This window comes from Pogoniulus pusillus, chromosome 36 (genome assembly GCF_015220805.1).
Source record: "Pogoniulus pusillus isolate bPogPus1 chromosome 36, bPogPus1.pri, whole genome shotgun sequence".
NCBI lineage: Eukaryota > Metazoa > Chordata > Aves > Piciformes > Lybiidae > Pogoniulus > Pogoniulus pusillus.
The window spans coordinates 2,939,778-3,207,743 of NC_087299.1; the positions used below are offsets into that span (position 1 = coordinate 2,939,778).

The following is a 267,966-nucleotide window of genomic DNA, read 5'->3' on the forward strand; positions in this document are numbered from 1 at the left end:
AGGACTGACCTTAGGGGCAGGAGGCTCAGGGAGGCTTTTGAACCCTCCTCCATCCCTTGATGGAGGACACAGCTCTCAGACCATGCACTGGTCCTGCATGAGCTGCAGCTCCAGATATGTACCAGAGTTAATATCCCTCAGGTCCTCCAGGGGCTGCAGCTCCAAGTATGTACCTGGTTTGCAGCCCTTGGGTCCTGAACAAGCTGCAGCTCCAGGTATGTGCCAAGGTTGATACCTTTCAGGTCCTGCATGAGCTGCAGCTCCAGCTACATGCCAGGATTGATGCCCTTCAGGTCCTGCATGAGCTGCAGCTCCAGATACATACCAGGGTTGATATCTTTCAGGTCCTGCAGGAGCTGCAGCTCCAGCTACATGCCAGGAATGATGCCCTTCAGGTGCTGCAGGAGCTGCAGCTCCAGGATCATGCACCCCTCCAGCAGCAACATGAAGGCCAGCCAGCTGGAGATGCTGTGTGCAGCCAGGTTAAGCAGGGAGAGGCTGCAAGCCTGTGTTCAGAAGTCTAATGGGTGCCTCTGGCACCAATGGCCCAGCTGGCACAGGAGACAAAGGGTGGGAAGCACCAGCAAATTCCACCCCAGGCCTCATACTGCTCAGTCCCTCCCTCCTCCTCCTCTTCTTCCTACTCTTCTTCTTCATCCCCCTCTTCTCCTTCATCTTCTTCTTCTTCTTCATCTTCATCTTCTTCATCCTCCTCTTCTCCTTCATCTTCTTCATCCCCCTCTTCTCCTTCATCTTCTTCTTCCTCCTCTTCCTCTTCCTCCTCTTCCTCTTCTTCTTCTTCCTCCTCTTCCTCTTTTTCTTCCTCCTCTTCCTCTTCATCTCCCTCATCCTCCTCTTCTTCTTCCTCCTCTTCTTATTCCTCTTCCTCTTCTTCTTCCTCTTCTTCTTCCTCTTCTTCTTCCTCCTCTTCCTCCTCTTCCTCCTCCTCTTTCTCTTCATCTCCCTCTTCTTCCTTCTCTTCTTCTTCCTCCTCCTCCTCCTCCTCTTCTTCTTCTTCCTCCACCTCTTATTCTTCCACTTCTCATTTTTCCACTTCTTCTCCCTCTTCCTCTTCTTCCTCTTCCTCTTCTTGGGGGTACTGGTGGAGCTGGGACCCCAGCAGTCAGGATCCCAGCTGCAAGAAGGAAGCTGCCAATCCTCTCACCCCTTCCACACGCTTCCCAGCAGGACCAGACTGGGCCTGCCTGCCCGCCCCAGCAAGCCTGCTGCTCTCCACAACAGAGTGTTTGTTGCACGGCAGAGACCTTTAAACATCAAGGCCACATGGCATTTGGGTGAGGAGAGATCTTAATAAGGCATCTGAGCTTAATCACCCCTGTCAGAAGAGCACTGTGATTGATCACCAAAAGCAAGCGTGGGGAACAAGGTGGTGCAAGGGCCAATAAACCCCCCCAGTGCCAGGCTTCATCTCCATCCCCACTCATCAGGCATCCCCCAGAGGTTTTATTAGCAATTTATTAGCAATTTATTTCCTATTCCACTCTCAATACACTGGGGGGGCTCTGACAAGAGCTTTTGGCTTCACTGGAGCTGGGCAACTTCATGCTTCATAGGGGGAAGGAGCAATTGCAGTAGTGCCAGAGCCAAAAAACACCTCAGCAGCCTCCCAAAAAACACCTCCTGCCAGCTTCCCAAAACATGACCTCCTTCCCCAGTCCCACAGAACACCACATCCCTTCCCTCTGCCTCCAAAACACCTCCCTCCCCTCTGCCTCCAGAACATCACCTCCTACCCCAGTACCCCAAAACACCTCCTCCCATCCCTCTGCCTCCAAAACACGATCTCCCTCCACCCTGCCTCCAAAACCCACCTCCCTCCCCATCCCTCCAAAACACCATCTTTGATCACATGCAGTGATTCTGTGCTCCACAACCTCCTTGGGCAACCTCTGCCAGTCTCTCACCACCCTCACTTCAAAGAACTTCTTCCTAACATCGAGTTTCAATCTCCCCTCTGCCACTTCAAACCCATTCCTCCTCCTCCTGGCATTACCAGACCTTATCAATAGTCACTCCCCAGCCCTCCTGTAGCCCCCTTCAGCTACTGGAAGGCCACTCCAAGGTCTCCTCAAAGCCTTCTCTTCTCCAGGCTGAAAAATCACACAAACTAGGTTGGAAAAGACCTTCAAGATCATTGAGTCCAAGCTATCACCCAACAACTTCTAATCAACCAGACCAAGGCTCATTTTTTACACCTCCAGCCACACAGACTCCACCACCTCCCTGGGCAGCCCATTCCAATGCCAATCACTCTCTCTGACAACAACTTCCTAACAACAGCCAGCCAAGACCTGCCCTGGCACAACTGAGGCTGTGTCCCCTTCTTCTGTCACTGGCTGCCTGGCAGCAGAGCCCAATCTCACCTTGCCACAGCCTCCCTGCAGGCAGCTGCAGACAGCAATGAGCTCTGTCCTGAGCCTCCTCTGCTGCAGGCTGCACCCCCCCAGCTCCCTCAGCCTCTCCTCACAGGGCTGTGCCCCAGGCCCCTCCCCAGCCTTGCTGCCCTTCTCTGGACACCTTCCAGCACCTCAACATCTCTCTTGAATTGAGGAGCCCAGCACTGGACACAACAACTGGACACCTCCTCTTCTCCAGGCTAAACAACCCCAGCTCAAGAGCATAGAGCAGGCTGATTTTAATTCTGTACAGATCTCAAACCCCTTCCTCCTCCTCCTTCTCCTCCTCCTCCTCCTCCCAGGATTTTCACCCTTTAGAAGTTAATTCCCCAGCAACTTTATTTTAGAGCAATTTCCAGTTCCCATTACGCCCTCTGCGCCGGGCGATAAGTGAGCAGCTCGGCCACTATCTAGCTCCTTCCAGCCTGGGAAGATAGCTCTTACCTCTCCCTAGAAGAGCTGAGATGATGTTAGGGAAGTGGGTTTCTGGATTCTGATAAGAAAATGGGGTGGTTTTATATGCTGAGCAGACTCACTCCCTTCCCTCCCTTCACCTAGCCCCAGCGCAGGCTATTTTCCACGCCGCTCTATCTGCTATCAATGGGAAGCAGTCAAGGGCAGGCAGCAAGGCAGAGCAAAAGACCCCCAGCTTCTACAGATCCTGCATCAGCCAAGGCTAATAGCAGCATGGGCTTGAAAAATTAGGCAGGTAATGGCCTTCAAAAAAATAAAAGAGAAAGGAAAAAAAAATCCAAAACTCAATAAAGAAAGAAAAAGTAAAGTGTGGAAGAAAGAAAGAGTTTGGGTTTAAGGGGGGGAAAGGAGAGGAATAGTCTTGAGGATGGAAAGATTTGGGTTTTAAGGGATTAAAAAGGGGGGGGGAAAGACTTGAGAACAGAAAGATTTGGGGTTGAAGGGATAAAAAGGTGGGGAAAAGACTTGAGGACAGAAAGATTTGGGGGTTAAGGGATAAGGAGGGGGAAAGTCTTGAGGATTGAAAGAATTTGGTTTTAAGGGATAAAAAAGGGGGGAGAAAGACTTGAGGATGGAAAGATTGTAGTTTTAAGAGATAAAAAGGGGGAAATAGTCTTGAGGACAGAAAGATTTGGGTTTAAGGTATAAAAAGGGGGAAAACTACTTAAGCACAGAAAGATTTGGGTTTTAAGGGATAAAAAGAGGGGGGAAAGTACTTGAAGACAAAAAGATTTGGGGTTTAAGGGATAAAAAGGGGAGAAAAGACATGAGGGTGGAAAGATTTCAGTTTTAAGGGATTAAAATGAAGGGAAAAGGTCATGAAGACACAAAGATTTCAGTTTCAAGGGATAAAAAGGGGAGAAAATACTTGAGGACAGAAAGATTTGGGGTTTAAGGGATAAAAAGGAGGGGGAAAGTATCACAGATCTTGGTTTTAAGGGTAAAAAGGGGAAGAAAAAGACTTGAGGATGGAAAGATTTTAGTTTTGAGGGATAAATGGTGGGGGGAAAGATAATGAAGACAAAGGTTTCCATTTTAAGGGAGAAAAAGGGGGAAACTACTCTTGAGGACAGAAAGATTTGGGTTTTAAGGGATAAAAAGGAGAGGGAAAAGTCATAAGGACAGAAAGATTTTGGGTTTAAGGGATAAAAAGGGGGGAAAAAAGACTTGAGAACAGAAAGATTTGGGTTTTTAGTGATAAAAAGGGGGGGGAAAGACTTGAGGACAGAAAGATTGGGGGTTTAAGGGATAAAAAAGGGGAAAAAATACTTGAGGACAGAAAGATTTGGGGTTGAAGGGATAAAAAGGGGGGGAAAGACTTGAGGATGGAAAGATTTCAGTTTTAAGGGATAAAAAGGGGGGGGAAAGACTTGAGGATAGAAAGATTTGGGCTTTAAGGGATAAAAAGGGGGGGAAAGTCTTGAGGACAGAAAGATTTCAGTTTTAAGGGATAAAAAGGGGTAAAAAGTCTTCAAGACAGAAAGATTTTGGTTCTAGTGGGTAAAAAGTGGGGGAGGGGGGGGAAGGAAAAAGCCACACACACAACAATTTTACTGTTCCAGGAGAAGAAATCCTTTTGGAGGCTTGTTAATTTGTTTTTCTTAATGCTGAGAAGAAAGTTGTGAATGTTCAATATTGGCTTTTTGGAGGGGCCCCAAGCCCTGCTTTCCATTACCCTGGGCATCCATCCAGCCCCACTAAACTGCTCTGAAGTCAAAAGGGTTACTTTGGCTGGGGGCCAAAATAATTCAGATCCAAATCTCCTCCTGTTGTTTGTCTTACAAAGGGCCTGATTCTGAACTAGTGCTGGCCAAAGGACCCAGGTACTGGGAGGAGTGTGGGATGTGGTACTAGCATGGGCATGGTACTAACGTGAGCATAACCCTACCGTGGGCATGATCCTACCATGGGCAGGATCCTTCTTCCCCACCCCACACAGAGGTGGACATCTCCTTAGGCTTGAATGGTGGCCAGAAGCTGGAGAAAAGCTCTTCAAAGGCTTCAAACAGACTGCAAGCCAAACAATTCAATTCTCTGCTCTCAACACTTTGTCACCTCTGTCAAACATTAAAGCAAAACAATTGATTATGGAGAGGAATTAAGAGGAAAGGAGAAACCTCTCCCCTCCTCCCTAATGAAAATTCAGGATATTAGGAGTGACTCTTGGACACACATCCCCCAAAAAATTCAATAAGAAGACACACACCCACCCCCAACCCCCTCCTCTGCCTAATTTATTGAGTTGGTCAGGGGGGTTCTAGGGTTTTTTTCCTCCCCCTCCCCAGCTTTACGGTGTATTAGTGATCAGATTTCATCAATCTCAGGTCCCTGAGCTGGTCTCAACTAAAAGGAATTAAAAGGCAGCAGCAAATTAAAGCAAGATCCCACCCTGCCCCACCAGGGGCATCTGCTGAGCCAAGGTCAATCCTTTAATGGGATTCATGGATTCATAGAATGGTTTGAGTTGGAAAGGGAGCTTGAAGATCCTCCAGGTCCAACCCTCTTGTCATGGGCAGGGATACCTCTCACTAGAACAGGTAGCTCAAGGCTTCAATCAACCTGGACTTGAACACCTTCAGGGAGGTTGTGGAGCACAGAAGCACCCAATGTGATCTTTGATCACATTGGGTGCTTCTGTGCTCCACAACCTCCCTGGGCAACCTGTGCCAGTGTCTCACCACCCTCAACCTTTGCCAGTGTCTCACCACCCTCACTGGAAAGAATTCCTTCCTAGTCTCCAGCCACCCTACTCTAGGTGATTCTGCCCTGGCAGGAGAGGTTTGGACTAGATAATCATTTAAAGTCCCTTCCAACCCCTAATGTTCTGTGACTGAGTCTTGCAGGCAGAAGGTCAGATGTTGGAATCATAGAGTCATAGAACCACAGTCATGGAGTCATGGAGACATAGAATCAGTCAGGGTTGGAAGGGAGCACAAGGAGCAGCCAGTGCCAACTCCCCTGCCATGCCCAGGGACACCCTACCCTAGAGCAGCCTGCACACAGCCTCAGCCAGCCTGGCCTCAAACACCTCCAGCCACGGGGCCTCAACCCCCTCCCTGGGCAACCCATTCCAGCCTCTCACCACTCTCCTGCTCAACAACTTCCTCCTCACCTCCAGCCTCACTCTCCCCACCTCCAGCTTGGATCCATTCCCCCCACTCCTGACACTCCCTCACAGCCTCAAAAGTCCCTCCCCAGCTTTTTTGTAGCCCCCTTCAGATGCTGGAAGGCCACAAGAAGGTCCCCTGGGAGCCTCCTCTGCTCCAGCCTGCACAGCCCCAACTCTTTCACTCTGTGCTCACAGCAGAGCTGCTGCAGCCCTCTCAGCATCCTCCTGGCCCTGCTCTGGACACTCTCCAACATCTCCACAGCCCTCTTGTCCCAGGGACTCCAGAGCTGGATGCAGGACTCCAGGGGGGGGTCTCAGCAGAGCAGAGCAGAGGGGCAGGATCACTTCCCTCTCCGTGCTGCCCACTCTGCTCTTGCTGCATCCCAGGCTCTGCTTGGCTTTCTGGGCTGCAAGTGCACACTGCTGGCTCCTACTGAGCTTCTCACCTACCAGCACCCCAAAATCCCTCCCCTCAGGGCTGCTCTTGAGCCAGTCACTGCCCAGCCCTGCTTGGGATTGCCTCGACCCAGCTGGAGGACCTGTTGCTGACCCAGGGTTCCTATCCAATGCCTCTGACAGCTGATTGCCATTCCAATCTCTGATGAATTCCTCTTCTCCCACCCCAAGCAGCTGTGATTATTGCACGAGATTAAGGACTGCAAGGGCTGAGCCATGTGTAAATGTCTTTGTGTTTCCAAAGGCTCCTCTCCTCCAGGCAAAACAAACAAAGAAGGTTATGCATTTCTTAAACCAAGGTTTTCTTCTCCACCCCTTTTAATGTCCTGTCTCACTGTGCCTTGCTACCATCACTGTTACAGGGGGAGGGAAAGAACAGCCTGAAGCTGTGGCAGGGCAGGTTGAGGCTGGATGTTGTTAGGAAGTTGTTGTCAGAGAGAGTGATTGGCATTGGAATGGGCTGCCCAGGGAGGTGGTGGAGTCTGTGTGGCTGGAGGTGTTGCAGCCAAGGCTGGCTGGGGGGCACTGAGTGCCATGGTCTGGTTGGTTGGGCAGGGCTGGGTGCTAGGTTGGGCTGGCTGAGCTTGATCAAAGATCACATTGGGTGATTCTGTGCTCCACAACCTCCCTGGGCAACCTGTTCCAGTGTCTCACCACCCTCGCTGGAAAGAATTCCTTCCTAGTCTCCAGCCTCCCTACTCTAGGTGATTCTGCCCTGGCAGGAGGGGTTTGGACTAGATAATCTTTTGAAGTCTCTTCCAACCCCTAGTGTTCTGTGTTTGTGTCTTGCAGGCAGCAGGTCAGATGTTAGAGTCATAGACTCATAGAATCATAGTCATAGAGTCATGGAGTCATAGAATCATAGTCAGAGAGTCATAGGATCAGAGAGTCATAAGATCAGGCAGGGTTGGAAGGGACCACAAGGAGCAGCCAGTTCCAACCCTCCTGCCATGAGCAGGGACACCTCACACCAGATCAGGCTGGCCAGAGCCTCATCCAGCCTGGCCTTAAACACCTCCAGAGATGAGGCTCCTTTAGGCAACCTGTGCCAGTGTCTCACCACCTTCACTGCAAAGAACCCTTTCCTAACGTCTAGTTTGAAACTCCCCTCTGCCACTTCAAACCCATTCCTCCTCCTCCTCCTGGCATTACAAGACCTTGTCAATAGTCCCTCCCCAGTCTTCCTGTAGCCCCCTTCAGATACTGGAAGGCCACTATAAGATCTCCTCTAAGCCTTCTCTTCTCCAGGCTGAAGACCCCCAACTCTTACCAGAGAGAGTGATTGGCATTGGAATGGGCTGCCCAGGGAGCTGGTGGAGTGCTGTGCCTGGAGTTGTTCAAGAGGAGACTGGGTGAGGCACTTGGTGCCATGGTCTGGTTGACTGGCTGGGGCTGGGTGCTAGGTTGGACTGGCTGAGCTTGGAGCTCTCTTCCAACCTGCTTGATTCTATGATGATGATTCTCTTGTAGCCTGTCCTCATAGCAGAGCTGCTTCAGGTTGTGCAAGCTGATGGCATTGCCTAAATTCACATGGAAATCACAACCCAGCATTCCAGTTAGACAAACCCAACCAACACAGGCACCTTTCCTCCACTGAAAACAAAACCTGGTCACCAAAGGTATCACCTATGAGCAGCAGCTCAGCATTGCTGAGAGTCTTAAGCCTGCGGAGAGTAGCAGGGTGCAGGGGTACACCCAGGCAGGGGGTGGGAGCCCTTCACTTAGTAGCTAATAAACCATTTTCCTCCCTATTGTGGCAGCCTCCTCCCACCTCCTGACCTTTTTCCTCTTGGAGTAATTAGAAGCTACCTGGTGGGAATGAAAGAGAGGGCCTGGAGGTTTGCTCGGTGGGGTTTAACCTTTTCTTGCCCTGTGCTTGTTGTTTCTCGCTTCCTGGAAGCAGCCCAAATTCAAAGAGGCTTTCAGGAGGAGACGCAGAAGCCAGGAAGGAAAAGGAAGACCTGCAACTCTTTGGAAGCTTAGGAGGAGCCCCTGGGAGGCTCTGCCAAACCACAATTGTCCTGTGGAGCTTCTGCACAGGGTAGCAAAGAGACAACACAAATGTCAGCCTGCATTGCCAACGGGAAGCTCCCACCACCATCTGAGAGCAACAGGAAAAAGTCAATCAGTTACTCTTAAGAGTGGCTTAAGTAATTAAGCATGAAGAAGAGTGTGGCCAGCAGGTGCAGGGAGGTTCTTCACCTGCATTGGTGTGGTGAGGAGGGACCTGCTGGAAGGAAGTTCCACAAAGCAGGACCTGGGAGCACTGGGGGCAACAAGCACAAGAAGGCAGCAGTGTGCCCTTGCAGACAAGAAGGCAAATGGTCTCCTGGGCTGCATGAAGAAGAGTGTGGCCAGCAGGTGCAGGGAGGTTCTTCTGTGGAGGGACAACCACCTACATCAGTATGGTGAGAAGAGACCTGCTGGAAGGCAGTTCCACAAAGCAGGACCTGGGAGCACTGGGGGCAACAAGCACAAGAAGGCAGCAATGTGCCCTTGCAGACAAGAAGGCAAATGGTCTCCTGGGCTGCATGAAGAAGAGTGTGGTCAGCAGGTGCAGGGAGGTTCTTCACCTGCATCAGCATGGTGAGGAGAGACCTGCTGGAAGGCAGTTTCACAAAGCAGGACCTGGGAGCACTGGGGACAACAAGCACAACAATCCAGCAATGTGCCCTTGCAGATAAAAAGGCAAATGGTCTCCTGAGGGATATGAAGAAGAGTGTGGACAAAAAAGTGACAGAGGTTCTCCTTTCCCTCTGCTCTGCCATACTGAGGTCAACTCTGGACTTCCCAGTTCAAGAGAGGCAGGAAGCTGCTGGAGGGAGTCCAGTGTGGGCTAGGAAGGTGCTGAGGAGTCCTGGAGCAGCTCTGTGAATGCTGAGAGCCCTGGGGCTGAGAGCCTGGAGAAAAGCATCTCCAGAGGGCATCTGACCTATGCTCAGTGAGAGCTAAAGGAGCTGTGGGGAACAAGAGGCTGGGGCCAGACTCTTGTCACTGGTGCCCAGGGACAGGACAAGGGGCAATGGGCACAAACTGGAACCCAGGAGGCTCCACCTGAACAGGAGGAGATAATTCTTGGTTGTGAGGGTGCTGGAGGCAGGCTGCCCAGAGAGGTTGTGGAGTCACCCTCCATGGAGCTGTTGAATCCAAAGCTGGCTGGGGCACTGAGTGCCATGGTCTGGTTGGTTGGACAGGGCTGGGTGCTAGGTTGGGCTGGCTGAGCTTGGAGCTCTCTCCCAACCTGGCTAATTCTATTAGTCTATTGTATATATAACCAAGCTGATGGCAATGGGTTTGTCCACCTCATGGAAGGATGGCTGAGTAGTAAAACAAAGAGCAGCAGCAACAAGGTGGTAGCAAGCAGGGAGGCAGGGCAAGGGAGAGAGAGAGGAAGAGGAAGCTCCTCTGGTTTTACAGGGGGCTAGAGAGGAAGTGGGAGTGGGCTAAGTACTACACCTGGGGTCAGGTTCAAGATCCATCTCCCTTCATCCTCTGCCTCATGTTAAATTCAAACAGAAAAGGATTCTGCTGAGCTCTCAACTTTCCAAATCATTTTTTGGGGGTAGGTCTTGCTAATTATAACTCCCAGGTAAGATGTTGCTGCAGCTGGTGGCACTAATTAACCTTATTAATGCCAATCTGGGTGAAACCTCCCAGCAAAAAAAAGGTTTCTCCTGCCCATCCCTTTCTCCTCTGCAAGGAGAGGAGAGGAGCTGGTGCTGAGCAGTGCCATGGCTTCAAATCTGAGTCTTTTCAGGACACAGGTTGAGCTGGAAACTATAAGGGAGAAAGAGAAGGAACCTTTGCAAATGCACTTTTTGATCTACCTTAACAACTGCTATAGAGAATTAAATGGAATTCATTTCTGTGATGAAGGAATTAATGGCAATAGGGAGACTCAGGCTCAGGTAGGAGACTTGAATCCAAAGGAGGGAATAAAGCCTTGAAATTCAAATGAAAAAAAAATTATTATAGAAGCATAAAGGGAACTTATTTTACACCTGTAAGACTAAATGTATAAATATGAAGCATCTGCTCCCTCTGGGAAGAGAGGATTGTGCTTTTAATTCACCCAGACAAATATGCAGCTTGGCTCCATCTGATTCCTTACACTTCAGGAAAGAGCAAACCAAACCCTTTGTGCTTTCTCCTCCCTCCCTCAGCCCCCACACACACACCTCTCCCCTCTCCCATGTGCACAATATCTTCCAAGACTACTTCTTGCTGCAATGGTCACATCTATGCTGGCAGCTTCCAGCCTGTGAGATCATAGAATCATAGAGGCATAGATTCAGAGACTCATAGATTCATAGAGTCATAGAATCATAAAACCATAGACTCATAGAACCATAGAATCATAGATTCATAGAGTCATAGATTCATAGTGGCATAGACTCATAGAATCTTAGAATCATAGAGGCATAGACTCATAGAATTTTAGAATCATAGAAGCATAGACTCATAGAACCATAGAATCTTACAATCATAGAGGCAGAGATTCATAGAATCAGAGAGTCATAGACTTAGAAACCATAGAATCATAGATTCATAGAATCATAGAATCTATACTCAGAGATTCGTAGAATCATGGACTCAGAGAATCAGTCAGGGCTGGAAGGGACCACAAGGAGCAGCCAGTGCCAACCCCCTGCCATGCCCAGGGACACCCTACCCTAGAGCAGGCTGCACACAGCCTCAGCCAGCCTGGCCTCAAACACCTCCAGCCATGGGGCCTCAACCCCCTCCCTGGGCAACCCATTCCAGCCTCTCACCACTCTCCTGCTCAACAACTTCCTCCTCACCTCCAGCCTCACTCTCCCCACCTCCAGCTTTGCTCCATTCCCCCCACTCCTGACACTCCCTCACAGCCTCTAAAGTCCCTCCCCAGCTTTTTTGGAGCCCCCTTCAGGTCCTGACAGGCCACAAGAAGGTCCCCTGGGAGCCTCCTCTGCTCCAGCCTGCACAGCCCCAACTCTTTCAGGCTGTGCTCACAGCAGAGCTGCTGCAGCCTCTCAGCATCCTCCTGGCCCTGCTCTGGACACTCTCCAGCATCTCCACAGCCCTCTTGTCCCAGGGGCTCCAGAGCTGGATGCAGGACTCCAGGTGGGCTCTCAGCAGAGCACAGCAGAGGGGCAGAATCCTCTCCCTGGCCCTGCTGCCCACACTGCTGCTGCTGCAGCCCAGGCTCTGGTTGCTCTCTGGGCTGCAAGTGCACACTGCTGGCTCCTGCTGAGCTTCTCCTCCAGCAGCACCCCCAAGTCCCTCTCCTCAGGGCTGCTCTCCAGCCTGGCACTGCCCAGCATGGATTTGTGCTTGGCATTGCCTCTCCCCAGCTGCAGGACCTTGCCCTTGCTCTTGTGGAACCTCCTGAGCTTGGCTTGTGCCCACCTCTGCAGCCTGCCCAGCTCCCTCTGCATGGATCCTGCCCTCCAGCCTGGCTGCTGCTCTACACAGCTTGGTGTGGGCAGCAAACCTGCTGAGGCTGCACTGTGCCAAGCCTTGTGCTCTGCTTTCCCTGCCCCACATCCAAGTGCTTCTTCAGGCTTGATTCATACAACAGTTTGGTTTGGAAGGGACCTTAAAGATTACCTAGTTCCAAACCCCCTGCCATGAGGGCAGAGCCATCTTCCACTAGATATCTTCCATTGCTCAGGGCTTCATCCAGCCTTTGCTATCCTCCCCACAAGACATTCAGCTCCCAGAATAATCCAGGCAGCTGTGGAAGCACTGACAGGAGCTGAGCTGTTAGGTCCAAGCACCTGGGTGTAGTTTCTTTACCACCATCCCCCAGCATAAGGAAGGAAGAGTGATGTCTTTATGGGGGTGAGAAATGTTCTGCCTCTTAGTGCTGGTGTGGGACTAATCTATGAGCAGGTGAGTTATGAGCCAGTTAAAGAGGGATTTGGATGTGCATCCAGTGGGAGGGCAGCTTGAATTATTTGAGGGCAGGTGCCCTGCTCTCTTCTCTACATCCTTCTTCAGCATCCTTGAAGCTGAACATCCCCCAAAACCAAAAGGACCCTAAAATCATGATTCCTTTTGCTCTCCTCTTCCCTCTTCAAGCATGTTGGTGTCTGACCTCAGTATATTCCTCTGAGAGCAGCTTAAGCACACAATCATTTTGGCTAGAAATGACCTTTCAGATCACAATGTCCAACTGCCTGCCCACCACCACCACGGCCATCAAACCATGGCCATTAAATCATGGCCTTGTGTCATCCCCATGTGGTTTTTGAAGACCTTCAGGGATGACAGCAAGTTAGGAGCAGGTGTCACAGACTCACAGGATGTCAGGGGTTGGAAGAGACCCAAAGAGATCATCCAGTCCAACCCCTCTGCCAGAGCAGGACCACACAATCCAGCTCAGATCACACAGGCAGCAAGGCTGGGGAGGGGCCTGGAGCACAGCCCTGGGAGGAGAGGCTGAGGGAGCTGGGGGGGTGCAGCCTGCAGCAGAGGAGGCTCAGGGCACAGCTCACTGCTGTCTGCAGCTGCCTGCAGGGAGGCTGTAGCCAGGTGGGGTTGGGCTCTGCTGCCAGGCAACCAGGGACAGAAGAAGGGGCCCCAGGCTGAAGCTGTGGCAGGGCAGGTCTTGGCTGGATGTTGTTAGGAAGTTGTTGTCAGAGAGAGTGATTGGCATTGGAATGGGCTGCCCAGGGAGGTGGTGGAGTCTGTGTGGCTGGAGGTGTTGCAGCCAAGGCTGGCTGGGGCACTGAGTGCCATGGTCTGGCTGGTTGGGCAGGGCTGGGTGCTAGGTTGGGCTGGATGAGCTTGGAGCTCCCTTCCAACCTGCTTGATTCCATGATTCTTTTCCAACCAAAACGATTCTGGGATACTATCAATCCTTGTGAAAGAAGGATTAGGTTGGACTGGATGAGCTTGGAGGTCCCTTCAAACTGCTTGATTCTATGATGACTGGATGAGCTTAAAAGTCTATTCCAACCAAAACGACTCTGGGATTCTATGATTCCTTGTGAAAGAAGGATTAGGTTGGGCTGGATGAGCTTGAAGGTCCCTTCCAACCTGCTTGATTCCATGATTCTTTTCCAACCAAAATGACTCTGGGATTCTATCATTCCTTGTGAAAGAAGGATAAAAGTCCCCTGCAATCAGACCATGAAGGTTTTTTGAAGCCCTGAAAGGGGCAGAAAAGAGTTTCCACTTCCACAACTCCATCTGAAGGACAAACTGGAATGCAGAACATTGCTGCACCATCAACACCACCCTTAGAGCTCTGCAAGGACCCAGGTCAGCCACCCTCTTGATTTGTGCAGGTAGCAAGAATCAATTTCTCCTTCTTTTTTCTGTTTTCCCAAGGGAATTCAAAACCCAATGCCAAGCCTAAAATCCCCTCCATTTCCTCCCCCTCTCAGGGTTGCAAAACAAAAGACAGTGTCACACCAGCACCGAGCTCCTTGGGTCTGCCTCTCCACTGGCTCAGCTTTAATTTGCCCAGGGTGCAGCAGCATGAATAGGATGTAAGCTGCATCCCTGAACAATTCCCATATCAGAGCAGAAGATCTCTGGAATGAGCACAGCATTTTCATGAAACAAATCAAAATAATAAGGCTGGCAGTGGCCTTGTTCCTTCTTTGAAGCCCTAAGTGGCTTTTAGAGGTATTCACCAGCACCACTCCAACTTCTGTTCCAACACCAGTCCCTGCTCAGGGTTTTCTTTTCTCCTCTTTCCTAAAGGAGATTAACTCCTCCTTACTAAAAGGCTCAGTTCAACTTTTGTCAGGGTGCACAGACTAATTGGGTTTTCCATGCATACAAGGGGATTCCTGTCCTCCTGCTACTGGCCTCACTTCCCATTTCATGTGGCTTTCCAAGACAAGGAGAGCACTTTACTCCATGTGTTTGGTTTGTTCAGCCTTACACGTCAGGAACAGCTCACTGAAGCAGGACCTGACCATGAAGGGAGAGGAACCACACTGAGGGGTGCTGCTGGGGTGGAATAAGGACCCAAGCAAGAGGGCATTTTCCTGACTTGTGCCTTCCTGGAGCTCAGCAAATTGTGTATTTCACAGAATCAAGCAGGTTGGCAGAGAGCTCCAAGCTCAGCCAGCACAACCTAGCACCCAGCCCTGCCCAACCAACCACACCATGGCACTCAGTGCCCCAGCCAGCCTTGGCTGCAACACCTCCAGCCACACAGACTCCACCACCTCCCTGGGCAGCCCATTCCAATGCCAATCACTCTCTCTGGGAAGAACTTCCTCCTAACATCCAGCCTATACCTACCCTGGCACAACTTGAGACTGTGTCCCCTTGTTCTATTGCTGCTTGCCTGGCAGAAGAGGCCACCCCCCACCTGGCTACAATGTCCCTTCAGGTAGTTGTAGACAGTAATAAGATCACCCCTGAGCCTCCTCTGCTGCAGGCTGCACACCCCCAGCTCCCTCAGCCTCTCCTCATAGGGTTTGTGTTCCAGGCCCCTCACCAGCTTTGTCACCCTTCTCTGGACATGTTCCAGCACCTCAACATCTCTCTTGAATTGAGGGGCCCAGAACTGGACACAGTACTCAAGGTGTGGCCTGAGCATTGCTGAGCACAGGGGCACAAGAACCTCCCTTGTCCTGCTGCCCACACTGCTCCTGATGCAGGCCAGGATGCCACTGGCTCTGCTGCCCACCTGGGCACACTGCTGCCTCATCTTCAGCTACTCTCTATCAGTACCCCCAGGTCCCTTTCCTCCTGGCTGCTCTCCAGCCACTCAGTCCCCAGCCTGTAGTGCTGCTTGGGGTTGTTGTGGCCAAATGTCCTTAACAGAGACTCTGGCCAATGTCCTTAACAGAGACTCTGGCAGCTTCATTCGGTGCTTGTGAGGTGGATTAAAGTCCGTTAGCAACTGGAACAAAGAATGGAGACCACTCACTAGGCCTAATGGCCGTGGGACCAAAGCATAGGCAGGAAAATATTCAACAGAAGTCCCGTGGCGAATTCCACGTGGGCTGCAAAGTGGAATCTGCTGCTGGCTGAGGTGGCTCAGGTGGCTCGAGGTGGCTTGAGGCGGCTTGAGGTGGCTGAGGTGGCTGAGGTGGCTGAGGCGGCTTGAGGCGGCTGAGGAGGTTTGAGGTGGCTTGAGGTGGCTGAGGTGGCTCGAGGTGGCTGAGGTGGCTGAGGCGGCTGAGGTGGCTGAGGCGGCTGAGGCGGCTGAGGTGGCTGAGGTGGCTGAGGTGGCTGAGGAGGTTTGAGGTGGCTGAGGAGGTTTGAGGCGGCTTGAGGTGGCTGAGGTGGCTGAGGCGGCTTGAGGTGGCTGAGGTGGCTGAGGCGGCTTGAGGTGGCTGAGGCGGCTGAGGCAGCTGAGGTGGCTGAGGTGGCTGAGGTGGCTGAGGTGGCTGAGGTGGCTTGAGGTGGCTGAGGTGGCTGAGGTGGCTTGAGGTGGCTTGAGGTGGCTGAGGTGGCTGAGGTGGCTTGAGGTGGCTGAGGTGGCTGAGGTGGCTGAGGTGGCTTGAGGTGGCTGAGGTGGCTGAGGTGGCTGAGGTGGCTGAGGCGCCTTGAGGCAGCTTGAGGCAGCTGAGGCGCCTTGAGGCAGCTTGAGGCGGCTGAGGCGGTTTGAGGCGGCTGAGGCAGCTGAGGCGGCAGGCAGGCTAGCGGCAGGTGAGCGAGGAACGAACGAGCGGGCAAGCGACTTATTCACCTGTTCCCCCCCATTTACAGCACAATGGCCGAGGCTAGTGTTCTCATTGGCCACACAATCACCCGAGCACCTCTGGCAATCACCCAAGCAGACCCCAAAATGGCAGAACCCGCAGGCTGTTGTCTTCCAAAAATGGGAGGGGGGGGGGGGGGGGGGGGCGGGGGTCCCCATGAAACCCCTCTCAGGCAACCGGATCAAACCAGACTGGGTTGCCTGTGTTTCCTTGTCCTGTTTTCCCGCCTCTGGCTGCAGTGCAGACAGGCAGGTAACTAAGGCAGGCCATGCTCAAGCCCTTTGGGACTGTTCACCACACAGGGAGTGGCAGGAGTGGGGGAATGGAGCAAAGCTGGAGGTGAGGAGAGTGAGGCTGGAGGTGAGGAGGAAGTTGTTGAGCAGGAGAGTGGTGAGAGGCTGGAATGGGTTGCCCAGGGAGGTGGTTGAGGCCCCATGGCTGGAGGTGTTTGAGGCCAGGCTGGCTGAGGCTGTGTGCAGCCTGCTCTAGGGTAGGGTGTCCCTGGGCATGGCAGGGGGGTTGGAACTGGCTGCTCCTTGTGGTCCCTTCCACCTCTGACTGATTCTATCATTCTCTGATTCAATCTGTTCCTCTTTCCCACTGTTTTCTTTGTCCCAAATATTCATTTCAAGACATGCAGAAACCCTTCGGAACCTTTTTTTTTCCCCCTCTTTTCCCTTTTTTCCCCCCTCTTTTCCCTTTTCTTTTCCACCCCCTCTTTTCCCTTTTTTTCCCCCCTCTTTTCCCTTTTCTTTTTCCCCCCTCTTTTCCCTCCCCCCCTTTTCCCTTTTCTTTTCCCCCCCTCTTTTCCCTTTTTTCCCCCTCTTTTCCCTTTTCTTTCCCCCCCTTTTCCATTTTCTTTTCCCCCCCTCTTTTCCCTTTTTCCCCCCTCTTTTCCCTTTTCTTTCCCCCCCTTTTCCATTTTCTTTTCCCCCCCTCTTTTCCCTTTTCCCCCCTCTTTTCCCCCTGTCCCCCTCTTGTCCCTTTTTCCCCCCTCTTTTCCCTCCCCCCCTTTTCCCGTCCCCCCTCTTTTCCCTTTTCCCCCCCCCTCTTTTCCCTTTTCTTTCCTCCCTCTCTTTTCCCCTTTTTTTCCCCCCCTCTTTTCCCTTCTCTTTTTCCCATTTGTTTTTTAATCCCTGGTTTCCAAGTTGGATTTTATCACCCTGTAAAGAGAGGTTTATTGGATAATCACTTCAAAAAACAACTCTTATTACTGCAGCATCTCAAATGGAAAAACCTTCCCACATCAATAATCTGCTTGGAATTGCAGGAAGGGAGCAACTGCTCATTGAATAATCCACCCCTGGGTAGGTTGGTGATGGTTTTTTTTTCACCTCCTACTTATGGGAGGGAAAAAAAAAACCAAATCATGACCAAATTCTTCAGATTTGAGGAGGAGGGAAAAAATAATTCTCTAATTCTAAATATTTGAGGAGAAAGAAAGGGGAACTTGTGATCAAGTTCTTCAGCTTTTAGGAGGAAAAAGGTATTAATTATCTAATTCTTGATGGTTTGGGAGAGAAAAAAGGGGAAATGTGGTCAAATTCTTCAAGTTTTAGAAGGGAAAAACAAATGGATGATCTGATTCTTGATATTTTAGGAGGGGGAAGGGAAAATCATGGTCAAATTCTGCAGGTTTTAGGAGATTTTTCATCTTTTAAGGGAGAAAAATGAAAATCATGATCAAATTCTTCAGGTTTTAGGAGAATCTTCATGTTTAAGGGGAGAAAAAAGAGAATCATGATCACATTATTCAGGTTTTAGGAGATTCTTCATATTTAAGGGGAAGAAAAGGGAAGATCATGGTCAAATTCTTCAGGTTTTAGGAGAGGAAAAGAAATGACTGATCTGATTCTTGATATTTTAGGAGGGAAAAGGGAAAAACATGATCAAATTCTGCATTTTGGGGGCAATTTTCATATCTCAGGGGAGAAAAAGGGAAAATCGTGGTCAAATTCTTCAAGTTTTAGGACTAAAACAAATTAATGATCTGATTATTGATATTTTAGGAGGGAAAAGGGAAAATCATGATCAAATTCTGCATTTTGGGGGCAATTTTCATATCTCAGGGGAGAAAAGGGGAAATCGTGGTCAAATTCTTCAAGTTTTAGGACTAAAACAAATTAATGATCTGATTCTTGATATTTTAGGAGGGAAAAGGGAAAATCATGATCAAATTCTGCAGGTTTTAGGAGAGGAAAAGAAATGAATGATCTGATTCTTGATATTTTAGGAGGGGGAAGGGAAAATCATGATCAAATTCTTCAGGTTTTAGGAGATTCTTCATATTTAAGGGAAGGAAAAAGGAAGATCGTGGTCAAATTCTGTAGGTTTTAGGAGAGGAAAAGAAATGAGTGGTCTGATTCTTGATATTTTAGGAAGGAAAAGGGAAAATCATGATCAAATTGTGCAGGTTTTAGGAGAGGAAAATAAATGAATGATCTGACTCTTGATATTTTAGGAAAGGGAAGAGGAAATCATGGTCTAATTCTGCAGGTTTTAGGAGAATTTTCATATCTTAGGGGAGAAAAAGGGAAAATCGTGGTCAAATTCTTCAGATTTTAGGAGATTCTTCATATTTAAGGAGAGGAAAAGGGAAAATCATGATCAAATTCTTCAGATTTTAGGATATTCTTTGTATTTTAGGGGAGAAAAAGGGAAAATCATGGTTAAATTCTTCAGGTTTTAGGTGAGAAAAGCAAATGAATTATCTGATTCTTGATATTTTAGGAGAGGGAAGGGAAAATCATGGTCTAATTTTTCAGGTTTTAGGAGAAAAACAAATCAATAATCTAATTCTTGATATTTTAGGAGGGAAAAGGGAAAATCATGATCAAATTCTGCAGGTTTTAGGAGATTCTTCGTATTTAAGGGGAGGAAAAAGGAAGATCATGGTCAAATTCTGCAGGTTTTAGGAGAGGAAATGAAATTAATGGTCTGATTCTTCATATTTTAGGAGAGGGAAGGGAAAATCATGGTCAAATTCTGCAGGTTTTAGGAGTTTCTTCATGTTTTAGGGGAGAAAAGGGGAGAATTATGGTCAAATTCTTCAGGTTTTAGGAGAGGAAAAGAAATCAATTATCTGATTCTTGATATTTTAGGAGGGAAAAGGGAAAAACATGATCAAATTCTGCATTTTTGGGGGAATTTTCATATCTTAGGGGAGAAAAAAGGAAAACTGTGGTCAAATTCTTCAGATTTTAAGAGATTCTTCATATTTTAGGGGAGAAAAAGGGAAAATCATGATCAAATTCTGCAGGTTTTAGGAGAGGAAAGCAAATGAATGATCTGATTCTTGATATTTCAGGAGAGGGAAGGGAAAATCATGGTCAAATTCTTCAGGTTTTAGTAGGAAAAAAAACAGTGATCTAATTCTTGATATTTTAGGAGGGAAATGGGAAAATTATGGTCAAATTCTTCAGGTTTTAGGAGAGGAAAAGAAATTAATTATCTGATTCTTGATATTTTTGGTGGGAAAAGGGAAAATCGTGATCAAATTCTGCAGGTTTTAGGAGAGGAAAAGAAATGGATGATCTGATTCTTGATCTTTTAGGAGGGAAAAGGGAAAATCATGATCAAAATCTTCAGATTTTAGGAGAAAAACAAATCAGTGATCTAATTCTTGATATTTTAGGAGGCAAAAGGGAAAATCCTGGTCAAATTCTGCAGGTTTTAGGAGATTCTTCATATTTTAGGGGAGAAAAGGGGAAAATCATGATCAAAGTCTGCAGGTTTTAGTTGACCAGGTGAGCTGCTGATGCTTTAAGACTGATGTGGGAAGCAGATTAGCCAGGCAGATCTTGGATGAGAAAAGAAATCAGGAGGAGAAATGGGATGGAATCCTGGGAAGGAAAATACTAAAGAGGGGAGGACTTTCTTTTGGAGAAGAATGATAATTAATAGTAATTGATGATGGGGGCTGCTTGCCTCTGGCAGCACTCCTGCCCTGCTGATTTTTTCTGGGCAAGCCTTAGCTAACCTCTCTGCATCTTTTGCACGTGGAGAATTGGATGCAGAGCCCTTTTCCAGCTTCGTTGGGAGAGGATTCCTTGGAAAGAGGCTGTGGGAAGGGGAGGGGGGGAGGGATAACACCACTTGAAGAGCTGTTTCCTCTCCGGGAAGATGGCAAAGGATGGATGCTTAGGGTGGTGACGGTGAGAGATGCTCCTAAAAACTAATCATCATGATAAAAGCAAAACCCCAGACCCCACCCAAACAACACCACCAGACCAAACCAACAACCCAAACCCCAAAAGCAACCCAAGCCCATTGCCTTCTGCTTATGAGTTGGCTTTCAGCACTGATTTACAAGCTGCTTCTCCAAAGGGAATAGCGAAATACAGCATTTATCAACCAGAAACATACCTTAGGAAACCATGGAGATGCGTAGGGAAGAGAGAAAAAAAAGGAAAGGGGGGGTTGGGGGGGTGGAAAGCAGGGAGGAATTCTGCCCCGGTTCCCTTTAAGCAGTTCCTTGCTCCTTTTTTCCTGATTGATGCTTGTTTTAATCTATTGCTGGCTGCTCCCAGGAGAGAAAAGAAAAGGGGGTCTTCTCTTTTGTGACCATGGGTAATGAAGCAAAGCACTGGGCAAGGGGGGGGGGGGGAGGGAAAAGGGAGAGGTTGGGGTGGGGTTGGGTTTGGGGGGGGGAGGTGTTAAGAAATGAAATTAAAAGAGAAACGTATAAATAAGGAGTTCTCTTATCCCCAGTTGGGTGCACAGGTAACAAATTTCCACCACCCTACCCCCAGCCCACCCCCTTCCACACCCCCCCCCCCCCCCAGCCCTGCATGTGAAATTGCCATTTCACCCCTGCACACTCCTTAATTGTTAGCAAAATGATTGGTGAAATTGCTTTCCAGAAAGGGGGGGGGGGGGGGGGTGGGGATGGATGTCTCCGTCTCGTCCTGTCCCGTTGTCCCACCACCACCACCACTACCCCTTCCGTGGGTTGTGACTGTCTCTTGTCACCTCTTCACTCCCCTCCCCCCCCCCCGCCCCAAAAATGAGAGGTTGCTGCCACATTGCTCCCAGTAAAATAAAACCCACCCCCACCCCGCCCAGGAGTAAAAAACAAAGCTCATCAAACCAAGGTGGTCCTTAGCTGGCAGCAAAGGTTGGGAGGAGAAAGTGAAGTTGAAGGTTTGGGGCTTTTCTTTTTTGGAGGGTTGGGGGTTTTTAGGGTGTTTGGGTTTGAATTGGGCTTTTTTTTTGCCTGAAAGTGTCAAATCTTACCCCAAAATTTAAGAGATAGGAGGAGGTAAGGGGGGAGGAGGGGGGGTGTAGGGGAGGATGGACACACAGGAGTGAAAACAAATGATGTGTTTGATGGGTGAGATAATTTTTTGTCTGCCTTAGAGCAGCGGGGAGGTGTGTGGGGGGGAAGCTTCTTGGGTTTAATCTTCCCTCGGTGCTGGGAGAGCAGAAATATTTAATTTTCAACTTTATTCCCAGGCTTTTTCCTTCTCCCTCCCCCCACAATCTCTTTCTTCCCTTCCCTTCTTTCCCCCCCACCCCACTCCAAACCCCATCTAAGCAAATGAAAGGCAACTAATTGAATTACAGCTTTGCAGGAGGAATGCGAAAGGCTTCGACCTGCTCCCGATCCTTACCTTTTTCTGCTTAAAAACTTCGGGAATTGGGGTTTATATCTTTAGGGGGGGGAGAGGGTTGAGGTGGGGGTGGGATAGGGGTGGAGGAGAAAAGCTTCGTTTTGGATTGCTGGAGTCCCGAAGTCGAGACTGTGCTGGAGACTTTGGGAGCAATTTGACACCTTGGAAAGAATTTCAGGATTGGAGTTTTATATCCATCCCCCATCCCTTTACCCCCCACTCCCAACCCCACCCCCCTCCGTGGGTTTTACTTTTTGGGGGGGTTGGGATGAATTTTAGGTGTGGAAATAGGAGGGGGAAAGAAAACCGAATTGGATGAGGAGTTAGATGTGGAAATAGAAAGGGGAGGGGTTGGGGGGGATTAGATGTGGATTTTGGGAGTGACTTTTAGGTGTGGAAATAGGAGGGAGAAAGAAAAACGAATTGGATGAGGAGTTAGATGTGGAGATAAAAAAGGGAGGGGTTGGGGGGGATTAGGTGTGGAATTGGGGGGTGACTTTTAGGTGTGGAAATAGGAGGGGGAAAGTAAACCGAATTGGCTGTGGAGTTAGATGTGGAGATAGAAAAGGGAGGTGTTGGGGGGGAATTTAATGTGGATTTTGGGGGTGAATTTTAGGTGTGGAAATAGGAGGGGGAAAGTAAACCGGATTGGATGAGGAGTTAGATGTGGAGATAGAAAAGGGAGGTGTTGGGGGGGATTTAATGTGGATTTTGGGGGTGAATTTTAGGTGTGGAAATAGGAGGGGGAAAGAAAAGCGAATTGGCTGAGAGGTTTGGTGGCTGAATTTTAGATGTGGAAATAGGGGAGGGGTTGGGGGGAAATTAGGTGTGGATTTTGGGGATGAACTTTAGGTGTGGAAATAGGAGTGGGGGGGGGGATTGAATTGGATGAATCGAATTGGGGGATGAATTTTAGGAGGGGAGGGGAGGAATTAGGACGAGATTTAGGCGTGGAAACAAGAGGGAGAAACAAAACCCCACAGTCTGGGTGCAGGTTTAGGCTGAGCGAGGGAAGGGGGAAGAGGATGAGGGATGAAGATGTGGTCGGACTGGGAAAGGTTCAGCAGAGCTTTAAATTCAAAGCAAAAAACAAACCACTCGGAGATGAAGGGGAGGCAGCGCGGGGGGGGGGTGAGGTGTTACAGTTGGTGATGCCCTCATAGAGAAGAAGTGAGACAGGGAGGAGATTCAGGGACCGCATTTTGGGTGCAGGCGGGTCAGAAGTGTCGCTGGTTGCTTTATTTCCCCCACACACCTCCCTCAGCTCCAGGAGTTGAAGGGAAAAGGGGGGGGGGAGGAGGAGGGAGGGGGAAAGAGGAGGAGGAGGGGGGGGGGGAAGGAGGAGGAGGCGGGGGGGTGGGGGGGGAAGGAGAAGTTTCCAGCGGTTTGCACGGCAAGTCCTTTTACAGCTGCAAACAAAAGGGTTCGTGAGCCCTGGCGTCATGCCCCGCTGCGAGCAGATTCCTGCCCCGCTCCTCTTTTTTTTCTTGGGGGGGGTGGTGGTGGTGTAGGGGGGAGAAACAGCAGTTGTTTGTTCAGCTCCGTCCCGGGTCAACGAGCGAGCGAGCGAGCGAGCGGGCAGTTGGCAGGAGAACGGTGGGGAGCATCAAAATCCATCCCCCTACACCTCACCGCCACCCTGCCCTATGCTGTCCAACACACACACACACACACCCTCATCACCACCACCGCCCACCCCTCATCACCACCACCACCCACCCCCCCTCACCACCACCACTCCCAAAATGGTACCAACTGGGCAGCTGGGAGCCTTGTCTCTTAATTGAAGATGTGATGTTAACGAAGGAGGAGCGCAGGGACATACCTGGAGGGCAGCAGGGCTGTGCCCAGAAGTTGGCTCCAGAAAGAGAGGGTTGGGTTGGTGGAGTGGAAGGGGCTGATGTGAGGCTGGCCCGGGTGTGAGCAGGGCAAGGAGAAGCCACCTCCTAAAAACTGGGAGGTGAGAGAAAGTCGGGGGGGACAGTGCGTCCAGCCCCCCCTCAGGGGATGGGGTTGCAAGATGAGAAGGTCCAGCCCCGGGTAGACACCTAAGGGAGGCATTTAATTGATTTAATTAATTACATCTTATTTTTCTTTACTTCTTTTTTCCCCTAATTTCCTTTTCCTCTTTTCATTTTTTTTTTCCCTCTTTCTCTTTCTTTTAATATTTTATTTTCCTCTTTTTTTTTCCCTATTTCTCTCTATTTTTTTCTTTATTTCTTTGCTCTTCATTTTCTTTTCTGTTTTCCTTCTTTTCTTTTCACTCTTTCGTTTTACTCTATTTAATTTCTTTTTAAATTATTATTATCTCCTCCTTCTTCTTCTTTTTATTTCCTTTTGATTAGTTTTTAAGCCTTTCTGCCTCTCCAGACTAAAATCACACCCCCTTTTTAACCCCCCCATCCCTTCTCCAGGAGCCAGCTTTACCCCTCTGGGACCCTCACCGATGTTCTACACACTCCCAAATTTCTTACAGAGGAGGGGGGGGGAAGAAGAAGAAAACTAAACGCCAAAAACACCTTCCCAAAAGTTCCTCCTGGCTCTTTTCACCCTGATGTATTTTCCAGGCGGGAAGTGGGGGGGACCCTAATTTTCCAGCAGAAAGAACCCGAGCTTAGTAACGAATCATAACACCTTTTAAAAGAAATTAATAATAATAATAATAATAATAATAATAATAATAATAATAATAATAATAATGCGAGCCCGTGGCTCTGCTGCTGCTTCTTATTGGTCCTTCAGCCCCTCCTTGGTACCCCCTTCCCCGGCCATGAATAAAAGAAAGAAGCCGGAGCCTATCACAGCTCGTTCATCCTCCCCACGGCCCCAACTTTAACAACTTCCAAACCTTCCATCTGACACCCCCCCCACACCCCGCCCGCCCTACGCCTCTATCCTCCTCCTTCTCCTCCTCCCACCCCACTCCCCCCCCCTCCCCATCCCGAGCATCCCTTAAGCGACAGACACTTTAGGGGAGGAGGTGTGGAGGGGGGAAGAAACAACAAAATAAAGAGGAAAGGGGGGCGGGGGGGGAGGGAAAGGCTCCCCACTCCCCTGCACACACACACACACACTCCATCACCCCCCTCCCCAGCCCTAAGCCCAGCCCAGCACCGAGGCAACTTTGGCTGCGGCAGCTTCTCCCGGCAGTCTGGGTTACATTCCTCCGGAGCGCCCGCTCAGGCCGGTTCTGACATAACCCTCAAACTTTAAGAGGAATTTCTGGTGGGTGAATCCCTCCCTTTCCTCTTTTCCGATCCCTCATCTTTCTTCTTTTCTTCTTAATTTTTCTTTTCTTTCTTTCTATTTTTTGGTATCAATTTTTTCCCCCTTTGGAGCAAAGATTTCTCCTTCTCTTTGCAGCCGCCGGCAGGGAGGAAAGCAGCAGCTTCAGCACCGACAGCAGCATCCCCACCCTCACCAGTATCCCACTCCCCCCAATTTCCCTCCTCTTCTCGGCTCTTTTGGGGGCCCAGGGGTGCCCCCCCCCGGTTTGGACCGGACCCGTTCCCCCCTCCCCTTCCCCTTCCCTTTTCCCTTTCCCCATCCCCTTTACCATGGCAGCTCTGCCCGGGACGGTGCCTCGGATGATGCGTCCGGCTCCGGGGCAAAACTACCCCCGCACCGGCTTCCCCTTGGAAGGTAGGTCCGCGAAAGTACCTCTCTATATCGCTCCTTACCTCCAGCACCGCGACAGAACCCGAAGTGGGGGGCAAGGTTGGGTTGCTCCGGGTGGGGAGAGGGGAGGGAGATGCAGTTGAACTTTACAATGGGGGGTTAGGAGCGCGGGGAGGGGGGGAGGGTGTCCCTGACTTGGACATCCAACTTCTTGCTGCTATTCAGCTCCTTTGACTCCACGAAATTACCAGGTTTGAGGAGCTGGAGGAGGAGGCTGTTCCCCCCTCGCTATTTAAAGTATTTTCAGGCATCTCGCAGATTTTTTTTGGGGGGGTTAGAGATTCTTATGATGTTTTTAGGGTAGGTTCTTACGATCTTGTGAGGTTTCCTCTCTTTCTACTTCTCTTTAAACCCCGCAAATTCTTTCATCTCCCTGGGACAGAAAAATACTAAATAGGAAAACCAAATTGATTCATTTCCGCTATTCCAGGAGAAATAATTAGGGGTGGGAAATAATTAGGGAGAAATAGCTTCCAACCGACATGTCCTTGGTGCGGCTGGAGAAGGGAAAAGGATGAAGGGATTGGAGGGGAACGCTTCGTAGCTGTCACCTCGCAAAGTGTCGTCTCCACCTCGCAGCGCATCAACTGCTCCTTCATTCTTTGTGTTGCGGGGTTATTGTTTCAAGGCATGGGGTGGGGGGATTCAAATAATTAAAACCAAAAAAAATAAGAGGAAGAAGAGGAGGGGGGGAAAAAAAAAAAAAAGGAAAATCCTAGCGGGACCCTTTCTGATTTATTAAACAGGAAAATGTTCATCCTTGGCCGTGCTCAAGTGGTGAAATTCAGAGCTGTGGAGAAAGCAGGCAGGCTGCAAAACATACAAGCTGGGGGGATTTGGTGAAGTGCTTTTCTGTAGCAAATGAAGTAAAACAGACGGCAAGGGAAAGGATCAAAGGATTACAACAATATTTGCACAACATGACTGGGAATAATGAAAAGAGAGAGCGGCCGGCGCTTTTAGTACCTCTTGAATGTAAAATTGGCCACTCGAGTGTTATCTGTCGATAATGATATATCCAGGGAGTGCTGGCCAAGTGACTCGGAATTAGCGGTGCATGATTCTTGTTAAATCGTCAGGCAATTTCGGGGAATCGACTTTTCTTTGTATAAAGAGAGAAGGAGGGAGGAGAAGAGGGGGGGAGGAGGGAAAGAAAAAAAAACAACCCAAAACATATATATGTATAAAAAGAAATAAATAAAAATCACCCTTCTCCAGCCTTTCCCGCCCCCCCCTCCACTCCAGCCTCTCTGCAAATTACCCAGCTGAGTTCTTTCCCCCTCCCTTCACCACCCCTTTGCCCACTTCTTTTTTCTTTCCTTTTTTTCCACACTCCCCCCACCTCCCTCCTTCCTTCCTTATTTTAATTTCCCAGCCTGTGAAATCGTATTAATCTGCGCGATCTACATTGCGAGATATTAAATACAACGAGAAAAGGGATTAAAAGAGCCTCTGGTCCCTCGCTGCAAAGGCAGGGCGGGGGGGGGGGGGGGGAAGTGTGCACCCGCGCAAGGTGTTAAGAGAAGCTGCGGGAGGCTCCGCGCTTCTTCCGCACCTCCCCGAGCAGCAAAAGCGTCCACACGTTAAAAACAACAAAATAGCCCCCAAAAGGCCTCCCCCACAGGAGGGTCTTTCTAGTTCCAGAAGTTTGCTTGCCGGGGAATAGCTTCGCAATTTGCAGCGAGATGCGGAGTGAGGTTTTAGGGAGAGAGGGGGAAGGTTTAGGGAGAAAACATGAGGTTTTTTGGGGCGGAAACGGGAAGGTTTTGGGGGGAAACTGGAAGTTTTGGGGGAAACGGGAGGTGTTTGAGGAGAAACGGGAAGGTTTGGGGGGTAAACAGGAAGATTTTTGGGGGAAATGAGAAGTTCTAGGGGGAGAACGGGAAGTTTTTGGGGGAAAGTGGGAAGTTTTGGAGGGGAATCGGAAGGTTTTTGGGGGGAATCGGAAGGTTTTGGAGGGGATTCGGAAGGTTTGGGGGGGAATCCTAAGTTTTTGGGGGGGAATCAGAAGGTTTTTGGGGGAAAACGGAAGGTTTTTTTGAGAATCGGCAGGTTTTGGGGGGGAATCGGAAGGTTTTTTTGGGGAATCGGAAGTTTTTTGGAGGGGAATCGGATTTTTTTGGGGGGAAAATGGGAAGGTTTTTTGGGGGAAATGAGGAGTTTCGGAGGGAAATTGGAAGTCGGGGGCGGATTTTACCACAGCGCTTTGAATCTTTCCTTATTTAAAACGTGGGATATGATTTAAAGCACTGGTGGGAAGTGCCAAAAATACAGAGGGAGACACATCGCGGTCAGCTCGGGGCGCGGGTGATGGGCGTGAGGGTCATGGGCTATTTTTATTTCCCTTTTATCACTGGGAAAAGTCTCTTCCTTGTGCTGTCGAGACAAATTTTGAGGCCAGGAGATAAGCGAGAGGCTTCTCCCTTCTTTTAAAGCCTCAAATCGAAGCATCTGAACATGCAGGAGAGCGTTTTGTTGCCTTTTCCCTTCTTTTAACTTTTGGCTTTCATTTTTTTCCCCCCCTCTCTCCCCCTCTGTCGTTGGATGTTTTGTGTTTGTTTGTTTGCTTGCTTTTCGCTCTCCAGTTTCCACCCCGCTGGGTCAGGGCAGGGTGAACCAACTCGGAGGGGTCTTTATCAACGGTAGACCCCTACCTAACCATATCCGACATAAAATCGTGGAGATGGCTCACCACGGCATCCGACCCTGCGTGATTTCCCGACAGTTGCGGGTTTCCCACGGCTGCGTCTCCAAAATTCTCTGTAGGTACCAAGAAACTGGCTCCATCCGACCCGGAGCCATCGGAGGCAGCAAGCCCAGGGTGAGTGAAATGCGGGGGTCGAACTAAAACCCACTCCTTAAGCTGAAAGCAAGTAGAAGTAAATCAGGTTTCTTTCTTTGCGGGGGTATAAAGTTAGGTTTATATATATATATATATACACACAGGGAAAAGGGAGAGTTGAGGAAGGGGCTTTAATAAAGCTGCCAATTTTCAGGCTCGGCTGAGTAGAAATCAGTGCTGAGATGAAGGCTATGAATAAATTAAAGTGATCTTTTTCTCCCCCCAACCACCACCCCCGCCCCGTCCTCCATGTGCAACAAGTGCCGCGCGTTCAAGCATTTGCTCCTGCTCCGCTGTGTGAGAAGGAGGCAAACTGGGGTGGTTTGGGAAATAGTAAATCCCTGGGGGTACATAAACCCCCCCCCCCAAAAAAAATCCAAACTTAATTCCCAGCATCCCATCCCTGTCTTCTTTCCCCCCCCCCCCCTTCGCCCACCGTCGAGCTCAAGATAAACCCATCCTGGCCGATCCCCTTGCCCCCCCACCAGAGACTCTGCTTTTGGTGTTGCAGAAAATAATCTTTCCCGAGCTTTATGTTCCACCTTTCCGCCCTTTCAAATCCCACTTCTCAGCCCCCAAAAGATTCCATGGGGAGGGTTGAACTGAACAAAACAACAACAACAAAAAAAAGAGTCTCTCTTTTCTTTTCAATTAAAAGCGCTTTTATTTCTCTCCCTTTCCCCTCTCTCTGCACACGCGGGCACACACCGGTGTCCCCTTCATCACAAAAGCAGGTTGCGACTCCCGACGTGGAGAAGAAAATCGAGGAATACAAACGGGAAAACCCCGGGATGTTTAGTTGGGAGATCCGAGACAGGCTGCTGAAGGATGGGCACTGCGACCGGAGCACTGTGCCCTCAGGTGAGAAGGCAGCTTGGCCACATGGACACCCCTCGATACCCACAAGAAGACGGAGGGAAATGATTATCACCACTAAAAAACGATGTTTCCAGGGGCTATAAACATCCTCTCAGCTTTTGCTTTGATGGGAAGGGGGTGGGGAAAAGCAAAATCACCCCAAGCAAAGCCACAGCGGCAAATAAACACCAGGCTGTGGTCTGCTGGAAAAACAAACGCAAACAAACTCGTTTTCTCAACTTATCTTTGCTCCTGTGAGGAGGCAGACCCCAAACCCCAGGTTAAAGGGGATCCCAGTTGTTCTCTTGGGACTCTTTTGAGGCTGCAGTGCAGCACTTCCAATACTTGTGGAAAGAGATCTTGCACCCAAATATTGAGCCCGGCGAGCTCCTTAGGTCCTGTGTGTGAGCTCCATTCTTTTTGGGGGAGAGGATGAGCCTCCTCTACAAGGCACATCTCCCAAAGCAGCACAGGGCCCACATACTGAGGGTCCCATTTGGGGCTGGGGTAAAAGCTGGGTATAAGGGAGGAGGGAAGGGGGGGAAGCTTTTGCCCTGTTTTAAACCTTGGGGGGTGCACACCCCAGAGTGTTGTTGCAACAAGTCACAATGTTCTGTGGGAGCATTGTGCACAAGTGGGTACTGCTTGTGCTGGGTGTCTCATGGGGGAACAGTGTTAGGGGGAGACCTTGGTGACCTCAAAGTTGTTTTGGAGGGCAGGGAGGAGCAGGAGGGTGCATACCCCTGAGATAAAAAATGGGATGCAGATCCCCACCACTTGCGTGCAAGGCCACATTCAGCCCCAGCTGGGGTTTTGCTGGTGGGTTCCCACCTCTCCTTCCCAGGCAGCTTATACTTGCCTTTTTGTCTTTGACTGTCTGAGGTTTAGTGAGTTCGATTAGCCGTGTGCTACGCATCAAATTCGGGAAGAAAGAGGAAGAGGAGGACTGTGACAAGAAGGAGGAGGACGGGGAGAAGAAGGCCAAGCACAGCATAGACGGCATCCTGGGCGACAAAGGTAAAGGCAGCTGCCGGCAGCCTGGGGCTGGGCTGGAAGGATAATTTGGGAGAGGCGACAAAGCCAAGAGTAAGATAAGGTGGCTTCAGCGCATCTTGAGTTCGTTCTTTCCTGATGGCAGCGTCGAGGGTGTGATGCAGAGCCCTGGCAGGGGATGATGGTATCCAGTGCCTGGGGCTGAAGGACGCTCTCCCAGGAGGAAAAGTTGTTGTTGGTTTGCTCGCTTAACGGATAGAAGAGGAAAGGAGATGGCTGGGGGGGAAGATGGAGGGAGGCATCTCTGATTCCTAAATGAATTTGTTAAACAGATTTCTCTCCTGCTTTCTAAGTGGTCCCCTGAAACTCTGTCTGACAGTTGACCGATTTGGCCAATCAATATCAATTAGAGAAGCCGGCACCGGTGCTGCCGCGGAGCCACCGGCGCTGGGGAAGTGCGGAGAGGAGGTGGGGGAGTCCTCAGAGCAGACAAAACAAGGGGAGACTGCACCCCTAAATGAAATTAGGGAATATAAATCTGGCCTTCTGCTGAAAGGCTTCAGGCCAGGCCTGAGCAGGGGCCCTGTTATCATCTCCCACAGATGGTGCTTTGCTCTCATGGGAGGGAAAACGAAACTTTCTCAAGCTTCTGGGTTGGAAATATTGGACTGGCGAAGTGAAGAACTGGAGCTAGCCAATGCAGTACATAGAGTTTGATATTCTTAGGGGGGAGAGGTGATGATGATTCCCCTTCACCTCCCCCCAGCCCAAAGAAGGAGGAAAAAAGATACTTTTAGGTTGAATAATGGAGGTTTATCAATGAGTGTGTTTGTGAAGATGAAGTTTTAAGCAAGGGGAAGGGAGGAGCTGCTGTGTTGGTTTAGGGAGAAAATTATTTCCTCGTGTTGCAGAGCTTGGTACTTTTTGGGGGTGTGGGGGGGGAAGCAGCAGTTAGATGAATTTTGGGGATGGGTTTCTGAAAACTGGGAGGTGGGGTGGGTGTTGCTCTGCTTTGTTCCCAAATTGATGGCAAAATGGCGATGGCTGGAGCCGGTCAGAACTTCGGGGGGTTTGTGATGTGTTGGGCCAAATAGGAAGAGGGTGAGAGGTATTTTCTTCACGGAGAGTGTCCCCAATCCAGGGTAGGAATCCATAGGGGAACTGCTTTCAAAGTTTCTCACTAGCTCCCAAAGTTTTCCTGATTTGGGGACAATGAGGGTGAGTAGGGAAATAATTGAAGAAGGGAGGGAATTTGGGGGCAGAACAAAGCAAAAGCTTCTCCGTGTCACCATCAAATAGTTTGAAACGAAGGTGCACAAAAGGGACTTCTTTAAAGATCACATCTCTCTCTCTCACTCTTTTTTCCTCCCCTCTCCTTTTTTTTTTCCCTCTCCTTTTTTTTTCCAACCTTGAAGATGAACTTCACTTACAAAGACCTTCAAGTCTATTGAAGCTTTATAAGCAAAAGATTCCTGACCACAAAAGCAAATAGTGGAAAAAGAAAAAAAAAAGAGAGAGAGAGAGAGAGAAAGAAAGAAAGAAACGGGAGAAAAAAAAGAAAGAAAGAAGGAAGGGAGGGGGGAAAGGGGGGAAAAACCCTCGGCTGCCTTAAAAATGGAGTAAAGGGCTGGGGGAGGGAGGGCTTGTCTATTCTCATTCAAAATTCTGCAAGGAGGAAAGAAAAAGTTTGGACAAAGGGGCAAGGAAGGGAAGAAAGGGAGATAAATTATTCAAAACTCCCCGCTGTTAGATAGTTTTGTAATATTATAGGACCGTCTGTTGGAAAAAAGGAGAAGCCGTTGGACGTTGCAAAATGTTGCTTGTGATTTGGAAAGAGGCGATGCTCATTTGCAAATCGGGGCTATTGTGTCCGCGGAAAGCTTTCCCCCCCCCCCCCTTCCCCTTCCCCCGACCACTTTGGGGTGGGTTTGATTTTATTGGGGTTGAAAAAGGTTTTGCGGGATGGGGAGTGTTAAGATTTGGTTTGTCTCAGCCTCATCGCTTAGGAAAAAAAAAATAATCTATATCTATATATAGATAAATTTTAAGCGAATTCATTATTTCCCTCCCCCCCCCCCCTCCCGCCTCGGGCTTATCCTCGCATTTTTCCCCATCGCCATCCCCAAAAAGCCAAAGGAATGAACGAGCTGAAGGAGGTTGATTTTTGTTTCCTTCCTCCGTAAGATGCGGGAGCTCCTAGCAATAAGCAAACCAAACCTTTCTCCTCTCCCTTCACGGGCAAACATCGTGGTTAATAAACCACGGCACCACCACCCCGGCTCCATTTCGTCCCGAAACCCGGTTTGAATCAGGCGCTAATCTGGGGACAAATTCCTGATGCCGGAGTCCGCGGAGCTCATAGTCCTCTCGGAGCGCTGATTCTCCTCTCCCTCTCCCATTCCTCGACAGAAACCTCATTTTCTCCCTATTTTATTAACCTCCCCTCCCCTACAACCTCTCCCCGAGTCCCATTTCCCGATAAATCACCCCCAAAATCATTCATTTGGAGGTTTCTTTTTGGGGGGCGAAGTTGCTGGAGGGTGGTGCGGGGATTTTTTTTGGTGGATGCGGCGCGGCTGCGTTCGCAGCGAAATTAAAGGCGACGGAGGAAAAAAAAACCACAACCCAAAACCCTAAAAAAAAAAAAAAAAAAAACCCACCCGTTAGAAAAAAAAAAAACAGTAATTAAAACCTCGACCCCCCCCATCCCCCCCTTCTCGATGTATATTTTCGCCGTCTGGATAACAAAAAATGACCCTAATTAAGGTAATTGATGATTCGACTTGTCAAAGACGCAGGCGTTGAGTTTCCTTCGCTTCTGGAATGTTTCTTTTCCTCCTTCTTTCGAAGCTTAAAATGAGAAACATGGTTTTGGAAAACGGCGATTAAATTTCCCGGGAGTTGGGGTTGGTTTGGGTTTTTTTTTTTTGCTCAACGAAATAAACTCCATGACATTTCTTTTCCAGCTCTTTTTCCCCTCTCTTTTTGTTGACCGCGGAGGGGGGGGAAAGATGGAATCGAGATGATTTTAAAGGCGCGATTGTAGGATAGGGAAGGGAGAAGGAACGGGGTGAGGGGAGGAGGGGGGGGGGAAAGGAAAACTTTGGGGTTTTGGCCTTTTTTTTCCCTCCTGCCAAACGTTTTTTTTGCTCCATTTGCGGGTTGTCCTCGCGGGGAGCCGGAGGAAGACAGCCCTAAATGCTCTCTCTTTTTAAGTGGGAAAGAAAGCTTCCACCCTGCGCCTGTTTCTTTCTATCGTCTGCTTGGCATTTAATAATGTTAAGACTTATTAGAGCTGGTAATGAAAACTGTGGCTGTTGAATAGGGAGCTGTGTTGGAGAAGGGTGTAATAGCTCCAAGGCATGCTAAGAAATGTATTTATCCCCAATCAGTACTCACTCTCTGAGTTCCCAGCACAAACGTTAAGTTGAAGGGTTTTAAGGCAGATTAAATTGAGCCTTTATTTCTTTGCACTTTCATCTTTAAACGGCTCACTCCAGCTAGCCCTGGGCAGATATTCATGAGGCTTCACTTGATTTTTTTTTAACACACACACACACATATATATATATATATATATTTATTATTTTATTTACTCCGTATATGTTCTTATGTTAAGACCGAGAGGGTTTTATTATTTTTATTATTATTTGGGGGGGGGTGTTGCTATTTATTAGGACTGCCGAGGGTTGATTAAAGAAGATCACGCTCCCTTCCTGCACCCCGCGCATCCCAACTGCTCCATAGGGATGGAGATGAAGGGAGAGGTTCATTTGCGCACCCGCCAAACTAAAAGGGTGCTGGGGAAGGCGCTCAGCGTTTCGAGAAGGGGGTGAAGCTTCGTTCGGGAGGGGTTTCAATTGCAACCAGATGCTGGGGAAAGCGAAGGGGGCAATGGGGTTCGGCGGCGGGATGCAGGGCAGGATGTTCGCAGGGTACCGGGATGGAGATGAAAGGAGGGGGTCATTTGCGCACTCCCAAATCTAAAAGGGTGCTGGGGAAGGTGCTCAGCGTTTAGAGAAGGGAACGAAGCCACATCTTGGAGAGCTTAAAATTGCAACCAGCCGCTGGGGAACACGAGGTGGGGGTGTCGGTGGCATTCGGCTCCGGGATGCAGGGCAGGATGTCCGTGGAGGATGTTCGCAGGGTACAGGAGGATGGAGATGAAGGGAGAAGGGGTCATTTGCGGATCCCCAAATCTAAAATGGTGCTGAGGAAGGTGCTCAGCGTTTCGAGGAAGGGATGAGGCCTCATCCTGACAGGGGTTTAATTGCAACCAGACGCGAGGGAATGCGGCGGGGGGCAATGGTGTTGAACTCCGGGATACAGGGCAGAATGCCCGTGGAGGATGCTCGCAGGGTACCGAGGGATCAATTAGGTCACTTTGGGGACAAAACCATGTGGGTTTAATGCATTTTTCCCCCCTGTTTTCTTCCTCTGAACTCCGCTTTATTGCACGGAGTTTCTTTTCGCCGTTCCGTGCACGCTCCCGCCCCGTGGCAGCATGGAAATCGTGCGTGGGATGTGGAATGCCGAGTGTGGAAGCTGGGATAACGGAGGGATACTTTTGATGGGGGGGTGGGAAACGCGTCCAGGTGTGAACAGCATCTGGAAGAGGGGGAAAATATTTGGACAGTTGGAGGTGCGAACAATTTAATTTGGTGGCAGCCACTGCCGCTAATGTCGGGGTTTGGAGACGAGGTGGGGGTGGGCTTGAGGCAGGAAGAATCTGGTCCGGCCAAATTGAATTAAGGCTCGGGGGAGGGAAGGGATAGCGAGAAAGAGGAGGGTGGCCCCACACACACTTATACACCTGGAAAAGGGCTTTTTTTCTTCCCCCTCCCCAAAGCTGGAAAGTGGGGGAGAGGGGATGCGGAGCCGATTGATCAGCAAACAATCTGCATCGATTTAAAACCAACAAGAGCTTTCTCTGTAAATGTATGTTTAGAAGGGAGCTGGGGGTGGGGGGGGAGCAAAGGGGGGGGAAAAAAGAGGGGGGTGGGAATAGACACTTCATCAAATCAAGGGATTACCAAAGGTTGGCAATCTAATCAAACAGAGACCAGGCGGGATTTGTGAGTGTTGCGAGTGGGATCAGCTCTAATAATGGGGGGCAGGAAAGAGATAGGGTAGTGTCAAGCAATTCATTGGCTTTAGGCTGAGTTATTCTGTGCATATTTCAGGGGGAGAGAAGAGGGAAAAGGAGAAGAAGGAGGAAAGAAAAAAAAAAAAAGAAGAGGCAGAGAGAAGGAGAAGGGAAGGGGGGGGGGGGAGGCTGGATGTGAGCACACACGGAGCTTACATGTCACAAAAAAAGCTGAGACAAATGAGGTACAACAATAAACACAGATAACAATTACAAAGGCAAACAGTGGCTTTTGGGAACAAGTAGCTGCAGAACCTGGTCTACATAAACAAAGTAGGCAAATGTTTGCAAGATAAACTCCTTCCTAAATCAAGTGTGACGGGAAGGAGAGAAGAGAGGAGGAGAGATAAGGTTGGAAGGGGGAATAAACGAGTATAATCTAATACAAGACGTTTTAGAAACCAAACTTAAAGACAAGGATGCGGGGAGAGAGGTTCAATTATACAGTAGGAAGTGAAATAATATAAGGGAGATGTTTGTGATCCAGGGGTTGTTTGGGGTTGTTTGGGTTTTTTTTTTTGGTTGGGGTTTTTATTTCATTTCCACGCACACATTCTCTACATCATTTCCCTCCCCCCTTTTTTTTGGGGGGGGGGGAGAAGAATAGGTTCAGTTAGAGGGTGTTTGTGTGTGTGTGTGTGTGTAGGGAGGGAACAGAAGGTAAAATATTGGTCTCAAGAAGGCAGGGTGGCAGGTGGGGTGCCCGGGGTTTGACTAGGGAGGGAAAGGAAATAGATTTTAGCCTGTTTAATCTATAATTCGAAGGTGGATGGCAGATTACCTGATACCGGGAAGGGATAGGAAGCAGCTATTTGGCGATGAGAAGCGGGAAGAGGTGGTGGTAGCTGGGGGGGGAGGAGATGGATGCTGTGATAGAGGCGAGAAGGAAGCCGAAAGGTCTATTTCTAATCCGTGGTTTCGCCCGTAATTGGGGTAAAGAGAGAGGAGGCAGAGATTGAATCCAGCGGCAGGAAGGCGGGGAGGGAAATGTTGTGATCCAGGTGTGCGCAGGGCTCCTTCGGAAACAGATTTTTTTCCCACCTCCCTACACACACACACTCTGTCCCAACCACCCGAAATAAAAACCCCACCCAAAACCCAACCCCAAACATTAAACATTCTCTTGACCCCCTAAATCATTTAAAGAAAGAGTTTAAAGCTGTGTTGGGAGCTTATTTCTCTTATATAGAGAGGTCTTTTATAGAGAGATGTATATATGGATCTTTCCAAAGTGAGAATTGTAATATAAGAGGGGGAGAGACGTGTCTGCAGTGTGGTTAAAGGAATTAGATATTTACCAGTTTGAAATAAGCCTGGTTATAAGGGGGAGAAGAGAAGGAGGAGGTGGGGAGGGGGGAGGAAAAAGAGGGAGCGAGGGAAGAGACACTGAAAAGATGAGACGGGAGAACACTTCAAACGAATTCATCATCTGGAGTGGTGAAGGGGAGATTTAGAGACAGTATTGGGAAGTTATTTAGATATTAATAACATATTTTCCTGAGGCGTCAGGAGTGCCTCCATACGCACTTTTTTCTCGCAGCTATTTGGCTGGGTGAAATATGGGAGACCCAAATGTTGGGAAGAGATAACACAATCAGCCTAGCCCTGGTCCTGTGACTGCATCATAGCATTAAACCCGGATTAACCTCCCCTTTCTTCCCCCCCCCCCCCCCCCCCCCAACCCCCTTCTCCTAGTTCTTTCCCCCCCACACCACCACCACCACACACACCCCTCAACCTCTCCACCCCCTTCCCAAAGCCCCCCCACCCCCCACCTTTCCAAATTTTTCAGGGGGAATTTGCATGGCAGGATTTTAAAGCACATATAACACTGGCCTTAAAGCTGTAAGGTACTTACTCGAGCATTAGAGTAAAGCAAAGAGGGATGGGGGGGCGGATAGAGGGTGGGGGGGGAGAGAGAGAAAGGATCTTTCTGAAATTTACGTTTGCTACAAAAGAAATAAGCAACTAAAGGCCCCTCTTAAGACCTGAGCTTTGGAGATATTATATATTTAGAGAGGTGATTCTTAAAATTAAATATAAGGGGGGGGGGGGGGGGGGGAGGAAGGAGGGAGTAAAAAGAGTCCATTTCAATCAGCTGCCACATTTACTCCACCGCTGGGTTTTAGTTGGCTTTTCTCTCTCTCTCTTTTTTTTTTCTTTTGGGTAATTTAATCTCGACTTCAGTCTAATTTGGGTTCCGTTTTGATTTCTTTCTCTCTTTTTTTTTTTTTTTTCTCCTTGTCTCCTGAGGTATTGGTGAGGATGTCTCAGATTAAGAAGCAGCGCACGGGTAGGGGGAACAGGAAGGGAAATCCCCTGCGTTGCCCTGGTGGGAGCTTGCTCCAGGAGGGTTGATGGCGCAAGGGCAGCAAGCAGAGCGCTTGGGAGATGGGGTTTGGGGGTGGGGGTGTGGGGACAAGTTTCTTGTCCCCTTTTCCTCACGAAAAAAAAAAAAAGAAAAGAAAAGAAAACAAGAAAGGAGTAAAAAAAGAAGGAGTTGGGAAGCGCAGGTGCAGCTGAAGCAAGGAGGAAAAGTTGGGATGGAGATGCGGCTTTACCGATGTACCTAAGGGTGGGAGGTTTTGCTGCATTCCTCTCCTCTAACTTCCACCCCCCCTTCAGCTTCCAAAAGGGGGGAAAAGAAAACCAACAAGCTTTCCTGCTTCCTACTTCATCCCGATCCAAGGATAGGACCCGCTCGGGGCGGGGGGCTTGCCCGGGAGCATGATCTTACCACAAAAGAAATTAGATGTCAGCTAATGCCTGTTTATAAAGACATTTGTCACCCGGAGTTGGGGACAAGGTGGGGAAGAGCTGAGGGAGAGGACCAGAGTGGAGCTTTTTTTTTCGGGGTGGAGCTTTTTTCAGAGTGGAGCTTTTTTTTGGGGGGGGGGGGGGTTGTTTCTTTTTTTAAAGGCAGAATGTGAAGGCGGGGATGAAAAATACGAAGCGGTGATGATGACGATGTTTTAAGAGGACTGGCCCTTGCACTTGAGCAGAACTCAGGGCTGGTTAGAAAGCAGAAGGGAGGGTTGGATCCCCTTGGAAGGGCTGGGAAAGGGGAGAGAGAGAAAGAGGAGCGGGGGGGAAGGAGAATTGAAGGGGGGGAAAAAAAGAAAAAGTAGGTGAGGAAAAGTAGAGGCAGCTTGAGGAAATTGAGAAGCTTATAGTCTTTGATCCTTGGATGCTTTTCCTTATCAGAAACATTTGTGGTGACACCGGTACAAAGGAAGTTCATCATATTACAGACTGCCAGGGCTGCTCGCAGGAATCACTGTCTATTAATTAGCAGCCGCTCTGTCTTGTGGGACACACCAGATCTGAGGCGACATATTACTTGCTTGGATGGCTCTGGGATCCTGTGATGAATCGTTGTAAAAGGGCTGTTGCTGTTTATAGGCTCTGCAGGGATAGCCAAGGCGGTGGGGAGAGGCGGAGGACGGGGGGTGGAGGGGGTTGGGGGGAGGAGGACCCTCGTCTCATTCATGAAATATATCTATATCTATCAATCTATAGCTGGAGTTGGGGAGGGGGAGTGGGATCGACTCATTCATGAAGTCTGCAGCTGGGGAGACAACTTTAGCTCATCCATTTTGTGAGTGGGTGAGGTCCCATCTGGCTTGAGAGGCTCGGGGGTTCTCTCGGGGCTTTGAGGAGGCGGGGAGGGAGAGGTGTTGAGAAGAGGGGAAAAGATGTTTGGTTTAGTGTTTGTTTGGGGGTTGGGTTCAATATTTGAAATAAGTAGAAAAGGGTACCCAAAATTTCCTAAAGAAGGGGTGAAGAGGTCGAGCTGGAATTGGTAGGTCTCCTTCCCTTCAACAGCAACCCACTCGAGAGGTGTCCTCCTCGCACCTCCACCTGTCAATAGTGTGTGTGTGGGGGAAGTGTGTGTGGGAGTTTTGGTTGGGTAGGGTTTTCTGGAAGGGGGAGAGAGGTTTCAAAGATGGATCTGCCGGAGATGGGCTGAGGGGGAGGCAGAGAGGGTATGGAAGGATGACCCCTGGGCTGCGAGGAGTGATGTCACACTTGAGTGATGCTCAACCCCACGGAGAGATGTCCCTTAGCTCCGCAGCAGGGTGCTTTCCAGCCCCACGCAGGAATAGTCCCCAGACTCCACGGAGTGATGCTCCAAGACTTCGTGGAGGGATATCCCTTAGGCCCACGGAGGGACGTCTCTGAGCCCCGTGGAAGCGTGTTCATTAACCCCACAAAGGGACGTCCTTTAGCCCCACGGAGGGATGCCACTTAGCCTCAGAGTGAGACACTTCCTAGCCCCATGGAAGGATGCCCCCTCAAAGGGATGTCTCCTTAGCCCCACGGAGGGATGCTGCTCAGTCCCACCGAAGGCTGCGATGTTTTGCAGCCCCAAGGGAGATTTCGGGGAGCGGAGAAGGCAGAGGAAGCACAAACTATTTTTACACCCTCTCTCCTCTTCAAGTCGCCTGTCCACTGCCCTCGGGCTCGCTCTCTCTGGAAAGAAGGGGGGGGGGGGGGGGGGGGAAACCTTCTTAGTTTTCACTCTTGTTTTGTGCGTTGGGTTTTGCTTTTCTTCTCTTCCCCCCCCCCGCCTTTTGGTTGCTAAAATTGGCAAGCAGCACTCTGCCTGACCCTGGGGAGCGGCCCTTGAGGGCAGGGCCGCCGGGAGGGGTACGGGGGGGGACATACACACACACACACACCCGGCAGCCTTCAGCCTTCACTGCCGCTTTTGTCCGGAGACCCTAAAGATCGCGGATCAAAGTGACCTGGTGGCATCTTTAAAAGAGGGAGAGGAGAGGGCGGAGTGGGGGGTGGGGGGTGTGAAGCCAGTTATGAAACTGCGCTCCCCAAACCCAGGGAAGGAAAAGAGAGGGGGAGGGATGTGTGTGTGTGTGTATGTGGGGGGGGGGGAAAATGTTCGTTTCCTATTTTCGGAAGTAAAAAGGGGAAAATCTGCTCCTGTCCCTTAGCCATTCCCACTGGAATCCAAATCTGGAGAGGAGGGAAAAGTGCGGAGCAGCGGCGGCGATTCTCTCGGTTATTTATTTATTTCATTCGTTCCCATTCTGGGGGATGAATCGATTTGCATTTTTATTGGGAATTAAAGGAGAAGGGAGGAAAGTTGACTCGACAGGATTGCTCAACCAGGAGCTGCTTGTTGGAGCAATTCCCTTCTCCCGAGTGGACTTAGTTGGGGGGAGGGGGAGAAAAAAAAAAATCCTCGTGTGATTTTTTTTTCCCGATTGAAAGTTAGAAGAAGGTTCCTTAAATCATCTGTGCAACTTCTACACCGTTCTACAGCTTCGGGAAGATTATTTGGGGTTTTTTTTATTCCCTGCTGGAAAATCAGCTCCACCAGAGGGGTTGGAATTTGCGTTGTCATAAAGCTGGCTGCATTATTTTGCATGTTAAAGTTGCGGGGACGACTTTAAATGGGAGAAGGGTGAAGGTCCAAAGGACATTTGGATGGCGAGGGATATTTAGGGGGACACTCATGTTTAAATCCGCTACGATTTTCTCCGGCACATTTGATTGCTCGGAGAGAGAAAAAAAAAAGAAGAAGAAAAAGAAAAAGAAGAAGAGAGAGAGAGAAAAAAAGAGAACCAGAAAGGGGCGGGGGGTGCGGAAAGAAAGAAGCACTGACATGAATAGGAATAGGGGGAACACTACGGGATTAATAGCCCCCAACCTTTGTAGGGTATAAATTACCCAAGAGAGGGCAGATAGCCGGAGCTGTTGGCTCCTTGAAGAGGCTGTATAGATATATACCTAGATCTATACACACCCCTCGATGTGTAGAAGCGACTGTTTAGTGGAAAGCTGGCGTTTTCCCCAGGGATTCCTTATTTTTTTTGCCGCGCACGAACTTAATTATTTCTCGAATCCTTTCCCGACTCCTCGAGAAGATGCTGAATAGCAGCAAATTGAGCTAATTGAAGCTTCTGGTTGTTGCTGGAGAATGTGAATATTTAGGTTGTACCTTGTTGCTCTCCTTTCTTTCTTTTTTTTTTTTTCTTTCTTTCCCCCAGAGTTGGGTTTTTTTTTTTCCCTCCCTTAATCTCTTTCCAGCCACAAACCCTCCCTTGTGCGGGCGGCTTGAATGTGCTCGCAGCGGGGTTGAGCTGCAATTCCCATTCCTGAGACTCCAGCAAAAGGAGAAAAGTTTTAAGTGTAGGGCGGGGGGGTAACAAATGTTGTTTTTTAAGCAAACAAAACGACCCTCTTCTCGCTACCCCTTATTCACCGAAGGAGGAGAGGGGGGGGGGGATGTGAAGAGACGGTGAAGCCCCAGCTGAAGAGACGCTCAAGTTGGTTACATCCAAAGGATGTTTGGGGGAAATGTTTATTATATTTAAAGCGCCCAAATCTCGGCGTTTTCTCGAGGGGAAACGCTCAAAGATTAATAGCTCGAAGGTGAGCAATATTCCCCCCGTTCCCGCTTGGCAAACATCCTCTGTCAGGCCGGAAAAAATCGGGGGGCGATGGTTGTGAGAATCAACTCGTTTCAGCGCCGAGCAGAAAAGCCGGGCTGGGTTTAGAGTTCACTTGCAAAGAGTCAAGTGTCCCCCGCCGAGAAAAAAATATCCCTGACACCCCTCCCTTCCCCGACAGCAGGGAAACCTAAATATTGGAATTATTTTTGCCCTGCGAGGCAGGAGGGGAGGGGGGAGGAGAGGAAAAGCGAAGCCGAACCCCCCCCCGCTCCTCTCCCGGCCGCTGTGACTTCGTGACTTTTCTCTCCCGTTTTAAACTTTCCCCTGGCTGAATTTGATCTTTTTAACTCTTTTGCCATCCCCCTCCTCCTCCTCCTTTTTTTCTCCCCTCATTTTCTGACGCTGTTTTTTGGTTTTGTTGGTTTTTTTTTGGGGGGGGGAGGGGGGTGTATTTTTTTTCCTCCCTCTGTTTTCTCCCCTTAACCTCCTCTTTTTTTGTGTGTGTGTCCGCCTTTCATTTGAAGCGAGGCTTTACAGCTTGCTACACTTTCTAAGTGCATCAATGGCCACTTTAGAAATACAAACAACTTTTAAAGATAAAATAACCAAACCAGAATGGGACTTTCAATGGGGGAATAGTTGTTGTCCTTTACCATGGAGTGTGCAGCCGCCTCTGCCTAATCCAGCTTTCATTTTCACCGACAAATGCCAAGAATCTATATCTGTCTCCCAACCCCTCGGGAGCTTGATTACACGACAAAAGGCTGCCATTATCCGCAGGAGAAAACAGGGAGGGGACACGGGGGCTCGGGCCTCTGAGGATGAGGGCATCTCCAAACTATTGACTTAGTGGATGAAGTCAAGAGCAAACACGCTGAGATCTAAAAGGGGGGAAGGCGCTGGCGGGAGCGGGGAGGAAGGGGGGTGTGTGTGTGCTGTGTGATGCTCAGGGAAGGAGAGGAGGAAAAGCAGCCAGAAAGTCCTTGAAAGCAGAGCAGAAGGGGAAGGAAAGAGTTTGGGGTGAGCCGGGGATCAAGCCAGCTGTGGAAAGTTTTTTCTCCGTCCCTACCCAAGGGCGGCTTGATCTGGGAGAAGTGCCCCTCGCTCTCTCTATCCCTTTATTACTTCTTTCTCCCCATCTTGTCTTCCCTCGTAGTGACATTGAATTTTTTTTTTTTCCAAAGCTCTTCTCCCCGCTCCCGAATGAGGAATTTGGGCCTCCTCCCCGCCCCCGACCTCTGAGAACGGGGAAAAAAAGGGGAGGAAAAAGCCTCAAATCCTGCTTCTCTAATGGTCGTTTCCAACCGAACTGATTCTATGATTCTTGAGAGCACTGCCGGGCTGCTGCGGGGTGTTCCCAGCCTCGCCAACATGAGCATCCTCCCTGAGGCTGGACGCAGGCATCTCTCCCCAAGCCGCAGTTACCCCAAGATAGTCACACCCCTCAAATTTCGGTGAGCACAGGACACGGGGAAATCCTTCCTCATCCTTTCTGCCGCAAAAGCCCAGTGGTCAGACTCTGCTTTCCTCCCCAAACTGGGAATAAACTGGGTCAAGGTCTCGGCTGCGCATTTGGCTAAGGAGCCAGGCTCTCTCCCTGGGCTCAGCCCCGCGTTGTTGGGTCGTGAATTAGGGGCTGCGAGGCATCTCGGGGAGGAGGGGGACCTGCTTGCGAAGCCCCCGTGGGTCTGGCAAGGAGGAAAAGTCCCCCCAGGCCGCTGCTTTTCAGGTTGAACTGGCCGCGTTGTGCATGACTGCCTCATTAGCCTCTGCTGAGCTGAGATTTGAGGTCCAGGCTCATCCCATCCCGGCCTGTCGTGGGCAAAAAAATAAGCGATTTCAACTCTCTCTGTAATTTATCTGGGTCACCTCGGGAGAAATACTTCGGGCTGGGAGAGCCCTAGGAGGAAGACCAAAAGAGCTCCACCGCCCTTAATTACTCTTTAAGGTAGCGGTTTCCTTTAAAGAGCTGCTTTTAGGCGCAAAAGCTGCTTTTGGGTGCAAGAGCTGCCTTTGGTGCAAGAGTTGCTTTTGGGTGCAAGAGTTGCTTTTGGGTGCAAGAGTTGCTTTTGAGTGCAAAAGCTGCTTTTGGGTGCAAAAGCTGCTTTTGAGTGCAAGAGCTGCTTTTGGGTGCAAGAGCTGCCTTTGGTGCAAGAGCTGCTTTTGGGTGCAAGAGCTGCCTTTGGTTCAAGAGTTGCTTTTGGGTGCAAGAGCTGCCTTTGGTGCAAGAGCTGCTTTTGGGTGTAAGAGCTGCTTTTGGGTGCAAGAGCTGCCTTTGGTGCAAGAGCTGCTTTTGGGTGCAAGAGCTGCCTTTGGTGCAAGAGCTGCTTTTGGGTGCAAGAGCTGCCTTTGGTGCAAGAGCTGCCTTTGGTGCAAGAGTTGCTTTTGGGTGCAAGAGCTGCCTTTGGTGCAAGAGCTGCTTTTGGGTGCAAGAGCTGCCTTTGGTGCAAGAGTTGCTTTTGGGTGCAAGAGCTGCCTTTAGTGCAAGAGTTGCTTTTGGGTGTAAGAGTTGCTTCTGAGTGCAAGAGCTGCTTTTGGGTGCAAGAGCTGCCTTTGGTGCAAGCGCTGGGTTTTAGTGCAAGAGCTACCTTTGAGTTATCTCCATCCCCAGCCGAAGCTGGAGAATCAAAAACCTGCTCCAGCTTTAAGGAATTTAAGGCTGTGGAATGTTGTGTTCCGGGCTGGACCCTGTGAACATCTCTCCTCTTTGTAACCACAAAAGCATTGAACAAAACCCCAAAAGGTGTTCGAGGATGATCCGAATTAAATTACAACAGTACCGACCCCCCAAAAACAAAAAAAAACCCCAACCCAAAAAGGGCTCCTAAATTAATGTCTTAAGTAAAAATCACCTCTGGGGAGGGCAAGCTGGGCTCGGGGGTTAGTTGAGTTTTTCCTTCTTGCTGGGTAGGTTATTTTATGTTGCTTAATTTCTCTCCCCGCCACCTCTTTGGACCTGCTATTGGCGGCGGGATGCTGAGCTGGGAGCAGGGTGAGGAGGTTTCCTCGCTAGAACGGTGGCTTTTGCTTTGGGAAAGCTGAGCGACATCACTCCCGGCTTTGGGATTCTAGGGACAGGCAGGGAAAGAGCAGTTGCTGCGAGGTGGGGGGGGGGGGGAGGGAAGTATTAGGAGTAAGAAAAAAAAATAATAATGAAATCCTGGTAATCTTGGGACGTAAATAATCTACGTCTCCCTGAATCCCAGAAGGCAGCGGCCTCGTCTCTCTGATTTATTTTTACGCTCGCTTAGTTTGCATCCCAAAGAAGTAAACTGCTATTTTTAACCGCTGGTTTAAAGCTTAATTAAAAGCCCCTAAACTGATTGTTTTGAAAATTGATTTAGAGGAATTGCCCCAGGGCTGAGCAGCTTCTCTAAGCCAAGTTGTGGTCCCAGGGCTCGTACTGGTGTCTTGAGTCGTTAACCCCGCAGAGGCAGAAGTCGCTGGGTAGGGATGTGACACATGGGCCAGCGGGGTCCCTGCACCCTCGGCAAAGAAAGGTCCTTTGTTAGTCCCCGCTGCTGGCCTGCTCGGGTGGATCTCCGCTGGTTTCCTGGAGTTACGAGGTTTAATTGAATTAAGGGAAAGCATCTGAGATGCTTGTGACAGCGGGATGGAAGAGCTCATCCTTTCATCTGCGCAAGTTGAGGGGCTAGAGGATGGGAGGGTGGATGCAGAAGGAGGACCACGCCACTTCCAAAAGTGGGGACAGGGTTTTTTTTTTTTGGTGTCCAGATCCCTTTTCTCTCCCGGCCAAGTTCCCTAATTTACACACACACATACACCCCTACAACCCTCCCCCCCCACCCCAGCCATCTGCTCCCGGCAGAGCAGCCCTGAGATGCTGCAGAGCCACCGCTTGCTGTAATTATCTTCAATTGCTTCCCCGGGAGAAGGGGCTTTACCTGCTTAAAAGGGGTGAAATGAAAGTTGGTTTGAAGGCTTTGGAAGTAGGGAGGGGGAAGGTTGGGAAGGGAAGTGGCATTTCAGCCCCGTAATTAGATGTAAACAAGAATAGAGACGGGGCTCCATGGTCAGACAACTTGATTGTTGAGGGATTAACACCTAAGTAAACCAATAAAGGCTCCGCGTTGCTGGCGAGAAGGCTGCGGGCCAGGCAGGGGCTGGGTAAGACTATCGAGATCCTAATGGGCTCCCTGCCGACAGAGCTAGGGCAGAATATTAATAAAGCCCCGGAAAAAAAAACCCCACTCAGCGGGTTACTCCCGTCGGGGACACGTGTGGGGGCCAGCCCGGCAATTTTAGGAGTCCGGTTTGTAAGGCTCTTGGCAAAGGCTTGAGTTGTTCGCGGTGCTTCTGCTGCCTAGGAAGTGAGGGGTGATGCCCTTCATCTTCTTTGGGATGCCCCAAAGTAGGCACCCATCGTTCCCTGGCATCCGTTGCCGCCTGGCACCTAGCGTTAGCTGCCACTCATCATTACCTGACACCCACCGCCCTATTAATTAGGGGGAATCAATGATTCAGAAGGGAATCTTGCCACTCATATGAGGTAGAGCACTCCCAGACATCAGCATCTCCATCCCTGTAGACGGAACCGTTTCTTTTCCATTGCAGGCTCCTTCAACTCTTTGGTTCCTTCATCTTTCTTTAATAATAGTATTTTAAAAAACCCAATTCCTTTACCCCTGTGAGCAGGACGATTTTTTTTCCCCCACTGTGCGTTCCTCCAACCCTTTGGTTTCTCCATCTCTTCTTTAATAATAGCTTAAAAACCCCCAAATCCTTCAGAGCCAGCTTGAGCAAAACCCTTCTGGGCGTAGCTCTCCAGGTTTGCTTCCAACTGGGCTTTTGTCGTCGTTTCTTTTCCTCTTCGGTTGGTATTTCCCCCTCCCTACACCTTCCAAGCCCTGGCCAAACTTTGAGTGGATGGAGGAGTTTAAGCTTTGGTGGAAAAAAAAAACCCAACAAACCCCAAGCAACCAAAAAAAAAAAACCCAAACACCTCAAACCCAACGAAAATAAAAACCAAAACTAACCAACAAAAAACAAACAAACAAACAAACAAAAAAACCCCAAACCCAAACAAAAAAAACAACAACAAAAAAAAACCCAAACAAAAAAAAACCAAACAAAAAAACCCCTCAAACCCAAACAAAAACAAAAACAAAACCAAACCCAAACAACAACCACAAAAAAACCCAAACCCAAACCCAAACCAAAAAACCCCAAACCCAACCCCCAAAAAAACCTAACCCAAAACTCCAGTCTGGGCTTCAGTAACGCACTGGTACCTGCAAACCTCATTTCCATGGCTTTCGGCTGGCTTGGATTTGGGATTTTTTTAGGGTGGGTGGCTGGGGGAATACCTGAAAAGCTCAGAGTCAAACTGAGTTCAATAACTTGGGTCTGTTTTGTTTTCTTTCCACCTCCTCAGCTTCCAGTGGGCTCTTTCCCTCTAATATCGGAGCACTCTAGGGTGTGGGTATTTCTTCCTCCTGATTGCAAATAACCGAAAGATTAGCACCAGCAGCTGTTTGGAATTGGAACAATGGAGAGACCTAGGAAGTGGAGAAATTGAAAAAGGAGAACACCGCCACCCCGTACTCCCCCCCCCCCCCCCCCCCCTTCCTCCCCTTCTCCTAATCACCCAGCTCAAAGTTCACCAAGTCAGACTGCGTGACTTAACGTGACCTCCACCTCGGCTTCACAGGGCTGTTTGCTTATATGAAGGTTGGCGGGGGGAGCCAGAAGGAGAGAGGGGAAGGGGGTGGAAAGGAGAAAAAGAAAGAGGGGAGGTGGGGGACAGAAGAGAGTTTAATGAAATTTCCTCTAGAAATGGGAGGTGAGTGCGCGGCTGGACCCTTCCCTTGGGCTGCAGGCTGCTCTTGAGCCTCGGAGGGTAGGTTTGAGGGGTTCCCTGCTCCCATCCCCTTCCTCTTCTCTTTAGGGAGTTTCCTACTCTCTCCCCTTCAGAGGAGAGACCTGAGGTCCTTAGCCCCCCCTTTTCCCCACCCCCATCCTCCTCAGAGTACAGCTCCAAGGCTCGTTTAGGTGCATAAGGCAGATTTAGGGGGTTCCTCAGCCTCGCAATCTTTTCAGAGGACAGCACTAAGACTCTTTCAGGCGGTTCCCGACCCCCTCCATCCTCTTCAGGGGTCAGCCCTGAGACTCCTTTAGGCGGTTCCCGACCCTCTCCATCCTCTTCAGGGGACAGCCCTGAGGCTCCTTTAGGCAGTTCCCGACCCCCTCCATCCTTTTCAGAGGGCAACCCTAAGACTCTTTCAGGCGGTTCCCGACCCCCTCCATCCTCTTCAGGGGTCAGCCCTGAGGCTCCTTTAGGCGGTTCCCGACCCTCTCCATCCTCTTCAGGGGTCAGCCCTGAGACTCTTTTAGGCGGTTCCCGACCCCCTCCATCCTCTTCAGGTCAGCCCTGAGGCTCGTTTAGGCAGCTTTAGGGAGCTCTCTACCCCCTCAACCTCCTCTGAGGGGGTCCCCATTCTCAGTCCGGAGAGTCCCCTCCTGTAAGAAGCGCCGGGGCTGGGTTGATCCTCCCGGGCTGCGGGTCCGCGATGCGGCAGGACGGCTGCATGTGTGTGGGGTGCCCCTCGCTGCGGGACAAAGTGTGTGTGGGGTGATCCTCTCTGTGGGGCACGGGGCTCGGGTTCACACAGCAGCCTGGCCCTGCGCTGGCTGCTGAAGTGTGAGAGCGGCTGAGCTGTCAGGAGGGGTTTGAATGGGATCCCCTAATGGATTTGACTCGGAAATCTCGACTTGACCAGTTTTTTCCTCTTTAAAACAAACTCATTAAACTTGTCAACACTCATTAGGGCCTTAAAACGCTGAACTGGAGTCACTGGGGAGAGCGGTTGGTGGGGGGCTGCCTAGGGAAGGAGAGGAGGGGGAGTTTTGTAGCCGAGCATCGCCTCCGAGCCGGGCTACAGCGAGGCTGCCTGGGCTTTGCGGGGAGGGAGAGAGGGGCTGCCAGGAAAATAAACGCCTTAAAAAAGAAATCAAGGGAGGAGAGAAGCAGCCGGCAAGAGGAGGGGGCTGTGGCTTAGAAACAGGGGCATCTCCGTCCCCCCCTCCTCCCTCCCCAGCCTCCAGGCTCGACTACAAAGGAGGCGCCGGGGAAAGGGGAGGGATCCGAGGGCTGCCAGAGACTTGAGTTTGGGGATATTCCCTGTGATCTGAAAGTGTGGGGTTTTTTTTTTGAGGGGGGGGGCGGATAGATCTGCTGGGCTGTGATTTCTGCAATTGCCCGGGGAAGGGGGAATAGTGGCGAATGGATGAGGGAAAGGTTAGAGCCAGCTTTCAGCCCTAAATCCCCTGGAAATGAGCCTGTTCTCCGAAATTCCTTCCCAATCCCCCTACCCAAAATATTTTGAGAGCTGTAAAATGACTCGGAGATCGTCTTAATTCTGTCGGCAGGCGGAAAAAAAAAAAGGGGATGGGAAAGGGGATAGGAAAGAGGATGGGATGGGATGGGGACACCGCAATTAAACGTTGTGCGTTGCTCGCTTTTTGAACGGAGGTTTTGGTTGGGGGCGATTCGGATTTTAGGTGTTGGTTGTTTTGGGCGGTTTGGTGTTTTGGTTTGGGGTGATTTGGTTTGGGGGGGTGGGTTTGGGTTTTTTTTTTGTTGTTGTTTGTGAGGTTTTTTTTGGTTGTTTGTATTTTTTTCTTTTTTTGAAGGGTTTATTCTGACGCTTTTCAAGCCTCGGTTCCTCTATTTAAGGGGAGAAGGGGGAAAAAAAAAAGTCCACCCCCTATCAAAAAAAAAAAGCTTCGAGCCCTTCTGTTATTCCCTTCGCTGAGAATGAGAACATCAGCTATTCAAGCGTATTGATGAACTCCCCCAAAAAGTTTATTAAGAGAAGCCAAAACAAAAGGACTAAAGGCCGCAGGCAACTGGACAGACAGTTTATAAACTAAGGTCCCATTGTCCCCCCGAGGCAGATGCATGAATACCTCTGAATGGGTCCCTTTGGAGTGACAAGATCAAGCCAGACAACAGCATGTTAAAAGGAAGGAGAGCTGTTTTCTCTTTTCCCCAACCCAAAGATCTGCTCCCCCTACTCCTCCTGCATTAATGTACATCTGCAGGGGGAGGAATAAATAGCTCCTTAGGATCTGCGGCCTTCGGGGGGGGGGGGTGGTGGTGTTTTTTATTCATCCACCCCCAGCACTGCTTCTTTGCACCATATGCTGCAGATCAGACCTCCTTTTCTCCGCAGCCTCCAGCCAAGCAGTCGCCTAAAATGATCCCCAGCAATCGAAAACTTTCTTCCTTCTCTCCCTTCCAACACTTCCAACTTCCCCCCCCTCCCAGCTCCCTTCCTCCTTTTTCCTCCCTTTTCTCTCCTCTTTCCTTCCCTTTGCCGCTGTTAAAATCGCGATTTACGGTCTGCTTGTCTAGGAGATCCCTCGTGGTCAATTAGGTTTGCACAGAGCAATTTAACTAATAGGCTTTGATGGATTTATTTTATTTCTTATTTATTTCTTTCCCCCTTTTCTTTATTTTTTCTTTTATTTTCCTTTTCCCCCCCTTTATTTTCATTATTTCCTTTTATTTTTCTTTTACTTTCCTTTTTTCCTTTATTTTTTCTTTTATTTTCCTTTTTTCTTTTATCTTCCTTTTTTCTTTGGGTTTTTTTTCCTTTTATTTTCCCATGTTCCTTTTTTTTTTCTTTTATTTTCCTTTTTTACTTTTATTTTCCCTTTTTTCTTCTATTTTCCTTTTTTCCATTTATTTTTTTCCTTTATTTTTCTTTTATTTTCCTTTTTTCTTTTATTTTCCTTTTTTCTTTTATTTTCCTATTTTTCCTGTTTTCCTTTTTTCTTTTTATTTTCTTGTTTCCCTTTTTTCATTATTTTTCCTTTATTTTCCTTTTTTCTTTACGTTTTCTTTTATTTTCATGTTTTCCCCTTTTTCCCTTTTTTCTTTTATATTTTTTCCTTTTTTCTTTTATTTTTTTCCTTTTTTTCCTCCTTATTTTTTCTTTTAGTTTCATTTTTTCCTTTATTTTTCCTTTTATTTTCATTTTTCTTTATTTTTTCCTTTCTTCTTTATTTTTCTTTTCCATTTTCTTTTCTTTTCCCTTTTCTTTTCCCTTTTCTTTTCCATTTTCTTTTTTCTTTTCTCTTTTCTTTTCTTTGCTTTGCTTTGCTTTGCTTTTTTCCCTTTTCTTTTCTTTTCTTTTCTTTTCTTTTCTTTTCTTTTCTTTTCTTTTCTTTTCCTTTTCTTTTCTTTTCTTTTCTTTTCTTTTCTTTTCTTTTCTTTTCTTTTCTTTTCTTTTCTTTTCTTTTCTTTTCTTTTCTTTTCTTTTCTTTTCTTTTCTTTTCTTTTCTTTTCTTTTCTTTTCTTTTCTTTTCTTTTCTTTTCTTTTCCTTTCCTTTCTTTATTTTCTTTTTTTTTCCCCACTATCAGGAGGTGGTGGTAGGGAGGAACACCCCTATGCAGCCCTGGGCCAATGTCCAACCTGACAATGGCTGCTTGGAAATGTCCCCAGGTTAAGGCCCAAAGCTGCTGTTGCAGGTCCTTTTTGCTTTCATCAGCTGCTTCTGGCTCTAGGTTTTGTGTCATGAACAGGGTTAGGCACCATTGGGATAAATTTGGGTGATTCTGAGCAGCTTTGGTTTCTCCCATAAAAATCACAATGAGCTATATGAGCACCTGGGTCGGTCGGTCTGTCTATCTATCTATCTATCTATCTATCTATCTATCTATCTATCTATCTATCTATCTATCTATCTATCTATCTATCTCCCTCCCTCCCTCCCTCCCTTCCTCCCTCCACACCTACCTACCTATCCACCTACCTACCTACACGTTTCTCTCCCTCTGTCCCTCCCTCCACAACTACCTACCTACACACCTACACACCTCCCTCTATTCCTCCCTCCCTCCCTCCCTCCCTCCCTCCCTCCCTCCCTCCCTCCCTCCCTCCCTCCCTCCCTCCCTCCCTCCCTCCCTCCCTCCTTCAGATGTTTTCTACCTTCACTGAGGTTAATTCAGAGAAGCTTTTGAAAGCCTTGGAAGGAGAGAGGGGCTTTAAAGTGTGTTTGCAGTTGGTGGTCGTTTGTCTTTATGACCTCAAGGGTATTCTGTTGCCTAGAGTGGAAAAACAGGGAAGAGTGAGTTCCTCATCATTTTGGTCCTCAAAACAACCTCTAAAAGCACAGAGCACAAGACATTAAGCGATGGAATAGGTTGCTTAGGGAGGTGGTGGAGTAATCATCCTTGGAGGTGTTCAAGAAATGTGTGGACATGGCACTTGGGGACATGGTTTAATGGCCATGGTGGCGTTGGACTTGCTGATCTCAGAGTTCTTTTCCAACCCAAACAATTCTATGGTTCTATAAACAGCCCAAGCAGGCTTCAAACCTGAATCTAGAGATTTCCCACCCCACCCAAACATCCCAATCCTCACCTTCACATCCCAGCCCTGGGTGTTTGAGGGTCCTCTCTGTCCCTATTGTTGCATGGAGACCCCTCTGAGGTGGGAATATCTCACCCCAGCTGCCTCAATCTCTACAAGGATGCTTTAGGAGGCAATGGATCAGCCTAGCTGGTCTGTGGTGCTTGCAGAGCCTGCTTGAACACTGCTTAACGAGAGACAGCTCCAAGCCCTGGGGTGGGAGGTCAAGTGATGATAGCAATAATAAAATTATCCTCCTTTTCCCCAGCCTCACCTTCCCCTCTGCAGCGGAAGAGTTGCTATTTCATGGCTGGCTAAAGCCAAACTTCCCTCAAGGGGGTTATGTGACTTATGACCCTCCTAACCTGTACTTAGAAGCTTTCTAAAGGAGACCTGCTCCTGAAGAGGTGACCTGAACCGAGCCTGAGCCACAAGGGCAAACCCAATCTGTTTTAAAAAGAAAAAAAAAAAAGCCTAAAGAAACCTAAAACAGTGACAAGGAAGAGAAGAAACAGCAGGAGGGAAAATGCAACCAGAGCAGAAGTGTTTCCCACTTAGCTAAAGACCTGTTTAATGAGCTGGGCAATGGCTTGTGGGAACCCGAGGAGCAGTTTTGGTGGCAGTCCTGCCCTTTAACTCCTTGTGAACCCAAGGAAGACTTAGCATCCGTTGAGCATCCTCACCTTCAGCTGTGCTTTGGTGGCAGTGATGCCTTCACAGAGTGGCTGTGGTGACAGCTTTGTGAGCTGGGCAATGGCTTGTGAGAACCTGAAGAGCAGTTTTGGTGGCAGTCCTGCCCTTTAACTCCTTGTGAACCCAAGGAAGACTTTAGCATCAGTTGAGCATCCTCACTTCAGCTGTGCTTTGGTGGCAGTGATGCCTTCACAGAGTGGCTGTGGTGACAGCTTAGTGAGCTGGGCAATGGCTTGTGAGAACCTGAGGAGCAGTTTTGGTGGCAGTCCTGCCCTTTAACTCCTTGTGAACCCAAGGAAGACTTTAGCATCAGTTGAGCATCCTCACCTTCAGCTGTGCTTTGGTGGCAGTGATGCCTTCACAGAGTGGCTGTGGTGACAGCTTAGTGAGCTGGGCAATGGCTTGTGAGAACCTGAAGAGCAGTTTTGGTGGCAGTCCTGCCCTTTAACTCCTTGTGAACCCAAGGAAGACTTAGCATCCGTTGAGCATCCTCACCTTCAGCTGTGCTTTGGTGGCAGTGATGCCTTCACAGCGTGGCTGTGTTGCCTCAGATTAGGTTCAGGATAAACCTACTCACAGGCCCAATCCCAAGCCCTGTTTGTAAGGATCATGTTGGGATGGCAGTTTGGTCCCATGTTAGAACCAAGCAGGGCTCTGTCCCTTCGTCCGTGTTTGATTATGTCACAGAGTCATAGAATCACTTTGATTGGAAGAGACCTCTAAGGTCATCAAGTCCAACCATCAACCTAAGACCACCATGGCCATGAAACCATGTCCCAGGACTGATTGTTAGGCCCAGGCTTTTGCAGCAGGATCCTTTGCAGCCCCATTGCAACAGTAGTTTTGTTATTTCCTGCTTCCATGAGGTACATTTGCCTGAAAGCATCACAGATGAGGCTGGGGAGAGGCAAAAAAGAAACAGATGAGGAGCTTGACGTGATGAAAGACCAACAGATTTTTGGGTCACTCCTATTCCCTTTGCAGTTCCCTGCTCCTATTCCCTTTGCAGTTCTCTGCTCCTATTCCCTTTACTGTTCCCTGCTCCTATTCCCTTTGCAGTTCCCTGCTCCTATTCCCTTTACAATTCCCTGCTCCTATTCCCTTTACTGTTCCCTGCTCCTATTCCCTTTGCAGTTCCCTGCTCCTATTCCCTTTACTGTTCCCTGCTCCTATTCCCTTTACTGTTCCCTGCTCCTATTCCCTTTGCAGTTCCCTGCTCCTATTCCCTTTACTGTTCCCTGCTCCTATTCCCTTTGCAGTTCCCTGCTCCTTTTCCCTTTGCAGTTCCCTGCTCCTATTCCCTTTACAGTTCCCTGCTCCTATTCCCTTTACAGTTCCCTGCTCCTTTTCCCTTTGCAGTTCCCTGCTCCTATTCCCTTTACAGTTCCCTGCTCCTATTCCCTATGCAGTTCCCTGAAGCATATCAAAGGCGAAATAAAACCCAAGCAAACCAAGAAAGAAGTGAGAAAACACAAACACATCATCCAGCCATGGAGGCAGTTACCCAGGCCAATCCCAGCAATCCCAAAGTCCCATTTAGCTGCTGGCAGGATTATCACTTGTTGCTGATTCCAGCCCAGCAGGTGTTGTCAGCTCTATATGATGGTTGTTATTTAACCGGTGCCGCCGGTGCGCCTGGTGCTCGGCAGCCCCGGTTACAGATGAGAGCCAACCTCTTTCCCCTGAGAAGACACCAAATGAAATTAGACTTCACACAGCAGCAGATGTTAATGCTCAGCATATGGGGATGAGAGAGGGGGGGAGGAAAAAACCTCAACAAAACAACAAAAAAGCCCCTCCCACCTCTAAAAAAAAAGAAGAGGTTTAAAGCCACAAAGGTGGTGCAGACTCCTGGCATGAAATCCTGCAGCCTTTGGCTCCAAGGTTGGCTTTGAGAGGGAAAGCAGAAGCAATGAATCTGTGTTTGTGAGCGTGGAGGCTGTGGGAGGGAGCGAGGTAGGGCACCACAGCTCTCTTTGAGGGTGGGATGGATGAGTGTCATTTGCATACAAGCACAGAATCGTTTTGGTTGGAAGAGACTTTTGACATCGAGTCCAGCTGTCAACCGACGACCACCATGGCCACTAAATCATGGATCAAAGTGCCTTGTCCAGGGGTGGTGTCTCCATCACATCCTTGGGCAGCTCGCTCCAGTGGCTGACCACTTTTGCAGGAAAGAACTTTTGACCTAATATCCAACCCAGACTTTTCCCTGGTGCAATTTCAGACCGTTTCCTCTCCTTCTATCATCCGATACTAGGGAGAAGAGACCAACTCTCTCCTCACCTCAACTTCCTTTCAGAGGGTGGTAGAGAGCAATGAGGTCTCCTCTCAGCCTCTTTTTCTCCAGAGTAAACAACCCAAGCTCCCTCAGCTGCTCCTCACCAGAACTGTTCTCCAGCTTTGTTGCCCACATGCATCTTTGTTGCACGAGGGACCAAGGTCTGATCATGCCTTGCTTTGAGGATGGGATGGAAGAATATTATCTGCCCAGGGAGGTGGTGGAGTCACCATTCCTGGAGGTGTTCAAGAAAAGACTGAATGAGGCACTTAGTGCCATGGTCTAGTTGATTGGATAGGGCTGGGTGCTAGGTTGGACTGGATGAGCTTGGAGCTCTCTTCCAACCTGCTTGATTCTATGGTTCTATTTGGATGAGGGTAGGGACTGAGTTCTAATCACATCTTGCTTTGAGGATGGGATGGATGGACATTATTTGCCCCAGGAGGTGGTGAAGTCACCATCCCTGAAGGTGTTCAGAAAAAGCCTGGCTGAGGCACTTAGTGCCATGGTCTGGTTGATTGGCCAGATCTGGGTGCTAGGTTGGACTGGATGAGCTTGGAGGTCTCTTCGAACCTGCTTGATTCTATCATTCTATTTGGATGAGGGTAGGGACCAAGATGTGATCATGCTTTGCTTTGAGGATGGGATGGATGAACAGATGGATGAACATTATTTGGATGAAGGTAGGGATCAAGGTCTGCCCATGCCTTGCTTTGAGCATGGGATGGGTATTATTGGATGAGGATAGGGACTGAGGTCTCATCATGCCTTGCTTTGAGCATGGGATGGATGAACATTATTTGGTTGAGGGTAGGGACCAAGGTCTGATCATGCTTTGCTTTGAGGATGGGATGGATGAACATTATTTGGATGAAGGTAGGGACCAAGATCTGATCATGTTTTGCTTTGAGCATGAGATGGATATTATTTGGATGAGGATAGGGACTGAGGTCTCATCATGGCTTGATTTGAGGATGGGATGGATATTATTTGGATGAGGATAGGGACTGAGGTCTCATCATGGCTTGCTTTGAGGATGGGATGGCTGAACATTATTTGGATGCAGGTAGGGACCAAGATATGATCATGCCTTGCTTTGAGGATAGTATGAACATTATTTGGATGAAGGTAGGGACCAAGATCTGATCATGCCTTGCTTTGAGCATGAGATGAATATTATTTGGATGCAGGTAGGGACCAAGGTCTGATCATGCCTTGCTTTGAACATGGGATGGGATGGTTATTATTTGGATGAGGATAGGGACTGAGGTCTCATCATGTCACGGGATGGATGAACATTACTTGCCTTATGGGCCAGGAGTGAGATTTGGAGCCATTGCATTCAGCAGGGCACGGAGGCACAAGGCAGAGCCAGGCTTCAGCAGAGAATAGAGCCAGGGGATAAGTGAAGTGAAGCAGCTTGCTCAGGTTCACATGGTGCAGCGGCAGCAAAGCCAGGGCTGGCACCCTGTGTGAAAATCACTAAGCAGAACCACATCCACAGCTTTCCTTTTTGCCTCAAAACCTGCTGGCTTTAGGCAGGCAAATTCCTATGGTATCTGCAGGAGTTTTAGCCAAAGATTGGATGTGGACCTGGAGATTTGGCTTTTTTCTTCAGAGGCAAATCAGCTCACAGAGCAACCAACTAGATGCTGCTGGGAAATAAACCACATTTCCAGCTTAGGCCCTGCAAAAGGCTTACACTTGTGGGTGACTTGATCCAAATGAGTCATCCCATCCCATGTCTGTGAGAGGATTCCCCATGTAAGCAAAATGGACCAATATGACATTTATAGGGATTGGGTCAGGCACTGGTAAGAAGCATTCCCCAGAAGCATTCCTCAGCTGAAGGAGGAGGCTGTGGCAGGGAAAGAAACCTAAACAGCCTCCTCCGGTCTCAGGCTGGAAAGACAAGAGCCACCAACTGAGGAACTGGTCACCACTTAGCTGCTGGTGGTGTAAAATGCAAAGTGACCCCCTGTAGTTGTTTGAAGAAGGTTGAGCCCTGCTGTAAAGCTCCCTAAACTGGGCTCCCCCCTCCACCAAATCCTTTTTCCCCCCCTCCTTCCTGGTGTGTTTTAAATGGTTTTGGGTTTTAATGCAGAGCCTGGAGCTCATTCCTTCCTATTCATGGCATCAAACAAGAGGCTGCTGCCCCCAGCTGGGTTCCTTGAACTTAGAAGCAAAGTTCTACTCAATATTACCTTAATTAATGAACTAAAGAGACAATGGCTTTTGAGGTCTCACCTCTGTTTGCAGGCAGGGGAGCCTTTTGACAGAGCTCTGCCATAAACTAATTCCAAGTTCCAGCAAGGAGTCATGGGGGGAAGAGTTAAGTGACACTGATTGACTTGTTTACCAAGGCAATTTATGTCATATTTGAGGGGGTTTTGGAGGGGGGGTGGGGGTTGGTTTATTTTCTTTTTCTTTCCTCCACCTTCAGTCTGCAGCACTGAAAACTCCATTGGGGGTGGTAGAGGAGGAGGAGAGATTATTATTTGCATGAACCACTGAAATCAAAGCATATTCTCATCTGGGTAAAAAAAAAACACTTCAGAGCTCTTTTGGTATCTTCCTTTTTTTCCCCTTCTCCTCTCTCTTTCTTTCTTTCTTTTTAGTTTAAACATTTTAATTTACCCAAAAAAAACCCCACTTTTTGAAGCTTTCCAGGTTCAATACAACAAATCTGAGCTTTGATGCTTGAAAAGTGCCAGAAAGAGCTACAGGCATCAACAACAACACCACAAAAAATACATCCTTAAAGGCTCCTCTGTATCTCTTCTGACTGTTGTGGGTGGGTTGTTGAGGGTTTGTTTTCCCTCTTGCATTTGCTGGGTAGGTGTTGGTTGGTGTCTCAGTTCTAATTTGTGTTTCCTAGAGACTCAAATGCAGTTGATTGAACCAATAACAATTTATAGGATGCCCTTCCTTCTTCCCCCTTCTTCTCCCAAAGAAAAGGAATTTGATAGAGAGAGAGGAAAGGTAAAGCAGACCCAAAGAAATCATCTCACTGTGGTTTGGAAGTTAAAAGAAGAAAAGTTGAACAATAAATAAAAGGTATAGAATCATAGAATCAGGCAGGGTTGGAAGGGAGCACAAGGAACAGCCAGCTCCAACCCCCCTGCCATGCCCAGGGACACCCTACCCTAGAGAAGGCTGCCCACAGCCTCAGCCAGCCTGGCCTCAAACACCTCCAGGCATCCCTGGAGGCTGTGCAGGCTGGAGAAGAGGAGGCTCCCAGGTGACTTTCTTGTGGCCTGCCAGCATCTGAAGGAGGCCTAAAAAAAGCTGGGGAGGGACTTTTGAGGCTGTGAGACAGTGCCAGGAGTAGGGGGAATGGAGCAAAGGTGGAGGTGGGGAGAGTGAGGCTGGAGGTGAGGAGGAAGTTGTTGAGCAGGAGAGTGGTGAGAGGCTGGAATGGGTTGCCCAGGGAGGGGGTTGAGGCCACATGGCTTCAACACCTCGAGGGACACAGACTCCACCACCTCCCTGGGCAGCCCATTCCAATGCCAAGCACTCTCTCTGACAACAACTTCCTAACAACAGCGAGCCTCAACCTCCCCTGGCACAGCTTGAGGCTGTGTCCCCTTGCTCTGTTGCTGGCTGCCTGGCAGCAGAGTCCAACCCCACCTGGCTACAGCCTCCCTGCAGGCAGCTGCAGACAGCAATGAGCTCTGCCCTGAGCCTCCTCTGCTGCAGGCTGCATCCCCCCAGCTCCCTCAGCCTCTCCAGGCTGTGCTCCAGGCCCCTCCCCAGCCTTGCTGCCCTTCTCTGGACACCTTCCAGCACCTCAACATCTCTCTTGAATTGAGGGGCCCAGAACTGGACACAGTTTCTTAACATGCTTCTAGACATAGCACTCTGATGTATTTGCCAGATGAATTCTCCTCTCTGCCCAGCTGTGTTGGACAGAAGTGGTCCATGCCAACACATCTGAGAACTCTCAGGAGGAAGGACCTTGGAACAGGTTTTTAACACGCGAGGGCAAAACCCAGGATGCTTCACAGGAGATTCCACATTCAGATCCAAGGAGGGATAAGTTACTTCCCATATCCACACACTGGTGTGGGTTATTTTTTTCCCTCTTGGTCTGGGTTTCATTGGCCACAACTTAGGTTGGTGCATGCTAAATAGGTTCGTGTGGCTTTCAGAGCTCTGGGGCATAGGCAGCCGCGGCCGTTCCTAACCGCATCGCCCGATTTAAGGCATGCACTTTTGGAGGCCTGGGCTTAGACACTGGGGAAGAAAAAAAAGTTGGTCCCTTCTTGTCTCCTGTCCCAAATCTGCACTTACTTATGTCCAGAGTTAATTTCCTGCATGCCAGTAGCCTCACGGTATGAGGCTCCCCTTCCAACCCTCAACGTTCTACGGTTTCTGGGAGATGAGGATGATAAAGAGACCATTAAGGAGAAGCTTCCACTACCATCTCCTATAAAAGTGATAAAAGTGAACAGCTGAGAAGGGGATCCTCAGCTCAGCAAAGCCACAAGTGTTCCCCAGGGTGCAAAGCCTCCTCATATCTCATTGTGGCAGAGCTGGGCTCACACGCACCGGCCTTAAGGGAGAGACTCTGTCATAAATCACTGAATCTGATGGAGCTGCTTAAGACTAAGGGGTTTAAATCCAGCTGGATTGCTTTGGTTTGGCCAAGCTGCTTCACCTCTCTGTGGCTCTGTTTTTCTTCCCACTTTTGTCTTGTCCAACCAAGTGGTAGCCTCTTACTGTGCCAAAGAACCAAAATGACCAAGGCATCTCGTTCCTGCAATAGCAACACATCATAGAATCATAGAATCAGTCAGGGCTGGAAGGGACCACAAGGAGCAGCCAGTTCAAACCCCCCTGCCATGCCCAGGGACACCCTACCCTAGAGCAGGCTGCACACAGCCTCAGCCAGCCTGGCCTCAAACACCTCCAGCCATGGGGCCTCAACCCCCTCCCTGGGCAACCCATTCCAGCCTCTCACCACTCTCCTGCTCAACAACTTCCTCCTCACCTCCAGCCTCACTCTCCCCACCTCCACCTTTGCTCCATTCCCCCCACTCCTGCCACTCCCTTGAAGCCTCAGAAGTCCCTCCCCAGCTTTTTTTAGGCCCCCTTCAGATCCTGGCAGGCCACAAGAAGGTCCCCTGGGAGCCTCCTCTGCTCCAGCCTGCACAGCCCCAACTCTTTCACTCTGTGCTCACAGCAGAGCTACTGCAGCCTCTCAGCATCCTCCTGGCCCTGCTCTGGACACTCTCCAGCATCTCCACAGCCCTCTTGTCTCAGGGGCTCCAGACCTGGATGCAGGACTCCAGGTGGGGTCTCAGCAGAGCAGAGCAGAGCAGAGCAGAGCAGAGCAGAGGGGCAGAATCCCCTCCCTTGCCCTGCTGCCCACACTGCTGCTGCTGCAGCCCAGGCTCTGCTTGGCTTTCTGGGCTGCAAGTGCACACTGCTGGCTCCTGTGGAGCTTCTCCTCCAGCAGCACCCCCAAGTCCCTCTCCTCAGGGCTGCTCTCCATCAGTGCTACTCTGGTTTATTTTAAGGTCTAAGTTGGACCTTTGAATGAGGTTGGGAGATGTCTAAGAGCTGCAAGAGCTGCTGTTAGTAACTCAGTAGGTGAATGTTGACCTCGTCTGGGCTAACATTTCTTCACCACGTCTCAGAAACAGACAAGATGATGTTAAGGCTGCAAGAAGATTATTCTTAACAATTACTGATCCCTTAAGGCTGCTTGGTAGATGTGAAGCTTTCCAGTCTCTGTGGTAGGCTTAGGGCTGCCACCATGTTGCCTTTCAGTACCTGAAGGGAACCTACAGGAAGGCTTAGGAGGGACTTTTCATAAGGAGGTCACCTTATGGACAGAGGGAATGGTTTGGAGCTCAGGGAGAGCAGGGTTAGACTGAAGCTTAGGAAGAAGTTCTTCAGTTCAAGGGTAGTGAGACACTGGAACAGGCTGCCCAGGAGTAGTTGTGGATGCCCCCTCCCTGGAGGTGTTCAGTCAGGTTGGATGAGGCCTTGAGCAACCAAGTCTAGCTGAGAGCCATCCCTGCCCATGGCAGGGAGGTTAGAGTGGAAGATCATAGGATCACAGGATGTTAGGGGTTGGAAGGGACCCAAAGAGCTCATCCAGTCCAACCCCCCTGCCACAGCAGGACAATGCTACCTAACACAGATCACACAGGAACACATCCAGACAGACCTGGAAAGGCTTCACAGGAGACTCCACAACTTCTCTGGGCAGCCTGTGCCAGGGCTCTGGGACCCTTCCAGCAAAGAAGTTCCCCCTTTTGTTGAGGCAGAAGCTCTTTTGCTGCAACTTACACCCATTGCTGCTTGTCCTATCCCAGGGAGCAGTGAGCAGAGCCTGTCCCCCCCCTCCTGGCAGCCCTCAGGTAGTTATAAAACAAATCCCCTCTCAGTCTTCTCTTCTCCAGACTAAGCAGCCCCAGGTCCCTCAGCCTCTCCTCATCAGTCATCTCCCTCCAGTCCCCTCATCACCCTCATAGACCACCACTGAACCCTTTCTAGCAGATCCCTGTCCCTCTGATACCGGGCAGCCCAAAACTGAGCACAGTACTCAAGATGATGTCTCAGCAGGGCAGAGGGGCAGGAGAACCTCCCTTGATCTTTCCAGTCTAAGCCACTCCATCATTCTGTGATGTTGGGTATTGAAGAGTCTGCCTGTTGCTGTCAGATGCCTTTGCTTGCTTCCTGTGCTAGTTAGAGGTGGAGTTAGGCTCTTCCAATGATCCTGCACTGCCTTTGCAGCCAGGCAGTGATGAGCACAGAGTGTGCTGATAGAAATTCCTCACCGTGAGGATGGTGAGACCCTGGAATGGGTTGCCCAGGGAGGATGTTGAAGCCTCATCTCTGGAGTTGTTTAAAGCCAGGCTGGCTGAGGCTGTGGGCAGCCTGCTCTAGCGTGAGGTGTCCCTGGGCACGGCAGGGAGTTGGCACTGGCTGCTCCTTGTGGTCCCTTCCACCCCTGACTGATTCTGTGATTCTCTAACCGCAGAGCAGCTTCGCTGCCGTTTGACAACCAAGATTCTGCGTCGTCTGATGAGTGCCACCCTTCTGCCTGCTGGTGACAAATTGATCTCAAGGGGGAACTGTGGCTGGGGGGGGATTTGTAAGGGGCTTGGCTGGCTTTGATTCCATCACTCTCTTCAGTTGCCTGCATGTTCTTGCCATCCAAGCCTCTGATCTTTGAGGGGGACTTGGAGGGGCGGGCAGGATTGCGTACTGGAAAGGTGTCAGAACTAAAAGTGAGATGGGTGGGGCTGGTGTCACTTTGTGTCCCCTCTCTCTGGGATCTCTAAGACTCGATTAGGGTTGGGTGACTTTACAATTTCCATTCCCTCACTTTCCAGTTCACAAATGCAAGGACAGAGCAGACAGATGGCAAATAACAGGGAGAAAACACCTCCGGGGCTGTTTGCCAGGCTGCTCAGAATCAATGTTACAGTATCAGAGTCTCACAGTATCATCAGGGTTGGAAGAGACCTCACAGATCATCAAGTCCAACCCTTTAGCACAGAGCTCAAGGCCAGACCATGGCACCAAGTGCCACGTCCAGTCCTGCCTTGAACAGCTCCAGGGACGGCGACTCCACCACCTCCCTGGGCAGCCCATTCCAGTGTCCAATGACTCTCTCAGGGAAGAACTTTCTCCTCACCTCCAGCCTAAATCTCCCCTGGCACAGCCTGAGGCTGTGTCCTCTCGTTCTGGTGCTGGCCCCCTGAGAGAAGAGAGCAACCTCCTCCTGGCCACAACCTCCCCACAGGTAGTTGCAGACAGCAATAAGGTCTGCCCTGAGCCTCCTCTTCTCCAGGCTAACCAATCCCAGCTCCCTCAGCCTCTCCTCGTAGGGCTGTGCTCAAGGCCTCTCCCCAGCCTCGTTGCCCTTCTCTGGACACGCTCAAGCATCTCAATGTCCCTCCTAAACTGGGGGGCCCAGAACTGAACACAGCACTCAAGGTGTGGTCTAACCAGTTCACCCAGAAAATGCAGTGGCACTGAGAGAGCTACAGGAAAAATTCCTGGGCACATTCCCATCCCATTCCTTTGCCTCTTTCTCTTCTGATCCCACTTAGGGGATGACCTGCTCAGAGAAAGCAGACAACATTGAGCTCATTCTCCACATTAGCTGGACGACCAACTTCTAACTGCACAGAGCTCTGGGTTTGGGACACAAGTCTGATTTCCTCGGGGCTCCCCTGAGCCTGACCCACTCAGTGCATGCAGGATTTCAGTTTGGACTCAAGCCAGAGGGACCTGAGGGACAGAGCAGCCCACAGCTAGGAAGAGGGTAGAAAGGATGTCTTGTTTAGCGGCGAAGCCACCTGGCTGCCCTTACCCAGGCGGCACCGCTTCTGATGTACCTCCCAGCAGAGGGTGAGAGGGTGGAGGGGACTGGAAACCCTTCAGAAATGGAAATGCTGGCCCATTTGTTTATAATTTTAGCCCCCCCAACATCTAACCTGAACCTGATGGAGTCAATAAAGACTTGAACCTCTGCATGTTTCCTACCTCAAAACTACTGGAGCGAATCCAGGGCTCTCGAAGGCAAATTAGTCCAAAGAGCTGAAAGGAAATAAAAACACCAAAAACAAACCCCAAGAAACCTGATTTTTTTTTTTTTTGAGGGGGGGGGAAGGGAAAGGTATTTATTTTCCCTCCCTTTAATTCTTTTCATTTTCCCCAAAGTTCTGAAAGAGTGCCCTGACTTGTTCTCCAACAGCATCCATGGGCAACCCATGCGCTCTTGGGAGCGTGGCCAGCTAGCTGTGAAGCCAGCCCCATGGTCTACAAACAACTCCTTTTGTTCAGAGGAGTTGTGACAGAAAATCATCCCAGGGGAATAAAAATCTCCCAGCCAGTCAGGACTTTTCAGTTGCCATTTTTTTTGTTTTTTCTTTTTTTTTCCAGAGGGAAGAATTTTTTTTGCTCCCCCCCAAATAGAAGTTAAACTCCCTCAGGATAAGCTCACTTGCTGCAGTTGTGTGGTTTGGGTTATTAAACGACCTGGAATCATAGAATCAGGTAGGGTTGGAAGGGAGCACAAGGAGCAGCCAGTGCCAACCCCCCTGCCATGCCCAGGGACACCCTACCCTAGAGCAGGCTGCACACAGCCTCAGCCAGCCTGGCCTCAAACGCCTCCAGCCATGGGGCCTCAACCCCCTCCCTGGGCAACCCATTCCAGCCTCTCACCACTCTTCTGCTCAACAACTTCCTCCTCACCTCCAGCCTCACTCTCCCCACCTCCAGCTTTGCTCCATTCCTGCCACTCCCTCACAGCCTCAAAAGTCCCTCCCCAGCTTTCTTGTGCCCCCTCCAGATCTTTGCTGGACCTGCAGAAGAAGGAAGGGGTTGGCATCCTGGCAGAACTCTGGAGAGCTTTGCTCATCATCAGCTGAGTTAGGTCTGTGGCCAGAGGAGCTGCACCGAGCTGGGGATGATTTGTTGGTCTGCCTCATTCTGTTCTTTATCCCATGTGTGTTCCTCATTGGGGCTGAGTTATGCTCCTGTTTCATCTCCAAAAAAGCCTGGGTTGGCTCTGTGTGGCTAAGAGGAAAATCTGCTTCACTCATTCCAAATGGCTGGACAGCAGGGACTGGTCCCCTTCCTCTATTCCACTACCACTGCTTCCTCTTGGCTCCTTCCATAGAATCATAGAATCCACCAGGTTGAAAGAGACCTCTGAGCTCATCCAGTCCAACCTAGCACCCAGGCCTGGCCAAGGCCTACTGTAGCCTTTGAATATCTGAAGGGATCCTACAAAAAAGCTGGGGAGGGACTTTTTAGGCTATCAGGTAGTGACAGGACTGAGGGGAATGGAGCAAAGCTGGAGGTGGGAAGAGTCAGCCTGGAAGTGAGGAGGAAGTTGTTGAGCAGCAGAGTGATGAGAGGCTGGAATGGGTTGCCCAGGGAGGTGCTTGAGGCCCCTGGAGGTGTTCAAGAAAAGCCTGGCTGAGGCACTTAGAGAGTCACTGGACACTGGAATGGGCTGCCCGGGGAGGTGGTGGAGTCGCTGTCCCTGGAGCTGTTCAAGGCAGGACTGGACGTGGCACTTGGTGCCATGGTCTGGCCTTGAGCTCTGTGCTAAAGGGTTGGACTTGATGGTCTGTGAGGTCTCTTCCAACCCTGATGATACTCTGTGTGTGTGTGACTGGATAGGGCTGGGGGATAGGTTGGACTGGGTGATTTTGGAGGTCTCTTCCAACCTGGTTGATTCTATGATTATGATTCCATCCCTGGAGGTGTTTGAGGCCAGGCTGGCTGAGGCTGTGTGCAGCCTGCTCTAGGGTAGGGTGTCCCTGGGCATGGCAGGGGGGTTGGAACTGGCTGCTCCTTGTGCTCCCTTCCACCCCTGCCTGATTCTATGATTCTATGAGCAAGTCTTTTGGGGGGGTCAGCTTTGCCCACAGGTTTGGTTTCAGTCGAGGTTGTTGTCCTTGTTGTTGGGGGGTGGTGGTGGAGGTTTCTTCCCCCGGCTAACTTTACCCTTGCCCGCGCGCTCCTCGAAGTGTCAGCTTGACATAATATGTAACAGTAATTAAGAAATAAGCCTCTTGCCTGCTTTCACAGCAATCATTTAGCTAAGTAACTACCATGGTCCAGTGCCTCAAAAATCACCATTAGCCCACGCCACTTATGGCCATAAAATTTCTTGTTTTCTGCTTTTCATCGGGCTCACCCCGGAATCTTCGTTTGGCTTTATTTATACATTTGCACTCAAACAAAGGCAATAAACCCATGCCCAGAGTGTTGCAAATCAGAAATTTGTCCACATTTTTTCCACCACCTTCCTGGGTGAAGCTGTTTTTTTGCTTGGGAACCAGCGGCAGCGGCGGCTTGGGAGGAGGCAGCTGGGGAGGAGGCGGCAGAGGGATGAGGAGGAGGGGGGGGGGAAAGCAGGGGTGTCGCTGGGAGATTGATCGGTGCTGTTGGAAGTCACTGGGATGGGAGAGAGAAGAAGGGGGGGGGGGGGTTTGGAATCTGGCATGAAAAGGCAGTTTGTGGTGACAGGAGTTTCTTTTGAAAGACCTGATTGAATGAGACCTGAGGCGGGAAGAAATGGCTGTTGCCTTCATTGAGTCTTGCCTAACTTTTCCCCCTCCTCCTCCTCCTTCTTCTCCTCCTCCTCCTTCTCCTCCACCTCCTCCTCCACCTCCCATCGAAGATTTTTTTTTTTTCCAGTCCAGGCTCTTTTATATATTTTTTTTCTCCCCTTTCTTTCTTTCTTTCTGGCTTTGTTCTCTTTTAATGTGTCCTGTACTGTTTAAGCTGGAGAGAGAGAGAAAAAAAGGGGGAAAAAAAAAAAAAAAGAAATAAATAAACCCCACCAGGTCCTGCCTGCAGAGTGAGGATAACACACCAAAACAAAAAAAGAAAGAAAGAAAAGATCATGGACATCTCACTCAGTTCCTAGCAGGGCTGCGAGATGCTTTTTGCGCCGTTCTAAACCAGCCGAGCGCTCATCGCCACGGAGCCTGCGGGGTTTTAAAGCTGGTTTGCTCTCAGCCTCCATAAATTATGATTAAAGCTGGCTGCAGACAGCTCAACAGAGCAGATCTGGATGTTGGGACACGAAAAGGAGTTGTCTTCCTTGGTACAAAGCTCTTTGCCTGGCTTGATTACCGCATTGCCTGCAAGCAGCCTTTTACCACCGCCCTCCCTGGCGGGGGGGGATCGGCGCTGAGCTCGGCGCTGGCGAAACGCAGATGCTAAACAGTTCAGCTTCGATTAATTAAGAGTCTGTGATGAGCTGAACTCCATTTCCCTCGATGTGGGGTTTGTTCCTTTAGCACCACACGTTCCTGTGGGCCCGGTTCAGGGCTTTACTGGGAGGCTGACTAAGAGAGTAATGACTGCTCACTCAAGCAAGCGCCAGCTGGCATCACGGAGATTTACCCCCAGTGACATCTGAATTGAGCTTTGAGTTAAATGCCCTCGTATTTGGTCCACTCAACTTCAGAGGGAGTTTTGTCTGAAGCAAAAGAAATAAGGGGACAGGGGGGACCAAACCCAAACCAAACCAAAACAGGGTGTGGGGGGGGGGGGGGGGGGGGGGGGGGGGGGAGGGGGGGAGGGGGGAAGTAGAAGAAAGGTTTTAGGACTTAGTGAAGTTGGACTGCTCAGATTTCCCTCTCTTGTGGTATTTGCATCCTAGAGAAAGTGTTGGGATTTAAACTGAACTATGGACTTGAGGAGGAAAAATTCCTACTGGCAAGAAGAGCTTCAGGAGATGCAGGAGATGACCTACTAAGTGGTTTCTTTCCTTGCTGTTGGGTTTCTTTCCTTGCTGTTGGGTTTCTTTTCTTGCTGTTGGGTTTCTTTTCTTGCTGTTGGGTTTCTTTCCTTGCTGTTGGGTTTCTTTCCTTGCTGTTGGGTTTCTTTTCTTGCTGTTGGGTTTCTTTCCTTGCTGTTGGGTTTCTTTCCTTGCTGTTGGGTTTCTTTCCTTGCTGTTGGGTTTCTTTTCTTGCTGTTGGGTTTCTTTCCTTGCTGTTGGGTTTCTTTCCTTGCTGTTAGGTTTCTTTCCTTGCTCTTGGGTTTCTTTCTCCCCAGCTTCCTGGGTGGTTTATTCTGCTACAAGCTGTCTTCTCAAGCCCTCCTGTGAGCATCTCGCCCTCTCTTCAGGGAGACATCAAAATCTTGCTCTTTCTGAACAAGGACCTCTCTAGCTATAGCTGCCTGTCCTTGCTCTCTGCATCCCCCAGCCTCACCTCTCCTGTTTCTTCCACCCCTTTGTGGAGCACTCTCAGAGACCAATCACTTAAATTGTCTTTCCCTGAAAAAAATTCTTCCTGCTCTGCCTTTCCCCCCCCCCCAACAATTTTTAATCACAGCATTACTAAATTGTTTTGTTTGGAAGAGGCCTTTAGGATCACCAAATCCAAGCCTTAACCCAGCACTGCCAGGTCACCACTAAACCATGTCCCTCCGCAGCACATCTCTAGGGCTTTGAAACCCCTCCAGGGATGATGACTCCACCACTGCTCTGGGCCAAGCCTTGACAAGCCTCAATGGGGTAAAATTGTTCTTTGTGTCCAACCTAAACCTCTCTTGGGGTGACCTGAGGCTTTTTCCTCTTGTCTAATTGCTTGTTCCTTGGGAGAAGGACCAGCCACCACCTGGCTCCAACCTCCTTTCCAGGAGTTGCAGAGAGCAATATGGTTTCCCCTCAGCCTCCTTTTCTCCAGGCTCAATGACCCCAGGTCTCTCAGCTGCTTTTTCTACTAGACCTGACCCCCAGATCTTCCAGCATCTTAGTTGCCCTTCTCTGGACTCACTGCAGCACCTCAATATCCTTCTTGGAGTGAGCAGCTCAAAAACTGAAGCCAGCATTCAAAGTGCAGCCTCACCAGTGCTAAGTACAGAGGGACAATCACTTTCCTACTCCTTCTGGCCACATTATTGCTGATCCAGGACAGGATGCTGGTGGCCTTTTTCATAGAATCATAGAATCAACCAGGTTGGAAGAGACCTCCAAGATCAACCAGTCCAACCTAGCACCCAGCCCTAGCCAATCAACCAGACCATGGCACTAAGTGCCTCATCCAGGCTTTTCTTGAACACCTCCAGGGATGGTGCCTCCACCACCTCCCTGGGCAGCCCATTCCAGTGCCAATCACTCTCTCTGGCAAGAACTTCCTCCTAACATCCAGCTTAGACTTTCCCTGGCACAACTTGAGACTGTGTCCCCTTGTTGTATTGCTGGTTGCCTGGGAGAAGAGGCCACCCCCCACCTGGCTACAATGTCCCTTCAGGTACTTGTAGACAGCAATGAGGTCACCCCTGAGCCTCCTCTTCTCCAGGCTAAACAACCCCCAGCTCCCTCAGCCTCTCCTCATAGGGTTTGTGTTCCAGGCTCCTCACCAGCTTTGTCACCCTTCTCTGGACACCTTCCAGCACCTCAACATCTCTCTTGAATTGAGGGGCCCAGAACTGGACACAGCACTCAAGGTGTGTCCTGAGCAGTGCTGAGCACAGGGGCAGAATAACCTCCCTTGTCCTACTGGCCACACTGCTCCTGATGCAGGCCAGGATGCCATTGGCTCTCTTGGCCATCTGGGCACAGTGCTGGCTCACCTTCAGCCTACTCTCTACCAGTACCCCCAGGAACCACATTGCTTAATATTCTCCAAGGCCATGCCTTGCTAAGTGCTAATATTTGTGTGCTCTCCCATCCTTTCTTCTCCATCCCTTTTACTCTCACCACAGTGATGGAGTGTAGGGCAGCTGCTGCTGTGTTTTCCATCCTCAGCACGCAGGTCTTGCTGCTCTCCTGCCTGCCCTTGCAGGCTCTCTTGCCCAAGAAAAAACAACAACCAGTCTGGCTCTTGGTCCCATCCAAAACTTTGGCAGGTGTACAAGAAACTTACACGACTCTTATTAGCAGCAGATCCATAGGGAAGGAAGGGATGAGGAAATCTCTCCAACAAAAACAAGAGAGGAAGACCAGTTGAGTTGTTGTTGGGTTTGTTTCAGAGGAAGCTGAAGGGTTAGGGGGAAAAAAAAACCTCTCCTTGCCTTCTTAGTGAGCTCTAACTTCATTATCTCTTCCTTAGGGAAAGCAGGGAGCAATGATGGGCAGAAGGAGCCATAGGAAGCACTTTTCACTGAGTGAAAGGTCTGCCCAAACCCTAATTTTCATCCAGAAGGGCATGTGGAGCAATGCCACTGACTTCTTGTCCTGGAGTAAACTATACCCCAAACTCCCTCTCCCTCTGTGGTTTGAATGGGAGAGGAAAAGGTGCAAAAAAGACAGTTCCCCCCCTGCCCTGAAGGTGTGAAGGGAGGGAGCAAAGGGACCTGCCAGCACCAGGGGTGCCCATGCAGTGCCCATGGGAGGAGCAAAGGGACCTGCCAGCACCAGGGGTGCCTGTGCAGTGCCCGTGCTGGGATGGGGCTGTGCTTGGCTGTGCTCTTCGTGCCCAGACAGTGGTAACTCAGCTCTTTGTCTGGGCAGGGTATAAATATTGGGGTGCTGCCCGCCTTGGGGTGTCTGCCTTAGAGCTCCCCCCTGCCTGGATAGTCCCTACAGAAGGAGTCTCCTGGTGCTGGGAAGGACAAGCTCCTGCTTTGGACGGCTCCCACCATAAGCACTGCCTTTGTGCAGCTTGATTGGCCTGAAGGAGCCTCGGAGGTCTTGGAGAAAGAGCAGAGGCCAAGCCTCTGGGCTGCCCTTTCAGCCAGCCTGGCTCACCTGGGAGGGAGCTCTTGGCTCAGCCTGATTAGCAGTGGGGGATGCTCTGGTTAGTAGCTCAGCCTTTTCCAGCTCCTGACTTCCAAAACAGTCACATTTACCCAAGGTATCCTTGTAAGATCTTCTCAATCTGACTGAGTCTGCTAATTAAAACTCACTTCATTTCTGTGTCTAGTTTTGGGGGTGAGTTTTGGGGGAAACAAAACAACTCTATTTTTCTATATACTCCTGACTGGGCCACGTTAATTCCCTGCCTCCACAACGCTTGTAGTCAGCCTTGCAGGCAACCCAGACCACTCCTTCACTTCACCACAGCTCTGCTGGCCTGTGGGTGACAGCTGACCACATCCCCAAGGACTTCCACCTTCTCCTTTTCTATTTCCCTCCCTTCCCCCTGAGCTTATTATTTCTCCCCCTGCTTTTTCCCAAGCTACTGACACGTTGCTGAAAAAGAGGTTCTCAGGCATTGGTGCAGGATGCCCAGGGAGGTGGTGGAGTCTCCATTCCTGGAGGGGTCTAAAAGCTGCATGGATGTGGTGCTGAGGGATGTGGTTTATAGGCAGTGGCTTAGCAGCAGTAGTGGGGCTGTGAGGTCGAGGTGAGTGGCTGGACTTGATGCTCTCAAAGGTCTCTTCCATCTCAACAGGTCTGTGGCTTTCTGAAAGTAATCTCCTTGCCTTCAGTCATTTCTATGTCCTCTCTTCTCCATCTAGTGACAATTTTGAGGCTAAGAAGCCAGCTCACCCATCATTTGTCAACCCACCAGGCATGCAGTCATAGAATCATAGAATCAACCAGGTTGGAAGAGAGCTCCAAGCTCATCCAGGCCAACCTAGCACCCAGCCCTAGCCAGTCAACCAGACCATGGCACTAAGTGCCTTATCCAGTCTTTTCTTGAAGACCCCTCTATCTTCTCTCTCTCTCTCTGCCTACATCCCCTGCACACCTGACAAGTGACAGCTACCTTGGAGCAAAGCTTTCCAACTCCAGAGGAGGAAAAATCCCACTTCTGTAGTGAGGTGGGAGTTGATCTCGCTACTATCAGGTGATAGAATGAGAGGAAATGACCTCAAATTGCAGGAGGAGAGGGTTAGGTCGGACATGAAGAATGATTTCTTCACTGCAAGAGGGGTCAGGCATTGGAACAAGCTGCCCAAGGAAGTGCTGGAGTCACCATAGAGTCATGGAATAGTAGAATCACAGAGTGCCAGGGGCTGGAGGGGACCTCAAAAGCTCAGCCAGTCCAAACTCCCTGCCAGAGCAGGATCACCTAGACCAGATCACACAGGCAGCTCTTGAATATCTCCAGAGAGGGAGACTCCACAACCTCCCTGGACAGCCAGTTCCAGGGCTCTGCCACCTTCACAGGGAAAAAAATCTTCCTCAGGTTCACATGGAACCTCAACTTCCACCCACTGCCCCTTGTCCTGGCACTGGGCATCACTCAGCAGAGCCTGGCTGCAGCCTCCTGGCACTCACCTTTACAGCTTTACAATCATTGATGAGGTCACCTCTCAGTCTCCTCTTCTCAGCTTCTCTTCAGCTTCTCTTCCCAGCTCCCTCAGTCTCTTTTTAAGAGAGCTGTTCCATTCCCTTCAGCATCTTTGTGGCACTGCCATCCTTGGAAATGTGGAAGAAACTTGTGGATGTGGCACTTTGGGACATGGTTCAGTGGCCATGGTGCTGTTGGGTTGCTGGTTGGACTGGATGATCTTGGAGGGCTTTTCCAATCCAAACCATTCTATGATTCTCCATTAGCAAGACACAGAGCCACTGGCTCAGCACTGTAGCAGAACACAAGAGGAGTGCTATAAATGCCTCCCTCAGCGGCAGCTGGAAGCCATGAAGAGCCTCAGGGACATGATTTCATTCACATACCTCCCATTTGTGTTTGTCCCTTTTGTTACTTAACCCAGATGATTAGATGAGGAGAGGCTGAGGGACCTTTTAGTCTGGAGAAGAGAAGACTGAGAGGGGATTGAATCAATGTTTATAACTATCTGAGGGCTGGGGGTCAGGACGGGGGGACAGGCTCTGCTCACTGCTCCCTGGGATAGGACAAGCAGCAGTGGATGGAAGCTGCAGCACAGGAGGTTCCAGCTCAGCACAAGGGGGAACTTCTTTCCTGGAAGGGTCCCAGAGCCCTGGCACAGGCTGCCCAGAGAGGCTGTGGAGTCTCCTTCTCTGGAGCCTTTCCAGGCCTGTCTGGATGTGTTCCTCAGTGATCTGTGTTAGGATTGTCCTGCTGTGGCAGGGGGGTTGGACTTGATGATCTCTTTGGGTCCCTTCCAACCCCTAATATCCTGTGATCCTGTGATCTCTTTGGGTTGCTGGAGTGTGTTCAGGGGAGGGCAGAAAAGCTGGTGAAGAGTCTGGAGAACAGGTCTGGTGAGGAGCAGCTGAAGGACCTGGGGTTGTTCAGCCTGAAAGAGGCTGAGGGGAGACCTCCTGCCTCTCTACAACTCTCAGAAAGGAGGTTGGAGCCAGGTGGGAGTTGGTCTCTTCTCCCTGGTATCAGGTGATGGAGCAAGAGAGAAGAGTGACAAAGCTGGGGAGGGGCCTGGAGCACAGCCCTGTGAGGAGAGGCTGAGGGAGCTGGGGGGGTGCAGCCTGCAGCAGAGGAGCCTCAGGGCAGAGCTCATTGCTGCCTGCAGCTGCCTGCAGGGAGGCTGTAGCCAGGTGGGGTTGGGCTCTGCTGCCAGGCAGCCAGCAAGAGAAGAAGGGGCCCCAGTCTGAAGCTGTGGCAGGGCAGGCTGAGGCTGGATGTTGTTAGGAAGTTGTTGTCAGAGAGAGTGATTGGCACTGGAATGGGCTGCCCAGGGAGGTGGTGGAGTCTGTGTGGCTGGAGGTGTTGCAGCCAAGGCTGGCTGGGGCACTGAGTGCCATGGTGTGGTTGGTTGGGCAGGGCTGGGTGCTAGGTTGGGCTGGCTGAGCTTGGAGCTCCCTTCCAACCTGCTTGATTCTATGTTTCTATGTGTGATCTGTTCTGGGTGATCCTGCTCTGGCAGGGGGGCTGGACCAGATGAGCTTTCAAGGTCCCTTCCAGTCCCTGCCATTCTCTGATTCTACAATTTTAAAGACAAAACAATTCCATGAGCACCTCTGCACAGTGAGTTGAGGAGGGTTAAAGACCAGCAAGAAGACTCAGGCCTTCTCTCCTGACCAGAAAAGCTTTTCTAACAAAGAACAGTTATTCATGGCAGCATTTGTGTAGCCTCTAACTCCTCTCAGGCTTTCAGTTCCCATAGCTGGCAAGCCATGAGGCTCTTGTGGTTTGGGTTTTTTTTCCCCTCTCCATTTAGGTAAATGTCTTTCAAGTGTTGGTTTCTCTCTGGCTCTTGGGAGTTTGGTTTGGGGTTTGGTTTTCTTTTTCCCAGCCCCAGGATTTTCAGGCTCAAGTTGTTGTAGATAGCAGCTGAACTTGCTGAGTTGATCATGCCTGGAGGTGTTCAAGACAAGACTGGATGGGGCACTTAGTGCCATGGGCTGGTTGATGGGATAGGGCTGGGTGATAGGCTGGACTGGATGAGCTTGGAGGTCTCTTCCAACCTGCTTGATTCTATGGTTCTAAGTTGTCCTAGACAGCAGCTGAACTTGGATGCTGCTCCAGTTTGATCCCAAAGAACTATTCTGAATGGAAAACAACCCCAAAAAAAGGAAGAGCAATGCTGATTTTTTCCACAAGTCAGCCACAGATTCATTATGGGCTGCATGTTCTTGGCAGAGAAAGTGATTGGCATTGGAATAGGCTGCCCAGGGAGGTGGTGGAGTCACCATCCCTGGAGGTGTTGCAGCCAAGGCTGGCTGGGGCACTGAGTGCCATGGTGTGGTTGGTTGGGCAGGGCTGGGTGCTAGGTTGGGCTGGCTGAGCTTGGAGCTCTCTTCCAAACTGCTTGATTCTGTGATTCTATGATTCCTTGACTCTATGATTCCATGACTCTGTGATTGTATGATTCTGTGATTCCATGATTCCATGATCCTATGATTCCATGATTCCTTGATTGTATGATTCTGTGATTCTATGGTTCTATGGTGGGAGGTGTCCCTGCCCATGCGTGGGGGTTGGAGCTGGATGATCTTAAAGGTCCCTTCCAACTGAAGTCATTCTCTAACTCTATGACCTGCACCACAGCAGCTGCCCATGACCTGAAGCCCAGCCCTTGCTCCTGTTAAAGGAGAGGGACCAGAAGCTTACCTAGAGAGGTCCTCAGCGATGGAGATGTCCTTGCACTTCTGAGGGAGCTGCAGCTGAGGGAGAGATCATAGAACAGAACCATAGAATCACAGAATTGCATGGGTTGGGCTGGATGATCTTGGAGGTCTCTTCCAACCTGCTTGATTCTATGGTTCTCTGATTACCAACCACTTCAGAGCAGCAGTGGAGACAATCACCTCACAGCCCATGCTTCCATTGGGATGTATCCCACCCTGGGAGGTGTCAGGGCTGCAGGATATGAGATGAAATTCCTCATTTCTCTCTTTTTTGTTACAAAAACCTTCTCTTGGAATGCGTCAGCAGAGGGTGACATTGTGCAGGTTTGGGAACTATCTTGAGTGCCATCAACTACAAGAAAACAAAACCCAACCAAAGAAACCAAACCCAACCAAACCCACAACAACTTTTGAGTGTTTAGTGGAGGAAGTTTGAAAGCCAATGAGGCTTGGTTGGAAATTGCTGATCAACTGGAAGGGATTCTTTTGGTGTGGCAATGCTGTGGGCTGAGAGGATACAGTGTCCACCTCAGTAGTGTTACTTCAGTGCCTAAAATGTGATGGTTGATGTCCTTTTTTTTCTGGTTTTAAACCCCATCTGCTTTCTGATTTCAAAGACATATGGACATATCTGCTCGATGGGAGTCTGGGAGTTGGGGCTAATGTCAAGGTTTTGGGAAGAGAAATTCTTTTGCCTTCTTGGATGGGAAACTGACCCAAGTGAAAGCCTGCAAGAATAGAAAAGAATCACAGAATCAAGGAGGTCAGAAGAGAGCTCCAACCTCATCCAGTCCAACCTAGCACCCAGCCCTAGCCAAGCCACCAGACCATGGAGATGTTGGATTGTGCTTCTAGGAGAGAAAAATCCCTGCTCTTCCTCCAGGTTTTCTAAGCCTGGCTATGGATAGCTGCTGGGAAATGAAGTGTGAGCACTTTGGGCTCAGCTGTTGAAATGGAAATGCTTTGGGTTTGGCTCCAAGGCCAGCTTGGATGGGGGCTTGAGCAACCTGGTGGAGTAGGAGGTGTCCCTGCCCATGAGCTAGGTGGTCTCTAAGATCCATTCCAACCCAAACTGTTTAACAGTCCATGGATTTTGCTGGTGTTCACTTGTGGACCAAGCAGTGCCATGTCCATATTGTACAGCACCATGACAAAGCTTCTGGGAAGCCCACAGCACAAGGCAAAATCCTTCCTAATCTATGTGAGGGGAGGGATGTTTGGTAAGGAAGATTGGTAGGTATGAAGGGGGTGCTCAGCCTGGCTGGTTCACACAGTTCAATATCTGAAGGGGAGCTACAGGAAGGCTGGGAAGGGACTGTTTAGAATGGGTTGTGGGGATAGGACAAGGGGCAATGGCTTGAAATTGGAGCAGGGGAGATTTAGGTTGGACAGCAGGAGGAAGTTCAGCACAGTGAGGGTGATGAAATAGGACAATAGGACAAAGGGGAATGGTTTGAAGTTGAGGGAAAGTGGATTTAGGCTGGATCTTAGGAAGAAGTTCTTCAGTATGAGGGTAGTGAGACACTGGAACAGGCTGCCCAGGGATGTGGTTAAAGCCCTATTCCTGGGGACATTCAAGATCAGACTCAATGTGGCCCTGAGCAGCCAGATCTCAGTTGGAGATCATAGAATCAGAATCAGTCAGGCAGGTTGGCAGAGAGCTCCAAGCTCATCCAGCCCAACCTAGCACCCAGCCCTGCCCAACCAACCACACCATGGCACTCAGTGCCCTAGCCAGCCTTGGCTGCAACACCTCCAGCCACACAGACTCCACCACCTCCCTGGGCAGCCCATTCCAATGCCAAGCACTCTCTCTGACAACAACTTCCTAACAACAGCCAGCCTCAACCTGCCCTGACACAGCTTCAGCCTGGGTCCTCTTCTTCTGTCCCTGGCTGCCTGGCAGCAGAGCCCAACCCCACCTGGCTACAGCCTCCCTGCAGGCAGCTGCAGGCAGCAATGAGCTCTGCCCTGAGCCTCCTCTGCTGCAGGCTGCACCCCCCCAGCTCCCTCAGCCTCTCCTCACAGGGCTGTGCTCCAGGCCCCTCCCCAGCCTTGCTGCCCTTCTCCAAACACCTTCCAGCACCTCAACATCTCTCTGCAATTCAGGAGCCCACAACTGGACACAGTAATGTCCTTGCTCACTGCAGGGTGGTCAGACAAAATGACCTTCAAGACTCCCTTCCAACCTGATACAATGTGTGAGCTTGACCCCTCTGCCTCATACTAAGTAGGTGCAAGCCGTGCACAGGATCCCAGGATGTTAGGGGTTGGAAGTGACCTCTAGAGACCTTCTCATCCAAGCCCCTTGCCCAGGGCTGGAGAAACTGGTTCCCAGCTACATCAGCACCTCGCTCAGATGGCAGAGACACAATGTGCAGACCCTGCCTTTAACAACTCCAAGCTTCAAGGCTTGCTTGGTGCTCCTTGAGATGTGTCTTGCATGTGTGTGTGTGTGTGTGTGAGAGCTGTCCCCAAGACCAAACGGGGGGTGGAGGGGGACACACACAATGCAGACAGATAAGATAATGGATGAGAAGGGAGTGGAAAATCTCTCCTGTATTCTGGTGGCATTTGCAATAGCGATAGGGCTGGCAGCGTTGGACCGCAAAGCGTATCCATCACAAAGGGCTGGGTAAGTGCTCTCCAGCTCCCACTGTGACGCTAAAGCCCCTTGCAAACATCCAAGGCTGGGGCCCCTCGCAGTGGGGAGCTCAACGGTGGCTACGTGACCCCGGGCAGCCCTGCCATTCCCAGAGTGGGGCTCAGCTCCTGCTGCTCCTGCCCTGCCATTCCCAGAGTGGGGCTCAGCTCCTGCTGCTCCTGCCCTGCCATTCCCAGAGTGGGGCTCAGCTCCTGCTGCTCCTGCCCTGCCATTGCCAGAGTGGGGCTCAGCTCCTGCTGCTCCTGCCCTGCCATTCCCAGAGTGGGGCTCAGCTCCTGCTGCTCCTGCCCTGCCATTGCCAGAGTGGGGCTCAGCTCCTGCTGCTCCTGCCCTGCCGTTCCCAGAGTGGGGCTCAGCTCCTGCTGCTCCTGCCCTGCCATTCCCAGAGTGGGGCTCAGCTCCTGCTGCTCCTGCCCTGCCATTCCCAGAGTGGGGCTCAGCTCCTGCTGCTCCTGCCCTGCCGTTGCCAGAGTGGGGCTCAGCTCCTGCCGCTCCTGCCCTGCCATTCCCAGAGCGGGGCTCAGCTCCTGCTGCTGCTGCTGCCAGTTGGAGCCCATCACTTGAATATCCCGGTGGGATGGGTGGGATTTCTCCCCAGGGAAATCACAGCACACCCTAGGGCATGAATTGCATATCCAGGGAGCTCAGACCAGTGCTTGAGCTTTGCTGAGGCTTTGTGTCTAGGTCTGTTGCTTACTCTTCTGTGGAGAAGGTTGGTCTGCTGTTGCCTTGCTGTCCTTGCTTGGTGTTGTCCTGCTGCTCACTAAAACAGACAAATCCAAACCTTTGCTGACCTGTTGGATGCATCTCAATGTTCTGCTTGCTGCTCAGGAGAAGGGATCTGCCTTGGAAGAGCACCAGGGTTGTCCAGCAAACCCATGCAGCCCAAGAGCTCATTCTCTCTGGGATTTTTGAAGCATGAAATGGGAATCTTTAGGCATGGAGGACAGTGGTGAAGTAAGCAGGGCAGGCAAATCAATTACTTGACTAATGGGTTAGAGCTGCAGGTGATATGCAGCAGAGGGATGGCTCACAGAAGGGTGTGTTGCCATCTAGCCAGGAGACTGGCAGAAGAGGCAGGCAGCACATCTGAGGAGGTGCAAGGAATCAGACCAGGTCACCTCCCAACCTGGTTGATTCCATGATTTATTTTGGGGCATTATAATCTAAAGAGCATCATCCAATGGACCCAGCACCCCCTCAGAGGCAGCACAGCAAAGTCTTATTTGCAGTGCTGACTCAGGTGGGTAACAAAAAGGTGCCTCATCTTCTCCTCCTGCCATCATTTTGTCCATGTTTGCCTTGGTAGAGTGCAGCACCCCCACCAAACCCACCCCCCCTAACCTTAGCTCTGGGCTGTAGGAGCTACAGAAACACAAATAACAGTTAATAGTGTTTCACACCCTGAAACACAGAGGATTTGACCAGCAGGGCCAGGGAGGTGATTCTCCCCCTCTGCTCTGCTCTGCTCTGCTCAGACCCCACCTGGAGTACTGCAGCCAGTTCTGGAGCCCCTGGGACAAGAGGGCTGTGGAGATGCTGGAGAGTGTCCAGAGCAGGGCCAGGAGGATGCTGAGAGGCTGCAGCAGCTCTGCTGTGAGCACAGCCTGAAAGAGTTGGGGCTGTGCAGGCTGGAGCAGAGGAGGCTCCCAGGGGACCTTCTTGTGGGCTGCCAGGAGCTGAAGGGGGCTACAAGAAAGCTGGGGAGGGACTTTTGAGGCTGTGAGGGAATGTCAGGAGTGGGGGGGATGGAGCAAAGCTGGAGGTGGGGAGAGTGAGGCTGGAGGTGAGGAGGAAGTTGTTGAGCAGGAGAGTGGTGAGAGGCTGGAATGGGTTGCCCAGGGAGGGGGTTGAGGCCCCATGGCTGGAGGTGTTTGAGGCCAGGCTGGCTGAGGCTGTGTGCAGCCTGCTCTAGGGTAGGGTGTCCCTGGGCATGGCAGGGGGGTTGGAACTGGCTGCTCCTTGTGCTCCCTTCCACCCCTGACCGATTCTAGGATTCTGATCCAGACCACTGCATTTCTGAAGCATTTGGAATTACAGGGGGGAGGTAATTTCTTAATGTAGCCAAGCCAACTTAGCATGTCCCAAGAGACAAATCTCCCTGCTTGCACCCTCCATGTCCTCAGCGTGCAGAATGAAATTATCTACCAGCTGAAGAAGTATGAATATCAAAAGGTTCATTAAACATTGCAGCTAATTTTCTCTGGTCTGTAAAATTCAGTGAGGAAGAAGGGGTGGATGAAAGGGGTTAGGCTGCTGCATGGTCAGTGCTCAGCTTTCAGAGCTCTGCATGGTGTGGAACTAAAATACACATTACCAGCCCCCCCCCCCCCGCCCCCCTCCTTGAAGGGCAAGAAAGTCTCATGTGGGTTCATCAGGAGCTGGGAAAAATACTTCTCCTGTGACACTTCCTACACTTGCTCTGCCTGTTCAAGCTGAGGGTGAGAATTCTCTTTGCTGCTTGCTTTCCTAGGAGGTTTCTTTGCATTTCTGGCTTTGTTTTTTGGGCAGGGAGAGTCACTGGTGTGGAATTTATTTCCTGTTTATTCTCAGAATCTGCTGTTCTGCTGCCAGTGCCAGTCCTGCACCTGGCTGCTACCTTTCACATGCCTGCTGCCTGGAGTCCTGCAGCCAGTGCTGGAGCCCCTGGGACAAGAGGGATGTGGAGATGCTGGAGAGTGTCCAGAGCAGGGCCAGGAGGATGCTGAGAGGCTGCAGCAGCTCTGCTGTGAGCACAGCCTGAAAGAGTTGGGGCTGTGCAGGCTGGAGCAGAGGAGGCTCCCAGGGGACCTTCTTGTGGCCTGCCAGCATCTGAAGGGGGCTCCAAAGAAGCTGGGGAGGGACTTTTGAGGCTGTGAGGGAGTGGCAGGAGTGGGGGGAATGGATCCAAGCTGGAGGTGGGGAGAGTGAGGCTGGAGGTGAGGAGGAAGTTGTTGAGCAGGAGAGTGGTGAGAGGCTGGAATGGGTTGCCCAGGGAGGGGGTTGAGGCCCCATGGCTGGAGGTGTTTGAGGCCAGGCTGGCTGAGGCTGTGTGCAGCCTGCTCTAGGGTAGGGTGTCCCTGAGCATGGCAGGGGGGTTGGCACTGGCTGCTCCTTGTGCTCCCTTCCAACCCTGACTGATTCTATGATTCTACCTTTTGGACCTGGTTGGTAGAAATCAGCTCCTGCCACATGAGTCTCTGAGGGGCTCACAGAGCTGTGCATACAAACCCTCTCCTCTTTGCACACTCTCTCATCTGGCCAGCTTGGATGGGGCCTTGAGCAACCTGGGCTGGTGGAAGATGTCACTGCCCTTGGCAGGGGGTTGGAATTAGATGATCTCCAAGGTCCCTTCCATCCCAAACCTCTCTATGAATCTATAAATGTACAAATCTATGAACCTATGGATCTACGAATGTACAAATCTATGAATCCATTGGTCTATGGATCTATGGATCTATAAACCTATGAAGCTATGAAGCCATGAATCTCTGGATCTATGAATGTACAAATCTGTGGACCTATGGATCTATGAATCTGTTAACCTATGGACCTATGAATGTACAAATCTAAGAATCCATTGGTCTATGAAGCTATGGATCTCTGAATCTGTAAATCCATGAATCTATGAAACTATGGATCTATGAATATATGAATCTGTGGATCTATGGATCTGTGAATCTATGGATCTATGAATATATAAACCTATGAATTTATGGATCTATGAATCCATGAACCTATGGATCTATGAATCCATGAACCTATGGATCTATGAATCCACGAAACTATGAATCTATGGATCTATGAATCTATAAATCTATGAACCTAGGATCTATGAATCCACAAAACTTTGAATCTATGAATCCATGAATCCATGGATCTATGGATATATAAATCTATGGATCTATGAATCTATGGATCTATGAATCAATGAAACTTTGAATCTATGAATCCATGAATTCATGGATCTATGGATCTATAAATCTATCAACCTATGGATCTATAAATCTATGAACCTATGGATCTATGAATCTATGGATCTATGAATCCACAAAACTAAGAATCTATGAATCCATGAATCCATGGATCTATAAATCTATGAACCTATGGATCTATAAATCTACAAATCTGTGGATCTATGAATCTGTGGCTCTATGAACTATAAATCTGCAACTCTTTGAATCTATGAACCTATAAATCTATGGATCTATGAACCCATAAATCTATGGATCTATGGAACTATAAATCTGCAGCTCTTTGAATCTATGAATCTATAAATCTATGGATCTATGAACCCATAAATCTATGGATCTATGGAACTATAAATCTGCAGCTCTTTGAATCTATGAACCTATACATCTGTGAATCTATGGATCTATAAATCCATGAAGCCATGGATCTATGAATCCACAAATCTATGGATCTATGGACCTGTGGATCTATGAATCTATGGAACTATAAATCTGCAACTATTTGAATCTATGAATCTATAAATCTATGGATCTGTGAATCTATGGATCTATAAATCTATGGATCTATGAATCTGTAAATCTATGGACCTGTGAATCTATGGATCTATCAATCTACAACTTTGAATCTACAAGTCTATGGATCTATGAGTTTGTGGATCTATGAATGTGTGGATCTATCAATCTATGAATCTGTGGACCTATGAATGAGTGGATCTATCAATCTATGAATCTGTGGATCAATCAATCTGTGGATCACTGGATCTAATAATCCATGAATTTATGGCAGAGACATCATGTCTCTACACCTGAACAGCACAGAATCAGGTCCTGGCTCTCCTAATTTCTGCCACTGAAAAAGGCCACAGAGTTAAAATGAGATTAAACCAAGTCCAAAGTCCACTTCAAATATCTCAGGGGTGGGTTGGAAATTAGAAAAGAAGAAAAAAGAGAAGAGATTTTTTTTTTTCAATCCCAATTTCATCTTAAAATGAAGCTGCTTCTTCATGGGAGAGCCATAAATAATTGAAGAGGAAGTTTTAACTTCAGTTGAAATATTTCACCTGCCTTAGATGAAAATATTTTGAGTCCTTCTTTTTTGGTCAATCTCCACCAAACAGCCCAGTCAGAGAGAAATGATTTAAGGTGACCCTGAAGCACTCTCAACTCTGTGCTGAGTTTGACTGGCAAACTGGAAAGCTCTGAGATCTGCACAGTTCTAATCAAAAGAGATCCAGGATCATAGAATCAAGCAGGTTGGAAGAGAGCTCCAAGCTCATCCAGCCCAACCTAGCACCCAGCTCTATCCAATCAACCAGCCCATGGCACTAAGTGCCTCATCCAGGCTTTGCTCGAACATCCTCCCCCTCTACACTGCCCTGCTGAGACCTCATCTTGAGCACTGCCTTCAGTTTTGGGGTCCCCAGTTTTGGAGGGACAGGGATCTGCTGGAGAGGATCCAGCAGAGGGCTAGGAGGATGATGAGGGGACTGGAGGGTATGGCTGATGAGGAGAGGCTGAGGGCCCTGGGGCTGCTTAGTCTGGAGAAAGGAAGACTGAGAGGGGAATTGAGAAATGTTTGTGAGTATCTGAGGGCTGCCAGGAGTGGGTGGGACAGGCTCTGCTCACTGCTCTCTGGGATAGGACAAGGAGCAAAGGATAGAAGCTGCAGCACAGGAGGTTCTGCCTCAACACCAGGGGGAACTTCTTTGTTGGAAGGGTCCCAGAGCCCTGGCACAGGCTGCCCAGAGAGGTTGTGGAGTCTCCTTCTCTGGAGCCTTGCAAGGCCTGTCTGGATGTGTCCCTTTTGACCCCCAGCCCTCAGATAGTTATAAACATTGATTCAATCCCCTCTCAGACTTCTCCAGACTCCAGCCCCAGGTCCCTCAGCCTCTCCTTATCAGGCAGAGCTCCAGTCCCTCATCATCCTCATAGCCCTGCACTGGACCTTCTCCCACAGATCCCTGTCCCTCTGAAACTGGGGAGCCCAAAACTGAAAGCAGTGCTCAAGCTGAGGTCTCAGCAGGGCAGAGCAGAAGGGCAGGGGAAGTGTTTGAATTGAAAGAGGCCTGTAAGATCACTGAGTCCAACCATCAACCCAACACCACCATGGCCACTAAATCATGTCCTCAAGTGCCACATCCACAGGTTTCTTGAACGCCTTCAGGGACGGAGACTCCACCACCTCCCTGGGCAGCCTGTTCCAATGCCTGACCACTCTGGCAGCCAAAAAACTTTTCCTAATCTCCCTCTTAAACAACTTTATCCTCTAGAAAGCAAGCAAAAAGACCACAAAGAGCCCCAGAGCCAGCAGGTAGCAGATCCACATCAGTGTCTGGGCTTTTTTTTGGGGGGCTGCCTTGTCCTTAGCCCATGCTAGCACAGCTCCCTCGCTCCTTGACCTCATCTTGCTCTGAGCCACCTCCTCCCTCCCCCCTCTCCCTCCTGCCTTTCTCCACCCCAAGCTTATTTCCAGGCCCTGAGAGGTTTTAATATTCAAGCCATACCTTCCACATGAGCTGTGCTGAAGAGTTGACGTGTCGGAGTTTATTGATATCACATTGGGCTGCGCTGGGCTGTCAGCTGCACATTCAGCCCTCGGCGACCCCCTAAGGTGCTGGCTCTGGCAGCTCTAAAGGAATCTGCACCAAAAAAAAAAAAAAAAAAAAAGAAAGAAGAAAAAAAAAAAAAGAAAGAAAAAGGAAAACAACCCCAAAAAGAAGCCTTTTTTGGTTTTGTCCAAGGTGAGACAATGCCAACAGAGCCCTGCGCCAGATGACAGGGCTGATAAAGGAGCAAGCGGCGCAGGGATGTCTTTCTTTCTTTTCACTCCTTCATTCAATCCTTCTTTCTGTCACTTGCATTCTCTCCTCCCTGCACTTTTCTTTCTTCTCCTGGCTCAGCTGGCTCAGAGCAGCAGAGACAAGCAGAGGGGTTCAATTGCAGGCGAATGTCACAGCCCAGCTTCTCAAACACGTTTGCAGGCGGCAGCCGGAGGCTGCTGTTGGCCAACTTGCTGAAGGGGCAGGCTCTGCTGGGGGGGTTCTTTTTGAACCCCCAGCTCTTTACAGTCATCTACTTGAGGAGTTTCTCCCTGAGCTGAACTGAATGTAAAGCTTTGTGTGTGTGTTGGGACAAAATGAGGCAGGGCAGGGGTGTAAATATGGGGAGAAAGATGGAGGAGCCAGCAAGAGGGCAGGAAAGCAAGGGAAAGTAGGAGCAGAGCAAGAGAGGTCATGTGTGTGTTCTGCCCCAACCTAAACCATTCTATGCTCCTATGAACTAGATGATCTTTGAGATCCTTTCCAACCTAAACCATTCTATGCTCCTATGAACCAGATGATCTTTGAGATCCTTTCCAACCTAAACCATTCTATGCTCCTATGAACTAGATGATCTTTGAGGTCCTTTCCAACCTAAACCATTCTATGCTCCTATGAACTAGATGATCTTTGAGATCCTTTCCAACCTAAACCATTCTATGCTCCTATGAACTAGATGATCTTTGAGATCCTTTCCAACCTAAACCATTCTATGCTCCTATGAACCAGATGATCTTTGAGATCCTTTCCAACCTAAACCATTCTATGCTCCTATGAACTAGATGATCTTTGAGATCCTTTCCAACCTAAACCATTCTATGCTCCTATGAACGAGATGATGTTTGAGGTCCTTTCCAACCTAAACCATTCTATGCTCCTATGAACCAGATGATCTTTGAGATCCTTTCCAACCTAAACCATTCTATGCTCCTATGAACTAGATGATCTTTGAGATCCTTTCCAACCTAAACCATTCTATGCTCCTATGAACCAGATGATCTTTGAGGTCATTTCCAACCTAAACCATTCTATGCTCCTATGATCTAGATGATCTTTGAGATCCTTTCCAACCTAAACCATTCTATGCTCCTATGAACTAGATGATCTTTGAGGTCATTTCCAACCTAAACCATTCTATGCTCCTATGATCTAGATGATCTTTGAGTCCTTTCCAACCTAAACCATTCTGTGCTCCTATGAACCAGATGATCTTTGAGGTACTTTCCAACCTAATCTGTTCTGTGATTCTATGATTCTATGATGATTATTCATCCTGGAGAAGAGAAGGCTCTGGCAAGACCTTAGAGCAGCCTTCCAGTACATGAAGGAGACTACAAGAAAGCTGGGGAGGAGCTTTTTACAAGGGCTTGGAGTGATAAGAGGCAATGGATTGAAGCTGGAAGAGGGGAGTTTGAGACTGGAGATTAGAAAGGAATTCTTGACAGTGAGGGTGCTGAGACACTGGAACAGCTTGCCCAGAGAGGCTGTGGGTGTCCCCTGACTGGAGAGGCTCAAGCTTAAATCAGATGAGGCCTTGATCAACCTGGGCAAGTAGGAGGTGTCCCAGCCCATGGCAGAGACTTTGGAACTAGATGATCCTTGAGGTCCTTTCCAACCTAAACCATTCTATGCTCCTATGAACCAGATGATCCTTGGGGTCCTTTCCAACCCAAACCATTCTATGCTCCTATGATCTAGATGATCCTTGGGGCCCTTTCCAACCTAAACCATTCTATGCTCCTATGAACCAGATGATCCTTGAGGTCCTTTCCAACCCAAACCATTCTATGCTCCTATGAACCAGATGATCCTTGGGGTCCTTTCCAACCCAAACCATTCTATGCTCCTATGATCTAGATGATCCTTGGGGCCCTTTCCAACCTAAACCATTCTATGCTCCTATGAACCAGATGATCCTTGGGGTCCTTTCCAACCTAAACCATTCTATGCTCCTATGAACCAGATGATCCTTGGGGTCCTTTCCAACCCAAACCATTCTATGCTCCTATGAACCAGATGATTCTTGGGGCCCTTTCCAACCCAACCCATTCTGTAGCATCTATGCCTGTGATTTGTATAACGTAAGGACACAGGAAAGGGAAGGAAGCAGAAGGAGGGGAATAAGAATCAGCTGTTCCTAGAGGACACCTGCCTGAATGGCTTCTGCTGGATCCTTCTGTTCACCCTGGCACAGCAGAGGGCAAAGTAAAGGAAGGGAAGTGACTGCTGGTGCCTGTGCTCACACACCTCTTGGCTTCAGGCAGTGGGTCTGACAGGCAGACAAATGAAGCAGGGCTTGCAAGCAGCAGGAGGAATGTGTTTCTCATGTGTGGTTAAGTGGTCTCTGGTGTCTCATTCTCCCAGGCTGGTTTTTCAGGATTGGGAAAGGTTTATGAGGTTAAATTGGTTTATCTTTCCTGAAAGAGTCTTCTATTGAAAGGTCTTTAACTTGATGTATCCAGGCAGGGAGGCCCAGGGCTGGAACAGCAGAGGAACTACAGGACAAGATTAAGAGCTGTTGGCAGAGCTACATAGGGCTTGAGGGTGAAAATAAAAGAGGGTGTTGCAAACTGGGATGGAGGAGCAGTGATAGAGCTGTGTGGGGACCCCAGACTGAGAACAGCAAGGCAGCCATCAGCCAAGATTGAGATGTGCTGGCAGAGGGTGAGTGGCCCAGAACTGGAACAGGAGGGGTGGAACTACTTCAAGTACATGAGCAGAGCCCTGCTTGGGACAAAGCCACAAGGAGCAGAGGTTGTCATGGAGGAGAGATTGTGAGACCTGGATTTGTGTGCCTCAATGGGATGCTTAGAGATCTGTGATGGCAAGGCTGGGTATACCTGAGGGCATCTCCCACTGAGGGGCATCTCCCCCTGAGAGACATCTCCCACTGAGGGGCATCTCCCACTGAAGGGCATCTGCCACTGAGGGGCATCTCCCACTGAGGGGCATCTCCCACTAAGGGACATCTCCCACTGAGGGACATCTCACACTGAAGGGCATCTCCCACTGAGGGGCATCTCACACTGAGGGGCATCTCCCCCTGAGAGACATCTCCCACTGAGGGGCATCTCCCACTGAAGGGCATCTCCCACTGAGGGGCATCTCCCACTGAGGGGCATCTCCCACTGAGGGACATCTCACACTGAGAGACATCTTCCACTGAGGGACATCTCCCACTGAGAGACATCTCCCACTGAGAGACATCTCCCACTGAGAGACATCTCCCACTGAGGGACATCTTCCACTGAGGGGCATCTCCACTGAGGGACATCTCCCACTGAGGGACATCTCCCACTGAGAGATATCTTCCACTGAGGGGCATCTCACACCGAGGGGAATCCAGCCCAGGTCTAGAGAACAGGGTGTTTGCTTTGCTAACAGCAGCATCTGAGATGCAGCTCCAGGACTTCTGCTCAGGCAGCTTCAGGAAAACCATGAACAGAAAGTATAGGTTAAGGATGAAGGATTGAACGGTTGAATATTGCCACCAGTTCTGGTGTCCCCAGCACAAGGACTCAGAGCTGTGGAACGAGGCCAAAGGAGTGTCACAAAGGGCTGGAGAAGCTCTGCTGTGAGGACAGGCTGAGGGAGCTGGGGGATGTTCAACCTGGAGAAGAGAAGACTCCAGAGAGATCTTAGAGCTGCCTGCGAGTACCTGAAGGGATCCTGCAGGAAGGCTGCAGAGGGACTTCTGCTGAGGGTGTCTGGAGACAGGACAGGGGAGAATGATTTGATGCTGAGGCAGAGCAGGGTTAGATTGGAGCTGAGGAGGAAGTTCTGCAGTATGAGGGTGGAACAGGTTGCTCAGAGAGGTTGTGGATGCCCCCTCCCAGGCCAGATTGGAAGAGGCCTTGAGCAGCTGAGTCTAGTTGAGAGGTGTCCCTGCCCATGGCAGGGAGGTTGCAGTAGATGAGCTCTGAGGTTCCTCCCAACCTGATCCATTCCAGGGCTGAGTCTGGGGTAGAAGCACAGATGTTTCTCAAGGTGAGAACTGAGATATGAGGCCAAAACTACCCAGAGATGGCTGTGATCTGGCTGAGGTGAGATCCCAGTCTCTCTCCTGTGGATCTGGATGTTGTTCTCACAAAGGTCTTTGAACATCACTGTGTCTTTCCTGTGACAGCCTTTGTACCTCCAGCCCCCTCAGAGGGCAGCCATGACTGCCATGGGGAGTGGTGAGGTGATGTATTGTGCTCAGAGTGAGAGGCAAACTGGTGTAAGAGGCTTCTGGAGCTTCAGCCCCTCACTGTAGTGCCTGTGATGTTAGGGATGCTTGTGCTGGGGCAAAACAGGCATGACTGGAGCAGAGGAAGTGGGATTACAGCAGGGTGGGCATCACTGGGGTGTCCTTGCCCCTGTTGGAGCTTCAACCTGGTCAAGATGTGGCATGAACTGAGTGGGTGAGGGTCAGGGATTCAAACTGAGCCCTGAGGAGAGAGGCTGTTGGTGAGTTGGGAACATGCCACACCAAGGGCTGGGCACCTCTGCCAGCAGCATAGAATCATAGAATCATAGAATCAAGCAGGTTGGAAGAGACCTCCAAGATCATCCAGTCCAACCTAGCACCCAGCCCAAGCCAATCAACCAAACCATGGCATAAGTGTCTCAGCCAGGCTTTGCTTGAACACCTCCAGGCATGGTGACTCCACCACCTCCCTGGGCAGTCCATTCCAATGCCAATCACTCTCTCTGTGAAGAACTTCCTCCTCACATCCAGCCTAGACTTCCCCTAGCACAACTTGAGACTGTTCTATTGGTGGTTGTCGGGGAGAAGAGCCCAACCCCCACCTGGCTACAGCCTCCCTGCAGGCAGCTGCAGACAGCAATGAGCTCTGCCCTGAGCCTCCTCTGCTGCAGGCTGCACCCCCCAGCTCCCTCAGCCTCTCCTCACAGGGCTGTGCTCCAGGCCCCTCCCCAGCCTTGCTGCCCTTCTCTCAACACCTTCCAGCACCTCACCATGGGATTGGTTAGCCTGGAGAAGAGGAGGCTCAGGGGACACCTTATTGCTGTCTACAACTACCTGAGGGGAGGTTGTGGCCAGGAGGAGGTTGCTCTCTTCTCTCAGGTGGCCAGCACCAGAACGAGAGGACACAGCCTCAGGCTGTGCCAGGGGAGATTTAGGCTGGAGGTGAGGAGAAAGTTCTTCCCTGAGAGAGTCATTGGACACTGGAATGGGCTGCCCGGGGAGGTGGTGGAGTCGCCGTCCCTGGAGCTGTTCAAGGCAGGACTGGACGTGGCACTTGGTGCCATGGTCTGGCCTTGAGCTCTGTGCTAAAGGGTTGGACTTGATGAGCTGTGAGGTCTCTTCCAACCTTGGTGACACTGTGAGACTGTGAAAACATAAGCAGACTTTTTTGTCTCCCTGCCTCTTTATTCCTCCTTGTATCCCAGCTGGTCTCTCCCTTTGCTTCCCAGTTTTGGGAGCACTTTTGGTGCCTCTCCAAGCACGGCTGCAGGAGAGGAGGCAGCGAGCTCCCCGCGCTCCCTCTCGGGCATCCCTCCGCCCGCTCCCGCGCCTGCCGCGAGCACGCGGCTATGAATATTGAAGTGCAGAAAGGAGCCTTTTATGGACTTCACAGATGTGCTGGGGGAGTTGGGGCAGGCCTCATTACCTCGGGGTTCTTTAAAAGGCCAAACAAAAGCCAGAAGAAAGAGTGTTAGGGGTGGAGGGGGGCAGGGAGGCGAGAACTAGAAGCGAGTTGAAAGGGAAGGCTGGAGTTGATGGATATTCCATCTGTTTACGTTCAGGCCAGTGCTGGGAGTTAACAAAGGCTGCTGGAGAGGTTGGCTCTCTTTTGCCCTCCTCCCTCCCTATCTTCCTCCAAATGTTGTGGGTGATTTGGTTTTGTTCACTGCTTGCAAGGAGCAGAATGGGCTGTGGGGTCTGTGCGACCGCCTTGTCTCTCCCGTCGGGGCGCTGCAGCTGGCACCGAGGCTGCCAGCCCCAGCCCCTGCTTTGCTGGGGCCCTGATGGCTCTTACTACTTTGACATGCAGAGCAGAGGGAGCCTCCAGGGCCAGATCCTTCCACTGAGAGAAACTGACTGCAGCTTCTTGGCTTTTACCACTCACTGCACTGGTGAGCTTCAACAAAGGAGTTTGCTTAGGCTGTGTCAGAGAATCCTGGAATGGGCTGGAACAGACCTTAAGGATCAGCCAGTTCCAAACCCCCTGCTCTGGCCAGGGACACCTCCCACTAGCCCAGGTTGCTCATGGGCTCGTCCAACCTGGCCTTGAGCAACATCAGGGAGAAGACATCCACAACCTCCCTGGGCAACCTGTTCCAGTGTCTCCCCACCCTCACTCTAAAGAATTTCTTTCTGATCTCTAGTCTCAATCTCCCCTCTTTCAGCTTCAATCCATTCCTCCTTGTCCTGCCACTCCAAGCCCTTGTCAAAAGTCTTTCCCCAGCTCTCCTGTAACCCACTTTAGGTACTGGAAGGCAGGTCTAAGGTTTCCCTGGAGCCTTCTCGTCTCCAAGATGAACAGCCCCAACTCCCCTCAACCTGTCCCCATAGAGGAGGTTCTCCAGCTCTCTGATCATCTTTTTTGCCTCCTTTAGACCTACTCCAGCAGTTTGATGTCCTTCTTGCATGGAGTGGATTCTGAAAGAGCATCTGGTGACCTCAAGGTCTCCTTGGAGCCTTCTCTTCTCCAGCCTGCACAGCCCCAACTCTCTCAGCCTGTGCTCAGAGCAGAGCTGCTGCAGCCCTCTGTGCATCCTGGTGGCCTCCTCTGGACTGGCTCAAACACTTCCATGTCTTGCTTGTGCTGGGGGCTCCAGAGCTGCACACAGGACTGCAGGTGGGGACTCACAAGGGAAGTCTTGAGGGAATTTTCCAGCTGTGTAAAGGTCTCTTCCAACCAGAGTGATTCTATGATTCTGATCTGATCTCAGTTGGAATCATAGAATCAGTCAGGGTTGGAAGGGAGCACAAGGAGCAGCCAGTGCCAACCCCCCTGCCATGCCCAGGGACACCCTACCCTAGAGCAGGCTGCACACAGCCTCAGCCAGCCTGGCCTCAAACACCTCCAGCCATGGGGCCTCAACCACCTCCCTGGGCAACCCATTCCAGCCTCTCACCACTCTCCTGCTCAACAACTTCCTCCTCACCTCCAGCCTCACTCTCCCCACCTCCTGCTTTGCTCCATTCCCCCACTCCTGCCACTCCCTCACAGCCTCAAAAGTCCCTCCCCAGCTTTTTTGTAGCCCCCTTCAGATGCTGGCAGGCCACAAGAAGGTCCCCTGGGAGCCTCCTCTGCTCCAGCCTGCACAGCCCCAACTCTTTCAGTCTGTTGCTCAGGAATAATCTTGAGGGAATTTTCCAGCTGTGAGCCCCTCTCTTTCTTTGCCTCCCTCCTTTCCTACACCCCCCCCTAGACAGACAGACAGACCCCATCTCTGCCTCCTTGCCCAAGAGCATTGGCTCCCCTTTGAGTACTCTTTGCATGCTGTAGAGCCCATCATGGCCATTACCTCAGCCTGGTTTGCTTGCAGCTGGCCATTTCAGTGCTTGAATATCAAAAGAACCCAGACCAATACCCAAACCTTGCTCTCCCAAGCCCCCCCTTCACTAAAGCTTTGCTGAACACTGCAGCCCCCAGCTGAGCTGTAAATGACTTTTTCATTTTCCTAGGCCTGCTCCCTGGTCTGTTTGGTATTCAAGGGCACCCCACCAACAGGCACTATCATTCTGCTTGGGCTTGAATTACTTGATTAAAAGGCATATCAACTGTTCTGTGCTTCGTTTGCTGCTGCTGCTCCACACCACAGCCTTCTAAGCTGTGTTAAAGTGCAAAGCAGCTGCAGAGGCATGAGCAGAATGCTGGGGAATGGGGGGGGGGGGGGGGGGGGTGTTACAGGTTGGAAAGGGGAAGGAGGGGGAAACCCAAGCTTTATTGTATCTGCTGTGTCTATCATTTGGGGTTGTTTTGTGTGTGTGTGGGAATGTGCTTGGATAGGGAAAAGGAGAGGGAGAGGTGAATTTGAACCACCTCTGCCAGGCTTTTGCAGTCCCACCTGCTGGTGAATAGGTTGGGAGGTGAGCAGGGGTTGTCCTGCATGCAAATGCACCTCTCAGGGGTTCAGCAGTTTTGCAAGGGTGTTCTGCTTTTCATGTTGGAAAGCAAAACCAAGGCAATACAGCTCCGTGCCTGTGATGCTCTCTGTCTGCCACCCTTCTCTCTGGCTTTTAATAGACTTGTTTGCATTTTGATGGGGTTTGGTTGCTTTCTGCCAGAGGAAAGGCAGATGGTAAGAAGTCAGGGCTCCAGCTCCCACTTCTGAAGCTAAGAAGTCAGGGCTCCAGCTCCCACTTCTGAAGCTAAGAAGTCAGGGCTCCAGCTCTCACTTCTGAAGCTAAGAAGTCAGGGTTCCAACTGTCACTTCTGAAGCTAAGAAGTCAGGGCTCCAGCTCCCACTTCTGAAGCTAAGAAATCAGGGCTCCAGTTCCCACTTCTGAAGCTAAGAAGTCAGGGCTCCAGCTCCCACTTCTGAAGCTAAGAAATCAGGGCTCCAGCTCTCACTTCTGAAGCTAAGAAATCAGGGCTCCAGCTCTCACTTCTGAAGCTAAGAAGTTAGGGCTCCAGCTCCCACTTCTGAAGCTAAGAAATCAGGGTTCCAACTGTCACTTCTGAAGCTAAGAAGTCAGGGCTCCAGCTCTCACTTCTGAAGCTAAGAAATCAGGACTCCAGCTCTCACTTCTGAAGCTAAGAAATCAGGATTCCAGCTCTTACTTCTGAAGCTGTTGGCTGCAAGGTGTTCAAAGCAAGACTGGGTGAGGCACTTAGTGTCATGGTTTAGTTGACTGGACAGGGCTGGGTGCTAGGTTGGACTGGAAGAACTTGGAGGTCTTTCCAACCTGTTTGATTCTATGACTCTGAAGTCCAGCACAAGGAACATCCTTTGTGAATACACAGCCACATCTTGGTGATGATCCTTGTCCATCACACATCCTTTTAGGGGAGTAGAAAGTGTCGGGTGTGCACTTTTGTCCTCTAAACTGAGGTCCTCCAGCATTAAATTGCCTGAAGTTCTTTTATACAACTGAAGTTATATCATATATATCTCAAGTTCAGGCAGACAAGAGCCTGGAACCAGCTGCACAGCTCCATTTGTGCAGGGCTGGTTGTTGGAGCCACCAAGCACAACAGCTTTGGTGGGCAGAGAGTGCTGTGAAGAAGGTTGGGCAGAGTGGGGATGCTCAGAACGTGCTGATCCTTTCCAAGTGAGATGTTTTTACTCCTTTCCTGCCATGACATCCAAGTTCCTCCATGGCTGCATTAAATTCACAGCCAGAGACCTCCAGCTTTGGTTTGGTGGAGGAGCTCTGTTGCCCCAGCAGTGCCTGGGTGAGTTTCCTAAAGCCAGTCACAGCACAGAAGGTGCAGCTGCAGCGCAGCCACTCACAGAACCATTTCCCTTCCCCCTCCTCATCTCCTCCAACACACATTTAATTTTTAGGATGGTGCAGCTGGAAGCAAGAAAGAGAGAGAGAGAGAGAGGGGAAATGAGATGAGAAATACTGAAGGAGTGAATGTGCAGCTCCCCTTTACCCTCCAACAAAATCCGATCCCCACTTTAATGAATGCGTTTTCATGTCTGGCCCTGCCTGCCAATCCTTCCAGACGGCACCAAGGTGCTTCAAGACAAGGCAGCAGGTCCTTGTAGAGCATCAAGGGCTCAGTCTGAGCCTGGAGGGTCTTGTTGTGGCCGATTCCACCTAATCCTGTTGATTAATTTAACTCCAGGGCTAAGAGGCGCCCAGAAGCAGTGAATGGAAGTGGAGAGGAGAAAGGCAGAGGGGAAAGAAGGGAAACAGAGGAGGGAAGGGAATGGGGAGAGGGAGGACACAGCCAGTCCATAATTAGGGCTGGGGTGTGTGTGTGTTTCTTGTTCATTTCCATAAGGTCCAGTCCACTTCTATTCCTTTCAAATCCCTCCAGAGAGCTCTGCCCAGCTCCTGCTAATTGTGCCCCAGCCTGGACCAGCAGCACGATGAGGGAATGGGAGTCTGTGGGCTCTGATTTACACATTTGCTCGTGCTAAGATGGTCCCTGGACAAGGCTGGGCTTACATTTGTCCCCTTGCATGTGCCATCCTTTGCACACACATGCTCTGGCTGCACTCATTTCCATAGGGAGAAGGAACCAGTTTGGTTTCTTCAGTATTCCCTCAGCTTATCCTTCCTGAAGATGTGGGACCACAAAAACCTTCACCAGGTCCCTTCACACTGTCATGCACACAAGCTGTGTGGTGTCCCTGCTCCAAGATGATGGTGGATTTGACATCCCACTGAGAGCAGAGGGAAGAGCTTAGGAGTTTTCCCCACTTCATTCCCACTGCAAAGTCCTTCTTTAGTTCAAAGAGCATCACAAAGCAAAGAGGTTGGAGCAACGCAAGAGGTTGGAGCAGTTTATTTGTTTCCTTTCTGGGCCACAGAGGATCATAGAACTGATGAGGTTGGAAGAGAACTTTGAGACCATCAAGTCCAATCACTTGCCCAGAGCTCACAATGCCACCACTGCTGCTAAGCCACTGCCACTAAACCACATCCCTCAGCACCCCATCCTTGTGTCTTTTAAAAACCTCCAAGGATGGGGACTCCATCACCTCTCTGGGCAGCCTGTTCCAATGCCTGACCACTCTTGCAGCAAAGAGATTGTTCCTAATATCCAACCCAAACTTCCCCTGGTGCAATTTAAGGTCATTTCCTCTTAGAATCATAGAATCAATCAAGCAGGTTGGCAGAGAGCTGCAAGCTCAGCCAGCCCAACCTAGCACCCAGCCCTGCCCAACCAACCACACCATGGCACTCAGTGCCCCAGCCAGCCTTGGCTGCAACACCTCCAGCCACACAGACTCCACCACCTCCCTGGGCAGCCCATTCCAATGCCAATCACTCTCTCTGACAACAACTTCCTAACAACATTCAGCCTCAACCTGCCCTGACACAGCTGCAGCCTGGGTCCCCTTCTTCTGCTGCTGCTTGCCTGGCAGCAGAGCCCAACCCCACCTGGCTACAGCCTCCCTGCAGGCAGCTGCAGGCAGCAATGAGCTCTGCCCTCAGCCTCCTCTGCTGCAGGCTGCACCCCCCCAGCTCCCTCAGCCTCTTCTCACAGGGCTGTGCTCCAGGCCCCTCCCCAGCCTTGCTGCCCTTCTCTCTTGCTCCATCATCTGATACCAGGGAGAAGAGACCAACTCCCACCTGGCTCAAATCTCCTTTCTGAGAGTTGTAGAGAGGCAGGAGGTCTCCCCTCAGCCTCCTTCAGGCTGAACAACCCCAGGTCCTTCAGCTGCTCCTCACCAGACCTGTCCTCCAGACTCTTCACCAGCTTTTCTGCCCTCCCCTGGACACACTCCAGCAACTCTAACTTGTCCTGCTGTGATGTTTATTTTCCCTCCATTCCCCCTCTCCATTCTGTTCCTTTCTGTCAGTCTTTCACCAGCAGGAGATCCCAGGGGAGCTCCCTAGGGGACAGCTCTACTGTTTCCCATCCTTCATCACCACTAGAGGTTGGCAAGCCACACAAGAAGCTGCTGCTTGGTATTTCTCCACCTTCCTATGTTCATGGCTGCATTTCAAATGCTACCAGGGCATAACAGTTACTCCTCCAACAACAGCTCTGTGTTGCTGGAGGCTGCAAGGGGAGATTCTCCCCCTGCTTATCCTGCTGGATCCATTCTTCATGCAGAGATGTGGAGAAGGGGAGAAAAAAGGTGAAGTGTTCAAGTCTGGAATTAATCCCTCGAGGCTTACCCAGCCAGGGGCTCTCCCTGAGTTACTCCTGCAGCTTGGGGAAACTTCTTGCACAGAAATAGTGTCAGTGGTTTTCTTCCAGCAGATTTCAGCTGGTTAGGGGTAGAAAGAGATCTGTTTGGTCTCTGAGGTCCATCCCAGGCAGGTAAGGGATTCTGTGCCCTGATAATGGAGGGGGGATGTATTAGATAATAGGCTCATGCTGCAGCCTGCCTCAGCTGAAGGGCTTTGGATGTTATGTAGTGGGTCTGTGTCTGACAGCAGCAGCTGCAGGGTGCAAAGACCAGCTGGTTCCAGACATACCCTGGGATTTTTCCTGCTCTCTTGGTTTCATCTTTGTAGTCAAGTTGGTGGAGCCTCAGACTTGGCACGAGGTGCTGGGGCTTCTTTTCCCAGCTTTGCTCCCCACTCACAGGGGGACCATAGGTGGGTGACATCCTCCATCCCTTGCCACAGCTGTAAACTGGAGCTAATGCCTGTTAGGAGCTGTGTGGAGATGAAAAACTGGAACTGATGCCTGTTAGGAGCTGTTTGGAGCTGTAGAACTGAGCTAATGCCTGTTAGGGGCAGTTTGGAGGTGAAAAACTGGAGCTGATGCCTGTTAGGAGCTGTTTGGAGGTGAAAAACTGGAGCTGATGCCTGTTTGGAGCTGTTTGGAGGTGTAGAACTGAGCTAATGCTGGTTAGGAGCAGTTTGGAGGTGAAAAACTGGAGCTGATGCCTGTTTGGAGCTGTTTGGAGCTGTAGAACTGAGCTAATGCCTGTTAGGAGCTGTTTGGAGATGAAAAACTGGAGCTGATGCCTGTTAGGAGCTGTTTGGAGCTGTAGAACTGAGCTAAGGGCAGCCAGGAGCTGTTTGCAAATGCAAAATGGAGACAGTGGCAGGCAGGAATTGCTTGGAGGTGTAAAATGGAGATAGTGGCAGATAAGATCTGTTTGGAGGTGCAAAATGGAGATTGTGCCAGTTGGGATCTGTTTGGAGACATAACATTGAGGTAGTGCCAGCTGGAATCTGTTTGGAGGTGCAAAATGGAGATTGTGCCAGATGAGATCTGTTTGGAGGTGTAAAATTGAGGTAGTGGCAGATGAGATCCATTTGGAGACATAAAATTGAGATAATGGCAGCTGGGATCTGTTTGGAGATGTAAAATGGAGAGAGTGCCAGTTGGGATCTGTTTGGAGGTGTAAAACTGAGGTAGTGCCAGCTGGGATCTGTTTGGAGATGTAATATGGCAATAGTGCCACACCAGTTTACATGGCAAAGTTTGACTCTCCACTCCTTTCTCACCACTTCCAGACCTTTTCTCACCACTTCTAGACATTTTTTTCTTCACTTCTAAAGCTTTTTTACATCACTTCTAGACTTTTCCCCACTTCTAGACTTTTTTTCCCCATCACTTCTAGCTAGCTTCAAACTAGCACATACAGTTAATGAAATCTTTTTAGCAACTTGAATCAGGACAGCTCAAATGCTCACTGCTTGGAAGTCTCAATGTCTGTGTTCCCAATATATATATATATATATATAGTGAAGGCCATGTGGTTGATTTCACGTGGAGTTGGTAGTTCAAACACGTGAGTAATCCTCCTTTTCCCCTCTGTGCCCACACACCTGTTGGGCAGAATTGGTCTGCCTGGGGTTTTGCAGCAGGGTGGGAGCTGCTGTGCTCTGCCCTTGTGGCACACTGTGTGCTTCCTCTGCACTGCTGCCCTTGTGCCACACTGTGTGCTTCCTCTGCCCTGCTGCCCTTGTGCCACACTGTGTGCTTCCTCTGCACTGCTGCCCTTGTGGCACACTGTGTGCTTCTGTGTGCTTCGTCTGCCCTTGTGCCACACTGTGTGCTTCATCTGCACTGCTGCCCTTGTGCCACACTGTGTGCTTCATCTGCCCTTGTGGCACACTGTGTGCTTCCTCTGCCCTGCTGCCCTTGTGGCACACTGTGTGCTTCCTCTGCACTATTGCCCTTGTGCCACACTGTGTGCTTCCTCTGCCCTGCTGCCCTTGTGCCACACTGTGTGCTTCTGTGTGGTTCATCTGCCCTTGTGCCACACTGTGTGCTTCCTCTGCCCTGCTGCCCTTGTGCCACACTGTATGCTTCTGTGTGGTTCATCTGCCCTTGTGCCACACTGTGTGCTTCCTCTGCCCTGCTGCCCTTGTGGCACACTGTGTGCTTCCTCTGCCCTGCTGCCCTTGTGGCACACTGTGTGCTTCCTCTGCACTGCTGCCCTTGTGCCACACTGTGTGCTTCATCTGCCCTGCTGCCCTTGTGCCACACTGTGTGCTTCCTCTGCACTGCTGCCCTTGTGCCACACTGTGTGCTTCCTCTGCACTGCTGCCCTTGTGCCACACTGTGTGCTTCCTCTGCCCTGCTGCCCTTGTGCCACACTGTGTGCTTCCTCTGCACTGCTGCCCTTGTGCCACACTGTGTGCTTCCTCTGCCCTGCTGCCCTTGTGCCACACTGTGTGCTTCATCTGCCCTGCTGCCCTTGTGGCACACTGTGTGCTTCGTCTGCCCTGCTGCCCTTGTGCCACACTGTGTGCTTCCTCTGCCCTGCTGCCCTTGTGCCACACTGTGTGCTTCATCTGCCCTGCTGCCCTTGTGCCACACTGTGTGCTTCATCTGCCCTGCTGCCCTTGTGGCACACTGTGTGCTTCCTCTGCCCTGCTGCCCTCGATGGCTCTGCTGCAGCAGTACAGCTGTGCATACAAACACATCCGTGCTCATTTTGAGGTTTCACGGGCACCAGGGAGGTCCTCCGTGGCTCTCAGAACGTCATCGAGTGGTCAGCAGCCACCTGAGCAAAAAAGGGTTCCAGGCTTGCAGGCTGCAGCAGTCCGACTGGGCGCTGTGTGCAGCTAGAAGGCGGCCCTCGGGCTGGGCTCGGCGGGCTGGAGCGGTCCGATTGAGTGCTGTGTGCAGCTAGAAGGCAGCCCTCGGGCTGGAGCGGTCAGAGTGAGTGCTGAGTGCTGTGTGCAGCTAGAAGGCAGCCCTCGGGCTGGAGCGGTCTGGCTGAGTGCTGTGTGCAGCTAGAAGGCAGCCCTCGGGCTGGAGCGGTGTGGCTGAGTGCTGCGTGCAGCTAGAAGGCAGCCCTCGGGCTGGAGCGGTCAGAGTGAGTGCTGAGTGCTGCGTGCAGCTAGAAGGCAGCCCTCGGCCTGGAGCGGTCCGAGTGAGTGCTGAGTGCAGCCAGGCGGCGGCCCTCGGGCTGGGCACGGCGGGTTGGAGCGGTCCGGCTGAGTGCTGTGTGCAGCGAGAAGGCAGCTCTCGGGCTGGAGCGGTCCGGCTGAGTGCTGTGTGCAGCGAGAAGGCAGCCCTCGGGCTGGAGCGGTGTGGCTGAGTGCTGTGTGCAGCGAGAAGGCAGCTCTCGGGCTGGAGCGGTCCGGCTGAGTGCTGTGTGCAGCGAGAAGGCAGCTCTCGGGCTGGAGCGGTCTGGCTGAGCGCTGTGTGCAGCGAGAAGGCAGCCCTCGGGCTGGGCACGGCGGGCAGGAGCGGCGGCCGGCCGGGAAGGCTCGGTGCGATCCCCGCTGGATCGCTGCGAGATGCGGTGGAACGAAGGAGCAGGTAGAGAGAACAAAGGAATGGCCTCAGGCAGCGGGCGGGCAGGGAGAGCAAAAGGCCAGAGATGGGAGCTCTTGTTCACACGGCCTGCCCTGTTTATCTGGTGTGGGCCGAGATCAGTGGTCCTTTGGCCACGGTATCAGCCAGCAGGCTTCTGGCAGTCGGCCAAAAGGCACCGAATTAGGAAGGGTGCACAGGTCTGGTTCCCCCAGATACGAGAAGAGCATGAGCCTTGCACCTGGTGTGCCATAGGCTGGGCCCCTGGGCTCACACAGCCTGAACCCTGGGCAGGGCACTCTGTGGCACCAGGCCTGTTGTGCCCCTCTTGTCCGTTCCATGTGTTCACCTCGGGTGTGGGCAGAAAAGCATGTCCAGGGAAGGCATGAATGAGCCTGTTTGGGCTGCTCAAGTCAAGAGAGATGTTGAGGTGCTGGAAGGTGTTGAGAGAAGGGCAGCAAGGCTGGGGAGGGGCCTGGAGCACAGCCCTGTGAGGAGAGGCTGAGGGAGCTGGGGGGGTGCAGCCTGCAGCAGAGGAGGCTCAGGGCAGAGCTCATTGCTGCCTGCAGGGAGGCTGTAGCCAGGTGGGGTTGGGCTCTGCTGCCAGGCACCCAGCACCAGAAGAAGGGGACACAAACTGAGGCTGTGTCAGGGCAGGTTGAGGCTGGATGTTGTTAGGAAGTTGTTGTCAGAGAGAGTGATTGGCATTGGAATGGGCTGCCCAGGGAGGTGGTGGAGTCTGTGTGCCTGGAGGTGTTGCAGCCAAGGCTGGCTGGGGCACTGAGTGCCATGGTCTGGTTGGCTGGGCAGGGCTGGGTGCTAGGTTGGGCTGGCTGAGCTTGCAGCTCTCTGCCAACCTGCTTGGTTCTGTGATTCTATGATTCTATGCTGTCACCACAGCACTTGTCAGGTAGGTTGAGGCTTTGTTGCACCACCCAAAGCCACCATCTCTGGAAACATCTAATAAATATGTGGCCATGGCACTTTGAGACATGGGTGTGAGGAGGAAGTTGTTGAGCAGGAGAGTGGTGAGAGCCTGGAATGGGTTGCCCAGGGAGGGGGTTGAGGCCCCCTGGCTGGAGGTGTTTGAGGCCAGGCTGGATGAGGCTGTGTGCAGCCTGCTCTAGGGTAGGGTGTCCCTGGGCATGGCAGGGGAGTTGGGACTGGCTGCTCCTTGTGGTCTCTTCCACCCTGACTGATTCTGTGACTCGATGATTAATGACCATGGTGGTGTCAGGCTGATGGTTGGAGTCAATGATCTCAGAGGGCTTTTCCAACCAAATCAATTCTATGACAACTCCTATGCTAAGGAGTTCTTAGGCTGGAAGTTGCTCCCAGGCACAGTTGTTAATTACACAAAACTCAATGCTTACTGTAAAAGAAAAAAGACAAAATATACTCACTGCAGAGTTAAACCACATTGAATTTTCCTTCATCTTCCTCACAATGGCTTTCTCACATCCTGGACCAAAACACATCATGGTCTGAACTTGTTTTCATATCAGATGTTTCCAAACAGAAAAAGATCCTAATTCAACCAGCAAGAGCTGGTGCCTGAAGTGGTTAACTGACATTTACTCCATGCTGTAGGTTTCCAGATGTGCTTTTTTGCACAGCGTGGACCTCCGGGGCCCAGATGTGCTTCTACCTGCCCTGAATCATCTGGGAGCCAGATGTGCAGGGTTGTTGTTTTCAAGGGCAGATGTTCCTTTAGAGTCTGAAGCCTTCCTGAAAAGGGAAAGAAGAGGAACAACAAAAAAGGCTCTTTCAGCAATGAACTTCTGCTACATGTGGTGAAGCTGTCTTTAGGATGTGGGATAGAAGCTGCTCCTCTGAGGCCAGCAGTGAATTTCTTGCTGTTTTCAGGGGTATTTAAAGTGGTTTCTTGGTCTAGATAGATGACAACTGCTTGAAAGGCTCTACAACTCCCCAAAAAGAGCTTGGGGTGAGGTGAGAGTTGGTCTCATGTCCCTAGTATACGGTGGTAGAATAAGAATTAATGGCCTGAAATTGTGACAGGGGAAGGTGACAGCTGCTTGAAAGTCTTTTCCACTCCCCAAAAGGAGGTTGGGGTGAGGTGAGAGTTGGTCTCTTCTCCCTAGTATCAGGTGGTAGAACAAGAGGAAACAGCCTGGAATTGTTCGAGGGGAGGGTTAGGCTGAACATGAGGAACAATTTCCTCGCTGCAAGAGTGGTCAGTCATTGGAACAGGCTGCCCAGAGAGGTGGTGGAGTCCACCAGATTGTGGATGAAGGTTGTGGATGTGGGGAGGTTGCTCTCTTCTCTCAGGTGGCCAGCACCAGAACGAGAGGACACAGCCTCAGGCTGCGCCAGGGGAAATTTCGAGGTGAGGAGAAAGTTCTTCCCTGAGAGAGTCATTGGACACTGGAATGGGCTGCCCGGGGAGGTGGTGGAGTCATCGTCCCTGGGGCAGTTCAAGGCAGGGTTGGATGTGGCACTTGGTGCCATGGTCTAGCCTTGGGCACTGTGGTAAAGGGTTGGACTTGATGATCTGTGAGGTCTCTTCCAACCTTGGTGATACTGTGATACTGTGATACTGTGATGTCTCCTCCTTGGAGATGTGATTGGCATTGGATTGGGCTGCCCAGGGAGGTGGTGGAGTCCACCAGGTTGTGGATGAAAGTTGTGGATATCTCCTCCTTGGAGATGTGACTGGCATTGGAATGGGCTGCCCAGGGAGGTGACAGAGTCCATGAGGGTGTGGATGAAGGTTGTGGATGTCTCCTCCTTGAAGATGTGACTGGCATTGGAATGGGCTGCCCAGGGAGGTGACAGAGTCCATGAGGGTGTGGATGAAGGTTGTGGATGTCTCCTTCTTGAAGATATGATTGGCATTGGAATGGGCTGCCCAGGGAGGTGGTGGAGTCCCTATCTCAGGAAGTGTTCAAGAAACATGTAGCCATGGCATTTTGGGACATGGTTTAGTAGCCATGGTGGTGTTGGGCTGAAGGTTGGATTTGCTGACCTTAGAGATCTTTTCCAACCCCACCAATCCTGTAACTCTACAACACATACATAGACTCTGTGTATTGCTCAGCCAGAGCTAGAAGAAAGCAAAACCCCTCAAGGCCATGAGTTTGCCCCCCTAAGCAAGCCACCCACTCTCACAGCAGAGTTTCCCTGACTCCAGCCCAGCTGAAGGGCTGACACCACATCCTCCCCATGAAGCCCTCAAGACATAAAAGCATTTTTGTCTCGCAGCAAGCTGAGGGCAATGGCATTTGGTGGTGATCTCAGTGTAAACAAGCCAGCTCCGGTGGGATGTTTGCCTCACGCTCCTCAAACTGCCGCCCCTCTCCAGCAGCTGTCGGCCAAATCACAGCTGCTGTTCCCAGCTCTGAAAGGAGGAGGCAAAAGAAGGCAGATTTTTGGGTAGTGATGGTATAGGAGTTGAAGTTAAAAAGAACAAAAACCCAGAGAGAGGGCTGGAAAACTCTCTTGGGAACTATAGGAACTTGATGGTTAAGTGGAGCCTGTGTGAGTCCTGCTTTAACCCCAAATTAGCAAAGGTTCACCCAAAGGAGAAACTGTTTCTCTGTCAGGGCAGTGTTGGAGAAGATTCAGAGAGCCATAGAATGGGTTGAGTTGGAATACACCTTAAAGATCATCCAGTTCCAACCCCCTGCCATGTGCAGGGACACATCCCTCTTGAGCAACTGCTCGAGTTGCTCAAGCCCCCATCCAACCTGGGTTTGAACATCTCCAGGGAGGAGACATCCACAACCTTCATCCACAACCTGCTGGACTCCACCACCTCCCTGGGCAGCCTGTTCTCATGCTTGACCACACTTACAGCAAAGAAATTGTTCCTTATGTTCAGCCTAATCCCCCCCTGGCACAATTCCAGGCTGTTTCCTCTTGTTCTACCACCTGATACTAGGGAGAAGAGACCAACTCTCACCTCACCCCAACCTCCTTTTGGGAAGGCTGAACATCTCCAGGGAGTAGACATCCACAACCTTCGTGGGCAATCTGTGCCAGCGTCTCCCCACCCACACTGGAAACAATTTCTTCCTGTTCTCCAGTCTAATTCTGCCCTCCTCAAGCTCCCTTCCATTCCCCTTCATCCTACCACTCCAAGCCCTTGTGAAAAGTCCCTCTCCAGCTTTCTTGTAGCCCCCTTCAGGTATGGGAAGGCAACTCTAAGGTTCTGCCTCTCAGTCTGCCTGTGCTGTTATTCTGAGTCAGTAGCCAAGCTTGGCATGGGAAAAAAATGAGTGAGCATCTAATGAGTCTCCTCATTTTGGTTGGAAAAGACCTTTAAGATCAACCATTCTCTGACCCTACGAAAGCTGAGGCTAAATCTTGGCCCTCAGCACCACATCTCTGCAGCTTTGAAGCACCTCCAGGGACAGACATTGAAACCAGTCCCCAGGGCTGAGGGAGAAGGGAAAGGTGACAGAGGGCAGGTCTTTCACCTAGCTGGAAGGTTTCATATATCATATTCTTCCTTCTCTGCTACCATCAGCCAGTGGCACATTTTTCACTGTCCCAGAGACACACATGAAGTTTTGACCTGGCTGAAAGCCTCCATACATCAACATCTGCTCTGCAGGGAGCTGCTAACCTGCACACCTTTGAAACCCAAGCTGTGACCCACGAGAGGCCCCTGGTGAGCACTGGAGTCATAGCTGAAGCTGTTCCCACTGTGTCCTCTAACATCCACTGGGTCTGACTGCACTCTTGGTGAGCAGCAATGTGAGACCTTCTGCTTTATCTGCAGACCATATGAAGAAGAGCCAAGCTGGGCTTACTTGCTCCAGCTTTACCTATCTGTGTTTGATGAGAGACACAGGAGGCAGTGTAAAGAGCAGGTCTGGGCCACACCTTGACTGCTGTGTCCAGTTCTGGGCTCCTCCATTGCAGAGAGATGTTGAGGTGCTGGAAGGTGTTGAGAGAAGGGCAGCAAAGCTGGGGAGGGGCCTGGAGCAGAGCCCTGTGAGAAGAGGCTGAGGGAGCTGGGGGGGTGCAGCCTGCAGCAGAGGAGGCTCAGGGCAGAGCTCATTGCTGCCTGCAGCTGCCTGCAGGGAGGCTGTAGCCAGGTGGGGTTGGGCTCTGCTGCCAGGCAGCCAGCAACAGAAGAAGGAGACCCAGGCTGAAGCTGTGTCAGGGCAGGTTGAGGCTGGATGTCTTTAGGAAGTTGTTGTCAGAGAGAGTGATTGGCATTGGAATGGGCTGCCCAGGGAGGTGGTGGAGTCTGTGTGGCTGGAGGTGTTGCAGCCAAGGCTGGCTGGGGCACTGAGTGCCATGGTGTGGTTGGTTGGGCAGGGCTGGGTGCTAGGTTGGGCTGGCTGAGCTTGGAGCTCTCTTCCACCTGCTTGATTCTATGATTCTACTTATTCCAGCTTTACCTCTCTGGGTTTGATATGGGACTCAGGAGGCAATGGTTGTGGTGAGCTCAGAACGGGGAGAAGGGAAAGGCAGAGATCCAGGGCAAGTGAAGGCAGAGGAAGTACAAATGCAGGCTGGGCAGTGCCAGGCTGGAGAGCAGCCCTGAGCAGAGGGACGTGGGGGTGTTGCTGGAGAAGCTCAACAGGAGCCAGCAGTGTGCACCTGCAGCCCAGAAAGCCAAGCAGAGCCTGGGCTGCAGCAGCAGAAGTGTGGCCAGCAGGGCCAGGGAGGGGATTCTGCCCCTCTGCTCTGCTCTGCTGAGACCCCACCTGGAGTCCTGCATCCAGCTCTGGAGCCCCTGGGACAAGAGGGCTGTGGAGATGCTGGAGAGTGTCCAGAGCAGGGCCAGGAGGATGCTGAGAGGCTGCAGCAGCTCTGCTGTGAGCACAGCCTGAAAGAGTTGGGGCTGTGCATGCTGGAGCAGAGGAGGCTCCCAGGGGACCTTCTTGTGGCCTGCCAGCATCTGAAGGGGGCTCCAAAAAAAGCTGGGGAGGGACTTCTGAGGCTGTGAGGGAGTGGCAGTAGTCGGGGGAATGGAGCAAAGCTGGAGGTGGGGAGAGTGAGGCTGGAGGTGAGGAGGAAGTTGTTGAGCAGGAGAGTGGTGAGAGGCTGGAATGGGTTGCCCAGGGAGGGGGTTGAGGCCCCATGGCTGGAGGTGTTTGAGGCCAGGCTGGCTGAGGCTGTGTGCAGCCTGCTCTAGGGTAGGGTGTCCCTGGGCATGGCAGGGGGGTTGGCACTGCCTGCTCCTTGTGGTCCCTTCCAACCCTGACTGATTCTATGATTCTAAGCAGGTGGTCAGCTAGACACTGATAAAGGCATTTCAAGGCATTCAAATGCTGTAGCAGCCTGGTCTTGTGCAGAACTCCTGTTTTAATCTGAGAAGTAAGAGAAGAGGAACTTTAATCAGTAATTAGCCTGGCCCAGAGTTGAGGGAAAGTTTGCAAGGTCTTTCCCAGCTGTAAAAATGCAGAACATTTCTTCTTTTTAGCAATTAAACAAAAATGAGAATCTCAAGCACCGATACTTGACAACACCCAAGAGGAAATTCGGCTGCACAAGGCAAAGCATCATGAGTTGAATTCCTTTTATGTGCTCATTTCAGCTGCTCCAGTGGAAAATGTGTGGCTCTGAAAGTCATTTCTAATGAAAAAAAAACCCCAATGGGGATTGCTTAAAATGAGTCAACAACTGGAAGCTTTTTCACTGCAACACTTTCAACTTTGGGCTTGGAATCTTCCCTTTCCTGCCAGCAGTTCTGGTTCTGATCGGTGGACTTTGAACAATGTGGGGGGGAAATAAAGTTAGGATGGAAATGATACCAGGCTGTGTGGCACAGTTGACTTGCTAGAGGGCAGGGATGCCATCCAGAGGGACCTGGGCACGCTGCAGAGGTTTGCCCAGGCCAACCTCATGGCATTCAACATGGCCAAGTGTAAGGTCCTGCACCTGGGTGGGTGCAATCCCAAGCACAACTCCAGGCTGGGTGGGGAATGGCTGAGAGCAGCCCTGAGGAACAGGACCTGGGGGTCTGGGGTGAGGAAAAGCTCAACCTGAGCCTGCAGTGTGAGTGCAGCCCAGAGAGCAACCCTGTGCTGGGCTGCAGCCAGAGCAGTGTGGGCACAGGGCAAGGGAGGGGATTCTGCCCCTTGGCTCTGCTCTCCTCAGACCCCACCTGCAGTCCTGGGGGCAGTTCTGCAGCCCCCAGCACAAGCAGGACATGGAAGTGTTTGAGCCAGGCCAGAGGAGGCCACCAAGATGCTGAGAGGGCTGCAGCAGCTCTGCTCTGAGCACAGGCTGAGAGAGTTGGGGCTGTGCAGGCTGGAGAGGAGAAGGCTTGGAGGAGAGCTTGGAGTGGCCTTGCAGGATCTGCAGGGGGCTGCAGGAGGGCTGGGGAGGGACTATTGACAAGGTCTGGGAATGGCAGGAGGAGGAGGAGGAGGAATGGGTTTGAAGTGGCAGAGGGGAGATGGAAAGTGGATGTGAGGAAGAAGTTGTTTGCAGTGGGGGTGGTGAGACACTGGCACAGGTTGCCCAGGGAGGTTGTGGAGCACAGAAGCACCCAATGTAATCTTTGACCTTTGATCACATTGGGTGATTCTGTGCTCCACAACCTCCCTGGAGGTGTTCAGGACCAGGTTAGATGAGGCCTTGAGCAACCTGTTCTAGTGGGAGGTGTCCCTGCCTATGTCAGGGGGTTTGAACTGGCTGAGCTTTGAGGTCTCTTCCATCCTGAACCATTCTCTGATTCTATGATTCTGTAGTAGAAAACTGGTGGATGGACATGGACGTGGATGGATGTAGATATGGATAGATGTGGATGTGGATGGATATGGACATGGATGGTTGTGGACATGGATGGGTGTGGACACGGATGGGTGTGGATGTGGATGGGTGTGGACATGGGTGGGTGTGGACACGGATGGGTGTGGATGCAGATGGGTGTGGACATAGGAGTAGATGCGGATGGGTGTGGATGCAGATGGGTGTGGATGTGATGGATGTGGATGCAGATGGATGTGGATGCAGATGGGTGTGGATGCGGATGGATGTGGATGCAGATGGGTGTGGATGTGGATGGATGTGGATGCAGATGGGTGTGGATGCGGATGGATGTGGATGCGGATGGATGTGGATGCGGATGGATGTGGATGCGGATGGATGTGGACACGGCCAGGTGTGGATGCAGATGGGTGTGGATGCAGATGGGTGTGGATGTGGATGGATGTGGATGCAGATGGGTGTGGATGCAGATGGATGTGGATGCGGATGGGTGTGGATGCAGATGGGTGTGGATGTGGATGGGTGTGGATGCGGATGGGTGTGGATGTGGATGGATGTGGATGCAGATGGGTGTGGATGCAGATGGGTGTGGATGCAGATGGATGTGGATGCGGATGGGTGTGGATGCAGATGGGTGTGGATGCAGATGGGTGTGGATGCAGATGGATGTGGATGCGGATGGGTGTGGATGCGGATGGGTGTGGATGCAGATGGGTGTGGATGCAGATGGGTGTGGATGCAGATGGATGTGGATGCGGATGGGTGTGGATGCAGATGGGTGTGGATGCAGATGGGTGTGGATGCGGATGGGTGTGGATGCAGATGGGTGTGGATGCAGATGGATGTGGATGCGGATGGGTGTGGATGCAGATGGATGTGGATGCAGATGGGTATGGATGCGGATGGATGTGGACACGGACAGGTGTGGATGCAGATGGCTGTGGATGCAGATGGGTGTGGATGTGGATGGATGTGGATGCAGATGGGTGTGGATGCAGATGGATGTGGATGCGGATGGGTGTGGATGCAGATGGGTGTGGATGCAGATGGGTGTGGATGCGGATGGATGTGGATGCAGATGGGTGTGGATGCAGATGGATGTGGATGCAGATGGGTGTGGACATGGACAGGTGTGGATGCAGATGGATGTGGATGCAGATGGGTGTGGATGTGGATGGATGTGGATGCAGATGGGTGTGGATGCAGATGGGTGTGGATGCGGATGGGTGTGGATGCAGATGGGTGTGGACATGGATGGGTGTGGATGCAGATGGGTGTGGATACGGATGGGTGTGGATGTGGATGGGTGTGGATGTGGATGGATGTGGATGCAGATGGGTGTGGATGCGGATGGGTGTGGATGCAGATGGGTGTGGACATGGATGGGTGTGGATGCAGATGGGTGTGGATGCGGATGGGTGTGGATGCAGATGGGTGTGGACATGGATGGATGTGGATGCAGATGGGTGTGGATACGGATGGGTGTGGATGCGGATGGATGTGGATGCAGATGGGTGTGGATGCAGATGGGTGTGGATGCGGATGGGTGTGGATGCAGATGGGTGTGGACATGGATGGGTGTGGATGCAGATGGGTGTGGACGCAGACGGGTGTGGATGCGGATGGGTGTGGATGCAGATGGGTGTGGATGCAGATGGGTGTGGACATGGATGGGTGTGGATGCAGATGGGTGTGGATGCGGATGGGTGTGGATGCAGATGGGTGTGGACATGGATGGGTGTGGATGCAGATGGGTGTGGATACGGATGGGTGTGGATGCGGATGGATGTGGATGCAGATGGGTGTGGATGCAGATGGGTGTGGATGCGGATGGATGTGGATGCAGATGGGTGTGGACATGGATGGGTGTGGATGCAGATGGGTGTGGACGCAGACGGGTGTGGATGCGGATGGGTGTGGATGCAGATGGGTGTGGACACGGACGGGTGTGGATGCAGATGGGTGTGGATGCAGATGGGTGTGGATGCGGATGGGTGTGGATGTGGATGGACACGGGCAGAGTATTTTGTTGATGGACACCATCATGTGAGATTAATTTCCTAAGCTGCTTGACTCCTCCACCAGGCTCTCTCGTTATAGCTGGTGACCACACAAGTCCTCTCCCACTTCTCCCCCACCCCAGGTAACAGGCTGGATGAAGGCTCTGATGTTGAATCCGAACCAGACCTGCCCTTGAAGCGCAAGCAACGTCGCAGCAGAACCACTTTCACTGCTGAGCAGCTGGAGGAGCTGGAGAAGGCCTTTGAGAGAACTCACTACCCTGACATCTACACACGAGAGGAGCTAGCTCAGAGAACCAAGCTTACCGAGGCTCGAGTTCAGGTGAGGACCAGAGCTGGCACATGGCAAGGCAGCCTGGTGGCACAGCTTCTTCTTGACCTTGGGGAAGGAGATGGTGGTGTTGGAGTTGAGGGTGTTCAGAGGCATATCATGTGGATGAACCTCTTCTCTGAGGTCATGTTCACCAAGATCTGAGCTTTACATCCAGCTCTTGTTGGCCTTAGGGAAGGAGATGATGGTGTTGGGATTGAGGGTGTTCAGAGACGTATCATGTGGATGAACCTTTTCTTTGGGGTCATGTCCATAAAGATCTGAGACTTAAAACCAGTTCACGTCCACCTTGGGAAGGATATGGTGGTGTTGGGGGTTGGGAGTGTTCAAAGACACATCATGTGGATAAATCTCTTCTTTGGGGTCATGTTCACCAGGATCTGAGACTTAAACCCAGTTCTTGCTGGCCTTGGGGAAGGAGGTGGTGGTGTTGGGGTTCAGGCAGTTCAACGGCATATAATGTGGATGAACCTCTTCTTTGAGGTCATGTTCACCAGGATCTGAGCTTTAGCTTGAGTTCTTGCTGGCCTTGGGGAGGAGATGGTAGGTGCTGGGGGTCGAGGGTGTTCAAAGGCACATCATGTGGATAAACCTCTTCTCTGGGGTCATGTTCACCAGGATCTGAGCTTTAGCTTGAGTTCTTGCTGGCCTTGGGGAAGGAGATGGTGGTGTTGGGGGTCGAGGGTGTGGATATGGTGCGGATGAACCTCTTCTTTGGGGTCACGTTCACAGAGACCTGAGACTTAAACCCAGTTCTGCAGATTCCCACGGATTTGTAGATGTGCCCTTTGGATTTGGCCCGTTGCAGAGGTACCAGCTGGAGGTTTTCCATCCATGTTGAGACCAGGAGCCAAACATTTCCTTGGCTTGGCAGAGCGTTTAGCCCTCTGTTTTCTGGTGGAGTGAATTCCTCCCTTTGCCTAGGAGGGAGCAGTGTGTGTGTCTGTGTTTGTGTTTGCTGTTTGAGGAGCAATCACACCATTCACTGACCTCCTCCTGGGGGGAGGCAGATCATATTTTGCACAGTTTGCAAGTTGTGTGTGTGAATTTTCATCAGGTTTAAGGGTTTGGGTTTTTTTGCCCTCAATCTCCAGAGAGCGCAAAAAGGGTGAGGTGGGGAGGGGGAGGGGGGGGAAGGGTAGGGAAGAAGAGGGGAGGAGCAGGAAGGGAGGGTTTGGAGCTGAGGGACTCTGACATCTACACGATTAATAGCTCTTGTGGGAACTCCACACAGAGACCCTTATGTCTTGCAGATAAAGGCTGGGTCAGCAGTGTGTGCAAACACGCAGAGGGATAAGGAGTGTGAACAGATCGAGGGGTATAATAGAGTCCCTTGGGCAAAGGGAAGGAAAGAGAGGGGAGGGGGAGGAGGGATTGGGGATTGTGCTGGGTTAAAGAAGTGAAATGGAGACCCCAGCAGTTTGTCCTCTGGTTAGGTTTCGTGCTGAGGTCTCTGCGCACTCAGTCGAGAGTTGAACCGTGGAGGGAAAGAGTACTCCAGGCTGGTGACAAGGACACAGCTCCTCCAAAACAAAAGTGGTGTAGATTTAGCTTTGCTTGGTGGTTCTCAGGACACTGAGCTTGATGTGCTCACTCAGGAGCCAAAACTGACCAAAATCATTGCTGGTTTGTTGCCCCCAGCTAGCTGGAAATGGACATTTGCCTCCACACCCAGGCTGCAGGCAGGCTCTGCTGGGTGATGCCCAGGGACAGCACAAGGGGCACTGGGTGGAAGCTGAGCCATAGGAAGCTTCATTTTAACATGAGGAGGAATTTTTTCCCTGTGAGGGTGCCAGAGCCCTGGCACAGGCTGCCCAGGGGGGCTGTGGAGTCTCCCTCTCTGCAGGTGTTCAAAACCCACCTGGATGTATTCCTGTGTGATCTGCTCTGGGTGATGCTGCTCTGGCAGCGGGGTTGGACTGGATGAGCTTTGGAGGTCTCTTGCAGCCCCTGACATTCTGTGATTGTATGATTCCATGAGTGGACATTTGCTTCCACACCTGGGACTCTGGTTAAGGACATTGCCCATTCTCTTTCTCCTTCCCAAAGAAGTGCCAAGCCAGCCACAGCACTGCAGTGGATTCCCTCTCACCTCCCTCCAGCTTTCTCTTGAGAGGTGCTGGATTTTCCTGACTCTATCAGCACCTAAGGTGTGGAGATGGAGACTGCCAAAAGGAGACTTTAAATTGGCTCTAAAAGGCTGTGCCACAGTGTTGAGCAGTGGTGGTGTTGATTTGCAGGCCATGTAGGCTCACATAGATAGATGCAAGGTCCTGCAGCTGGGTCAAGGCAATGCCAAGCACAACGCCAGGCTGGACAGTGAGTGGCTGGAGAGCAGCCCTGAGGAGAGGGACTTGGGGGTGTTGCTGGAGGAGAAGCTCAGCAGGAGCCAGCAGTGTGCACTTGCAGCCCAGAAAGCCAAGCAGAGCCTGGGCTGCAGCAGCAGCAGTGTGGCCAGCAGGGCCAGGGAGGGGATTCTGCCCCTCTGCTGTGCTCTGCTGAGACCCCACCTGGAGTCCTGCATCCAGCTCTGGAGCCCCTGGGACAAGAGGGCTGTGGAGATGCTGGAGAGTGTCCAGAGCAGGGCCAGGAGGATGCTGAGAGGGCTGCAGCAGCTCTGCTGTGAGCACAGCCTGAAAGAGTTTGGGCTGTGCAGGCTGGAGCAGAGGAGGCTCCCAGGGGACCTTCTTGTGGCCTGCCAGGATCTGAAGTGGGCCACAAAGAAGCTGGAAAGGGACTTCTGAGGCTGTGAGGGAGTGGCAGGAGTGGGGGGAATGGATCCAAGCTGGAGGTGGGGAGAGTGAGGCTGGAGGTGAGGAGGAAGTTGTTGAGCAGGAGAGTGGTGAGAGGCTGGAATGGGTTGCCCAGGGAGGGGGTTGAGGCCCCATGGCTGGAGGTGTTTGAGGCCAGGCTGGCTGAGGCTGTGTGCAGCCTGCTCTAGGGTAGGGTGTCCCTGGGCATGGCAGGGGGTTGGAACTGGCTGCTCCTTGTGGTCCCTTCCAACCCTGCCTGATTCTATGATTCTGTGAAGCCTGGGAAAGTGGCTAACTAAGGTGACCAAGCTACCAGAAGTTGAAACATTAATTCCCCCAATTTTGTTTTGCATCTTCTCTTTTGAATTGCTCTTCCTTGTGTAGATAGACAGAAGATGTTAAGGGGAGGATAAAAATAGATGTTTCTGCAGCAAAAGGACTGGGGAGAAAAAAAAGGGGAGGGGTTTGTTCAAGGGAGAACAGAGTTTGGGTGACACCTTTTAATGGGGTGAGAGAAACCTGTGTTGTCTGAGGCACAGAAACATGCTGGGAAGTGAGGAGACAGCTCTGAAGTACCAGGGCAGGTTGTCTCATTTCTGAGGTGCTCTGACCCCCCCAGGAGAAGGCTGGGAGGAAGGAGGGAGGTGAGGGCAGGGAAAGGCAAAGCTAAATAACTAAAGAGACCCTTTCCCTTGTCTCAAGCTGTGTGCTCTCCATATCCTCCCCCCCCCTTACTTGCTCCCAGGCAGCTTGCAAGGGAGGTTGGTGCCAGGGCTCTAGCAGCAGCTGTTCTCCGAGGCACATTCCTGATGGCTTTCTCATTCCAATGTCCTGGCAGAGTCAGCTTCTTCCCACCACTTTTAAGCCTGCCGCCCCTTGTAAAATTTTCTGGCTATCAGAGCACATCTTTTCGTGGCTCTCAGGACCTGCAAACATTAGTCAGTCAAGTTCTTGGGGGGGAAAAATAACCCCCAAAACACCAGCCCGGCCACAGATGTGTCTGCAGATGTATCCATCCGGCAGGGAATCTTCTCCTCACAGCCTCACTCCTGTCTCAGCAGAGTTTTTGATGTCAAGAGAGGTGTGCTGTGGCTGAGGGGTGGTTGTAGTGGTAGGGCCAGCTGAGATCAGGGTTTCAGGGTCTTAAGGGCCATGCCAGCCTCTCCCCATCTACCTCCTCCCCTGAAGCTTACTGTGTTTACCTGGAAATTGTGAGAGAGATGTGGATGAGAACTGTTGGAGAGAGTCAACTGAGATCAGTTTCAGGGTGTTAAGGGCCATGCCAACCTCTCCCCATCTATCTCATCCCCAAAGGCTTACTGTGTTAACATGGAAAATGGGAGACAGGTGGATGAGAACTGTTGGAGAGAGTCAACTGAGATCAGAGTTTCAAGGTGTTAAGGGCCATGCCAACCTCTCCACATCTACCTCATCTCCAGAGGCTTACTGTGTTAACCTGGAAAATAGGAGAGAGGTGGATGAGAACTGTTGGAGAGAGTCCAGAGGAGGCCATGAAGATGCTTAGAGGGCTGCAGCAGCTCTACTATGAGGACAGGCTGAGAGAGTTGGGGGTCTGCAGCCTGGAAAAGAGAAGGCTTGGAGGAGACCTTGGAGCAGCTTTCTAGTATCTGAAAGTGGCTCCAGGAGGGCTGGGGAGATACTATTGACAAGGACTGGTAATGACAGGAGGAGGAGGAGTGGGTTTGAAGTGCCAGAGGGGAGATTGAAAGTGGATGTTGGGAAGAAGTTGTTTGCAGTGAGGCTGGTGAGAGATTGGCAGAGGTTGAGAGTGGTGAGAGCCTGGCACAGGTTGAGGGTGGTGAGACACAGGCACAGGTTGCCCAGGGAGGTTGTGGAGCATAGAAGCACCCAATGTGATCAAAGATCACATTCTGTGCTTCTGTGCTCCACAACCTCCCTGGATGTGTTCAGGACCAGGCTGGATGAGGCCTTGAGTGACCTGTTCTAGTGAGAGGTGTCCCTGCCTATGGCAGGGCGTTGGAACTGGCTGAGCTTTGGGGTCCCTTCCAACCTCAACCATTCTATGATTCAATGATTCTAAGTGTTTTGTTGACCCATAGTCACCAAAGGGACTGTGGAGCAGCCTTTACTTAAGCTCCTCAGCCTCTAGTCATTGCTTCACTCATCTTCTGGATCTCAGTGGCATGGCTGAAGAATCCCTGCATGAGACCCAAGCCTCTGAATCTCAGGCACTCTTACTGTATCTTACAGACAACAATCATAGAATGGTTTAGGTTGGAAGGGACCTCAAAGCTCAGCCAGTTCCAACTCCTTTCCATAGGCAGAGACACCTTCCACTGGAAAAGGTCACTCAAGGCCTCATCCACCCTGGCCTTGAACACCTCCAGGGAGGGAGCAGCCACAACCTCTCTGGGCAACCTGTGCCAGTGTCTCACCACCCTCACTTCAAAGAACTTCTTCCTAAATCCCATTTTGATACTCTCTGTGCAAGCACTGAACAAAAATAAGTGGGACTATCTCTTTGCCTCTCCTTAAGGTTGCACTTGATGGTCTTAGAGGTCTTTTCCAGCCTTTAATGCTCCTTTTGTTCTATGATTCCTCCTCCTCACCTCTATTTGCTTTGCCACATGAAGGGTGAAATCAGTGCAGCCTCCTTGCTTCTGCCTGATGCCTAGATCATAGAGTCATAGAGTCACAGAATCAGACAGGGTTGGAAGGGACCACAAGGAGCAGCCAGTCCCAACCCCCCTGCCATGTCCAGGGACACCCTACCCTAGAGCAGGCTGCACACAGCCTCAGCCAGCCTGGCCTCAAACACCTCCAGCCATGGGGCCTCAACCACCTCCCTGGGCAACCCATTCCAGCCTCTCACCACTCTCCTGCTCAACAACTTCCTCCTCACCTCCAGCCTCACTCTCTCCACCTCCAGCTTTGCTCCATTCCCCCCACTCCTGCCACTCCCTCACAGCCTCAGAAGTCCTTTCCCAGCTTTTTGTAGGCCCCCTTCAGATCCTGGCAGGCCACAAGAAGGTCCCCTGGGAGCCTCCTCTGCTCCAGCCTGCACAGCCCCAACTCTTTCGCTCTGTGCTCACAGCAGAGCTGCTGCAGCCCTCTCAGCATCCTCCTGGCCCTGCTCTGGACACTCTCCAGCATCTCCACATCCCTCTTCTCATAAGGGCTCCAGAACTGGCTGCAGTACTCCTATGAGTACTCCAGTGAGAACACCTGAGTGTCCACATCCCATAATCTCTTCCACATGAGCAGCTGATAGCTCTGTTAAACTTTATTGGCAAGCCTCAGAGCCTGGCTGATCATGCAGCTGTCCAGCTAAGTGGAAGTTTGACATGTTGACAGCTAATAAAATTCACAAGCTGAACAACAAGATGAGGAGAGGCAGGGGCAGGGGGGGAGGAGATGAAGAGCAGTTCCAAGCTCCTGTTTCTCATCTGCTAGGAAGCTCACAGGAGGGTGAGCAATACTTTTGCTAGGTCACTGCAGTGTTTGTGTGGTTGAGGCACCAGATTCCAGCATCCTGGTCTGGATTAGCAAGAGTGTGGCCAGTAGGAGTAGGGAAGTAGTTGTGCCCCTGAACTCAGCTCTGCTGGGGCCACACCTGGAGTACCAGGGTCAGTTTTGGGACCCTCACTCCAAGAAGGATATTGAAGGGCTGGAGCAGGTTCAGAGAAGGGCAATGAAGCTGGGGAAGGGTCTGGTGAGCAGGGCTGGGGAGGAGAAGTTTAGGGAATTGAGGGTGTTGAGCCTGGAGAAAAGGAGGCTGAGGAGAGACCTTCTGGCTCTCTCCAACTCCCTGAAAGGAGATTGGAGCCAGGTGGGAGTTGGACTCTTCTCCCTAGTGATAGAAAGAGAGGAAATGGGCTGAAATTGTGCCAGGGCAGGTTTAGGTTGGCCATAAGGAACAATTTCTTTCTTGTAGGAATGGGAAGGCATCAGAACAGGTGGTGGAGTCCTCATCCTTGGGAAGGGTTCAAGAAACCTGTGGCTGTGGCACTTGAGGACATGGTTTAGTGGCCGTGGTGATGTTAGGTTGGTGGTTGGACTCCATCAGCTTAGAAAGCTTTGCCAACCAAAACAATTCCATGATTCTATGATTCAGCCTTCAACCACCCCCTTAAAGTATGAACCATTACAAGGTTAATCCCAAACTGGGCATAGCCTTGGCCCAGCCTGCCATGGAAGGATCAGGATGACAGCATCAAACCCATTCCCAGAGAGGAAATTCCCAGGGAGCTGTTTTTGTGGGAGGCAATGTCTTGACTCATGGGTCCACACTAATTGTCCAGCCCCAAACAAAGTCATGTCCATCTGCAAACCTCCCCCCTTCCACCAACCAAGCTGGCAAAAGCCAAGCCTTCATGGACTTAAAAATGAAGGCTGAGAGCCTTAAGCAATCCACTGAGCTAATTTAGTGGAAGCTTTTGGGAGTTGATGGTTTATAACCAAAGGTCTTTGGTTTTAGCTCAAATCTTTTCTCACCTTGTTTGGGCTTCTTTTCTTGGTGGCCAAAATCCAGCCTATGGATATGGTTGTGCTGCCTGGGCTCTGTGGAAGGGTGAAGTTGAAGTTTAAGAAGGATGGGGAATCTGCTCAAGAGAATCCAAGGGAGGGCTATGATGATGATGAGGGACTGGAGCACTGCCTGATGAGGAGAGGCTGAAGGCCCTGGGGCTGGAGTCTGGAGAAGTCTGAGAGTGGATTGAATCAATGTTTATAACTATCTGAGGGCTGGGGCTCAGAAGTGGGGACAGGCTCTGCTCACTGCTCCCTGGCATAGGACAAGCAGCAGTGGATGGAAGCTGCAGCACAGGAGGTTCCAGCTCAGCACAAGGGGGAACTTCTTTGCTGGAAGGGTCCCAGAGCCCTGGCACAGGCTGCCAAGAGAGGCTGTGGAGTCTCCTTCTCTGGAGCCTTTCCAGGCCTCTCTGGATGTGTTCCTCTGTGCCCTGAGCTAGATTGTGTGGGAAATAGTTTCACCAGGAAATTCTTGTCCAGAGGTAGAAATGGCTCCTCAAAGCAGTCAGAAGAGCCACCAAATATATCAGTCATGGATCTAAAGAGTCAGAAGAGCCACCAGGTACTTCAGTCAGGGATCTAGAGAGTCAGAAGAGCCATCAGATATATCAGTCATGGATCTAAGTAAGCAGAAGAGCCACCAGGTACATCAGTCATGGATGCAGGCAGTCAGAAGAGCCACCAGATACATCAGTCATGGATGCAGGCAGTCAGAAGAGCCACCAGATACATCAGTCATGGATGCAGGCAGTCAGAAGAGCCACCAGATACATCAGTCATGGACATAGGGAGCTGAAACTAATCCTTCTCCTAGACAATCATAGATTCATAGAATGATTTGGATTGGAGAGGACCTTAAAGATCATCCAGTTCCAAGCCCCTGCCATGGTTGCTCAGGTTGCTACCCCAGGTTGTTCAAAGCCTCATCCAGCCTGGCCTTGAACACTTCCAGGGAGGGACCATCCATAACCTCCCTGGGCAACTTCTGCCATTGTCTGGCCAACGTCCCAAGTATGGATCTGTTTGCCCAAGTGGGTTGCATCTTTGAGGCCAAGAAACTCCAGTGCTTTATTCCCATTTTTCACTTCACCAACACCAACAGGAAGAAAGAGAAGGCAAACCAAAGCTGTAGATATACTCAAATTGCCCTCAGGTCAGCACCACAACCTCAAATCACTTAGAAATGTGTGCCCTGAAAAACATTTTTCATGGACTTCGTGCCTGGATTCCCCCACAAGCAGCTCATCTCCCATTTATTTCTGCTGCTATAATGAGTCAGGCTCCAAAGTATTATCTCAGAAAGCTTTCCCAGAAAGCTACCACAATTAATCCCCCCCAAAAAAAAAAATTGGCAGCTTTTGTTTCTTGGCATCACTTGAGGATGGTTCAGCTGCTGACTCCTCAGGCAGCTGGGTACAGGCACTCAGAGCAAGGGAGGTTCTTCTGCCCCTGTGCTCAGCACTGCTCAGGCCACACCTGGAGTGCTGTGTCCAGTTCTGGGCTCCTCCATTGCAGAGAGATGTTGAGGTGCTGGAAGGTGTTGAGAGAAGGGCAGCAAGGCTGGGGAGGGGCCTGGAGCACAGCCCTGTGAGGAGAGGCTGAGGGAGCTGGGGGGGTGCAGCCTGCAGAAGAGGAGGCTCAGGGCAGAGCTCATTGCTGCCTGCAGCTGCCTGCAGGGAGGCTGTAGGCAGGAGGAGTTGGGCTCTGCTGCCAGGCAGCCAGGGCCAGAAGAAGGGGCCCCAGGCTGAAGCTGTGTCAGGGCAGGTTGAGGCTGGATGTTGTTAGGAAGTTGTTGTCAGAGAGAGTGATTGGCATTGGAATGGGCTGCCCAGGGAGGTGGTGGAGTCTGTGTGGCTGGAGGTGTTGCAGCCAAGGCTGGCTGGGGCACTGAGTGCCATGGTGTGGTTGGTTGGGCAGGGCTGGGTGCTAGGTTGGGCTGGCTGAGCTTGGAGCTCTCTTCCAACCTGGTCTATTCTAGTCTATTCTATTCTGTTCTATTGTGTTCTGTTTTGTTCTGTTCTGTCCTATCCTATCCTATCCTACTCTATTCTATTCTATTTTATTCTATCTTATCTTATCCTATCCTATCCTATCCTATCCTATCCTATCCTATCCTATCCTATCCTATCCTATCCTATTCTGTTCTGTTCTGTTCTGTTCTGTCTTATCCTCTTCTCTTCTCTTCTCTTCTCTTCTCTTCTCTTCTCTTCTCTTCTCTTCTCTTCTCTTCTCTTCTCTTCTCTTCTCTTCTCTTCTCTTCTCTTCTCTTCTCTTCTCTCTATCCTATCCTATTCTACCTATTCTATTCTATTCTATTCAAAATGTAGCCTCAACCTTCCCCAGGCAACCTGTTGCATTGTCCCAGCACCTTCATGGTGCAGCCCTTGTTCCTCACAGCCAATCTAAATCTGCTCTGCTCTCATTTCACACCACTGCTCCTGGTTCTATCACTGCAGGCCTTTCCAAACAATCCCTCTCCATCCTTCAGGTTCTGGCAGGCTGCTATTAGGTCTCCCCAGAACCTCCTCTTCTCCAGGCTGAACAACCCCAGCTCTTTCACCCTGTCCTTGCAGGAGAGTTGTTCCATCCCCCTGTTCATCTTCTCCTGCCTAACCTCAGTCTGGATCCTTCCAGTTTGAAGCCATCAGTGGTCCAGCAGTGTGAAGGGGTGGGCTGGGCTGAGCTGCTGCTGTCTGTTATTAATCCCTAGGAAATTCCAGGCACCAAGAAGCTGTGATTTCAATACCAACATTAAACCAGGCAGCAGGAGTCACAACCCAGTGCTTCATTGATCATTTTTATGATGGAGAGCATCATGAGTTCTGCCTGGGAGAAAATGGATATTTCATTTAATGTATCTAGTGAAAAAAGAAACCCCACCCAAACAACCAGACAAAGGCTCAGAGCAATTCTGCCTCTGAAATCTGGGAGCATTTCTAGGCTCATCAGGGCATTTCTAGGCTCCTCACATTGTATCTTTAGGACATAGTTTCAAGCTGCAGCAAACAAAGGGCCATAACCTAAGTGGTGCTTGCAGGCCCAAGCTCAAACCTGCCAAATAGGGGCAGCAGAAAAGAAAATGCCATTTCATTTGGCTTGAAGCTGTTTGGGGTTTTTGGGTTGTTCTTTTTCCCCACAAAGCAATTCTATTCTTGGGGCACAGGAGCTGAAACTCACCATTGACCAGCAGTACTCTGCAGCCTGAATCATGGACTCACAGGATGTCAGGGGCTGAAAGGGACCTGGAAAGATCATCCAATCCAACCCCCCTCTGCCAGAGCCTGGTTACCAGAAAACTCATGGGTTTCTCAGGGACTTAGAACCATAGAATCAGTCAGGGTTGGAAGAGACTACAAGGAGCAGCCAGTTCCAACCCCCCTGCCATGCCCAGGGACACCCTACCCTAGAGCAGGCTGCACACAGCCTCAGCCAGCCTGGCCTCAAACACCTCCAGCCATGGGGCCTCAACCCCCTCCCTGGGCAACCCATTCCAGCCTCTCACCACTCTCCTGCTCAACAACTTCCTCCTCACCTCCAGCCTCACTCTCCCCACCTCCAGCTTGGATCCACTCCCCCAGGTCCTGCCACTCCCTCACAGCCTCAAAAGTCCCTCCCCGGCTGTTTTGGAGCCCTCTTCAGATCCTGGCAGGCCACAGTAAGGTCCCCTGGGAGCCTCCTCTGCTCCAGCCTGCACAGCCCCAACTCTTCCAGTCTGTGCTCACAGCAGAGCTGCTGCAGCCCTCTCAGCATCCTCCTGGCCCTTCTTAAATGTCTCTGCTGTGTGCTACTGAGGACCTCAGTGCTCTCCCACTGTGATCAAAGCTTCATCCTGTTCTTTGGCATTCACAGGAAGGTTTAGGTTGGAAGGGACCATGGCAGGTGGGGTTGGGCTAGATCATAGAGTCTTAGACTCAGGCAGGTTGGCAGAGAGCTCCAAGCTCAGCCAGCACAACCTAGCACCCAGCCCTGCCCAACCAACCACACCATGGCACTCAGTGCCCCAGCCAGCCTTGGCTGCAACACCTCCAGCCACACAGACTCCACCACCTCCCTGGGCAGCCCATTCCAATGCCAATCACTCTCTCTGACAACAACTTCCTAAAGACATCCAGCCTCAACCTGCCCTGACACAGCTTCAGCCTGGGGCCCCTTGTTCTGTTGCTGGCTGCCTGGCAGCAGAGCCCAACCCCACCTGGCTACAGCCTCCCTGCAGGCAGCTGCAGGCAGCAATGAGCTCTGCCCTGAGCCTCCTCTGCTGCAGGCTGCACCCCCCCAGCTCCCTCAGCCTCTCCTCCCAGGGCTGTGCTCCAGGCCCCTCCCCAGCCTTGCTGCCCTTCTCTCAACACCTTCCAGCACCTCAACATCTCTCTGCAATTCAGGAGCCCACAACTGAACACAGCACTCAAGGTGTGGCCCAGACCTGCTCTTTACACTGCCTCCTGAGTCTCTTATCAAACACAGATAGATAAAGCTGGAGCAAGTAAGCCCAGCTTGGCTCTTCTTCATATGGTCTGCAGATAAAGCAGAAGGTCTCACATTGCTGCTCACCAAGAGTGCAGTCAGACCCAGTGGATGTTAGAGGACACAGTGGGAACAGCTTCAGCTATGACTCCAGTGCTCACCAGGGGCCTTTTATGGATTGCCCAGAACCTCATGCAGCCTGGCCTTAAAAACATCCAGAGATGAGGCCTTGAGCAGCCTGTTCTAGTGGGAGGAGTCCCTGCCTGTGGCAGGGGGTTGGAACTGGCTGAACTTTGAGGTCCCTTCCAACCTAAACCATTCTATGAGGCTTCCACCACCTCTTTGGGCAACCTGTTCCAATATCTCATTACCCTCATGGTGAGGAACTTCTTCCTAGTTTGAATCTCCCCTCCTTTAGCTTGGATCCATTCCTCCCCATCCTAGTTTGGGTCTCCCTTCCTCTAGCTTGGATCCATTCCCCTCTATCCTGGTCTGAATCTCCCCTCCTCTAGCTTGGATCCATTCCTATCCTAGTCTGAATCTCCCCTCCTCTGGCTTGGATCCATTCCCCCCTATCCTAGTCTGAATCTCCCCTCCTCTGTCTTGGATCTATTCCCTCCTATCCTAGCTTAAATCTCTCCTGTTCTAGCTTGGATCCATCCTCCCCTATCCTATCACCACCCTACACCCTAAAAACCCCCTCCCCAGCTTTCCCATAGGCCCCCTTCAGATACTGGAAAGCCACAATAAGGTCTCCTCAGCGCCTTCTCTTCTCCAGACTGAACACCCCCAACTCTCTCACCCTTCCCTCACAAGAGAGGAGCTCCAGCCCTCTGACCTCCCTCTGACCACCTAGTTCCAACCCTCTTGCCAAGGGCAGCTCTAGGTGGTGCTTTTTGGAGGTGAAGATGCTGCAGAGTGATGCTAGGGTGGCAAGCAGGTCTCTGAGCATCGACCGTGGCCAGGCCAAGCTGCCGGAGCCTGATGCTGTTTGCCTGGCGTTTTGCTTTCCCAAACTCTCTTGAGATGTGTCCAAAGTGCCTCTCTGGAGGCAATCCCCCCTCCCTTAGAGGTCAGCTGAGAATGTTTTCTTTCTTCCTGAGGGTCTAAGTGCTTGACACATCCTGTGAGGAGGCCCAGGATGAGGTTATGACACGACAGCTGCCCCCTGTTCTTTTGGCAGCGGCCGGGGGCCGTGCGGAGGAGCCTGCACTTGGGGCTCTGGGGGTTGGCAGAGGCTGCCTTTGGCAGGCTGTTTTTTTTCCATGGCACGGGGCCAGCCCTGCTCTGGCACACCGGAGTGACCCCCGGTGAGAAGGGCCTCTTGGCACCGCTGCAGCCCCTCCGTGAGAACCGCGCAGCCGCTGCGTGTGCCCAGGCACGTCCAGGGAGCAGCCAAGCAGCATCCCAGCTCCCCAGAGAGGTCAGGCCGAGGGGAACTCATTGTTCCAGGCAGCTTTAGAGAAGCAGCTCTACAAGGTAAAGCCAGAGATGATGAGGAGGGTCCACATGCTTCCCCCTCCACGTCTGGTGGAGATCTCACCACGGAAAGGTGTTGCTAATGAGAGGGAGAATTGCAGAGTTGCCTTCTGTTTGCTTAGTGAATGAGAGCTCAGTGTCCCCTGTGTTTGCTGCTCTGCCACATCTCTCCAGCCTGAATTAGAAACAGAAGTGCAATTGGGTTAGAGAAAAGAGTAGCCTACAGCTTACATCCCCCAGCTAACATGCCCCAAAGAAGCGCCCAGTCCACCTCTAATCCACCTACAAAACAGAAATGCAACTGGGGTAAAGAAAAGAGTAGCCTACAGCTTACATCCCCCAGCTAACATGCCCCAAACAAGCCCCCAGTCCACCTCTAATCCACCTACAAAACAGAAATGCAACTGGGGTAAAGAAAAGAGTAACCCACAGCTTACATCCCTCAGCTAACATGCCCCAAACAAGCCCCCAGTCCACCTCTAATCCACCTACAAAACAGAAATGCAGTTGGGTTAGAGAAAATGGCATCCTGGGCTGGCTTAGGAGCAGTGTGGGCAGCAGGACAAGGGAGGTTCTTCTTCCCTTGTACTCAACACTGCTCAGGCCACACCTGGAGTGCTGTGTCCAGTTGTAGGCTCCTGAATTGCAGAGAGCTGTTGAGGTGCTGGAAGGTGTTGAGAGAAGGGCAGCAAGGCTGGGGAGGGGCCTGGAGCACAGCCCTGTGAGGAGAGGCTGAGGGAGCTGGGGGGGTGCAGCCTGCAGCAGAGGAGGCTCAGGGCAGAGCTCATTGCTGCCTGCAGCTGCCTGCAGGGAGGCTGTAGCCAGGTGGGGTTGGGCTCTGCTGCCAGGCAGCCAGGGACAGAAGAAGGGGACAGAGGCTGAAGCTGTGTCAGGGCAGGTTGAGGCTGGATGTTGTTAGGAAGTTGTTGTCAGAGAGAGTGCTTGGCATTGGAATGGGCTGCCCAGGGAGGTGGTGGAGTCTGTGTGGCTGGAGGTGTTGCAGCCAAGGCTGGCTGGGGCACTGAGTGCCATGGTGTGGTTGGTTGGGCAGGGCTGGGTGCTAGGTTGGGCTGGCTGAGCTTGGAGCTCTCTGCCAACCTGCCTGATTCTGTGATTCTGTGACTTTTTACAAGGGCTTGTAATAGAAGAGGAAATGGATTCAAGCTCAAGGAGGAAGTTCTTTTCAGTGAGGATGGTGAGACAGTGGAAACAGGTTGCCCAGGGAGGCTGTGGTTGCTCCCTCCCTAGAGGTGTTTAAAGTCAGGCTGGATGAGGTCTTGAGCAGTGTGGACTAGCGGGAGGTGTCCCTGGCCATGGCAGGGGGTTGGAACTGGCTGAGCTTTGAGGTCCCTTCCAACCTACACCATTCCATGATTCTATGAAATGAAACTCCCTATGGCTCAGCTTCCACCCAGTGCCCCTTCTCCTGTCCCTGGGCATCACCCATCAGAGCCTGGCTCCAGCCTCCTGGCACTCAACCTTTACGTCTCTATAAACATTGATGAGGTCACCTCTCAAGCAGCACAGACCTAACTCCCTCAGGCTCTCCTTTTAACAGAGATGTTCCATTCCCTTCATCATCCTTGTGGCTCTGGGCTGGACTCTCTCCAGCAGTCCCATGTCCCTCTTGAACCGGGGGCCCCAGAACTGAACGGCAGAGTAGAGGGACAGGAGAACCTCTCTCTCTGTTTGGACCCAGGAGCAGAAATTGGCAGTCTCACAGCCTTGGGCAGCTGAGAAAGGGATCCCCTAAACAATGTGGTGGCCATTTGATTTCTCTTACAAAGGCCAGAGGGCCCAGAGGCCAAAGCAATGAAGGAGATGCCAGCGCCTGGGCCGAGGCGGCTGTGTCTGACACTGCGCTCTGCGCCGCTCTAAAAGGGAGGCAGTGAAGTTGCACTGATTTATAGCAGCAGAGTGCCTGTCCCATTGTGGTCAAAACAAACAGGGCCTCCCAGAGGGTTTCTGAGAAGAACCTTTAGGGCAAAATTTCCAACCCAATGAAGGCGAGGACCCCAAAAAATCACAGGTTCACAGGCTCAGAGGATGTTAGGGGTTGGAAGGGACCCAAGGAGATCATCGAGTCCAATCCCCCTGCCACAGCAGGACAATTCTAACACAGATCACAGAGGAACACATCCAGACAGGCCTTGAAAGGCTCCAGAGAAGGAGACTTCACAACCTCTCTGGGCAGCCTGTGCCAGGGCTCTGGGACCCTTCCAGTCAAGAAGTTCCCCCTGGTGTTGAGGCAGAAGCTCTTTTGCTGCAACTTACACCCATTGCTCCTTGTCCTGTGCCAGGGAGCAGTGAGCAGAGCCTGTCCCCCAGCTCCTGGCCAGCCCTCAGATAGTTATAAACATTGATCAAATCCCCTCTCAGTCTTCTCTTTTCCAGACTAAAACATCCCAAGTCTCTCAGCCTCTGCTCATAAGCCATGCCCTCCTGTCCCCTCATCATCCATGATGCCTGAGGACACTTGGGGAAGCTCTGAGCCTGGCAGAGCTGCTGCCCGGCGTGCGCCCGCCGAAGCCAACAGCTGCCCTGCCTGCATTGCCTCGTTGCTTTCAGCAGCCAGCATGCCTGGCTCCATCTGTTCCCAGTCTCCCCAGCTAGGACCACTCTCTGTTTGCTGGGACACCAATGAAACAGATTCAGTTTGGTCAACAAAGGAAGATGTTCAGTCTAAGCAGGAGGAGGCTTGGCCAGGGATGTTTTAATCTTTGAGCCGCTTCCCCACGGCGCTGAAGCGGTTTTGTAAGAGCTGTTTTAAAAGCTCCTAGCTTTTTTTTTCCCTTTGTTTGTTTGTTTCCCTTTTGCAAAGCAAATCTTGATAGTGTAGGGATCGATGTGCTGCCGATTTGCTGCTAAAGCCCAGCCTATCTCTAGCCAAACAATAGCAGCAGGAAATCTGCTCTCCCGCATCTCGCTCACCTCCGCCAGGTGTGAACATCAAAGCCTCTTCCCAAAGGTTTAAATGCAGCTCTAACACCATTAAGACTTGGCTGGCGAAGAAGCAAGTGTTCAAGTGGAGAGAAAGCACTTGATGAAACACTCTACCTTCAGCTGCTTTCTGCTTCCAACGTCTTGCAGCTTTCCTTCATCCCCGGGCAGGGAGTTTATAAAGGGAGAAACGTTAACAGAATTTCCTCCTCCTGCTGAAATCATGGCAGAGAAGCAGAGCCTGTGAAATGGGAAACACAGCACTTGCAAGCAATCCTTTTGGTCTCCAAGAACTATTTCATTCAAGGGTGGTATTTATTTTCTCTTTAAATATGATCATCTTTTATTGCAGGAAGTGGTAGAGCTGAATCACTGAGCAGGGTTGGACTCAGAGCTGCGAAGCTCTAAGTGCAAACCTAAGCATAGGATCACAGAGTTCCTGGAATGGTTTGAGTGATTGGACTTGATGATCTTGAAAGTCTTTTTCAATCTAAGAAATTCTGTGATTCTGTGAAATTCTGAGTTGGAAGAAGGGCATCCTGGGCTCGCTCAGGAGCAGTGTGGGCAGCAGGACAAGGGAGGTCCTTCTGCCCCTGTGCTCAGCACTGCTCAGGACACCCCTGCAGTGCTGTGTCCAGTTCTGGGCTCCTCCATTGCAGAGAGCTGTTGAGGTGCTGGAAGGTGTTGAGAGAAGGGCAGCAAGGCTGGGGAGGGGCCTGGAGCACAGCCCTGTGAGGAGAGGCTGAGGGAGCTGGGGGGGTGCAGCCTGCAGCAGAGGAGGCTCAGGGCAGAGCTCATTGCTGTCTGCAGCTGCCTGCAGGGAGGCTGTAGCCAGGTGGGGTTGGGCTCTGCTGCCAGGCAGGCAGCAAGAGAACAAAGGGCCCCAGGCTGAAGCTGTGTCAGGGCAGGTTGAGGCTGGATGTTGTTAGGAAGTTGTTGTCAGAGAGAGTGCTTGGCATTGGAATGGGCTGCCCAGGGAGGTGGTGGAGTCTGTGTGGCTGGAGGTGTTGCAGCCAAGGCTGGCTGGGGCACTGAGTGCCATGGTGTGGTTGGTTGGGCAGGGCTGGGTGCTAGGTTGGGCTGGCTGAGCTTGGAGCTCTCTTCCACCTGCTTGATTCTATGATTCTACTTATTCCAGCTTTACCTCTCTGGGTTTGATATGGGACTCAGGAGGCAATGGTCGTGGTGAGCTCAGAACGGGGAGAAGGGAAAGTCAGAGATCCAGGGCAAGTGAAGGCAGAGGAAGTACAAATCCAGGCTGGGCAGTGAATAGAATAGAATAGAATAGAATAGAATAGAATAGAATAGAATAGAATAGAATAGAATAGAATAGAATAGAATAGAATAGAATGGTTTAGGTTGGAAGGGACCTCAAAACTCAGCCAGTTCCAACCCCTTGCCATAGGCAGAGACACCTCCCACTAGAACAGATCACTCAAAGCCTCATCTAACCTGGTCCTGAACACCTTCAGGGAGGTTGTGGAGCACAGAATCTTTGATCACATTGGGTGATTCTGTGCTCCACAACCTCCCTGGGCATCCTGTGCCAGTGTCTCACGACCCTCACTGCAAAGAACCCTTTCCTAGCATCCAGTTTCAGTCTCCTCTCTGCCTGTTCAAACCCATTCCTCCTCATCCTGTCAGTACCAGCCCCTCTCAGCAGTCCCTCTCCAGCCCTCCTGTAGCCCCCTTCAGGTGCTGCAAGGCCATACCAAAGTCTCCTCCAAGCCTTCTCTTCTCCAGCCTGCACAGCCCCAACTCTCTCAGCCTGTGCTCAGAGCAGAGCTGCTGCAGCCCTCTCAGCATCTTGGTGGCCTCCTCTGGCCTGGCTCCAACACTTCCATGTCCTGCTTGTTTTGGGGACTCCAGCACTGCACCCAGGACTCCAGGTACTTCAATATATTTCCAGATAAGAAAGAAAGCTTCCTAAGCTATCACCATCACAAGCAAACATTTCCCTGCTAACAATCACTTGTTTGAAGAAAAGAAAAAGTGAGAAAGTAGCCTGCCAAAAAAAAACCCCCCTCCAACACCCACCCTCAGCACAAAGTGTTTGCTGAAATCCTTCTCTAGATGGTTATAAATAGCTCCCACCTTCAGGAGCAGGGATGTGCCAGGAGAAAAGCAGGCTAAAATTCATTGGCTAATCTCATTTGTGAAGAGTCATTTGTTCTGCTCCACTAACCTTCTTTAATATTTATCTTCACCACATCATCACCCAGGAGCAAGAGAGGCTCAGCCTTTTAGGCACTGAGCTCAAAGGGCTCACCAGCCCCAGCCGTGCCTCTACATGCGCCGATCAAACCCACGAGCCCCAGATCCATGCAATCCCAGGAGCTTTTTGTCTGCTCCCCTAAAGAATTCTTTCAGTAGCTTCCATCATGCTTGCATGTCTCTGATGTCTGGTTTCACATCCTTCAGCCCTTGGCAGAGGAAAGGTGATGGTCACTGAGCTATTGCAGGGACTTTGCAGGAGGCTGTCTCACTGTTCCACCTCCAGTCTGGGAGGGTTGACTCATAGAATGGTTTAGGTTGGGAGGGACCTCAAAACTCAGTCAGTTCCAACCCCCTGCCATAGGCAGGGACACTTCCCACTAGAACAGGTTGCTCAAGGCCTCATCCAGCCTGGTCCTGAATACCTTCAGGGAGGTTGTGGAGCACAGAAGCACCCAATGTGCTCCACAACCTCCCTAGGGAACCTGTGTCTGTGTCTCACCACCCTCAACCTGTGCCAGTGTCTCTCACCACCCTCACTGCAAACAACCCTTTCCTAGCATCCAGTTTCAGTCTCCTCTCTGCCACTTCAAACCCATTCCTCCTCATCCTGTCATTCCCAGACCTTCTCAATAGTCCCTCCCCAGCCCTCCTGGAGCCACCTTCAGATACTGCAAGGCCACTCCAAGCTCTCCTCCAAGCCTTCTCCTCTCCAGCCTGCACAGCCCCAACTCTCTCAGCCTGTGCTCAGAGCAGAGCTGCTGCAGCCCTCTCAGCATCTTGGTGGCTTCCTCTGGACTGGCTCCAACACTTCCATGTCCTGCTTGTGCTGGGGGCTGCAGAACTGCCCCCAGGACTGCAGGTGGGGTGTGAGGAGGGCAGAGCCAAGGGGCAGAATCCCCTCCCTTGCCCTGCTGCCCACACTGCTCTGGCTGCAGTCCAGGACACAGGGACTCAGCACCATCCAAAAGGAGACATCTGCATAGAGCAGTAGCTATCCATGTTCCTTCATCACTGTTGCCACTACAATTCCCACCTGCCTCCTGGCAAGCCCAGGATTTGCAATATTCATGGCCAGGTTGGACAAAGGAAGGACCTGCAGCCATCTGCCCTGGTTCAGAGAAGAAGCCAGAGAGGGGCTGATGTGGTACAGTTGCCTTTATGCAACGTGCTGAGGGATCTCAGCTGACTTGGATGGAATTTTTATGGTGTGGTTGAGCCATAAAGGGCCACATGATTTTATTCCACCTGGTTTCTGCCTCTTCCTGGGGCTGTGAAAAGCCCTTTCCCTTGCAGCCCTTCCCATTCTGCTGGAGAGCAGAGACGCAGCTTGGCTTTTCCATCCCTGTTTCCATTTACCAGCTCATTTATCCCATCTATCTTCCTCCAACATCAAGACCTGATTAGGCTGAGCAGGAACACAACAGGCTTTCTTTCCCACAGGAGGCTCTTCCCTGACCTTCCTTTCCTCTCCTTGTCTGACAAATTGTGGGAGCTGACCCATATCTCAGCGGCTGCAGGGATAATTCAGTCCAGCCCCATCCTGGCAGGCAGCTGTCTCTGCAGCCCCTCTCCTCTGGTTGAGAACAAGTGGCTGGGACATCTCAGACTGGCTATTGGCAGGGTTGGGTGCAGGTTAAATAAGAACCAGTGTTAACCTTTGCCCCAAACCAAATCTGGCCAGGTGGATGGGCTCTTCTGGAATCAGCTGGTTCTGCAAGGCAGACAGTGATGAACTGGGGAGGTTTCTCGCTCTTGCTGTGCCTCCCTCTCCCATCTGTGAAGGGCATGGTGAAGGTAAAGGGTTGAGTGATGTGCTGTGGGGACCATCGAGGTTCCTGTAGTAGCAGCCTCACTTCTCAAGAGAGGTCCACATGGCACAGTGAGAGACTTTGGATGAAATTTAACAAGGCCAAGGGCAGGGTTCTGCACTTTGGCCACAACAACCCCAAGCAGCACTACAGGCTGGGGCCAGAGTGGCTGAGAGCAGCCAGGCAGAGAGGGAGCTGGGGGTGCTGGCTGAGAGGAGCTGAAGAGGAGGCAGCAGTGCCCAGGTGGGCAGCAGAGCCAATGGCATCCTGGGCTGGCTGAGGAGCAGTGTGGGCAGCAGGACAAGGGAGGTTCTTGTGCCCCTGTGCTCAGCACTGCTCAGGCCATCCCTGGAGTGCTGTGTCCAGTTCTGGGCTCCTGAATTGCAGAGAGCTCTTGAGGTGCTGGAAGGTGTTGAGAGAAGGGCAGCAAGGCTGGGGAGGGGCCTGGAGCACAGCCCTGTGAGGAGAGGCTGAGGGTGCTGGGGGGGTGCAGCCTGCAGCAGAGGAGGCTCAGGGCAGAGCTCATTGCTGCCTTCAGGGAGGCTGTAGCCAGGTGGGGTTGGGCTCTGCTGCCAGGCACCCACCAACAGAACAAGGGGACCCAGGCTGCAGCTGTGGCAGGGCAGGTTGAGGCTGGATGTTGTTAGGAAGTTGTTGTCAGAGAGAGTGATTGGCATTGGAATGGGCTGCCCAGGGAGGTGGTGGAGTCTGTGTGGCTGGAGGTGTTGCAGCCAAGGCTGGCTGGGGCACTGAGTGCCATGGTGTGGTTGGTTGGGCAGGGCTGGGTGCTAGGTTGGGCTGGCTGAGCTTGGAGCTCTCTTCCAACCTGCCTGATTCTAAGACTCTATGATTCTGTACTTCTCTACCTGGACCATGGGCACCACTAGAACATGAAGAACCTGCTTGGATCTCTTGTTCTATTTTCCATAAGGACATCCCTCTGCTTCCCCTCAGCAAACTGAGCAGTCTGTAGTTCCACCTTCAGACCTACTTCATGCACTCTTTGGAGGAGGATTCACATGGACATAAGCCTCAGATACCTCCAGTGATGCCTTCAGTGGCCCAGATTATACTTCCATACCCTTGCATGCTTGTGGTCCACGTTACACTTCCATGCCCTTGTGCATTTACATGGCTCAGGAGCTCTTTGCTGTGCACAGAGAGATGATCACAAAGAATGTGTCCTTTAAATGAAAACAGGCTTCTGACAGATTCTGGGGGGGGGGGGGGTTCTGCTGTTGGATTCTTCTCACAGCCTTATCCCCAGCTCCTGACATAAAACTCTGTTTGTGAACCCTGAACAGGCTGTGCAGGAGGCTTGTGGAGTCTCCCTCTCTGGATGTGTCCTGGTGTGATCTGCACTGGCAGGGGCTGGGGGGTTGAACTGGATGATCTTTCAAGGTGCCTTCCAACCCCTGACATTCTGTGTGCAATCCAACCCCTTAGAACAACAGAGAGTCATAGAATGGCTTGGGGTGGAAAAGACCTCTGGAGACCATCAAGAGCAACCACCTTGCTATAGCAGGATTGCTGCAGGATTTGGACTAGAGATTAGGAAGAGATTCTTTAGAGTGAGGGTGAGGAGACACTGGAACAGGTTGCCCAGGGAGGTTGTGGCTACCTCCTCCCTGGAGGTGTTCAAGGTCAGGCTGGATAAGGCCTTCAGCAACTGTTCAATTTGGAGCAGAGGAGGCTCCCAGGTGACCTTCTTGTGGCCTGCCAGGATCTGAAGGGGGCTACAAAGAAGCTGGAAAGGGACTTTTGAGGCTGTGAGGGAGTAGCAGGAGTGGGGGGATGGAGGAAAGCTGGAGGTGGGGAGAGTGAGGCTGGAGGTGAGGCGGAAGTTGTTGAGCAGGAGAGTGGTGAGAGGCTGGAATGGGTTGCCCAGGGAGGGGGTTGAGGCCCCATGGCTGGAGGTGTTTGAGGCCAGGCTGGCTGAGGCTGTGTGCAGCCTGCTCTAGGGTAGGGTGTCCCTGGGCATGGCAGGGGGGTTGGGACTGGCTGCTCCTTGTGCTCCCTTCCAACCCTGACTGATTCTATGGTTCTATGATTCTAACCTGAGCTAATAGGATGTGTCCCTGCCCATCACAGGGGGGTTGGAACTGGCTGCTCCTTGTGGTCCCTTCCAACCCTGCCTGATTCTGTGAACCTAGGATTCTATGAGTCTAACCTGGGCTAGTGGGAGGTGTCCCTGCCCATCACAGGGATGGTTGGAACTGGCTGATCTTAATGGTCTCTCCCAACCCAACCCATGCTATGAATTTATCAATCTATGAATGCATCCAGACAGGTCTTGTGTATAGGGTTAACACTCCAGGGGTGAAACTCCCTCGAGAGACCCTCTCATCTCCACAGGCAGACCAACTGCTTCAAAACTTCCTCTTCTTCCTCCTCTTCATCCCACCAGTCTGGTTTCAGCAGCCGTAGCCTTCACCCCGGGCTTAACGTGGCGTAACAGGATCCTCTGGCAGGGGGAATCTTTAGTGGCTGATAAAACCTTAACTGTTGTGAAATGAAAGCAGGTTCCCTTTGAAGTGCTCCTTGAATTACAGTTAGATGCTGCAGCCTCTCTATTTTAACCACCAATAAAATGATTTACAAGCAGAAAGGCCTGAGCCACCTCTGAGGCAGGGGAAGGGAAGGAATCGCTAACGTCATTAGCTGGAATGTGTCTTCTCTTATAGTTTTTGACTGTGGGTTATAAATAAGGGGCAGCATCGACCTGTTTGGGCCATGAAATGTCCCTTCCTCTGCATGGGAAGAGAAATCCTATCAGTTCCTTTGTGGCAGGTTTCATTGTGGTTGTGGTTCTCCAGCCAAGGCTGTGGTAGGAAGGACTCTGGCGGAGCGTGTAGGTGAGACTCTCGTTTGGTGCATGAGTATTTGCTCCTTCGTTGCTTGTTTTGCTAGCAGACTGCAGCCAAGGCAGTGTTGGGTGGATCTATTAGCAGTGAGAAAGCTTCCAGCTCAGATGGCTAATTGATGAATATAACCCCACATGTAAGAAGCTGTGGGGTTGATCCTCAGTTTTGAGGTGGTGAGTTCACAGAATCACACAACTGGCCAGGTTGGAAGGCACCTCAAGGATTGTCTAGTTCCAGCCTACCTGTCATGGGCAGGGACACCTTCCACTAGATCAGGTTGCCCAGAGCCACATCCTGCCTGGCCTTGAAAACCTCCAGGGATTAGGCTTCCACCATCTCTTTGAGCAACCTGTTCCAGTATCCCACCAGTTCAGGTTGCCCAGAGCCACATCTTACCTGGCCTTTAAAACTCCCCAGGGATTAGGCTTCCACCATCTCTTTGGGCAACCTGTTCCAGTATCCCACCAGTATCAGGTTGCCCAGAGCCACATCTTACCTGGCCTTAAAACTCCCCAGGGATGAGGCTTTCACCACCTCTTTGGCCAACCTGTTCCAGTGTCCTGCCAGGTCAGGTTGCCCAGAGTCACATCCTGCCTGGCCTTAAAAACCTCCAGGGATGAGGCTTCCAGTACTTCTTTGGGCAACTTGTTCCAGCATCTCACCAGCCTCATGGTGAAGAACTTCTTCCTAATGTCTAATCTAAATCTCTCCTCCTCCAACTTGGATCCATCCCCCTTAGTCTTATCACTGCCCAATGCCCTAAAAAGTCCTTCACTGTTTTTCTTGATGTATGGATTGTAGAAGGACCAAAACAAGTTGTAGAAGGACCAAAATGGGTTGTAGAAGGACCAAAATGGGTTGTAGAAGGATCAAAACAGATTGTAGAAGGATTAAAATGGGTTGTAGAAGGACCAAAATGGGTTGTAGAAGGACCAAAACAGGTTGTAGAAGGACCAAAATGGGTTGTAGAAGGACCAAAACAGGTTGTAGAAGGACCAAAATGTCTTGGAGAAGGATCAAAACAGATTGTAGAAGGATTAAAATGGGTTGTAGAAGGACCAAAATGGATTGTAGGACCAAAATGGGTTGTAGAAGGACCAAAACAGGTTGTAGAAGGACCAAAATGTCTTGCAGAAGGATCAAAACAGGTTGTAGAAGGATGAAAACAGGTTGTAGAAAGATCAAAATGGATTGTAGAAGGACCAAAACAGGTTGTAGAAGGACCAAAAAAGGTTGTAGAAGGACCAAAATGAATTACAGAAGGACCAAAATGGGTTGTAGAAGGACCAAAACAGGTTGTAGAAGGACCAAAATGAATTACAGAAGGATCAAAATGGGTTGTAGAAGGATCAAAACAGGTCGTAGAAGGATGAAAACAGGTTATAGGAAGATCAAAATGGGTTGTAGAAGGACCCAAATGGATTGAAGGAAGCAATGGGCTGACCAGGGAGGTGGTGGAGTTGTCTTCCCTGAAGGTGTTGAAGCCAGGCCTGGATGGGGCATTTAGTACCATGGTCTGGTTGGTTGGGCAGGGCTGGGTGCTAGGTTGGACTGGATGAGCTTGCAGCTCTCTTCCAACCTGCTTGATTTTATGGTCCTATGATCTGCTTGATTGGGCAGGGCTGGGTGCTAGGCTGAACTAGATGAGATTGGAGGTCTCTTCCAACCTGTTTGATTCTATGGTTTAGTGGTCATGATGGTGTTGGGGTGATGGTTGGACTGGATGAGCTTGGAGCTCTCTTCCAACCTGCTCGATTCTATGGTTCTATGAATGGCTCCAAATCAGCAAAGCAGCATCTTCTCAACAGTCACTGAAGGAGCTACAGCCTGATTTAAAACCTGATTTTCCTTCTCTGGTGTCAGCCCAGTCATGAAAATCAGCTTTTTTTTTTCTTCTGAGCCTCTACAAACCTGCAAGATGCCTCAAGGCACCATCCCTGGGGGTCTTCAAGAAAAGACTGGATGAGGCACTTAGTGCCATGGTCTAGTTGATTGGATAGGGCTGGGTGCTAGGTTGGACTGGATGAGCTTGGAGGTCTCTTCCAACCTGGTTGATTCTATGATTCTATGATTCTAAGGTCAACTCTACCTGTAAAAGGAACCAGAATATCCTTTTGTCTCCCTTAAAAAAACCCCAAGGGAACCACACACTCCTCCCTGGATGTGGAGGAGCAAGATGAGAGGAGTTGGAGAGGTGGGAAGTTTAATCCTGAAGAGCACACACAAAGGTGGCTCTTGGTGCAAGGACAGCACCAGCCTCCAGTGCTCCAGCCTAAGGCAACACAACAAAGTTGTGTTTGGCTCATGTTAGCCAAGGAGAGAAGCAAACCCAGCTTATCACAGTATCACACAGTCTCACAGTATCATCAGGGTTGGAAGAGACCTCACAGATCATCAAGTCCAACCCTTTATCACAGAGTTATGTGGGGCTGTTGTCAGGGAACCCTGTCCCTTACCTCACCATCTCACTTCACATGCTGCTTTTGAACTAATCCCAAGTGGATTTGCCAGCATCTGGCTCTTGGTTATAAAAAAGGAATTTTCCCACCCTTTGCAAGGTTAGGAAAGTGTCAGAAATCAGAGGGGGGTTTAATGTCCTTGGAGTTCAATTTCGCTCTCCCTCTCCATTCCTGAGTTTAGAGTAGTTTTTCCCTCTGGGTATTTGAACTTTCTTTGCTGTTTTCAGGGTTCAGATCTTTGAGTTTTGGAGTGGAAGATCTTCTAGCCCAAGAGAAGGCCTTTTTCTCTGAAGAGAGAAGGTTTATGTAGATCCTTAGGAAGTTAAGAAACATTACAGGTTCAGTGGCTCACAGGATGTCAGGGGTTGGAAGGGACCCAAAGAGATCATCCAGTCCAGCTGCCCTGCCACAGCAGGACCATACAGTCTAGCTCAGGTCACACAGGAACACATCCAGAGAGGCCTGGAAAGGCTCCACAGAAGGAGACTCCACAACCTCTCTGGGCAGCCTGTGCCAGGGCTCTGGGACCTTTACAGCAAAGAAGTTCCCCCTTGTGCTGAGCTGGAACCTGCTGTGCTGCAGCTTCCATCCATTGCTGCTTGTCCTGTCCCAGGGAGCAGTGAGCAGAGCCTGTCCCCCCCTCCTGACCCCCAGCCCTCAGATAGTTATAAACATTGATTCAATCCCCTCTCAGTCTTCTCTTCTCCAGACTAAGCAGCCCCAGGGCCTTCAGCCTCTCCTCATCAGCCATGCCTTCCAGTCCCCTCAGCATCCTCATAGCTCTCTGCTGGACCCTCTCCAGCAGATCCCTGTCCCTCTGAAACTGGGGAGCCCAAAACTGAAGGCAATGCTCAAGATGAGGCCTCAGCAGGGTAGAGTAGACTGGGAGGAGAACCTCCCTTGATCTGCTGCACACACTCTGCTTAATGTCCCCCAGATCCCGTTGACCTCTTGGCCACAAGGGCACATTGCTGCCCCATGAATGTTCTCCCCCAGCACTCCCAGGTCCCTCTCCACAGGGCTGCTCTCCAGCAGTCACCTCCCAAGCTGTGCTTTGTTGGACTCTATGATCTTCAGAGATCCCTGCCATTCTGGGATGCTATGATTCTGTGCTTCCATGATTCTATGGTTCTATGATTTTATGATTCTATCATTCTGTGGAATGATAAAAGAACAGGAGCCAAGCTCTGTATCCCTAATCCAGAGACAAGCATGTAAGCAGAAGCTGGAAGAGGGGAAATTTAGACTGGAGATGAGGAAGAAATTCCTTGTAGTGAGGGTGATGAGACACTGGAACAGGTTCATAGAATCATAGAATCACAGAAACAGTCAGGGTTGGAAGGGAGCACAAGGAGCAGCCAGTTCCAACCCCCCTGCCATGCCCAGGGACACCCTACCCTAGAGCAGGCTGCACACAGCCTCAGCCAGCCTGGCCTCAAACACCTCCAGCCATGGGGCCTCAACCCCCTCCCTGGGCAACCCATTCCAGCCTCTCACCACTTTCCTGCTCAACAACTTCCTCCTCACCTCCAGCCTCACTCTCCCCACCTCCAGCTTTGCTCCACTCCCCCCACTCCTGCCACTCCCTCACAGCCTCAGAAGTCCCTTTCCAGCTTTTTTGGAGCCCCCTTCAGATGCTGGCAGGCCACAAGAAGGTCCCCTGGGAGCCTCCTCTGCTCCAGCCTGCACAGCCCCAACTCTTTCAGGCTGTGCTCACAGCAGAGCTGCTGCAGCCTCTGAGCATCCTCTTGGCCCTGCTCTGGACACTCTCCAGCATCTCCACAGCCCTCTTGTCCCAGGGGCTCCAGAGCTGGATGCAGGACTCCAGGTGGGGTCTCAGCAGAGCAGAGCAGAGCAGAGCAGAGCAGAGCAGAGGGAGAGAATCACCTCATAGGAGAGGTGCCCATGGAGGCTATGGATGTCCCCTCTCTGGAGGTATCCAACACCAGATTGGACAGGACCTTGAGCAACCTGGGCTAGAGTCCCTGCCCATGGCAGAGGGGTTGGAACTGGTTGATCTTTGAGCTCCCTTCCAACCCAAACTGTTCTATGGGTCTGTGAATCTCTGAGGAAAGGCCACACTGTCCTCTTTGCATGACCAGGGCAAACAAAAGGTTATTTATTAATCTGTGTGGCTCACTTCTCCCAGAAAACTGTGCCATGCTTTGGATTGGATGAAAGAAGAGCTGGGAAGCACTTACAGGCCTTGGTGTTCATTCATTTCTCTCTCCTTAACTCTGTCCTAGATTTTCCTAGAGACTTTTGGGTGCCAAAAAAAATGGACACAGCGGCTCTGACCTGCATGGACTTTGTTGGTCAATGCAGCTCGGATGTGAGCTGACCTATTTCTGTCAGGCTCTTGGAAGGTGCTGAGAGAGAGGTTAATGTTGCTTCAGCCAGTAGTGCAGTGAAGTAGGAACAGGAGGAAAGGAGGTGTTTGGGGCCAAGGACCTGACATCAGCACTGTATCCATCTCAGCAGCTCTCCCAAAGTAAAATGGGCTCTATTTTGGGGGGGAGGGAGGGTGTTTTTACAGCACGGGAGTGTAAATAACAGCAGGATGTGAAGGGATGCCCAGGACTAGATCTAGATGATCTAGGTGATCTAGTCCTGGGCATCTCTTCACATCCTGCTGTTATTTACACCCCCATGCAGTAAAACACTAGGACTAGATGGCAGCAGGTCATGAGTCTGTCATTTGCAGGCTTGAATCAAACACTTTCCACAGCACACCTGTGGATGAGTAAGATGTAGGAAAAGCAATAACAGAGTGGTCCAGAGGAGGCCACAAAGATGATCAGAGGGTTGGAGAGCCTCCCCTATAGGAACAGGTTGGGAGAGTTGGGGCTGTTTAACCTGGAGAACAGAAGGCTGCAGGGAGACCTTGGAGTAGCTTTGCATTAGCTGAAGGGGCTCCAGGAGAGCTGGGGAGGGACTTCTGACAAGGGCTGGGAGTGACAGGATGAGGAACAATGGCTTTGAGGTGGGAGAAGGGAGACTGAGAGTGGAGGTGAGGAAGGAATTCTTGAGAGTGAGGGTGGGGAGAGACTGGCACAGGCTGCCCAGGGAGGCTGTGGATGTCCCCTGCCTGGAGGTGTTCGAGGCCAGGTTGGATGAAGCTTTGAGCAACCTGGGCTGGTGGGAGGTGTCCCACCCATGGCAGTGGGATTGGGACTAGACCATCTTGAAGGTCCCTTCTAAGACAAACCATTGTAGAGTTCTGTGATTCTATGACCCAGAGAACCTCTCAGGAGGGCGTGTGTGAGGCTCAATGTGTTTGCAGCAAGCACCTCTGCAGCGCCCATGGGCTGGGAGCCATGAGCTAACAGCTCCTGGTGAGGACAGGTTGTCTTCTCCTGCCCAGTGAATTGCACATCCCCACAGCTGCCAAGGAGAAAAAGGTGGACTAAGAGGTGACCTTTTCTAGGGGAACTCAATTTAGAGGCCAGAGAAGGACTCCCAGTTCCAGACTGGGATCACGAAGTACAAGGCAGGCTGGGCTAAGGCTCTGCTGTGTCTAGGGAAGAGAGTTTTGCTTTGGTTCCACAAGATGTGGGGACAGTTTGGGCAGCAGTGCCTCAAACTCTTGTAACCCCAGCTCCTGATCTGATGCTGAGCAGCTTGGAAGCCTGATGGAAGACTTCTCTTTGCTCTTCCCCCTCCCCACCCCCCCCAAAATGCTTTACTCTTGATTTTTGCTCCATTTTTCCTTGTTGCTGTGAAATTCAATCGTGTTTTCTAGCCCTTTAGGCCTCACAAAGTCCAGCAGCTGCATTCTCATCTGGCTTGAAAGCTTATCCACATACTTCTGAACCCCAAACAGGGAATGGGGCCTGAGAACCTCCCTGATTAAAAATGAAGTAAACCAAACCCAAGAGACAGCTTGAGAAAACCCTTCCCACTGTGGCAGAGGGGAGAGTGCCCGAGATAAAACAGACCAGGGCAGAGAAAAAAACCATTTAGAACAACCTCCCCTTGACAGGTAGAGTGGCAGAGGGAAGGAGAACCCAGCTTTGCCCATGCATTAATACCAGGCTCATTTTAGCTCAGGGGGGTTTAAACTGGCTGCAGCACAACCCCAGTGCACACTGCAGTGCCTCTTGCAACCTTCCCTTGATAGGTAGAGTGGCAGAGGGAAGGGGAACCCAGCTTTGCCCATGCATTAATACCAGGCTCTTTTTAGCTCAGGGAGGGGTAAATTGGCTGCAGCACAATCCTGGTGCACACTGCAGTGCCTCTTGCAACCTTCCCTCGACTCTTACAGGTAGAGTGGCAGAGGGAAGGAGAACCCAGCTTTGGCCATGCATTAATACCAGGCTCATTTTAACTCAGGGGGGGTTAAATTGGCTGCAGCACAACCCCGGTGCACACTGCAGTGCCTCTTGCAACCTCCCCTTGACAGGTAGAGTGGCAGAGGGAAGGAGAACCCAGCTTTGCCCATGCATTAATACCAGGCTCTTTTTAGCTCAGGGAGGGGTAAATTGGCTGCAGCACAATCCTGGTGCACACTGCAGTGCCTCTTGCAACCTCCCCTCGACTCTTACAGGTAGAGTGGCAGAGGAAAGGAGAACCCAGCTTTGACCATGCATTAATACCAGTCTCATTTTAACTCGGGGGGGGGGTTAAATTGGCTGCAGCACAATCCTGGTGCACACTGCAGTGCCTCTTGCAACCTCCCCTTGACAGGTAGAGTGGCAGAGGGAAGGAGAACCCAGCTTTGGCCATGCATTAATACCAGGCTCATTTTAACTCAGGGGGGGGTTAAATTGGCTGCAGCCCAATCCTGGTGCACACTGCAGTGCCTCTTGCAACCTCCCCTCGACTCTTACAGGTAGAGTGGCAGAGGGAAGGAGAACCCAGCTTTGGCCATGCATTAATACCAGGCTCATTTTAACTCGGGGGGGGTTAAATTGGCTGCAGCACAACCCCGGTGCACACTGCAGTGCCTCTTGCAACCTCTCCTTGACAGGTAGAGTGGCAGAGGGAAGGAGAACCCAGCTTTGCCCACACACTAATACCAGGCTCATTTTAGCTCAGGGGGGGTTAAATTGGCTGCAGCACAACCCCGGTGCACACTGCAGTGCCTCTTGCAAAGGGAGCATGTCTTAGCATACAGACAACAGTGATTTGCTGCAGCAGAGAGAAGCTGAGCAAACCCCTGTATTCCCTCCGGTCTGGTTCTATCTATTTAGCTTGTCTAACACAGCAAACCACGATGCTAATCTCCCTCTTTATCCCTCCTAACAGTGCAGCCGTGTTGCTATTATGGTGCTTAATCCTTCGGCATGATTCACATAGTTGTCAGATAACGAGGCAGAATGGCCAGGTGGTAGCAGTGCATCTATTTGCTATGGACTCTGGTGGAATACACAAGTGAAATCATCCCTCTTCGGCTCATCCTTCTGCTGATAGCCTCCTCTCCTGCTCTTTCTGTGCCATGCAGCAGTGCAAGTTGAAGGCTGACCCACTGGAAAGTAGCTCTTTGGTGAAGAACTTCCCAATCCTGCTGGGCAACAGGATGCTCCTGAGCCAGAAACGTGCCCTGGGGGCTGAGAAGGTCGATGGTCTCCTGGGGTGCATCAAAAAGAGTATGGCCAGCAGGTTGAGGGAGGTTCTCTTCCCACTCTGCTCTGCTCTGGTGAGGCTACATCTGGAGTCTAGCCCTGGAGGCTACATCTTAGATGTGCTGAGGGATTTGGTTTAGTGAAGGACTTGTCAGTGTGAAACTAATGATTGGACTCGATGAGCTTGAAGGTCTTTTCCAGTCTAAGAGATTCTTCTTGATTCTGTGATCCATAGGATCAGTCAGGGTTGGAAGGGACCACAAGGATCATCTAGTTCCAAGTCCTGCGTTCAGACCTGGGTTCTTCAGTTCAAGAAGGATGTGGAACTGCTTGAGTGGGTACAGCAAAGGGCTGCAGAGATCATTAGGGGATAGGAGTATCTCTCTTAGGAAGAAAGGCTGAGGCTGGTCAGGACGCACCTTGAGTGCTGTGTCCAGTTCTGGGCTCCTGAATTGCAGAGAGATGTTGAGGTGCTGGAAGGTGTTGAGAGAAGGGCAGCAAGGCTGGGGAGGGGCCTGGAGCACAGCCCTGTGAGGAGAGGCTGAGGGAGCTGGGGGGGTGCAGCCTGCAGCAGAGGAGGCTCAGGGCAGAGCTCATTGCTGTCTGCAGCTGCCTGCAGGGAGGCTGTAGCCAGGTGGGGTTGGGCTCTGCTGCCAGGCAGCCAGCAACAGAACAAGGGGCCCCAGTCTGAAGCTGTGTCAGGGCAGGTTGAGGCTGGCTGTTGTTAGGAAGTTGTTGTCAGAGAGAGTGCTTGGCATTGGAATGGGCTGCCCAGGGAGGTGGTGGAGTCTGTGTGGCTGGAGGTGTTGCAGCCAAGGCTGGCTGGGGCACTGAGTGCCATGGCTTAATCAGTTAGAAGAGTTAGGTGCTAGGTTGGAGTCAATGATCCTAAAGGTCTCTTCCAACCTGGTTAATTCTGTGGTTCTGTGACATGAGGCTTTTTAGGCTAGAGAAGACTGAGCATGTCTTAGCAATGCTTAAAGGGTGGGTGTCAGCAGGACAGAGCCAATCATATGTCAGCGGTGCCCAGTGACAGGGCAAGAGGTAAGTGGCACAAACATGGACGCAGGAGATTTCATCTAAACATGAAGAGGAACTTCCCTACACTTTGAGGGTGGTAGAGCACTGGAGCAGGCTGCCCAGAGAGATGATGGAGACTCCTCAGGAGTCATTCAAAACCCACCTGGGCACCACCCTGTGCTCTGACACGGGGTTTGGACTGGGTGATCCCTTTCACCTCCTATCTTGCTGTGATTCTATGACTCTGTGGTCTTCAGCTGGGAGGCTGGGGCAGAACTGTTATGTGGGAGGAGGGAAACTGAGGAATGGTGAAGGATTCTCTGTGGTTCTGTGGCTCTGTGGTCTTCACCCAAGGGGCAGGGGCAGAAATGATATATGGGAGAAGGGAAACTGAGGAATGGTGAAGGATTCTCTGTGGTTCTGTGGCTCTGTGGTCTTCAGCCAAGGGGCAGAACTGTTACCTGGGAGAAGGGAAACAGGAATGGTGAAGGATTCTGTAGTCTTCAGCCAAGGGGCAGGGCAGGGGCAGAACTGTTACCTGGGAGAAGGGAAACAGGAATGGTGAAGGATGCTGTGTGATTCTGTGGCTCTGTGGTCTTCAGCCAAGGGGCAGGGGCAGAACTTCTGTCTGGGAGAAGGGAAACTGAGGAATGGTGAAGGATTCTGTGGTGTTCAGCCAAAGGGCAGGGCAGGGGAAGAACTGTTACCTGGGAGAAGGGAAACTGAGGAATGGTGAAAGATTCTGTGGTCTTCAGCCAAGGGGCAGGGCAGGGGCAGAACTGTTACCTGGGGGAAGGGATACTGAGGAATGGTGAAGGATTCTGTGGTCTTCAGCCAAGGGGCAGAACTGTTACCTGGGAGAAGGGAAACTGAGGCATGGTGAAGGATTCTGTAGTCTTCAGCCAAGGGGCAGAACTGTTACCTGGGAGAAGGGAAGCTGAGGAATGGTGAAGGAACAAGGAGGAAAACACAAATTCCATGCCAGGCAGCGACTCAAAGCCGTTTTTGGCCAGTGCTGTATTTCTGGGTGTGTTTCCACCAGCAGCCCAGGTGAGAAGGGGCAGCAGGTCAGAGTCTCACCTGGTCTCTCCCCTCTCCCCATCAGGTGTGGTTCAGCAACCGCAGAGCGAGGTGGCGCAAACAGGCCGGAGCCAACCAGCTGGCAGCTTTCAACCACCTGCTGCCAGGGGGCTTCCCACCAACAGGAATGCCAACGCTCCCACCATACCAGCTGCCAGATTCCACCTACCCAACCACCACCATTTCCCAAGGTGAGAGCCCATTCACCTGCACTGCCTCTTTTCTCTTGCCCTACAGCATCCCAGCCTCCTTCCGCCTTCCCGATTCGTGCCATCCCACCCAGGCTCTTTTAACATAGGGAAGTTTTCCTTTAGTTGGGAAAATAATTGCTTTTCCCCAAAGCCAAAGGAGATTTCTCCTGTGTCTCATTGTCCTTTCTCTACAGTCTCATGGCTGTAGTACAAAGAATGGGTTGGGTTGGAAGGGACCTTGAAGATCATTTAGTTCCAAACCCCCCTGCCATGGGCAGGGTTAGCTTCTGCTAGACCTCATCCAACCTGGCCTTGAACACCTCCAGGGAGGGGACATCCACAGCCTCTCTGGACAACCTGTGCCAGTGTCTCCCTACCCTCACTGGGGATCTTTCTTTCTAATCTCCAGTCTAAATCTGCCCTCCTCAACCAATTCTTCTGTTCAGCTTTGAAATGATGACCACATCAGTGCAAAAAGAGTATCACACAGGGGATCCTTCCACGGTGCAGCCTCAAGTCCTTTTCCACTGGGCAGCTTTCAGCCACTCTGCTCCAGGTCAGGAGCATTCATGGGATTGTTGTGACCCAGATATAGGACCCAGCCCTGGGTCTTGTTGAACCTCATCTCACTGACCTTGACTTATGGATCCAACCTAGTCAGGTCCCTCTGCAGAGCCTTTCTACCTTCCAAAAAATCAATGCTCCCACCCATTTTAGTACCATCCTATAGAATCATAGAATCATAGAATCATAGAATCAAGCAGGTTGGAAGAGACCTCCAAGATCATCCAGTCCAACCTAGCACCCAGCCCTAGCCAGTCAACTAGCCCACGGCACTAAGTGCCTCAGCCAGGCTTTTCGTGAACACCCCCAGGGACGGTGCCTCCACCACCTCCCTGGGCAGCCCATTCCAGTGCCAATCACTCTCTCTGCCAACAACTTCCTAACAACATCCAGCCTATACTTTCCCGGGCACAACTTGAGACTGTGTCCCCTTGTTCTGTTGCTGCTTGCCTGGGAGAAGAGGCCACCCCCCACCTGGCTACAGCCTCTCTTCAGGTAGTTGTAGACAGCAATGAGGTCACCCCTGAGCCTCCTCTTCTCCAGGCTGCACACCCCCAGCTCCTTCAGTCTCTCCTCATAGGGTTTATGTTCCAGGCCCCTCACCAGCTTTGTTGCCCTTCTCTGGACACATTCCAGCACCTCAACATTTCTCTTGAATTGAGGAGCCCAGAACTGGACACAGCACTCAAGGGGTGGCCTGAGCAGTGCTGAGCACAGGGGCAGAATAACCTCCCTTGTCCTGCTGGCCACACTGCTCCTGATGCAGGCCAGGATGCCATTGGCTCTCTTGGCTCCTGACACATCCCACAGCTGTTCACCCCCAAACACTCTCTCCACAGACGGGGGAAGCACTGTCCACAGGCCCCAGCCCCTGCCACCATCCACCATGCACCAGGGAGGACTCGCCGCAGCCGCCGCTGCTGACACCAGCTCTGCCTACGGGGCCCGACACAGCTTCTCCAGCTACTCAGACAGCTTCATGAACGCTGCAGCTCCTGCCAACCACATGAATCCTGTCAGCAATGGCCTCTCTCCACAGGTATGTGACCTGCTTCTATTCTCTTTCTTTGCCTGGGAGCTGGGGCCGGGGCAAGCTTCAAGCTACTGCAGTGTGTTCTGTTTCCTTTGTGGCTCAGAGGAGTTGATGATTCTGTGCACAAGGAGGTTATTGTTATTGCCAGCAGTTCTTGGAGGCAGCCTAGTTAAAGCAAGTGCCTTGGTTGGTGATCAGCAATAGCTCTGGCCTGAGCTCAGAGTGTTTGCATCCTCTCAGTTGCCCTATCCAGCTTAGCACACTGTCATACATCCCAACACCAGCACCTGGGGCAGTGCTGCTCATCTTCTCAGCCCTCCAAAATACTTCCAGTGCAGCTGTGGGCCTTTCACTTGTGGATTTTAGCCTCGTGGAAGCATGTTTGGCTTTTTGTAGCCACTTTGTGCAAGCTCTCTTTAGATGCAGTCCATGATTTGTGGGTGACTGATTTAGACATAGGTGATGCCAGCTTGTCCAACCATGGCTGGGACATGGAAAGCTCTTCCTTATGGAAGTGCTACCAATCTGAGCTTCCTCAAGACATGGGGATGTAGATCTGGGATTTAGGTTTGGGAAGCTAATTGTCATGTAAACAGCTCTGCTGCTGCTTTGCACAAGGTCAGAATAAGAGGTGTAGGTAAGCACTAAAGGAAGGAAGCTACACTTCAGACATATCTCCTGTTGCCTTCAAATCAGGTAACATCCTCCAGCAGCCCCTTGATTTCAAATCCTTGTTTGAGCTCAGAATAGGACACCCATGACCTGACTCTAGGAGCTGTGCTCCAAGCCTCAGCCTTCCAAAAGTCCCAGGCTTGACCAATTTGCTTCCAGTTGTACTTGTGGCTTTCCAGCATTGCACATGAGAGAGCAGCTTCCATCATCAGCTGGTCTAGAGAGGGCAGAACTTGTGCTGTGTGTGCGAGACTGGACTTATGTTCTCAGCTGAAGCCTGTGGAGACACCAGGATGTACACCACTGAGAGCATAACCTGCTCTGTCACTGTCCTGGGATAAGAATTTGAGTTGTCTGTCACCTCGTTACATGGAGCCTTTCACTTTCTCTTTCCTTGCCTTGCTGCCAGCTGTTTCCCAAGAGCTCATTTGATTTTAAGTGGAACAAGGCCCATGGAGCATGCTGAAAATTAACAGCAAGAGGTGGTACCTGTGCAGGGCTGGTACCTGTGCAGGGCTAGCTGGGAGGCTACCAAATATCTTTTGTATTTGCAAAGTCCTGCAGCTGGGTAGAGGCAATGCCAAGCACAAATCCAGGTTGGGCAGTGAGTGGCTGGAGAGCAGCCCTGAGGAGAGGGACTTGAGGGTGCTGCTGGAGGAGAAGCTCAACAGGAGCCAGCAGTGTGCACTTGCAGCCCAGAAAGCCAAGCAGAGCCTGGGCTGCAGCAGCAGAAGTGTGGCCAGCAGGGCCAGGGAGGGGATTCTCTGCTCTGTTCTGCTCTGCTGAGACCCCACCTGGAGTCCTGCATCCATTTCTGGAGCCCCTGGGACAAGAGGACTGTGGAGATGCTGGAGAGTGTCCAGAGCAGGGCCAGGAGGATGCTGAGAGGGCTGCAGCAGCTCTGCTGTGAGCACAGAGTGAAAGAGTTGGGGCTGTGCAGGCTGGAGCAGAGGAGGCTCCCAGGGGACCTTCTTGTGGCCTGCCAGGATCTGAAGGGGGCTCCAAAGAAGCTGGGGAGGGACTTCTGAGGCTGTGAGGGAGTGGCAGGAGTGGGGGAAATGGAGCAAAGCTGGAGGTGGGGAGAGTGAGGCTGGAGGTGAGGAGGAAGTTGTTGAGCAGGAGAGTGGTGAGAGGCTGGACTGGGTTGCCCAGGGAGGGGGTTGAGGCCCCATGGCTGGAGGTGTTTGAGGCCAGGCTGGCTGAGGCTGTGTGCAGCCTGCTCTAGGGTAGGGTGTCCCTGGGCATGGCAGGGGGGTTGGAACTGGCTGCTCCTTGTGCTCCCTTCCAGCCCTGACTGAATCTATGATTCAGTGATTCTGATTTTGGTCACTTGCAGCACACTACACATGCAGTGGGCTCCAACAGTTGATTCAGAGTGGCCTCTGCTGCTATTTAAGACAGGAAAAGCAAAATAATTTGAAGCTTAGAGGGGAGAAATCAGGCAGGCATCAGAAATGAAAAGGCTACAACTGTTCAGAGAGGAGTCCAATAAATGGAGGGCATCAGAGAGGTCTATAGATTGGGAGCTGTGATCGTTTGTGGTCTCTCGAGTGTGAAAACCAAACACTGAGTGTCAATGGAAAGAGGGAAATTCTTGCAGCTCCTCTGAAATGCTCTCAAATCCTCACTTTTAGCTTTGAATGGCCCTAGGATAGAAAATGGAAAAGAAAAAAGAAGTGTGACTGCCATGAGGCTGAATATTGCCTCCAAGGGTGTCATTTGGAGGGGGAAATAAGGAGATGTCTTTCTGACAAGGGATTTCTAACAGCACCTGGCTTGGGAGCTGAGCTCATAGCATGGAATTCAAAGGCAGGCTGCAGGTTAGATGGTCCAGGGCAGGTGATTAATTCAGATTATCACAAGCCCAATTTAGCACCAGGGAATAAGTGAAGGATGAGATCCACATGATAAGCTGCACAGGCTCTGGCTCCAAGTCCATCAGGCAATTTCCATTTCTCTAGCTTCATCATCTCCTTCCTAGCCCCACTCACTAAATCAGAGGCTCATTGAAATGACCAGACCAAAGCTTTTTCTATGCTTATCCCTATCCCAAATTACCCTGCCCCCAGGCTCAGGCTAGGGGAAGATAGAGTCCTGAGCCAATAAGCCCTTTGTATGGGGAAAGAGAGGCTGCATTATCTGGCAGTCCTGAAGAAAAGAGAGCTTTGCACCCCAAGAAGGGGAGATTCCCATTTTCCTAATGCTTTTAATCATGTGAGGGCCAAGATAGCAGCATATAAATTCCTCTCTTTCTTTTGTGCATAGTGAGGCTAACCCGGGTTATTTTCTGACTGCTTTATATTCCCCTTAATCTCTCTCCTCTCCTGCCATTCTCAGCCCTCTGCTGTTCCTAGTGGAAGGATGCAAGAAATGCTCCTCACAGCACAAAACAGCAACTCCAAACCTGCCCCCTTTTGTCATAGAATAGACAATCTCAAGTGGAGAAGGACCCACAAAGATCATCGAGTCCAACCCCAGGCCTTTTGGAGTGGGGTGGGTTAGGGTTTTGTGAGGTCTCAATGTGGGATGCTCTGCATAGAATGGTTCAGGTTGGAAAAGACCTCCAAAATCACCCAGTCCAACTGTCACCCCAAACCCAGCATGGCCATTAAACCATGTCCCCATGTGCCATGGCCACGGGTTCCTGTGCATCTCACGGGCTCACAGGATATTAGGGGTTGGAAGGGACCCAAAGAGATCACTGAGTCCAACTCCAGGCCTTTTGGAGTGGGGTGGGTTAAGGTTTTGTGAGGTCTCAATGTGGGATGCTCTGCATAGAATGGTTCAGGTTGGAAAAGAACTCCAAAATCACCCAGTCCAACTGTCAACCCAAACCCAGCATGGCCACTAAACCATGTCCCCTTGTGCCATAGCCACATCTCACAGGCTCACAGGATATTAGGGACTGGGCCACACCTGGAGTGCTGTGTCCAGTTGTGGGCTCCTCAATTCAGGAGAGATGTTGAGGTGCTGGAAGGTGTTGAGAGAAGGGCAGCAAGGCTGGGGAGGGGCCTGGAGCACAGCCCTGTGAGGAGAGGCTGAGGGAGCTGGGGGGGTGCAGCCTGCAGCAGAGGAGGCTCAGGGCAGAGCTCATTGCTGTCTGCAGCTGCCTGCAGGGAGGCTGTAGCCAGGTGGGGTTGGGCTCTGCTGCCAGGCACCCACCAACAGAACAAGGGGCCCCAGGCTGAAGCTGTGTCAGGGCAGGTTGAGGCTGGCTGTTGTTAGGAAGTTGTTGTCAGAGAGAGTGATTGGCATTGGAATGGGCTGCCCAGGGAGGTGGTGGAGTCTGTGTGGCTGGAGGTGTTGCAGCCAAGGCTGGCTGGGGCACTGAGTGCCATGGTCTGCTTGGTTGGGCAGGGCTGGGTGCTAGGTTGGGCTGGATGAGCTCAGAGGTCTCCAACCTGCTTCATTCTGTGGTCCTATGATCTGCTTGATTGGATACGATTGGGTGCTAGGTTGGGCTGGATGAGCTTAGAGGTCTCTTCCAACCTGCTTGATTCTATGATTCTGTGATTCAAAGAAATCATTGAGCCCAACCCCCCTGCCAGAGCAGGACAGACCCAATCCAGGCCAGATCACAGATGAACACATCCAGACAATCAACTGCACTCTGTTTGAGTGCTCCAGTGCTGTAATGCATTCTTTCTGTCCACTTCCCTTCCCAGCACAACAAAGAAGACTACTTGCTTTCAAAATAAAACCACCCAAACACAACCTTGCAGAGTCAGAGAAGAAGGAGTGGGGAACAAAAGTGCTCCAGAAATTAGAGACACTTTCCAATCTGTCCAAAAATAGGCATTTGAGTTTGCAAATGTCAATGTCTAGAAATATATTGATGTCAATATAGAGAGAAACATCTCTAAGTGGGGAGGAGCACAAACAGAAGCTGGTGATGGATAATGAAGTGGAATTGCTCACTGTGCAAATAGGGTAAGGCTGCTGAGCCAATACAGTGTGGGCAGAGTGAATATGGGTGTGAGTTGCAGCAAAAGAGGTTCCAGCTCAACACAAGGAGGAACTTCTTGACTGGAAGGGTCCCAGAGCCCTGGCACAGGCTGCCCAGAGAGGTTGTGGAGTCTCTTTCTCTGGAGACTTTCCAGGCCTGTCTGGATGTGTTCCTGTGTGATCTGTGTTAGATCACATTGCCCTGCTCTGGCAGGGAGGTTGGACTCGATGATCTCCTTGGCTCCTTTCCAAGCCCTGACATCCTGTGAGCCTGTGAATAGAACATCCTCCTCATTGCTCAACATTTGCAAGAGCTCAGGAAAAGCCTGCCCTGCACACCAAAGGCAGGCAGTTGAGACTGACTGCCCTTAAAGGCTACTGGCAGTTCTAAGGCTTCTGAACTAACTCCTGACCTCAAAATTGATTCAAATCATAACCCTCTATGAGCCCATTCGAAAGCACTTTCCCTCCTCCTAAGTGGGTTTAAAAGAGCCTTATAAAGTGACAAAAACTAACCAAGTTTAGATCAAGCAGAAGCAAATCACTGGAAAGGAGAATACACAACAAGATCATAGAACCATAGAACCATAGAATCAAGCAGGTTGGAAGAGCTCCAAGCTCATCCAGCCCAACCTAGCACCCAGCCCTGCCCAACCAACCAGACCATGGCACTCAGTGCCCCAGCCAGCCTTGGCTGCAACACCTCCAGCCACACAGACTCCACCACCTCCCTGGGCAGCCCATTCCAATGCCAATCACTCTCTCTGACAACAACTTCCTAACAACATCCAGCCTCAACCTGCCCTGACACAGCTTCAGCCTGGGGCCCCTTCTTCTGGCCCTGGCTGCCTGGCAGCAGAGCCCAACCCCACCTGGCTACAGCCTCCCTGCAGGCAGCTGCAGACAGCAATGAGCTCTGCCCTGAGCCTCCTCTGCTGCAGGCTGCACCCCCCCAGCTCCCTCAGCCTCTCCTCACAGGGCTGTGCTCCAGGCCCCTCCCCAGCCTTGCTGCCCTTCTCTCAACACCTTCCAGCACCTCAACATCTCTCTGCAATTCAGGAGCCCAGAACTGGACACAGCACTCCAGGGGTGGCCTGAGCAGGGCTGAGCACAGGGGCACAAGAACCTCCCTTGTCCTGCTGCCCACACTGCTCCTCAGCCAGCCCAGGATGCCATTGGCTCTGCTGCCCACCTGGGCACTGCTGCCTCCTCTTCAGCACCTCTCTCCCAGCGCCCCCAGCTGCCTCTTTGCCTGGCTGCTCTCAGCCACTCTGTCCCCAGCCTGTAGTGCTGCTTGGGGTTGTTGTGGCCAAAGTGCAGAACCCTGCACTTGGCCTTGTTCAGTCTCATCCCCTTGGCCTCTGCCCACCCATGCAGCCTGGCCAGGTCCCTCTGCAGGGCTCTGCTACCCTCCAGCAGCTCCACAGCTGCTCCTAGCTTGGTGTCATCTGCAAACTCACTGATGCTGGACTCAATCCCCTGCTCCAGATCATCAGTAAAGATATTGATCAGGACTGGGCCCAGCACTGATCCTTGGGGAACACCAGCTGCCATCTGTGCAACCATCCCGCAGCACCACTGCAGCTCAGCCTTCTCCTCCTCCTGCTCCAGCAGGGAGAAATATCAGCTGCAAGGAAGGAGGGAGCTGAGGAGATGGGGGGAGGGGGGGAAGAACCCAAACCATGGGGAATCTTTAAAATGATGGCAGTCTGTCTGAGCTGCAGACAGACACTTGTCTGCTTTCATCCCTCAGCAGCAGCAGGAGGGAGATCTCTTTGCAGTTTAGACAAGGAGGGGAGGTGGGGGCCAGGCTGGCCCTGAGCTCCCAGCGCTTGCTCCCTCTTGGCTATCCAATTACCCCGGGATTGGGTGTCCCAGCCCAAATCCAGCAGACAGGCACAGTGCTGGCAGCTGAAATCCTAGAGGAGCAGCAGCATGGCATTTCCATTCCCACCACAGAGCAGAGGGGATCACGTTTGGCTTCTGCAGGCTCCACCTCCCCCCTCCCACACACTCACTTCAGTCTGTCCGTGTGTCCCCCCCCGCCCCCGACCCTCGGTCCTGACACTGCTGGAAGCTTTACCCAGACCTTCACATGGGAAATGGCCACGATCCCTGTTTGTTTTCCAGCCTGTAGCACACACAAAGCTTTGTGCCTGCCCAGCTCCACTGCTGGATCCCCAAAGTATTCCCCTTGGATTTTCCCCGATTTAGAGACTGCTGTGGTTGGATTTGGTGGTCTCTGGAGGTCCCTTGCAACCCCTGCCACTCTGAAATTCTGCCTCTGGCTCAGACCAGAGGCTGCTGAGGACCAGGAGGGAATTTTTATCTTCAGCTACTTCATCTCATGATGTTAAAAGGAGAGGAGAGGAGAGGAGAGGAGAGGAGAGGAGAGGAGAGGAGAGGAGAGGAGAGGAGAGGAGAGGAGAGGAGAGGAGAGGAGAGGAGAGGAGAGGAGAGGAGAGGAGAGGAGAGGAGAGGAGAGGAGAGGAGAGGAGAGGAGAGGAGAGGAGAGGAGAGGAGAGGAGAGGAGAGGAGAGGAGAGGAGAGGAGAGGAGAGGAGAGGAGAGGAGAGGAGAGGAGAGGAATGGAGAGGAGAGGAGAGGAGAGGAGAGGAGAGGAGAGGAGAGGAGAGGAGAGGAGAGGAGAGGAGAGGAGAGGAGAGGAGAGAAGCAGAAAACAGAATAGAACAGAATAGAACAGAGTAGAATAGGAGTGGAGTGTGATCAGACTGGAAATGATCCTTAAGATCATCAAGACCAACCATTAACCCAACACTACCAAGTCTGCTGCTAAACCATGTCCCTCAGAACCACATCTAGAAGGCTTTTAAACACCTCCAGGGATGGGGACTCCATCACTGCCCCAGGCAGCTTGTTCCAGGCCTTGACAACTCTCGGGGGAAAGACATTTCTCCTAATGCCCAAATGAGAGCTCCCAGATGCAACCTGAGACCATTTCCTCTTGTGCTGTGGCTTGCTGCCTGGGATAAGAGACCAACACTTACTTGGCTCCAACCTCCTTTTGGAGCCAGAAGGTCTCCTCTCAGCCTCCTTTTCTCCAGGTTGAACAATCCCAGATCCTGCAGCTGCTCCTCACAGAAGCTGCTCTCTAGACCCTTCCCCAGCTTTGTTGCCCTTCTCTGGACCTGCTCCAGCTCATGATGTGTCACTTCACACAAGAACACCAACTTGGGCTCACAAAGAGCAGTCCCACACGACCCAACTGCTCCTTCTCAGGACGTCTCATGTCATGTCCCTTCCTGGTCTGCTCAGTGAGGGACTTCAGGCTACCCCAAGCAGTGATTTGTGCTGGTTTCCTGCTGGAACAGCCTTGGTAGCAGAGAGCTCTTGCCTGGCTGGGAAACATCTGCAGCCAGATGAGTCACCTTGCATCTGTCAGGATGCTCTGGAGCGGTTGCACAGTCACGGATTAGCGGCACTGGGAAGCAAGGACGTGCAGCAGCCAGGTCCCCACTGCTCCTCAAAGGTCCCATGGGCTAGCAGCAGCTGTCACAAATTCAGCTGGGCTGACTCAGGGGCCTCAGAGCTGCCTCTGGGCTGTTCATGCCCGTGCCAAAGCATAACAGAGATACAGGGACCCGAAGCAATGTTGAGTGCAGAGATGGAGCGATCAGTTAGCAGTCACCCAGAGTGGGATTTCTGGCCCTGGAGCTTCTGGCTCACTGTTTCTCACATGGGTGGGTTGTAAATCAGATGTGTGGGGGGGATCTATTTGCTTGTCAATATTTCCCACTCATTTTCATCCCACAGAGGAAAAAAAAATCCCCTTTATTAACAGGACCTAACGACCTTAAGTAGAATGTGGCCTCCACCATGATGACTTCCTTAGCCAGGTCAGTTGAGAACAAGCTTTGAGCCCATTTGGTTGGCAGTTCAGACTTGTGCTGGCTGAATCATAGAATCATAGAATCATAGAATCAACCAGGTTGGAAGAGACCTCCAAGCTCATCCAGTCCAACCTAGCACCCAGCCCTATCCAGTCAACCAGACCATGGCACTAAGTGCCTCATCCAGGCTTTGCTTGAACACCTCCAGGGACGGTGCCTCCACCACCTCCCTGGGCAGCCCATTCCAATGCCAAATCACTCTCTCTGGCAAGAACTTCCTCCTAACATCCAGCCTAGACCTGCCCTGGCACAACTTGAGACTGTGTCCCCTTGTTCTGTTGCTGGTTGCCTGGGAGAAGAGGCCAACCCCACCTGGCTACAATGTCCCTTCAGGTAGTTGTAGACAGCAATGAGCTCTGCCCTGAGCCTCCTCTTCTCCAGGCTGCACACCCCCAGCTCCCTCAGCCTCTCCTCATAGGGTTTATGTTCCAGGCCCCTCACCAGCTTTGCTGCCCTTCTCTGGACACCTTCCAGCACCTCAACATCTTTCTTGAATTGAGGTGCCCAGAACTGGACACAGCACTCAAGGTGTGGCCTGAGCAGTGCTGAGTACAGGGGAAGAATAATCTCCCTTGTCCTGCTGCCCACACTGCTCCTGATGCAGGCCAGGATGCCATTGGCTCTGCTGCCCACCTGGGCACACTGCTGCCTCATCTTCAGCTCCTATCTATCAGTACCCCCAGGTCCCTTTCCTCTTGGCTGCTCTCAGCCACTCAGTCCCCAGCCTGTAGTGCTGCTTGGGGTTGTTGTGGCCAAAGTGCAGAACCCTGCCCTTGGCCTTGTTAAATCTCATCCCATTGGCCTCTGCCCACCCATCCAGCCTAGCCAGGTCCCTTTGCAGGGCTCTCCTACCTTCCAACAGCTGCTCCCAGCTTGGTGTCATCTGCAAACTTACTGATGCTGGACTCAATCCCCTCGTCCAAGTCATCAATAAAGATACTGAACAGGACTATTCATAGAATAGGTATTCATAGAATCATAGAATCATAGAGGATTGTCCCTCAGTGTGGCTGAGGTAAGGCTTGTGATAAATAGCTCAGGAAGTCATAGACTTGTCTTGGTTGGAAGAGACCTTTAAGATCATCAAATCCAATCCTTGAGCCAGCACTGCCAGGGCACCTCTAAGCCATGGAATCATAGAGCCATAGAATCAATCAGGGTGGAAAAGACCTCCACATCTCTATGGCTTCGAAACCCCTCCAGGCTGCCCAGAGAGGTTGTGGAGTTTCCTTCTCTGGAGCCTTTCAAGGCCTGTCTGGATGTGTTCCTGTGTGATCTGAGCTAGATTGTATGGTCCTGCTCTGGCAGGGGAGTTGGACTGGATGATCTCTTTGGGTTTCTTCCAACCCCTAACATCCTGTGGTTCAGTGATCCTTTGGTCCTGTGATGCTGTGATCCAGTGATGGGGACTCCACCACTGCCACCAGGCAGTTTCCAGCCCCAAACCTGCAGTGTTCTTGGGATTGTTGTGACCCAAGTACAGGACCCAGCACTTGGGCTTGTTGAACCTCATTCCTTTGACCTCAGCCCATCAATCCATCCTGGTCAGGTCCCTTTGTAGAGCTTCCTGAGCCTTCAGCACATCAAGAGACCCTCCCAGCTTAGTGCCATGAGCAAACTGACTGAGAGTGTTCTAACCTCCTTGCCCAGATCATCCATAAAGAGATTAAAGAGAACTGGTCCCAGTTCTGAGCCTTGGCAAACTCAGTGTTAAGCCCAGTTACATCCTGAACAGCATCTGAGAGTCCTTCCAGAGATGTCTGTAGTGCAGTGTGGGCTGAGGTGGGAGGAAGGGCAATGAAAAGGGAGAAGTGAGGGCCACATTTGGCTGTGCCTCTGCCATTAGTGGTGATGGGACATTCCCTGGGTGCTTTTTCAACAGGACAAGCTGTATTTGGGACTGCTTCAGCTCTAGCTCATCTCTTCTGCCTCTTGAAATGTCACCCTGGGTTTTGGGAGGATTTTCATAGAATCAGAGAGTAGATTTCACACACACACACACAACTTCACCTCCTGAAACATCTGCTGCCCTTTAAGACCCAAGTCTGTATCTTCACTGTAGCACATTGGGGTCTTGCAAAGGCTCACAGGATGTCAGGAGTTGGAAGGGACCCAAAGAGCTCATCCAGTCCAATCCCCCTGCCACAACAGGATCACACAATCTAGCTCAGGGCACACAGGAACACATCCAGACAGGCCTGGAAAGGTTCCAGGGAAGAAGACTCCACAACCTCTCTGGGCAGCCTGTGCCAGGGCTCTGGGTCCCTTCCAGTCAAGAAGTTCCCCCTTGTGTTAAGCTGGAACCTCCTGTGCTGCAGCTTCCATCCACTGCTGCTTGTCCTGTGCCAGGGAGCAGTGAGCAGAGCCTGTCCCCCCCTCCTGACCCCCAGCCCTCAGATAGTTATAAACATTGATTCAATCCCCTCTGAGTCTTCTCTTCTCCAGACTAAGCAGCCCCAGGGCCCTCAGCCTCTCCTCACCAGGCACTGCTCCAGTCCCCTCAGCATCCTCGTAGCCCTCTGCTGGACTCTCTCCAGCAGATCCCTGCCCCTCTGCAACTGGGGAGCCCCAAACTGAAGGCAGTGCTCAAGATGAGGTCTCACGAGGTCAGAGTAGAGGTGGAGGAGAACCTCCCTTGATCTGCTGCACACACTCTGCTTAATGCCCCCCAGGATCCCATTGGCCCTCTTGGCCAATTACTGCCCCATGGATGCTCTCCCCCAGCACTCCCAAGTCCCTCTCCTTGGGGCTGCTCTGCCATGCTTTATGCCAAAGCTTTGTTGTGGAGCTGGAGAGCACTCTAAGGTCTAGCTGAGAGTCAGGCATTTCCTCTACTTTCATGCCATTTTCTTTCTGAGACCTTTAAATCTTTGAACAAACCCACAGGATCCCCCAGAGATTAGGCCAATTCCAGAAACACAAAGAGCCAAGAGAAACTTGTTCACCATCCCATGTTTGTTGCTTTAATTTTCTCAGGGCTTTCACTCCACTTTATTTCCCCCCCCCCCAATGTGTAGTGTTCCACGAGCAAATCCATTCCCAAAGGCTGGCATCAGGCTTTACAATTTCTGGTTCATCCTTGCTTTTAGATGGTGGTTTTGATGGAGCACTTCAAGCCCAGCTCAAGCCTTAGCCCCAAACTTACACTCTAAGCCTGAGGATCCTTTCAGCCTACGCAACCACAGCACCATCTTGTTGCTCCCTCTCCATCCTCTTCCACAGCTACACTGGGGTGGGATTAGAGATCATCTGAATCCCTTTTAGAAGCAGACTGATCCTGGCAGAAGCATGAGAAGAGCCAGCTGAGCCCTTTTATTTTTTGGGGGGGGGCTGGGATCTGGGGGGAGGAGGAGGAAACCTGGCACTAGGGAGTGACAAGATATTAGCTGTCGAGAGAGGCGCAGGCATCGCCGTGTCTGGCTCTGGCAAAAGCAGAGCTGCTTCCTTCAGTGATATGGATCCCTCCTGTCTGGCTCCTTTTTTTTTCCTTTCATCCTCTCTCTTTTTCTCTTTAAAAAGGAAAAAAAAAATATTTAAAGATATTTCCAATATTGTTTTGAATTTCTTTCCCTTCCCTTTTTTGTGTGCGTCGGAGACACTGCGCCTATAATAAGCATTCAAAATGAGTCTTGCTGGGCCAGGAGAGAGGGGAGGGGAAGAAAAAGGAGGAGGAGAGGGTGAGATTTAGTTGGAGGGGGGGGAGGTGAGGAATAGGAAAAGGAGGAGGGGGTTTAAATAGCAAAGAAAAGGACCCAAAAAAAAAAATATAGAAACCCTTGATGCAAATCACTGGGAGAGAGAAAATTATGTGCAATTACCCAAGCGATACTGGGCAGCCTTGCCCACCCCAACCAACAAGATCTCATTAACAAGCAGAAAATAAGATTGAAATGGTGTGTAAAAGAGCTGAAAAATGAATTTGAATGCTGCATTTGTCCACAATTACCCCCTCGTTCACACATATTTTATTGCAATTTTTTTATTATTCTTAATCTTTCCATCCCTCAAAGCAGATTGGGAACATCCTGGCATTACAGTTGCTGAGGGAGGAAGCATTAAGGATTCCCTCTTTCCCCTGAAAGGAGACCCTTTCTCCAGCTCACATTTTAAAGGGTTGGGTTTTGGAGGGATAAGGATTCATTTCTCTGGCTTATCTTGAGTGTAGGAATGTGTTCTTGTAATATTCTTTAACCTGGGAGGCTCTCGGGTGCCACCTCACAGGAGGCTTTTCCCTGAACCTTAGAATCATAGCACCATGGAATCGAGCAGGTTGAAAGAGACCTGCAAGCTCATCCAGTCCAACCTAGCACCCAGCCCTATCCAATCAACTATGGCACTAAGTCATAGAATCATAGAACCAGGCAGGGTTGGAAGGGACCACAAGGAGCAGCCAGTTCCAACCCTAACCCTAACCCTACCCTAGAGCAGGCTGCACACAGCCTCAGCCAGCCTGGCCTCAAACACCTCCAGCCTTGGGGCCTCAACCCCCTCCCTGGGCAACCCATTCCAGCCTCTCACCACTCTCCTGCTCAACAACTTCCTCCTCACCTCCAGCCTCACTCTCCCCACCTCCAGCTTCACTCCATTCCCCCCACTCCTGCCACTCCCTCGAAGCCTCAAAAGTCCCTCCCCAGCTTTTTTGTATCCCCCTTCAGATGCTGGCAGGCCACAAGAAGGTCCCCTGGGAGCCTCCTCTGCTCCAGCCTGCACAGCCCCAACTCTTTCAGGCTGTGCTCACAGCAGAGCTGCTGCAGCCCTCTCAGCATCCTCCTGGCCCTGCTCTGGACACTCTCCAGCATCTCCACAGCCCTCTTGTCCCAGGGGCTCCAGAACTGGATGTAGGACTCCAGGTGGGCTCTCAGCAGAGCACAGCAGAGGGAGAGAATACTCTCCCTGGCCCTGCTGGCCACACTGCTGCTGCTGCAGCCCAGGCTCTGCTTGGCTTTCTGGGCTGCAAGTGCACACTGCTGGCTCCTGCTGAGCTTCTCGTCCAGCAGCACCCCCAAGTCCCTCTCCTCAGGGCTGCTCTCCAGCCTGACACTGCTCAGCCTGCATTGGTGCTTGGCATTGCCTCCACCCAGCTGTAGGACCTTGCCCTTGGTCTCATTGAACCTCATGGGGTTGCTTCCAGGGTTCCTCTACCTCCCTTTTCCATCTCTCCTCCTTTCTCCCACCTTCCTTTTCTCTGTTGGTTTTCCACCATGTAGCCTCTGCCCTTTTCTCCCCATGCTGCTTCCTCCTCATTCCCCCTGCAGCCCCATCTCTCCAGAGGACTGTGACTCAGACATTCATAGAACGGTTTGAGTTGGAAGGGACCTTCAAGGCCATCCAGTTCCAATCCCCTGCCATGGGCAGGGACACTTCCCACTGGCCCAGATTGCTTGAGGCCTCATCCAACCTGTCTTTGAACATCTCCAGGGAGGTGACATCCACAACCTCCCTGGGCAACCTGTGCAGTGTCTCATAGGCTCACAGGATGTCAGGGGTTGGAAGGGACCCAAAGAGATCATCCAGACCAACCTCCCTGCCAGAGCAGGACCACACAATCGAGCTCAGGTCACAGAGGAATGCAGGCTTCTCCAGAGGAGACTCCACAACCTCCCTGGGCAACCTGTTCCAGTGTCTCCTCACCCTCACTCTCAAGAATTTCTTTCTCATCTCCAGTCTCAATCTCCCATCTTGCAGCTCAAAGCCATTGTCCTTTGTCCTGTCACTTCATGCCTTTGTCAGAAGTCCCTTCCCAGCTCTCCTACAGCCCCTGTCAGGTACTGGAAGCTTGCTACAAGATCTCTCCAGCACCTTCTTTTCTCCAGGCTGATGTCTTTGCCCTTCCAAAGGTGGTTGCTGTCCCTTTACTCACTCCCAAAGCTCCCTCTCATCCTGTTCCTTTTCCAGTGAGCCAGTTTCATCCTCCCAATAACCTTGTGGCAGGCTTCCACAGGGGATTTTTCTAGAGGAGGAGGCAAACATGTGCCAAAAATCCATGTCCTTGGGGTTCTTTTGATTTGCCAGGGGGATGGAGAAGGGACATGGGGAAGCTCTGGGAGAAACTGCCTCTGCTCAGCCAGCGTTGGCATTTCCCCTTGCTTGGTGTCAAATCCAGCTCTGCCTCTCTCTCTCTCTCAACTTTTAACCCACATGTCCCAGGCAAGCTGGCAGGTTTTTTTCCATTCTCTTCACCCCCCTCTCAACCCCCTCTTTTTTTTTCTTTCTTTCTTTTTTTTTTTAATATTTAGCCAAACAAAGCCCATCTGCTCCTGTCAATTAGACTCCTCTGCTCCCAGCAACAGGGAAAAAAAAAGAGGAGAAGGGAACATTTTTCTCGTGTGAAAGTAGATCCCTATTTATTTGCCTCATTCCTAATGACTCTTGCTGGGAGAGAAAGAGCTGAGTGGGAAGGGGGGAAGTCATATCTTGGGGGGTGTGTGTGTGTGGGCAACTCCTTTGCAGTCAATTTTGAGGGTTTTTGGGGGGTTGGAAGCTTTGATCTTGTTGAAAAGTGGTTAGAGACAAGCAAGGCAGCATCTGACTACCTTAATGCTCATCCTAATGCTCTGGATGGCACTGATCAAAGAGTGGTCAGGGGTTGGAACAGGTTGCCTAAGGAGGTGGTGGAGTCACCATCCCTGGAGGTGTTCAAGAAGAGCCTGGGTGAGGCAGTCAGGCACTTAGTGCCATGGTCTGGTTGACTGGATAGGGCTGGGGGGATAGGTTGGACTGGATGAGCTTGGAGGTCTCTTCCAACCTGGTTGATTCTATGCTTCTATGATTCTGTGGTCTGGTTGATTGGGCAGGGCTGGGTGCTAGGTTGGATTGGATGAGCTTGGAGCTCTCTCCCAACCTGCTTGATTCTATGATTCTATGATTCTGTGGTCTGGTTGATTGGGCAGGGCTGGGTGCTAGGTTGGACTGGATGAGCTTGGAGCTCTCTTCCAACCTGTTTGATTCTATGGTTCTTTGATTGTGTTTATGGCTGTGTGATTTTTTCACTCCAGACATTGTTGGGCTGAGATATTGAAATATGAGAAGCACTGAAGGGTTGCAGAGCAAGCAGTTAGGTCCTGAGTCTTGAATTCATAGAATCCCAGAATCATAGAATTGAGTTGGAAAGGATCTTGAAGATCATCTAGCTCCAACCAACCCCTCTCATGGACAGGGATGCCTCCCACTGGCTCAGGTTGCTCCAAGTCTCATCCAAACTGACCTTGAACACTTTGAAGGGACATCCACAACCTCCCTGGGCAACCTGTTCCAGTGTCTCCTCACCCTCACTGGAATGAATCTCTTTCAACATGAGTTTTGTTGCTACCGGTAGTAGGGTCAAGGATCAGCCCCTCTGGCACTGCACCATTTGTAAACTCAATTCTTACAAGCAGACAAATTGAGGAGAAAAGAGAATAAGGAGAAAATAGGAGAAGAAATAGAGGGAAAAAGAACCTGAGGAGAGTGACAGGACCAGTGAGAGCAAGAAGAAGAAATTCAGGTTGGTGTGAAAGTGCTGAGTCCCCAAATATCAGAGCAGGGAGACACCCAGGGCTGAGATGTGCTAATCTGTACCCTTAAATCATGAAGCATCCCTGCCCACTCAGAGCCCACTACCCACTCACAGGGTGGTGAAAGTAAAGCTGAAGCTGGATGGGTGAAAGAGGCATTGCAAGGGCTGTAATTCCTGCTGAAATCCAGACAGGACTGCTGGGGCTTTCAGCTCTCTCCTCTGGGTCCTGTCTCTTTTCCATACCAGCGAGGGTTTAAGAGGGACTTGGCTGAGAGACACAGACTTGGAGAATTCAAATGCAGGATTTGCCCTGCTTTTTGATTACTGAGGGAACTCGAGACAAGGCAGGCAGGGCAGATAGAGAGGAAAAGGAGAGATTAGCAATTAATGGAGCATCCAGCCTGGCCATGGGCATTTCTGAGCCACCTCTGGCATTCAGAGGCGAGCGTTTGGCCGCCTGGCTCCAATAACCCAGGGACTGGGGAGCTGGTGGTGAAGCTGCAGGAGGCATGGAGGGACTGCAGCAAGGGAAAAGGCAGGCCTGGAATGAGGGATGTGAGGTAGAGGAGAAGCTTAAAAGGCACTACAAGGAAATAATCAGGACCTAGAGGCAGGGGCATGCGTGTGCTTTGGCACGCCTGTGCCCGCAAGGGCATCCGTGTCCTGCCTGCACGGTCCCTGTGTGTGTCCAGGGCTTGTGTGTGCCTCTCAAAGTCTAGCTGTGGTGGAACAGCTGGGCTCCAGCTGTGCCCTGGCTGGGAAAAGCCATCCACAAGAGGAAAAAAAATCCACAACAAGGCACTTGGCGGTGGATCAGGCACCGACCCCAGCCTGCCCCCCTCTGTTTTCCACAAGGAGGGCTTGTGGGAAGTGCATTGGCTGCAGTAGGTGCAGCAGCACAGGGGAGATGCTGGGAGAGGAGGTGGGATGAGGTGGTGTAGCTTTACTTGTTTTTGCCTTCCAGGGTCTGAAGGGGGCTGCAAGAAAGCTGGGGAGGGACTTTTTAGGCTATCAGGGAGTGACAGGACTGGGGGGAATGGAGCAAAGGTGGAGGTGGGGAGAGTGAGGCTGGAGGGGAGGAGGAAGTTGTTGAGCAGGAGAGTGGTGAGAGGCTGGAATGGGTTGCCCAGGGAGGGGGTTGAGGCCCCATGGCTGGAGGTGTTTGAGGCCAGGCTGTGTGAGGCTGTGTGCAGCCTGCTCTAGGGTAGGGTGTCCCTGGGCATGGCAGGGGGGATGGAACTGGCTGCTCCTTGTGGTCCCTTCCAACCCTCACTGATTCTCTGATTCTATACTTGGGGCCATCCTTGTGAGCCTCAAGCCTGTCCCAGCTCAGACAACACCACACTAGAAGGTGGGCAAAGGGTTGTGGATTGTTGATGTAGATCCATGTTAAGGGGATGTGCCATGACCTCCAGCATTCCCAGAGCTGCTGGATGCAGTTGGAAAGGGCTCATTATCCACTAGGGTTTATTTTCTATACCCTTCCCCATCTCTGTGTGCTAATGATGCAGAAAGCTCCCATTCACTCCCACCCCAAAGCCAGGCAGCTGCTGGGATCACTGATGGATGGGTTGCAGTGTTTTGGGGCAAAGCTTGTAAGTAGGACTCCTGAAGCTGAGAGCACAATGACCACTGGAATGGGGTCCCCAGGGAGGTGGTTGAATCCCCATCCCTGGAAGGGTTTCAAAGCTGTAGAGATGTGGTGCTGAGAGATGTGGTTTAGTCCCAGGCTTGGTAGAGGTAGAGAGTGGTTGGAGTGGATGAGCTTTAGTCCCAGGCTTGGTAGAGGTAGAGAGTGGTTGGAGTGGATGAGCTTAAAGGTCTTTTGCAGCCAAGATGATTCTAGGCTTCTATGACAGAGAGAACTTTGGGGGCTGTGCATTTCTGCAGCACCCCTGAAGGCTGCTCAGAAGAAGCTGCTAGACCCTGAAACATCAGGAGGGACTTATGGAGAGCGAGGAGGAAGGGAATGTAGCCTAAAGGGATGCTGAGCTGGTCTTTTGTGTGAGGTGGAAGGCAGTTTGAGTATTGCATCAGCTTACAGCACATTTTTGCTGCCTCTCGATGCTCTGTTTGTGGACTGAGGAGCAGAATGTGGCTCTGCAATAGGTGCTGTGGTGGTTTGTGTGGGGTGGAAGGCAGTTTGGATACTGCATCAGCTTACAGCACATTCTTGCTGCCTCTCTCGATGCTGTTTGTGGACTGAGGAGCAGAATGTGGCTCTGCAATAGGTGCTGTGGTGGTTTGGGGTTGCAAGGCTCTGCAGGGGCTTCTGTAGCGTGCAGGGAGCATAAAGGAGAGGGGATGCAGCAGCCTGCGTGCCGATACCAGGGGTACAGGATTGTGGGGTTTTGGGGTGCAAGCCACCCTGGGGCTTCCACCTTGAACAGCGATGGATGTGAGAGAAGATGGGTTTGGGTGCAAGGAAGCCCTGCTGCTGCTGCTGCGGGATGCTGCTCCTTGCCTCCATCAGACAAGCGTGCCCGAGATCAATTTACAGCAGGGGCTAAAGAGCAGAAATCCTCGCGGGGTCTGGGGGGTGTGAGCAGGAAACTGATCAAAGGTGCAGAGGGTCTTAGCTCGCCGCAGTAAGCTGGAGTCAGCCCTTAAGCCTATCCAGTTTGGAGATGAGGGGGATCTCATTTCAGGGAATAAGCACCTGAAAGGGAGCCGTGAGCCACCGAGGGGAAAGGGTGGGGAGCTGCTCGCCGAGCAGAGATAGGAAAATCACAGGGACCGGCTTAAGAGATTGAAGGGCAAGAGGCGAGGCTGACACCAAGGGGGTCGGTTTAGGTTAGGAGCTCACCCACCGAGCCAGCGCAGAGCTGAAGAGGGATGTCCAAGCCACCTCCACGTGTGGGAGACACTCAAAACCATCCTCCACTTGGCCCTGAGCAGCCTGATCTAGCTGGAGGTGTCCCTGCTGACTGCGGGGGGGGGGGTGGTTTGAGCAAGACGACCTTTGAGAGTCTCTTCCAACCCGCTGCAATCTGCGGAGCTGCGGAGTTAGTTCTCACTCTTCGCTTCCCTGCAAAGCTTGCTCTGAGCCCCAAGCCTGCGTTAAGCCAGGCTCTGTGTGGAGCTCACCTGTTCACCAGGGAGAAACACCTGCGCTGCCGCACACCCCACACCTCCCTCTCTGCCACAGACACCGGTGGGGGACCCTGCCGGCGGGGAAGGAGGAGGAGAGACAGCCAAGGCTGCCGTCGCCTTCATCCCGAGATGCGGAGCGGCAGGGAGAGCTCCTCGCAGCCTCCTCTCTCTCTCTCTCTCTCTCTCTCTCTCTCTGTGTCTCTCCCAGATTTTTATTTGTTTCCCCTCCCTCTCTCTTCCCTTCTTCCTCCCTCTCCTCTCTCCTTCCATTTGATGTGGAGGAGAAGCTGTCTGCCACTCGCTCCTCTGTACCGAGAAGGGATCAGAAGTTGCAGCGAGCGCTCGGCGCCTCTCCTTTGATCCATGTCCTGAGGCCTGCTTGACAGCGAAAAAAAGCATGGAGACAAAACGACTCAGTCAAAGTGATTCCTGACAACTGTCTCCATGAGATAAGGAAGCTCTCTGTGTCTTGGGCTTTTTTTTTTTTCCCCCTCCTCTCTCCCTTTTTTTTTTCCCCTAATACCGCCTCTGCCTCTCCGCTTGCCTAAGAAGCGAAGGCACTTTTAAAGCAGGGGAGCCAGCCAGCAGCCCAGCTGCCTCAGCCTCAGCATCCTGCCTCTCTCCTTCTCCACTCTTTTCCCTCTCCCTCTCTGTCTCTCTCTTTTTTTTTTAACGAAAAAACAACAACCCAACTCTCTTCTCACCATTCCTCTTCCCCTCCTTTCTCCGTGCTGCGTCGCTTTGCTGCCTTGCCCCTAATTAGCATGGATTCATAGAAGCAGGAAGGGACCACAAGGAGCAGCCAGTTCCAACCCCCCTGCCATGGGGCTGAGCAGGCTGCCCAGAGCCTAGAATCATACAGAATCAGTCAGGAGTGGAAGGGACCACAAGGAGCAGCCAGTTCCAACCCCCCTGCCATGCCCAGGGACGCCCTACCCTGAATCAGGCTGCCCAGAGCCTAGACTCATAGAATCACAGAAGCACAGAATCAGTCAGGGTTGGAAGAGATCACAAGGATCAGCCAGTTCCAACCCCTCTGCCATGGGGCTGAGCAGGCTGCCCAGAGCCTAGAATCATACAGAATCAGTCAGGAGTGGAAGGGACCACAAGGAGCAGCCAGTTCCAACCCTCCTGCCATGCCCAGGGACACCCTACCCTAGAGCAGGCTGCACACAGCCTCAGCCAGCCTGGCCTCAAACACCTCCAGCCATGGGGCCTCAACCCCCTCCCTGGGCAACCCATTCCAGCCTCTCACCACTCTCCTGCTCAACAATTTCCTCCTCCCCTCCAGCCTCACTCTCCCCACCTCCAGCTTTGCTCCATTCCCCCCTTGCCATGGGCAAGGACACTTCTCACTACACCAGGTTGCTTAGGCTTTATCCAACCTGGAAGGGGCATCCACAACACGATCCCAGGCTGACAGGATGTCAGGGGTTGGAAGGGACCCAAGTCATAGAATCAACCAGGTTGGAAGAGAGCTCCAAGATCATCCAACCCCCTGCCAGAGCAGGACCATACAGTCTAGCTCAGGTCACAGAGGAATGCATCCAGAGGGTCTTGAAAGTGCCCAGAGTAGGAGACACCACAGCTTCCCTGGGCAACCTGCGCCAGAGTCTCCCCAACCTCACTCTGAAGAATTTCTTCTTCATCCCCAGACTCAACCTCCCCTCTCCCAGCTTCAATCCATTCCTTCTCATGCTGTCTTAGGTGTTCAAGAAAAGCCTGGCTGAGGCACTTAGTGCCATGGTCTGGTTGACTGGCTAGGGCTGGGGGATAGGTTGGACTGGATGATCTTGGAGGTTTCTTCCAGCCTGCTTGATTCTATGATTCTATCACTGCAAGGCTTTGTAAATCACAGGATCACCTTGGACTGCTGCCCACTGAAGTGGTCCTCAGAGCTGTTGTCCTGCTGCTCAGCACCACGTTTTTAAGAATGATTATTGCATTTTTCTGTCTCAGTTCACATCATCCAGGGAAGTGTCCTCCTCACCACCACCTTTTCTTTCCTGCCCCCAGGTTCCAGGTTTGCAAGAGGTGCTCAAGGATGTGGTGCAGTAGTGGCTCTGGTAGAGTTGGATAATGGTTGGGCTTGATGATCTTGAAGGTCTTTTTCAACCAAAGTGATTCTGTGATTCCCACTGGAGGATGCAGGATTTGGTGGGTGTGTGTTGGCACGTGAAGGAGCAGGATACATACCTTGGAAGGGGACTGTGCTTGCAGCTGGGGTGCCAAGGGCATCTCCAAACACATGCAATTCCTCCAAGACAAGCATGATGCAAAAGGAAGAAGGAGGCAGCCTCACAGACAGCTTAATTTGGACACATGAGACAGGACCATTTAACCCAGGGGAGGAGCTGAGGGAAAGCAGACACAGCATGGCTCACTGTGCTTCCCATGCTAGCATCACAGGAGAGACCTTTCAGGTCATCAAGTCCAACCATTCAACTTCATAAAGCTGGAGGAGACTTGGTGTCCACCTGAGGTGACCAAGTTTGGCTTAGCAGTGGGTGTAAAGAGCAGTAGGAGACTTGGTGACCACCTGAGGTGACCAAGTTTGGCTTAGTGGGTGTAAAGAGCAGTAGGAGACTGACTTGGTGTCCACTTGAGGTGACCAAGTTTGGCTTAGTGGGTGTAAAGAGCAGTAGGAGACTGACTTGGTGTCCACTTGAGGTGACCAAGTTTGGCTTAGCAGTGGGTGTAAAGAGCAGTAGGAGACTTGGTGACCACCTGAGGTGACAGAGTCTGGCTTAGGAGTGGGTGTAAAGAGCAGTAGGAGACTGACTTGGTGGCCACTTGAGGTGATCAAGATTGGCTTAGGAGTGGATGTAAAGAGCAGTAGGAGACTTGGTGTCCACTTGAGGTGACCAAGCCTGGCTTAGGAGTGGGTGCAAAGAGCAGTAGGGAACTTGGTGACCACCTGAGGTGGCCAAGCCTGGCTTAGCAGTGGGTGTAAAGAGGAATAGGAGTCTTGGTGTCCACCTGGGATGACCAAGCTTGGCCTGGAAGTGGGCATAAAGCAGGGCAGGTGGTTTAGTGCCCTCTTTCAGGCTGAGGAACCAGCCCTGCCTGGCTCAAGTGATGGGGACAAGCTCCAGAGCCCATTCCAGCACTGACACAGAACCTCTGTGCAGGGTGCTCCTTTTCCCCTCCTATCACCATAGTTAGGCTATTGTCAGAGTCATAGACTCGTAGAATCAGCCAAGTTGGAAGAGAGCTCCAAGCTCAGCCAGCCCAACCTAGCACCCAGCCCTGGCCAATCAACCAGAGCATGGCACTAAGTCATAGAATCAGAGAATCAGTGAGGGTTGGAAGGGACCACAAGGAGCAGCCAGTTCCAACTCACCTGCCATGCCCAGGGACACCCTACCCTAGAGCAGGCTGCACACAGCCTCAGCCAGCCTGGCCTCAAACACCTCCAGCCAGGGGGCCTCAACCCCCTCCCTGGGCAACCCATTCCAGCCTCTCACCACTCTCCTGCTCAACAACTTCCTCCTCCCCTCCAGCCTCACTCTCCCCACCTCCAGCTTTCTTCCACTCCCCCCACTCCTGCCACTCCCTCACAGCCTCAAAAGTCCCTCCCCAGCTTTTTTGGAGCCCCCTTCAGATCCTGGCAGGCCACAAGAAGGTCCCCTGGGAGCCTCCTCTGCTCCAGCCTGCACAGCCCCAACTCTTTCAGTCTGTGCTCACAGCAGAGCTGCTGCAGCCTCTGAGCATCCTCCTGGCCTTGCTCTGGACACTCTCCAGCATCTCCACATCCTTCTTGTGCCTCCTCCAGTCTTTTCACCATTAGCATGCAGGACTTGCTGGGGGGATGGGGGGTGGAAAGGAGCGAGAAAAGGGGGAGAACATAGAGAGAGAAAGAGAGAGAGAGAGAGTGAGAAGGAGAGGGAGAGAAATTCCCTTCCCCCCCCAGCACTGTGGCATGCTGATAAACAGCAAATATCGGGGAACAGGATTTCCACATTATCTGAGCACAGCAGAAAATCAAAATTTCAGTCTAAATCCGAGGAGACGAAGCCCATAAGCTCCTCCAGCTGATACAGAAGCTGAGCCCAGCCTGCAAGGCTCAGGAGGCACAAAAAAGAACACTTTTTGGGAGGTTTGGTTGTTTGGTGGTTTGGGTTTGAGTTTTGGTTTTGTTTTGTTTTCCTTTGAAAAGAAAATGAATTGAAAATTGGGGAGGGGGGGGAAATAGAGAGGGAAAAAAAAAACCAAACAGAAGGAATGGGAGGAGGAAAAAGGAGAGGAAGGGAAGGGTGGGTGTGGAAAAAGGGCCCAAAATAGTTTGGGGTCCTGCCTGCAAGAAGGGGAGAAGAAATGAGCGTTGTTTGATGTGGCAACCTTTTTGCTGGTGAGGGAAATCGAGCCCCAGATGGGTTGGGGAAGGAAGGGAGGGGGTTAGGAGCTGCCCATCCAATGGACTTTCCAACTGGCTGCTCTGCCTCGGTGGAGTGGTGCTTGGGGATGGACCTGTAGGACACCAACAGCTGCTGGAGGCTGATGGCAAAGCTTTAATAAGCGATTAGAGTGCGCAGCTGAGCACAAATCCAGCCCCGAATGAGGAGCCACATGGGGTCTACCCCCCCCACCCCCCAACCCAAAAGCCAGTGCTGGATTCAGCAGCTCTGGCAGGAGCCTGCATCTGCAGGCTCAGATGAAGCTGTGGGCTGTGTGTGTGTGGCTAATAACATCTCTGTGCCCTGCACCAGCCTGGGAGGTGGGAAAGAGCCACCCTGGGTGACCACCAGCTCCTGTTATGGGCAGAGGCCAATGGGATGAGATTGAACAAGGCCAAGGGCAGGGTTCTGCACTTGGGCCACAACAACCCCAAGCAGCACTACAGGCTGGGGACAGAGTGGCTGAGAGCAGCCAGGCAGAGAGGGAGCTGGGGGTGCTGGGAGAGAGGAGCTGAAGAGGAGGCAGCAGTGCCCAGGTGGGCAGCAGAGGCAATGGCATCCTGGGCTGGCTCAGGAGCAGTGTGGGCAGCAGGACAAGGGAGGTTCTTGTGCCACTGTGCTCAGCACTGCTCAGGCCACCCCTGGAGTGCTGTGTCCAGTTGTGGGCTCCTCAATTCAGGAGAGATGTTGAGGTGCTGGAAGGTGTTGAGAGAAGGGCAGCAAGGCTGGGGAGGGGCCTGGAACACAGCCCTGTGAGGAGAGGCTGAGGGAGCTGGGGGGGGTGCAGCCTGCAGCAGAGGAGGCTCAGGGCAGAGCTCATTGCTGTCTGCAGCTGCCTGCAGGGAGGCTGTAGGCAGGTGGGGTTGGGCTCTGCTGCCAGGCAGCCAGGGCCAGAAGAAGGGGCCCCAGGCTGCAGCTGTGTCAGGGCAGGTTGAGGCTGGATGTTGTTAGGAAGTTGTTGTCAGAGAGAGTGCTTGGCATTGGAATGGGCTGCCCAGGGAGGTGGTGGAGTCTGTGTGGCTGGAGGTGTTGCAGCCAAGGCTGGCTGGGGCACTGAGTGCCATGGTCTGGTTGGTTGGGCAGGGCTGGGTGCTAGGTTGGGCTGGCTGAGCTTGGAGCTCTCTGCCAACCTGCTTCATTCTATGATTCTATGTTTCCCATGCTGCAGTGAGGCTGCCTGGGAATCACTTCTTGAGGGGGCACAGGGCTGCATGATGATGAGGAGATCAGTGATGCAGGAGAGCTGGGCTGGAGGTGGTATTGCAGTCAAAAGGGGACATGGTTCTGCCTGCTCCTAAAAGACTTTGTTCTTTGCCCATGGCATAGGGGTTGGAACCAGATGATTCTTGTGGTCCCTTCCAACCCTGACTGATTCTATCATCCTATGATTTCTCAGTCTGTGACCTGATTTGATGGTGGTTTCTGCCCTCCCAGGGAGTAAGATCATTTCAGCTCCAGATAGGGCTGTTATTCCCAGAGCTTGCTGTGTCCCAGGTGTTATTGCATCCTTGGATGGATCTGTGCTTTCCTTCCTGCTCTTCTCTGTGTAAGAGACTCTGTCAAGTCCATTACTCACTGCAGAATTCCCATCTTCAGGATTTCAGCCTGAGGGAATGTGGTTTAGCCAATTCTTCTCTGCAATATTGGAAGCTTTGAGCTCTCCCTGAGGCTTTTAGTCATAGAATCACAGAATCATAGAACTGTTTCAACTGGAGAAGACCTTTAAGATCATCAACTCCAACCATTACAATCATGGAATGGTTTAGGTTGGAAGGGGCCTCAAAGCTCATCCAGCTCTAACTCCCTGCCATAGGCAGGGACAGCTCCCACTAGAACAGGTCTCTAACTCTTCAAAGGCTGAGGCTAAGGCATGGCCCTGAGCACTACATTGCTGCATCTTCTAAACACCTCCAGGGATGGAGATTCCACCACCTCCCTGGGCAGCCTGCTCCAGTCTTTGAGAACCCTTTCACTGAAGGAGCTTCTTCTCATGTCTGACTTAAAGCTCCCCGGATGCCACTCGAGGCCATTTCCTCTTGTCACTTGTTCCCTGGGAGTAGAGACCAACCCTACCTGGCTCCAACCTCCTTTCAAGGAGTTGTAGAGTGCCAGAAGGGCTCCTTTCTCAGTAACTTCAATGATTGAGTGACTTCTGCTGCCAGGGGAAAAGAGAGAGGACAAAGCAGGTGTAGCTTTCATACTGGCAAACTGGCTTGCACTGCTTAGAATCACAGAATCAGTCAGGGTTGGAAGGGACCACAAGGAGCAGCCAGTGCCAACCCCCCTGCCATGCCCAGGGACACCCTACCCTAGAGCAGGCTGCACACAGCCTCAGCCAGCCTGGCCTCAAACACCTCCAGCCATGGGGCCTCAACCCCCTCCCTGGGCAACCCATTCCAGCCTCTCACCACTCTCCTGCTCAACAACTTCTTCTACCCACCTCCAGCTTTGCTCCATCCCCCCTAGCCTTGTCACTACCTGAGCTTAGTGTGCTAATAGTGGTGTAGGATGTTCCAACGATCTTGCTCCTCTCCTTCTCCTTTCCCTCTTCCTCCTCTCTCTCTCCCTCTCCTCTCTTCTCTTGTCCCTCTCCTCTCTTCTCCCTCTCCTCTCCTCTCCTCTCCTCTCCTCTACTCTCCTCTCCTCTCCTCTCCTCTCCTCTCCTCTCCTCTCCTCTCCTCTCCTCTCCTCTCCTCTCCTCTCCTCTCCTCTCCTCTCCTCTCCTCTCCTCTCCTCTCCTCTCCTCTCCTCTCCTCTCCTCTCCTCTCCTCTCCTCTCCTCTCCTCTCCTCTCCTCTCCTCTCCTCTCCTCCTATTTTTCCTCAAGCATTTCTCCTTTCCCTTCTCACAGATGTTTCCACAAACACCTCAGAAGTTCTGCAACTGCAGATCTGCAAGTCAGAGCAGATCCTTTCTGGTCACATCCTCTGGGGCTGGGGGGAATGCTTCCAGAGTGACCAAGCCATTTTACATCAGCTTAGATTCTGTTCATGCATTTTAAAGAGCAAATGCCCCACATCTCTTTCAGAAATTAAGATCTTAATCCTCTACCTTAAGAATGGTATTTCCAAATCCATTGGCAAGCCTGCAGGGCTTTCCTTCTGCTGCCTGGCAGAGTTAGCCCTGCCTTCAGTTGCTCTGTTTGAACAGTCCTCAGCACAGAGTTTTGGCTTCCCTTCGCTAGGAGAAAGCCTGATTGAACCCTGAGACATGTGCTGGACTGCTAATCAGCATCAGGTATCTCTCCCCCGACACAAAGCCCATCCAGGGGCTCTATGGGCAAGCCCTGCAGGTATTTGACTCTAAATATCTCCAGCAGCTTTTTTTACTCTCCAGCCTCTTTTGCCTGCAGCACTAAGCCTCAGGCAGCTCTTGCTCCCGGGCAACCCATTGCGTGCTCCGGTTGTTCCCGGTGCATCCACATCACCCCAGCTCTCCAGCTACCTTCTGCCAGAAGACTGCTGGTGCCCCCCATCAACCAGCTATGACCTCGTCCTCCTTCCCCCCCCCACCACCCAGCTCCTGTGTCTCTGTTTTGCCTTCTCCCCTCTGCTTTTATTTCACCTGGGGTCTCAAAGCCACGGTCCTTGCGAGGACCTTTCTCAAAGCCCTCAGGAGCTGCAGGCTTGTCTGGAGGGCGAGAGGTTAAGCACTAGCAAGTGTTTCTGTTTAGTTCCAGATACCAGCCTGACAGGTGGGTGCCTCTTGATTAATTCCCAGCTCCCCTAAATGCCCCTGTCCTCATGTGCTGTGGTCCCGTTCAAGCCTAAGCAAAGCTAGCAGGAGAAAAAGGGAGGACACTGGAATGTGGTAGGTTCTCTCCATCCAGGCTCTTGCAATGATCCCATTGGCCTTGGAAACAGTTGCAGGCTTCCAACCTGGTTGATTCTATGATCTCCTGACAGGTGGGTGGCTCTTGATTCACTCCCAGCTCCCCTAAATGCCCCTGTCCTCATGTGCTGTGGTCCCGTTCAAGCCTAAGCAAAGCTAGGAGGAGAAAAAGGGAGGACCCTGGAATGTGGTAGGTTCTCTCCATCCAGGCTCTTGCAATGATCCCATTGGCCTTGGAAACAGTTGCAGGCTTCCAACCTGGATGATTCTATGATCTCCTGACAGGTGGGTGGCTCTTGATTCACTCCCAGCTCCCCTAAATGCTCCTGTCCTCATGTGCTGTGGTCCCGTTCAAGCCTAAGCAAAGCTAGAAGGAGAAAAAGGGAGGACACTGGAATGTGGTAGGTTCTCTCCACCCAGGCTCTTGCAATGATCCCATTGGCCTTGGAAACAGTTGCAGGCTTCCAACCTGGATGATTCTATGATCTGCTGACAGGTGGGTGGCTCTTGATTCACTCCCAGCTCCCCTAAATGAGGTGTTCAAGAAAAGCCTGGATGAGGCATTTAGTGCCATGGTCTAGATGACTGGATTGGGCTGGATGCTAGTTTGGACTGGATGAGCTTGGAGGTCTCTTCCAACCTGGTTGATTCTATGATCTCCTGACAGGTGGGTGGCTCTTGATTCCCTCCCAGCTCCCCTAAATGCTCCTGTCCTCATGTGCTGTGGTCCTGTTCAAGCCTAGGCAAAGCTAAGAGGGGAAAAAAGGGAGGACACTGGAATGTGGTAGATTCTCTCCACCCAGGCTCTTTGAATGATCCCATTGGCCTTGGAAACAGTTGCAGGCTTCCAACCTGGTTGATTCTATGATTCTATGGCACCAGATCTTCTCCTCCAGCACTCAAAGTGCTGACAGTGCTTTTAGCTATAGATACATGCTTGGAAAGCACAGCCAGGACCCTTCTTACCCCCCAGTTCCCCCAGCCTGGCTGCTGTGGTGCAGTTCTGGACTAACCATGTCCTCTCTCCTCAGCACAAGAAGGATATAGACCTGTTGGAGAGGGTCCAGAGACAGCCATAAAACCAATCAGAGGGCTGGAAACCCTCTGCTGTTTGTGATTGTTCAGCCTGGAGAAGAGAAGGCTCTGAGGAGACCTCCTGATGGCCTCTCAGGACTCAGTCAGAAAACTGGGAGCAGACTTCTTAGCAGGGCCTGTTGGGACAGGACAAGGGCTGATGGCTTGAAACTAAAAGAGGGAGATTTAGACTGGAATGAAGGAAGGAATGTTTGACACTGAGGGTGGTGAGACCCTCACTTAGAGGGGTGGTAGGTGCCTGATCCCTGAAACCATTCCAGGTCAGGTTGTCTGGGGCTCGGCTGCAGATGTCCCTGCTGACTGCAGGGGGGTTGGAGTAGATGAGCTCTACAGGTCCCTTACTACCCAAGCCAGTCTGTCATTGCCAATCTACAGTGATGCAAATATCCAGCTGACAATCCAGGAAAATAAGGATTTGGGACCACCCTCAACATCTGAGCCTTTGGAGGTGGTGTGGTGCAAGGTCTGGCTGATGCTAAATGCATCAATCAGCTCCTCTAGATGATTCCTGACCAGTAATAGCTTTAGCAGGATGGTTTTGCTCATCCTGAAGGGAAAGAGCCATGCTGTGGCTCTTATGTTGTCAGTTAAAGGTGACAAAGAGAGAACATCACCCAGATTTGCTGTCCTCTAGCTATGACACTCAGTCATCCTCCATGCTCTATGTGAGGAGTGCTTATGGGATGGGATTCATTCTCATTGGGATGAGACTGAACAAGGCCAAGGGCAGGGTTCTGCACTTGGGCCACAACAACCCCAAGCAGCGCTACAGGCTGGGGCCAGAGTGGCTGAGAGGGCCCTGGGGGTGCTGGGAGAGAGGAGCTGAAGAGGAGGCAGCAGTGCCCAGGTGGGCAGCAGAGCCAATGGCATCCTGGGCTGGCTGAGGAGCAGTGTGGGCAGCAGGACAAGGGAGGTTCTTGTGCCCCTGTGCTCAGCACTGCTCAGGCCACCCCTGGAGTGCTGTGTCCAACTGTAGGCTCCTGAATTGCAGAAAGTTGTTGAGGTGCTGGAAGGTGTTGAGAGAAGGGCAGCAAGGCTGGGGAGGGGCCTGGAGCACAGCCCTGTGAGGAGAGGCTGAGGGAGCTGGGGGGGTGCAGCCTGCAGCAGAGGAGGCTGAGGGCAGAGCTCATTGCTGCCTGCAGCTGCCTGCAGGGAGGCTGTAGCCAGGTGGGGTTGGGCTCTGCTGCCAGGCAGCCAGGGACAGAAGAAGGGGATCCAGGCTGAAGCTGTGCCAGGGCAGGTTGAGGCTGGATGTTGTTAGGAAGTTGTTGTCAGAGAGAGTGATTGGCATTGGAATGGGCTGCCCAGGGAGGTGGTGGAGTCTGTGTGGCTGGAGGTGTTGCAGCCAAGGCTGGCTGGGGCACTGAGTGCCATGGTGTGGTTGGTTGGGCAGGGCTGGGTGCTAGGTTGGGCTGGCTGAGCTTGGAGCTCTCTGCCAACCTGCTTCATTCTGTGATTCTATTCAGAGGGAAAGAGATCTTCAGAAAATGAGTCAGACCTCTGAAAACTGAGTCACTGAGTCACTCCCTGCAGACACCACAGAGTGTGGAGAGATTTATTTTGCCTTGATAGGAACAAGTCTTTAGCTGGACTCTAAGTCTCAGGTGTTCTTTCTCCCTCTTCCCTCCCTTCCCCCTCCCCTCCCACTGGTTTATAATGGTGCCCAGGGATGCTAGAAAACTCTGCAGGACATCTCTGCAGCCACCTGTGCTGAGAAATTCCCAAGGTCTGTGTGGCTGAGGGAATTCTAAATCCACTTTAGCCCAATATTCCCAAACCAACCCTCTCCTGATTACAGTTTTGCCTGGCTGCATCTCCTGCTTATTCAAACCCTGCCAATTTCCATGGATCTCATATCAGCTCCCAGCATCTCCCAGCTTCAGTGCTTGGCTTATACGGGGAAAAGAGAGAGGGAGAGAAAGGGGGAGATAGAGAGAGAGGGAGAAAGGGGGAGAGAGAGAGGAAAAAAAAAGAGAGAGAAAGGGGGAGAGAAAGAGAGAGAGGGAGAAGGGGGAAGAAAGAGAGAGAGGGAGAAAGGGGGAGGGAGAGAGAGAGAGAAAGAAAGGAGGAGAAAAAGAGAGAAAGAGAGAGGGAAGGAGAGGGAGAAAGAGAAAGAGAAAGGGAGGAGAGAAAGAGAGAGACAGAGAAAGGGGGAGAGAAAGAGAAAGAAAGAGGGAGAGAAATACAGAGAGAGAGAAAGGGGGAGAGAAAGAGAGAGAGAAAGGAGGAGAAAAAGAAAGCAGAAGAGGAAGAGAGAGAAAGAGAGAGAGGGAAGGAGAGGGAGAGAGAAAGAGAAAGGCAGGAGAGAAGGAGAGAGACAGAGAAAGGGGGAGAGAAAGAGAGAGAAAGAAAGAGGGAGAGAAATACAGAGAGAGAAAGGGGGAGAGAAAGAGAGAGAGAAAGGAGGAGAAAAAGAAAGCAGAAGAGGAAGAGAGAGAAAGAGAGAGAGGGAAGGAGAGGGAGAGAGAGAAAGAGAAAGGGGGGAGAGAGAGAGAAAGAGAAGGGGAGAGAGAGAGAGGGAGAAGGAGGAAGAGGCAGAGAAGTACAGAGAAAGAGAAAGGGGGAGAGAAAGAGAGAGAGAAAGGAGGAGAAAGAGAGAAAGCAGAAGAGGAAGAGAGAGAGAGAGAGAGAGGGAAGGAGAGGGAGACAGAAAAAGAGAAAGGGGGGAGAGAAAGAGAAAGACAGAGAAAGGGGGAGAGAAAGAGAGAGAGGGAGAAGGGGGAGAGAGAGAGGGAGAAAAGGGGAGAGAAAGAGAGAGAGAGAAAGGAGGAGAAAAAGAGAGAGAGAAAGGGGGAGAAAAGGAGAAAATGAGAGAAAGGGGGAGAAGGAGAGAGGGGAAGAGGGAAAGGGAAAGGGAGAGAAAGGGGGAGAAGGAGAGAGAGGGGGAGAGGGAAAGGGAAAGGGAAAGGGAGAGAAAGGGGGAGAAGGAGAGAGAGGGGGAGAGGGAGAGAGAGGGGAAGAGGGAAAGGGAAAGGGAGAGAAAGGGGGAGAGGGAGAGGGAAGGGGAGAGGGAGAGGGAAAGAGAGAGGGAGGGAAAAAAAAAACCCTCACCCAACAAACCCCCACCCAACACAAAACTGCAAGCAAAAGAAGAGCTCCTATCCGACAGGATCTCTCCTGGGGATCTCAGCTATGTAAAAATTAAAGCGGGGAGGGGGGAGAGGAAGGAAAAAAAAGGGACTCATTTTTTCCTCCCTTAGCTGCTGTTTGTTCGACGTGCAGCAGCCAGGGGCACATTTGCTGCTGCTTCTTCTGCTGCTTCTTCTTCTGCTGCTTCTTCTGCTGCTTCTTTTTTTTCTTTTGGGTTGCTAATTTTGTGCCTGCTTTTATCATCCTGGTGATTCGCTGGCAGCTTTATCCCCTGATAAGTGGATTAGTTGTTGAGCTAAACAAAAAGGTGGTTGACAACCAGGAAGCTCTAAAAGAACATATTTGTTTTCCGAAGAATGGAGCTGTGTTTGTTGCTCAGTGGCAGAGCGAGAGTGGCGTTGTGAATTTCATTAGCCCAAAGGAAAGACCTCCAGAAGCTTCCCTTCTCCGTGAGGCTGGGGAACAGCTTCCCCCCCCTATCAGCAGCGAGGCTGCTTGGGCTTTGTTTCTTCGCTTGGGTTGTAGCCGCCTAGCCCCGGAGGAATGGGGGAGTGGCTGAGGAGCTGTGGCAGGGTGAGAGAAGGGCATCTTTTGGCAGCAGGGATGGGCTCACAGCAGCTTGATGCACAGCTGGGCGTCACTGGGTGGGTAGCAGAGCCCTCTGGCTCACGGCTGGGCATGCAGCAGCTTCACTCACAGGTTGGGCATCACTGGGTGCTTAGCAGAGCCCTCTGGATCAGGGCTGGGCATCACTGGGTGGGTAGCAGAGCCCTATGGCTCAGGGCTGGGCATGCAGCAGCTTCACTCGCAGGTTGGGCATCACTGGGTGCTTAGCAGAGCCCTATGGCTCAGGGATGGGCATCACTGGGTGGGTAGCAGTGCCCTCTGGCTCAGGGCTGGGCATGCAGCAGCTTCAATCACAGGTTGGGCATCACTGGGTGCTTAGCAGAGCCCTCTGGCTCAGGGCTGGGCATGCAGCAGCTTCATGCACAGGTTGGGCATCACTGGGTGCTTAGCAAAGCCCTCTGGCTCAGCACTGGGCTCACATCAGCTTCCTGCACAGGTTGGGCATCACTGGGTGGGGAGCAGAGCCCTCTGGCTCATTGCTGGGCATGCAGCAGCTTCCTGCACAGGTTGGGCATCACTGGGTGCTTAGCAGAGCCCTCTGGATCAGGGCTGGGCATCACTGGGTGGGTAGCAGAGCCCTCTGGCTCAGGGCTGGGCATGCAGCAGCTTCACTCACAGGTTGGGCATCACTGGGTGGAGAGCAGAGCCCTCTGGCTCAGCACTGGGCTCACATCAGCTTCCTGCATAGGTTGGGCATCACTGGATGGTGGGTGGAGAGCAGAGCCCTCTGGCTCAGGGCTGGGCATGCACCAGCTTCCTGCACAGGTTGGGCATCACTGGGTGGGGAGCAGAGCCCTCTGGCTCAGGGCTGGGCATGCAGCAGCTTCCTGCACAGGTTGGGCATCACTGGGTGGGGAGCAGAGCCCTCTGGCTCAAGGCTGGGCTCACATCAGCTTCATGCACAGGTTGGGCATCACTGGGTGCTTAGCAGAGCCCTCTGGCTCAGGGCTGGGCACACAGCAGCTTCACTCACAGGTTGGGCATCACTGGGTGGGGAGCAGAGCCCTCTGGCTCAGGGCTGGGCATGCAGCAGCTTCAATCACAGGTTGGGCATCACTGGGTGGGGAGCAGAGCCCTCTGGCTCAGGGCTGAACTCACATCAGCTTCATGCACAGGTTGGGCATCACTGGATGGTGGGTGGGTAGCAGAGCCCTCTGGCTCATTGCTGGGCATGCAGCAGCTTCATGCACAGGTTGGGCATCACTGGGTGGTTGGCAGAGCCCTCTGGCTCAGGGCTGAACTCACATCAGCTTCATGCACAGGTTGGGCATCACTGGGTGGGGAGCAGAGCCCTCTGGCTCAGGGCTGGGCATGCAGCAGCTTCATGCACAGGTTGGGCATCACTGGGTGGGTAGCAGAGCCCTCTGGCTCAGGGCTGGGCATGCAGCAGCTTCCTGCACAGGTTGGGCATCACTGGGTGCTTAGCAGAGCCCTCTGGCTCAGGGCTGGGCATGCAGCAGCTTCACTCACAGGTTGGGCATCACTGGGTGCTTAGCAGAGCCCTCAGGCTTAGGGCTGGAAGCTAAACTGAGGGCAAGGAGAAGTAAATTGAGCCAGTGGAAGAGAACAGAGCTAAAATAATGAGCTGGATTTTATCTCTGAGTTGTTCTCATCCTGGGATGAGCTTCTCCTCAGGGTACCACAGGGAAGGTTGTTAGGCACAGAGCTGTTCTCCTGCACATTTGTAAGGGAGAAACCTGGGACTCAGTGGAGGCCCTTTGGTAGCTCAGAAAGCCTTCTTGGTTGAAGTGCTTCAGGTTCAGTAATTCTGCCTTTCTGTACAGTTGTGTCTTCATTTGCAGCTCTTTGAGGGTCTCTTTCCCACCACTTTCCCTCAGACACCAGCAGCCCTTTGGCCATATTAGTTGAGTGCCTGGGAAGTGATGGGAAATTTCCTCTTGGAGCTGCCCAGAGCTTGGTGACAGTCCCAGTGGCTGGGGCCAAGCTCTGCTGAGCCCAGTGTGACCTCTCTGGTAGCCACCATAAGTAGGGTCCTTGTGAGGATGAGGAACAGGGCACTCTTCTGGCCTCTCACTACTTGCAGCTCAAAAAGAAGTGCTTTGTCTGATCATCCTCAGTAGAACCTCCTTCCAAGTGCTTACTCAGCCTTCTCTTGGATCCACACAGCTTAGCATCCATGTGGATGTCACCCACCTGGCAAAGAGTGCCACAGGTTGACTCTCCACTAAGGGAGGAAGCTTCATTCACTTCATATTTCACCCCCAACACCTTCTTTTGGGGGCTCTTCCTGCCACTGGCAGTGAGCAGTCAATTTATATCCACCCTCTCCATCTCAGCCCTGATTTCACAGGCTGCCATCAGATCCCCACAGCCTGGGAAACCAGGAATGCTGCTGACTGATCCCAGCTCACCTTCACCAGTGATGGTGGTGTGGTGGCTGGATGGTGGTGTGGGGAAGGGGAGGGATAAGAGATAAGGGAAGGAAGGTAAAGAAGAAGGAAAGGGAATGGAGAAGGGAAAGAAGAGAAGAGATAGGGGAAATAAGGTAAAGTGGAAAGAAATGGAATGGAGAAGGGAAGGGAAGAGATAAGGGAAAGAAGGTAAAGTGGAGAGAAAGGGAATGGAGAAGGGAAGGGAAGGGGAGAAGGGAAGAGATAAGAGAAAGAAGGTAAAGTGGAAGGAAAGGAAATAGAGAAGGGAAAGAAGGCAAAGGGAAGGGAAGGGATAAAGGAAAGAAGGTAAAGTGGAAGGAAATGGAATGGAGAAGGGAAAGAAGGAAAAGAAGGCAAAGAAGGGAAGGAAGGGGAATGGAAGGGAAGAGATAAGGGAAAGAAGAAAGTGGCAGGAAAGGGAAAGAAGGGGAAGGGAAAGGAAGGGAAGGGAAGGGAAGGGAAGGGAAGGGAAGGGAAGGGAAGGGAAGGGAAGGGAAGGGAAGGGAAGGGAAGGGAAGGGAAGGGAAGGGAAGGGAAGGGAAGGGAAGGGAAGGGAAGGGAAGGGAAGGGAAGGGAAGGGAAGGGAAGGGAAGGGAAGGGAAGGGAAGGGAAGGGAAGGGAAGGGAAGGGAAGGGAAGGGAAAAGCCTAGCCCCTTGCTTGGGCCATGAGACCCTTGGAGGAGATGATGTGGGTTTGTAGAAGTGCATTTTGTGCTCGGATAAGGCTTGGAAGCTCTGGCTCAGGCTTATAAATCCCTGTGGATGATAGTGATAGCAGTGGGAGAAGCATCTCCTGTGGAAACGAAGCCTCTCTTTGCATCCTCATGCCAACTCCTATGCTCTCTGGTGTCCCTTTGAAATAGAGACAACCTTGCTGATAAGAGGGACATAATCCCAGTGCTGGGAACAGATAGCTCCATCCCTCCTGACATTTTTAGGAGCCCACAGAGTTGGAAGGACAGGCAGCCACACCATTCCCATCCCCTCCGACGCGAAGGCAGCAAAGCTTGTTTTCCCCTGGCAAGGGGCTAAAAGCAGAGGAAGTTTCCCCTGCCAGCCTCCAGCAGCCCCTGGCTGGGAGAGGGAGATGAAGAGGCAGCGAAGACGGTGCCATGAGGAAGGGAGGAGGGCTGGAACCAGATCTGCAGCGGCTGCAATTGCTCTCTCAGCTCTGGCACAGATGAAACAGGGAGGAGGGAGGCAAGAAAAGGGGGGGAGAAGGGGGGGGGGGGGGGGGGGGGGGGGGGGGGGGGAACGTGCAGTGAAAGAGCGAAAGGTCCCCAGCTGGCTGTTAGTGGCATCTGCACTCGGAGCCCAGACTCCAGCTGAGAGCTATTTCACTATTTATTTACATGTAATTATTGCTATGAGGTGCAGATATTAACACTGTCAAGAGCAATTTGCCCTGACATTTTTCACTTGCTCTGTTCCCTGACGTTTTGGGGTTGGTGGGATTTTTCCCTCCCCCCTCTCTCTCTCCCTCTCTCTCTCTCTCTCTCTCACCACTTTCAGCAGCGCAAGGACCAGGCTCATTTTTTTTTCCCTTTCATCCCTTCGCAACTCATTAAACTTTGAAATTTAATTTTGGCCAAGGCTTGGGGAACATCTCCCAGCCCTTCCCCTCCCCCATCCCCTTCCACCTTGTCCCCCCCACCCCCTTATCTACAGCAGTTGAAGCATTTCCACTCTAAACAAACCAAATTTACCGCTGGGCGCCTTTTCAATTGCGATGCAATCTGCGGCATTAGCCTCTGCTTTCGACGCCGCATTTCAGACGCACCCGGAGCTGCCCAAGCGTTTATCAGGGGCAGACCTGCCAAGCGCGCAGAGAGAAAGCCGATGCCCGGCAGAGGTCTCGCCAGCCGATGCTCAGACCCGCGTAAAAAGCGCGTCCCCGTTCCACAGAGGGCTCAGCACCAGTGTCTCTTCCCCTCTTCGTTAGGTCTCGTGTCATTTTTTCCCCCCTTCATTTTCACCTTCCCTTCTTTACCTTCCTTTTCCCTTCTTTATCTTTGCCTTCCTTTCTTTCCTTTCCCCTTCCCCTCCCCTTTCACCTTCCCATTCTCTTTTCCATTCTCTTCCCTTCTTTTCCTTCGCTTGTTTCCCTTCCCATTCCCTCTTCCCTTCCTTCCCTTCTTTCCTTTCCCCTTCTTCACTTTCCTTTCCTTTCTTTCACTTCATTTTTCCCTCCTTCCCTTTCCTCCCCTTCCCTTCTTTCCTTTCTTTTCTTTTCCTTCCTTTCTTTTTTCCTTCTTTTCTTTCCTTTCCCTTCCATTCTTCTTTCCCTTTCTTTTCTTTTCCTTTCCCTACACAATTCCCATTCATTCTTCTTTGCTTTCTTTCTCTTCTCCATTCCCTTTCCTCTTTGCCTTCTTTCCCTTCTCCATTCCTTTTCCTTCTTTCTCTTCTCCATTCCCTTTCCTCCTTCCTTGCTTTCTTTCCCTTCTCCACTCCCTTGCCTTCTTTGCCTTCTACATTCCTTTTCCTTCTCCTTTACCTCTTTCTCTTCTCTATTCCCTTTCCTTCTTCTTTGCCTTCTTTCCCTCCTCCATTCCCTTTCCTCCTTCTTTCCCTTATCCTCTGCCTTTCCTTCTTTGCCTTCTTTCCCTTCTCCATCCCTTTTCTTTCTTCTTTGCCTTCATTCCCTTTCCTCCTTCTTTGCCTTCTTTCCCTTATCCACCGCTTTTCCTTCTTCTTTGCCTCCCTTCTCCATTCCTTTACCACCTTCCTTGCCTTCATTCCCTTTCCTTCTTTGTCTTCTTTCCCTTCTCCATTCCCTTTCCTTCTTCTTTGCCTTCTTTCTCTGCTCCATTACCATTCCTCCTTCTTTGCTTTCTTTCCCTTCTCCATTCCTTTTCCTTCTTTGCCTTCTTTCCCTTCTCCATCCTTTTTCCTTCTTCTTTGCCTTCTTTCCCTTCTTCATTCCCTTTCCTCCTTCTTTGCCTTCTTTCCCTTATCCACTGCCTTTCCTTCTTTGCCTTCTTTCCCTTCTCCATTCCTTTTCCATCTCCTTTGCCTCCTTTCCCTTATCCCTTCCCTCTGCTTTCAGTCGCTGGTGACACTTCAAATTAAGACTTCGGGCCTGCTCCCCAGCCCTGATGCGAGGTGACAGTTGCTGTATGTCCCCTAATGAACACCAGTTGTGCATGAGGGCTCCTTTGCCAGGCAGAGCCCTGACGTGACAGGTCCAGCTCACCACTGCCTGCTTCATGTCTGGGCCAATATGGGGTCTGCAAGCACTCAGCTCTTGGTCAATGCTCAATGGCCAAAGGCCCTTCCCAGCAGAGCTCCACTGCTCAGCAACTCACACTTGGGGTTAAGCAGAAGGGAAAAGCTCCATGGGTAGGAAGGGCTGAAGGACTACAGCAGGCTGTTGTGTTATGGATAGAGGAAATCATGGGGTTGTGTAGCCTGGAGAGGAGGAGGCTCAGGGCAGAGCTCATTGATGTCTACAACTACCCTAAGGAAGGTTGTAGCCAGGTGGGCTTGGGCTCTGCTGCCAGGCAAAAGGGGACACAGTCTCAGGTTGTGCCAGGGCAAGTTGAGGCTGGATGTTGTTAGGAAGTTGTTGTCAGAGAGAGTGATTGGCATTGGAATGGGCTGCCCAGGGAGGTGGTGGAGTCTGTGTGGCTGGAGGTGTTGCAGCCAAGGCTGGCTGGGGCACTGAGTGCCATGGTGTGGTTGGTTGGGCAGGGCTGGGTGCTAGGTTGGGCTGGGGGAGCTTGGAGCTCTCTTCCAACCTGCCTGATTCTATGGAATCATGGAGTGCAGGGCACCTCTAGAAGTCATCTAATGCAACCCCACTGCAGTAAGCAGGGACATCCCCAACTAGTGCTGATTGCTCAGAGTCCAATCAAGCTTGACCATGGGTGTCACCAGGGATCCTCCACCACCTTCCTGGGCAACTTGGTCCTGTGTTCCACCACCCTCATAGGAAAGAACTTCTTCCTAAATGATTTCTTCCTGGAGAACTTCTTCCTAAGGATCTTGTCCCTAAAGAATTTCTTCCTCATGGGAATGGTGAGTAATGAGCAGCAGTAAATGCTGAAGTCTTCCTCAGCACCTATGCTTGGTGAGTTTTTGGAAGGGCTTCATGAACAATTCCCATTCCTCTGTTTCACCTGCAGCACTTTAGGCTCTTTCCTTCATTCTCAGAGCTGGACCAGACTTGGCTTCTGTTCTCTTGACTTTAGAATCCTAGAATGGAATCAGAGAGCTGGTTTAGTTGGAAAAGACCTTTCAGATCATCCAGTCCAACCATTCTTGAACTCTACCAATTCCTGTGCCAAACCACATCCCTCAGCATCACATCTGCATCTTTGAAACCCCTCCAGGCATGGAGATTCAAGCACCTCAATGGCCAGCCTTGTGCCAGCCTTGGAGAAACCTTTCAGTGAAGGAGTTTCTTCTCATGTCCAACCTAAACCTGCCCTGGTGCAACTCTTTCAGACCTCTCAAGAGAAGGGATCCAGGAATGTAGTGCTTCCTCCCCATGTTCTGCTGGCTTTGCTTCCTTGGGATGGGAGGAGAACAAAAGCCAGGCCTGTGGAAGCCAGGCAGATCCTGGACATGAACTCTTCACCATTTGGGGGCTTTGGGATTTTGTTCCTCCTCTTCTTTTTTTGATGTGTGCAGGTTCCTTGACTGCAGCACTTCTGTGTCCCTGCATCAGAAGCAAAGAGCAGCAGGGATGGCTTCATTATGCACCAGCAGGTCCTGCCTTGTGTCTGCAGCACTTCTGTGCTGCTGCAGCAGAAGCAAAGAGCAGCAGGGATGGCTTCATTATGCATCAGCAGGTCCTGCCTTGTGTCTGCAGCACTTCTGTGCTGCTGCAGCAGAAGCAAATAGCAGCAGGGATGGCTTCATTATGCATCAGCAGGTCCTGCCTTGTGTCTGTAGCACTTCTGTGCTGCTGCAGCAGAAGCAAAGAGCAGCAGGGATGGCTTCATTATGCACCAGCAGGTCCTGCCTTGTGTCTGCAGCACTTCTGTGCTGCTGCAGCAGAAGCAAAGAGCAGCAGGGATGGCTTCATTATGCACCAGCAGGGCCTGTTTGTGTCTGCAGCACTTCTGTGCTGCTGCAGCAGAAGCAAAGAGCAGCAGGGATGGCTTCATTATGCACCAGCAGGGCCTGTTTGTGTCTGCAGCACTCTCACTCTGCAGCAGGAGCAAAACTGGGATCCCTGCAGGTGAGGGAATGGGTTCCTAGGATATTTTGGAAAGAGCAAAATGGTTTTGTTTCATTCCACCCTCTTTGGAGAGTTTCTTTTCCCCTCTTTACATGCAAAGAGACAAAACTGTTGCAAGTGGGTGTTTTCTTTCCAGTCTCTTTCTGTTCCAGCCTGCAGGGTTTAGCTTCCAGTTGATCTTCCCATCCAAACTTTGCATTTCCACAGCATCCCTCACCCATTTAGTGAGACACTGGAACAGGGAGGTTGTGGATGCTCCCTCTCTGGATGTATTCAAGGCCAAATTGGAGGAGGCCTTGAGCAACCTGTTCCAGTGGGAAGTGTCCCTGCCTATGGCAGGGGGTTGGAACTGGCTGATCCTCGAGGTCCCTTCCAACCCAAACCAGTCTATGAGTCTATTTCCTTTCCATTTTCACTGAGCCTGTCTCAAAGGCTTCTTTACTTCTTCCATAACATTTCTCCATCATCTGTTGGCCCTTTAGTAAACTTTTTATAGAGTCATAGCATTGTTTTGCTTGGAAAAGACCTCCAGCCTCACTCTCCCCACCTCCAGCTTTCCTCCATTCCCCCCAGTCCTGGCATGCCCTGACAGCCTCAAAGGTCTCTCCCCAGCTTTCTTTAGGCCCACTTCAGATGCTGGCAGGCCACAAGAAGGTCCCCTGGGAGCCTCCTCTGCTCCAGCCTGCACAGCCCCAACTCTTTCAGTCTGGGAATGCTGGAGGTCATGGCACATCCCCTTAATGTGGATCTACATCAACAATCCACAACCCTTTGCCCACCTTCAGTGTGGTGCTGCCTGAATTGGGGCAGGCTTGAGGCTCACAAGGATGGCTCCAAGTATAGAATCAGAGAATCAGTGAGGGTTGGAAGGGAGCACAAGGATCAGCCAGTTCCAACCCCCCTGCCATGCCCAGGGACACCCTACCCTAGAGCAGGCTGCACACAGCCTCAGCCAGCCTGGCCTCAAACACCTCCAGCCATGGGGCTTCAACCCCCTCCCTGGGCAACCCATTCCAGCCTCTCCCCACAAACTCCCCAAACTTTCTTCCACAGTCTTCATTCCTCCCTCAGCTGGAGGCTGCAAACCAAAGGGAGAGGAACTGTCCCCCGGGGCTGCTGCTCGGTGCCCTGTAGCAGTTGTGACTGGGGATATTGGGATGCAGCAAGGGAGCAGAGCAGATAACCACTGAGGCTGTCAACGCTGCTGGCACTTAACGTGTTGTGAGATATGGCAGCTTGTTTGCACGGCTGTTAACCAGCATCTCCTGTCCCCTCCTTGTCACTGCCCAGTCCCTGCCACAGCCAATCTGCGTCCTAATCTCCATCAATTAACAAGAAACACTTTCACCCCCTCGCTCTTCCCCTCCCCTTCCCCAAACCGACACAGACACCCACCCTGAAGCCTGGGCTAAAGAGGAAAGAGGTTCCCCCCCCCCCCATCCCCTCTCCTCCCACCAAGCCTCGACCCTCTCCCCCTTTAGTTTCCACTAACTCAGCGCAACCAATTAGGCATCTGACACCCGCACCGGCTGACAAATTGTTTCTGTCATCTGCTTTCTGTCTTTCATTAAACGAGAGGCAGAAAGGAGGGGGATGGAGTTGAGAAGGGAGGAGAGTGGTGGGGGTGGGGGCTGGGAGATGTGATCTCCCCTGCTTAGCGAGGCCAGATACATTAATTACAAAACGGCCATTTGCGGCATGAAAATGCATTAATTAAATTTATGCAATCATTATCTTTAAATAGTCCTATCTGGCCAACCATCAGCCCTTCCCGAGCCTTGCCTCTCCTCTGCTAAGTAGCGCTAATCCCTTTGCCAGCAGTTATCTCGGCATCAGCCGTGGGCTGGCGCTGCTTTAGCAGCTCCTGCGTGGAAGGAAGGAGATGCCTTCGGAACAAGAGAGCTGCGCTGGAGCTGCGGTGCCTGCGCACAGCCGCGGAGCTGCTGCGGCTGCAAGAGACCCTGGAGGTCAAGGCTCAAGTCGTGGAATCAGGCAGGGTTGGGAGGAAGCACAAGGAGCAGGCAGTTCTAAACCCCCTGCCACAGGCAGAACCATGTCCCCTTCTGAGTGCAGTACCACCTCCAGCCCAGCTCTCTTGCACCACTGAGAAGTGATTCTCAGGCAGCCTCACCGCAGCATGGGAATCTAGAATCAGGCAGGGCTGGGAGGGACCACAAGGAGCAGGCAGTTCTAAACCCCCTGCCACAGGCAGAACCATGTCCCTTTTTGACTGCAATACCACCTGCAGCCCAGCTCTCCTGCATCACTGACCTCCTCATCCTCATGCAGCCCTGTGCCCCCTCAAGAAGTGATTCTCAGGCAGCCTCACTGCAGCATGGGAATCTAGAATCAGGCAGGGCTGGGAGGGACCACAAGGAGCAGCCAGTGCCAACCCCCCTGCCACAGGCAAACAGCAAAGTCCTTTAGGTGTAGGCAGAACCATGTCCCCTTCTGAGTGCAGTACCACCTCCAGCCCAGCTCTCTTGCACCACTGAACTCCTTATCAGCGTGGAGCTCTGTGCCCCCTCAGGAAGTGATTCTCAGGCAGCCTCACTGCAGCATGGGAATCTAGAATCAGTCAGGGTTGGAAGGGACCACAAGGAGCAGCCAGTTCCAACCCCCCCTGCCATGCCCAGGGACACCCTACCCTAGAGCAGGCTGCACACAGCCTCAGCCAGCCTGGCCTCAAACACCTCCAGCCATGGGGCCTCAACCCCCTCCCTGGGCAACCCATTCCAGCCTCTCACCACTCTCCTGCTCAACAACTTCCTCCTCACCTCCAGCTTTGCTCCACTCCCCCCAGTCCTGGCACTCCCTCACAGCCTCAAAAGTCCCTCCCCAGCTTTCTTGTAGCCTCCTTCAGATCCTGGCAGGCCACAAGAAGGTCCCCTGGGAGCCTCCTCTGCTCCAGCCTGCACAGCCCCAACACTTTCAGGCTGTGCTCACAGCAGAGCTGCTGCAGCCTCTGAGCATCCTCCTGGCCTTGCTCTGGACACTCTCCAGCATCTCCACAGCCCTCTTGTCCCAGAGGCTCCAGAGCTGGATGCAGGACTCCAGGTGGGGTCTCAGCAGAGCACAGCAGAGGGGCAGAATCCCCTCTTGCCCTGCTGCCCACACTTCTGCTGCTTCAGCCCAGGCTCTGCTTGGCTTTCTGGGCTGCAAGTGCACACTGCTGGCTCCTGCTGAGCTTCTCCTCCAGCAGCACCCCCAAGTCCCTCTGCTCAGGGCTGCTCTCCAGCCTGGCACTGCCCAGCCTGCATTTGTGTTTGGCATTGCTGCAGGACCTTGCCCTTGGTCTTGTTGAAGCTCCTGAGGTTGGCTTGTGCCCACCTCTGCAGCCTGCCCAGGTCCCTCAACTGCTCAGCTAGAGCTCTCCAGCCCACCTCTGCTGTTCAACTACTAGCACTAAACCATGCTCCTCCATACCCTCACAGCAAAGAGGTTTCTTCTGAGGGTTAAGTGAAACTTTCCCCCCCTCAGGCTGGACGATGCAAACCAAGTGGAGAAGAGCTGCAGCCAGGGCTGCTGATGCCTAAGCTCCTCCTGCACAGAGCTGTTGAGGTGGGAAGAGACTTTTGAGGTTAAGCCCAACTGCTCACCTGGAGCTCACAATCCCACCTCTACTGCTCAACTACTACCACCAACCCATGCTCCTCTGCACCCTCACAGCAAAGAAGTTTCACCTTAATTTCTTCCTCATCTCCAGTCTCAGTCTCCCCTTTTCCAGCTCAGGGTCGCTGTCCCTCATCCTGTCACTCCAACCCTTGTCAAAAGTCCCTCCCCAGATTTCCTGTGGTCACTTCAGATACTAGAAGGCTGCTCTAAGGTCTCCCTGGAGCCTTCTCTTCTCTCAGCCTGTGCCCATAGGGAGCATTTAAGTGAAACTTTCTCCCTCCTTAGGCTGGAGGGTGCAAACCAGATGGAGAAGAGCTGCAACCAGGGCTGCTGATCACTAAGCTCTTCCTCCAGCAGTCATCACTGGAGTGGTCATTCCCACACCTTGGAAATACCTCCAGGGATGGTGACTCCACCACCTCCTTCAGCAGCCTCTTCCAATCCCTGCAGCCCAGAGGGTCACAGCTCAGCAACATGAAGGACTTTCTGGGTTTTGGAGGGTGTTCATCACTTCACCTTGAGTGCTGTGTCCAGTTCTGGGCTCCTCCATTGCAGAGAGATGTTGAGGTGCTGGAAGGTGTTGAGAGAAGGACAGCAAGGCTGGGGAGGGGCCTGGAGCACAGCCCTGTGAGGAGAGGCTGAGGGAGCTGGGGGTGTGCAGCCTGCAGCAGAGGAGGCTCAGGGCAGAGCTCATTGCTGTCTGCAGCTGCCTGCAGGGAGGCTGTAGCCAGGTGGGGTTGGACTCTGCTGCCAGGCAGCCAGGGACGGAAGAAGGGGACCCAGGCTGAAACTGTCAGGGCAGGTTGAGGCTGGATGTTGTTAGGAAGTTGTTGGCAGAGAGAGAGATTGGCATTGGAATGGGCTGCCCAGGGAGGTGGTGGAGTCTGTGTGGCTGGAGGTGTTGCAGCCAAGGCTGGCTGGGGCACTGAGTGCCATGGTCTGGTTGGTTGGGCAGGGCTGGGTGCTAGGCTGGGCTGTTTGAGCTTGGAGCTCTCTGCCAACCTGCTTGGTTCTATGATTCTATGATATGTTCCTCTGTGATCTGCTCTGGGTGATCCTGCTCTGGCAGGGGGGCTTGTCCAGGTGAGCTTTTGAGGTCCCTTCCAGCCCCTGACATTCAGTGATTCTCTGATTCTCTGATTTTGTGATTCTCTGATTCTGTGATTCAATGATTCTGTGATTCTCTCATTCTCTGATTCTATTTTCTATGACTCTATGAAAAAGAGACCCTGGCTTTAAAAGTCCTTCTCTCTGATAGCCTCAGGGGTTCCAAACTGAGCCGAGGCTCTTGCAGACAGACCTGGGGTCTGGTTTATTCACTATGGTGAGCCACGAAGGGAAACTCTCACCTTAAAAATGCACCAAGTTCCTATCCCTCCTCATCCTTGGGAAAGCAGGGAACTGAGTGAGCCAGCAGAGGAGCTGGCAGTGGGAAGTGCTTCTGATTTTCCCTTTCTTCCATCCTCCTGGCAGCTGGAGTTATTAAGTGTGGGGTGTGAGCCCTGCACTTGCTGAACTTAATCAGGGTTATTTCATCTCCCCACGACCTCCCCTTCTTTACGATGGGAACCCCGGAGGCGCTGGCTTTGCTTAACTGGTGTATCTTACACCGCAGTTAAGCTGGACCTTAACTGATTACAGCCCTTGATTGATCAGAGAAAAGAGGGAGGGGAAGCGAAAGAGGAGTCCTAGAGCAGATAGGCAGGAGGACTATCAGCGCACCAAGCAGCCTCGCCTGCGGCTGGGATATGCCACTCGGGGGGATGCTTTGTAGTGCAGCTCCTTTCACATTTACAGAGGCTCCAAATGAGAGAAAGAGAGGGACGGAGACAGAGAAAGAAAAGCAGGAGTGGGGTGGGGAGGGGGGGGAGGAAGCATGGAGCAGACTCAAAGGACCTCAGGAAATCTTGTTTGGAAGCAGCAAGTCAGCAGCCGCACTCCATCCCCGCTGTCCGCGGGGGGCTGCGATAGGCAGCGAGCTCCGAGCAGCTTAGCTGGGAAATGGGGAAAGAAAATAGTACTAAAGCGAAGGAAAGGAATGGAAAGGGAGGAGGAGAGGAGGGGGGAGACCTTTCAGGCAGTTTGGGGTTGGTCTTTGTTCGTCTCTGCTGGCGTGGGGTTGCTGAGGAGAGGAATAACAGAAGTATCTAAAGGGGGGTTTAATGCGCCCGGGATGTAGCTGCGCTGCCTGATCTCCCCAGCCTGCCTTCCTCACAGCCCTGCCTTCCTCACAGCCCTGCCTTCCTCACAGCCCTGCCTTCCTCACAGCCCTGCCACTCACGCAGGCAGGGATTTAGAGCTGCTTTAGCAGGAAGCCTCGGGATGGGTTTGCTTGTTCCTTGCTCTTTCGTGCGGGGTCCTGCCCCTGGGTCGTGGAATAGAATCAGAGAATCGTTTGGGTTGGAAAAGACCTCCCAGAGCGTCAGGTCCAACCATCAGCCTGATACCATCACTGCCACTTGTGATGGTTTGGGTGTTCCCTGCCTCCCACACACACACACACACTTCGTAAAATCACCCAGCCCAGCCTCAGCAGCTCTGGAAATGGAATGAAGCTTTGTATTTACAGCTTAGCACAAGATACAAGCAGAGAATTACAACAGATGCAGAAGTGTGCAAGTTAAAAGTAATCCGGGAGCACAACAGCCCTCCCAGAAAGCAGAGTCCCCAGGAGGGGCTCCCAACCACCCTCCCACCTTCTCCCATCCCTCTACCTTAACCCAGACTTTGCCTTATGCTCAAGGTGGTTTGGAGGGTCAGCCAGAGGGGTTAGGAAGCAGAGGGATTAGTCAGCAGGTTATGTTAGAGAGAGAAGTTCAGCCCAAAGTCCAGAGAGAGGCTCCCTTATCTATGGGGATGAGGCACTTAGTGCCATGGCCTAGTTGACTGGATAGGGCTGGGTGCTAGGTTGGACTGGATGAGCTTGGAGGTCTCTTCCAGCCTGGTTGATTCTATGATTCTATGTGGATAGTTAGTAAAGCCCAAACTGTCCATTTCAGAAGGAGGATGCTCAGCACTAGATAGAAACATGAGGCAGCAGTGCCCAGGTGGGCAGCAGAGCCAATGGCATCCTGGGCTGGCTGAGGAGCAGTGTGGCCAGCAGGACAAGGGAGGTTCTTGTGCCCCTGTGCTCAGCACTGCTCAGGCCACCCCTGGAGTGCTGTGTCCAGTTCTGGGCTCCTCCATTCAAGAGAGATGTTGAGGTGCTGGAAGGTGTTGAGAGAAGGACAGCAAGGCTGGGGAGGGGCCTGGAGCACAGCCCTGTGAGGAGAGGCTGAGGGAGCTGGGGGGGTGCAGCCTGCAGCAGAGGAGGCTCAGGGCAGAGCTCATTGCTGTCTGCAGCTGCCTGCAGGGAGGCTGTAGCCAGGTGGGGTTGGGCTCTGCTGCCAGGCAGCCAGGGACGGAAGAAGGGGCCCCAGGCTGAAACTGTGGCAGGGCAGGTTGAGGCTGGATGTTGTTAGGAAGTTGTTGTCAGAGAGAGTGATTGGCACTGGAATGGGCTGCCCAGGGAGGTGGTGGAGTCTGTGTGGCTGGAGGTGTTGCAGCCAAGGCTGGCTGGGGCACTGAGTGCCATGGTCTGGTTGGTTGGGCAGGGCTGGGTGCTAGGTTGGGCTGGCTGAGCTTGGAGCTCTCTTCCAGCCTGCCTGCTTGTATGATTCTGTGATTCTATGGAATCAATCCCCTTTGGGAGTTTGAAGATGGCAAGGTGCTCCTGTACCTTTTGGCTTGAGTCCCTCCCTTTTCTGGAAAGGCTGAGCCCACAGCTCTTGGTTTTGTCTGTTGGTGAAATTGGTGCCTGTGGCTCTAGGACACCTCTCCCTTTCCCTTAAACTCCCTCTTTTTGTTTCTTCTCTGCCTACCCAGACTACTAAGCACTTAGTCATCTGCTTTTGTCTAGAGCCTGGTGCCCTGATGGCAAGGTTAGTGGCTTGTGCTTCTAGATCCTAGAGCCATGGAATGGTTGGGGTTGGAAGAGACCTTCAAGATCATTGAGTCCAACCCCCAGTGCCCATGGAGAGTGAGGCCTCCACCCTTCCCCTCCAAATGACACTCAGCTCAGGGTGTCTGTAGTCTACATTGGGTGCTTCTGAGGCTTTAAGCAACCTGGGCCAGTGGGAGGTGTCTCTGCCCACGCAGGTGGGTTGGATGTGGATGATCTTAAAGGTCCCTTCCAGCCCCAACCATTCATGGATTCCCTGATTTCCTTTCTGCTATTCCCAGAGCCTGCTCCTCTTTCCCAGACCATCCAGACTTAAACCATGCCTCTTACCCCCCTTCACCCCTTATAGCTAAGACCTTCCCAGGCTTTTGTATAGCTTAGAACCTTTTCTCTGGACCTTCTCCATAATTTGTACATCTCTACAGAAGCAGGGTGCCCAAAACAAGATGCAGTGCTCCAGGTGGAACCTCACCATAGCCTTGAACAATCAGGTAACAACTTCCCATCGCCTTTTCCTTCCCCTCCCCCCACCTCCCTCGATCCTCCCTTCGTGCAGCCTGCATCAGTCTGCTTTGCTGCAGCTCACCATCACATCTCCCAGCTCCATCTCATCCCAAGCCCTCTCCATCTTGAGTGTGTGGCAGTTTTCCATCTGTTAAGTGAAAGCAGGGTCGTTTTAGGACACCAAAAGGCTCATCTCCATTTCACCCGCTGCGTCCCGGACCGCTCCCCTCCGGCGCCGAAGCATCCTTCAGATGTTTTAAGTCACTGAAAGGCATTTGATGATATTTCTGGGTTTATTGTTCACTCTATCACTGCTCAAGCACAGGCCCACAGCAACCTTTTCCTGACCACTTTGAAGTGATCAAGTATGAGCTGTCCCAGACACACCAGTGAGGTTTCAGGCACATTGCTTTGCTGCTTCTAGTTTTGCTTTCTGACACACTTGGCATGGCCTCGGGAAAGGCATTTTGCTGCCCTCCACAGATCTTCCAGCAGAGAGGGGCGAGGTAGGGAAAGGTGGACACTGCCCCAGCACAGCTGCAGCCACAGCAGCACTGAAGTGGGCTGGAGAGGTTGTGTCAGCTCAGTTCTAACACTGTTCTGTTTAGCACTGGTAATGCGCTGGTGCGTGGGTGGGTGGGTGGGTGGATGGGTGGATGGATTTGTGGATGGGTGGATGGATGGGTGGATTGGTGGATGGACAGGTAGATGGATGGATGGATGGATGGATGGATGGATGGATGGATGGATGGATAAATGGATGGATGGATGGGTGGATGGATTGGTGGATGGGTGGATTGGTGGATGGGTGGATTGGTGGATGGACAGGTAGATGGATGGATTGGTGGGTGGAAGGATGGATAAATGGATGGATGGATGGATGGATGGATGGGTGGATGGATGGGTGGATGGATTGGTGGATGGGTGGATTGGTGGATGGACAGGTAGATGGATGGATTGGTGGGTGGAAGGATGGATGGATAAATGGACGGATGGATGGATGGATGGATAAATGGATGGATGGATGGATGGATGGATGGGTGGATGGATGGGTGGATGGATTGGTGGATGGGTGGATTGGTGGATGGACAGGTAGATGGATGGATTGGTGGGTGGAAGGATGGATGGATAAATGGATGGATGGATGGGTGGATGGATGGGTGGATTGGTGGATGGGTGGATGGATTGGTGGATGGGTGGATGGGTGGATGGACAGGTAGATGGATGGATGGATGGATGGATGGATGGATGGATAAATGGATGGATGGATGGGTGGATGGATTGGTGGATGGGTGGATTGGTGGATGGGTGGATTGGTGGATGGACAGGTAGATGGATGGATTGGTGGGTGGAAGGATGGATAAATGGATGGATGGATGGATGGATGGATGGATGGATGGATGGATGGATAAATGGATGGATGGATGGGTGGATGGATGGGTGGATGGATTGGTGGATGGGTGGATTGGTGGATGGACAGGTAGATGGATGGATTGGTGGGTGGAAGGATGGATGGATAAATGGATGGATGGATGGGTGGATGGATGGGTGGATTGGTGGATTGGTGGATGGGTGGATGGATGGGTGGATGGGTGGATGGGTGGATGGGTGGATGGATTGGTGGATGGGTGGATTGGTGGATGGACAGGTGGATGGATTAGTGGGTGGAAGGATGGATGGATAAATGGATGGATGGATGGGTGGATGGATGGATGGATAAATGGATGGATGGATGGGTGGATGGATGGATGGGTGGATTGGTGGATTGGTGGATGGGTGGATGGATTGGTGGATGGGTGGATGGGTGGATTGGTAGATGGACAGTTAGATGGATGGATTGGTGGGTGGGTGGGTAGATGGATGTGTGGGTGGATGGATGGATGGATGGATGGATGGATGGATGGACGGATGGATAGATGACTGTGTGGGTGGATGGCTGGATGGCTGGATGGATGAATGTGTGGATGGATGAATGTGTGGGTGGATGGATGGGTGGGTGGATGAATGTGTGGGTGGGTGGATGGATGGGTGGATGGATGGATTGGTGGATGGGTGGATGGATGGATGATAAACCCCTGGCAGGATGAGGCAGTGGAGCAGGTTTCTTAATCTTCAACCCACAACAAAATAGAACTAGAGAGTTCTCACCTGCTCTTTTCTGCCAGCGTGGTCAGGGCTGTGCTCAAAGTCACCCTTAAGACAATGTGAAGTTCGTTGCCCAAGCTGCAGAATTCAGTTGGAATTGCCATTAGCTGGAAGGGTCTGAAATGAACCAGGATCAGCTATTTCCTAGGGTGCATGAAGTGGGAAGCACTGTCAGGATCCTTTGGCCTGAGTGTAAAGATCACCTTTGATGGGTGACCTTACTGGATTGGTTTGGCAGATTGGGATAAACCTCAGCTGGGTCTGGTGCTTTAGAGGAATGCTCAACATCAGATGCTTGGCTTTGTGAGTGCAGTGTTAGTGATTGCTGCAGAAGTCATTTTAGTCCTACCTAGGGGCACTTTTGCATGTATTTATCCTCCTTTCAAGTGAAGATCTTTGGGGGAACTCTCATTTATCTCCTCCCAACTCTTTCTTCATCTTTCAGTGGTCCTGCAGTCTCACCTCTTCATTTTGTTTCTATTTAATGTGTGTGTAGAATAATTGACTCTTCCCACCAAGTGGAAATGAATCCAGAGAGATCTAAAAGCATCAATGTCCCAGAGACAAGGGAAAGGTTAGCTGAGCAGGCTGCAAACTGGAGATTAAGCTGGGTCCCCACCAAACTTGGAGGACAGAGCTACCCAAAACAGAAGCTGACTCAAGCCCACATGGCAGTGACCAAGCCCTCATGGAGGAACTCAGAGGGAATCAAATAGAGTCAGAGAACCACAGAATTGGCAGGGCTGGAAGGGACCTCAAGGCTCATCCAGCTCCAATCCCCTTCCCAAGAGCAGGGACACCTCAAACTAGATCAGGCTGCTCAGTGACACATCCAGCCTGGCCTTAAAGATCTCCAGGGATGGAGCTTCCACCACCTCCCATAGGTCCATGTCAGTAAATCCATAAGATCCAGCACATTTCCCAGCATATCCATCAGCTCCTTGCCAGGCTTTTTCCCATTCCCTAGAAATGGTGTGAATGCTAACAGCACAGAAGCTGGAACAAGGAGAGATGTCAGCCTACATCCACAGGGAGTTTCCAAGTGCCTTTAGCCTGGTGTAGCATCAAATATTCCAGCCCACCTCATTTCCAGCCTTTCCCAAGCCATAGAGTGGCCTGGGCTGGAAGTGACCTCAAAGTTCTTCCACTCCAACCCCCCAGCCATGGGCAGGGACCTCTCTCCACTACATTTGCTTGCTCAGGGCCTCATCTAAGCTGGGCTTGAGCACCTCCAGAGAGGAGGCATCCACAACCACTCTGAGCAACCTACTCCAGAGTCTCCTCACCCTCATACTGAAGAACTTCTTCCTCAGATCCAGTCTAAACCTACTCCTTCTCAGCCTAAAACCATTCCCCCTTGTCCTGTCTCTAGACACCCTCTTATAAACTCCTTTCCAACTTACCTGCAGGATCCCTTCAGGTGTTAGAAGGCAGCTCTAAGGTCCTCCTGGAGTGTCCCCTTCTCTTCTCCAGGCTGAACACCCTCAGCCTGTCCTCACAGCAGCGGTGCTCCAGCTCTTGGATCATCCCTGTGCCTGCCAGCTGGACTCACTCCAACAGTTCCATGTCCTTCTTCTGCTGGGGACACCAGAACTGGACACAGAGGAGATTGATTTCCTACCCATTGCTAAGGAAGCAGTACCACACCTCAGCAACACTACCACTGCCAGGAAACCTTCCTCTGCATTTCCCCATGTCAGTTTCTTCCTGCTATCCCATTTGCATTCCTTTGGGAGCAGCCAGCAGCTTCTCTGGAGCTAACACCCTTCAGCTAGTTGCAGATCTTGCCTTGATTCACAACTCAGCCAGGCTCAGCAGTTTCTAAATGCAGCATTTTCTCCTAAGGCAGCCTTTGGATTTGGATGCTTTGTGCTGTGTCAAATCGAGTGGCCAGAAATGGAGACCCCCCTCCCACCCCAGCAGAATCAGAGGTCACTCTGGAAAATGCTGTCTGCAGGTTTGCTGCTTTCCCAAGGCTTTGTTTGCTTGGGTTGGTCTCACAACCCCTCAGTGTCTTCCTGGTGAAGGGGCAGTGAAGCATCACTGAGTGGACATGACAGAATCACACAATCACAGAGAGATTCAGCTTGACAAAGCCCCTCAGGATCACCAAGTCCAACTCAGAACCCTACTCTACAAGGTGCAGCCTAAACCATATCCCCCGAGCACCACATCCATACAACCTTTAAACACCCTCAGGGTTGGTGACTCCACCACCTCCCCAGGCAGCTCTTTCCAATGCCTGTTCACTCTTGCTGGGAAAAATCCTTTCCTGATGTCCAGTCTAACCCTACCCAGTCACAGTTTGGGGCTATTCCCTCTTGTTCTGTCACTCTCTACCTGTGAGAAGAGATCAGATCATGGAATAGTAGAATTGCTTGGGTTGGAAAGACCTCCAAGCTCTTCAAGTCCAACCATTGACCCAACACCACCATAGCCTTTAAACCATGTCCCAGAGTGCCATGTCCACACATTGCTTCAACATCTAGAATCACAGAATCACAGAACCATAGAACCAGTCAGGGCTGGAAGGGACCACAAGGAGCAGCCAGTGCCAACCTCCCTGCCATGCCCAGGGACACCCTACCCTAGAGCAGGCTGCACACAGCCTCAGCCAGCCTGGCCTCAAACACCTCCAGCCATGGGACCTCAACCCCCTCCCTGGGCAACCCATTCCAGCCTCTCACCACTCTCATGCTCAACAGCTTCCTCCTCACCTCCAGCCTCACTCTCCCCACCTCCACCTTTGCTCCATTCCCCTCAGTCCTGGCACTCCCTGACAGCCTCAAGAGTCCCTCCCCAGCTTTTTTGTATCCCCCTTCAGATGCTGTCAGGCCATAAGAAGGTCACCTGGGAGCCTTCTCATCCAGGTGTGGAGACTCCACCATCTCCCTGGGCAGCCTGTTCCAATGCTTGACCACTCTTTCAGTACAGAAACTGTCCTGATCTCCAGTCTAAACCTCTTCTGGCACCATTTAAGGCCATTTCCTCTCATCCAGGGCCTGATGTCTCTATTGAGTGGGTGGCTGTAGAAACACTGAGGATGTAAAGCCTGTCCAGCATGACCTGGGCTGTCCTGGTATTCCCCATAGAGCTTCTGTCCACAAAGCCTGGTGAGGTGCAGCAGCCACATCTGCTGGGGTGAGATTTGGTCATGCAATTTGGAAGGCTCCCAGACCTTAGAGCAGCCTTGCAGACCCTGAAGGGGGGCTCCAAGAAATGAGAGGAGGGACATTTTACAAGGGCTTGGAGTGATAGGATGAAAGGGAATGGATTGAAGCTTGAGGAGGGAAGATTGAGACTGGAGATGAGGAAGAAACTCTTTAGAGTGAGGGCGAGGAGACACTGGCACAGGTTGCCCAGGGAGGTTGTGGAGCACAGAAGCACCCAATGTGATCTTTGATCACATTGGGTGCTTCTGTGCTCCACAACCTCCCTGGAAGTGTTGAAGGCCAGGTTGGATGAAGCCCTTGAACAACCTGGTGCAGTGGAAAGTGTCCCTGCCCAGGAGGGTTACAACTTTAAGGTCCCTTCCAACCCAAACCGCTTAGCGAATCCATGGAACTTCCCCTCCCCGACGCCCCTCACACCCTTCCCTATCTCAACACTATCTCTCCCTATCACTTGTCTGTCCCTCCTGCTCATCCAACACACTCCAACTGTCACTCCCTCCAGCCCTGGACCAAAAAATCTGAGGGGCTGATGGCAGAGATTGCAGGTCCCTAATTGCAGTTCCCTTCCCAAAGCCGCGCTGGTTTATCATAAAGGGTGCACATTTCCCCTGCTGTAGTTTCCATGGCCAGAGGCCCTCAGGGCCAGCTCAGAAATGGAGGGAATTAATTACATTTTTTTTAACTCCCCTTCTTTTAAAGTATGGCAGAGAGTGGTGAAACCTCCCCGGGTGGGGAGGAGGAGGTTGGGTTGGAACAGAGAGAGAGGGGGAGCCGCAGAGATGGAGGGTGAGGAAGGAGGCAGCAGCAGGAGGTGAAAGGGAGGGGATTGACTCTTTCATCCAGGATGGTCTTTGTGCATTAACCTTGGTCTCCCCCCTGCCCACCCCAGCACATCAAGACCTCAACCTCCTCTCAGCTCCATGACAAATGACCTCTGGAAAGGGGAGAAATGAGGCTGAAGGCTCCTGGTGCTGTGGCTGTTATTGACTTAGCCCCCGAGTGCAAGCCCACGCCAAGCCTGTGACTGATTTGGGACAGCAGCAAGGGGAAAGGAGATGGGGAAAAGGGAGAGGGACAAGCGATGGGAGGGAGGGGAAAGGGAAGGTTGTCAATCAGCCCTGATGGACAGGCAGCAGATTTCCCTCCAGATAAAGCCTTACAGATGTGGAGTGGGTATTGATTTTGAGTTAGTGATGATAATGCACCAAGAAGTAATAAATTAGAAGAAAGCAAGGTCAAGAAGAAAAGGACTTTGCATTCTTGAAGGAAGGGATCTCTTCAGCTGCCCCAGACTTTGCCAAGTTCAAAAGTTGCCTGGGAAATGAGTTTATTGCAGCTGGAAGAAGGAAGCAGAAAACTTGGGGCTGCAGAGGCTGGAGGGCTTAGGTAGGGTTAGCAGTGCTGGGTGGCTGCATGGTGGGGAGGGAATAGAAGCCTCCAGTTCACTCTTGTTATTCCTAACACCTTCATGTCCTGGGATGGAGAAGATCAGAGGCTGTCCTCTGCTAAACAACAGAGTTAAACCAAGATAAAGACGTCCTCTGATAGGCTTTGTGCCACCAAAGCCTTGGTGGAGCTCAGCCTCACTTTGCTCTCAGCATGCCTGGCAAAGGCAAGATGCTCCCCATGGAGGAGGTAACATCAGTGTTACCCAAGAGGGAAAGGAGATCTTTGGGGCTCTTGGCTCATTGGAGCCCCACAGCCTTTCTCAGCAGTCACTGACCTCATTGCCCTCTGAAGTGCCCTCAAAGCAGGTTGCAGCCAGGGGGGGATCAGATTCTTCTCACATGCAACAAGTGGCAGGACAAGGGGAAACGACCTCAAGTTGTGCCAAGGGAGGTCAGTGTTACCCAAGAGGGAAAGGAGATCTTTGGGGCTCTTGGCTCATTGGAGCCCCACAGCCTTTCTCAGCAGTCATTGACCTCATTGCCCTCTGAAATGCCCTCAAAGCAAGTTGGAGCCAGGGGGGGAGTTGGTCTTTTGTCACATGAGACAAGTGACAGGACAAGAGATGGCCTCAAGTTGTGCCAAGGGAGGTTCAAAGTTGGATATTAGGAACTATTCTCAGGCACTGGCACAGGCTGCCCAGGGAGGTGGTGGAGTCCTCATCCCAGGAGGGCTTTAAAAGCTGTGTGGATGTGGTGCTGAAGGTTGTGGTTTAGTGGCAGTGGTTTAGCAGCAGTGGTGGGATTGGGAGCTCCAGGTGAGTGGTTGGACCTAATGAGCTCAAAGGTGTCTTCCAGCCTCAACACCTCTGTGATTCTGTGATCTGCAGCACTTACCCACTCTGCATGGGAGCATCCAGCTGGGAAGTGCAAATCACAGCCACCTTCCAGCATCTCCCCTCTCCAACCCCTGTACAGTTATGAAGGGCCACTGGGTTAATCAGAGAGCTGCAGCAGCTCTGCTGTGAGCACAGCCTGAAAGAGTTGGGGCTGTGCAGGCTGGAGCAGAGGAGGCTCCCAGGGGACCTTCTTGTGGCCTGCCAGGACCTGAAGGGGACCTCAAAAAAGCTGGGGAGGGACTTTTGAGGCTGTGAGGGAGTGGCAGGAGTGGGGGGAATGGAGGAAAGCTGGAGGTGGGGAGAGTGAGGCTGGAGGTGAGGAGGAAGTTGTTGAGCAGGAGAGTGGTGAGAGGCTGGAATGGGTTGCCCAGGGAGGGGGTTGAGGCCCCATGGCTGGAGGTGTTTGAGGCCAGGCTGGCTGAGGCTGTGTGCAGCCTGCTCTAGGGTAGGGTGTCCCTGGCCATGGCAGGGGGGTTGGGGCTGGCTGCTCCTTGTGCTCCCTTCCAACCCTGACTGATTGTGTGATTCTGTGTCTCCACCCTGGCACTGCCATGATGCAGTACTGGTGTCCTTACGTTGCACCAGGGATTTCCAGAGGGAAATTCAGCCCATCTCTTCCAGAAAAGGCTGTCAGGATGGGATGAATTGTCCTTCAGAAGTTGTCAGTCTCTCTGTAGAGAGCTTCCAGAGGACTAGCAGAGAGCAGAAACTGAACTTCACATGGCTAAGGTTAGTTGAGTCCTACCTGAAGTGACTTGAACAAGCCCTTGCAGGGCTGGGATTAGAAATGAGTCCTGATTCTGACTGATTTAAGCCAGCTACTGTCTTTAGGAGGGATCTGTGGAAGGGTCTTCTCTGCTCTCAGCTGCTGTGAGTGTGAATCTGGGTCTCATTTACCAGAGCTGCTTTACATCCCCTTTTCCTTTTTGAAGGGGCCTTAGAGGAAGTGTTAATAAGACTTCTGCTTGCTTTAAGAGCCTTTTATTCTTCTTGGAGTAATATAAAGCAGCTGAGTCTTTTGGGGGGAGATGGCCAGGAGGGAGAGCACTGGAAAACCCTTCTGGTCTGTGAGTGGTTCCAGTTGTCCTTCATTTTCTAGCACAGGATTCCTTTTTGAATGTGCAGGGCAGCACTGCCAGACCTGGACAGCTCAGGAATCATAGAATGGTTTGGCTTGGAAGGGACCTCAAAGCTCAACCAGTTCTAACCTCAAAGCTCAGCCAGTTCCAAACCCCTGCCATAGGCAGAGACACCTCTCACTAGAACAGGTCTAACAAGGTCTCATCCAGCCTGGTCCTGAACACCTGCAGGGAGGTTGTGGAGCACAGAAGCACCCAATGTGATTGGGTGCTTCTGTGCTCCACAACCTCCCTGGGCAACCTGTGCCAGTGTCTCACCACCCTCACTCTGTGCTTCACAACCTCCCTGGGCAACCTGTGCCAGTGTCTCACCACCCTCACTGTAAAGAACCCTTTCCTCACATCCACTTTCAATCTCCCCTCTGCCACTTCAAACCCATTCCTCCTCCTCTTCCTCTCATTACAAGACCTTGTCAGTAGTCCCTCCCCAGCCTTCCTGTAGCCCCCTTCAGATCCTGGAAGAGGAGAAACAGAATCATAAAATACATTGGGTTGGAAGAGACCTTTAAAGGTCATCTTTGCAGTGCTACAGGCTTGGGGACAGTGTGGCTGGAGAGCTGGCTGGAAGAAATGCATCTGGGGGTGGTAATAGGCAGGAGCTGAATAGGGGCCAGCAGTGTGCCCAGGCAGCTGAATAGGAGCCAGCAGTGTGCCCAGGCAGCTGAGTAGGAGCCAGCAGTGTGCCCAGGCAGCTGAGTAGGAGCCAGCAGTGTGCCCAGGCAGCTGAGTAGGAGCCAGCAGTGTGCCCAGGCAGCTGAGTAGGAGCCAGCAGTGTGCCCAGGCAGCTGAATAGGAGCCAGCAGTGTGCCCAGGCAGCTGAGTAGGAGCCAGCAGTGTGCCAAGGTAGCTGAGTAGGAGCCAGCAGTGTGCCCAGGTGGCCAAGAAGGCAAATTTCATCCTGGCTTGGATTAAAAGTGCTGTGGCCAGCAGGATTAGGGGGAGGATTGTTGCCTTGGACTCTGCTCTGGTGAGGCCACACCTGGAGTGTTGTGTTGAGTTTTGGGCACCACAATACAAGAGAGCTGTGGAGGTGCTGGAGCAGGTCCAGAGGAGGGCAGGGAAGCTGGGGAAGGGTCTGGAGAGTAAATCTGATGAGGAGTGACTGAGGGAGCTGGGGATGGGTGGTGTGAAACAGAGGAGGCTGAGGGGAAACCTCATTGCTGTGTACAGCTACCTGAAGGGACACTGTGCAGAGGCTGCTGCTGGGCTCTGCTCACAGGTCACTGGAGGCAGAACAAGGGGGAATGGCCTCAAGCTGAGGCTGGGGAGGTTTAGATTGGACATTAGGAAAAAGTTTTTCATGGAGAGAGTGGTCAGGGACTGGAATGAGCTGCCCAGGGAGAATGAGCTGCCCAGGGAGGTGGTGGAGTCCCCCAGCCTGGCTGTGTTTCAGGGTGGTTTGGATGTGGTGCTTGGGGCTATGGTTTAAGGTGACTCTTGTAGAGCAGGGTTCTGGGTTGGACTCAGTGCTCCTGAGGGGCTTTGCCAGCCTGGATGTTTGTGTGAGTCTGTGATCTTGTCCAACCCCCTTGCAGTCAGCAGGGACACCCCCAACCAAATCAAGTTGCTCAGGACCCCTTAAGTTTGACCTCAAATGTTGGCAGGGATGGAGCCTCAAACACAGCCCTGGGCAGCCTCTTCCCGTGTCTCACCACTCTCATTGTGCAGAACTTTCTCCTGCTGTCCAACCTGAACCTGCCCTGCTCCAGTTTCAAACCATTTCCCCTCATCCTCTCACCCCATGGCCTCAGCAACTGTCCCTCCCCAGCCTTCATGTAGGTGCCCTTCAGATACTGAAGAGCCCAACTTGCAGCTGCCCACCCTGGAGCTTCCCAAAAGCAACTCCTAACTCCTCTGTCTGTCTTTCGGTGCATGCCTGTAGGATGTTTATTGTTTTAAGCATCTGATTCTGCTTGTGAATGAAATCCAATCATGTCTCATGGCTGCTGTGTGTGTGATGTCCTGGATACCCATCAGGGCAGAGAGGTGCAGGGTCTAACACCTCCAGCTAAGGCAGTGCCAAAGCTCCGAGGTCTGCCCGCAGCCAGCCGGGATCCAGGGGCGTTCGGAGGGGATTCAGAGCTGAGCCAGATCAAAGTTCATGACCTGGCTTTAGTGGAAGGTTACAAATAACTTTGCAGCTGGAAAACCTCCCTCCAGGCTTCACTCCCATGATTTCCCTGCTGCATAAGCCTTTGAGGCAGAGAGGTTTACGTTACATGCACACAGAGGAGCATGACAGCCCCATTCTCGTTTTAATCCACTCTGTCTTGCATATTGAAATGCAATTTCCTCCCCTCTTCCCCCCTGCCTTTCAGTCTTTGGGCTGTCATGGGGCAGGGAGTTGCATGGACACATTTTACACAGCCTTCTGGCTAAACAACTTCATCTAGGTAGCTCCAGGCTTAAGAGCTGGGATTAAGAAGCTGCGCCCAGAGGGTCTGGAGAGCTGGGGTGGGGGGGGGGGAGAGTTGAGGCTCTGTCTGAAGCTCTGTCTGCAGCTCTGCCTGCCCTGTGGTGTAGAGACAGCTAAGCCAGTTTGAACTCCTCAGAGAGTCACAGAGCCATGGAACTGTTGGGTTGCAAGAGATCTTGGAGATCATCACACCCAGCCACTCGCCTGCAGCTCCCAATCCAAACCCTGAGCCACTGCCACTAAACCACAACCCTCAGCACCACATCCATGCAGCTTTTAAAGCCCTCCTGGGATGAGGACTCCACCACCTCCCTGGGCAGCCTGTGCCAGTGCCTGAGAATACTTCCTAATATCCAACCTTGAACCTCCCTTGGCACAACTTGAGGCCATTTCTTGTCCTGTCACTTGTCTCATGTGACAAAAGACCAACCCCTCCCTGGCTCCAACCTGCTTTGAGGGCATTTCAGAGGGCAATGAGGTCAATGACTGCTGAGAAAGGCTGTGGGGCTCCAATGAGCCAAGAGCCCCAAAGATCTCCTTTCCCTCTTGGGTAACACTGACCTCCCTTGGCACAACTTGAGGTCCTGCCACTTGTTGCATGTGAGAAGAATCTGATCCCCACCTGGCTCCAAACATCTTTTCAGGAGGAATAGTTTGGGGGGACAATTGTTTTAGGGACCAGTAGCAAACTGTAAGCTCAGTGCTGGCTGAAAACCCTGAAGGAGAAGAGTGCAAACCAATGTCCCTTCCTTGGAGGTGTTGAAGGCCAGGTTGGATGAGACTCTGAGCAACCTGGGCAAGTGGGAGGTGTCCCTGTCCATGGCAGGGGGTTGGAACTGGCTGACCTTTAAGGTTCCTTCCAAGCCAAACCACTCTGTGACTGTTACTGAAGCCTGGCTGAGCTCTCTGCTGCTGCCACTGCACTGCTTGGCCAGAGCTTGTTCCAGTCTCCTTCCTGCATCCCTGCTCTGCCTTGCTCAGGCTTAGATTGATTTTCCAGGCTTTTCATCTAACCCTCTCCCCATCACCTCCCCATCCATAGGACTCCAGCCACCTCTGCTCCCAAATTCACCTCCCAGATAAATGCCTGGGAAGGATCTCAGGCTGGCTGAGTCGGGAGGTGGGATTGCATCTTTGCAGGACTCCTGAGTCCTTTCCAGGGTGGGGAGGAGAAGCTTTAGAAAGCAAAGGCCAGCCCATAGCTGCCCATCCAGCCTGAGCCTCCCTCCTCCAGCAGGAAGGTGAAGGAGGAGGGGATGGGGAAGGTGTCTGGCTGAGCAGGAAGGGGAGATGCTGCTCTATACAGCCCCTTCTTGCCTCCTTCCAGAGAGTGTAGCCTCTGCACAATAGCTCCCCAGGCCTCTGCTGAGGGATAAAGGGCTCATTTTACCACTTGCCAGGCTCCAAATATTTCCAATTTGCCACTTTAATTGATGTCAATAAGGTTATGCTAAATTCAGAGGATTTTCAGCTGCTCAGCATCTCGGCACTGGCCTGGACACCCCCACAGGTGACCGAATTGTCCCCTCTCTCCCTCCCTTCCCTTTGCCTTTCCCCAACACAAATCCAGCCAGGCAGGCCTGCAGCAGCCACCAGATCAACCCAGAGGCATCAGCAGATCCTTTCCTTCCCTTGCCACTTCTCCAAACCCTTTCCACTCTTCCCTTGCCAGCCGCCTCCCCGAGGGCTGCTCGCAGAAGGCAATGGCATTAAACCCCTGGAAGGATCAGGGTGGGGGCTGTGTGTGAAGGGCTGCAGGCAGCAGCTTACCCCAAAGTCCCCCACAGGAACCAATTTGGCTTCTTCTTTTTTGTTTTGTTTTTCCCCTTCTGCAAAAAGCAAAAAAAAGAAAAGGAGAAGGACAAATAAAGTTCATCTGTTTCAGGTCCTGAAGCAGGAAAATGGTTGGTGTGCAAATTTAATTACATTTTCAACCCAAGCACTACCCTGGAATGAGCCCAGCCAGGATCTGGGCTCCTTTAACATTTGAAGGGGGAGAGAACTTTGACATTTCACTCCCTAAAGCTGAATCTGCATCAAAGCCAGAAAGGGTTTGCAGCTGTTTTGGTTAAGGACCTTCCCCCCAAACCAAGCTCCACTCGGATCTGCAAGGAAAGGAGCTGTCCTCAGCATCGTCTGTAGAGAATCAGTGCTTCTGCTCCCTGGCTTACTCAATCTTTTAACTGTTTGGCTTGGAAGAGACCTTTAAAGGTCATGAATTCCAACCCTGAACCCAGCACTGCCAGCTCACCACTAAACCACATCCCTCAGCATCACATCTCCACGGCTTTCAAATCCCTCCAGGGATGGGGACTCCACCACTGCTCTGAGCAGTCTGTTCCAGGGCTCAACAACCCTTTTGGGGAAGAAATTGTTCCCTCATATCCTGACTAAACCTTCCCTGGTCAACTTGAGGGCATCCTCTTGTTCCTTGGGAGAAAAAAGCACCTGGCTTCCCAGCTCACTGTGTGCCTCCTCTCCATGAGAATCATAGAAACAGGCAGGGCTGGAAGGGAGCACAAGGAGCAGGCAGTGCCAACCCCCCTGCCATGCCCAGGGACACCCTACCCTAGAGCAGGCTGCACACAGCCTCAGCCAGCCTGGCCTCAAACACCTCCAGCCATGGGGCCTCAACCCCCTCCCTGGGCAACCCATTCCAGCCTCTCACCACTCTCCTGGTCAACAACTTCCTCCTCACCTCCAGCCTCACTCTCCCCACCTCCAGCTTCACTCCATTCCCCCCACTCCTGCCACTCCCTCACAGCCTCAAAAGTCCCTCCCCAGCTTTTCTGTAGCCCCCTTCAGATGCTGGAAGGCCACAAGAAGGTCCCCTGGGAGCCTCCTCTGCTCCAGCCTGCACAGCCCCAACTCTTTCAGTCTGTGCTCACAGCAGAGCTGCTGCAGCCCTCTCAGCATCCTCCTGGCCCTGCTCTGGACACTCTCCAGCATCTCCACAGCCCTCTTGTCCCAGGGGCTCCAGAACTGGATGCAGGACTCCAGGTGGGCTCTCAGCAGTGCAGAGCAGAGCAGAGCAGAGGGACAGAATCCCCTCCCTGGCCCTGCTGGCCACACTGCTGCTGCTGCAGCCCAGGCTCTGCTTGGCTTTCTGGGCTGCAGGTGCACACTGCTGGCTCCTGCTGAGCTTCTCCTCCAGCAGGACCCCCAAGTCCCTCTCCGCAGGGCTGCTCTCCAGCCTGGCACTGCCCAGCCTGCATTTGTGTTTGGCCTCCACCCAGCTGCAGGACCTTGCCCTTGGTCTTGTTGAAGCTCCTGAGGTTGGCTTGTGCCCACCTCTGCAGCCTGCCCAGCTCCCTCTGCATGGATCCTGCCCTCCAGTTGAGGGCTGTGTGCAGGAAGGGAAGAGCTGCCAGTTCATGGCAGTGTGCATCAAGCAGGTTTGTCTCAGGTTTATTCCATTCTCCAGTGTTCATTCTGGACAGCACAGCAAACACTCTTGCCAGGCCAGCAAAGAAAGACCAAGGCTTGAGAGTGCTGTGAAGGAACCTCTCAATTATCCTTACTGAGGGCTTTCCAATCACAGAACTTTAGAAGTTGGAAGGGACCTCCAGAGATCACTGAGTCCAACCTCCCTGCCAAGGCAGCATCACCCAGGGCAGGTCACACAGGAATGCATCCAGGTGGGTTTGGAAAGCCTGCAGAGAAGGAGACTCCACAGCCTCTCTAGGCAGCCTGCTCCAGGGCTCTGTCAGCCTCACTGTAAAGAAGTTTCTCCTCATGTTGAGCTGAAACCTTCTGTGCTCCAGTTTGTAGCTGTTGCTCCTTGGCTTACTGCTGATGACCACCCAAAAGAGCTTAGCCCCAGGCACTTGACACCCACCCCTCAGATATTGACAAACATTGATCAGATCTCCTCTCAGCCTTCTCTTCTCAAGCCTTAACAGCCCCAAGGCTCTCAGCCTCTCTTCACAGGGGAGATGCTCAAGTCCCCACACCATCCTTGTGGCTCTCCACTGGACTCTATCCAGCAGGTCTCTGTCTCTCCTGATCTGGGGAGCCCAAAACTGGACACAGTCTTCCAGGTGTGGTCTCAGCAGGGCAGAGTAGAGGGAGAGAAGAACCTCTCTAACCCTGCTGGCCACACTTTTGCTGATACACCCAGGATGCCATTGGCTCTCCTGGCCACATTGCTGTCCCATGCAGAACTTCCTGTCCACCAGGACTCCAAGGTCTTTCTCCATACAGCTGCTTTCCAGCTTCAGACAGAGAGGACCCAACTGTGGGGCCTGTCTGTGGTTATCTGATGGAAGCAGATCCTCATTCTCCAGCCTGGCCAAGCCTGTGTTGATGTTGTTCATTGTACTGGGAGAGCACCACCATGTGTCAGACTGTTTCTCCCTGCTGTGCATGAAGACACCTGCACATGGAGCCTTTCCCCTCCAGACACTGACCTGTTGTCCCCTTGCCTCTCCAGGTGATGAGCATCCTGAGCAACCCCAGCGGGGTTCCTCCACAACCCCAGGCTGACTTCTCCATCTCCCCCCTTCATGGTGGCTTGGACACCACCAACTCCATCTCTGCCAGCTGCAGCCAGCGGAGCGACTCCATCAAGTCTGTGGACAGCCTCCCGACTTCCCAGTCCTACTGTCCTCCCACCTACAGCACCACCAGTTACAGTGTGGACCCAGTGGCTGGCTACCAGTATGGGCAGTATGGACAAAGTAAGTGCCCTCCTTCTGTTCCCCCTGCAGAGGGAAGAGGAGAAGAGTCATAGAATCGAGTCAGGGCTGGAAAGGACCACAAGGAGCAGCCAGTTCCAAACCCCCTGCCATGCCCAGGGACACCTCACACTAGAGCAGGCTGCCCACAGCCTCAGCCAGCCTGCCCTGGAACATTTCCAGGGATGAGGCTTCCACCACCTCCCTGGGCAACCCATTCCAGGCTCTCACCACCCTCATGCTGAAGAACTTCTTCCTAACAGCCAGTCTGAGCCTCCCCATTTCCAGCTTTGTTCCCTTCCCCCCAGTCCTACCTGACATCCTACAAAGTCCCTCCCCAGCTTCTTTGTAGCCCCCTTCAGATCCTGGCAGGCCACAATAAGGTCACCTCAGAGCCTTTTCCTCTCCAACTGCTCATCCTCATGACCCTTCTCTGGACAGTTTCCAGCACCTCCACATCCCTCTTGTCCCAGGGGCTCCAGAACTGGATGCAGTACTCCAGGTGGGATCTCAGCAGTGCAGAGCAGAGGGGCAGGATTGCTTCCCTTGCCCTCTACCCACACTGCTCTTGCTGCAGCCCAGGCTCTGGTTGGCTCTCTGGGCTGCAAGAGGACACTAACAACTCATACTGAGCTTCTCATCCACCAGCACCCCCAAGTCCTCCCCCCAAGAGAGAAAGAGATTGTAAGAAGCTATGGAAATGGTGTTGAGATTCCCATGGAAATCTGTCCACCTGGAGAGGCAAAGGGAATCTGCTCCCCAGACAGATGGAGGTTGCTCCACACACCCTTGCAGGCCAGTTCAAAAGTCTCAACTGGAATAAGTTTGGGTAAAACATTTCTGTTAGAAAAAGACATCTTCCAGACCTCTCTCCTTCCTCCTCTCCAATTCCTGCTTCTCCAAAAGCCCCACAAGATGCTGACCCTGCTCAGCCAAAGGAAAGCTGGGATTGCAGTGCTTCCCCTTAGGATGAAGAGGAGAACTCTAGGAGTGGCTTCCTCCTCAGCTCCCCAGCCTTGAGCTGGGTCCAAGCTCAGAGATGTTGATGGGTTGAATTAGACAACCTTTAGAGGTCCCTTCCAGCCTAATGCATTCTGTGATGACTAAAACCATTGAGCCAGTGCCTGTCAACAGGGCTGTGGTTCTGTGAGCCTGCAATTGTGATGCTGAAAAAGTGGTCAGGCATTGGAGCAGGCTGCCCAGGAAGGTGTTGGAGTCACCATCCCTGGAGGTGTTGAAGAGGTGTGTAGATGTGGTGCTTCAGGATACAGCTTAGCAATCATGGCAGTTGGGTTATGGTTGGGACTCAGTGATCTTGAAGGCCTTTTCCAATGATTCACAGAGTCACTCAGGTTGGAAAAGCTCCTCAGGGTCACCAAGTCCAACCCAGAACCCTACTCTACAAGGTGCAGCCTAAACCATATCCCCCAAACACCACATCCAAATGACTCCACCACCTCCCTGGGCAGCTCATTCCAGTCCCTGATCACTCTTGCTGGGAAAAAATGTTTCCTAACACCCAGTCTAACCCTACCCAGTTGCAGCTTGAGGTCATTCCCTCTTGTTCTGTCACTAATTACCTGTGAGAAGAGCCCAGCACCAAGCTCTCCACAACCTCCTGTCAGGTAGCTGTAGACAGCCATGAAGGCTCCACTCAGCCTCCTCTGTTTCACACTACCCATCCCCAGCTCCTTCAGTTGCTCCTTGTCAGATTTATTTCCTAGGCCTTTCCCCAGCTTCTTTGCTCTCCTCTGCTCTGGCTCCAGCACCTCCACACCCCTCTTGTAACAAGGTGCCCAAAACAACACAAAATTTATTCTCCAGGCCCTTCCCCAGCTTCCTTAGAAACACAGAATCAAGCAGGTTGGAAGAGAGCTCCAAGCTCACCCAGCACAACCTAGCACCCAGCCCTGCCCAACCAACCAGACCATGGCACTCAGTGCCCCAGCCAGCCTTGGCTGCAACACCTCCAGCCACACAGACTCCACCACCTCCCTGGGCAGCCCATTCCAATGCCAATCACTCTCTCTGCCAAGAACCTCCTAACTTTGCCCTCCTCTGCACTGGCTCCAGCACCTCCACATCTCTCTTGCAATGAAGTGCCCAAAACTGAACACAGTCCTCAAGGTGTGGCCTTACCAGAGCAGATTCAGAGAGACAATCACCTCCTTGATCCTGCTGGCCACAGCATTTCTAATGCCAGCCAGGATGCCACTGGCTTTCTTTGCCACCTGGGCACACTGCTCACTTATCGATTACAACCCCCCAGGTCCCTTTCAGCTGGGCAGCTTTCCAACCACCCTTCCCTAAGCCTTTCTGTGAACCCAAAAGCTCATTCCTGAAGAGCAGAGGGACCCTGGGAGGTCATTCTGCCCCTGGACTCTGCACTGGTTAGACCACACCTTGAGTACTGTGTTCAGTTCTGGGCCCCCCAGTTTAGGAGGGACATTGAGATGCTTGAGCGTGTCCAGAGAAGGGCAACGAGGCTGGGGAGAGGCCTTGAGCACAGCCCTACGAGGAGAGGCTGAGGGAGCTGGGATTGGTTAGCCTGGAGAAGAGGAGGCTCAGGGCAGACCTTATTGCTGTCTACAACTACCTGAGGGGAGGTTGTGGCCAGGAGGAGGTTGCTCTCTTCTCTCAGGTGGCCAGCACCAGAACGAGAGGACACAGCCTCAGGCTGTGCCAGGGGAGATTTAGGCTGGAGGTGAGGAGAAAGTTCTTCCCTGAGAGAGTCATTGGACACTGGAATGGGCTGCCCGGGGAGGTGGTGGAGTCGCCGTCCCTGGAGCTGTTCAAGGCAGGACTGGACGTGGCACTTGGTGCCATGGTCTGGCCTTGAGCTCTGTGGTGAAGGGTTGGACTTGATGATCTGTGAGGTCTCTTCCAACCCCGATGATACTGTGATACTGTGATCTGTTTCTCCTCCAGAGTGGTTGGGTCACCAGCCCAGCAGCGAGGCTGGCAGAGGGCTCACCTGCTGGTGTTAAACTAATCACCACTGCGCTGGTGTGAGCGAGCGATCCGCGCGGGGTTAAAGGTGCATCCTCTTCCTCCCTGGGCGCTCCTGCTTGCCCATAGCTTGTCCTCAGTGACCTTTCCTTCCATTTGGCTGGGGCTTTTTTTTTTTCATTCCCCCTTTCCCTCCCAGCCCTTTAATGTCTTTAACTTCTCCAGCTAAATGAGAACCGGCTGTGGCGGCAGACGGGATCAATAGCAGCTTCCCCCCTCCCCTCACCCCTCCTTCTTTTGTTTTTCGGGGGGTTTGATCTGTGACCCTTTGACCTTCCCCTCGCTTCTGGATGTGAGGCTGGACACACGTGCTATTGATAAAAATCTTAAACAAATTCCAATACCATGTATTTCCAATAAAGATTCCCTTGGGCAAGACGTTAGTCACACCCCGGTGTGTAAAAAGGGGAGAGCAGGAGGACAAGCTCTGTTTGGTGGGAGAGAGGGAGCCCAGAGGAGGAGAAGGGGAGAGAAAGAAAGGTTTGTCTTGGTTTGCTGCAGGAATTTTTGTCACTTGGGCTGCTGGAAAACTCACACAGCTCCTATTGATGTTTTGTTTGCCACCCCCTTCCCTTTCTTGGTTTCTGTCTCACAGCATCCTCATCTTCGAGATATAGAATTAAGGAGGTTGGGAAGGACCTCTAGGATCATCAAGTCCAACCTAGCATCTAACATCTAATTAACTAACCCCTGGCACTAAGTGCCTCATCCAGCCTCCTTGTAAACACCACCAGGGGTGGTGACTCCACCACTTCCCTGGGCAGCCCATTCCACAGGGCTATCACTCCTTCCGTGAAGAATTTCTTCCTAACATCCAGCCTGAACCTGCCCTGGCACAGCTTGAGACTGTGCCATAGAGTCCTAGAGTCCTAGAATCATAGAGCCATGGAATGAGAAAATCATAGAAGCATAGAAGCATAGAATCACAGAATAACAGAATCATAGAATCTTAGAATCCTAGAACCATAGAATCCTAGAACCATAGAATCCTAGAACCACAGAATCTTAGAACCACAGAATCATAGAACCACAGAATCTTAGAACCACAGAATCATAGAACCACAGAATCCTAGAACCTTAGAACCACAGAATCATAGAACCACAGAATCCTAGAACCTTAGAATCACAGAATCATAGAACCACAGAATCATAGAACCATAGAGTCCTAGAACCATAGAATCTTAGAACCATAGACACTTAGAATCCTAGAACCATAGAAACTTAGAATCCTAGAACCATAGAAACTTAGAATCATAGAACCATAGAATCCTAGAATCATAGAATCCTAGATCCATAGAATCCTAGATCCACAGAATCCTAGAACCATAGAATCCTAGATCCACAGAATCCTAGAACCATAGAATACTAGATCCATAGAATCCTAGATCCATAGAATCCTAGAACCATAGAATACTAGATCCATAGAATCCTAGAGCCACAGACTCATAGAACCATAGAATCCTAGATCCATAGAATCCTAGATCCATAGAATCCTGGAACCATAGAATCCTAGATCCATAGAATCCTAGAGCCACAGACTCATAGAACCATAGAATCCTAGATCCATAGAATCCTAGATCCATAGAATCATAGAGCCACAGACTCATAGATCCATAGAATCCTGGAACCATAGAATCCTAGATCCATAGAATCCTGGAATCATAGAATCCTAGAACCATAGACTCATAGAACCATAGAATCCTAGATCCATAGAATCCTAGAGCCACAGACTCATAGAACCATAGAATCCTAGATCCATAGAATCCTAGATCCATAGAATCCTAGATCCATAGACTCATAGAACCATAGAATCCTGGAACCATAGAATCCTAGATCCATAGAATCCTGGAATCATAGAATCCTAGAACCATAGAATCCTAGAACCACAGCACCTTAGAATCATAGAGTCACAGAATCATAGAACCATAGAATCAAGCAGGTTGGAAGAGAGCTCCAAGCTCATCCAGTCTAATCTAGCACCCAGCCCTGGCCAATCAACCAGACACCCATTTAATTTCCAAGCCCAGTGTAGAGCCTGCAGGATGCAGTTTGGAACTGGAATGTTTTTCTGCTCATTGTCTTAGGATCACAGATTGCATTGGGCTGGAAGGGACCCTCAAAGGTCATCTTGCCCAACCCCCCCCCAGCAGTCAGCGAGCAGGGACACCTCAAACAAGATCAGCCTGCCCAAGGCCACATTGAATCTGGTCTTGAAGGTCCCCAGGGACAGGGCTTCAACCACATCCTTGGTCAAAGTGTTTAAGGCCAGGCTGGATGAAGCTGTGGCCAGGCTGATCTAGGGTAGGGTGTCCCTGGGCATGGCAGAGGGGTTGGAACTGGCTGATCCTTGTGATCTCCTCCAACCCTGACTGATTCTATGACTCTGATTCTATGTCTGTATCTCCAGCTCTGCACAGGCATCACAACTCCACTTTCCCTGCGAATCTCTCTTATAATTGAGCTCCATTTATCATCATCTCTGCACGAGGAAACAGTCTTCATTGGTAATTAGTCCTGTTAGAGCAATCACTTACATCAAGCTGACCTTGATAGAACAACATTTTTCCTTGTCTTTCTCACTTCATGCTGTATTTAGCAGATCCTTCTAATTCCTCCTGCTTGCTGATTCTTCACTCCTTCTTCTCTGATGCTGAAATGCCACTCAGTCTGAGGTGACCTCCACAAGACCAATGAGTCAGGTCAAATCAGATAGGATCATAGAGTCATTTCAGCTGGGAAAAAAGAAGTCTTTTAAGATCATCACCACTATCAGGTGTTAGAACAAGAGGAAATAGCCTGAAATTGCACCAGGGAAGGTTTAGGTTGAAGATTAAGGATGATTTCTTTGGCTGCAAGAGTGGTCAGGGATTGGAACAGGCTGCTCAGGGAGGTGGTGGAGTCTCTGTTCATGAAGGTGTTCAAGAAACCTGTGGCCTTGGCACTCTGGGTCATGGTTTAATGACCATGGTGGTGGTCATAGGTTGATGTTTGTATTTACTGAAACCTGTGTCCATGGCACTTTGGGTCATGGTTTAATGACCATGGTGGTGGTCATAGGTTGATGCTTTTATGGCCATGGCACTTTGAGCCATGGTTTAATGACCATGGTGGTGGTCATAGGTTGATGTTTGTATTTACTGAAACCTGTGTCCATGGCACTTTGGGTCATGGTTTAATGACCATGGTGGTGGTCATAGGTTGATGCTTTTATGGCCATGGCACTTTGAGCCATGGTTTAATGACCATGGTGGTGGTCATAGGTTGATGCTTTTATGGCCATGGCACTTTGAGCCACGGTTTAATGACCATGGTGGTGGTCATAGGTTGATGCTTTTATGGCCATGGCACTTTGGACCATGGTTTAATGACCATGGTGGTGGTCATAGGTTGATGCTTTTATGGCCATGGCACTTTGGGCTATGGTTTAATGACCATGGTGGTGGTCATAGGTTGATGCTTTTATGGCCATGGCACTTTGGACCATGGTTTAATGACCATGGTGGTGGTCATAGGTTGATGCTTTCATGGCCATGGCACTTTGGGCCATGGTTTAATGACCATGGTAGTGGTCATAGGTTGATACTTTCATGGCCATGGCTCTTTGGAGAGGAGACTGAGAGGTGACCTCAGCAATGGTTTAAATAGGTAATATTTGAGTGCCAGAAGGCTGGGGCCAGGCTCTGCTGGGTGATGCCCAGGGACAGTACAAGGTGGAAGCTGAGCCATAGGAAGCTTCATTTAAACATGAGGAGGATTTTTTTTCCCTGTGAGGGTGCCAGAGCCCTGGCACAGGCTGCCCAGGGGGGTTGTGGAGTCTCCCTCTCTGCAGACATTCAAACTCCCCCCTGGATGTGCTCCTGTGTGACCTGCTCTGGGTGCTCCTGCTCTGGCTGGGGGGTTGGACTGGCTGAGCTTCAGAGGTCCCACTCTGTGATTGTGCAAAGCCATGCTCCTCATCAGGCCTTGCTTCAGCCCCAGATAACTCCCCTAGTGCCAAGCCTGCTGGCTTGCAGCACCGCAGCCTGTGCTGTCCCAGCCGGTGAGGAGCACTGGTGCCAGATTAATGTGGTCCTCCTGGTTCCCAGAGGCCAGAGCTGTGTTAATGATGCTGGTGATGGAACGCAGAAGCGTGACAGGAATCCTAATAGATGTGACAAGTCTAATAAGAGTTTGAGTCTGGAAGGGACCTCCTCTGGGGCAGGCAGCTGACAAGACGTTGATGGCTGAAATTTGTTTACTCATTGGCACCGATTGTACATCTCCTGCCAGCTCCTTATTAATCTAATTTGAGCCATTAAAGCCAGCGAAAGGGAGAGACTTTGACTGAAGCTCAGCTAATGAGCAATGTCACCATCCTGCCCCAGGCCTCTTCCCCCTCAGACCATAGGGCAGTCAGGCAAGCTGGGGTAGAGGTTTTCCCATCACCTCAGGAGTTATGGCTGTGTTACTTACCCAGATGGAGAGAAGCAAAGTGGTTTCCCTTAGGAAGGGTGGATGAAAGCAGGCAGTAGAGCTTGTAGATATGAGTCAGCATGCATGGAGTCAGAGAGTTAGAGAAATAGAGTCAGGGGGTCATAGAGTCAGAGAAACAGAGTCAGGGAGTCAGAGAGAGAAACAGTCAGGGAGTCATAGTCAGAGAGTCAGAGAAACAGAGTTAGGGAGTTAGAGAAACAGTCAGAGAAAGAGAGTCAGAGAAGCACAGAGTCAGAGAGTCAGAGAAACAGTCCAAGAGTCATAGTCATAGAGTCAGAGAAATAGAGTCAGGGGGTCATAGCGTCAGGGAGTCAGAGAAACAGAGTCAGGGAGTTGGAGAAACAGAGTCAGAGAAGCACAGAGTCAGAGAAACAGTCCAAGAGTCATAGTCACAGAGTCAGAGAAATAGAGTTCAGGAGTCAGGGAAACACAGAGTCAGAGAGTCAGAGAAACACAGAGTCAGACAGTCATAGTCATAGTCAGAGAAACAGTCAGGGAGTCAGAGAGACAGAGTCAGAGAAGCACAGAGTCAGAGAGTCATAGAGAGTCAGAGAAACAGAGTCAGAGATGCACAGTCAAAGAGTCTGAGAAACAGTCAGAGTCAGAGAAACAGAGTCTAGGAGTCAGAAATGCACAGAGTCAGAGTCATATAAACAGTTAGGGAGTCAGAGAAACACAGAGGCAGAGAGTCACAGTCAGAGAAACAGGCAGAGTTGTAGTCACAGAAAGAGAGTCAGAAAGTCAGGGAAGCAGAGAGTCAGAGACTTGTAGTCAGAGTCAGAGAAACAGTCACAGAATCATAGAGTTGTAGAAACAAAGTCAGAGAGTCATAGAGGCATAGAGTAAGTCATAGAAACATAGAGTCATAGAATCATGGGGCCCTGGAGTCACAGAAACATAGACACAGAGCCACAGAGTCCTAGAAACATCAATTCATAGCCATGGAGCCATAGAATCATTCAGTCATAGAACTGCAGAACTATAGAATGGTTTTGATGGGAAGAGATCTTTAAACTCATCAGAGTTAGGGTCCTAGGAACACAGATCCATAGAATCATAGAGCCCTGGATTCATAGAAACACAGAGTGGCAGAGTCATAGAAACATCAAATCATGGTCTTAGAGCCGTAGAATCATTCAGTCATAGAACTGCAGAGTCACAGAATGATTTTGATAGGAGGAGACCTTTAAACTCCTCATGTCCAACCACTAACCCATCCCTACCAGGGCTGTGCTCTCTACCAGCAGCTAAGCCTGGACCTGGGGAGCTTCCACTGAAATCTCTGCCATCATTTCCATCAGCAGCACTGAGCACAGCAGGTTGGCTTTGGCACCATAAGAGGATACGAGGAGGTGAGGCTGGAAGGTTTATCCCACCAGCTTTCTGCTGAGGCTTTCCTTCAGGCAGCTCCTCTGGAAACACCATTTTCTGTGGCAGAGGGAGGATTTTAGCTCGTGTCAGTAGGTGGATGGAGACCTACTTAGGTGTTTCTGGTAGGACCATCGTCGTTGCTAGGAGACAGGACCCCTCGTGTCTATGGCATCCATGGCATTGGGGCCCTCTCTGTACATCATTGTGTGGGGTCTGTGGCTGCACAGCCTTTGGTGCTGAAAGCCTCATTTGCACCAACTGCTGACCCTGGGCTGTATTCTCACTCTCCTCTCTTCTCTCCTCCTCTTCAGCCGCTGTTGATTATCTGGCCAAGAACGTGAGTCTGTCCACACAGCGCAGGATGAAGCTGGGAGAACATTCAGCTGTCCTGGGCCTCCTACCAGTAGAGACAGGCCAAGCTTACTGAAGAGTCTCAACTGTGCCAACAACCTGCTCCAGCAACTCAGCATCACTGGAGAAAGCACCACCAGCCTTCCAGGGATCTACCTGCACCCACACCCTACTCCTTCCCAATTCCCTTCCGCCTCGCACCGACTCGAGCTGCGAAGGAGAGGGGAAAGAGCAGGGGGGCTCTGTCCAGCTCTTTCCAGAGGCAAAGCTGCCCTCTGTGACCTGCCTCCTCCTGTGGCCAGAGATGATGGCTTGGGTGCATTTATTAATGCCCCACCCCCGAGTTCATGCCCTCCCTCTGACCTTCCTGGCCATGGCATTTTGCCCACTCTTAAGGACTTTCCATCGATGTAGGTAGTTGGCATAGTCAAAGCCAAATTGATTTTGCTTTTCCTTTCCCTTGAAAACAAAAAAAGAAGAAGAAGGAAAAAAAAAAAGAGAAATGCTTCATTTTGGTTTTTTTTTCCCTTTTTTTCCTTTCCATTGCTGTAAATTTGGTGAATGTTGTATAGGAAGGAAGGAACTAAGCTGATGGTTTTAAAGAGCTGATCGATGATTTCTTCGGGACCACGGAAGACTTCGATGGACCAAAACAGAACTGGTGTCAAAAATAACAAACCAACCAACCACAAAACCCAATGAAAGAAACCCACAAAAGACAAAAAAAAATATAAAAAAGAACAAAACAAAAAAAAAAGAACAAAAACAGCAACAACAACAAAAAAAAAAAAGAACAAAAATATATATTAAAGAGACAGCAAATTTCCCCCACCCTCCCCCACCCCAACTCTACCCTTCTCTTCTCACTGATGGCTTCCCAAAGCAGGCCCAAAGCTGGCCAGATTGCTGCTAAGCAGGGGCAGGATGTTAAATCCATCCAGCCTGGGACCTTTGGAAAGTGTAAATGTAAACTGCTGCACCAGGAGAGGACTGGAGAGGATGGGCACAGGCGTGAGCAGCATTTACTTTGTCCTCATAGGGACCAATTTGGAGCTGACGAGCACCGAAAAGCCACCCGGTGGCAGCTGAGAGCAGCAGGGGGCTGGCAAGCCAACGCTGGCCTTGCACGCACAGAGGATGGGCATCAGGTATGCCTGCAGCTTTTGCCTGTCCACTTGAGAAGGGTGAGGACTGTCTGTGCCCTTTCCTTCGACCCACGGGAGAGAAGATGGCCAAGAGGGCAAAGACACCAGAGGGAAGAGTCGGAGGTGTTGGTCGGCTGCCTGCTTGGAGCGCTCGGTGTGCAAAGCCAGGGGCTTCTGCACCTAAAAAGCCACCTGAAGGGAAATGGTGCTCGTTGTGGAGGTGTTTGCCCGCAGCTGCCTCTCACTAAGGCTTGGATGTGGCTGTGGAGTCAGAGGGGAGATGACCTGAAGAGTCTTTCTAACAGCAGCTAGGAGGGAAAGGTGCTCTCAGTGGCAACGTTGCAGCTGTTCGTACTGCAGCGAAAGACTGACCTTGCCCACATCATTCTTCATCCCTCTCCTGGCTCTCATTTCATGTACACCTCAGTCTCTCAATCCCTTCCTTCTGCTTCTCCTTTTGGTGGTGAAGCCTCTCTCTCTTTCATAGAATCAAGCAGGTTGGAAGAGACCTCCAAGCTCATCCAGTCCAACCTGTCACCGAGCCCTACCCAGTCAGCCTGGACATGAGGAGGAAGTTCTTCACCATGAGAGTGGTGAGAGTCTGGAATGGGTTGCTCAGGGAGGTGGTTGAGGCCCCATCCTTGGAGCTGTTCAAGGCCAGGCTGGATGAGGCTTTGGCCAGCCTAACCTAGGGTAGGATGTCCCTGGGCATGGCAGGGGGGTTGGAACTGGCTGCTCCTTCTGGTCCCTTCCAACCCTGACTGATTCTATGATTCAATCAACTAGACCATGGCACTCTCTGCCCCTGTCTTTAAGGCAAATCATCTCTGGATTTTCCACCCCACCCCTCTGCAGCAGCCAGCAGCTCACAATTCTGCTCATCATGCTGCTCAGATGATAGCAGCCACCAAGAGGAAGCTGTTGCTAAGTCAGGACCCACATGAGCTCTTCCCCTTTTGCATGTGGTGATGATCTTTGATGATTCTTAAGCAGATGTCTGATATTGTAGACCTTTCTCCCCCCTCATCTTCCTGTGCTGACAGGACTCCCTTCAAGAACACACTGAACTTGACCCAGAGAGGGCAAGGAAAGTTGCCCCTGAGATGCCTACCATAATGCACAGGGTCTGGGCCAGCCAGCAGCTGTCCAAGGGCAACAAGCAGCACTTAGAGTCATCTCCAGGCTGTTAGGGTTTATAATACACTTCCTATTTGATGCCTGCTCCCCTCCACTGGTGATGACCACATGGTCAGATGAGTTCTGGTCTAACATGTGTTCCTCAGGCATTAAAGGAGACACTTCTCTTCTGCACTCTTCTCTTGCTGCTGCTTCTTCTGTTCTTCTCAAACAATCTGATCTTGTTTTGGCAGCTGAAACAACATTTTTTTTTCCCTGGGGAACTATCCCCTGCCCTGCCCCAGCATCATTTATCATCAGCCACCAAGCTGCTTTCTCTTGAGTTAAGTGGACAAGAACCTGTTTGGACCAAAGCAGGGCTGAGCATCTTGTGCTGCTCAGCACCTGATCAGAGCCACATGTGGCTTTCATCAAGCTTTGCTTTATGGCTGTGACACAGCCTGCTCCACATTCCTAGAAGCATTTTAATGCACCAGGCTGGCCTCTCTCACTCATGTTTCTGTACAGGGTGGCATGGAAACATAGGATAATTTGGGTTGGAAGGGACCTTTAATGTCCAATGTGCCTGCTATGGACAGGGACATCTGCATCCACAGGCTCTGTTGTTGTCATTTATGCTCCAGAGATGCCAGTTCAGCCTCTGCTTGCCCACCTGTAGCACACACAAAGCTTCCCTCCAGTTGCAAAAGACTTCCCTTGGATCCCAAAGCTTCTGAAGCACTTGAAGCTGGCATTCTTCCCACCCTTTCTCAGGGCATTATATAGCAGCTACAGCTGGGTGAAAAGCTGAGGCCAAAGGTGCCAACTTCTTTGAGGTGACTGAGGAGCCAAAACATGACCTTGAATGGCTCTTCACCAGTTTGAGATCTTGGAAAGCAACAAAAGATGTTGGGTTATGATCCAGGGAGGAAATCCCTTTTGAATTCCAGTCTTGGCTTAGATGCCATTCCCAACAAAAGTAAACTTCAGCCACACCTGAGCTGGGGCATCAAGGCTGAGAGCAAGAGGGTCTCCACCAGAGACACCAGAGCAGGGATCCATGGCTGGAGAACCATTTGAACTTGTTCCTGTGTCTCAGCATCACTCTGAGCCAAATGCTGAGACCTCACAGCTCCTGATTTTCCTCTGTGCTGCGTTTGATAGCGTCTAAGAGGCCAAACTCTGACAACCACCTGGCAGCACCTTCAGATCTACATCCTCCTTGGCACTGGAAGGTGAAGTTAGGTGACAGTTGGCCCCATATCTGCCCCAGAGAGTCTCAGTCCTCCTTCTTCATAGACTCACATAGACCTTAAAGATCATAGACCTTAAAGATCATCCAGTCCCAACTCCCTGCCACAGACAGGGACACCTCTTACCAAAGCAGGTTGCTCAAGGTCCTGTCCAACCTGGCCATATCTTTCCCATTTATCCCCCAGCCTCTGGCCAAATGCACTCATAGCTGCCTGCTAAACTAGAAGCAGTCTTTTTCTGCCACAACAATTGCTTGCCCTCTCCTCCTGCTCACACACACCCTTCACCTCTCTCTCCTCACCATTTATCTACTTTCCACCTCTCCCAAGCACTGGAAGCAAAGTCTCTACCTGCCACAACTGCTTGCCCTCTCCTCCTGCTCACACACACCCTTCACCTCTCTCCTCACCATTTATCTACTTTCCACCTCTCCCAAGCACTAGGAGGCAAGTCTCTACCTGCCACAATTGCTTGCCCTCTCCTCCTCCTCCTCCTCACCATTTACCTACTCTCCACCTCTCCCAAGCACTAGAAGCAAAGTCTCTTTCTGCCACATTTGCTTGCTCTCTCCTCCTCCTCACCATTTATGTACTCTCCACCTCTCCCAAGCACTAGAAGCAAAGTCTCTTTCTGCCACATTTGCTTGCTCTCTCCTCCTCCTCCTCCTCCTCCTCCTCCTCACCATTTATGTACTCTCCACCTCTCCCAAGCACTAGAAGCAAAGTCTCTTTCTGCCACATTTGCTTGCTCTCTCCTCCTCACCATTTATGTACTCTCCACCTCTCCCAAGCACTAGAAGCAAAGTCTCTTTCTGCCACATTTGCTTGCTCTCTCCTCCTCCTCCTCCTCACCATTTATGTACTCTCCACCTCTCCCAAGCACTGGAAGCAAAGTCTCTATCTGCCACAATTGCTTGCCCTCTCCTCCTGTTCACACCCCACCCCTACCTCTCTCCTCCTCACCATTTACCTCCTCTCCACCTCTCCCAAGCACCCCTCGACAGCACCCATCTGCTGCTCACCCCCCCAGCTCATCAGCGAGGAGGACTTCAAGCCGAGCTCAGCGCATCCTGCAGAACCCTGACCAGAAGCCTCCAAAGAAAAACCCAACCCCCTGAACAAACGCAAACAAAAAAGAGGGAGGGAGCACCTGAGGAACCTCTCTGCCAATTAACCTTCACCAAGAAGTCCACAACCAGCCGGGCACTGCTGTAAATAAAGTTCTTTAGGGGGGGATCCAAGACTTGCCCCACGCTAGCGCCCAGAGCTCTTCTCTGCCCTTCCCCTCGCGGTCGCACTTTGTACATTAGTTGGAAACAAATTTGGTCATGTGCTGTATGGTTATAGAAAGTTGCCATTTTTTGGGGTGGGGGGGGGGAGGGGAGGGAGGTTCTTTTATACTAAAAACCACAGTGAGTGCCGTGCTAGTTAAAAAAAAAAATCATTAAAAGTCATTTAAAAGAGGTGGGGTAGGGTTGGGGGGAGGGAAGTGGGGGGGGAAGGAGGGTGAGGACCTGTAGAGAATTTGCCTCTTCTCATTTTGTGTTTTCCAACTACATTCCAGAACCTTTGGGGTTGATTTTTTTGGGTATTAGTTGGGGTTTGGGGTTTGTTTTTTTTGGTAGGTTCCTCTGGGGTTTTGTTTTGGTTTGATTTGTTCCTAGATGGAAAGTCTGAGAATTTTATGGCTTGGTTTTTGGGGTTGGGTTTGTTTGGTTTGGGTTTGTTCTGTTTGGGTGTGGGTTCTGTTCAGGTTTGGGTTTGTCCTGTTCAGGTTTGGGTTTTTTCTGTTTGGGTTTGGGTTTGTTCAGTTCGGGTTTGGATTTGTTCTGTTTGGGTTTGTTCTGTTTGGGTTTGTTTAGTTCAGGTTTGGATATGTTCTGTTTGGGTTTGTTTAGTTCAGGTTTGGATATGTTCTGTTTGGGTTTGTTTAGTTCAGGTTTGGATATGTTCTGTTTGGGTTTGTTCTGTTCAGGTTTGGGTTTGTTCAGTTCAGGTTTGGATTCTCTTCCATTTTGGGTTTGTTCTGTTTGGGTTTGGGTTTGTTCTGTTCAGGTTTGGATTTGTTCTGTTTGGGTTTGTTCTGTCCAGGTTTGGGTTTGGGTTTGTTCTGTTCAGGTTTGGATTTGTTCTGTTTGGATTTGTTCTGTTCGGGTTTGGGTTTGTTCTGTTCAAGTTTGGGTTTGTTCTGTTCAGGTTTGGATTTGTTCTGTCTGGGTTTGGGCTTGTTCAGTTCGGGTTTGGGTTCTCTTCAGATCTGGGTTTGTTCTGTTTGGGTTTGGGTTTGTTCAGTTCGAGTTTGGATTTGTTCTGTTTGGGTTTGTTTAGTTCAGGTTTGGATTTGTTCTGTTTGGGTTTGGGTTTGTTCTATCCAGGTTTGGGTTTGTTCTGTTTGGGTTTGGGTTTGTTCTGTTCAGGTTTGGATTTGTTCTGTTTGGATTTGTTCTGTTTGGGTTTGGGTTTGGGTTCTGTTTGGGTTTGTTCAGTTCGGGTTTGGGTTTGTTCTGTTTGGGTTTGTTCAGTTCGGGTTTGGGTTTGTTCTGTTTGGGTTTGGGTTTGTTCAGATCGGGTTTGGGTTTGTTCTGTTCAGGTTTGGGTTTGTTCAGCTCGGGTTTGGGTTTGTTCTGTTCGGGTTTGGGTTTGTTCAGTTCGGGTTTGGGTTTGTTCTGTTTGGGTTTGGGTTTGTTCAGTTCGAGTTTGGGTTTGTTATGTTTGGGTTTGTTCAGTTCGGGTTTGGGCTTGTTCTGTTTGGGTTTGGGTTTGCTCTGTTCAGGTTTGGGTTCTGTTTGGGTTTGGGTTTGTTCAGTTCAGGTTTGGGTTGGTTCTGTTTGGGTTTTTGGATTATTGGTTGCCCCAGTTTGGGCTCTGCTGAAAAAAGAGACAAACTCAGGGGGTGGAATGGGATGGGAGAGAGAGAGGGGGGCTGCAGAAGAGAGGGAGTTGCCTTGAAGGAGAAAGAAAACCAAGCATGGAAGAGTAGCAAGAGGCAGCAGAGGAGCGGTGGACGACGCTCGGTCACGGTTGTGGCCACTTGAAGCCCATCAAAGAGGGACTGAGCAGCAACTCAACTCCTGGCGACTCCCAGGCCTCTGGGAACCCCAAACTCCTCCTGCACCTCCTCCAACCCCAAACCACCCAGCGAAGGGACACGCTCCAGAGACGCTCTCTCAGGTCGACACCTCCTCCACGCCTGCCGCTGAGAACTGACACCCTTTGGGAAGAGGGAGGAGGAGGAGGAGAAGGGGGGAAAGCAAAGCATGCAAGTGGGCTTCTTTTACTGCCCCAAACTCCCCCCACACACACTCCCCTTTCCCTCCACCTCTTGAAACCACCACAAGGGACACTTTTGGGTTTTACTCTCCTCACCACCTCCTGGAACTCAGCAGACTCCTACCGCTCAGAGACTTTTGGTTCCGTTTCGTGTGCGTATCGACTGCTTCTAACCCCTCAGCTCCCCCCCTCCTTAACACCTCCATATTACCCAGACTTCTTTTTATTTTGGGGGGGGGGGGTGGGTGGGGGGAGGGAGGGTGTGGGTGGGGATGATGGGGGAAATATCTACATAGCACTATAGGCCATTCCTTACCCCTAGTTAACTGCAGATCTGTCGCTTCTGTGTTTGCCTCATAGCCATCTTGCTCCATGTGTGTGTGTGTGTGTGCCCCACGGGTGAGTGTGTGCCTGCTGCGTGTGCCTGGTGGATATATTATATACTCTCACCATAATTTATTCAGCTTATATGGAGTAGTGTAGTAGGAACAACAAAAAAAAACAAGAAACTGGTATTTGCTTTAACTACCTGCTGCCTGTAGGTGTCTCTCTGTAACTCAGGCGTAACTGTTCTACATTAAAAAAGGAAACAACAACAACAACAACAAAAACAAACATCCTCTCCCCACCCCCCCCCCAAAAAAAAAAAACACCAAAAAAGGAAAAAAAAAGGAAGGAAAAAAAAAAAGTGGATTTTGAAAGTGTTTTCTGTGGGTGGTTTGGTTGGATGGGTAAAGTGTGAAGAGGATGTGGGGGAAGCGAGATGGAGGGGGAATGGTCAAGTGTCTACGCGTGGGTTTGGAGGAGGTTGGGAAGGTGGTTAGAGGGATGGAGAGGGTGGGAGAGTTGGGGGTTGGTCAATGTGGAGACGAGAAGGGTTCAAGGGGAACTTAGAGCAGCCTTCCAGGATCTGAAAGGGGGTTGCAGGAGAGCTGGTGTCTGGGTTGCAGTATCACAGCATCATCAGGGTTGGAAGAGACCTCACAGAGCATCAAGTCCAACCCTTTAGCACAGAGCTCAAGGCCAGACCATGGCACCAAGTGCCACGTCCAGTCCTGCCTTGAACAGCTCCAGGGACGGCGACTCCACCACCTCCCCGGGCAGCCCATTCCAGTGTCCAATGACTCTCTCAGGGAAGAACTTTCTCCTCACCTCCAGCCTAAATCTCCCCTGGCACAGCCTGAGGCTGTGTCCTCTCGTTCTGGTGCTGGCCACCTGAGAGAAGAGAGCAACCTCCTCCTGGCCACAACCTCCCCTCAGGTAGTTGCAGACAGCAATAAGGTCTGCCCTGAGCCTCCTCTTCTCCAGGCTAACCAATCCCAGCTCCCTCAGCCTCTCCTCGTAGGGCTGTGCTCAAGGCCTCTCCCCAGCCTCGTCGCCCTTCTCTGGACACGCTCAAGCATCTCAATGTCCCTCCTAAACTGGGGGGCCCAGAACTGAACACAGCACTCAAGGTGTGGTCTAACCAGTGCAGAGCACAGGGGCAGAATGACCTCCCTGCTCCTGCTGATATGACTCAGATACAGCTGATAGAAGCAATAACAATATATAAGATGCCCTTCCCTCTTCCCCCCTTCTTTCCCAAAAGGAAAGGAATTAGATGGAGAGAGAGAGAGGGGAAAGGTAAAGCAGACCCAAATAAATCATCTGACTGCCATTTGGAAGTTAAAAGAGGAAAAGCTGAACAATAAATAAAAGGTATCTGAGGTAGGTGAGTGAGAAAGGCACAGGGAAGGGGAAACAAGACACAAAACGAGTAACTATACAACCAGATCTGATGGCAATGAGTTTTGTCCACCTCGTGGGGATGATGGCCACAGGTGGTAAGACAAAGAGCAGCAGGAAAACAGGAGTGGTAATGCTGGCAGGGAGGCAGAGCACAAGAACAGGCAGTCCCCCTGCTCTTATGGATCTTGGACAGGAAGGGGGAGGAAGCTAAACCACCATCACCTGGTAATGTTCAGACCCACCCCTGGGCAGGGGTCAAGGCCACTGAGGATCAGGTTCAAGACGACCTCCCCCCGGGAGGGTTAACCCTGTACAGCTGGGGAGGGAGTTTTGATAAGGGCTTGGAGTGATAGGCTGAGGGACAATGGCTTTGGGCTGAAAGAAAGAGATATTGCTAGACAGGAGATTAGGAAAGGATTCTTTCCAGGGAGGGTAGAGAGAAACTGGCCCAGGTTGCCCAGGGAGGTCACTGAGTGGTTTCTTCTTCTGGTTGCCTCTCAGCAGAGGGAATAGTACATAGGGAGCTAAGTGGCTTCCCAAACCCAGGTGAGACCACTGTTGGGTGAGAAAAGGAGGCTGAAGGGAGGAACCTTCTGACTCTCCACAGCACCCTGGAAGGAGGTTGGACTCAAGCAGGTGCTGGTCTCTTCTCCCAACAAGAAGGCTGTAGCCAGGTGGGGTTGGGCTCTGCTGCCAGGCACCCACCAACAGAACAAGGGGACACAGCCTCAAGCTGTGCCAGGGCAGGTTGAGGCTGGGTGCTAGGAGGAAGCTGTTGTCAGAGAGAGTGATTGGCATTGGAATGGGCTGCCCAGGGAGGTGATGGAGTCTGTGTGGCTGGAGGTGTTGCAGCCAAGGCTGGCTGGGGCACTGAGTGCCATGGTGTGGTTGGTTGGGCAGGGCTGGGTGCTAGGTTGGGCTGGGTGAGCTCGGAGGTGTTTGAGGCCAGGCTGGCTGAGGCTGTGTGCAGCCTGCTCTAGGGTAGGGTGTCCCTGGGCATGGCAGGGGGCTTGGAACTGGCTGCTCCTTGTGGTCCCTTCCAACCCTGCCTGATTCAATGATTCTATGAATTTAGGCAGAAACCTTGGCTGGAACTTGTGTATTGCTGCCCAGGTGAAGCAGGACTCTGAAGTTGTTCCTAGTGCCCAGCTTGAGGTTAGCTGGGATGTAAAAACCTTGGCCACAGCTTTTCTTTCCATTGGGGTGAGGGAAAACCTTTTGCTAGGCAAATCAACCCCACTCTCTCCTCCAGTGCTAGAAAAAGAAGTGCTGGGCAGCAGAGCCTGTCCTAGAGCAGGTGAAACACTCCCTGCCTGCTGCAGCCAGGGGGAATGTGTCTCAGTGCCTGGATAATTCACATCTGGGGGAAATGAGGGACACAGGAGCCAGGGGCTGACCACTCTCACAGATGGGTTTGCAGTGGAGCAGTGGGCTAGGGGCTGGGGAGTGCCTGGCCCAGGGCTGGAGCAGATCTGGACATGTTAGGGCTGGATGGGCTGAAGCTTTGGTGGACTCTGAGTGCCTTGATGGGGAGCTTTGGAGAATATTAGAGGTCTCCAAAAGGGGAGGAGGTAGAAAGCACTGCCAAGGGCAGTCAGAAACCTCCTTTTTGGGTGATGATTGTGAAATGGAGAGGTTCACCTTTGCCTGGGAGCCATAACTGGTTCCAGACAGCAGAGCAGAGTTGGCAGCTGTGTCCTAAGGGAATTAGAGTGGACATCTGTTAATTTTACCCATACCAAAGCCCCCCACCCCTTCCTACCTTAGCTCTGCACACACACACACACCCTAGCAGCACTCAATTTGCATCCCAGAGACAGCCTGGTTTGATGATGCCCATCCACAGAACCACAGAACTTCAGAGGCTGGAAGGGACCTCCAAGGATCATCAAGTCCAAGCCCTCTGCCAAGGCAGGATCCCTTAGGGCAGATGACACAGGAACACACCCAGGTGGGTTTTGAAGAGAAGGAGACTCCACAACTTCCCTGGGCAGCCTGCTCCAGGGTTCTGTCACCATCACTGTAAAGAAGTTTCCCCTCATGTCCATGGATTCATGGAATGTTAGAATTGGAAGGGACCTTCAGAGATCATCAAGTCCAACCTCTCTGCCAAAGCAGGATGACCTGGGGCAGGTCACACACAAACACATCCAGACAGGTCTTGAATGCCTCCAGAGAAGGAGACTCCACAGCCTCTCTGGGCAGCCTGCTCCAGGGCTCTGGCACCCTCACTACAAAGAAGTTTCTCCTCATGTTGAGCTGAAACCTTCTGTGCTGCAGTTTGTAGCTGTTGCTCCTTGGCTTACTGCTGCTGACCACCCAAAAGAGCTTGGCCCCTGCCACTTGGCACTCACCCCTCAGATACTGATACACATTGATCAGATCTCCTCTCAGGAACAGGTTGTCCAGGGAGGTTGTGGCTGCTCCCTCCCTGGAAGTGTTCAAGGCTGGGTTGGATGAGGCCTTGAGTGACCTGGTGGAGGTGTCCCTGCCTATGACAGAGGGAGTTGGAACTGGCTGACCCTTGAGGTCCCTTCCAACCTAAACCATTCTGTGATTCTAACCAGCCCCAGGACCTTCAGTCTCTTCACAAGGGAGATGCTCAAGGACCCCAATCATCATAGAATCATAGAATCAAGCAGGTTGGAAGAGAGCTCCAAGCTCAGCCAGCCCAACCTAGCACCCAGCCCTGCCCAACCAACCAGACCATGGCACTAAGTGCCCCAGCCAGCCTTGGCTGCAACACCTCCAGCCACACAGACTCCACCACCTCCCTGGGCAGCCCATTCCAATGCCAATCACTCTCTCTGACAACAACTTCCTAACAACATCCAGCCTCAACCTGCCCTGACACAGCTTCAGCCTGGGGCCCCTTCTTCTGTTGCTGGCTGCCTGGCAGCAGAGCCCAACCCCACCTGGCTACAGCCTCCCTGCAGGCAGCTGCAGACAGCATCCCCACGGCTCCAGCCATGCACGGAGGGCTTCGCAGAGGAACAAGGCAGCAACACTCCCAGCTGCATCCCTCTGTTTCAATCCCTGCCAGCCTGAAAGGTGCCAGCTGTGTGCTTCCTCAGCAGCCCTCCCAGAACAGACTTTGCTCCGGCAATGGTCACGTCCAGGCTGGCTCGGGTTGGCGCTGATCCTTCTCTTGCCAGCGTTTCAACACTGCCCTCAGCTGTTCCCTCAGCTCCTCGCCCTCCAACCTTATCTGAGCAGCGCAGGGTATTTCCCAGGCCTCACCAGAAGTCGATCCATCGCCCTCTTGAAAGACATCAAGGGCTGAAGCTAGCCCACGAGGGAGCTGCTGGGGCTGATAGCGCTCCTGCTACAAGCATCAGCGGTCAATTATGGCTCTAAGCTGTCGTCGGCTCTAATCTGCTGATAAGCCAGCGATAAATCAAGCTCGAGGCACTCTGCCACCAGCTGCTAACTCTGCCACATGGATTGCATCCCCCAGGATGGGGATGGGGATGGGGATGCTGACCTCAGTCCCTGGGGTTGCATCCATGCCGGTCCCATGACACTGGACCTGGAGCATGCTCAGAGCAGGGCCAGGAGGATGCTCAGAAGGCTGCAGAGTTAAGGAGAGAGAAATGAATGAACACCAAGGCCTGTAAGTGCTTCCCAGCTCTTCTTTCATCCAATCCAAAGCATGGCACAGTTTTCTGGGAGAAGTGAGCCACACAGATTAATAAATAACCTTTTGTTTGCCCTGGTCATGCAAAGAGGACAGTGTGGCCTTTCCTCAGAGATTCACAGACCCATAGAACAGTTTGGGTTGGAAGGGAGCTCAAAGATCAGCCAGTTCCAACCCCTCTGCCATGGGCAGGGACTCTAGCCCAGGTTGCTCAAGGTCCTGTCCAATCTGGTGTTGGATACCTCCAGAGAGGGGACATCCATAGCCTCCATGGGCACCTCTCCTATGAGGTGATTCTCTCCCTCTGCTCTACTCTGCTCTGCTCTGCTCTGCTCTGCTCTGACCCCACCTGGAGTCCTGCATCCAGTTCTGGAGCCCCTGGGACAAGAGGGCTGTGGAGATGCTGGAGAGTGTCCAGAGCAGGGCCAGGAGGATGCTCAGAGGGCTGCAGCAGCTCTGCTGTGAGCACAGCCTGAAAGAGTTGGGGCTGTGCAGGCTGGAGCAGAGGAGACTCCCAGGTGACCTTCTTGTGGCCTGCCAGGATCTGAAGGGGGCTCCAAAAAAGCTGGGGAGGGACTTCTGTGGCTGTGAGGGAGTGGCAGGAGTGGGGGGGGATGCTCAGCTCTGTGACCTTTCCTGCTCTGCTTTTTATTGTGGGAGGGTATTTTATTTCTACTTGGGTTTCATTCATCTCTCTCTCAACACCACAAAGTTGTGGAGGGCAGGAGCACTTGGCAGGGTGCTAGACCCTTCTCCATGAAAGTTTGGTGTATTTAGATCCTCCTAATTTCTTTTTGTCCTGAGAGGAAATATGAGAAATGGATAAAAAAAATCTTGGAAGTGTTGAAGTTGTTTCCATTTTTTCCCTGCTTCTTTTTGTCCCTCATTTCAAAAAGGCCTGCAAGAAAGGAGGATAACAAATGGGAAGGGGAGGCAAAACATTTTCACCTTCCTGGCCTGTGATTTCAAACCTTTCTTTTAGCCAAAACTAAAGAAACTGAACTTTTTCTTTCTTTCTTTACATCAAAAACTGAAGGACTAAAATAAGGTGGGGAAAACTCTTAGGAGGAAGACAAAATGTTTCAGGAAAAACAAAAAGGTTGTTTCAATCAGCTTTGATCTTTCCTCTTTTCCAGCTCTGGAACCTGATGGTTTCCAAAGCTGCTTTATAGAGAGGTGGAAGTTGAGTGGCTTAAGAAGGATGCTCCTGCTTTAAGTGGCTGAAGCTAGGTCAGACTAACCAAACACAAATCTCAACTAAGCAGCCTCCAGATCTCGGCCAACCAGCCCTAAATCTCAGCTAACCAGTCCCAAATCCCAACTAACCAGTCCCAAATTGGAGCTAACTAATCAAAAATCCCAACTAACCAGTCCCAAATCTCAGCTAACCAGCCCCCCAATCTCAGCTAACCAGTCCCAAATATCAACTAACCAATCCCATATCTCATCTAACCAGTTCCAAATCTCAGCTAACCAGCCCCCCAATCTCAGCTAACCAGTCCCAAATATCAACTAACCAATCCCATATCTCAGCTAACCAGTCCCAAATCTCAGCTAACCAGCCCCCCAATCTCAGCTAACCAGCCCTCCAATCTCAGCTAACCAGTCCCAAATATCAACTAACCAATCCCATATCTCAGCTAACCAATCCCAAATCTCAGCTAACCAGCCCCAAATCCCCAAATCTCTTCTGACCAGTCCCAAACCTTAACTAACCAATCCCAAATCCCAACTAACCAGTCTCAAATCTCAGCTAACCAATCCAAAATCTCAGCTAACCAGCCCCAAATCCCAACTAACCAGTCCCAAATCTCAGCTAAGCAGTCCCAAATCAGAAATAACTAATCAAAAATTCCAACTAACCAATCCCAAATCTCAGCTAACCACCCCCAAGTCTCACCAAACAGTCCCAAATCTCAACTAACCAATCCCTAATCTCAGCTAACCAGCCCCAAATCCCCAAATCTCATCTGACCAGTCCCAAACCTTAACTAACCAATCCCAAATCCCAACTAACCAGTCCCAAATCTCAGCTAACCAATCCAAAATCTCAGCTAACCAGTCCCAAATCTCAACTAACCAGTCCCAAATCTCAACTAACCAATCTCATATCTAACCAGTCCCAAATCTCAACTAACCAATCTCATATCTCATCTAACCAATCCCAAATCTCACCTGACCAGTCCCCAACCTCACCTAAGCAGCCCCCAGATCTCCTGTGGCCAGTCCCCAGTTCCTAACCATTCACAGCCTCCCTGAGCAACCTGTCCCAGAGTCTCACTCCCCTCACTCTAAAGAGTTCCTCCCTCACCTCCAGCCTACTTCTGCCCTCCTCCAGCTCCAATCCATTCCCTGTCCTATTTCTCTTGTCCCATCTCAAGCCTTAATCCTTGAGGGTGGCATCTGCCTGGCCCAGGGCTCAGCCTCATCTGCTGAGCCATGACCCATTGGTGGTTGTCTCAGTGGCTCCCTTCACTCTAAAGAGTTCCTCCCACACCTCCAGCCTACTTCTGCCCTCCTCCAGCTCCAATCCATTCCCTGTCCTATTTCTCTTGTCCCATCTCAAGCCTTAATCCTTGAGGGTGGCATCTGCCTGGCCCAGGGCTCAGCCTCATCTGCTGAGCCATGACCCATTGGTGGTTGTCTCAGTGGCTCCCTTCACTCTAAAGAGTTCCTCCCACACCTCCAGCCTACTTCTGCCCTCCTACAGTTCCAATCCATCCCCTGTCCTTCTATTACTCTTGTCCCATCCCAAACCTTAATCATAGAATCAGTCAGGGCTGGAAGGAACCCAAAGGATCATCTACTTCCAGCCCCCCTCCCATGCCCAGGGACACCCTACCCTAGATTATGGTGCCACCTTTGGGGGTGGCATTTGCCTGGCCCAGGGCTCAGCCTCATCTCCTATGCCCTGACCCATTGGTGGTTGTCTCAGTGGCTCCCCTCCCTCTAAAGAGTTCCTCCTACACCTCCAGCCTACTTCTGCCCTCCTCCAGCTCCAATCCATTCCCTGTCCTATTACTCTTGTCCCACTCCAAGCCTTAATCCTTGAGGGTGGCATCTGCCTGGCCCAGGGCTCAGCTCTATCTCTTGCATCATGACTCATTGGTGGTTGTCTCAGTGGCTCCATTCACTCTAAAGAGTTCCTCCCTCACCTCCAGCCTACATCTGCCCTCCTCCAGCTCCAATCCATTCCCTGTCCTATTACTCTTGTCCCATCCCAAGCCTTCATCATAGAATCATACAATCAGTCAGGGCTGGAAGGAACCCAAAGGATCATCTACTTCCAGCCCCCCTCCCATGTCCAGGGACACCCTACCCTAGATTATGGTGCCACATTTGGGGGTGGCATTTGCCTGGCCTAGGGCTCAGCCTCATCTCCTATACCCTGACCCATTGGTGGTTGTCTCAGTGGCTCCCCTCCCTCTAAAGAGTTCCTCCCTCACCTCCAGCCTACATCTGCCCTCCTCCAGTTCCAATCAATTCCCTGTCCTATTATTCTTGTCCCATCCCAAGCCTTAATCCTTGAGGGTGGCATCTGCCTGGCCCAGGGCTCAGCTCTATCTCCTGCACCATGACCCATTGGTGGTTGTCTCAGTGGCTCCCCTCCCTCTAAAGATTTCCTCCTACACCTCCAGCCTACATCTGCCCTCCTCCAGCTCCAATCCCTTCCCTGCCCTATTTCTCTTGTCCCATCCCAAGCCTTAATCCTTGAGGGTGGCATCTGCCTGGCCCAGGGCTCAGCTCTATCTCCTGCACCATGACCCAATGGTGGTTGTCTCAGTGGCTCCCCTCCCTCTAAAGAGTTCCTCCCTCACCTCCAGCCTACTTCTGCCCTCCTCCAGCTCCAATCCATCCCCTGTCCTATTACTCTTGTCCCATCCCAAGCCTTCATCACAGAATCATAGAATCAGTCAGGGCTGGAAGGAACCAAAAGGATCATCTACTTCCAGCCCCCCTCCTATGCCCAGGGGCACCCTACCCTAGATTATGGTGCCACCTTTGGGGGTGGCATTTGCCTGGCCTAGGGCTCAGCCTCATCTCCTATGCCCTCCTCCAGCTCCAATCCATCCCCTGTCCTATTACTCTTGTCCCACTCCAAGCCTTAATCCTTGAGGGTGGCATCTGCCTGGCCCAGGACCCAGCTCCACCTCCATTGGTGGTTGTCCCTGCAGCTGTGGCTGCTGCCAGCCGCTGCCTGTGCCCGCAGCAGCCTTCATCTCTGCAGCATCCCAGCAGCAATTTCTCCTCAGCAGAGACACAGAGAGAAGTTTATTATCGTGGGCTGTGGCCCTGCATAAAATCAGGGTATTCTGAGCAGGGAGAGGGGTATGAAAGGGAATTAAATGCCTGACAAAGGATTTCCTTCTGGAGCCCATTTCTTTCTTTTTTAAGGATTAATGGAATTAATATCCTGGCCCGGGCAGGTCACTTCCTCACCTGCTGCAAGCCGCCGCGGAATGCTAACTGCCTCTGCTGACTTCGAGCTGCCAAGGAGCTCATCCTGCATTCCTCTGGCATTCCTGGCACTCCCCCCCTAACGCCCTGCAGCCCTGGGCTGTTAGTTCCAACATTTCGGCTCCAAGATGACTTTTTCTTCCCCCCCCCCCTTTTTTTTTTCCTTTTCTTTTTTTCCTTTTACTCCTTTTCCCCTTTTCCTTTTTTTCCTTTTCCCCTCCTCCTTTTTTTCCTTTTCCCCTCCTCCTTTTTATCCTTTTCTCTCCTCCTTTTTTTCCTTTGCCCCTCAGTTTTATGTTATTTAGCCTTTTTTCCTTTTCTTTTTTTTTCCTTTTATTCCTTTTCCCCTTTTCCTTTTTTATCCTTTTCCCTTCTCCTTTTTTTCCTTTACCCCTCACTTTTCCTTTATTTAGCCTTTTTTCCTTCTCTTTTTTTCCTTTTACTCCTTTTCCCCTCCTCCTTTTTTTCCTTTTCCCCTCCTCCTTTTTTTCCTTTTCCCCTCCTCCTTTTCATCCTTTTCCCTCCTCCTTTTTTTCCTTTGCCCCTCAGTTTTCTTTTATTTAGCCTTTTTTCCTTTTCTTTTTTTTCCTTGTATTCCTTTTCCCCTTTTCCTTTTTTATCTTTTTCCCTTCTCCTTTTTTTCCTTTGCCCCTCAGTTTTCCTTTATTTAGCCTTTTTTTCCTTTTCTTTTTTCCTTTTTTTCCTTTCCCCCTTTTTCTTTTTTTCCTTTCCCCCTCCTCCTTTTTTTCTTTTTCCCCTCCTCCTTTTTATCCTTTTCCCTCCTCCTTTTTTTCCTTTGCCCCTCAGTTTTATTTAGCCTTTTTTCCTTTTCTTTTTTTCCTTTTACTCCTTTTCCCCTTTTCCTTTTTATCCTTTCCCCCTACTCCTTTTTTTCCTTTTCCCCTCCTCCTTTTCATCCTTTTCCCTCCTCCTTTTTTTCCTTTTCCCTCCTCCTTTTTTTCCTTTGCCCCTCAGTTTTCCTTTATTTACCCTTTTGTCCTTTTCTTTTCAATGCCTTTTTTTCCCTTTTTCTTTCCTCCCCCCCCCTCTTTTTTCCCCTTTCCTTTCTTTTTTTCTTTTTTTCTAGTTCCTTTTTTCTTTTTTACCTTTTTCTTCCCTTCCCCCTTTTTTCCTTTTCCTTTCCCTTTCTCTTTTCTTTTTTCTTTTTATATCCTTTTTTTCTTTTTATTTCCTTTTTTATTTTTATTTCCTTTTTTCTTTTTTTCTTTCCTTCCCCCCTCCTTTTTCCCCCCTTTTCTTTCTTTTTTCTTTGTTCCTTTAATTCTTTCTTCTTTTTTCCCTTTTATTCTTTTTTCCCTTTTTTCCCTTTTCCTTTCTTTTTTTCCCCTTTTTTCTTTTGTTTTCCTTTTTCTTTCCTTCTTTCCCTTTTTTTTAATTCCCCCTTTTCTTGGATTTTTTCCCTTTTATTCTTTCCTCTTTTTTTTTCTTTCTCTCCTTTTCCCCCTTTCTTTTTTCTTTTTCTCTTTCATTTTTTTCTTTTGTTTTCCTTTTTCATTCCTTCTTCCCCTTTTTTTCCTTCTCCTTTTTCTTAGTTCTCTTTTCCTTTTATTCTTTCCTCCTTTTTTATTTTTTCTTTCCTTTCTCCCCTTTTTTCCCCTTTCTTTTTTCCTTTTTTCTTTCCTTTTTTCTTTTGTTTTCCTTTCTTTCTTTCTTTCTTTCTTTCTTTCTTTCTTTCTTTCTTTCTTTCTTTCTTTCTTTCTTTCTTTCTTTCTTTCTTTCTTTCTTTCTTTCTTTCTTTCTTTCTTTCTTTCTTCCTTTCTTCCTTTCTTCCTTTCTTCCTTTCTTCCTTTCTTTCTTCCTTTCTTCCTTTCTTCCTTTCTTCCTTTCTTCCTTTCTTCCCTTTCTTTCCTTTCTTTCCCTTTTTTTTTCTTCCCTTTTTTCTTTTTTCTATTTTCCTTTTATTCTTTCTTCTGCCTCACTGCTCTGCCTCTGCTCTGCCTCTGCCTCTGCCTCGCTGGGCTGCCTCACAGTGTGCTGCTCTGCTCAGACAAGCTGCTCTGCCTCACCACTCTCAGCTTGGACAATGTGCTCTGCTCTGCTTCAGACCAGCTTAGCCCTGATGTTTTGGGCTTGAACTATCTGGAAACTGAAGTGTCTCAGGTTTCCCAGGAGAAGGCATTAAGTGCCTGATGAGATGACGAGAAATGCCACCAACATAGAGTCATAGAATCATAGAATGAAGCAGGTTGAGAGCTCCAAGCTCAGCCAGCCCAACCTAGCACCCAGCCCTGCCCAACCAACCACACCATGGCACTCAGTGCCCCAGCCAGCCTTGGCTGCAACACCTCCAGCCACACAGACTCCACCACCTCCCTGGGCAGCCCATTCCAATGCCAATCACTCTCTCTGGGAACAACTTCCTAACAACATCCAGCCTCAACCTGCCCTGACACAGCTTCAGCCTGGGGCCCCTTCTTCTCTTGCTGGCTGCCTGGCAGCAGAGCCCAACCCCATCTGGCTACAGCCTCCCTGCAGGCAGCTGCAGACAGCAATGAGCTCTGCTCTGAGCCTCTTCTTCTGCAGGCTGCACACCCCCAGCTCCCTCAGCCTCTCCTCACAGGGCTGTGCTCCAGGCCCCTCCCCAGCCTTGCTGCCCTTCTCTCAACACCTTCCAGCACCTCAACATCTCTCTTGAATTGAGAAGCCCACAGCTGGACTCAGTACAGATGACCTATGGAGGTCCCTTCCAACCCAGTGCATCCTGTGGTTCTGTGCATCCTGTGGTTCTAACTTGCTGAGGGTGCACTCAGTGCCCCCACCCAGGTCACTGATAAAGATGCTGAACAAAACTGGCCCCAGGACTGACTCCTAGGGAACACCACTGACTGCAGGCCTCCAACTTGATCCTGTGCCAAGAGCAACCTGAGGTGGGATCTTCTCAGGAGTGTGTGAATCCATCTCCTCCATCCCAGGAGAAGTCAGGCTTGGCGAGGATTGTTCTCCATGGAGGACTGCAAGGGGTGCCCAAAGGGGTGGCTACAACTCCCTCTGTCTGAGTTTCCCCTTGGGAAAAAGCAAAGGAGCTGGCATACAAGGGAGGGGAGAGCTTCTGATGCTCTACAGTGACCTAAAGGGAGGTGGCTGTGAGGTGGGGGTCAGTTCCTTCTCCCTGGAAACAAGTGATAGATCAAGAGGGAATGGCCTCAAGCTGCACCAGGTGAGGTGAGGACATTGAGTGTGGGGGGGAAATCCACTGAAGGAGTTGTCAGGCTTTAGAAGAGGCTGCTCAGGGAGGTGGTGCAGTCACCATCCCTGGAGGTCCTTAATAGCCATGTGGATGTGGTCCTTGGCAGTATGGATTAGTGATGGACTTGGTAGAGTGGACTTGATGCTTGGACTTAATTGTCTTGAAGGTCTTTTCCAACCTGAATGGTTCTGTGGCTCTGTGTGGTGAGCACAGCATGAGACAGATGATTTGGAGATCTCATTGGTCTCCAGAGGTCCCTTCTGGTCTCTGCCATTCTTAGAGTCTCTGTTCTGCCCTGTTGCTGAGCTAGAGGACACCACAGTTAACTTCTCAGACTCTGCTTCCCCTCTAGCAGCCTCTGAGCATCCCCAGAGCCCATCAGGGATGCCAGCAGACTGCAGGCTGCAGCTCGTTGTAGGATAGGACATATGGTATAAACCACACCTCAAACCCAAGGGAGTGAAAGAGGTTGGGGCAGAGAGAGACTCACCTGGATGCAAGAGATTTAAGTCCCTTGGATACCAAACCACCTCCTGCCTGCCTTCCACCAGGGTCCCAAAGCTCCAAACCATCCAAGTGACTTAAATCTCTTGCATCCAGGTGAGTCTCTCTCTGCTCCAACCTCTTCATTCCTTTGGGGTTGAGGTTTATCGACAGGAATTTTGCTGCCACAAAACTTCTCTGCCCTCATCTTCTCTCCTGCTTTTTCTGGAGTGTTCCTCTCTAGTCTCTCACCCTGGATGCTTTCTGCACATCCCTCACCCTCTTCCACCCAGGGAGGGAGGAAGAAAGAGGGGGGAAATGGAGGGGGGAAAGTAGAGAGGAAAAAAAGAAGAAAGGAAGGGGGGGGGAAGGAAAAATAAGGAGAAGGAAGAGGGAAAATAAAGAGAAAGAAAAAGAAAAATGAAGAGGGGAAGAAAAAGAAAAATAAAGAGAAAAGGAGGGGGAAAGGGGAAGATAAAGGAAAAAATTAAGGAAAGATAAAGGAAAAATAAAAGGGAAAATAAAGAAGCTATAGAGAAGATAAAGGAACAATGAAAGGGAAAAAAGAGTTAAAAAAATCAAGGGGAAGAATAGGAGAAGTAAAGAAAAATAAAGGAAAAAATAAAGCAAAGGGAAAAAAGAGAAAATAATGGAAAAATAAAGAAAAATAAAGAAAAAAAGATAAAATAATGGAAAAATAAAGGGAAAAGTAAAGAATGGAGAAAAGTAAAGGAAAAAATAAAGGAAAAAACAAAGGAAAAATAAAGGAAAAAAACAAAGGAAAAATAAAGGAAAAAATAAAGGAAAATAAAGGACAAAGTAAAGAAAAAGAAAATAAGGGGGGAAAGGAGGGCAAAAATAAAGGAAAAATAAAGAACCTCTTAAGGAAAAAATGTAGGGGAAAATAAAGGGGAAAACAAAGGGAAAAAAATAAAGAGAAAAATAAAGGGAAAAGTAAGGGGAAAGAAAAATAAATAAAGGAAACAACGAAAAAAGTAAAGGAAAAGGAAAGGGGAAAATGAAAAAAAATAAAGGGAAAATAAATGGGAAAAGGAAAATAAATCAAAGGAAAATAAATGGAAAAACGAAAATAAATAAAGGGGGGAATAAAGGGGGAAACAAGAACTAAATTGAGGGGAAATAAAGGGGGAATGAAAAATAAATAAAGGGATAATAAAGGGGAAATGAAAATAAATAAAGGGAAAAATAATGGGGAAACATAAATTAAATTAAGGGAAAATAAAGGGGGAATGAAAATTAATAAAGGGGGAAATGAAAACTAAATAAAGGGAAAATAAAGGGGGAAATGGAAGTAAACAAAGGGGAAAATAAAGGGGAAAATGAAAACTTTAAAAAGTGAAAAATAAAGGGAAAAGGCAAATAAATAATGGGGGAAATAAAGGGGGAAATGAAAACTAAATAAAGGGGGAAATAGAGGGGGAAATGAAATCTAAATAAAGGGGAAATAAAGGGGGAGTGAAAATAAATAAAGGGGGAGTGAAAATAAATAAAGGGGGAAATGAAAACTAAAGGGGAAATAAAGGGGAAATGAAAAGAAATAAAGGGGAAATGAAAAGAAATAAAGGGGGAAATGAAAAGTAAAGGGGAAATGAAAAGAAATAAAGGGGGAAATGAAAAGAAATAAAGGGGGAAATGAAAAGAAATAAAGGGGAAATGAAAAGAAATAAAGAAAAAATAAAGGGGGAAACAAAAACTAATTAAAGGGAAAATAAAGGGGGAGATAAAGGGGGAAATGAAAAGTAAAGGGGAAATAAAGGGGAAACGAATATAAATAAAGGGGGAAATGAAAAATAAAGGGGAAATAAAAGGGAAATGAATATAAACAAAGGGGGAAATGAAAATAAATAAAGGGAGAAATGAAAAGTAAAGGGGAAATGAAAAGAAATGAAGGGGGAAATGAAAGTAAATAAAGGAAAAATAAAGAGGGAAACAAAAACTAAATAAAGGGAAAATAAAGGGGGAGATAAAGGGGGAAATGAAAAATAAAGGGGAAATAAAAGGGAAATGAATATAAATAAAGGGGGAAATGAAAAATAAAGGAGAAATGAATATAAATAAAGGAGGAAATGAAAAATAAAGGGGAAATGAAAAATAAAGGGGAAATGAAAATAAATAAAGAGAGAAATGAAAAGTAAAGGGGAAATAAAAGGGAAATTAATATAAATAAAGGGGGAAATGAAAAATAAAGGGGAAATAAAAGGGAAATGAATATAAATAAATGGGGAAATTAAAAATAAAGGGGAAATGAATATAAATAAAGAGGGAAATGAAAAATAAAGGGGAAATGAATATAAATAAAGGGAGAAATGAAAAATAAAGGGGAAATAAAAGGGAAATGAATACAAATAAATGGGGAAATGAAAAATAAAGGGGAAATGAAAATAAATAAAGGGAGAAATGAAAAGTAAAGGGGAAATAAAAGGGAAATGAATATAAATAAATGGGGAAATGAAAAATAAAGGGGAAATGAGAATAAATAAAGGGAGAAATGAAAAGGGGAAATAAAAGGGAAATGAATACAAATAAATGGGGAAATGAAACATAAAGGGGAAATGAAAATAAATAAAGGGAGAAATGAAAAATAAAGGGGAAATGAATATAAATAAAGGGGGAAATAAAGGAGGAAATGAAAACTAAATTAAGGGGGAAATAAATAAAGGGAAAAAATAAAGGGAAAATTGGGAAAATAAAGGGAGGGAAACAGCATAAAAGGCAAAACCAAACAAGCAAATAAACCACCGACTAAGAGTAGTAAAGAAGACTACCAAAGGAGAATGAGAAGGAGGCTGAGAATGGGAGAGAAGAGGAGGAGGGAGGGAGGGAGGGAGGGAGGGAGGGAGGGAAGGAGAAAGGGAGGGGAAAGGGAAAGGCCACTGGGAATAAAAAAAAGAGCCCTAAAGAAGCAAAAAGAGAAGAACCCCAAGAAGAAACTGTTTGCATTTCCCGAGACATCTGCAAAGCTTTTCTGACCCTAAGTGGATTTGTAAGGAGCGTCGCAGGCGCGGCGGAGCCGCTCGGACGCGGGGGCCAAGCGGCGCGGATAATAGAGCCGCACGCAGCAGCCCATTTAAATTAAAAAATGCAATTTTCACCTTGAAATGAACAAATGATTACAATTTCTCTCCAAATTAAGGCATTCAGGCTCTCTTTCAGTAGTGGCATCAGCCCATGAAATATGACATAATTACCATGAAATACATTTTCAACTATTTTGATATTTTTTTTTCTCTCTCTTCCCTTCGTTCTCTTCTCTTTTTTTTTTATGTGTGGATGGGGGGGGGAAAGGGAATGAAATAAATAACTTAAAGAGCCTCTGTGTTGTGTGTGGATGGGGAAGAGGTGGAGGGAGAAGGCAGTGTTATCCTCACCTTCTGGGGGGGAAAAAAAACAACACTATAAGAAAAGAAAAGAGAAGAAAAACTACCCAAAGCTTAAGCTGCTGCTTCCTTTTCTCTCCTCCCCCCTCCACCAACACCACCACCTCCTCCTCTCGACTTGCCTGATAAAATTGAAAGGAGAAAGAAAGGAATCAGACAGAAAGAAAAGGAGGAGGCAAGCAAAAGGCTGCAAAGCCTCCAGATTTATCTAAATTACTACGCTTATCTGCAAAAATCACATCTGCTGCTTATCTGCCAGCGCCGCAGCGCTCCTGCGCCCTCCTCCCCCCCCCCCCCCCCCCCGCCCTCGCTCCCTTAAAATGCTGAAGGGTTTGGGTTGTTGGAGTTTTGTTGTTGTTGTTGTTGTTGTTGGCTTTTTATTTGCCTTTGGGTGGGGGCATGGAGGGGATTGGGGGTTTGTTTGGCTTTTTAATTATTATTGCTACCATTCCTACTGTTCCCATTCTTATTTCTTCCATTCTTAGTGCCCCCATGCCTACTGCTCCCAATCTTACTGCTACCATTCCTAGTGCCCCCATTCCTACTGCTCCCATTCCAACTGCTCCCATTCTTATTGCTTCCATTCCTACTGCTCCCATTCTTATTTCTTCCATTCCAACTGCTCCCATTCCTACTGCTCCCATTCTTATTTCTTCCATTCCAACTGCCCCCATTCCTACTGCTCCCATTCCTACTGCTCCCATTCCTACTGCTCCCATTCTATTGCTCCCATTCCTACTGCTCCCATTCCTACTGCTCCCATTCTTACTGCTACCATTCTTACTGCCCCCATTCCTACTGCCACCATTCCTACTGCTCCCATTCCTACTGCTCCCATTCTTAGTGCTCCCATTCCTACTGCCACCATTCCTACTGCTCCCATTCTTAGTGCTCCCATTCCAACTGCCACCATTCCTACTGCTCCCATTCTTACTGCCCCCATTCCAACTGCCACCATTCCTACTGCTCCCATTCCTACTGCTCCCATTCTTAGTGCTCCCATTCCTACTGCCACCATTCCTACTGCTCCCATTCTTATTTCTTCCATCCCTACTGCTCCCATTCTTATTGCTCCCATTCCTACTGCTCCCATTCCTACTGCCACCATTCCTACTGCTCCCATTCTTATTTCTTCCATCCCTACTGCTCCCATTCTTATTGCTCCCATTCCTACTGCTCCCATTCCTACTGCTCCCATTCTTACTGCTACCATTCTTACTGCCACCATTCCTAGTGCCCCCATTCCAGCTGCTACCATTCCCGCTGCCCCCATTCCAACTGATACCATTCTTATTGCTCCCATTCTTATTGCTCCCATTCTTAGTGCTCCCATTCCAACTGCTCCCATTCTTAGTGCTCCCATTCCAACTGCTTCCATTCCAACTGCTCCCATTCCAACTGCTCCCGTTCTTACTGCTCCCATTCCTCCTGCTCCCATTCCTCCTGCTCCCATTCCTGCTGCTCCCATTCTGATTGCTCCCATTCTTACTACTACCATTCTTATTGCTACCAGTAATTTATTTCGTGTTAGCAGTAGCATTAGTATAATTATTAGCAGTATTAGTATTCATATTTGTATTTGTATGAATATAGAACCATAGAATAAACCAGGCCAGAAGGGACCTCCAAGCTCATCCAGCCCAACCTAGCACCCAGCCCTAGCCAATCAACCAGACCATGGCACTAAGTGCCTCATCCAGGCTTGGCTTCAACACCTCCAGGCACACAGACTCCACTACCTCCCTGGGCAGCCCATTCCAATGCCAATCATTCTCTCTGCCAACATCTTCCCCAGCATCTAGTTTCTAGCTAGGAGTCTTTTCAGGCTGGAGCTGGAAGCAGCTTTGAAGGAATGCCCTTGGGCTCCAGCTATCATCTAGGCATGGAAAGAGGAAGGTCAGCAGGGCTCTCTGTGAGTGAGCTGTTGTGCAGACCTGGCTTTGGTTGGATTTGTTGGTTGCTCAAGGAGCTTTGGGCTTCATTTGTTCTCCAGCAGCATTCAACAGGCACTTTCTTTGACTGGAGAATCCTGCTCTTGCTGTCAGCACTCAGCAGCTCCTCCATCAGGGCTTTGTAGCTCTGGGCCTGAAGGGTGGGTGCAGAGAGCCAAAAGCATGAGAGCTTTAATTTTTATTAGTAGTATTATTTAAACTGAAAGGCAATTAATTGTAATTAAGAAAGATAAACCTTCAGAAGGGGAAGCAAAGCAGGTAATGCTGGCAGGGTGCTGGCAGCAGTTCCTTGCCTGCAGAGCAGGGATGTTCATGCAGCTCTAATTCCTGGCTGCAAGGTTTTAGCTTCAGGCAAGGCTCAGCTACTGCTGTTGTGGGCATCAGCTGCATCCTGCACGGGTGAGGAAGGGCTTTTCTTAACCTAAAGTAGGGAATCAGAGAATCAGGCAGGTTGGAAGAGAGCTCCAAGCTCAGCCAGCCCAGCCTAGCACCCAGCCCTGCCCAACCAACCAGACCATGGCACTCAGTGCCCCAGCCAGCCTTGGCTGCAACACCTCCAGCCACACAGACTCCACCACCTCCCTGGGCAGCCCATTCCAGTGCCAATCACTCTCTCTGACAACAACTTCCTAACAACATCCAGCCTCAACCTGCCCTGACACAGCTTCAGCCTGGGGCCCCTTCTTCTGGCCCTGGCAGCAGAGCCCAACCCCACCTGGCTACAGCCTCCCTGCAGGCAGCTGCAGACAGCAATGAGCTCTGCCCTGAGCCTCCTCTGCTGCAGGCTGCACCCCCCCAGCTCCCTCAGCCTCTCCTCACAGGGCTCTGCTCCAGGCCCCTCCCCAGCCTTGCTGCCCTTCTCTCAACACCTTCCAGCATCTCAACATCTCTCTGCAATTCAGGAGCCCAGAACTGGACACAGCACTCCAGGGGTGGCCTGAGCAGTGCTGAGCACAGGGGCACAAGAACCTCCCTTGTCCTGCTGCCCACACTGCTCCTGAGCCAGCCCAGGATGCCATTGGCTCTGCTGCCCACCTGGGCACTGCTGCCTCCTCTGCAGCTCCTCTCTGCCAGCACCCCCAGCTCCCTCTCTGCCTGGCTGCTCTCAGCCACTCTGGCCCCAGCCTGTAGCACTGAAGGTGATGACATATTGGCCCTGAGATGAGAATGGGCTGCCCAGGGAGGTGCTGGAATTGCTGTGCCTGGAGGTGTTGCAGCCAAGGCTGGCTGGGGCACTGAGTGCCATGGTCTGGTTGGTTGGCCAGGGCTGGGTGCTAGGTTGGGTTGGCTGAGCTTGGAGCTCTCTTCCAACCTGCTTGATTCTATAGAATCATAGAATCATAGAATCATAGAATCAACCAGGTTGGAAGAGACCTCCAAGCTCACCCAGTCCAACCTATCACCCTGCCCTATCCAATCAACCAGACCATGGCACTAAGTGCCTCAACGATTCACGATGTTCAACTCAAGCACATCCCTTCCTCTGTGTTATGAACCAAAGGATTCCTCTTCCCTGGGGAGACCCCATGGGAATGGAACAAGCTCCACAAGCAAACCCTCACCTCCAAGCCAAGGCTGGACTCCGTTTTTTGAGCGCCTCCCTGTCCCTTTAAGGCTGGCCCCAGCTGGGTTTGCTGCCCTAGTGAAGAGGATGAGGAATTAAGTCCTGCGAGGCTCCTGCAGCTGCAGCAGATGCGGCTGAAGCCAGGCTCTTTATGTATTCATGAGCTGTGTGGAAGAGAAATAAAAGGCTTCATTACCACGCAAAGTGTTACTAATGACATGTACCTGGTGCCGAGCACCTCTGGAAATCTGCTGTGACACACTGGAGGAGAAAATGTATTCACCTCTCCGAGGCCAGCCCTGAATGGAAAATTTCCCCTCCTTGGCCCTTCCTCATTCTGCATTCACTGCCAGCGACGGTTCCAATTCTGCTGCCACCATGTCCTACCAGGCCCTCTGCGCCTTCTGCCGCGACCTTGAGATGAGCTGCAAATTGGAAACTCGCTGCCCGAGCGCGGCTGGGGAGGGCTGGGAACAACCTGCTCTGCCCTGCCCGGGGGAGGGGAGGGAGGGAAGAGGGAAAGGGAAAAAGGAAGGAGAGAAAGAGGGCGAGAAAGAGAGGAGGAGAGAAAGAGAGAGCGAGAAAGAGAGACAGAAAGAGAAGAAAGAAAGAGAGGAAGGAAGGAAGGAAGGAAGGAAGGAAGGAAGGAAGGAAGGAAGGAAGGAAGGAAGGAAGGAAGGAAGGAAGGAAGGAAGGAAGGAAGGAAGGAAGGAAGGAAGGAAGGAAAAGAAAAATGAAGGAGAGAGAAAGAGACAGAGAAAGAAAGAGAAAGAAAGAGAGAGAGAGAGAGAGAGAAAGAAAGAAAGAAAGAAAGAAAGAAAGAAAGAAAGAAAGAAAGAAAGAAAGAAAGAAAGAAAGACAAAGAAAGAAAAATGAGAAAGAGAGAAAGAAAGAGAAAGAGAGAAAGAGAGAAAGAAAGAAAGAAAGAAAGAAAGAAAGAAAGAAAGAAAGAAAGAAAGAAAGAAAGAAAGAAAGACAAAGAAAGAAAAAAGAGAAAGAGAGAAAGAGAAAGAAAGACAAAGAAAGAAAAAAGAGAAAGAGAGAAAGAGAAAGGAAAAAAGAAAGAAAGAAAGACAAAAAGAAAAAAGAGAAAGAGAGAAAGAGAGAAAGAGAGGAAGAGAAAGAGAGAGAGGAAGAGAAAGAGAGAAAGAGAGAAAGAGAGAAAGAAAGAGAGAAAGAGAGAAAGAGAGAAAGAGAGAAAGAGAGAAAGAGAGAAAGAGAGAAAGAAAGAAAGAAAGAAAGAAAGAAAGAAAGAAAGAAAGAAAGAAAGAAAGAAAGAAAGAAAGAAAGAAAGAAAGAAAGAAAGAAAGAAAGAAAAGAAGGAAAAGGAATGAAGGAGAGGAGGAAGGGAGAAAAAAGAAGGAAGGAAAAGGAAAAAAGGAAGCAAAAGGAAAGAAAGAAGCAAACAGGGAGGAAGGTAAAGGAAAGGAGGGAAGGAAAAGAAAAGAAGGAGGGGGGAAAGGAAAACAGTAGGGAAGATAAAGGAAAGCAGTAGAGAGGATAAAGGGAAGAAGGGGAGAAGGAAAAGGAAAGAAGGAAGGAAGAAAACTGAAAGAAGGAGGGAAGAAAAAAGAAAGAAGAAATTAAAGAAAAGGAAAGAAGGAAGGAAAAGGAAGGAAGGAAAATTAAAGGAGGAAAGAAAATGAAATGAGGAAGGAAAAGGGAAGAAGGACACAACCCAACACCCCCACGGGCAGCACCAAACCATCTCCCACACTGCCATGGCTGCAGGTTTCTTGAAGCCCTCCAGGGATGGGGTCTCCACCACCTCCCTGGGCAGCCTGTGCCAGTGCCTGACCACTCTTGTGGTGAAGAAATTGCTCCTCATGCCCAACCTAAACCTCCCCTGGCACAACTTCAGGCCAAAAGTGACTTGATTCACTCTGCTGGGGACCTTTCACACTCTAATATTTGCATCTCTCTCAACTCTTCCTTCATCTGGTGCCTAAGAAAATGGGTTGGAAAGAAATTGCCTCTTCCTCCCTTTCTGCACCCTTCCCCCACACACCTTTTTCTTTCTTGCCCCCTCTTTTCCTTCTTTCCCCCCATTTCCTCCCCTTTCCCTCCTCTTGCCCCCTTTACCCTCTTTTCCCCACTTTCCCTCCTCTTTCCCCCTTCCTCCCCTCTTTTTTTCCCCTTTCCCCTATTTCCCCCTCTCTCCTCTCCCTTTTCTTCCCTTTCTCTCCTTCTTCTCCCTTTTCCCCCCTTCCTCCCTTTCCCACTCTTTCCTCCCCCTTTTCTTCCCTTTCCAACTATTGTCTCCCCCTTTCCTCCCTTCCCCCCTTCTCCCTCTTTTTCCTCCTTTCTCATTTTTCATCTCTTTCCTCCCTCTTTTCTTCCCTTTCCCCCTATTGCCTCCCCCTTTTCCTTCCTTTTCCCCCTTCTCCCTCTTTTACCCCCTTCCTCCCTTTCCTCTCTTCCCTCCCCCTTTCCCCCTCATTTCCCTCTTCTTTTCTCCCCCTTTCCCCCTTTTGCCTCCCCCTTTTCCTTCCTTTCCCTCCCCCTTTTCCTCCCTTTTCCCCTCTTACCTCCCCCTTTTCCTCTCATTTTCCCCTTTTCTCCCCCCATCCCCCTTTGCCCCCTCTTTTCCTTCCTTTCCCTCCCCCTTTTCCTCCCTTTTCCCCTCTTACCTCCCCCTTTTCCTCTCATTTTCCCCTTTTCTCCCCCCATCCCCCTTTGCCCCCTCTTTTCTCCCTCTTTCCTCCCCTTCTTCTCTCCCCTTTCCCCCTCATTTTCTCCCCCATCGCCTCCTTTCCCACTCTTTCATCCCCCTTTTCCTCCTTTTTCCCCCTTCTTCACCCCCTTTTTCTCCCCTTCCCCCTTATTTTCTCCCTCTTGCCTCCCTCTTTCCCTCCCTTTCCTCCTCTTTCCTCCTCTTTCCTCCCTCCTTCCTCCCATATTTTCCCCCCTTTCCCCCTCTTTTCCCCCCATCTCCTCCTTTCCCCCTTTCCACCCCTTTCCCCCCTATTTCTTCCTCTCTCTGCCTCCTCCCTTCCTTTCCTCCTCCCCAGATCCCTGGCCCTGCCTTTCCCCCTCCCTTCCTCCTGCCCATCCCCTGGCAAGTTGCTGCTCATCCTCTCCAGCATCCCCCAGCCCGAGTTGCTGCTGCCTTCACCTCAGAGCCTTCTAATTCAATCAAGGCTGGAGCTGCAGTCCCAGCTCTTGTTTGCCCAGCGTGCTGGCCCTGCTCTGATTAATTCACAGGGTGTCAGATGTGCTGTTCTGCTTTGTTTGTCATCCCCCCCTCCCCATCGTGTCCTGCTCCAGGTGCACAAGGCTAAGGATAAAACACACTTTGCCCAGGATGGAGCAACCCAGCTGCACCCCCAAGGCAGAGGGACAGGTCTGGTTGGTTTCTGCTCTCACTTGAGGATGCTGCTGGAGTCACCCTGAGATGATGTTGGTGTGAAAGAAGGGAAGCTGGGAGCTGGAGGTGTCCTGGTTAGGAGTAAGCTTGCCTGAAGTTCATGGTGTCCTCATGAGAGCTCCAAGCTCAGCCAGCCCAACCTAGCACTCAGCCCTGCCCAACCAACCACACCATGGCACTCAGTGCCCCAGCCAGCCTTGGCTGCAACACCTCCAGCCACACAGACTCCACCACCTCCCTGGGCAGCCCATTCCAATGCCAAGCACTCTCTCTGACAACAACTTCCTAACAACATCCAGCCTCAACCTGCCCTGACACAGCTTCAGCCTGGCTCCCCTTCTTCTCTTGCTGGCTGCCTGGCAGCAGAGCCCAACCCCACCTGGCTACAGCCTCCCTGCAGGCAGCTGCAGACAGCAGTGAGCTCTGCTCTGAGCCTCTTCTTCTGCAGGCTGCACAACCAGACCAAGTTGCTCAAAGCTTCATCCAACCTGTTCTTAATAAATGTCATGAAGGGGAACATGAAGCTTCTGCAGACCACCTCTCCCAGGCTGAGCTCAGCTGGTGGCTGTCCCAGCATCCTGATGCCACCAGCTCTAGCTGGCAGGTAAGCTGCAAAGGGGAAGGGAACAACAAACTGGGTCTAGTGGGGCTCAGTGTGTTGAACACATCAAAAGTGTGAGCAGATTCCTCTTTCCCAGGGTGGTTTGGTGGCCTCCAGCCCCCTTGGTCTCATCCCCTTTCACCTCCAGGCAGGAAAGAGGAAGGTGAGGGAAGAAGTTAATGAATGAATGAGCTGTGTCAGGGGTGGCAGAAGGGAGCTGGCGACAGCATCGCTGCTCCCATCCCTGCAGCATTTCACAGCTGTTAGAAGCTGCCTCCTCCTGTTGAGGTGATCAGGCAGAACAGCAGCTGCCTAGAGAGGGAACCACCACTACTGCCCTGCCCTCTCCTGCCAGGAGAGAGGAGAGAGAGGGCATCACAGAATGGTAGGGGTTGGAAGGCAGCTCTGGAGCTCATCCAGTCCAACCCTGCTGCTTAAGCAGGGCATCCCCAGCAGCTTGCCCAGGAGCACAATGGGCAGGAGGGGTTGGAAACTCTCCAGAAAAGAAGACTTCACAACCTCTCTCAGCAGCCTGCTCCAGGCCTCCAGCACCCTCACATCAAGCAAGTTTCTCCTCCTGCTCAGGTAGAACCTCCTGGATTCTACTTTGTGCCCATTGCCCCTTGTCCTGTCCCTGGCACCACTGACAAGAGTCTGGCCCCAGCCTCTTGCCCCCCACAGCTCCTTCAGCTCTTGCTGAGCATTGCTCAGCTCCCCTCTGGGGCTGCTCTTCTGCAGGCTCAGGGCTCTCAGCCTTTGCTCCTCACAGAGCTGCTCCAGGCCCCTCAGCATTCAGCCCAAGCTGGGTGTTTTGGAAGTGTTGGCACCCTCCTTGTGGAAGAAAAGATCTCATTGCCCCCAGATCCTTGAACCTCATCTGACTGCAGGTAAGGAGAACAGAAACCAGCTCCACTGCAACACCTAGGAGCCTCTCAGGGGCTTGGAAGTCTTGGAGGCTCAGAGATGTGGACTTTTGCTGCCTGGGAGGTGCAAGCCTAAAGAGGTGTAGGGACCTCAGTAATGCTCCCAGCCCTACCATACAGGCAAAGCTGCAGAGAGAAGGGGAAGGAGAGGATCATTTAAAGGGCTCTCTTGGCATGGTTGGAATCACCACCTCCAAAATAATGGGGTGGGAAAGGTGCTTAGGGCCATGGTCTAACAGTTGTGCACAGGGAGGTGTTAGGTTATGCCTTGGACTGGAGGACCTTAAGGTCTTTTCCAATCAGGGGACTCTGGGAATCATAGAACCATTGAATTGTTTGGGTGGGGGAGCATGGTCTAGCCTTGAGCTCTGTGGTAAAGGGTTGGACTTGATGATCTGTGAGGTCTCTTCCAACCCTAATGATACTGTGATACTGTGTGAAAAACCCTCTTAAGGTCATCCAGTCCAAGCAGCAACCCAACACCATCATGGCCACTGAACCATGCCCCCACCTGCCATGGCCACACATTTCTTGAGCCCCTCCAGGATAGGGACTCCACCACCTCCCTGGGCAGCTTGTGCCAGTGCCTGACTGCCCTTGCAGGACAGAAATTGTTCCTCCTCTCCAATCTAACCCTCCCCTGGTGCAGCTTGAGGCCATTTCTACTCCTTATATCACCTGAATTAGGAAGAAGAGACCAACCCCCAACCTCCTTTCAGGGATTTGGAGGGACCCCCCCCCCCCTCAGCCTCCTTTTCCCCAGGCTCAACACCTCCAGGTTCCTCAGCTGCTCCTCACCAGAAATCATTCCTCATCTCCAACCTAACCCTTCCCTGGTGCAGTTTGAAGCCATTTCCTCTCCTCTATATCAGGTGACAACCTGATGCAATGAGAAGAGATCAACCCCCACTTCACTCCAACCTCCTTTCAGGTAGCTGTAGAGTGCCAGAAGGTCTCCCCTCAGCCTCCTTTTCTCCAGGCTCAACACCCCCAGGTTCCTCAGCTGCTCCTCACTAGAAATAACTCCTCATCTCCAAACTAACCCTGCCCTGGTGCAGTTTGAGGCCATTTCCTCTCCTATCACCTGATACTAGGGAGAAGAGACCAACCCCCACCTCACTCCAACCTCCTTTCAGGTAGCTGTAGAGATCCAGCAGGTCTCCCCTCAGCCTCCTCTTCATCAAGGGCTCAATTCCATTCATGGTTCTATCCTTAAAGGGTTAATATTTCTAAGACAAAGAGGTGGGGGCTGTATAAGGCACTGAGGCTCCTTGTAGGTTGTGCTCTGGGTGGCCTGATCTGGCCCTCTAATGAGGGATGAAAAGTGCTTAGTTTTAAACAAGGGTGAGAAAAGGGGAGGGAGAAGCAAGGAGAGCAGGATGGAGGAGGGAGGGAGAGGGGAGATGGAGAGCAGGAGCAGTGGCCACTTGAATTTCAGGGCTCTCAGGGAAAAGCAGAGCCATGAACTATTTTCCCAGGCTGTGAGAAGGCATCACAGCTGGCTTCAACTCCCTCCCCCCCACCACCTCCTACCCCAGGCCAGAAGGGAGAGTCTGAAGTGGTGCCAAAGTCTTAGCGTTGGTAATGAGAAGGGGAGGTGGAGAGGTTCCTGGTGGGCTCCGGTTGGCTGAAGGAGAAAGATGAGCCCTGCCCCGGCTGCAGCTGCTCACCACATTGCCCAGCTTGGGGAAAGAAACCAACCAGTGTCAGGAGCCTCTGACAAGTTATCAGCTGTGGTTAAAAGGAGATGACAAGTGGGGGAAGCAGGCTGGCCAAGCAGCCCCTGGCTGCAGGTGTTACCGGGGGATTAGCACCTTCCCCACAGCATAGCCAGCAGGGAACCAGCCCTGCTACCAGCTCAGAGGTGGCCCAAGGGCTGGAGCACCTCTGCTGTGAGGGTAGGCTGAGGGAGCTGGGGGTGTTCAGCCTCGAGAAGACTTCAAGGGGTCCTTGGAGCATGTCCCTGCATGGCCCAGATCCTGCCCAGGGATTCATCTCCACCCCTTTGCCCCCAGCATCCCTGCATGGCCCAAATTCTCTCCAGGGATTCATATCCATCTCTTTGCCCCCAGCATCCCTGCATGGCCCAGATCCTGCCCAGGGATTCATCTCCACCCCTTTGCCCCCAGCATCCCTGCATGGCCCAAATTCTCTCCAGGGATTCATATCCATCTCTTTGCCCCCAGCATCCCTGCATGTCCCAGATCCTGCCCAGGGATTCCTCTCCACCTCTTTGCCCCCAGCATCCCTGCATGGCCCAGATCCTGCCCAGGGATTCCTCTCCACCTCTTTGCCCCCAGCATCCCTGCATGTCCCAGATCCTGCCCAGGGATTCATCTCCACCTCTTTGCCCCCAGCATCCCTGCATGTCCCAGATCCTCCCTAGAGATTCATCTCCACCTCTTTGCCCCCAGCATCCCTGCATGTCCCAGATCCTCCCTAGAGATTCATCTCCACCTCTTTGCCCCCAGCATCCCTGCATGTCCCAGATCCTGCCCAGGGATTCCTCTCCACCTCTTTGCCCCCAGCATCCCTGCATGGCCCAGATCCTCTCCAGGGATTCATCTCCACCTCTTTGCCCCCAGCATCCCTGCATGTCCCAGATCCTGCCCAGGGATTCATCTCCACCCCTTTGCCCCCAGCATCCCTGCATGTCCCAGATCCTCATCTCCACCTCTTTGCCCCCAGCATCCCTGCACATCCCAAATCCTCCCCAGGCACTCGTCTCCACCTCAGCCCCCTTGTCCCCTCGCACACATCCATTCCCTGCAGGAGCTGTCGTTTCTCCAACCCTTAGGACTGCTTCCAGCTTTGGAAATCTCATTCCCAATCAGCAATCCATCAGCCTGGCATGGCCGGGCTGTAAAACCATGCCTGAGGCCCCCCAAATTCCTCTTGCCTCAATAGCGAGGCTCCTCTTCCCGCTGCGGGCAGGACGCTCGCCCGTCGGGAGCAGCCTCTTTGTTCCCGGCCAAGCGGAACCGAAGCCACCAGAGCGATCCCTGCGGAACAGCTCTGCGCAGTGGGACCATGGCCAGCAACAAGCTCCCTGAGGAGAGGGGAAACAATGGGATGGAGACACCGGGATCAACTTTCTGAAGCCAGAGCCGGGTTAGTTGCTCAGGGCTTTGGTTTGAGCCTAACAGCAGCAGCACTGCTGATTGGGATTGCACAAAGGGCAGCATTGGAATGGGCTGCCCAGGGAGGTGGTGGAGTCTGTGTGCCTGGAGGTGTTGCAGCCAAGGCTGGCTGGGGCACTGAGTGCCATGGTCTGGTTGGTTGGGCAGGGCTGGGTGCTAGGTTGGGTTGGATGAGCTTGGAGCTCTCTGCCAACCTGCTTGATTCTGTGATTCTCTGATATGGTAGCACTGCAGGCTGGGGACAGAGTGGCTGAGAGCAGCCAGGTAGAGAGGGACCTGCCTGGGGGTTCTGGGAGAGAGGAGCTGAAGATGAGGCAGCAGTGTGCCCAGGTGGGCAGCAGAGCCAATGGCATCCTAGGCTGGCTCAGGAGCAGTGTGGGCAGCAGGACAAGGGAGGTTGTGCAGTGGATGGAGACACTGGGATCAATTTTCTGAAGCCAGAGCCAGGTTAGTTGCTCAGGGCTTTGGTTTGAGCCTAACAGCAGCAGCACTGCTGATTGGAATTGCACAAAGGGCAGCATTGGAATGGGCTGCCCAGGGAGGTGGTGGAGTCTTTGTGGCTGGAGGTGTTGCAGCCAAGGCTGGCTGGGGCACTGAGTGCCATGGTCTGGTTAATTGGGCAGGGCTGGGTGCTAGGTTGGGCTGGCTGAGCTTGGAGCTCTCTGCCAACCTGCCTGATTCTATGATTGCCATGGTGGGGATGTGCTGGAGCACGGCCAGAGAATGGCAATGAAGGTCAGAGAGAGTCTGGAGAACAGGGCTGGGGAGGAGCACCTGAGGGAACTGGGGGTGTTTAGTCTGGAGAAGAGAAGGCTGACAGGAGACCTCATTGCTCTCTGCAGCTAACTGAAAGGAGGTCAGAGCCAGGTGGGAGTTCACAGGACCACAGGCTCACAGGGTGTCAGGGGTTGGAAAGGACCCAAGGAGATCATCCAGTCCAATCCTCCTGCCAGAGCAGGACCACACAATCGAGCTCAGAGCACACAGGAACACAGCCAGACAGGCCTGGAAAGGCTGCAGAGAAGGAGACTCCACAGCCTCTAAGGGGAGCCTGTGTCAGTGCTCTGGGACCCTTCCAGGAAAGAAGTTTCTCCTTGTGTTGGTCTCTTCTCCTTAGCATCAGTTGAGAGAAGAAGAAATGGCCTGGAATTGTGTCAGGAGACGTTTAAGTCTGACATGAGGAAAAATTTCCTTGCTGCAAGAGTGGTCAAGCATTGGCAGAGGCTGCCCAGGGAGGTGGTGGAGTCCCCATCCCTGGAGGTGTCCAGGAAACCTGTGGGCATGGCACCTGGGGACATGGTTTAGTGGCTGTGGTGATCTTAGATCAGTGGTTGGACTGGATGATCTTAGAAGTCCTTCCCAAGCAAACCTGTTCCATGATTCTCTTGGACTTGCTGCTGTTTGTGGGCAGAGAAGGAGCAGTTTGTGCAGTATGTGTTTTATCTGCAAGAGCTGGGAAGCTCTCCTGCCCTGCAGCCAGGGCTGGGTGTGCTGGCAGACAAGGGGAAGGTTCAGACCTGCTTCTCTTTTGTGCCATTGACTGGTTTTGGCAAGTCAAGGGGGAATGTGGAGCTGTGAGGAGCAACATCTGGGTGCATTCATGCCTCTGTGCTTCCTCATCCAGTGCTGGGCTCCCCGGGTCAAGAGAGACAGAGAACTGCTGGAGAGAGTCCGGGGGAGGGTACCAAAGCTGAATGCTGAGGGGCCTGGAGCAGCTCTGTGAGGAGCAAAGGCTGAGAGCCCTGGGGCTGAGAGCCTGCAGGAGAGCAGCCCCAGAGGGGAGCTGAGCAATGCTCATCAAGAGCTGAAGGAGCTGTGGGGGGCAAGAGGCTGGGGCCAGACTCTTGTCAGTGGTGCCAGGGACAGGACAAGGAGCAGAGGGCACAAATTGGAACCCAGGAGATGAAACTTGTTTGTTGTGAGGGTGCTGGAGGCCTGGGGCAGGCTGCCCAGAGAGGTTGTGGAGTTTCCTTCTCTGAAGAGATTCCAAACCCCCCCTGGCCACTGTGGTCCTGGGCAAGCTGCTGGGGGTGTCCTGCTTTAGCAGCAGGGTTGGACTGGATGATCTCCAGTCTGGGGGATCTCCAGAGGTCCCCTCCAACCTTTCCCATTCTGCTTATGCAGAGCTTCTCAGAAGCTCAGGTAAGGTTTGTAGTCTCATGACCACCCCACACAGAAGGATGAGGACAGAGGAGGGAAGGAGCCACAGCAGCAGAGCAGCAAAGGAGCCATCAGAAGGGGTTAAAGACGCATCCAGGCTTTGCCTTCCTCTTGCAAGTGCCGAGCAGGGGCTGCCACGGCCAGCTTGAGTTTCACAAGCAGCTCTGGCTGTAAAATATGATCATGTCTGCTGCTCTGATTGATGGTTCCAGTGCAGCCATCAGGCAGACCAGCCCAGAAGGGATCACGTTTGCAAGGGCGCAGCCAGCTGACATCCTATCCCCCGTGGCAACCCCAGCAGCGAGCTGGGACCAGTTGTACTCATCCCACTTGTTACCCAGCCAGGGATGGAGGGAGCAGAAGGGAAGGAGCATCCCTCTGAGGCTGCTTGGATGGGTCACTTCTTCTGGTCAGCCTTGAGGAGCAGCTTAAGGGAAGGTTTTAGGATGTCCAGCCCTGAAATCTTGAAGGAAAACCTCTTCCTTAGTGGGAACTGATCTGTTGGAAGGCAGTGAAGGGGGAAAGGATTTGGAGGTCCTAAGTGATAGGAGGTTGACCATGAGCCAGCAATGTGCACTCGTGGCCAGGAGGGGCAATGCCACTCGGGGGTGTATTAGAAGGGATGTGGCAAGTAGGTTGGGAGAGGTTCTCCTGCCCCTCTACTCTGCCCTGCTGGGGCCACATCTGCAGTACTGTGTCCAGTTCTGGGCCCCCCATTTCAAGAGGGACATGGAACTGCTTGAGAGAGTCCAGCACAAAGCCACAAAGATGCTGAAGGGGATGGAGCAGCTCTGTTGGGAGGAGAGCCTGAGGGAGCTGAGCTGTGCTGCTGGGAGAGGAGACTGAGAGGTGACCTCATCAGTGGTTACAAATAGATAAAGGTGAGTGCCAGGAGGCTGGGGCCAGGCTCTGCTGGGTGATGCCCAATGACAGCACAAAGTGGAAGTTGAGCCATAAGAAGCTTCATTTAAACATGAGGAGGAATTTTTTCCCTGTGAGGGTGGCAGAGCCCTGGCACAGGCTGCCCAGGGGGGTTGTGGAGTCTCCCTCTCTGGAGATATTCAGAACCCACCTGGATGTGTTCTGTGTGATCTGCTCAGTGTGATGCTGCTCTGGCAGGGGGATTGGACTGGCTGAGCTTTGGAGATCCCTTCCAGCCCCTGACATGCTATGGTTCTATGACCCCTTGATGCCAACACTCTTTTTAGGTGTAGCCAGACCAGCCCGGACCTACTTTTGCTGGGCAATGTTGATACACAATCCCTCAGCAGCACCAACCACAGAGGTATGAGCTACACAGGGCATCTTTGGGGGTCTCCATCCAGTGCAGCCAGCTGGAACTTGCACCCTTCCCTCCTTCCACCTCTTTCCATTCCCTGCAGTGAGGCACCACCAGCAGCAACTTCAGGCTGAGAAAACAAAGCTCCCAGCTGGATTCTTGGGGAGAACACTGGGGCTGCTCCATGACACCAGCTGGTTGGGGCATCCTCTCTGTCTGCCTGTCTCAGCTGGCGACAGCAGCCCTGGTGCCAGCCTGGCAGTGTCCCAGGGGCAAGATTTGCATGCAGAAGGATCCTGCTCTGCACACGCCTAAAAGCTCTTCCCTTCAGCAGGACTCGGAGCTGGTTTGGAAGCAGAAGGTCAAAGCTCCTCCTCTGCAAGCAGAGGGTTAAGGGGAGCGCAGGCAGCGGCTCCTGCTGCCCCTCCCCTGCAGACCCTTGGGGAAGGAGCCCCTGGCCACGGCCAGCGCCTCCAGAGCGGGTGGGTGATGTCAGGGCAGGGGCTTGGCGGGGGAGGGATGCAGGCACAGCTGTCTCCAGCCATCCTGCTGCCACCCCCGGATTAGGGCCAGGCAGGAGGAGAGGGAGGGGGGACACACATTCTTGGGGGACCGGCGTCACTTTGGCGCTCCCCAACCCCCCCCCCCCCCCCCCCCCCCCCCCGCCTCCGCCCCTGCTTTCCCCCGTGGATTGATGGGTTTATTGGAAGGCAAATCCCACAGCCACCCACCCCTCCCCTTCTCCTGCAGCCACCACCTCCGACTGGCTCCACCAGGGGACCCCCCACAGAATTAACCAGGTTGGAATCATAGAATCAGTGAGGGTTGGAAGGGAGCACAAGGAGCAGGCAGTGCCAACCCCCCTGCCATGCCCAGGGACACCCTACCCTAGAGCAGGCTGCACACAGCCTCAGCCAGCCTGGCCTCAAACACCTCCAGCCATGGGGCCTCAGCTCCATGACCTCTAGGATCAAGGAGTCCAATCTCTCACCTATCCCTTCTCATTAACTAACCCATGGCACTAAGTGCCTCATCCAAGCTCCTCTTAACCACCCCCTGGGCTGGGCACTCCACCACCTCCCCAGGCAGCCCCTTCCAATGCCAATCACTCACTGGAGGTTGGTTGGGTGCAAAGGAGTAAGGGGATAATGCAAGGCTGGGGAGGGGCCTGGAGCACAGCCCTGGGAGGAGAGGCTGAGGGAGCTGGGGGGGTGCAGCCTGCAGCAGAGGAGGCTCAGGGCAGAGCTCATTGCTGCCTGCAGCTGCCTGCAGGGAGGCTGTAGCTAGGTGGGGTTGGGCTCTCTGCTGCCAGGCAGCCAGGGACAGAAGAAGGGGCCCCAGGCTGAAGCTGTGGCAGGGCAGGTTGAGGCTGGATGTTGTTAGGAAGTTGTTGTCAGAGAGAGTGCTTGGCATTGGAATGGGCTGCCCAGGGAGGTGGTGGAGTCTGTGTGGCTGGAGGTGTTGCAGCCAAGGCTGGCTGGGGCACTGAGTGCCATGGTCTGGTTGGTTGGGCAGGGCTGGGTGCTAGGTTGGGCTGGATGAGCTTGGAGCTCTCTTCCAGCTTTCTTGATTCTATGATTCTAAGGAAGAAGTGGGGATGCCATCAGGGCATGGTGGTCTCAGCCCTTGGCTTTTTGGCTGCCCAGGGAGGTGGTGGAGTCCCCAGCCCTGGAGGTGTTTAAGAAATGTGTGGCCTGGCACCTGGGGATATGGTTTCATGGTGTTGGGTTGATGGTTGGACTGAATGATCTTAGAGGTCTTTTCCAACCCTCTTTCCAGAGTCATCATCCCCCCCTCCCATGCCCAGCACCAGCCATAGGCCAAACGTGGCATCAGAGGACTGGGAAGCCTCATTGGCATTTCATTGTTTGTGCTGCCAGTTATGTCCCAGGCTCACTGCCAATGTGGTGCCTCAGCATCCTCACGGGATCACAGGATGCCAACCTGCTCATGCCCACACATCCCTGGGGGAGAAGACTTTCCCACCAGGAATGGCTTTAGGATCCCTCTCAGTGCCTTCACTGCACCCAGCCTGGTGGCAGAGATGCCAGCCAAGCACCCAGCTTGGCACTCAAGAACCAGGCTGCACCCTCTTGAAGCTCAGTCAAGTTTTGACCCAGTTGAAACCCCTCTGAGAGCCCCAAAATCAGATGAATCCTGTTCCCTACCTGCCACAAAGCCCTGAAGACACAGCAGAGGTGAAGCTGCAGGATGAAATGGCATGGAGGGAGAGAGGGAAAACCAAGCCAAAGAGGTGCCTGCCCTCCCAGAAACCACCTGCTCAGAGCACTCAGCAGTTCTGGATCTCTCCTGTAAAATCATGGAATTGTAGAGGTCTTTTCCAAGCAAAATATTCTGTGATCATCAAGTCCCAATCATCAACCCAACACCACCATGGCTCCAGGGATGCACACATGGGGAGTGCTTTGGGATGCCATGGGGAGTGCAAGAGCCAGGCTGAGCATGGCAATGGGATTGAATCCCAACCTGAGGTGCTCCAAACCTGTTGTCTCTCTTTGTTGGGTCCCATGGTACTGTGCAGATCCTTACAGGTCATCCACTACAACCATCAACCCAGCACCACCATCCCCACTTAATCATGTCCCCAGGTGCCATGCCCACACATCTTCAGGGATGGGGACTCCACCACCTCCCTGGGCAGCCTGTGCCAATCTCTGACCACTCTTGCAGCAGAGAAATTGCTCCTAATACCCAACCTGAACCTCCCCTGGTGCAATTCCAGGCCAAGACATTCCCTTTGCTTGCATAGGTTGCCACATCCACCTGTCCCTTAAACACCTCCAGGCATGGGAACTCCACCACCTCCAACTGACCTGAGATCACCACAGCCACTAAACCCTGTCCCCACTTGCCATGCCCACAAGTTTCCTGAGCACCTCCAAGGATGGGGACTCCACCAGCTCCCTGGGCAGCCTGTGCCTACCCCTGACCACTCTTGCAGCACAGAAATTGCTCCTAATATCCAACCTTTAATCACCCCTGGTGCAATTCCAGGCCAAGACATCCCCTTTGCTTGCATAGGTTGCCACATCTGCTTGTCCCTTAAACACCTCCAGGGATGGGGACTCCACCAGCTCCTTGGGCAGCCTGTGCCCACCCCTGACCACTCTTGCAGCATAGGAATTGCTCCTAATACCCAACCTGAACCTCCCCTGGTGCAACTCCAGGCCAAGACATTCCCTTTGCTTGCATAAGTTGCCACATCTGCTTGTCCCTTAAACACCTCCAGGGATGAGGACTCCACCACCCCCCTGGGCAGCCTGTGCCAACCCCTGACCACTCTTGCAGCATAGAAATTGCTCCTAATACCCAACCTAAACCAGCCCTGGTGCAACCTGAGCCCTTTCCCTTTCCACTCTCCCGGAGCAAGACCTCTCCCACTCAGCTCCATCCCCTGCTGCTGGCATCCCTGATTTTTGGGGTGTTGAATATTTTTGCAGGCTGAGAGTGGGAAGAGGGGGGGAGGTGGGAAACAGGGAGGGGGTTGTGGAGGAGGGAGGGGGACTTAAGAAAAAAAAAGCAAAGGCAAGCAGGGAGCTGCTGGCAGGGTTGATCTTGCATTGATGAAGTGTTTTGGATGGCACCGGTAGACGATGCGGGGAGAATCGATTGGCGCCGCCAGTTTTGCCTGCCTGGCACTGCGGAGCAGGCACCAAAATGTCAGGTTTGTGATCTCAAATCAACGATCACAAACGTGGGGGGGGGAGTGAGGGGGGTGAGGGTTTGGGGGATGTGGGGTGGGGAACAACAAGAAATAAAGAGAGAGAGGAAAAAAAAACCCAAACCAAAGGGTTGGAGGTTGGGGCTTAATCTTCAACGTTAACCAACGGCAGAGCTGCCTCTGTGGTTTCATAACTGGGGGTGGAAGTGGGGAGGGAGAGAGGATGAGGAGGATGGGGGGGGGATGGTTGGAATGCTGCAGGAGGAAGCTGCTGTTTGTGAAGGGGTTGGTTTGGGGGTTGGGGTTTTTTTTCTATCCCGGGTGCTGTGTACATGCAGATGCCTTATCGCTGAGGGATGCAAACCAGCAGCTGAGATGGAACTGCAGATACATTTTAAGCAAGCCCCGACCGAAGGGTGTGGGGGGGGGGAGGGGGCGGGGGGGATGGATGAGCTGCGAGGGGCTGCGGAGCTGCAGCGCTGGGCAAAGAGGAGGGAGGCTGCTGCTGAGCCCGGGGTAAAGGAGGTGGGGAGGGGATGAGGGAGGTTGTTGAGGCAGGAGAAGGATTTAGGGGCTAACCCCTCACACACACCTGCCCCTAGAGAGGGATTATGGTTACAGATGGGCTGGGAGGAAATGGTGATGGAAGGGAAAAGCGTCTGGCCCGGGGGCTCTAGGGGTGAGGTTGGTGCTTTGCTTCGGTCTGGAGGCAGCTGAAGATGCTGCTGCTGTGGAATTTTGGGGGCTGGAGATAGAACCGTAAAATGGTTAAGGTTGTTGGAAGGGACCTCTGCAGGTCACCCAGTGTAAGCCTCCTCACCTAGGGCAGGTCACACAGGAACACATCCAGAAGGGTTTCGAAAGACTCCACACAAGGAGACTCCACAACCCCTCTGGGCAGCCTGCTCCAGGCCTCCAGCACCCTCACACCAAGCAAATTTCTCCTCCTGTTCAGATGGAGCCTCCTGGATTCCATTTTGTGCCCCTCGCCCCTGGTCCTGTCCTTGGGCACCACTGACAAGAGCCTGACCCCAACCTCTTCCCCCCCCCCCAGCCAGCTCCTTTAGCTCTTGCTGAGCATTGCTCAGCTCCCCTTTGGGACTGCTCTTCTGCAGGCTCAGCAGCCACAGGGCTCTCAGCCTTCCTTCCTCACAGAGGTGCTCCAGTCCCTTCATCATCCTCACAGCTCCTGAGGATGATGCCCACACTCCAAGTGAAGGTGATGCTGAGTTCTCCTTTGAGCAAGGTCCAGCCTTGGGATGGGCTGACCTGGCGTGGCGCAGAGCAGGGAGCACTCAAACCAACCCTCCCATCAGCTCTGACCCCACACTACTGGGGCTCAGGCTGTGCAAACCACCCTGCAGAGGGTGGGAAACTGTTCTTCATCCTGCCCCCAGCCTCTCCCTCCCTTGGGAGCCAGTTTGGCCATGCCAATGGGGGCTGGAGGCAGCAGAGGCTGCAGCTGGCAGGGGCAAGGCTGCGAGGGAGCTTTTGGCGGATGCAAAACTTTCCTCTTAATCCTGAGCTGCCCTGGGCCAAGCTCCCTGTGGTTCCCCACTGCTGGCAGAAACCCCATTTCCTTGCCCTTCCAGCCAACCTCGAGGCCACCAGACAAAAGCAAGTAATTTATCTCCTGGGGGGGGGCTTCCCCGGAGAGGCGGAGATGGAGCGGCTGAGCCGGGCTCTGCTGGCGGCAGCCTTCACCTGTTCCTCTTCTCAAGCAGCCTGGCTCCAAAATAATTCAGGCTCCCAGACAAGCCCTCCCTGGGGGAAACTGAGAAATGCTGGGCTAGGTATGATCCTCAACCCCCCGCCCCCCCCCCCCCTCCCCCCCCAAATCCCAACCCCCTTCCGAAGCTGCAGATGTGCCCCAAGGCCAACTCACACCTCCGAAGGTCAGGCAAGAGGCACCCAAGCCCTGGGGGATGGGAATTGGGTGTCCTCAGATGCCCTTGGAAGGAGGGTGCTCTTCTCCAGAGGGATGCATCCCAAGATTTTGAGTTGCTCCATGAGCAGTGTGGTCATGCAAAGGAGATGGGAGGTTAGGAAGGAGGTTTTCTGCCTCCCAAAGCCCTTTATTTGCTTTCCAAGCTTTTCTTCCAGCCTCAAGGAAGGGGAATCTCATCTCCCAGCCTCGCTGTGTTAGCCCAGGGGGTTCTGAATCCCCTCTTTATTTGTTTTAGCTGGAAGCTGACATCCTGCTGCATTCTCATGACTCCAGGACCTGGGGCTTTAGCAAAAAAATGCTAACTATTAGAAGACTTCTCTGTCATTGTGCAGCATGTTTTTGGAGGGGCTGGGGGAATGTGGACACTGCTACAGCCCTGGAAAGCAGGAGTGTGTTTGTGGAATGGGGCTGACAGAGCCAAGCCCTCTCCCTCACCTCCTTACTTGCTGGTTGGTGCTCCCTTGCTTAGAATCAGAGCAGCAAGCAGGTTGGAAGAGAGCTCTAAGCTCAGCCAGCCCAACCTAGCACCCAGCCCTGCCCAACCAACCAGACCATGGCACTCAGTGCCCCAGCCAGCCTTGGCTGCAACACCTCCAGCCACACAGACTCCACCACCTCCCTGGGCAGCCCATTCCAGTGCCAATCACTCTCTCTGACAACAACTTCCTAACAACAGCCAGCCTCAACCTGCCCTGACACAGCTTCAGGCTGTGTCCTCTTCTTCTGTGCTGCCTGCCTGGCAGCAGAGCCCAACCCCACCTGGCTACAGCCTCCCTGCAGGCAGCTGCAGGCAGCAATGAGCTCTGCCCTGAGCCTCTTCTTCTGCAGGCTGCACCCCCCCAGCTCCCTCAGCCTCTCCTCACAGGGCTGTGCTCCAGGCCCCTCCCCAGCCTTGCTGCCCTTCTCTCAACACCTTCCAGCACCTCAACATCTCTCTCAAATTCAGGAGCCCAGAACTGGACACAGCACTCCAGGGGTGTCCTGAGCAGTGCTGAGCACAGGGCCACAAGAACCTCCCTTGTCCTGCTGCCCACACTGCTCCTGAGCCAGCCCAGGATGCCATTGGCTCTGCTGCCCACCTGGGCACTGCTGACTCCTCTGCAGCTCCTCTCTCCCAGCACCCCCAGCTCCCTCTCTGCCTGGCTGGTCTCAGCCACTCTGGCCCCAGCCTGTAGCACTGCTTGGGGCTCGCTTCTTCCCATCTACACTGTGGGAAAATCCGGCTCTGGGGTTGAACCTTGGTGCCTCTTTCCTTTCTCCCCCAGCGCTTTAAACCCACAACTCTTCATCCTGGCCCCACAGCCGCTCCCTAAGGCTGCAGGCTCCCAGCGCTGAGCCGCGGTGGTTGCGCACCGCCAGTCCCGCAGCGCGCTGGGAGCTGTGCGGGCTGCTGGGCTTTGCCAGGGTGTTCCTGCAGAGAACGGGGTAAAGATCACCACCTGCTGCCACGTCCTCGCACTGCAAACACCTCCTCCCTGGACCCCCTCCACCTCCCGCTACGAGGGGTTCCTCTGCTCTTCCCAAGCCACAAAGCCCTGAAGAAACAGCAGAGGTGAAGCTGCAGGCTGAAGCTGCAAGAAGGGAGGGAAAAGAAAGGGAAGGGGAAGGGAAGGAGAGGAAAGGAGAAGGAAAAGGAGAAGGTTTCAAAAGGAAAAGGAGAAGGAAAAGGGGAAGGGGAAAGGGGAAGGGGAAGGGGAAAGGGAAAGGGAAAGGGAAGGGGAAGGGGAAGGGGAAGGGGAAGGGGAAGGGGAAGGGGAAGGGGAAGGGGAAGGGGAAGGGGAAGGGGAAGGGGAAGGGGAAAGGGAAGGGGAAGAACCCAATCAGACCAAGGAGGTCTCTGTCCTTCTAGAAACCATCTTCTCAGGATGCTCAGCATTTCTGCTCCCTCATGAAGTCACAGAATCACAGAATCAGGCAGGTTGGAAGAGAGCTCCAAGCTCAGCCAGCCCAACCTAGCACCCAGCCCTGCCCAACCAACCAGACCATGGCACTCAGTGCCCCAGCCAGCCTTGGCTGCAACACCTCCAGCCACACAGACTCCACCACCTCCCTGGGCAGCCCATTCCAATGCCAATCACTCTCTCTGACAACAACTTCCTAACAACAGCCAGCCTCAACCTGCCCTGACACAGCTTCAGCCTGGGGCCCCTTCTTCTGTCCCTGGCTGCCTGGCAGCAGAGCCCAACCCCACCTGGCTACAGCCTCCCTGCAGGCAGCTGTAGACAGCAATGAGCTCTGCCCTGAGCCTCCTCTGCTGCAGGCTGCACCCCCCCAGCTCCCTCAGCCTCTCCTCACAGGGCTGTGCTCCAGGCCCCTCCCCAGCCTTGCTGCCCTTCTCTCAACACCTTCCAGCACCTCAACATCTCTCTCAAATTCAGGAGCCCAGAACTGGACACAGCACTCCAGATGTGGCCTGAGCAGTGCTGAGCACAGGGGCACAAGAACCTCCCTTGTCCTGCTGCCCACACTGCTCCTCAGCCAGCCCAGGATGCCATTGGCTCTGCTGCCCACCTGGGCACTGCTGCCTCCTCTGCAGCTCCTCTCTCCCAGCACCCCCAGCTCCCTCTTTGCCTGGCTGCTCTCAGCCACTCTGGCCCCAGCCTGTAGTGCTGCTTGGGGTTGTTGTGGCCAAAGTGCAGAACCTGCCCTTGGCCTTGTTCAGTCTCATCCCCTTGGCCTCTGCACCCATCCAGCCTGGCCAGGTCCCTCTGCAGGGCTCTGCTACCCTCCAACAGCTCCACGCTTGCTCCTAGCTTGGTGTCATCTGCAAACTCAATCCCCTCGTCCAGATCAGTCCCATCCCAACTTCAGGGATGCCTACTGAAACCCCAGAGCTCATCCATGTGGGACCACAATGATGTCCCCCACAGCCAAGTCACTTACAGCCACCCAGCTTAAGGTAACCATCCCTCTCCCAAAGCTTCTCCAAATGACATTCCCAAACCTTCCCTCATTTAAATCTCATTAAGAGCTCTGCCTCACCACCTTCCCCAGGCACTCTGGAGAGCCACAGCCCAGGAGCTGTGTGCTCCTTCGAGCTGCTGCCTCTGGCTCATGCTTTTTAGGACTTCAGGCCAGAGTGTCAAGTGGATCTTTTTTTCAGCCTTAACTCTGAATTTCATGGCTTTTGTGACTTTAAATCAGCTCCCTAATGCCATTTAAACAGTTGGCTTTTTGAAGCTGATAAACACTTTGGTAGGTGCTTGGGTGAGAAAGAGGCTGGCATAGGAGACACCTCCTCCACCCCCACCCCAGGCACTGTTTTGCCTTCTCTGCTGGTCGTGGATCTCTCTGCCCACTGCTGGCATGAGGAGGGGGGAAGCAAAACTAGCATCCAGCCTAGAGCTCATTGCTGTCTACAACTACCTGCAGGGAGGCTGTAGCCAGGTGGGGTTGGGCTCTTCTCCCAGACAGCCAGCACCAGAAGAAGGGGACACAGCCTCAAGTTGTGCCAGGGCAGGTTGAGGCTGGATGTTAGGAGGAGGTTCCTGGCAGAGAGAGTGATTGGCATTGGAATGGGCTGCCCAGGGAGGTGGTGGAGTCTGTGTGGCTGGAGATGTTGCAGCCAAGGCTGGCTGGGGCACTGAGTGCCATGGTCTGGTTGGTTGGGCAGGGCTGGGTGCTAGGTTGGGCTGGCTGAGCTTGGAGCTCTCTGCCAACCTGCTTGGTCCTATGATTCTATTCCATGATCTCTCCCTCAGCTGCAGCTCCTCGAGGAATGCTGGCTGTGAGAGCAAGGACATCTCCATCACTGAGGACCTCTCTGGGTGAGCAGGGGATGGGCTTCAGCTCATGGGCAGCTGCTTCCTTCTCTGCTGCTGTGGTGCAGGTCACAGAATCACAGAGTGACTCCAGTTGGAAGGGACCTTTAAGATCATCCAGCTCCAATCCCCAGGCATTGGCAGGGACACCTCCCACCATAGAATCACAGCATCAAGCAATTTGGAAGAGAGCTCCAAGCTCAGCCAGTCCAACCTAGCACCCAGCCCTGCCCAACCAACCAGACCATGGCACTCAGTGCCCCAGCCAGCCTTGGCTGCAACACCTCCAGGCACACAGACTCCACTACCTCCCTGGGCAGCCCATTCCACTGACAAATGAAATCTGTAAGGGTCCACACAATCCTATGGGACCCAATGAAGAGAGGCAACAGGTTTGGAGCATCCCTGGTTGGGATTCAATCCCATGGCCATGCTCAGCCAGAGCTGGCCTGGCTCTTGGCATCCCAAAGCACTCAGCTGTCCCTCCTTGGAGCCAGGAGCTGGGTGGGAGGCTGAGCCAGGCTGTCTCTGGGAAGTGGCAGATTTTCCCCTTGGATAACACACAGCTCCATCTGCTCCCTGTTAGCAGCCTGCCTGAGCCTAATTGGCAGATCAAACCCTCCCATGTCCTGTGTTAGCTACGTGGTGGTTAGCAGCGTTGGAGCAAGCCTTGGATGGAGCCCAAACGCCTTCCCCCGGCACCTTGGGCTGCACAGGGGTGCTAATGGGAACCACCCGCAGCAGCCAGGAGCTGGGGAGGGCAAAACAGGCAAGAGAGGGAAGGGATTGGAGCTGGAAGAGGGGAGATTGAGACTGCAGATTAGGAAGACATTCTTTCCAGTGAGGGCTGAGGAGACACTGGAGCAGGTTGCCCAGGGAGGTTGTGGCTGCTCCTTCCAGGTTGGATAAAGCCTGTAGCAACCTGGGGTGGTGCAAGGTGTGGTGGAGAGCAAAGACCCACAGACCCCCATCATGAAAGAGGTGAGGGCAGGTCGTGGGGAGGTTCTTTCCAGTGAGGGTGGGGAGACACTGGAACAGGTTGCCCAGGGAGATTGTGGAGCACAGAAGCAGAGAATGTGATCTTTGAGCCTCAGGGATAGGCTGGTGTCCAGAAGTGCCACCCCAGGAGGTAAGTTGGGGTCCTGGGCAGAGCACAAGCAGCTGGGAAATGTTTCTTGCTCTAATTGCAGCTCTCCAGTTGCTGTCCCAGCTCCTCCTGCTCATGCTCAAACACCTCCTGGGGTGGTGAGGGAAGCAGCTGGAGCAGAAGGTTCCTGTTCTTGAGACAGCTCCTAGAATCCTTCTGCTTTCCAGCAGCCAGCCAAGGGCTGGAGCAGTGGGGGCAGCTGGCAGCAGTGATGGGAAGCATTGGTGGTGGTGGCCTGGCCTCACCGAGGGGAATCAAAGGAGTGGACCAAGCAGGGTGCTGCTGTCCCACCCTACCTGAGCACACCCTGAGACCATTCCCAAGGTAATGAGCAGCTGACCCTGGCTAGTGGCTTGGGAGAAGTGCAAAAAGGAGCTTCAGCTTGCTCCAAGCAGCACCACAGCTGCCCTCTCCTGGCACAAGAAGCCTTCTGCCAGTTTCTCCTCATCCATCAACAACTTCTGGGGACTTTGGAGGCTTTGCTCTTGCTCAGGAGTGAGGAGAGAAAATATGGATCAGGGACCAGATATGGAATAGGGAGAGGATATAGCTCAGGGGTCCCACAAGCCAAGATGCTCCCCCCCTCCTGGGATGCCTGGCACAGAGTCCTGAACTTCCAGGGATTTCTGCTGGGTAAAGAAGGCCTTGAGGGGAGGGAGTAGTCCACTGCTTTTGACAGGTGACAGGGACAGTCTTCATGCCCACCTCCTCACTTCCAGCACACTCAGCCTCACCCAGAGGGAAGGAAGCATGGTGGGGATGGACCAAGTGGGAGGAAAAAGGAACCTGGGGTCCAGGTGTGTGCCTGCAACCACCCCTCCAGCTACCCCCTCACTGACTGACCACATAGAGGGAGATGAGACCCTGGCCCAGGTTGCCCAGAGAGATGGCAGCTGTCCTATCCCTGAAAACATTCCAGGAGAGCTTGGATGGGACTCTGAGCAACCTGGAATCATAAAATTGTTAGGGTTGGAAGACACCTTAAAGGTGATGAAGTCCAACTCAAGGTGTGCCAGGGGAGGTTCAGGCTGGAAGCCAGGAAGTATTTCGTCCCAGCAAGAGTCCTCAGGCTCTGGCACAGGTGCCCAGGGAGGTGGTGGAGTCCCCATCCCTGAAGGGATTTAAAAGCCACATGGATGTGGTGCTGAGGGACATGGTTTAGTGGCAGTGACTTAGCAGCAGTGGTGGCACTGTGAGCTCCAAGGCGAGTGCTTGGACTTCACAATCTCACAGGTCTCTCCCACCCTCTACACTTAGAATCACAGAATCAGTCAGGGCTGGAAGGGAGCACAAGGAGCAGGCAGTGCCAACCCCCTGCCATGCCCAGGGACACCCTACCCTAGAGCAGGCTGCACACAGCCTCAGCCAGCCTGGCCTCAAACACCTCCAGCCATGGGGCCTCAACCCCCTCCCTGGGCAACCCATTCCAGCCTCTCACCACTCTCCTGCTCAACAACTTCCTCCTCACCTCCAGCCTCACTCTCCCCACCTCCAGCTTTGCTCCATTTCCTCCACTCCTGACACTCCCTCACAGCCTCAAAAGTCCCTCCCCAGCTTTCTTGTAGCCTTCTTCAGATCCTGGCAGGCCACAAGAAGGTCACCTGGGAGCCTCCTCTGCTCCAGCCTGCACAGCCCCAACTCTTTCAGTCTGTGCTCACAGCAAGAGGTGCTCCAACCCTCTGCTCATCCTTGTGACCCTGCTCTGGACACTCTCCAGCATCTCCACAGCCCTCCTGTCCCAGGGGCTCCAGAGCTAGATGCAGGACTCC

The 267,966-nt window shown here is 51.7% G+C and overlaps 1 protein-coding gene and 1 long non-coding RNA gene across 7 annotated transcripts; one reads left to right on the forward strand and one right to left on the reverse strand.

The window, feature by feature from the left end:
- Positions 1-16,292: 16,292 nt before the first annotated feature.
- PAX7 (paired box 7) lies at positions 16,293-217,486 on the forward strand. Of its 6 annotated transcripts, none has more exons than XM_064171983.1 (11): positions 16,293-16,364; positions 25,088-25,366; positions 27,988-28,223; positions 28,976-29,105; positions 29,991-30,119; positions 108,993-109,192; positions 142,384-142,549; positions 143,953-144,152; positions 191,862-191,927; positions 207,530-207,776; positions 216,938-217,486. In XM_064171983.1, exons 2-11 carry the CDS (start codon positions 25,282-25,284, stop codon positions 217,051-217,053), a joined length of 1,575 nt encoding a protein of 524 aa, XP_064028053.1. In that variant the 5' UTR covers positions 16,293-16,364; positions 25,088-25,281; the 3' UTR covers positions 217,054-217,486. The 6 variants fall into 6 exon arrangements, with proteins under 6 accessions (XP_064028053.1, XP_064028056.1, XP_064028057.1 ...); XM_064171986.1 differs by having other exon boundaries at positions 28,979-29,105; XM_064171985.1 differs by lacking the exon at positions 16,293-16,364 and adding an exon at positions 24,865-24,949.
- A 25,309-nt stretch (positions 217,487-242,795) lies between these two features.
- LOC135190641 (uncharacterized) lies at positions 242,796-244,673 on the reverse strand. Its single transcript, XR_010308585.1, has 3 exons — positions 244,473-244,673; positions 244,188-244,353; positions 242,796-243,046 (listed from the first exon to the last, which is right to left on the reverse strand). It is a non-coding gene; the product is annotated as an uncharacterized LOC135190641 (long non-coding RNA).
- Between the last annotated feature and the right edge of the window lie 23,293 nt (positions 244,674-267,966).

Excerpts from the sequence above, each read along its gene's own strand:
- PAX7 (XM_064171983.1), top strand. The coding sequence starts at position 25,282 with ATGGCAGCTCTGCCCGGGACGGTGCCTCGGATGATGCGTCCGGCTCCG. Across the intron at positions 30,120-108,992 it reads CGGCATCCTGGGCGACAAAG|GTAACAGGCTGGATGAAGGC; the intron begins GTAAAGGCAGCT and ends CCCCCACCCCAG. Across the intron at positions 142,550-143,952 it reads AACCACCACCATTTCCCAAG|ACGGGGGAAGCACTGTCCAC; the intron begins GTGAGAGCCCAT and ends CTCTCTCCACAG.